A 224,464-nucleotide genomic window follows, 5' to 3' on the forward strand; every position below is an offset into this window, starting at 1 on the left:
GAACCATCTTCGCGAGGCTGGAATCCGACCCAGAAGACCAGTTATCGTCCCTGTTTTGCAACAGATCCATCGAAAGCGACGCTTGTGTTTGGTGCCATACCTTACAGCCTTGGAATTTGAGAAACTGGAGACAAGTGTGGTTTAGCGATGAATCACGATTTCTTCTTCACCAGCGAGATGGAAGACAACGTGTTTATCGTCGTCGAAATGAGCATTTTACCCCACATTGTGTTCGTGAATTCGATAAATTCGGTGGCGGCAGTGTCATGGTGTGGGGGACCATGTCCTACACCACGAGATCTGACTTGGTCGAGGTTCTGGGAAATGTGATGCGTTCATGAACGTTGGGTCACACAACATACCAATATATTCATTTGTGCATCAAACTAATCTAATATCTCTTGAATATGAGTAATTCTTCAAATATTAACCAACATGTATGGTATTCGCGTTTCTTTTGGTGGTGAGTATATATATATATATATATATATATATATATATATATATATATATATATATATATTGTTCAAATCTTTGGGCTTCTTACCTGACAGGTATTTTGAATCCGTGACATTATGTAAACAAATTAACCCTCGAATTGTCTATTTGTTTAGTGACTTTTCACTGATGAAACGCTAGAGTTGTTGAATGTCACGAAATCGTTCGATAATTTATGTTTTAATAGCTTAATGACTATAATATGTTCATGATCATCACCGAATGTGTGTTTTTTTCACGCCTTTCCGCTCCCTGTGTTTGTCACGTGTACGTCTGCGTGTCGAACTATACATATGTACCCGCCCTCCATGCAGTCAAGTTTATACATAAGCACAAACATACCTTTCTGCGTGCAGTGAAAGGTTAACAAAAAACAGAACCACGACAGGAATTGTTTTACAGTTCCCGCCCATTGCGTCTCTTGAGAGCGTGCTTCGTCAATGTTAATGTATACACAGTCAACGTTCGGCCTATATAGGCAAGAGATGCGCACGGCTTGTAGACACGTGGGGTGTTAGTCACCAGGAACACATGTCAATCTTTGATAACCGGGCACCTGGGGTCTTTGATGTCAAGTTCAATATAAACAACGTGACGGGGAAGTAACACACTGTATACTATACACACCGCTATTTGTTTGTTTGTTGTTTAACGTCGCACTCAGCAATATTCCAGCTATGTGACGGCGGTCTGTAAATAATCGAATCTGAACCACACAATCCAGTGATTGAATACGATGACATGCATTAACCATGTCAGCGAGCCTGACACCCGATCCCGTTAGTCGCCTCTTATGGCAAGCATAGTCGCTTTTTTACGGCAAGCATGGGTTGTTGAAGACCTATTCTACCCCAGAGCTTCACGATGTCACACTGCTATTTACAAAATATGATAAATGATAATAGTGATCACAATACTCGCCTCGCCGTTGAACGCACAGTGGAACATGGAGATGAAGAAGCCCTAAAACAGAATTGCATAAAGCTGACTCAGCAATATTGTATCTATGTTCCCCAGGCAGAAACAGACCATTTTGCAACTAATTAAATTAAAGGAGTAAAGTTGAAACAATAACAACAGTTTTAACAAGGGTATTGAGTGAGTGTGTAGAGTTAATGTCACTTTTAACAATAATCCACCAAGATGACGACACAAGACACGAAGAATGGGCTTCACTCATTGTAGCCTCATGAGGAAATAAACTAAGGCGACGAGCGAACACATTACTCGCAAGGCTACCCCTTTGATATGGGAAACAAGTGTCTGTCAATACATAAAGGTGTCGCGACACATATACAGGCAGGAACCAGTATATATCTGGGACGAGGAAGTGAAGCTCGTATCAGTGAATGAGCATCTTCCCGAGACAAGGGAGTTAACTGACTGAAGAAGTCCCGTTTCCACTCTTGCCGAACTAGGCTGGAATTTGGAGTAATATTCTGGCTGGACTAACAAGTCTATGCATAGTCCAATCAAAATTGCGGAACGAAATCGATTTAACATGTGAACGATTTCAACATCGTGAAAGTTGAAAAGGGTAATTATTTGGAGCTGAACAACTTTCTGGTTGTCAAAAGCCAAGGATTCCAGCATTTTACGAGCGCTTCCTGCATCAATACCACCGAAGATGCCAGGACAGCCCAGTACTATGTGCGTTCGACCGTTAAATAAGCGTGTTCGCACGCTCTCTCTCTCTCTCTCTCTCTCTCTCTCTCTCTCTCTCTCTCTCTCTCTCTCTCTCTCTCTTTGACCGATGGAGTCGACCTACTTGCAGGGAGTTGAAGATGGCGAAGAGGTATTGGAAGACAACGAGGCGTTGGTTGACGGCAGCCAGCCCGAACACCCACGTGAGTCCGAGGAGGGGGAGGAGAAACAGCGCCCCCTTGATGCCGGCCCTGGGGGAGGGACAGAAAGGGTGTCAGGTGAAAACACGTGAGAAGACGTAATTTACAAACAAACAAAAAAACGCCAAGGCCGCGGAAAGGAGCCACGTTGAACTGGGCCATCTTTATGATGAGACTCAAGTGGTGGGGATCCTGGACATGTACCACGTTGGTGAAACGCACGAGCACGGTGCTGACTTTGACACACCAAGGATCAAAATCAGGGCAATTCGCAGAATAGAACCTTCGGACTTGTATACCTTCCTTTTTATACGCCAGGCGCAACATCACTCAGCAATCATTTTGAATTTATTTCATTAGAAAATTTAAAGTTTTGTTATGAAATGTATGACACACACAATAACTTCGATTTTTGCCTTTTAACGACCTACCACTCTGGTGAAACCAAGGCCATGGAGATGGTGTGGATGAAGATAGGAGAGAATCTGGGGCTGAACCAGTTTCTGGGACGTGTGAGGGATGCAACAATACACAGCGAATTGCGGCCTCTATATAAGTATATCAAACCGGAGCTGTTCGAAAAATATCTACGTAACCAAAACATATCTATCCCTGTATTGAACTTTAAAACTTGTAATCGTAGATTCCCGGTAGAAACCGGAAGATGGAAAAAACTTACTGGAGGACGAACTACTCGTATGTACCTCTTTCGAAGTAGCTGATGGATATCCTTATCTATTTAAATGTGAACTCTTTGCTCTCTATATATCTCGACACATCCCCGAATATTATTCTGAGTTCGCCAGTACCCATAAATTGGTGAGACTATTTCCCATCAAAGGCACTAAACACTTGCGAAGTTTATGTAAATTTACCTCTATACTCATGAATGAGTTCTAAGACCCTTCGTCCTGAGGTTATTTTAAACATGCAATGTATGTTTACAATGTCTTAAATTGTTCTATGTATATTTATCTAATGTTAATTATATATTGTAATCTTGTACCACCGTATCTGAATCTTCTGTGCCCCCTTCGGACGGAAAGATGATAAACATGGATGTGGTCACCCTAGAAGCGCAGGTGTAAATATTCAACTTTGTTAATACATTATATAATGACCTCAGACCTTGTTAGCCAAAGTTGCGAGATGAGGTTAAAAGTGGACTTTCGAGATGGTATCAATTATTGACTTTTTGTTTTTTTATGCATCGTTTTTGAAAAATTCTGAAGGGTCCGGTTCCCTCGGTCTCTCGTGCGTATGTATTATTATTCTCAAAGTCGTGTTTTTGGACATTGCGAGCATGTCGACTGACAAGATGGCGACTGCGTTTAACAGAGAATTCAGTTTCGCTGACAAATCGCCCTTTCAGCAACTTTGTGACCTCTATTTTGAGAACATAGATTATCAATGTTCATTTCACCTGATCGATTAAACGCTAACTGATGAAATGGAATTAGACGCAAATCAATCATCCACAAAGAAACCACGGTCATCAAATTCGATTTCATTCGGTACTCTTAGGCGGAATCTTTTGTATCGCAATGTAATGAATTGGCACTGCCCGGGGGTGAAGCCCGTTGACATTATCAGCGGCTTGGGGTGATGGGTGGTGGAGGAGGAGGGGGTGGGACGGAAGATTCCACCGACACAGTCATTTCTGTCAGGTTTGAATAACAGAACGCTGAAGACCAGCTCATTCATTAGTCTTCATTCAAAGAAATCTCCATTCAAGAATACCCTCCTTCAAAACTAAACTTGTTTATATCTGCGACTTGGCCAGGGAATTTAAACGCTTGAATAAATCCCCCTAATGTTCACGATTCTGCAGGATGCAAACACAGCAAAACCCCAGTATTGCGGACACTGTCGTTATTTGCGAAAACATTTCGGGCTAACAGATCATAACTTGGATATTACGAACTCCTCGAAAATCAGTTCGTTATTTTCGTAGCTCGTTACTCGCGAAGCTGGAAAATATCTCCGCCACCTTGGATTGAAATGCGACTTGAAAACGTGAACCAAAATATCAAATAGAAATTCAGTGTTTATTAACTTTCAAAAAAAGTTCATTCAATAATGTTAACATTAACTTCGGCGAAATCGTGTGTGAATTTGTCCTTATTCGCCAGGGGTGGGTAACGTACCTGGTGCTGACACGCCCAAACTCTCCGGGTTTGTGTGACGTACCCTGGAGGAAATTGTGATATTCGTGTGGTACCTTGTGGGACATGGTAATATTCGTCGTATGTGTGTGTGTGTGTGGGGGTGGGGGGGGGGGGGGGGGGGTGGGGGGGGGGGGGGGAGGAGTACCTTGTGGTACATGGTAATATTCGTCGTATGTGTGTGACGTACCTTGTAGGGCATGGTCATACGCGGCAGGTTTGTGTGACGTACCCTCTTGGCACATTATATGGCTATAGCATCAGAGTTTGATTGACGTACGTTATAGTAACATGGTACTACTCGCTGGGTGTTTGTGACGTACTTGAGATTGCCTGTACTCAGTGTGCCTGTGTGACACTGCCCATGTTTGAGTGGTGTACCGCAATATGACGTACACAGGTTTGTTTTGCTTTGTCTTTTCTCATAATGCAATGATCATCGTGTTTGTATAACCTATCGTATATATTTACATTTGTATATATATATATGGTGTGACGTACCTTATGTGGTCATATTCGCCGTGTTTCTCCAGTTTAGACGAGGATATGACGATCCGTATGACGACAGCCAAGATGACCATGTTAACCTGCTCAGAGAAGATGGAGATGAGTGAGTGAGGAAGCGAGGCTTAAACGCCGCTTTGAACAAAATAAACAGTTAAATATATACATGTCAGCAGGAAATGAGGGCCAGTCACGTTTGTCACATGGGTGAAATCCACGAGCACTGTCTGACATGATGGTGACAAATCAAGGGTCACAATCAGGGTGAGTCTTGAACTCGAAACGGTAGGAAGATCCGACAGGAACGAAACTCCGTACAACGTCTGTGTCCCTGTTCCCCTGTCGCGAGATGAGCGGCACATCTTAAGCCGACATGTATTGAAGGGAGATATATTTAATATAAACCTATCCCATGAATAAATAAGAGAATGAGTATTGCTCTTAACCCTGTCCATTATTCCTACAATACCATAGCTTTCTATATTGTAACAAATATTGAAATCTACCCCGGATCTTCAGCGTGAGTAGCCAACACCACACCACCGCCTACCACGAACCAGCAACATCTTCTACAGTTCAGGGTGTATTTCATATGGCACCGTCGATACAAAGAGATTTGTTTGTTTGTTTTTAAATGCCGCAATGTTCCAGATATATGACGGCAGACTGGAAATAACAGAGACTGGGCCAGACATTCCGGTGACATCACAGGCATCGATCGAAGTAACTGAGATACGATGCCATGTGCCAACCAGGGAGCCCTTTCACGAAAGCCTCTTAGCGCTACGAAGTCCTAACACTTGAGGGGCGGTCGGGTAGCCTAGTGGTTAAAGCGTTCGCTCGTCACGCCGAAGACCCGGGTTCCATTCCCGACATGGGTACAATGTGTGAAGCCCATTTCTGGTGTCCCCCGCCGTGATATTGCTGGAATATTGCCAAAAGCGGCGTAAAACTATAGAACGTAGAACGTTGGGTCGGCCGAGAGAAGTCAGAGCTGACCCGATCAACCAGCTGTAGGATGGTATGCCGAGGAAAGCGATACCTGGCAATCAGTTCTGTGTCGGTCAAAGTATCCAACACTTGAGTCCTATCCCTGAATATTCGCTCTTCACTAATGTTTCCTCTGTTCAACATATCTTTAATTCTCAATAGTGTCGCCATATCAAACGGTGACTTAGGATGTCATAATTTAGTTACAAGTGCTCCTGCCTGTCGTAGGTTAAGAGAGTGTTACGTTGGGGCTTTAAAGTTAGGAGGTCTTTGTAAAACGGCACAAAATATTTAAGAGGTGACTTACGACGTGGTTTAGGAGGTCGTAGCGCTAAGAGGCTTTCGTGAAACGGCACCAATGTCAGTGAGACTGATCCCACGATCCCGCTAGTCGCCTCTTAGGACAAGCATGGGTTGCTGAAGACCAATGTGTGATAAGAAGAGCTGCCATAATTATGATTTAGCAATTATCTCAGCTCATGCTCAAAGTGAATCTTCACGAGCCCAACTTAAAAGACGTGTAATGTCCAATTTAAATGACGGCATTATGACTGACTCACTATTATGATAGCCAGGGCTGGTCCAACGAATGTCCAGATGGTTTTTCTACTTGTAGACAACCAGCAACTGAGAACATCGAGACATGTACAAGAAACACATTGTATGCATCAAATAGAGGAATATAACTTACTGTATATTACTGTATATTTTCATATAAGCTAGCCTTTTTTCAAATCGTATCCTGTTTGATTTTCTGACGAAAACATTAAATTAGTTGTTTCTTGTTTACGAAGTGAGTGAGTGAGTGACTTTAGTTTTACGCCGCTTTTAGCAATATTCCAGCATTATCACGGTGGGGGACACCAGAAATGGGCTTCACACATTGGCCCAATGTCGGGAATCGAACCCGGATCTTCGGCGTGAAGAGCGATCGCCTTAACCACTAGGCTACCCGACCGCCCCTGATTACAAAGTGACAAACACATACTGAAAACAGAAGCCGAATCGATTACTAAAGGTCATGTTTGGCAACCGTTTCCAGATTTATTTGATACTTTAAATTGCTTCCGATGCTTATTTTCGAATAATATAAATGAATCTGGATAAACGTATACAGAACGAGTACAGTAATTATAGTTTCCGTCAGGGGGTCAATGGCGTATTCAGATATTTCCAAAGGATACATGGAAGTAAGATAATATCAAACAAGGAAGTGATGCTTTGCTTAAAAACGTTTTTTTTTCAGGGTATAATATATAAGTGTCTCAGTAGCATGAATTTTAACGTACAATTCGTTTTAAATAATTTGGCAATTTACTCGATGTTTACATGGAATACACATAGACAACAAGTTGTATAGAGAGCATGTTGTACGGATAAGAAATTTGGTTTCAGCCACTGCTTAACACACACACACACACGCACGCACGAAAGCACGCACACAATCATATGCGCGCGCACAGACGCAGGCACGCACACACACATTCACACACTCACGAATATAAAACGGTCGGTCCCTAACAGGAGTCCTAGTCTTTGTAACAAACTACATACAACCTCGCGACATGAGCTCGATCTAATTATTGATACACTACCACTGCGACACTGGAATATTACCATGTGAAAAAACCGATTTCGGTTTCTTAAATAAATAATGTTTGTAGTTTAAAATGAAACAAAAACAAAAACAATATTTATCTCAAACAAAACGTTACCGCAATATACTGTATCAGCTCCATGCCACTGTTTCAGATATAGGTATACATTGTTTTCGATTTCTAATATCAAATATTCCCGCAAACCGCATGTAACCTGCCAGTAGAAGTACTTATTAATACAACAATGTGCCAAGACGACCCACCTGTGATCCGTCCCGTACCCATCCCAGTCTGCTGCGGCAGAGATCGTCACCAGAATCACGGGAACACCTGCACAGTGAGTTGTGGCGTTACAAACCAGATCATGGTCAACAATTCAGAGCTCCAGATAAACTGCGTATCTGCGTAAAATACGCATCATAAATGCAGAAATACGCAGTAAAATAAAATCCAAACGTATCAAATACGCAACGAACATTACAGATACGCTACAAAAATATAACTTCTGCGTATCATCAAAATATTGTGAAACAACCCTGCGTATTCGATTAGCAAATCAGCAACTTATTTTGAAATTATAAACGGGCATTCCGTCAACCTTGCCAAACTCTATGATGACAGTTACATCATGATCATTTGCGATCACACTTTCTTGTGGAAGTATCGTGGTATTTTTGAGTCCTATAAAGCTCTCGAACCCACACGAAACCAGTTTGCAGGGACTAGATGAATAGTGTTTTAAAACATTTAACTTAAATACCCACATGTGTAAAAACTAGTGGGTAACAGAAATTTGAATACCCAGATAGAATTACTGATGCCCAATGATTTTAAAATGCATGGGTAAAATACCCACAACACCAAAACCTTATCTGGAGCTCTGACAATACTAAAATATATAATTGCTTTTCAACTTGTATTAAATAGAACACGTCCCATATTAATTCTGGAAACTGATTTATCCAGTAATTCGCTGCACTGTAGTCGGTCTCTGTCAAATGTATTTACAAACTTCCACATGCTGTGGTCATGGGTACATACTTAAAGGAAGGAGAAACGAAAAGTAAAGCACTTTTAAAACTCAAATAATTATAAATTTTCATTGATTGTCAAACATACTGGGCTACCGTATATAAGTTCTTGTAGCAAATCAATTTATCAACCATCTTACACCTGCAAACGGAACACCTGAGCTTGTTTAGCGTCTCAAACCCTCAACCATCTTACATCTGTATGCATCACATGAAGGGGTATGTCAGAAAGAATAGATAGATATTGTTGTTCGACTTACAAAATGCAGTCGTTTCCGCTGTATGAAGTAAGCACGACAAGCGGGCATAAAATCCTTCGATGGCTTCACCCACGTGGTCAAAGGGAGATAACTAATATGTTTCTTTACCGATGAAAACATTGTTCATATACAGTAATACTCCCTAAATCGATACTGTTGTCACCACATTTGATAATTTGTCGAACAAGAATACGTATTTCTTGTGCAATAAAACGTCGAACGGTTTCAAAATGTGTCTAGATCAAATTCCGGTCATGGTGACCTCGCCACCACTCCTCGCTTCGCGCGGTACTTTTAGGCCTCGCTCGATATACTGGCTTTTAGGACAGGATTAAGGCAGCGTGGTAGGTTAACACATATATTTTATTATCTAAATCAATATTGTAGTTGGGGTAATTGCTCAATATTCAAACCGAAGCCTTTCAAATCAACACTTGTAATAACATTGTTAATTTGCACGCACATGATCAGTTGTCAGGATGGCCGAGTGGTCTAAGGCGCCAGACTCAAGGCATTGCCTTTCTCGCTACGAGGTGTGGGTGTTCTGGTCCACGAATGTGGGCGTGGGTTCAAATCCCACTTCTGACACAAATTTTTATGTTTTTATTTTTACGTCAATTGGACAGTGAAGGTAACTAACATTTGTATTTTTGTATATTTGTAAACAGTGTATATAATTTAGCTTTTTGATCTATGTTCATCGTGCCATTACTTTGTCTTAAAAAAATCATATTAATGTGTTCTGGGAACGACACTTAAGATTAACGTATTATTTGTAAATTAGGTATTCGTATTTAGATATTCGTGTATTTGATTTACTTTTACTACGTGCGTTCACTTATTAAAATATGAGCAGCGTGAGTTAACCGAGGTTACCACATTTCTATGGGTGCGTGTACGTTTGTGCGTGTGTGTGCTAGAGAGAAAATAAATTTTAATTTAAATCTAAAGTATATTTCTCAACAAACTTAAGTTAAGTTTCCATGACAAATGTCAGAATACATATATGCTACAGGTCAGTCGAAGTATGACGTAAATCAGTTCACATGTACTAAATTGACATTGGTCATCCAGGGTTTTGAAATCGAACGTAAGCACTAAATATCGGCGTCATATTGTCTCTCTGATATCCCTGGAAAACACCCCATTTGAGACTATAAAATATTTATTTTATGAAGCTAGAAAAAGACAATAATTATGAAATCACTGACAGATCCTTATCACATTGGTGCGTCTTTAATCGCAATGAACGGCGGGTACAGAGGGGTCCCAAATATTTAAATTGTTAGTATGGTCTCGATCTTTGTATGTACATGATGCAGAACAAGTTTTGTGATCGACTTATCAAAACCTGCACTGGTCAGGAGATTGGTCATGGTTGAGTGACTTGGGTATTATAGAGAGAACGAGTGGCGATTACGACTTCCGGAGAATGCCGAAGGTTTACGAGGTTTTGCACACAAAGGGGCATAACTCGTGTAATTATATTTAGAAAAAATACCAAATCTAATATATTTCTAAAACTTCAAGTGTAATTCAATCATTACTATAACCACAATATAAAATATCTTAACATATACACTTAAACTTAGAACAAGGAACGTCCAGTTAAACGACTGCCCAAACAATATGATAATATCATATCATGTAAATAGTTCTCACCGTTCATTTGCTAATTTACAGTTTAAGTTGACGCAGATACCACTTGGCCCATTCGTTTTCATTCTTGTTACAAGTTATTCTTTTTAATTTATCCTGTGGGTTCTCACCAGAACCCGTATTTCAATACCAATATCAGATTAGATCAATTGCATGCTTGTCATGGTACTGGCAAGTGCAGGGTTCCCCATGGTTGACCATGCACTCAAGGGGTAACCTTGTGTTGTCACTGGTGAAAGTGTTACGGGTTCAATTTCCCACACGGGTAGCATGTGTATACGAATTACTGTGACCCATGGAGAATAGGTCTTCAGCAACTCATGCTTGCTGTAAAAGGAGTCTATATGCTTCCCGTGAGAGGCGACTGACTGGACCGGGTGGTCAGACTCGCGGACTTGGTTGATGCTTGTCATATCATCTCAATTGCGTGGATCGATGTTCATGATATCGATCAATGGATTGTCTGGCCCAGACTCGATTATTTACAGACCGCCGTCTTATGGCTTGAATATTGCTGAGTGCGGCGTTAAAAGCAGATGTATTACTGTAGACCACTTCACGTGACTCCGACTGGAATCGGGTGGTCAGGCTCGACGACTTGGTTGATACATCTCATAGTGTCTCAATTGCGTAGATCGATGCTCATGATGTCATACACTGGGTTGTCTGGTCCAGACTCGATTATTTACAGACCGAAGTCATATGGCTCTAATACTGCTAAGTGCGACGTTAAACAACAAACAAACAATCACACTTAAACACCACCATCCTGCCATCACCTACCATCTCCATCACTATCCATCATCCTACTACCACCAGCGGGGGCACGGGTGGCCCAGTCGTCTAAGGCGCCGCGATTCGCTGTGCAGAGTTGCGTCGCTTGGACACGCCAGAAACCTATGATTGTGGGTTCGAATCCTGGTTCGCCCCGATTATGTTTCTAGGTTTGTCAGAACCATACCCGTGCTCGTGGGTTTCACCGAAGTGGTAAACGTCTTAGACTTTCGGGCTTTCCTCCCACATTAAGCTGACACGCCGCGATATAACTGGAATACTGTTAAAAGCGGCGTTAAACCAAACTCACTCACTCACTCACTACCACCAGCACCGACCCACCCATTTCATCACCAACTACCCGTGTAAACATCTCTATCCACCCGACTAATAAACACCAACTGTTTGTGGTCAACCAACAGACACCCACCTGCCATCACCAATTACCCTTTACTTGTCCACCACAACTCTGTCCGCCATTGTTATTTGAGGTTTCCTCAGTGACCACAATATAAAAGGCATTGTCACCTACATATACCACATGTTATGTAGTCTTATTGGAATATGTATCGCTAACTACACAAAGAATAGTTACAGATTATGTAAATGTTCTCCACCAATTAATCGTTATTTATTTGGTCAGCACTATTCCCGTGCTCGTCTGAATTAGCAAGATGTTTCACGTTTTAGACCTGCATCACTCTGAGCTCTCCTACCACATGGAACTGACACGTCGTGGTAAAAATAGAAAGGTTTTCAAAGCGGCGTAAAGCTCCCTCACCACCCGACACAGATAAGTTGAGAGTGTCCTACCCTACTCAACACAAGCAAGGTAGTTGAGAATGTCCTACCCTACTCAACACAAGCAAGATAGTTGAGAGTGTCCTACCCAACCCGACACAGGCAAGTTGAGAGTGTCCTACCCTACTCAACACAAGCAAGATACTTGAGAGTGTCCTACCCAACCCGACGCAGGCAAGCTGAGAGTGTCCTACCCAACCCGACGCAGGCAAGTTGAGAGTGTCCTACCCCACCCGAAACAGGCAAACTGAGTGTCCCCTACCCCACCCGACACAGGCAAACTGAGTGTCCCCTACCCCACCCGACACAGGCAAACTGAGAGTGTCCTACCCCACCCGACACAGACAAACTGAGAGTGTCCTACCCCACCCGACACAGACAAACTGAGAGTGTCCTACCCCACCCGACACAGGCAAGCTGAGAATGTCCTAACCCACCCGACACAGTCAAGCTGAGAGCGTTCTACCCCTCCCGACACAGGCAAACTGAGTGTCTCCTACCCCACCCGACACAGACAAACTGAGGGTCTCCTGCCCCTCCCGACACAGACAAGCTGAGAGTCTCCTACCCCATCCGACACAGTCAAGCTGAGGGTCTCCTACCCCACCCGACACAGGCAAGCTGAGAGTCACCTACCCTTCCGACACAGACAAGCCGAGAGTCTCCTACCCCACCCGACACCGACAAGCTGAGAGTGTCCTACCCCATCCGAAGGTCATGTAGTAGATCATGCGGGAGCGCTCCGTGCCGAACACCTGGACCACCTTGCTGTAGAGATGCAGCCCCTCCACCAGCATCCAGACGAACACGGCGGTGTAGCAGTAGTGTAGCACCAGCGCCACCGCCGCACACACCAGCTGTTGGCGACATCACAGTGTTAGACATGTAGTGAGTGAGTGAGTGTGTGAGTGAGTGAGTTTCAATGTAACGTCGCATCCGCATATGACGACGAGAACAACGTATAGAATAACAAAAAAAACACAACGTAACCCAAGTTATATTAACAGGCATTCTATCAACCATGATTTCGCACAGCATTAATATTTATAACTGTTAAATAGATAGTGACAATAAATCATGTTAAAAAAGCCGTTATGACAGAACTGCTTTCACTTCGCCCGAACGGAGATAAGTAATAAAATATATATTGAATTTGGAAACTATTACAGTATTACTGCCACTTGCTAATTTGTTAAGATGACCAGCCTCTTAAATCATTTGCAAATGATTAAATAGCAAGTGTTCCATCGCATTTGATCAGATAAAATGCGTCAAATGAAGCAGTGTTTCACGTTTAGTTATATGACCCTTACTGTAACAATGGATGCAAGCGCCAAATGAAGCAGTGTTGCACGTTTAGTTATATGACCCTTACTGTAACAATGGATGCAAGCGCCAAATGAAGCAGTGTTTCACGTTTAGTTATATGACCCTTACTGTAACAATGGATGCATGCGCCAAATGAAGCAGTGTTTCACGTTTAGTTATATGACCCTTACTGTAACAATGGATGCATGCGCCAAATGAAGCAGTGTTTCACGTATAATTATACCTACCCTTACTGTAACAATAGATGCATGCGCCAAATGAAGCAGTGTTTCACGTATAATTATACCTACCCTTACTGTAACAATGGATGCATGCGCCAAATGAAGCAGTGTTTCACGTATAATAATTGTACCTACCCTGTGTTGTACGGCGTCGATGCCCGCCAGGAAGGTGACCTGAGCGCACACAATGGCGATACACAAGTTCCGATGAACATACATGTACACTCGCTCAGAGTTCAGTGATCTGGAATAAAAAGTGAAAATATTTTTTATGTTCAACACATATTGCAATTTGTTTGTCGTAACCAGAAGAGCTTGTAAGGTCCATGCCCGTCTTGAAAAAAGACTTCGACGTCTTGTTGAACGAAATGTGATGGGAATGACGTGCAATATTCTTCATCATTCTGTATCACGAATTCGCTTAATTAAGAAAGAAACAACGACGGTAATGTCGGACAAGTCCATTTTACGAACAGGTTGGTTAAGTTTGTCATGTCTCTCCCACTTTGGGATGCGTACGTTCGACCACTGGTTGTATCTGTGTAACCCAGCTTGATCTATGGGGAACAACTTACTAGACACTTCCCTCTCAAATATATCATCGTCCAGTGTATAACGTCATCAGGTTGCCAGCGCATATTCGAATCTCCAACAAAGACACATCAATATGTGAAATTGGCAATAATGTCTGCTGCGTGACTGATTGCGTTAAATCATATTAACAAATGTCTTTACTGACAAGTGTGTCTGTGGCAGTAAACAAATAAACCAAAGAAGCATTATTTATGACAGAGTTTGTGCAGTAACTTGGAACAAGTGGAGTGTATTACCTGGAGTATATACGTGATGTTTACCTTGGTTCTTAGGCGTGCGTCCCTTTGGTACACCAGAAACCTATGATTGTGGGTTCGAATCCCGGTTCGCCCCGATTATGTTTCTAGGTTTGTCAGCGCCATACCCGTGCTCGTGGGTTTCACAAAAGTGGTAAATGTCTGAGACCTGCATCACTTCGGACTTTCCTCCCACATTAAGCTGACGCGCCGCGATATAACTGTAATACTGTTAAAAGCGGCGCTAAACCCAACTCACTCACTCTTAGGTGTTATTCGTGATATCTAATTCAGCCTTCAGCAGTTTTAGACACCAACTTCTCTTTTATTTTCACATGCTGCTTTGTTATTCCGAAACATCAACCTTAGACGTGTGAGAGCAGCATGGGCATGCACGACACTTACCCCACGAACGTGTAGACCGTGATGGCGAAAACCTGAGTGATGAGAGCCACACTGCAGCCGATGTACGTGATCACCTCCAGAGCTAGCTTGTCACTAGCGGCTAGCTGCAACGTACACAGGTTAACAGTTATGTCCCCTACATCACGACCAAAGTTATGTGCCAATCTCCCTACTGCACAGAGTCTTTATGGACTTTTATAGAGTGTCACTCCCAGATGTTCCCAAACATCATTATCACGTTATTGTAAAGTAGACTACACGCCCTTACCGGGGTTTATTTGAAATGTTTGGGACATACCTGAATGGATAGGCGGTGGGGTAGCCAAGTGGTTAAAGCGTTCGCTCGTCACGCCGAAGACCCGGGTTCGATTCCCGACATGGGTTCAATGTGTGAAGCTCATTTCTGGAGTCCCCCGCCGTGATATTGCTGGAATATTGCTAAAAGCGGCGTAAAACCATACTCACTCACTCACCTGAATGGAAAATAAATGCGGTCAATATCTACTCTAGATCTGTGATGCAGAGGTGAATAGATAGGCGGGTACTGGGGTAGGGTTTGATGGTTTGATACCCCGGGGGTTAAGATATGACCTTATATCAAACTACAGCAATTCTATTACATTACCATGGAAATTAGATTGCTTGAATAATACACCCAACGAAATAGGACATGTCCACATTGTATATAACATTGCTCCATTACATCAGCTTCAAATATTGTGACAAAGGGAGATAACTATCGCACCTCAAAGTCATTAATCTGCATCAGAATGGCAAAGTTGGTGGTGTGGTTGCAGTAGCACTGTGACGTCAAGTTGTTTGATGACGTCATAGTGCATCCATATGTCGACCATGCTCTTGTATTAGGAATATGAAAAATAGGATATAAATTTATCATATAATGGGTAGGTTTCTCGGCAGGATAAAGCCAACGGATAAAAACGATATCCGTTGGGGTCATATGCGGATAGAGATGCAAATATCAAAGGTCGGGTAGGACTACTTTCACTGTTTATAAACAAACATGGCGTCACCCTCGTCATTCGGCTATCGAGTCAGAATTAACCATCGGGAATCTGGATAAACTACAGGGATAATTGCTATCATTATCAAAAAAACAGTCTAACATACTGAAAATCAGTGTCTAACTGTGACGTAGCTAAGGCATTTTATAAGTTTTGGCAACTTTGGAGATATAAATTTCGAAACAATTTTGCGAGGGCACGAGGCCGAGCCAAGCGGGATCAGTAGCCATATCTGTGCTTGTAGACCTCTGCGGCTTGAAACCTTCTCCCCAAATTAAAATAGTTGTATTTGGCCGAAATATGTTTGAATTGTTACCTTGTTTCGTTTTGTCGCCGTGTGTACATCTGACTACAGTTCTTAACGTTATGACAGAACAGACCGACTGTCAACAACATCTGACTGTGGCCGTGACGTCTCATAGACTAGGTTTAGAGTAGTTTCCCTAGGTTTAGAGTAGTTTCCCTTTGACAAAGGGCAGTTACTCTAGCGGATAGACCGATGGATTGCCGCGAAAGGTAATTAAAAACAACTGTTGTTTTGCGTATATGTTGCTTCGCCACTGTATAAGAAACAGATTTTAGTTGGAACTATACTGGCTACTGTCACTGTCCGACTGACACATCACTTACCCTGTGACGTAATAAATATTAATGCGCGAAATTCCAGGAAAACTCGCAATGATTCGGTAATGTTTGTGAGAGAGGGAAAGCGATTTTGAAACACAGAATTAAATAATGACATTATATGATAAAGAGGTTATCACGCTTGTGTGTTTGGGGATGGTAAATATCCTGCATTAGGAATAAACACTATGTATTTAGCTCGCCAAGGCTCGCTAAATACAATGTTTATTCCTAATGCAGGATATTTACCATCCCCAAACACACTCGCGTGATAACCTCTATATATTATATATTCAATATAGAAATAGTTTATCTGTAGATTTAACCGAGGAAAATTTAATTTGGATACCGCGATATGGAAACAACAAAAAAAGCCTTTAAGCAATATTTTAACATACTAATACTTTTACTCGCATATCGTCCATACAATGAATAACTGATAATGGTAATGCTAATGGTAATGCAAAAAAATATATGACATCACAGTCTGCGATGAATTTCAAGCTCTCTGATGTCCCCAAAAGGCGATGAATTTCAAGCTCTATGTTGTCCCCAAAACTTGCATTACACCGCTCAGCCGTTTTCAAATGTGTCAATATGTACGTACAGACGATGCACAAGTTCACACCTGCCTGTCGCTATATGGCTGAAATAATGCCGATGTGACCTTAAATTTTAACTCACTCACCCCACACCTACCTGGAACTGTTATCCCAGAACACACACTGCATGGGGTGCCCACCCTCTTCCTTCTCTGGTACACGGAACTGTTGTCAAGGAAACATAGTCAACTGTTTTGTTATAGCTTGAACCAGTTGCTGTTTCCAAAATATTTTCACAAGAAAGTACAAAAATCTGATGTAAGTTTGATTCCTCGTCATTGGTTTGTTCCAAAGGCACAGAGTCCTTGTTTTAAATTAATTTTGTTGGGGCAGTTGTTTTTTATTGTTTCAGATGTTAGCCGTTTATTCTGATTGTAATTAATTATGTCATGAGTAAGTGAGTTGGGTTTAAGGCCGCTTTGAACAATATTCCAGTCATATCACGGCGTGTCAGCTAAATGTGGGAGGAAAGCCCGTCGTGATGCAGGTCTCAGACATTTACCACTTTTGTGAAACCCACGAGAACGGTAATGGTGCTAACAAATATCGAAACATGAAATCCTGTCATGACATATATTTATTTTAGAGTGTAGCACTCTCACACAAGAAATGAATAATGTACATGTGTCATTTCTCGTTATTTCAGTCATTTTCTCGAAATTTTGGTTGAATGATAGCCCTGGAAATGTGAAGATTCGACCGCAAAGAACCGGGGTCGGAGATCGACTGCGAATTATCATTTTTCATATTGCTGTTTGGCTTATCTTCGCCTCTTGTTCTTCGGCTTCTAATCTGAATGTTTTTGATATGGCCCTGCTTTCAAGAGTGAGTGAGTGAGTTGGGTTTACGCCGCTTTTAACAGTATTCCAGTTATATCGCGGTGTTGCTATCAAAATGTCAGCGTATTGTTGCTGATAGATTTAAGAAGTAGGCGCACACTATTTTGTGATGTCATTAGAAATATTCTGGCCGAGATTCGAAACTTACAAAATTTATTCACTCGGGACACAGAATCCGTTATGCTTCGCCCTTAATATTACGCAAGCTTAATGGTGCCATTAATTTTGTCCTTATTTCAACTTTTTCTCGAAATTTCGAGTTCTATTTCGTTACTTCGATTATTTTCTCGCTATTTCAGTCACTTTGTCGAAGTTTCGGAATAACGAGAAAATAATCGAAGATAGTAGAAAAAACTCGTAATGTCGTTTTTGAAATAAACTTGAAATAACGAGAAAATGATAGAAGTAACGAGAGAAAAATTGGAAGCAACGAGGGCGGTCGGGTAGCCAAGTGGTTAAAGCATTCGCTCGTCACGCCGAAAACCCGGGTTCGATTCCCGACATGGGTTCAATATGCGAAGCCCATTTCGGGTGTCCCTCGCCGTGATATTGCTGGAATATTGCTAAAAGCGGCATAAAACCATACTCACTCACTCAAATCACTCGAAGCTACGAAAAAATAGTTGAAATAACGAAAAATTTTGATTTAAAAAATAATTAGTACTACCAAAGTGGCGCCATTAGGCTTTCGTACAATATGACTGTAACTGAAACATACGATACGATTAATGCTTCTTACCTGATCTCCGCTTTTCGTGTGAAGGAGGTTGAACGTATGAGTAAGACTGACATGTCGCTCCCTGCTGTAGGCGGTCAGAGACAACACGGGGCTCAGCACCAACCCGCTGTCGTTGCTGTTACAACACAGACCCATGCAGCATGAAATGTTTTAGTACATTTATAATTGTTGTGCTTCATTATATAGTTTTGACCACTGACTCTCTTGAGACGTTCTTAATAGGTCTCTCGTCCACTACATGTTTTTCAAAGTGATGAAAAATCCAAATATTGATATGTCATTGCGTAATTAAACTGAGTGAGGATTTCCAAATGTATGTGTGCGTGTGCGTGTGCGTGTGCGTGTGCGTGCGTGTGGTGCGCTGACTGTATCAATGGTTAGCCAGTGACATATAACAAAGGCCATGTTACCTAATGCATTTATCCATGGTGTGTTCTGTCACACCTTGACCGCCTCCGTGGTCTTGTGGTAGAGCGTCCGCCCGGAGAGCGGAAGGTCCAGGGTTCGATCCCGGGCCGCGTCATACAAAAAGACGTTAAAAGATTGTACTTGTTGTTACCCTGTCTGGCGCTCGGCATTAAGGGGCTAAAACAAGGACTGGTCGGCTCGGAGTCAGTATACTGTGTCTGAGTGGGGTATTCATGTTAAACTGCGGCATGGTATCTCAGTGAGCTAGCACTATAAATCGGCATCAGTCCGGACTAGTACAAGCAGCCACACACACACATACACGTGCATGCACGTCGCTATATAAGTGCAATAATCTTGGACGCGACGTTAAACCCAATTTCACCTCACCTCTGTCACACCTTAAATTATTTAAGAAATAAACAACTCGTGGTCGTTGTTTATCGTACAATAAAACACTGCAGGGAGAAGAAGCCATGAGGGGCGCAGTGTTTTATTGTACGAAAAACAAAAATAAAACACTGAAAAAAAAACACAGCAGAGAGGATAAACAAAGCCCGCTTCACTTTTCATTTATTTTTGCGATTTATTGCTTAGCTATCTTATATACAAGAATAACAACTGATGTGTTTTGTTTGTTTGTTTAATGCCGCATTCAGCAATAGTCCAGCTATATGACGGCGGTCTGTAAATAATCGAGTCTGGATTGACAATCCAGTGATTGACATCATGAGCATCGATCCACGCAATTGGGATACGATGACATGCATCAACCAAGTCAGCGAGCCTGACCACCCTATACCGTTAGTCGTCTCTTACGACAAGCATAGTCACCGTTTACGGCAAACATGGATTGCTGAAGGCCTATTCTAACCCGGATCTTCACGGGTCACAACTGATTGTTAAATATCCTCTCGATAATTCTACAACTGATATTTAACAATTTAAGGAAAACCTACTTCTGGTGGCAGATGCGTGTGTTTGTGATGGTGGTGTTGGTTTAACGTGACAACGCCGCACCCTACCTGTCCACGAGCGCCACCTGCAGCACTGGCACCTTCATCAGCACGATAGCGACGACGACATCTACAACATGTGTAACAGCATTGGTTACATTATCAATGGCGGAAGATATGAAATAGTTTGTGTATATATATCTGCTGTATGGACGTGACGCCAGCATCAACGAACCCAGCAACAGTTGAGCAATATCAGGACGTCTTGTACAAACTCGAATCTTCACTAGACAATCCAGTGATTGATATTATGAGCACCCAACGCCGTCGGTGTACGATGACACAAGGGGTCAAAACTCAATTATTTCCATCATATAGCTGGAAGAGTGCCACATGTGGTGATTAACATCAACACAACTACACCCTTGATATCATTTATCGCAACTATTTAGGACCTGTGCTCGTGAGTTGTAAACGTCAACGACCTGCATCACTTTGGGCTTTTCTCCCACATTAAGCTGACACGCCGTGGTATAAGTGGAATACTGTTCAAAGCGGCGTTAAACCCAACTCACTCACTCAGCCGCTTTAATCAGAGGGGCGTTTATGGTGTGACTGGATACGTCTTCGCATATGTTCCAAAATCATGTAGATGGTTGATTTCGATAATGTGAGAAGAATACCTACCGTCGTTGAATGACGTATTAAGCGGTGCTGTCGGGCGGATGTGTGTTATGTTTCCGAGACCATTCTTGTCACGGTAGTAGAAGTACTTCATCATATTTCTTGGTATACGCTTAATTAGTATTTCTGAAATCAAACTTAAGTTCTGCGTGTTAATTCTCTTTATGCTTTTCTTGTTTTGCTAGTTAGTAAACGAGTTTTATTTCTTTTGGTAGGCAGTCAAAATCTAAATGTAAATCAGGCCCTTCAAAAGTGACAGGATATAAATGAAGAAGTTCAAATTCTGTATATTTCATTTAGGATTATCAGTGATTTACTTGACACACTAAGAAAGACACACTGCTTGGACTTCTGGTGACTATGTTTATGCAGCGTCTGTACATGAAACAGCAGGTAGCTCACCAATATGCGAATACGTCCTACTGATGACGTCACTCAGGGGCAGGTGGTGGATGTTGCTGTTTAGGAACACCTCCACAATGGATATGACGTCACACAGGCTCTGCAGTGTAAATGTCAAACTTCAGCACCAAACGAGAAGAAACTAAATATATGTATATGTACGTACCGTTCTATGTTGTATTTACCTATATGCGAGAAGGTAACGTGGATTATGTTGCATTAACGTACAGGCGAGATTGGTACGTGAGCAATGTCGCACCATGTGGAATCCACCGCAAAATACGTGTGTTACAGGTGCGCGGTTCACGCCCCTCCATGTTGTATCTACCACAATATACGTGTTACAGGTGCGCGGTTCACGCCCCTCCATGTTGTATCTACCACAATATACGTGTTACAGGTGCGCGGTTCACGCCCCTCCATGTTGTATGTACCACAATACACGTGTTACGGGTGCGCGGTTCACGCCCCTCCATGTTGTATGTACCACAATATACGTGTTACAGGTGCGCGGTTCACGCCCCTCCATGTTGTATCTACCACAATATACGTACTACAGGTGCGCGGTTCACGCCCCTTCATGTTGTATCTACCCCATTATACGTACTACAGGTGCGCGGTTCACGCCCCTCCATGTTGTATCTACCACAATATACGTACTACAGGTGCGCGGTTCACGCCTCTTCATGTTGTATCTACCACAATATACGTACTACAGGTGCGCGGTTCACGCCCCTTCATGTTGTATCTACCACAATATACGTACTACAGGTGCGCGGTTCACGCCCCTTCATGTTGTATCTACCCCATTATACGTACTACAGGTGCGCGGTTCACGCCCCTCCATGTTGTGTCGACCACAATATACGTGCTACAGGTGCACGGTTTAAGCCTCACCATGTTGTATTTATTCCAGTGCTGACTGTAGCTGCCCTCGATGAAAAAGTTTAGTATCCGGAAGAAGTTCTGAAGAAAGATAAAAATTAATCAGTAAAACAAAGGAACGCCTTATATCAGTTAAAGTAATTCAACCATACTGACAGGAAAATATTGGTGCTCTGTTTGTCTAGTTGAAAAACTGTAAACGGTCCAAAAAGAAAACCTTGCGAATTGTATTCCAGTATCAGGGATTGGAATCCAGAAGATCCTGCTCCAGCTAATGGACGTAACTCAGTAACTTGCCGCCTGAGACAACTGGGCTACCTCAGTCAACCGGGGTCGTATGCACAGCGCAGTGTAACCAGGTGATTACTAACCTCGAAGTTTGCCTTTGTTTGGTGCGAGTGAGATATTGTGATGGAAACACGCAGATCACGGAAAAGCCTGAGCAATACATGGTATGTCACTTTCGGTTTCAGATCGCCATCTTGAATATGTACCAAAAGACAATCCAAAGGCTGATCCGATTCGCTGCACTGAAAAACACAGACATGATTATTTTGGGACTGACCATGCAATACACACTAGGACCGACGGTGGCAAGCAGTATTTAGGCGCAGCATGATGGCGGATGCGTTGATGCATGTCCAGTCCAGACGAACACAGGGATCGGGAGGTGAAGTGAGTTAAAATGGGTATTGTTGAACGGATATTAATAATGTCGTTTATTGTGCCTTAAAGTGAAATTGACCAATCAGAGAGCGGAACTACTGACCCCATACGAGCCCGTATACCGTCAGTAAAAATCCAAGATGGTTGTTACTGACCTAATATGAGACCGTATACCGTTAGTAACAGCCATTTTGGATTTTCCAACATCCACCTCACATATTTCATATAAAAATTCTGGTGCAGAAATTCGTTATTCGACACTGTTTTGTGTTTTAATATAAGTAATTTTGATGTGCAAGGACGTTTATGTTTTTTTTTATATCACGTTCGTGACTTTAATAAAGATTATATAATAACAAGGTTTGGCCTCTGAGGCTTTGAAGAGTAGTCTCCCTTTGACCCCAAATATACCAAAATATCTGAGTGTAAACTTTTCGGCATGATAAATTCGTTTTGGTGTCTTTAGTTGCCGTACACGGTGTCATATTAGGTTAGCAAAATATATGATACCGTATACGGCAACTAAAGACACCATAACTAATGATATTATGGCACAGCAGCTAGTATTATTAATGTCAAACATTACAGCTACATTATTCCCAATATAATGTACTTAATTTATTTTTGAAAAGCATGACTGACTTCACGATATTTCAATGGCTTCATGATACCAAAAACCCACCAGTGCTAAACCTTCATTTTGATCAAAATGCATGTTCCCCTGGAAAGCCGGACTCAGGAGGGTCGAAGACACTCTTCTCTTGGGTGTCATCGTGGACTGCATCCTATTTACATGTGTAGCTAATGGTGTTCCAGTAGGCGAAGATGAATGTAGTGCAGTTGTTGCTGCTGAAAAAAGGTTAGTTGTGGTTAGTGTTTGAGCATGCGCAACAGTTGGGGTAGATGTAACCGGGTTATGAGACGCAGCGATGCACCTTGGGTACGGAGGCGGGCAGGCGAAGATGAGGCGCGAGGAGGTAACGCAGCTGAGTGATGCCCCGTTAAAACAGCATGCTTGAGCGTGCACATGTATGCTTTGAGGGTGACAGTGTCTTGTTCTACGGATGCGGACATGCGCAGGTAACAAGAGGTGAATGTGCGCAGGTAGCCGACGGCGTTTCCGCGAACGAGGGCGCATCTGCAGCTCTGAAATAATAAAGTTTGCAGTGATCTAACCATGAAGAATTGTTTGGTAAACATCAGCATAGTAGTATATCAACATACACAATCCAAGTCAGTCATTATTTACTCAAAGCGTTGCCCCGTGTGATTCCGGATTGGAGTTAGTCCCAAGCAACCTATGCTGGTGGTGAGACGTGATTTGATTGGTCGGGTGGTCAGGCTTGGTTGATGACGTTTTATTGTAACCAACTACATGGATCGTTGCTCGTAATTTCAATCCCTGGATTGACTGGTCCAGATTATGTTATTTACGGGCCGTACGTCACGGAGCTGGAAGATTGTCGCGGCATTTAAGAACATGCAGTCACGGTATATTCCCCTACACCCATGCTGTGTAATCCCTGCGTTGTTGGTATCTCTTGCCTCAAACTTAAATCGCAATAACAATATTTTCAAACAATGTTTATAATCATAAATGGTCTGCTTTAATCCATCGTTTGTCTGTACATTAAAATACTGTCTGTTTCTGAATTGTTAACTGTTTTATTTTAACAAACAAGCTCATGATACATTAGGATTCAGGCTCTAGTTGGTTCATCTTCAGTATTGGGGGCACTGGGTATTTTTCTTTGGCGCCGCTGTGTAGAGTTGCTTCCCTTAGGCGTGCTGTCTTACATCTGAAGACAAAACTCCTGGCATATGTAGCTTCTCAAACACGTATCCACTAATTATATACATAAGGCGGGGCTGTACAGCGTTACGTCCCTTTGAAGTGCCAGGAACCTATGAAAGTATTTTCGAATTTCAGAGTGACTCATTATGTTTCTAGCTTTGGCAGTTAATTAGATCCTCATTTGTGGATTTGATGCAGATATGCATTACTTTGGGATTCCCTCCCACATTCAGCTGACACGCCATGATCTAACAGAAATATTATTCTAAATGGCGTTAGTCCCAAATCACTCACTCATTCACCTTATGTGGAAACAGGGACCATATAAAGAATCTATAACTGTCAAGAACGAGGTTTATTTAACTTTGTACTCACGGGGCTGGTGTGGCTTGTGTGTCGTACCAGAAGTCACCGTGATGACACCAACAACGTCGGGAGCGGTGGTATGTTGTGGCACGTGATGTGTCTGTGGATGCGCAGTAGTCATGGTCATGTGAGTGGGCAACGTCAGCGCGTTGGGATACTTAGCTGACGTCGGGTTTCCGGTGACAGTGATGGCTGACGTCGGGTTTCCGGTGACAGTGATTGCTGACGTCGGGTTTCCGGTGACAGTGGTGGTTGAAGTAGTAGAGGAAGAAGAAGCTAGTTGAGCTGACGTGGTTACTGCTGTTGCAGCTGCTGCTTGTGGTGTATCAGTTGTTTTCGTCGCGGCAGTGCCTTGTGTGATAGTAGGTGTGTACGACGATGTATGCTGTGATGTAGCAGCTGTGTGTTTTGTTGTCTTGTTGTCTGTCGGATAAAGGCTCCACGTTAATTACATTTAAATGTGTTAGACTTGATGTATCTAATTCTTACTTCATATGGCATTTCTGGCTCGTATTTTCAAAGTACACGTTCATCACGTCTAACATGACAAAGTTGACATTTTCCAGAGTGGCACAACTCGACAAAACAACAAATGCTCTATTTGTATTGAGATTCCTCCTGATATTATTTTGAGTGAGTGAGTATGGTTTTACGGCGCTTTTAGCAATATTCCAGCAATATCACCAGAAATGGGCTTCACTCATTGTACCCATGTCGGGAATCGAACCCGGGTGACGAGCGAACGCTTTAACAACAAGGCTATCCGACCGCCCCTATATTATTTTGAACGCCATATTTTCCACTAGAGTGCCACAGGCTAGTTTCGGCGGAAAAAAGTGTCATATAATTTAAAAAATAAACTTTATATCTTAAATAAACAAACAAAAAGTAAGGGGCTAGGCATGAAAATCAACGGAATGTTTGCGGTGTATTGTAAGACGACAGGGGTGTGGAGTAATAAAATTAACGATTCATATGACTTGATCAATAATAGGTCGGCCCGTGAAGATCCGGGGTAGAACAGATCTTCACCGATCCACGCTTGCCGTAAAAGGCGACTATGCTTGTCGTAAGAGGCTACTAACGGGATCGGGTGGTCAGGCTCGTTGACATGGTTGATGCATGTCATCAATCCCAATTGCGTGGATCGATGCTCATGATATCAATCACTGGATTGTCTGGTCCAGACTCGATTATTAACAGACCGCCGTCATATAGCTGGAATATTTCTGAGTGCGGCGTTATACAAAAACAACAACAAACAAACAAACAAACAATAATGAGTCATGCTCTCCGAGTGGTCAAACATTCGTTGATACGGCGTGGTATAGTCCGAATCCATCTCCAAATGGCAATTTGAAGGAGCCTTGACACGGGCGAACACTATTGGGGAAAGGACTCATGGCTGGTGATTGCATTATGGTGATGTTTTGCTGATGGAGGTTGTCAGCTCCCATACGTGCACGGTGGTCACGAGCGTTATCGTCTTGACACGCGGACCAGCATGGCGCGCAATCGGAACACCTACTGGCGCCAGCATGTTGCCTCGGTGGTACTGTCCAGTGGCCCTTTCATGGACAGTATGCAGTGGCGTTCTGGCAGTCATAGTGATCTCGCACCATGTCATTACAGACCCACCCCAAATCCGCCATGTTGTTTTACGTTGACGTTCGCATGACGTACGTTAGGACGCGTTTAGACTTACTATATCCGGAAAGTCTAAAACATTACACAGGCGGTTGCCCCAGTTTCTTCGCTCTAAACACCATTGACGTCTTGCTAGAATGTGTCAACGGTGGTAAAACACGTGATAATATGAACTTCGGAAGCTCCAAGTGAACAGCAACAGCTGTTTGGGCTCGATGTCTTAAAGTCTGCTTTCTGATAATCGATTTTGGACTTTTGTTGTTGACCTCAGGCGCCCTGTGCAGGTCCTATCATTAACTGTGTCTGCAGAAACCTGTTCCAAAGTCTGCAAATCACAGACTGAGACACAATGAACATATTGGCTACCCCTCGCAGTTTGAAGCATGCCAGTAGCCCTTTATACGTCCATCACGGTGTATACGACGTATTCCCAATCTGGTTACAAATACTGCTTTAAAGCAAGAGGTGAGAGCCTATATGTGGATTCTGACCACAATACAAATGGTACGGAGCGATTGACGGCTTATACTGAATGACCCCTACCCACGTGCACGGGGGAACTGTATCTCCCACGTGCAATGTTTCAGATGTGTTGTAGAGGTTTTGGTTCTCTGACGACGATCATAACATTTTTATTTCATGACTCCCTACTTTTTTGTGAAAAGTATATGTAAAGTATTTTACCATCTCCTTATTCCACAGTGCCATTCAAGCTCTTTGTCTGCAGTAACGCTATGCTTCTAGATACAGTTACAACAGTCGTTACTACTTCAGGTGTTGTGCCCTGTTTACCTTCACGGACAGTTCGCGCACAGATGTAGGGCTTGGTGTAGGTACAGTCATCCAGACCCCACTCCAGGCTGCCGTGGTCTGCTAGCTGCACACACCCGCAGTACACACCCGCCTTTCTGGAACACAAGACAAGGTTTACCTCCCCAACAGCACGCCCGTAACCTCTCCCATAACACGTCCTATATCTCATCACAACACGTCCTATATCTCCCCACAACACGTACTATGTCTCCCTCGCAATATGTCCTATATCTCCTCACAACACGTCCTATATCTCCCCACAACACGTCCTATATCTCCTCACGACACGTCCTATATCTCCCCATGACACGTCCTATATCTCCTCACAACACGTTCTATATCTCCTCACAACACGTCCTATATCTCCTCAAAACACGTCCTATATCTCCTCACAACACGTACTATATCTCCTGACAACACGTCCTATATATCCCCACAACACGTCCTATACCTCCCCAACGACACGTCCTATATCCCACACAACACGTCCTATATCTCCTCCACAACGCGTCCTATATCTTCATCACCATATGTCCTATATCTCCTCACAACACGTCCTATATCTCCCCACAATACGTCCTATACCTCCCCAACGACACGTCCTATATCCCACACAACACGTCCCATATCTCCTCCACAACGCGTCCTATATCTTCATCACCATATGTCCTATATCTTCCCACAACACGTCATATGCTTCCTCACAACACGTCCTATATCTCCTCACAACATGTCCTATATCTTCCCATAACACGTCCTATATCTCCTCACAACACGTCCTATATCTCCTCACAACACGTTCTATATCACCCAACAACACGTCCTATATCTCCTCACAACACGTCCTATATCTCCTCACAACATGTCCTATATCTTCCCACAACACGTCCTATATCTCCTCACAACACGTCCTATATCTACTCATATCACGTCCTATATCTCCTCATAACACGTCCTATATCTCCTCACAACACGTCCTATATCTCCTCACAACACGTCCTATATCTCCCTCACAATATGTCCTATATCTCCACAAAACACGTCCTGTATCTCCACAAAACACGTCTTGTCTCTCCCTTTAACGCGCCCTATATCTCCTCTACAGCACGTCCTATATCTCCTCCCACACGTCCTATATCTCTCCCCATAACACGTCCTATAACTCCCCACAGAACATGTCCTATAGCCAAGGTTCAGATGAATACCAATAGCCAGGTAAATATAGTGGCAAGGAACCACATTTGTTGAGAAATATAGTGCCCGATATATATTTATATCAACGTCAACTCGCGTGCAGACGTGCAGTCATCTGAAACAATCAAGCATGATAGGATCATCATGGAGTCTGTTTATGCCGCCCATCTATCAACACTTGGAATCATATTGGAGTTGACGTACCCGGGCCTCGCTCCATACAGGATCGGGAACCGGGTGGAGTCGGTCTCTCTGATGCCATCAAGCCAGATTGGGGCAGATAAAGGCGGTCTAAACTGGATCCCTACCCAGTAGGAGACGAGAGGACTGAAATGATGGAATGGTAATCAGGAATAAGGACATGTGAACACTGTTAACCAGCGGGTATTATATAACATAGAGGTACAAAACTCAGAGTCCGTTCCCCATCTGTTCAAGATATAACGGCAGATGACCAAAATACCCCGAATGTGCAGATTCGGATTCTGTACATTACCTTACCTTATAATGTTTAACATTCTACCTGTATCTGTAGATACTAGTATCTGCCCCTACCTGTGTCTGATGATTATAGTATCAGCCCCTACCTGTGTGTAGATTATAGTATCAGCCCCTCCCTGTGTGTAGATTATAGTATCAGCCCCAACCTGTGTGGAGATTATAGTATCAGCCCCTACCTGTGTGGAGATTATAGTTTCAGCCCCTACCTGTGTGTAGATTATAGTATCAGCCCCTACCTGTGTGTAGATTATAGTATCAGCCCAAACCTGTGTGGAGATTATAGTATCAGCCCCTACCTGTGTGGAGATTATAGTTTCAGCCCCTACCTGTGTGTAGATTATAGTATCAGCCCCTACCTGTGTGTAGATTATAGTATCAGCCCCAACCTGTGTGGAGATTATAGTATCAGCCCCTACCTGTGTGTAGATTATAGTATCAGCCCCTCCCTGTGTGTAGATTATAGTATCAGCCCCAACCTGTGTGGAGATTATAGTATCAGCCCCTACCTGTGTGGAGATTATAGTTTCAGCCCCTACCTGTGTGGAGATTATAGTATCAGCCCCTCCCTGTGTGTAGATTATAGTATCAGCCCCTCCCTGTGTGTAGATTATAGTATCAGCCCCAACCTGTGTGTAGATTATAGTATCAGCCCCTCTCTGTGTGTAGATTATAGTATCAGCCCCAACCTGTGTGTAGATTATAGTATCAGCCCCTACCTGTGTGTAGATTATAGTATCAGCCCCTCCCTGTGTGTAGATTATAGTATCAGCCCCAACCTGTGTGGAGATTATAGTATCAGCCCCTACCTGTGTGTAGATTATAGTTTCAGCCCCTCCCTGTGTGTAGATTATAGTATCAGCCCCTCCCTGTGTGTAGATTATAGTATCAGCCCCTACTTGTGTGTAGATTATAGTATCAGCCCCTCCCTGTGTGTAGATTATAGTATCAGCCCCAACCTGTGTGTAGATTATAGTATCAGCCCAAACCTGTGTGGAGATTATAGTATCAGCCCCTACCTGTGTGGAGATTATAGTTTCAGCCCCTACCTGTGTGTAGATTATAGTATCAGCCCAAACCTGTGTGGAGATTATAGTATCAGCCCCAACCTGTGTGGAGATTATAGTATCAGCCCCTACCTGTGTGTAGATTATAGTATCAGCCCCAACCTGTGTGTAGATTATAGTATCAGCCCAAACCTGTGTGGAGATTATAGTATCAGCCCCTACCTGTGTGGAGATTATAGTTTCAGCCCCTACCTGTGTGTAGATTATAGTATCAGCCCCTCCCTGTGTGTAGATTATAGTATCAGCCCCTACCTGTGTGTAGATTATAGTATCAGCCCCAACCTGTGTGGAGATTATAGTATCAGCCCCTACCTGTGTGTAGATTATAGTATCAGCCCCTACCTGTGTGTAGATTATAGTATCAGCCCCAACCTGTGTGTAGATTATAGTATCATACCCTACCTGTGTGTAGATTATGGTATCAGCCCCTACCTGTGTGGAGATTATAGTATCAGCCCCTACCTGTGTGGAGATTATAATATCAGCCCCTACTTGTGTGTAGATTATAGTATCAGCCCCTACCTGTGTGGAGATTATAGTATCAGCCCCTCCCTGTATGGAGATTTTAGTATCAGCCTTACCGCAGCTTTGTCTTTAGTATAGAGGCCTCCGATGGGTTGGAGAATGAGGCGAGGTCGGTTTGAAACTTGTGACATGTCTCTCTCGTGTCGGGCCAGGAGCCGTCGGCATAGCTGAACCAGAGGCAGTGGTGCCAGTCGCTTAGGGAGCTGCAGTCTACATACGTGGTCGGAAGTCATAGTTAGGTACTGAGGTAAAGATGTACAGTTAGCTATCGGTAAATATTGACAGATACCTTGGTTACCCGACTTCAGACACTCTTGTCAAATATCTTGTGGATGGGGGTTGGCTTTTTAAACCGTGCAATATTCGGACTGATACTACTGGAATATTTAAAAAGCCACGTTAAACAACAGCCATGCTCATCCACACTACATCTCACAATCACAAAATACACATATATGTACCTTAATAATAACTCTTAACTTTGCTACACATGCACCTATCCTGCTTTAAAGCAATAGGAATGTGTCTACGGAGTGCCAAGGGAAAAGTCATAGACCTATCCCAAACATTTACTCCCCCGTAGTTTCTGCAGTAAAGTGGGGGCACGGGTGGCCCAGTCGTCTAAGGCGCCGCGATTCGCTTTGCAGAGTTGTGTCCCTTGGGCACGCCAGAAACCTATAGTTGTGGGTTCGAATCCCGGTTCGCCCCGATTATGTTTCTAGGTTTGTCAGCACAATACCGGTTCTCGTAGGTTTTACCGAAGTGGTAAACGTCTGAGACCTGCATCACTTCGGGCTCTCTTCCCACATTAAGCTGACACGCCGTGATATAACTGGAATACTGTTAAAAGCGGCGTTAAACCCAACTCACTCACTCACTGCAGTAAAGTTGTCATATACCTACCTACAGGGTGAGCCTCACATGCGAAATGTAGTCTGATGTCACACTTCCGCACCTCGAAACGTCCGTTGTTGGCAGACGAGAGCGTCCCACACTGTGGCGCAGTAGACGGGTTGGCCACTGAAAGCGAAATGATATTGTGTTTTGAATCAGCACTAGACATGCATCGGGGCAGTGATACAGGTAATTCAGTTGTCCAAGGTCATGTTCAGTTGTCTCCAAGGTCAAGCATAGATTTGTACCCGTCTGAGTACAGTGCATGTATATACCTATACTTCAGTCATGTTTTAATTTCTATCATTTATATTACATTTATAGACATACTGGACCAACCGTGTGTGTTGTGACAGAACTGAACCTACTTGACAATGCTGGAAAATAGGACACCGTCGGTGTGTTCCCGCTTAGCCATTTCCAGTCTCCACTCTCCTGAAACATCGACCTTCCGCTTTAGTTGGCACTTGCCACTGACATAAATAACTCGCATAGGCATGTCCCGTATGATGAGGTACATATATATGCGGGACGTACGTATACACGGATACACCACGACATGGCTGAGTGGGGAATGACGTGTTCCCTAGCCAACTGGATTACTACATATACTCTGTGACATAGGTGACGTATACCTTGTGACATAGGTGACGTATGCCTTGTGACATGGGTTACGTATGCCTTGTGACATGGGTGACGTATGCCTTGTGACATGGGTTACGTATGCCTTGTGACATAGGTGACGTATGCCTTGTGACATGCGTTACGTATGCCTTGTGACATAGGTGATACATGCTTTGTGACATGGGTTACGTATGCCTTGTGACATGGGTTACGTATGCCTTGTGACATGGGTGACGTATGCCTTGTGACATAGGTGAGATATGCCTTGTGACATGGGTTACGTATGCCTTGTGACATGGGTTACGTATGCCTTGTGACATAGGTGACACATGATTTGTGACATAGGTGACGTATGCCTTGTGACATAGGTGACGTATGCCTTGTGACATAGGTGACGCATTACTCGTGACATAGGCAACGTATACCTCATGATATAGGTTTATTTGTTTGTTTGTTTGTTTGTTTGTTGTTTAACGCCGCACTTAGCAATATCCCAGCTATATGACGGCGGTCTGTAAGTAATCGAGTCCAGACCAGACAATCCAGTGATTGAAATAATGAGCATCGATCCACGCATTTGCGATACGATGACATGTCAGAGAGCCTTTTACAGCAAGCATCGGTTGCTGCAGACCTTTTCCACCTCGGATCTCCACGGGTATCATGACATACGAGTAGGTGACGAATCACTCGTGACATAGGGGATGTACCCGTGACGTAAATAACCTATATCATTGAGTTGTTTATCGACACAGAAGTGTCACCAGTACACCACCATTATAATAACATTTACAGAACGGAGATAACAGATCGACATTTACATAACATTAGCTCTACTCACAACATAATTGCCATCAACATATCGATAAAAGAAGCTATTCTCGGTATAAATATAACATAATTTACATCCCGATAAGAATTACCCTTACCTCTTGATATATACCTATCCACATCTCTGCCGGGGCAGACACGAGAGTCAGCAAAAAGTCCTGTTCACTTCTCTCGCTTATTTCAACTAGACTCCCGCCATTTTCGTGACACGTGGTCTGAGATGTGTTCCACGTGGACTGGGTGGCGCCTTGGAACACCCTGTAGCACGACCCACCCCAGTACCTCCACCCCTTGTAGCACGCACTGGGGGATGCTGTGAGAGAACACAGTATGTGTTAGTCCAACTTGTAAACTGACTGAAATTTTCACTTAGGCAATTTACAAAACGCATATTTCAGTTATTTTACAATTATTTCACCGTCAGATTGACTAAAAGTTATTAAGAAGTTCAAAGGGCTTAACGACATCATAATACATTTAGAATAATTTGCTTGGATTAGTAGCCCCAAAAGAGGAAAAAACAATTACAGTGACTTTCATTTTCTTTTAATCCTATCATTGTTAGTCACTGTCTGATGAAATAGGGCACAAAAATGTTCTTTATCATAATAAACGAAAAAAAATAATATATACAAATTACTGAAATAGTTTGGCGTTTTGTAAATTGCCAAAGGGAAACTTTCAGTCGCTTTGCACATTGACCGTAACATAAAGTCATTGTAACTGGAAAAATGATAAAAAAAAAACACCATTATAGTATACTACGTTTATAACGAACACTTATAACGAACTGACGGATATAACGAAATGTGTTTTGATCCCGTCATTTTGTTGTATATATGCTGTATATATGCTTATAAAGAACTACGGTTATAACGAACTAAAGATAGTGGTACCCTCGAGTTCGTAACAACCGTAGTTTACTGTACGTCAACTCTCGCTTTGGGTTCTTAAGAAAATATATATCCATGAAATGAACGACAGTATGTATAACGTCATGCTCGCATTTACACCCTAGTTAAAGTACGTCGCGTCTGCGTTACTACCTTTCACCTTTGTCGTAAGCTATACACATGTCGTAAAAGAAAAGTTTTGCTTTATATATGTATGTACCACAGTATAACACGATTTGACTTTTAGTCTTCGATTATTAGCTGCACCGCTTCAAGCCGCCTATAGATTGACCTGTACTATGCCGTTACAGCACCGCCATGCACGACAGGTTGATAGGAGCAGAGACCACAAAACATTCCTGCAGACACCCCATAAAGGCAGTTCACACACGTCATAGGGAGTGGACACGGCTGGCCCAGTCGTCTAAGGCGCCGCGATTCGCTGTGCAGAGTTGCGTCCCTTGGGCACGCCAGAAACCGATTATGTTTCTAGGTTTGTCAGCACCATACCGTGCTCGTGGGTTTCATCGAAGTGGTAAACGTCTGAGACCTGCATCACTTCGGGCTTTCCTCCAACATTAAGCTGACACGCCGTGATATAACTGGAATACTGTTAAAAGCGGCGTTAAACCCAACTCACTCACACTCACTCACACGTCATAAAGGTGTGATGACCCAGTTATGAAATAAGCAACCATCCACGCAGACGGGGTACGATGACACTCAATCAACCAAGCCACCGAGCCATACAACCCAATCGATTTGCATTGCTCGCCTTTTGCGATCAGCACATCACATGTTAACTCCACGGGGATGTAACTATGAAACGTGTGGAACGGGCGAACGCTTTAACGAATATGCTTCTCCATCGGTAAGAGTTTCTTTCTTGTTTAACGCCGCACTCTTCAATATTCCAGCTCTATGACGGCGGTCTGTACATAATCGAGTCTGGACCAGACAATCCAGTGATTGACATCATGAGCATCCATATACGCAATTGTGTGGGTTGCTGGAGACGGATAACACCGGTAGGCATGTACACAGATGCATTGTGAAACAACATTTGCATCAACACGTTGGTCATATGATATGATACACTTACGTACTCTGTGCAATATCAAAATAAAAAAAACGAACCACGTTTCAAAATAATCTATGTTAATGCCAATTCCAGATGACAGAGTTTTGGCTGACTACCACATTCCATTTTTCAAGAAATCAGTCCGCGGTTGCGCAAAACGTTCTATCAGCCTTGTCAACGATGTTGTGGTTATAGTCCCGGTCGTACCTGTCGTTGCTGCAGTGACGAAAACAGGACTTATCAGCACCATCATCAACATGATCTGAAATTTAAAATAAATTCTTGTCGTTACGACAATGTATAATTGCTCGCCTAGACCACAAGTACCTGATTGATTGTCTATAAACACAAGCGTTGACAGTTTGTCGCACAGGGGCCTGTGACACACGGGCTGCTTGCCTATACTATACCATTAGAGTTGATAGCCTACATCACACGCTGCCATTACCACAAGACTTGATAGCCCGTTAACATGGACTGCTTGCCTATACTATACCATAAGAGTTGATAGCCTACATCACACGCGCTGGCGCCTTTACCATAAGACTTGATAGTCCGTAAACATGGACTGCTTGCCTATACTATAGCAGTTGACAACCTACACATGAGCTGTTCGTGAGGGGGGGGGGGGGGGGGAGGTATTTATCACTCGATAAGAGAAAGATGATATTTCACTCGACACATGAAATATCCTCTATCTAGTAACCGGACACATTAACCTGATATAATAAACTGACATAAGACCTGACATTATGACTTGACACAGCCGGACACAATAACCTGACACATAATCTGGCATAATAATTGGCACAATAACAAGACACAATAACAAGGCACAATAACAAGACACAATAACAAGAAACAATAACAAGGCACAATAACAAGACACAACAAAATATATATATATACATATATATATATATATATATATATATATATATATATATATATATATATATATATATATATATATATATATATCACTGTGTATGTAACCACTGAAACTGGAATAAAAATGATTGGAAAACAAAACAAACACAAGACACAACAACAAGACACAATTACAAGGCACAATAACAAGACACAATAACGAGACACAATAACAAGAAATAATAACCTGACATAAGAATTGACATTAATAACCCGAACACAACCTGACATTAATAACCTGAACACAACCTGACACAATAACCCGACACATAATCTGACACAATAACCTGACACAATTACCTGACACAAGAACCTGCCACAATATACAAGACACAATAACAAGACACAATAGCAAGACACAATAGCAAGACACAATAACAAGACACAATAACAAGAAATAACAACAAGGCACAATAACAAGGCACAATAACAAGACACAATAACAAGAAATAACAACAAGGCACAATAACAAGACACAACAATATATATATATATATATATATATATATATATATATATATCACTGTGTATGTAACCACTGAAACTGGAATAAAAATGATTGGAAAACAAAACAAACACAAGACACAACAACAAGACACAATTACAAGGCACAATAACAAGACACAATAACGAGACACAATAACAAGAAATAATAACCTGACATAAAAATTGACATTAATAACCCGAACACAACCTGACATTAATACCCTGAACACAACCTGACACAATAACCCGACACATAATCTGACACAATAACCTGACACAATTACCTGACACAAGAACCTGCCACAATATACAAGACACAATAACAAGACACAATAGCAAGACACAATAACCGTGGTATATCTGAAAATACTGTTCAAAGGAGACAGAGAGTGCGACAGAAATGAACAGCTCATGTAAAATGACATGTATATAGGGAAATATAAGAGATTACACCAGGAGTGTTTAGGAGTTAATATTGGTCAAATTCAGTGATGAATGCAAGGAAATCTAGCCGATTAAATGTCCGACAAACACAACGTCTGCAATGTATGCAGAAAGCATGAGTTTATCTTTCATTCATCGCCTCGTGAAGTGCTGTTTTGTAACAGTAGTCACAGCGACACAATAGGTGAGGTGAAATGTTTGGAATTCGTTGTCATTATAATACAAAATCAGGGTACACAATGGCTATCACTTAACACACACATCATGATGAAGTACAACGCTGAATTTAGCGCCATCCTCCTCGGGTGATTGAGTGATTTGTGAGTTCAGTGTATGAATTTAGGTTTATGAATTACCTCCCCTGGACCGCTGAAACCAGCAAGGTCGTTTATAGCCTTACTGCGTTATCTCCCTTGACATATTGTCACGCACACTCGCAGTCAGTAGCAGACGCAACATGGCGAAGCTCGCCACTGCATTCATGCCGCAACAAGGTGTTGTGTGAGTCTCTATACCAAGTATGGACGCCAAAGCTAAAAGGAAGGGGTCGGGTACTAAGCTGAAGGGGCTACTAGACTCAGACAAGGCTGGTAGTGATGAATTTCTGTTTGTGATTTTTTCAGTCCGTCACAGATATCGAATGGCGCCGTTTCTTCCGCACGTGGCAGTCGACCGAAGGTGGCTCAGTTTTAGAACGAAGTAGAGAGTGTGCGGGAAGAATATAAGGCATTAAGTAGACAGTACCAGAATGGTACTCGAGAGAGCGATTTCATGACTAAAATTCGGCAAGCTACAGCGTCCCAGTCGCCGACGTCTGAAGCGGCCCGTCTACACGTGGGAGAGTCTACTCCGGCACGACTGAACTACGACAGCTTCTGGAGACCGGAGGTGAGGATATGTGCGATGGCATTAATGGGACAAGACCCAAAGAGCTTCAGATTATTAACCATATCCGGGAAGAAATGGGGGCAAACGAGCTTGAAATAGACATTGGATCAGGTACAAGTATAAACTTTGGCAAGAAAAAACTAAAATGGCGGACATCACAATCAAAGGGCATGGAATAAAGCTGAGTGCTAACCACAAACGATCTCAATGGACTTCATTACTGCGAACGTTCGTACGAATAACGCTCACTGTCAAAGCTCGGGGATTAGAATTTTCGTCGTTTTATATATGTATAGCCGATGTATCGTTACAAAAAATCGACATAAGCTGGTGCGTCTGTACAGCTCGTATTAGCCTGTATCACTGTGGTATACAGTGATGCATCATATACTCCCCAAGTAACATCACATTTTAATAAATAAATTGCAAGTGATCCCACGGCATTATTGCCTAAGCAAGCATTTGTTAGTGGTATATTTCCATAAATATAAATAGGCCGGCTCTACCAGCGTACTACTTTCGTAGACTTTTGCATTACTGCCCTACATGATGGCACTGATTAAATATCGCTGTCTGCATCCGTAATTATAGAATATACAATTATATTGTGAAGCTTGGTACGTGTTAGGCAAGCTATCAATATTCAGACCAGAATCATTTCTCTGCAGGAGAGAGAGAGACCTGAAAAAAAGTCAGGCGCCCTAAAATAGTTAATCACTGTCATGCGACCGCGAATGAATTTGTTTAAGTCCTTTTGTGAGGACAGTTATCCACAGCTGAGGTGTTGATGTTTGCTTCCGCTTCTGGTGCGCAAAGAAACAAGCTACTCCAGACTTGTTAACAACGCACAACCAGCCGAAGCTGAATCCAAGCACAATTTGAAACTATTCTGAACTATTGTGTCAATTTTTGATCAACATCGCTCGTGGGCGATTATGTGAAAGCAAAAGGTGGCGAATAATAGGCAAGGCAGAATGTCCGAAAATTCACCATTAGGGCCACATGTTCGAGTCATGGAAATTAGGTCAAGCTTTCTTTCTGTGACGAAAGTGTCGGAGCCAGCATGTCGGATTGTGGTGATGAATTGTTCCAAGAACACACTTTGTAATCAGTCTGATTTGGTTGTTATCTCAAATTTTGAAACATGGGTAACTTCAAGAAGATTATTGTCAGAAGTTTGAATTAAGCAGGTTATTTATGATGAGAACACTGACACCGATCAGTGTAATACAAGTCAGGATGTATTTGGTGTAATTGTGACACCGATCTACACTTGGCAAGTCCGATGATAAAAGAATCAGGAGCTATTGGCCCACGTGTATCTGAAAGACAGTCAAATTCCGAAACACTAGAATCATCACATGACAATGAAAGTGTTGAGACAGTTGTACAGGTAACGCAGTCAGAAGCCAATCTAGATAATGTAGAGCTTTGGTTTAGTTGGCTGGTTGGTTGGTTTGTTGTTAAACGCCGCACTCAGCAATATTCCAGCTATATGAGGGCGGTCTGTAAGTAATCGAGTCTGGACCAGACAATCCAGTGATTGATATCATGAGCATCGATCCACGCAATTGAGATCGATGACATGCGTCAACCAAGTCAGCGAGCCTGACCACCCGATCCCGTTAGTCGCCGCTTACGACAAGCCTAGTCGCCTTTTACGGCAAGCATGGGTTGCTGAAGACCTATTCTACCCCGGATCTTCACGGGTCGCTTTGGTTTAGTACAGCTCTGAAACCGATATAGGACAGCTCTGAAACCGATATAGTACATGTGTGCGATTTAGCATATTTTTGTGAACACTCAACACTGAAGAGTTTTAGGGCTTTGAATATTTTCAAGAACTGGGTTGTTGAGAGGCAAGAACGAAGTAATAATGAAGTTCCAATGGCACTTCAAAACAGTGTTTGTTAGCTGAAAACGAAAATGATCTGAACTGAACATTGATGTTACGCCGGATCTTCACGGGTATATTATTGTAGCTGATATTTCTCGTCAGACATTCAATCTTTATTTCTTTATTTCGCGTACTGAAGAGGCCACAGGCCTATAGTACAATTTGAGGAATATACAATTTTATACAATTTATGTACATATCTCGCCAAATCACCTCAGGTCATTCCACATCGCATCTCAACACAGTCACATAATTTCACACATGCAGTACAATACCATACCCTGTAACTTCATAATTTCTATTTTACCATATCACAACTTGTTATATCATACAACATATTCTATAACATCATATCATATTGTATCATTATTATAAGATCATACTATATAGTATTATTTCATATACCATTATCATATCATAACATACCATACATACCATCGTACCATATATCACACCTATATTATATCACATTTCAACATGTCATATCACACAACAAATTAGCAATTTCATAGCTTGTCCCAACATATCGTATCATATCATACCATATAATGCCATGTCATTCCATGCCAATTTATATCATACCAATCAATCAATTTTTATTCAACACTGGAAGACCCCAAGCCATATAATATGTACACTAAAAAACAGTATTTACCCAATTTCTATAATACACATAACATATTGCATCATATCCCCTCATGTATCATATCACACCACAACACTTATCATATCATATCATATCACATCATGTCATGTCACATCATATCATTTCATATACATATAACTATACTAAACCATTTGTCATATCACGTCCCACAATATCATATGACAGCCTCATAGTTTAATACCATTTCTAACTCTTTTGTTTGTAGTTTATTCAAATGGCAAATATCTATAAACGTGTACTTAATGTATATAATGTTTCCTAATACCAAGCAACTAAGATTATTCTTTCATAAGGTTCTGTCGGTATGAAGAGGCATAATATATGTACATGGAAACATTTTGTAAGATACTTCTTTTTGTGTTTGACAGCAGTGTAACAAATTTAATAATATTAGGGTACCTGTAATGATAAGCTTGCAGGTATTGTCGTTAGACATGTTAACGCTGCTATTATATCTCATTTTTTTCTTGAACTGCTTTATATATTAAACTTCTGTTGACAATCTCTATGTGGTTTCTACTTATGGCCTTGATCACACCGTTTAGTTTTAATTTATCACGACAGTTTCAGTCTCAGAAGCATGTTTGTTTGTGTGCTTGATAAAGATGTAGGAGTAACCTACGATTTGTTTCTCTGAAAACCCCAAATAGCTATTACGTAGTATATTCTTCATCTTCTAAAATATAATTAATTCCATTCCAGTAACAGATATGTTTTTAGAGGTATTTGCGATTTTCATGACGCAAAATGTGATGAATATGAAAAAAGTAATAATTTACCTTGTCCATATCTCAGAACAGCTGAAATTCCTGCCACATAATCACAAAGAAACGACCAGGTAACTGGTAGAAACAAAGTCTGGCTAATCAAGAAACAGAAGCTGGCATGTCACTTGTAGCGGCATCAGCGTGTCGGTAACGACAGTTCTGCGGCAACGTCGCCTGGAGACAATCACCGTGGAAGCTGTTGAGATTGTCGACTGTTGTTGATTCTGGTGTTCGATGGCAGTAGAGGGCCGTTTGCCAGCATGCGGAGGAAATTGAAAACCCATTGTTCCCAAGAATGGTTTTCTTCATCCGGCTGAGCACTGGGCAAACAGTGGGAATTTAATCAAATTAGCTGGAGAGATCATTCATCATACAGCGGAAAGATTAACGTGACGGCATATCTTCCAGAAAGGCCAGTGTCTTGATCTGCTACGTGTGCTGCTGGGGTGAAGGGTGGCTTCATGTTGTTTGGTTCCATAGTTGATAAACCAGGTTTATGAACTTAGGTGTGTAAATGCGACTACGAGAATACAGAATTAAAAACAGGAAACAGATTACGATGACATGTAGAATATATAAATTAAAAATAACTACAATGTCATCTATTTGCTTCTCGTTCTTGCCTTTATCCTTACAGTGAATGAATAAAAGTAAATAAACACAATTATGAAAGATTAAACACTAAAGTTCCAAACAGATGTGAACCTTCACCTCGCTATCAGGCAATACGATACTCAGCTTGTATGAGGGTATAATGTATTAAATGGAAAATGGAAAAAATATTAGAAATGTCTTGAATGAAATAAAGGGAATATTGCAAACAAACCAATTTCAAAAGGCTCAACAAGCTAAGGGTCAAACTGATAACCCGCTTCGGACATAGGACCAGTATAGCTTGTTGTGCTTGTTAGTTAGAGATAGGCAAACAGATTTACGATGTAAACACCTTTATCCCGCGATATGCCAAGGAGAGGCACGGGCCACCGAGCCGTTGGTGCCCGTGCCTGTAATAAAACAGAAGATGAGATTGGGTTAAATGGCCGAGGGTGTGCAGGTACTAGTGGGCTACTTAGCTGCTAATTGTATATACCAAAAATGCTACCGTTGCCATGGCCACGCGCGTGGCCGACGGCGATTGCAGCTAGCGCTGCTGGCCTGAGACTGCTACCGCTGTCCGGCCTAAAAGGTAGCATATTTAAACGCTACCATTGCTTGGCAACTCCCACGTTGCCAAAAGCAGCTCCACGCTGCTGGCCTAAGTCAGACTGCCGCTGCCCGGCCCCAGGTAGCCGGCCAAAGCAGATCCCACTGCCCGGCCCCATTTGCAAAACCATTGTGCGGCTCCCGCCGCGGACCCAACTGTCAGCTACCGCTTGACAAGACGACTTCCGCCGCCGGGCCCATATACGTGGCAACTGTTTGCCCCAACGTATGTTATTCTACGATTCCCCGGCTGAAAAGTCGGGAAAGACAAGGTTCCCACTGAGAAGCAGGTAACCCCGGAAAGGTTCCCGCTGAAAAGCAGGTAGCCTTAAGCACGAGTATTAATTTGGAAGCAAGTTAATTTGTTACTAGCAGTGTAGCCCACAAGAACCCCGCCACAAAGCACGATAGTGCTACCCCACACCCACGGCCACGCGATACGCGGAGATAGCATTGTTGCCCGGCTTGCTTATGTACTGAAAGGAAACACTAACCTGTGGAGATAATATCCTTACTGGCGCAAAACGAGCGCCAGGGCATGCAATAAATTGTCCGTAAACACACACAGTCCTTTGTCACTGAGGTGGACGCCCTCCCAGGCGTACCATGTCTTGTCAGATGCCAGGATCTGGGGATGTGGCACTGTTGTACCGCCGAGCTCTTTGACTCGGTTGGTCAGTCGGCGGTTGATATTCTTCCGCATCCCCTCGATCTTTCGTGGATCCCTGGCATCGTGCCAGTAGCGCCTGGGCAGCATTGAGGATGCGATGATCTTGGTGTCAGGAAGCTGGAGTTGTATCCGAAGGATTGATGCCACCATGTCAAGGTAGAGTTGGCTGCCTTTGACCGAGCACAGGTCGTTGGAGCCCAGGTGAATGATGAGGGCTCTGGGGCTGCGCCGTGTCGCCTTGACCTGTGTATCCAGAATGGTGTCCAGCTCCTTCCACCTCATCCCCCCTCGTGCCAGCCATAGCATCCTCGGTTGGTTCGGGCTGGTGCCCTTCAGGAGCAAGTACTGCCGTGCCCTGGCCATGTAGCTGGATCCCACCATCCAAACTGTAAACAATAAGAAATGTAGTAAGTACCATGAAAGACTATTTGATTTAATTGTGCAACATTGAATTTGTTGGTAAGCGTATGTAAGCATTGTAGCAATCTGATTTCCACCTGCCGTATTGTTGTATGAGGTGTTCAGGCACCCCGTTCATGGCTGCTGATGTGGCTGCCCCAATGCGGAAGGAGTGCGAAGAATAGCAGGCCGTGTTTATGTTGCTGTGTGCTAAGGCCTTTTTTAGGAGTGCCTGGAATTGGTACCTTGTAACGGGGGAATGGTCAAAGTGGACGAATGCATGTTGTGGGCCGGAGGGGCGCGCCTCCAGGTAGTGCTTGATGGCGACTACCGGACATAGCGGATTACCTGGTATAGGTGACATTGTAACTGTTGTCCCCATCCTGTACTGATCAGACTTTGAGTGTGGTAAATGGATTGAAAGCTGCTGGGGGTTGCCCGAGAAGCTTAAATTCTGGATGGCGCAACCTGTTTTTGAGGGTCCAGTTTGGACGAGTTCGCTAACCCTAAAGAAACCGAAGAATGCTGTGCAGTAGACTGCCTTGAACAGCCTGGCTTCATATGCTGATGAGCATACGTGAGGCAGATTGTTGGTTACTACCTGCAGCAGATCTGCAGTGATCGGTTTTCTGGTGTCTGGTCGGCCCGCTGATTTGTGTAAGCCGGTTACAATCTTGCCTACCAGGAAATGGTTTGTACAGTCGGTGAGCCCGTGGAATTTGTGGTGTGAAGACAGCGCTGCAATGTAAGTCTTGACTGTGTTAGGGGAGTGGTGAGTGACTGACAGATAAGCAATAAAGTTTACGACCTGATCCAGCGGGACTGGCCACACCTCTTGTAGCTGGTGTGCGGACCGGAACTGGTGCAAGGCATTGATGCCTGTTTGGTAAGTGGCCCATGTATTAGTAGACAGAGATTGTTGTAGGAGTCTGCCGGCTTCCTGCCTCAGATCAGCCATATGTTGCACGGGATAGGTGTGGGGTTCTGGTCCGCGGCTGGTGCTGCCTCTCGGAAGCGTTTGAGCTGAAACCTCGAGAGAGCATCGGCAATAGTGTTAGCAGTGGAACATACATACTTTGCCTTAAACATAATATTATATCGGAGACACTGCAGGATTAGGCGACGGAGTAGGCTCATCACTCTGGGGGCCTTGGTTGACTGCTTGTTGATTATTGTTACGACGGCTTGGTTGTCGCAGTAAAAGAGGACCTTTTTGTTTGCGAGTTGCTTGCCCCAGATTTGGATGGCCAGTGTGATGGGGAACAGCTCCAGGAGCGTCAAGTCCCGTGTAGTTCCATCCGTCACCCACTGGGGTGGCCATGCGCCGTTAAACCATTTGCCCTGCATGTAGGCCCCAAAGCCGGCGCCACCCGCTGCGTCTGAAAACAGCTGGAGGAAATCGCTGTCCACCCATAGTTGGTCCTGAAACACTGAAATGCCGTTATAACTCGTAAGAAATGTTAACCACATTTGTAGGTCTTCCTTGACCCAGCTGGTAATCCTAATGTGGTGAAATGGCTGCTTACCTTTGCTAAGCAGATCGATTAGCCTGCGGCTGAATGCCCTTGCCATTGGTATAGCCCTGCACATAAAGTTAAGCTTGCCTATGAGGGACTGAAGGGCCCTTTTTGTGACCTTGATGTTACCTGTTGACAGGATGTCTTGGATTTCCCTTGTTGCCTCCTTGATCTTGGGCTCTGGGATTCTGATCTGCATTGCAATGGTGTCGATTTCCAGCCCTAGGAATGTCAGTTTGGTTGTGGGGCCCACCGTCTTGTCGTGCGCAATAGGAACCCCAAGCTGTTCAAGTGTATTCACGCATCCGTTGAGGTTGTCTGAGCAGTGGCTGGTGCCTGCTGTGCCCCCCGTTAGGAAGTCATCCAGGTAATGCATGACCGGACACGTTGGAAGATGCGATTGCATGCACCATTGCAAGAAGGTACTAAACGTTTCAAATATGGCGCAAGATATGGAGCAGCCAAATGGTAAGCATTTATCGAAATAGAACTCACCTTCGAATCTGATGCCTAGCAGCTCGAAATCGGATGGGTGGACTGGTAAAATTCTAAAGGCCGACTGAATGTCGAATTTTGCTAGTAATGCTCCCTTTCCCAGTTGTTGCACCATCTGGGTAGCTTCATCAAATCTGGCGTACACAACGGAGCAGGCCTCTGTGTCTATGAAGTCATTTATAGATTTACCCCTGGGATAGGATAGATGGTGAATTAGACGGAATTCCTCCGCATGCTTACCCAGGTGCTGACCATATCCTGGCTGCTTCTTGGGCACCAGGCCTATTGGGGATACTTGGAGGTTGTCTAGGGGGGTGTCCTTGAAGGGGCCCGCCATCCTGCCAAGGTCGACTTCCTTTTGTAGTTTTTGTTTCACGTAGCCTGCCGTATCTTGGTGTGTGGCTGATCGCAAGTTTCGTGCCAGGCGACCCGTGCGGCTTCCCTGGAACTCGAGCTTAAAGCCAAAGCTAAAACCTACCCATAAATAATTTGCATCTCTGTAATTGACCCTAGCATATTGGCGTAACCAGGGTGCCATTTCATTGAGATCCACGGGGGAAGGGGCCACTGAATGTACCTGCCTTGCCGGCTGGTTTTCTGTTAGGAAAGGGCTGATTGGGCTTGTATGGGGTCGGTTGGACCCCATTCCCTCGAAAGCAGGTCCTAGAGCTATGGGAATGTTTGCCACACTTACCGCATTTGTGAGTGTACTTACAGTTGACCCTGCTACAGCCAAATTTATTGAAATCCCAGCATACCTGACTGGCGATGTCCCCCTGTACGCGTGTCATTGCGCCCCGTCCGCCTGATTCTGGTTGTAGTACCGGCTGTGTTACCATGTACTTCAGCCACAACTCCCCGTCGATGTTGTCCCAGCGTCGTGAGGGGTCCCTTGACATTCTGTGTCGGAATTGTTGGTCGTAGGTTGACCAGGCATCCCCCCCGAATCGAAGTGCCGCCGTTCTTATGGTTTCCATGTAGGACAGCAACCCATGGGTTGTGCGGACCTCGGAGTGTCTACTAACGTAAGTACACATGAAAATGTGGAAAGCTGAAGTCCAGCTTGCCAGGGACAGGCGCTTTGGTTGCTGTTTTATTGGTTTAAAATTACCTTACCTGAGGAGTCATACGCCATGGTAATCGTACCGTCCTCGTGACTTCCCTCGGTGTTTGGTAGTATTGTGCCGAGGTCGACATACTCGCCACGCCAGATTTTTTCCCTCACCTGTTGTTTGACGTGCGCGTCTATTCCGTCAGCACGGAAGGAAAGGGAATCCCCGTATCCGGCGATGTGATTGGCTGGGGCCGCGTCACCGTCGGCCTCGTTGTGCGCATCGGGAATTCTCCCTATGTTGGGCGAAATGGCGGGAGAACTAAAACCAAGCCTTACCTGTTGGTTTGCGCTAACCGGGCCGGGCGCTGAATGTTCCAGCAACTGGAGTATTTTTCCCAGTTGCTCGTTTACCTGGGTAGCCGAGTTGGCAACCTGCGCGGCATTTACAAGCTGCGCCGATTGTACGTTAATTCTGTTGCCACCTTCGATATTTCCGTAATTGGCAGACTCACCATCAGCTGTTGTCTCCTGTACAATGTGTACTCCCGGGGTTTGTCTTCTGGTTGTCCTGGCCTGCTTGGCTCCCCTCACAAGCTTGTGGTTGACGGTTGCTCTTCTCTTGGGAGGCATCACGAAAAGTCGGGGTGGCGAGTTGGTATTCCACAAGCGTAAATTGTCCCGCGGGTGAAGTTCGGGAGTAGAGCGGAATAAATGCGATACGGCGAGTGCTGAAATAGATGGTATTCAAAGCGTAATCGGCGAAACGGTCGCGATTGTGTAAATGCGATACGGCGAGTGTTGGAATAGATGGTATTCAAAGCGTAATCGGCGAAACGTTCGCGACTGGGTACAAAGGAAACGTAAAATGGGAAAGCGATTAGATACAGTGACACACGTGTGTACTTGGGGAAGGGCTGCTCGCGAATGACGGACTAACAAAGGGCGGGATGATGCTTGCGCGGGATTATTCCCCGGGCACGGTGCCGAGTGGTGGCCCGGGGTGATTGAGTTACGAGGGGTGATTGGGTTACAGACGTAATTAGCCCATGGTTTGGATACGCGCGATAAAGTCATTTAGTAGTTAGTACTAAATGTAATTATCTGTATTCACGGCTATGTCAGTCATCCACACCTTCAGAATCACACGTACCACGTCCACATACGTAGCATACTAGCCACTGGTCAGCTGTTCCTCTTCATACTGAACTGCACCCGTAAACAACTTTATCATCAATACCTCTGTCAAATTGGACCGCCTCCGTGGTCTAGTGGTAGAGCGTCCGCCCTGAGAGCGGAAGGTCCGGGGTCCGGGGTTCGATCCGGGGTTCGATCCCCGGCCGCGTCATACCAAAAGACGTTAAAAGATGGTACTTGTTGCTACCCTCTCTGGCGCTCGGCATTAAGGGGCTAAAACAAGGAGGGTCGGCTCGGAGTCAGTATACTGTGTCTGAGTGGGATATTCATGTTAAACTGCGGCATGGTTTCTCAGTGAGCTAGCACTATAAATCGGCATCAGTCCGGACTAGTACAAGCAGCCACACAAACACCCACACGTACATGCACGTCGCTATATAAGTGCAATAATCTTGGACGCGACGTTAAACTCTATTTCACCTCACCTCACCTCTGTCAAATTAAATTATACAATTCTGTCGAGATACAATTGTAATTTGAACATGTAATATCTTTGTGTATATGTTAGATGTTCTGGTTGTGATACTGCTGTTACATAATGTCAATCCTTTGTTATGGTGTTTACATTGGAATGTGTATTGTGACCAATGTAGTTTGTTTGTGTATTAGAGTGTATCGGGTATATTTTATAACTACTATTAATCGTATGTAATCTTTTTTTATGTTGTAAAATTCTGATCCTGCTATGTATAATTCAATATGCATCAATCATTGTCATTTCTTCCATATCATGTTCATCGGCTGTTCTTCGAACATACATATATGTATGATTGATTGTGAACATTCTATAATTGATTGTAAGTATTCTAGTATTTGGGGCGGTGGGGTAGCCTAGTGGTTGCGTTCGCACGTCACGCCGAAGACCTGGGTTCGATTCCCCACATGGGTACAATATGTGAGGCCCATTTCTGGTGTCCCCTGCCATGATATTGCTGGAATATTGCTTAAAGCGGCGTAAAACCATACTCGCTCGCTCGCGCTCTCTTGCATTGGCTACTGATATAAATTGACGTATTTTTTCACTCAGTTCTTGTGTCATTTTGTTTGTTGGTCGTTTACCGTGGTACATTTACTCAGCGAGTTGATCCCAAATCTCGATATTTGATAAGTAACAGAGAAGCCCCGATCAGTATTATACTACTGTATGGGCAATTGTCTATGGCGGTTCGCCCAAATTATGTTTCTAGGTTTGTCGGCACCATACCCGTGCTCGTGGGTTTCACCTAAGTGGTAAACATCTGAGACCTGCATCACTTCGGGCTTTCCTCCCACATTAAGCTGACACGCCGTGATATAACTGGAATACTTTTAAAAGCGGCGTTAAACCCAACTCACTCACTATTGTCTATGGTAGCTGATCGACAATACCTGTCGTTTAGCAACACGTCGAGAAATCGCATCCCCGATTATTCAGTAAATCATATCCAATATCTATCATGATGAACACCCGGGGACACTTCACCACATCAAATATTATCTCTCGCTCATGGGAGTAATTTGATTGGACGGTTATTTGTAGCATCGCCCTCTGCGTACCGGACTGAAAACTAAGCATGGTGGCGAATGGGTCCAGGGTATTTTTGATCATAATAATAGAATGGATATATGATACGCTGTGTAATCGAGGATAAGACTATCGAAGAAGATGTACATTCAAGCAACGATAACGCCTTTACTCCAGGCATACGAAAATAGATTAAACCTCCTGATGGAAGGTGTTGGTATGAACATTCGACACAAGGGCTTATGTGTAATATGTATTTTTCAGCTTTTGTTTTATCTCTCATTGTTAAAACGAAGTCAATATTGTGATCTGAATGTCTTGAGTTATTGTATAAGTCATTTAAATTCACATCCCGTATATTTGGGGATTAGAGTTACAATCCCGATATAAGTTTTTAATAGAAGCGATTCGATTAATTATCTTTTTATAAATTAAAGCCTTCATGCCATATGTTATATGCAGAAGGCATTCATTATCGTTAAACTATTAATGTTAGGCACTAGAATGAATGAAATACTTCACTATAAATGACAACCTGTAAAAAGGACCCATATTTTATTATTTCGATGTGAGAGTTCACAATAAAACAATGCTGCATAAATAGCTTCGAGCGAGCGCTGATAACCATGGACCAATCATGATCAGGACTGACCCCAGTGTGGTGACCAATTGACAGATATGGGAAATTATATATCCCCGTGTTATGGATTTTCGAACGCTAAAGAAACATTTCGAATTTTCTCGTTAATCAAGAGAGCACCTGTAAAACATCTCGCTCACTTATAAAAGACGATTTTACCTTAATAACGGCCCATCATCTGAGTATTTACAATGTCTGTGTGACACCACACCCCTTGTTATAGAGGGAGTAATCGCGATAAACATGGCAGTTCGAAAACATTTGATGTCCGACGGCTATGATCCGACGATAATATTTATGTTATTAATACCGTCACCTCCTCTGTATCTGTATTGTAGAATGCTCTGGTTATATGACCATGAATTCATGCGCGGATCAACATATATTGTCTGGCACAGTATTCTGTAAACAGACTGGCAGGACTGAATGAATGGTATGTCAATATAAATTACAGGATTTAGCATGATTTTCCATTGCTTGCGACGATCATTTGTCCTGTGCGTGATTTGTTATCAATGACAGTCAATGATTCAGCCTGAATCAATGATATCTGAGGTCAGAGTCAATGTGTTTTATTGTATTCAAAGCTTCGGGCCAATACACAAGCATTATGTACAGTAAACTACGGTTATAACGAACTCAAAGGAAGCTCCAATTCTAGTTCGTTATAACCGTAGTTCGCAATAAGCATGTATGCAGTATATATACAGCAATTTTCCGAGACCACAAAAGACAGTTCGTTATATCCGTCAGTTCGTGATGAGCGTGTTCGTTATAAACGTAGTTTACTGTATTATATTGTGTCTGTATAATACAATACTAGTTAATCATGGATTACCGGATAAGCCGTATCCTACGTTTTGAAAGTTCTCTCAGTACAGATAAAGCATGTACTATATATCTATACGGTATATCTGGTATATTGACATATAAACCTGATAATACTGCTAACAGGAACCGGCTAGAATAGGTCTTCAGCAACCCATGATTACTGTAAAAGGCGACTGTGCTTGTCAGGAGAGGCGACTAATGGGATCGGGCGGTCAGGTTCGCTGACTTGGTTCATTCCTGTCATCGTATCCCAATTGCGTGGATCGATGCTCATGTTGTCAATCACTGGATTGTCTGGTCCAGACTCGATTATTTACAGACCGCCGTCATGTAGCTAGAATATTGCTGAATGCGGCCTTAAACAACAAACCAACAAGCGCTCACAAATGTTGTCTCTAGGGATCTTTTTCTTGAAGGGAATGAAGGACAACATTGACATCATCGCTTCGAAACATTTAATTCACAACATATAAACAATAAAACAACAAATAAAAAAAAGGGAGATACTTTTTTCGTAATCTTAGTTTCCAGACATATATGAGGTAAATGGAACATTTACATTGAACATTTATAAGTTATTATACAGTAAGGGTTGGGTAACTGGGAACGCAGCTATAAAACAGATTATGAGTTAACACGCAACTAAATTACAGTACTAGTATAATACGTAATTAAATCAAACAAAGGAAATATCTAAGAAAAGGTGTAAGTGTCATTGTGACTCTGCAGTTCAAAGTCATTGCTGTGGTGTCGGTGGAAACTGTGAACAATACTCGTCATATCCGCCTCTGTTCCAGGGATTGGTTTCTGGGAAGGCAGTACTGACAGCATTGTACCGCAAGAGGGCGTTCTTCAGCTTCTCAGAAGATGGGCCAGTAAACTGCACAAATGACACCTGCTCTCCAGAAGGACCTTTCAGATAGGAGTATCGGAGTCCCTGGAGTGCTCCTTCAGTGAAGGTGACACTGTAGTCCTCTAAGGGAACCTGCTGACCGAGAGTGTTCACATCAACGGCCCTGTTTCCTTTAATCTGTGGAAATCCACGGGAGGCTGACCTCTGTTCCACATCTCTTAAATAGGAATTCATATCAACTGACTCTGGCAATAGGAAAGTGAGCCGCATGTTGTTGATCAGAGCTGGTGTGCTGAGGTTGAATGTAGGATTAAACTTCGGATAGCTGTAATTTCTACCTGTGTCATACTGAAGCATCTCAATCACATAGTTGTCAAAGTAGCTGAATCTCAGAGCGAGGCTCATGTTCCCAGAGAGTGTGATGTTAGGAATGCCCAGACTCTGATAGTCAACGTGCCATTCCTCTGCCTGTAGCATCTCTTTTTGGAACAACATGTTTTGGTCGTCATCACCATAAAAACCAGCGTCTCCATTATCCCCCAGAGATCCTCCTAGTATTTCGGTATAAAAATCAGCGGAGCCAAATAGGCTCCTAGTCCTCGTCCCGTGCTGGAAGAGTCCATAGTTTTGTCCAGTGAGCCCAGCTCGTACCTTCCACTTATTGTCAGGATGTGGTTTGTCCAGAAACGCTGTGCTGACGGCCTTCCTCTTGCAATACTCTTTACCAGTATCTAACAAAACATCCCCTGCCATCCTGTTTAATTCCAGTTGTTCACCTGACGGGCCTTTAAAGTATGCCCACTGCATTGATTGATCTGTGGCATTTAGGGGCATGGTGTAGTTTTTGATTGCGACCCGTTCTCTTTCAGCCTCGCTGTGCACTGTGACTGGTCTGTTTGCCATCACTTGATTGAATTTAAGCTGGCGGGATCGGGTCTCCAAGGCATGCACGTACATGTTGAGGTCCACCGTGGGCTTCACCCAAATATCTATATGCCCATTAGGGACAACGGCAGGACTCGAGCGTCGGTCTCTCACAACAAAACTTTTTTCCGGACGCTCCTTGTCAACAAACTGGACCAGCTGTATGATTCCATTGTCAAAGAAAATAAAAGCCCCGACAACCTGAATTGGGAATAAAATACATATTGTATTTGTCTTGGTGTGAGTGAGTGAGTTTAGTTTTAAGACACTTTGAACAATATTTCAGTTATATCAGTGTGTAACCTTGACGTATGAGGAAAACCTGAAGTGACCACGGGTATGGTGCTGACAAACCTATAGACATGTCTAATCAGGGTGATTCTGGGATTTGAACCTGCTATCATTGTTTTTTGGCACCGAAGTCCGTATTGGTATATGTTTGTTAAAAAATGGGAAAACAGTTGAATTCATCAATGTCTTGTTTCATGTATACGGATCGTGTATTAGTAAACATTCACAAAGACGCGCGTTTGGGAACGAAGATGAATGATCTAGTTTACGGTGAAGCGTTTCTGTAACAGACATGTATCTTTCTAGATTGGGAACACGGTTGACTCACTCGTCTTAGACACATACATTCGTTATGCAGAGTTCCACCACTTACCCGTTGTACGGATCTACATGTATATACTTTCTAATCGTGGGACACTTTTGACTTCCCTCTCACATTAAGCCAACATGCCATGATACAGTTGAAATACTCTTCAAAGCCCCCTCAAACCCTACTCAGTTACTCCAGAGAACACGCCACATCCAAATAATGTCAACGTGTGGCTTCTCGCTAAACATTGACGTCGGTATTGAAATTCATTGCCAAAATCTTGTAAGGAGGTCGTTTGACCTAATTTGTATTACTCTTGAACGTTGTCAAGTGACTTGATGAATCGAGAAATTAACTCGATGTGGTAGTCTTACTTTCATGTTCACATAAAGGAGTGAGTGAGTGAGTGAGTTGTGTTTAACGCCGCTTTTAACAGTATTCCAGGCACATCACGGCCTGTCAGCTTTATGTGGGAGGAAAGCTCGAATGTGGGACGTTTACCACTTCGGGGAAATCCACGAGCACGGGTATGGTGCTGACAAACCTAGAAACATAATCGGGGCGAACCGGGATTCGAACCCACAATCATAGGTTTCTTGCGTGATCAAGGGACGCAACTCTGCACAACGAATTGCGGCGCCTTTGACGACTGGGCCACCCGTGCCCGCCATGGTCACATGAATGGAACGTGGTAAAATGTTCCGCTAAGGTATTCATAGATATGCACAATATCTTATTCAAACGTATGAAATTGGGGTTATATTACGGATAAAATGTTATTCTACAATTATTTTTCTGTAGCTATTTCGCAAAAGATGTAGTTCGGCATGCTTTCATCATTGGCAATGCATTCGAAGTAGTTCGACATCCATATGAACATTATTTACATGATTTTCAGAACGACAGCTAAGGTCGTATTGTGGAAAAAAAACCAAAAGCTATATATAACTAAAGAATCATAATTTATCCTCACCCAACAATCCAACCCACTCTCACACATTTTGAATTATGCTACAAATTCCCAAAATTATTCATGTGAGGTATATTTGTTTTATCTTGACTGACATTTTAAGTGAAAATATGTTTGTTCTATTTGCCATTTAGTTGTTTTTTACTGACCTCGTATGTCCCATTATCGCTGATGTCCGGGACCCCGAAGATCGCTGGTGCCACCTTGCTCTGTCGGGCTTGGAGGATCTCCTTCTGGAACATCATATTGTGATGTTGGTTTCCAGAGTAGCGGAACATGAACTCTGGGGCCAGCATCCCACCCAGAATCTCAGTGTAGAACCTAATGGAGTTCGTCAGGTTGTCAGTGGTAACAGACGTGAAGGCAATACTCAGAGAGACATTACTACCACACGTGGAATAGGCAATCGACAGAAGAATGGAAATATGTATTAAGCCCTCCATGTTTGTCTGAGGCAAACATGACGTGGTCGGACTCATGCCATGTACCACTATCTTGAATTGGGAGAACACGTGTCAAGTTTGTAGGTATAATTAGAAACCTGGGGTCAACAAGATAAGGCCATGCAATATCAGAGAGACATTACTACCACACGTGGAATAGGCAACCGACAGAAGAATGGAAAGATGTATTAAGCCCTCCATGTTTGTCTGGGGCAAACATGAAATGATCGGACTCATGTACCACTATCTTGAATTGGGAGAACACGTGTCAAGTTTGTAGGTATAATTAGAAACCTGGGGTCAACAAGATAAGGACATGCAATATATTTCTCTGTGAACGATGACTCTTTGGCTTGTCTATAACATTGTCCACTTCATGACGGGAATGGCACAAAGAACCATCGCTTCTTTGTTATATACGCATCACAAGTATTTGTGTTTTATACTTTTTAAGGACGAATATATATGCAATATGATATCATGTCCTCTTAAAGACGATGTGTGTTGCAATATCTTCTTGAATAGTTGGCCCAGGGGTGGCCCAGTCGTATGAGGTCCCACAATTCGCTGTGCACATTAACGTCACTTGGACACGCCAGATACCAATGCCCGTTCGTTCGAATCCCAATTCGACCATTTCTTGGTTTGTCAGCACCATACCCGTGCTCGTTGGTTTCACCAAAGTCACTTCAGGCCTTCCTCCCATATCAAGCATACAAGCCGTTATATGACTGGAATACTATTTAAAGCGGCGTTAAACCCAATTCACTCACATTGGAATAGTGAAAAATGGTGTATGTCTTAATACCAGTCATTAGCTATTTTCAAAGAACCATCCTTTATTGAACTATGTGTTGCAGGAAGCGTAGAACCTTTTGCACCTTTTGTTTCACCATCAATATGGCGACTTCAAGGCAAACCAAAGCGTTTCTTTTCAACGTGGCAACCTTTGACGAAATCTTTGATTCAGACGTGAAAGAATGCAAAATCGGAGATCTCGCCAATATCTAAATACCACGTGAATTATACCGCAAAATCAAATTCTTATGAACAGTGCCACTTGTCCAGTAGAAACGCATTTGACCCGGACATTTCTGATTACAGGCCAAATTTGTGTTTCAACTCACCAGAAGGTTGTTATTGGTCACCATAAAAAAACAAAGAAAATCAAGGTTGGGGAAATATGTTTTTTTTGCATGGTTCTTGGGGTGGGGTCTGTGTTTTTTCACACAAATTTCAGCAGGAAGGTATCTGTCATGGCTACATAGATCATGTAAATATAGAATGTCTCTAGAACAACGTACTGGGGAGTAAAGATGTTTCAACGTGAGAAAAATAGAAACAAATAAAACGATACAAAAATGAACACATTCCATTTTCCATTTTTGTGAATTAACGCGACAAGACCCTTTCCATATTCGTCAGAAATCTCTGCCAAACGTCCCTTGTACGATTCAAAAATGTAAGTCTTGAAATATTGTACAAAAACATAATATATTGGTTTAAAATGGAAGGCCTATATATTCAGCTGGTAAATCAGCTTTATTGTCAACTGCATTAATTGTCGTTATGTGATATGTTCCCCACACTACATAAACCGTATAAGATCGGTCCCCAGGCCAGCCCTGTGTATGTTCCGTATTGTAAACCGTCTTAGAATGTGAAGTTTGATATGAGTGGTGCCTCATTAAGAACTACACTGGCACGTTTTGTTGCACGGATAACATGGCATGTGATGCTCAGGTCTTTGGGAGATTTACCGGGGTGTCGAAACCCAACATTTCTGATTGGTTGGTCGGTTTGTTGTTTAACGCCGCACTCAGCAATATTCCAGCTATATGACGGCGGCCTGTAAATAATCTAGTCAGGACCAGACAATCCAATGATTGATTTCATGACCAACGATCCACGCAGTTGGGATCGATGACATGCATCAACCAAGTCAGCGAGCCTGACCACCCGATCCCGTAAGTCGCCCCTCGACAAGCGTAGTCGCCTTTTACAGCAAGTATGGGTTGCTGAAGACTTATGCTATCCCGGATCTTCACGGGCCCGACATTACTGAAGGACAATGCAATGTTCCTAACTTCTGTGAATTGGAAGTGTATGGAATGGAATCGAGTAAATGTAAGTAGATCGTTGCATTCCTATTATTTGTATTCGATCTGTTGGGAACTGATAGTATCCTGTCTACGATCTAAACGACTCATTTCCACCCCCTATCCCAACTGTGTCTACCCCAGCGACGACCTGAGGACTAAAACATTCTCTTCTTCAGACTGCCAGTAGGTATACTGTTGAGTCCATGTGTGCTAAACTAATCACATCACATCTCCATATATCTGGTGCTTGTTTATACCATTATCTAAAGAATTCCCAAATAATAATGACTCTTTTCTGAGATTACATGATCATTCTGTTGTGGGACGGACATTATGAAAAAAGTTGAAGAACATATTTGCATGGTGTCTTCAGTCACGGCCAGTATCAGTCGTATAATCTTGACTCCTGATCCCTCGGGGATAGTTACCTTTCCGCAGGACAGAAGAGTGAGTGAGTGAGTATGGTTTTACACCGCGTGTTGTGGTTCAACATGTTCCTTGACAAAGTTGCAAGGCCTCATAATGCACATATAAAACCTTTCACAACAAAGGCACCGAACATATTAATCACAGAAACCAGAACTCCTGTCTGATGTGTTCGCATGTGTTGAAGTCACCATGTTACCTCTGACAACGTTACCTTTGACGTTACCACTGACAACCTCTGATGGCATAGTTAGATGCCTGTTAATGACCTGCCCTCCTTTCATTCATGTTTGTGAACAGATTGGTTTGTCGTGCGATGTGCGTCCTTCGTAATACTGATTTGCTGTGCCAATGGAACATGATATGAATTAACATATGACATGCCTACAGATTGATTCTGCTGAAATGCAATTGTCAAAGACATAAAAGACATTTTCCTTTGGACTCGGGATGAAGAAGCTTTGCCCCAGATGAAAAAAACTTGTGCTCGGTACGAAGGAACCTCTACTCGGGATGAAGAAATCGCTGCTGTGGATGAAACCTCCGCTCGGGATGAAGAAACCTCTTCTTGGGGTGAAGAACCTTTGCTTGGGATGAAGAAACCTCTTCTTGGGGTGAAGAACCTTTGCTTGGGATGAAGAAACCTCTTCTTGGGGTGAAGAAACCTCTGCTCAGGGGCTTAGAAACCTCTGCTCGGGATGAAGAAACCCCTTTCGGGATGAAGAAACCTCTACTTGGGATGAAGAAACCTCTTCTTGGGGTAAGAGACCTCGGCTGGGGACGAAGAAACCTCTTCTTGGGGTGAAGAAACCTCCGCTCGGGATGAAGAAACTTCTGCTAGGGACGACGAAACTTCTGATTGGGATGAAGAAACCTCTGCTGGGGATGAAGAAACCTCTGATTGGGATGAGGAAACCTCTGCTAGGGATGGAGAAACCTCCGCTCGGAGTGAAGAAACCTCGTCTAGGGATGAAGAAACCTCTACTCGAGCTGAAGAAACCTCCGCTCGGGATGAAGAAACCTCTGTTCGGATTGTAGTAACCTCTACTAGGGATGAAGAAACCAAGCGTGTTCACCATGTGCAGACTACGGAATCATTTGGGTATCGCCATACTCGCCACGATCTCATCACCATTGGTACTGACCTCGCCATCGTTTAAGGGGGAAAGTTCAAAAATGACAAGTCACTCTCCCTGCACTGGTTTCATGGCTTTATGAAGAGATGGCCTGACCATCGGAAACAGCATCTCCCCCTTCTTCGTGTTTGAAGGTCATCATATGCAAGATGAGAGTATCTCTAGAACCGTAAGCTATTCATGATGGTCCAACAGTGGGAGTTTCAGGACCTATCTACCTGAACACTTTCTCAGATTCTGCACCCACCCAACAGCAGAGAAGCCAGTACTTATCCCATATGATGGACACCGGTCGCACGTTTCAGTTGCCCTTAGTGAATGGGCAAGGCAGAAACATATAATTTATTTAAAAACTGCCAGCTTAACCTATGGACGTTGGCTGCTTAAGGTCCTTTGAAAAGATCTACCGCAACATACGACACGGGAACGTGCGTGGATGTGCTGCGCGAGGAGTAGAAAGACCTTCTTATCTGCCGTTTAGGTTATAGTGCCATCTCAGCTGCTCTGACACCATTCAATCTTCAGCCAACATTCAGAAAGTGTGGGATTTGATGAAACCCAAAACCAACCAAGAAACGGACGCCATAACTTCAATTGTTAACGGCAGTGCCTTTAAAGGTGACAACAGCTTGGAGATAATGAAAGAACATCCCCCCCCCAAAAAAAAAAAAAAAAAAAAAAAAAAAATTCAATTAATCACCTGTGATTGTTTTTCGTGGTGTTGTAGTTTTAATGACATGAATAAAAGTTCTGATGAGGCGGCTGTATTTTAACCAGGTTTATAAATTTAAATTTAACATCTGCATTAACATTATTGTTTATGTATCTGTATGTCGTATATATGTTAAGGCGGTGGGGTAGCCTAGTGGTTAAATCGTTCGCTCGTCACGCCGAAGACACAGGTTCGATTCCCGAAATGGGTACAATGTGTGAAGCCCATTTCTGGTGTCCTCCGCCGTGATATTGCTGGAATATTGCTCAAAGCGTCGTAAAACCATACTCACTCACTCGTATATATGTTACTGACTGGATTAACACAACTATGATAACTAATTCCAACTACTGACAATGGCAATATTGGTTCTCTTTCTACTAAAATGTAGACTGTGCATTCCACTAGATATATGCTACACGGCTAATAGACAAAATAGAAACTACGAATCATCGCGGCTGACAATTACATCTTTTCTCTAGTAGAAATCAGCCTGTATTAGGCTGACAAGCCGGGAAACTGAGAAGGCAGTGTTAAATTCAACTCAATCACAGACTGTATACACTAACTGAATTATTTTGTTAAAAGGTCATGACGAAAATATTCTGGCAAGAGGCCAACGTGTGTCAATAAATGTATTGATATCAATATTGTAAAGGAACGTTAACGCCTTTATCTTTCTTATCATTTCGTTCTTATCAGATGACCCGTTCATTGGTCTCCATAGTAAGCATATGTCTACTATGACTACTCTCTGCGTCCTTGGATCTTCCATTACAGCTTCGACTGCCTCCGTGGTCTAGTGGTACAGCGTCCGCCCGGAGGGTGGAAGGTCCGGGGTATGATCCCCGGCCGCGTCGTACCAAAAGACGTTGAAAGATGGTACTTGTTGTTACCCTGTCTTGCGCTCGGCTTTAAGGGGTTCAAACAGAGACTGGTCGGTTCGGGGTCAGTATACTGTGTCTGAGTGAGGTATTCATGTTAAACTGCGACGAGAACTATAAATTTGCATCAGTCCGGACTAGTACAAGCAGCCACACACACACGTGCGTGCAGGTCGTTATATAAGTGCAATAATCTTGGACGCGTGTTTAAACCCCATTTCACTTTACCTGAAACAGTGGAGTCATTGCCATCTTTATTTTGTTCCAGCAAACGAGGTTGAGATCATGAAATCAACTTGATCCTTTTCATATTGAATATGATATTTCCTATGAATACACAATGCCGTTTAGAAAGTGGTCAAATGTAACAAATGTTATATCTGGGATAACACTTTCTTAGTAAAGTACAGATTCCCGTACTTTTTTAGGATGAGTCCCCTTCGACCCCACATTGCCAGAGTGAGGCACTTGATCGCCAGCACACAAAGTCAGCGAACTAACCCACTCAGCCACCGAGTCAGTCCAGACCAGTACAAGCAGGCACACACACACACACACACACACACACACACACACACACACACACACACACACACACACACACACACACACACACACACACACACACACACACGGGTGCATGCACGTCGGTATACAAGTGCAATAATCTTGGATGCGATGTTAAACCCCATTTCACCTCACCTCACAGCTTAAACCGAAACGTGTATGTGTTTGACATTGTGTGTTCTTTCACTTGGGGAATACACTATTTAAGTACACCTGACCATGCTTGAAAGTAATCTAGAAGTGACAATTTCTAGTTTTGGAAAATGATAAATGGTATGACAAACTGTCAATACAAACACAGTTTTGATCTGTGTTTAATTGCTCTAAAAACGAACATTCTAAGAGGAAAAACATATCTAAACTAAGTTCCTGAAAGCATACACACTGCATAGAGTCAGAGACCAGGAAAGAAGGGACCTTATTGGTGTTAGGATACAAATGTGCTGTGACGTCACAAAGAAAGGCGTTTGACGTCAACCTACTTTCGTAAAAATCTTATTTTTCTCTCGTTAGATCGTAGGAATTTGCAGAAAATGACGTTTGATGCCATACATGAATCGAAGCTTATAAAATGTATTTTCGTGGTCCTAACATAATGTTCTTTTAGAATATAGTAAGAAGTCATAATGTATTTTTTCACCCATAAAGTCCCTTATTTCATGGCTGTCACATATGTCCAGTGGTCCAACCGTAATATTAAGGCTTTAGGCTTTCCTATTATGCTGACACACCATGATATACGTCTGGATAACTGTTCATTGTGGTTAATTTACTCAATCACTGATCTACACTGATCTACACTGATCTACACTGTTACAGTTGTTCCTATTCATTTCGATAGTACCAATCACAGCAGTGCACAACTAGGCCGTAGACTGGTGTTTTCGTTACGTGTATAAGGTAATATTGAAAAAAGTTAAAAAATCCGAGCAACTAAAAGCAAACTCTTTTATCCTTTATGAAGATGTTAATGAAAGTTCACACCACGATATCATGTTGAAAAAGATCAGGTCCGTACCCTTTGTATTGTCTCCATGTTATACTTGATGAATTAAGGTAAGCCAGCCTAAATATCTGATAATTTAAATATATACATATTCATAAATGAATTCATATCCAGATCATAAACGATAACATACGGCGACATTTACCTTAAAAGTTCTGCCACATTCACGTTGAGAATTTGTCTATAGCTACTTAGGGATGTATGTTGTGGCAAGATTGAGATTCGCAGAGGACCTTACTGTGTGTAATATACAAAAGTGTGACAGTACCACCATTAAAAACCTAAATGTGTACCAAATGTACATGTATAAATAAACCGTCGCCTTTACTCTTCTAACGGTGGGAACTGTGAACAATACTCGTCATATCCGCCTCTGTTCCAGGGATTGGTTTCTGGGAAGGCAGTACTGACAGCATTGTACCGCAAGAGGGCGTTCTTCAGCTTCTCAGAAGATGGGCCAGTAAACTGCACAAATGACACCTGCTCTCCAGAGGGACCTTTCAGATAGGAGTATCGGAGTCCCTGGAGTGCTCCTTCATTGAAGATGACGCTGTAGTCCTCTAAGGGAACCTGCTGACCGAGAGTATCCACATCAACGGCCCTGTTTCCTTTAACCTGTGGAAATCCACGGGCAGCTGACCTCTGTTCCACATCTCTTAAATAGGAATTCATATCAACTGACTCTGGCAATAGGAAGGTTATGCGCATATTGTTGATCAAAGCTGGTGTGCTGAGGTTGAATGTAGGATTAAACTTCGGATAGCTGTAATTTCTACCTGTGTCATATTCAACCGTCTCCACCACATAGTTGTTAAAGTAACTCCATCTTATAGCAAAACTCATATTTCCTGACGATGTCACGTTTGCAATGCCCAGACTCTGGTAGTCAACGTGCAGTCCCTCTGCTTGCAGCATCTCCTTCTGGAACAACATATTCTGGTTTTCATCACCATTCCATCCCACGCCACCAATATTCCCTACAGATCCTCCCAATATTTCGGTGTAGAACTCAGTCGATCCTAACATGCTTCTAGCCCGCGTCCCATGCTGGAAGAGTCCATACGTTTGCCCAGTAAGCCCCGCGTGAACTTTCCACTCATTGTCAGGATGAGGTTTGTCCAGGAACAAAGTACTAACTGCCTTTCTTTTGCAGTATTCTTTACCAATTTCCAAAGCATAATCTCCTACAAGCTTGTTTAATTCTATTTGTTCACCGGACGGCCCTTTCAGGTAAGCCCATTGCCAGTGGGTATCTGCGGCACCGATTGGCAAAGTATAGTTCTGTACTGGAACATTCTGTCTCTCAGCCTCACTATGGACGGTGACAGGTCTATTGGCCTTCACGCTGTTGAATCCTAGCTGGCGTGCACGTGTTTCCAAAGCATGCACATATGTATTGAGGTTGAGACTGGGTTTCACCAAAATGCACATATGGTCATTGGGGACAACAGCAGGGCTAGAGCGTCGATCAGTTACATTGAAAATGGCCCCAGGATAGCGTTTGCTCTCAAACTGTAGCAGCTGTATAACAGCGTTGTCAAAGAATACGAAAGCACCAACAACCTGTTTAAAAAATAAACAAATTCTGTTGAAATTATTACAACTTTAATAATAGCACTATTCAGACGACAGTTGTTCTTTAGAGGTTGGTTGGTTGTTGTTTAACGCCGCACTCAGCAATATTCCAGCTACATGACGGCGGTGTGTAAATAATCGAGTCTGGACCAGACAATCCAGTGACTGACATCATGGGCATCGATCCACGCAATTGTGATACGATGACATGCATGAACCAAGTCAGCGAGTCTGACCACCCGATCCCGTTGGTCGCCTCTTACGACAAGCATAGTCGCCTTTTACGGCAAGCATGGGTTGTTGAAGACCTATTCTACCCCAGATCTTCACGGGTTGTTCTTTAGAGGATTAAAATGATTATGATATGTTTGTATCAATTGTCATTTTTCGTGTCCATATGATGAGTATTGACTGTTTCCAAATGAATAATGACAAACCATTTTAGTTAAAATGTAACATTTCACGACAACTGTCAATACCATTGTCATGATCATTAACTAAAATGAATACTACAACCTGTTAGGCAGGTCCCAAAATGCAAACCACGAGGACGAGCCCACATGTGCATCATCCACGTTACAAGCGAGCATCCCGGATGCCCCTGCCCTTTCAATCACCATCAGATGGAAGCTGAATATGCTCAGGAAGAATATGTTATCATGTCTGAATCTTAGATCATGCAGACCCCTCAAAACGCAGAACTGCTAACAGAATGCAGACCAGAAATGTATTTTCATTACATAATGCATGTTGGTCACACCTAATTAAGGGGTGGTTCAATCCAAAAATATTCTTTATTCTTATTTCCTTATCTAGATACCGTGTAAAGTTTGAATGTCTTGTATTATGATAGAGGACCTAATTGATATGTTTACTGAGTTCTCGTGAGTTTGTTTTGATAATGTATGCTGTGTTAAGATCAAAGGGCTATTATGTTTCTACAGCGAGAACTCGAGTAGATGAGGATCCAAGATGGCTGATCCCTAAACCTTTCTCTCAGGTTTATTTATTTTCTTTTATTACCATGGATTTTATTTCTCATTCTACCATGACAACATTAAACTCCGCTTATTTGATGTTGACGATGATAATGAGTGAAATACTATCATCATCATCAGTTATAGTGAGTGAGTGAGTTGGGTTTAACGTCGCTTTTAACAGTTTTCCAGTTTTATCACGGCGTGTCAGCTTTATGTGGGAGGAAAGCCCAAAGTGATGCAGGTCTCAGACGTTTACCACTTCGAAGAAACCTACGAGCACGGGTATGGTGCTGACAAACCTAGAAACATAATTTGGGCGAACCGGGATTCGAACCCACAATCATAGGTTTCTTGCATGCCCAAGGGACGCAACTCTGCACATCGAATCGCGGCGCCTTAGACGACTGGGCCTCCCGTGTCCCCTTCATCAATTATAGGATTATCGTCCACCTCTGGAGGTTCAGTTGCCATAGTTACTATTGTACATATGAGTATATCAGAATTGGCATATGAACTCTCACAGAGTGAGGGTCTAGCTGTATAAACGTCGGAACTTGCATACAGGACCCCAACCGTGATGGGGGAGATTTCCAAAGCATTTTGTTACTGAATAGAACTGAAGAAATTTCGGAATTGGTTGACTGCCACAGTCAGTCGAGAATGAATGAAGTCGAAAATTTTAGTGTGCATGATTTCGCCTTGTCCGACCGTAAGGGTCAAATAGAGGATATTCTAACACGAGCATGCATTCTGACATTCTGACATTCTGACATTCTGACTCGTCCCAGTGTAACTATTCATGTCAGGACATCCATTCGCTTCTGAATAGTATCAGCTCAACTGCAAAACGGTTGTCCGTTAACATTGTTGTTGAATCGTTGTTGTTCAATAACAAGATTCGAAGACGAAAACGAAGATAACTGATCACTGTATGTGAACTGCTTGTGTGGGATCCCGAATGTGTTGATTGGTGCTTACATTAGTCCAAGGGAAAATTATCCCAATCAGCACCGTGAGTGAAATGTGAAATATATGTTTGAAAAGTAGCATGGTTGATTGTATGGGGTTAATTGAATTGAAAGTGCTCTAATATATCCATGTAAAATTCACAAATGACTACCGACAACGAATGAGAAAGAATTACTTTCTTGTGTAGATAAGCCGAAGGTGATTTGACCGCCAGAGGGTATTATTGTGTCTTTACACCTCTGGTTGACTACACGCCGAAGACGCCGCTTTTAGCAATATTCCAGCAATATCATGGCGGAGGACACCAGAAATGGGCTTCACACATTGTACCCATGTCGGGAATCTAACCCGGGTCTTCGGCGTGACGAGCGAACGCTTTAACCACTAGGCTACCCGACCGCCCCCTATCGGTGATGTACATATGTGTAACAGCTATTATTAGACACAATTATTTTGCAAATAGACACTGATGGACATTGCAAATTCCTTTAACTTCTCTTAAAAATCTTATGTATGAAAAGGGTATCGTCGCCTGTACTTTTTTATCATGTTTTCTAAGTATATTTCCCACCCTTTTTAACATAAATGTTTTTATATAATGTCCCCAGTGTTCGCTCTTTTGTACAATAAAAAAATATTTTTTTTTGATGTCGGACTGACTCGTCATGCTGTTGTCTTATAAAGTCAAGAGTAAGATCATCCTGACGACCACTACACAAGGCAATGGCAATGTGGACGATATACTACGTGGTCTGGTCGTAGTGTATTATTAGGAATATGATCAGCAAGGTGTTAGAATGTAAACCAGTGAGAGATGGCCCGTATCTGATAGAGCTGTGAATGGAGAGTGGAGAGATGAACGTCTTGACGTCACGACCTGGCAGACGTTGTGCACCTTCGTCGGATTTGTGTTTTCGTTGTTGACCCGGTAGAGCACCAACATTTTCACGTAACGTGCCCGTTAACTTTCAAAACAATCATGTTAAGTTTTTGCGTTGAACATTATGCTTAATCCTTAGTCTATTCAACATTTTAAACGAAAATGTGTTTGTTCTATTTGCCATTTGGTTGTTGCTTTTACAGACCTCGTATGTCCCATTATCGCTGATGTCCGGGACCCCGAAGACCGCTGGTGCCACCTTGCTCTGTCGGGCTTGGAGGATCTCCTTCTGGAACATCATGTTGTGATGTTGGTTTCCAGAGTAGCGGAACATGAACTCTGGGGCCAGCATCCCACCCAGAATCTCAGTGTAGAACCTAATGGAGTTCGTCAGGTTGTCAGTGGTAACAGACGTGAAGGCAATACTCAGAGAGACATTACTACCACACGTGGAATAGGCAACCGACAGAAGAATGGAAATATGTATTAAGCCCTCCATGTTTGTCTGAGGCAAACATGAAATGATCGGACTCATGTACCACTATCTTGAATTGGGAGAACACGTGTCAAGTTTGTAGGTATAATTAGAAACCTGGGGTCAACACGATAAGGCCATGCAATATCAGAGAGACATTACTACCACACGTGGAAAAGGCAACCAACAAAATGATAACAATTTGGAAAAATGTCTGCATTTTGAGCTTTCAGTTTAGTGTCAAGCAATAAGTTGTGTATAACTTATTGCTTATATATTTATATAGTTGATCGATCGCCAGTCGGAATTAGAAAGTAGAGCGTCAAAGATTCCATCCCCATGGCACCTCTGAAGATAAAAAGAGAAAAGATAAGTCACGCCACCTTGGGATTGGTCACATGCTTCCCACCCTACAGCAGGCCTGTTTCTGACGAATAATAATATATTTTTGCCCCTATTGTTTATCAGCGCCAGTATCAACGGTCAAATAAGAAGAATAACAAGTATGTTCGTCAGTTACACAGCTTTGAAAAAAGAATTTGTTCCAGAAATACTGAAAAAAGAATTTGCCTCAAGGTTTAGCAAAATGAATAAATGTCCTGAAAAACTGTGTTGTACATGGGTGTATAGGATAACGGTTCCAGGCAGTGGTCGCATCACGTGGATCCCATGCGCTGTACTGAGAGCTTTTTTGGGACAATGAATTTGTTTTCATGTTTTTTTAACGTTTCAGTTGATGGATTGTCTGACTGATTATTGGTTGTTTGTTGGCATTGTGTGGCACATGGCAATGAACATGTTTGTTCACAACACGTGTCTTCTCGCAATACTGGCTGTTTCAACAGATGCACACACTTTGACGCATTACATGGGTTATTAGCATCCTCAGATCCCGAGTTGTATAAACCATCAGTTATATTGACAAAGATGTTTCAGAACGGGAAGGGGAAAAGACACATACAAACTTCAGTCGGATGTCGGGGTAAACAGGAAATACCAAGAGCACGAGTCACAAAACCTATGAGAGAAACAAGTGCTTGTTCGTCCATAGGTCTAACAACGACAATATTCCAACAGAGATTAAAAAGTCACCAACTGTCATCAGCGCAGAGTGTGATCGATAAATGTATCAGAAATCACTCGGGTGGCTTAATCCCTAAGAACAAAAAGTGCTCTCTCTTTGTTGGAGTGAGTGAGTGAGTGAGTTGGGTTTGACGCCGCTTATAACAGTATTCCAGTTATATCGCGGCTCTCTATTCTGAAAAAAAACCGGGATCAAACGTGACAAGGAAGATCATGATATCTCTCTTTGGACATCAAATACAATAAAACAGGCACAAATTCAATCATAACCAGTTCTAACCGCTATTCAATATTGGGCTCCTACCTGGGGATTCCAAATAAACACACAAAAAGCTTGACACTTAAAATAGCCCTGGGGACCAGACCTGGTACCTCCCTCAACATTCTTCTAATATTATCAGGCAAAACATCCATTCTCATACGATGACAACAAACAGCCTCAACTACTAGGCTGGGGCACAACAACACCCTATATGACCACAAAATAAATACCGATGTAAAACCGATGTATCAGATGCATCTGGTAATACAACCACCAAAACAACAGGGCTCGGTGTCCATATCACCACGCCAATACCAATTACTAATACTATTAGAATTATAAGAAACAGTGCGGTATTAAACGATGAACGCGTATATTAATGGAAACTATGTGGACGAACTCAGTATCCTGCAGTATACTACCAGAATCTCAAATACTATATAGAATGTGAAAATAAGAAAGAGATTCCATGACATTTGTGTGTGTCGAGGAAACGCTGTTTATGTTCTAATAGCATCAGTTATGCATTATTCCTATATCAGGTATGTTGAAAATATCACTGTTTCGTTTGTTTGTTGTTTAACGCCGTACTCAGCAATATTCCAGCTATATGACGGCAGTCAGTAAATAATCGAGTCAGGATCAGACAATCCAGTGATTTATATCATGAGCATCGATTCACACAATTAGGATACGATGACATGCATCAACCAAATCAGCGAGCCTGACCACCCGATTCCGTTAGTCGACCCTTACAAGCAAAGTCGCCATTTACGGCAAGCATGGGTTGCTAAAAATATCACTGAGTGAATGCGAATGCTAAGAGCAACTCGTCTGAAATATAAGTACGGAAGACACACAACCTGGGTTCATACATGTACAGTATAAGAAAAAAAAAGAAATCTACGATGCATCAACACTGCGGCATATTTTTTTCTTCAAATTTGATTTACAATATAATATAGTCTCAAAATGTTTAATCGGCACAGGCATGCTTAAAACAGTATGAACAATATTTGTTTCAATTCATTCCGTCTTGCATCTTACACTATGTTTTTGACTTCTATGCGATGAAATTACAAACTGAATTTGAAAAACAATGTCTTGCCACGGTTAATGGGTGCAGTCCTCCGTCCGCTTGTACTTTGACCGGTGCCCTTGCACTGTCTCCCTCTTATCATTGCGGTAAACCTTCTGACATATGTCATACATGTCATTGTTTAAATATAAGAACTAGTGAGTGGGTGAGTATAGTTTCACGCCGCCTTTAGCAATATTCCAGCAATATCACGACGGGGGACACCGGAAAATGGGCTTCACACATTGTACCCATGTCGGGAATCGAACCCGGGTCTTCGGCGTGACGAGCCAACGCTTTAACCACTAGGCTATCCGACCGCCCCTAAGATTAGTGGACACAAATGTTTAAAATGCATGTGCTTTCTATTCAATTACCCAAATGTCCCATATTCAATTTACATAATGGTAAGCCAGGATAAGCTGAGTTGTGACCTGACGATTATCCCCGTATGACTATGTATATGGTACATCCACTGGCGCGTAGAACGTGGGATATGTGCGTGTCCCGTCTCGGCTAACAATGAGTGGCGAGTTCAAGAGCACATACTGGTACGTGCTGATACGAGGTACCCGCTGACTGAAAAACGGTGACAGAATGCATGAGTTGGCCATGACGACCTAGCTTTGGCATGTTTTTTTGGTTTGTTTTTTTATAATAAACTTCTAGCAAACAACTTTTAGAGAAATCTGATATCGATTTGTCACACAGACCTCTTACTATTCTTATGAGCAACACGTGTCCACGGAAAAGTGGCCAATTTCATCGTCATGGCATGCACGTGCACAACATGCGTGCACTCCAACTGTAACACACCAAATACGTTTGCTCAAGTTCTGTGTACCACCTACTTGTCCCAAAAGCGTTTGAAACGGTGGTTCAACTTATCCTGGATTTCCAGTGAGTCCTACAGACTTTCGGAAAACCATTACAAACAGACCCAATAACGTATACTTTTTGTTGTATTTCATCAACAAGATCATCATCATTACACCAATATCCTCAATCATTAGCATCCATCCCGTATTATGGTTATGTTAATGGTGATTATGATTATTGTTTATGGTATTCATATCCGGACTGCAAGGAACAATACAGATTTTTGTCCATTTTTTACACGTTTTGACATTTTCATAATTAATTGTGGGACAGTGTTTATTGACATACCACAATTCCTACGCGAATTCTGAATGGCTAGCACTGTTTCGACTCGTGTTGCACAGATGACATTTGCGTGCACGACGTCCACGTGTCATCCCACAACTTACTGCACGTCATTTGAATCAGAGGCGTCAGTGTAGTATGAAACGTCAGCACTGGGATGATCGACGTTGGGCTAATGTCATGTTTTCTGACGAATCGAGGTTTACTCTCGACTTTCATGACCGAAGGAGTCCAGTTTGGAGACGTCCTAATGAGCGTTTTACAGTCGTTAACGTCGTACAGCATGATCGTTTTGGGGATGGGTCCTGGTTTAACTTCAGAAATATCTCATTTTGGGCTCTTTTATTTTACAGTGATTCATAAACACATGCTCTTATACAGTCAGTATTGAACAATGGATTTTGCGTTGAGCAGGGATTTCTTATGAGTATGAAAACCGTTTTGAGCCTATTTTTTAAAGAAATCTTCGCGAGGCTGGAATCCGATCCAGATGACCAGTTATCGTCCCTGTCTTGCAACAGATCCATCGACAGCGACGCTTGCGTTGGTACCATACCTTACAGCCTTGGATTTGGGGAAACTGGAGACGAGGGTGGTTTAGCGATGAATCACGATTTCTGTGGTTGTGGTTCAGGCAAATTTGACAGCAAATCGCTGCATGAATCAATTTTTTTAACATCACCTTCTTCCAATCAATGACCGCCAAAGGGAGCTGTTTCAACTGGACAACGCTCCACCGCACACAGCTCGTGCCACGTTAGACTACCCTCATAATGCCAACATCAACGGCTTGACCTGTCCGTCGAGATCTCCAGATCTCAACCCAATCGAACACCTCTGGGATGAACACGATCGACGTGTACGTCAATGTCAGAACACGCCGCAGACACTCCCACAACTGGCCAACGCGCTACAAGCACAAAGGCGCAGTTATGTCTTGGTTTTCTCTGACATGTATATTTGATATTTACCAGGCCACACATTTCAGTAGGAGGTCAGGTAATGTGGTTTTAAATTTTTTATTCAGGAAACAATAGTAAAAAATCAGTTACCTGAAGAGAAAACTATATATATTTCCCTTAAAAAAACACATGTTTTAATAGACACACAAATGTTAAACAAACAAAAGTTTGTTTTTCTGTTTACCATTATACTTGCCCGTTTAGCTGTCGTATACCTGTAAAATAGATAAATGTTGTATACAGTACTGTGTGGAAATGAATACAATAATGAAATAAGGAACGTGTTCTTAAGGTGAGACATTTCAAAACAATCTGCAGCATAAGGTGTTGAACATATTCTTTAGTTAATGACAATATATAGTTTTTACACGTGCACATACATACCTTTAGCTACATTTGAAATGATATATATTTCATGTTATTTTGTTATCGTTAAAACCCCATATCGAAAATCAGTCAACATATACTACAAGTCATCTGATCACTTTTTAACTGTTTGAATTTGTATTGTTTTATTTGAAACATGAATACCTTCGACAAACGACATATGTGACTGTAAGACTGTCTTGAAAATACGTGAAACGGGGATCAGACAGGCGGCTGAAACTACAGGCGGTATCAGATAATGAGGAAACACGACATAAGTGTGTTTTACATGTATGTGGTACGTATCGAGCATCCAGTGTTCAATTATAATATCCTCCGTGTTCTAGTGTTGTGAAATAATATTTTCACGAAAGGAAGACCCTTGATAAATATTACATATATATTATATATGGGTCTACACAGTTTTGTAGGCGCCTTTTTATTATTCTCATGACAAAACCCTGATATCATTATTATGATCAGAAAAAGCTAAGATGGAATGAAAGTGACTATTCGAGAGATCTGACACATTTTAATGTAATACATCCTTTCAGAATTGTAACGGGCGATTGATGAGACATGTAAATATAACAATAATAAATTTCAGAAATAAACGACGAGTGGGAGTTATCTGTCGTACAATAAAACACTGCAGGGAGAAAAAACATGATAAGCGCAGCCCTCATGGTCTATTCTCACCGCAGTGTCCGATCATAGAGTCCGACCTCGGCAATGGCGGACAAGTCCATTTTATGAGAAGACAGATATTTATTTATAAAAAAGACTTGGGCTTCTGCACCTCGTCTAGCAGATACAACAAAAATATATATTGGCAATGGACCTAGGACACGATTTCATATTTACTGTAAACAGGATTTCATATATTTAGAAATTATAACAGTTGTGTTTTACAACTTGTTTGTAGCAGGCTAACTAGTTTTAATTCAGATTGTCTTTCACAATAATATTTATGTATATATTTTACTCTGGTATCTTTATATTTGGGACATATTAAAAGAAAATGATACTCATCTTCAAGTATGTTAACACTTCAAGATTGACAATAATCACAGTATCTAAGAGCTTTGATAATGTTGCGATAGCGTCCAACTTCTATTTGTAACTTGTGACTCGATATTCTAATCATTGTTACATATTTCCTTAGACCACGTGGTACCATTTTGAGATATAACTCGTAACCAAAGGTATTTTTTTAATTTCGGTACAACATCAACTTTCTACTATTATTGAGATCTGAGTTTCATTTTTGTATATAATTGTCAATAAGTCTTTGTTTGAACAAAGAGACAAATATCATGGGATTTACAGACAAGGGATTCAACCACACATATGTAAAACCATTTGTACACAACATATCTTTTACATACTATGCCCAAATGTTATCACAATGCTGCAAACAAAAATTATATGCAACCTGTAATATACAATTACAAGCATTATTTAATTTTTACCAATCCATAAAAATTCTACAATTTTCTATTGGATATGGAAAGGGTTTTGTCGCTTTATTCACAATACTCATTTGGATGTGATCGTTCGGCCATTACGTTTATCTGCGTTGCCAAGCTAAATCTATGGGGAACAACTCAACAGACACTTCCCTCTCAAAAATCATTTCGTGCAAACCTACCTACATTGCACAAATATTATTTATGTCGACAATTTAACAATCAGCAGCAAACTTCCTCATAAATGTAGGGGATTGATTTGAGCCCTACGCGGAGTGATCTGATCCTGGAGTGAGTGTCATGGGCCTGGTAGAGGAGATTGATCTGATCCTGGAGTGTGTGTTTTGGGCCTAGTAGAGGAGAGTTACCTGAGCCTGGAGTGTGTGTTTTGGGCCTAGTAGAGGAGAGTTACCTGAGCCTGGAGTGTGTGTTTTGGGCCTAGTAGAGGAGAGTTACCTGAGCCTGGAGTGTGTGTTTTGGGCCTGGCAGAGGAGAGTGACCTGAGCCTGGAGTGAGTGTAATGGGCCTGGTAGATGGGAGAGATCTGAGCCTGAAGTGAGTGTAGTTTGGCTGGTAGAGGAGAGTGACCTGAGCCTGGAGTGAGTGTAATGGGCCTGGTAGATGGGAGAGATCTGAGCCTGAAGTGAGTGTCATGGGCCTGGTAGAGGAGAGTGACCTGAGCCTGGAGTGTGTGTTTTGGGCCGAGTCGAGGAGAGTGACCTGAGCCTGGAGTGAGTGTAATGGGCCTGGTAGAGGAGAGTGATCTGAGCCTGGAGTGAGTGTCATGGGCCTGGTAGAGGAGAGTGACCTGAGCCTGGAGTGAGTGTTTTGGGCCGAGTCGAGGAGAGTGACCTGAGCCTGGAGTGAGTGTTATGGGCCTGGTAGAGGGGACAGACCTGGGCCTGGAGTGAGTGTCATGGGCCTGGTAGAGGAGAGTGATCTGAGCCTGGAGTGAGTGTTATGGGCCTGGTAGAGGGGAGTGAACGGAGCCTGGAGTGAGTGTCATGGGCCTGGTAGAGGAGATCGACCTGAGCCTGGAGTGAGTGTCATGGGCCTGGTAGATGGGAGAGACCTGAGCCTGATCTAAGCTTGGAGTGAGTGTAATGGGCCTGGTAGGGGGGAGAGGCCTGGGCCTAGGCTGAAAGCAGTCTAGAGTGAATTGAACTTAGGCTGAAATCATTCCAGAGTAATTTTTAAGGTATTGTTTTGAGCCTGCACACCCGGCCGTGCTAATTAAGCCACGCCTCCTCGTTAACGCTTTTACGATTCGTATGGGTTGTGAAAACAAAGACCTCAAAATATCTGCTTTCAAATAAGCGCAACGGCGCTACGTTTACATTTCCACACTGTTGTTTCTCAGCCCTTTCGCGAACACCTGCTATCTCCCTTTGATAGTGATTCATAAACACATACTCACGGAATATTACTATCGACTCTGCTTCATGCAGAGATTTCGATTGGAGATATGCAACCTGTAATATACAATTACAAGCATTATTTAATTTTTACCAATCCATAAAAATTCTACAATTTTCTATTGGATATGGAAAGGGTTTTGTCGCTTTATTCACAATACTCATTTGGATGTGATCGTTCGGCCATTACGTTTATCTGCGTTGCCAAGCTAAATCTATGGGGAACAACTCAACAGACACTTCCCTCTCAAAAATCATTTCGTGCAAACCTACCTACATTGCACAAATATTATTTATGTCGACAATTTAACAATCAGCAGCAAACTTCCTCATAAATGTAGGGGATTGATTTGAGCCCTACGCGGAGTGATCTGATCCTGGAGTGAGTGTCATGGGCCTGGTAGAGGAGATTGATCTGATCCTGGAGTGTGTGTTTTGGGCCTAGTAGAGGAGAGTTACCTGAGCCTGGAGTGTGTGTTTTGGGCCTAGTAGAGGAGAGTTACCTGAGCCTGGAGTGTGTGTTTTGGGCCTAGTAGAGGAGAGTTACCTGAGCCTGGAGTGTGTGTTTTGGGCCTGGCAGAGGAGAGTGACCTGAGCCTGGAGTGAGTGTAATGGGCCTGGTAGAGGAGAGTCACCTGAGCCTTAAGTGAGTGTAATGGGCCTGGTAGAGGAGAGTGACCTGAGCCTGGAGTGAGTGTAATGGGCCTGGTAGATGGGAGAGATCTGAGCCTGAAGTGAGTGTCATGGGCCTGGTAGAGGAGAGTGACCTGAGCCTGGAGTGTGTGTTTTGGGCCGAGTCGAGGAGAGTGACCTGAGCCTGGAGTGAGTGTAATGGGCCTGGTAGATGGGAGAGATCTGAGCCTGAAGTGAGTGTCATGGGCCTGGTAGAGGAGAGTGACCTGAGCCTGGAGTGTGTGTTTTGGGCCGAGTCGAGGAGAGTGACCTGAGCCTGGAGTGAGTGTAATGGGCCTGGTAGAGGAGAGTGATCTGAGCCTGGAGTGAGTGTCATGGGCCTGGTAGAGGAGAGTGACCTGAGCCTGGAGTGAGTGTTTTGGGCCGAGTCGAGGAGAGTGACCTGAGCCTGGAGTGAGTGTTATGGGCCTGGTAGAGGGGACAGACCTGGGCCTGGAGTGAGTGTCATGGGCCTGGTAGAGGAGAGTGATCTGAGCCTGGAGTGAGTGTTATGGGCCTGGTAGAGGGGAGTGAACGGAGCCTGGAGTGAGTGTCATGGGCCTGGTAGAGGAGATCGACCTGAGCCTGGAGTGAGTGTCATGGGCCTGGTAGATGGGAGAGACCTGAGCCTGATCTAAGCTTGGAGTGAGTGTAATGGGCCTGGTAGGGGGGAGAGGCCTGGGCCTAGGCTGAAAGCAGTCTAGAGTGAATTGAACTTAGGCTGAAATCATTCCAGAGTAATTTTTAAGGTATTGTTTTGAGCCTGCACACCCGGCCGTGCTAATTAAGCCACGCCTCCTCGTTAACGCTTTTACGATTCGTATGGGTTGTGAAAACAAAGACCTCAAAATATCTGCTTTCAAATAAGCGCAACGGCGCTACGTTTACATTTCCACACTGTTGTTTCTCAGCCCTTTCGCGAACACCTGCTATCTCCCTTTGATAGTGATTCATAAACACATACTCACGGAATATTACTATCGACTCTGCTTCATGCAGAGATTTCGATTGGAGATGGAAAGAGTTTTGTCGCTTTAATAAAAAAGTGAAGACGTGGAAAGCACTTATTGTAAACAGGTTCCATATTTCGTGAAAATGGTGATGGTGGTCCCCAGATATTTATACTCTCTTACAACCTCTATCGTATCTCCGATTTTAGTTTCTTCCTTCAAAAGTCCTCTACGTGCTGTCCTAGGTCTATCGTGTGATGTGCCATGTTTTGTTCAGGCAACAAACACTAACTTTTTGGTAGAACTTTTGTGAGTGGCGGTTGCTTCCGACTTTTTTTGCGGACACCTGGTGTCATCACTTATTTTCAGTGATCCACTCACATAATTTTTATCATGATTTCACATGATCCTTTCACACCAAATGGAATTCTTTTCGTCGGATAAGCGAGACTGGTTATTCTCTGGCATTGACGTTTTATATATATTGTAAAAGAAAATGATGCTCTTGGACATATCTTGGATACCCTGGCTGCAGCTGACCTCATTTCTCCTGCAACCTAAATATTGCGTTCTTGCACTTATGTCATATTTAGCTCGTTTCCAAAGGCCAATACTTACTTGTGTTCTGTCCTAATGTATTGCCACGGAAACTGTGACTATTGTAGTAACCTCTCCTCTTGATTTTGTGACCTATAATTATCCACATAATTCTTCATAAATACCTACTGACAATGACTGCGAAAGAAGTACTTTCCTATAAACATTAGCTTCCATGGTGATGTGGCTGTCAAGTCGTCTGTTTCAGTCAATTGTGGGTCATGTAATTTGCCCAATAGAAATCGAGTATTTTCGAAATTCATGGAAGAATTTACTTTTGCCGATATGGAAGTCAAATTTGGTGTATGCGTGTATGTGGTATATTATATGGCAAAAAATATTGTTTTATGTTATACTGAGAGAGTTACATACATGTATGCATTGTTTTAGCTGATGATTCATTCAATTACTTAGGTGAACTCTTAGGTGTATTATCAAGATGGGGCCAGGTTGAGTTATTACTCAATTGAAATCATGTCGCAGTGCAGTATGCTATTTTCCTAATGTGAACAAACGTTTTTGCATTTAGTTCGTTAACAACCTCAATCTATTATTAATTTGTACAGACACAAAAAAGTATTAAAAAATGCAGCAAAGACAGTTTCGGTTATCCTGGCACAGTTAGTCTGGTTAGGCTTGCCCCGTCTACACGCAGCCCAGCCAGTTTAAAAAAAGCTGTAGAAAGCGAAGCGAAGGATTCTGCAGGGTTGCTGATCTTCTCAACACACTGCACATAAACTCGATGCAGTGGTCGTTAAGATAGCCTCTCATTTAAAAAAACGCCCAGCAGAGTTTGTCTGCAACTGTACTGCTGGACGGTACAGAAATGAGTGTCAACCAAGTGAAGTTCTATATCAAATTGGCCCAGACTCGGTTTTTCAAGGAGAGTTTAGGTGCAGTGTGTTGAGAAGATCATCAACCTTAGAAAGTCGGCTGAAGTCGGCTGGCCTGAAATGTGAAACAGAAGGCTTTATGTGTGCTGCACAGGACCAGTTATTTCCCACTCGAACCCTCAATGTGTGATTTTTCATCAAAATGTAAAATTTAATATGAAATGTAGATCATGCAATTAATTGAGTGAGACTGTCCAACTCATTGTCAGTGGTTGCCCAGCTTTGGCACAAACACAGTATCTAAAGCGACATGATGGAGTGGCTCGATCATTTTATTACCGCCTTCGCCATGCTTGTGGTTATGACACAGAGGTCCATCCATGGTACAACCCAGAATATGTAGAGGGCGTCATGGAAAATGATCAATACAAAATTCTTTGGAATAGGTCCATATACAGCATCAGACCTGCTGACTTGGTTGATGCATGTCATCGATCCAAATTGCGTGGATCGATGCTCATGATGTCAATCACTGGATTGTCTGGTCCAGACTCGATTATTTACAGACCGCCGTCATATAGCTGTAATATTGCTGAGTGCGGCGTTAAACAACAAACAAACAAACGAACAAAGCATCAGACCTATCAAGGTCAACAAACCTGATCTTGTCCTTTTTGATAAATCCATTGAAATCATTAATATGATTGAATTTTGTCCCTTTTGACACTAACGTGATTAACAAAATTCAGGAGAAACATGGCAATATATGCAGACCTTACTTTCGAAGTGTCACGCTTGTATCCCAAGTACCAAGTTGTCCGACTCCCCATTGTTCTCGGTGCCTTAGGTTTGGTACCTCCTAATCCGCTGACTGACATTGGGAGAGTACCCGGGTTTGCTGCCAGGAATACAGCCCTTCTGACAATCTGGGTAATGCAGAAAGCTGCCGTATTGGAGAGTCTTCACATTTTCCGAAAAGTTTTGGGTGGGTTCGACTAGGTAGTGCTTCCTGGGAGAAATCCCATTTGCTGTCTGGGCTGCATGTAGAGGGTCAAGGGCCCTGAGCTTATGATGAGCCTAACAAGCCTGACTGTGACAATCTGGGTAATGCAGAAAGCTACAGTATTGGAGAGTTATCACATTCTCCGAAAAGTTCTGGGTGGGTTCGACTAAGCAGTGCTTCCTGGGAGAAATCCCATTTGTTGTCTGGACTGCATATAGAGGGGGCAAGGGCCCAGAGCTTAGTGTAAGGAATCAATAAGGAGAGCGTAGCATCAGACAAAAACGTGCAGCTGTACATCCAGTTTTCCTGCCACATTATCGAACTCCATCTGGTGTGATCAAGACATCATCTGTTTAAAGCACGGGACGTTAGTTCTCTTCACAGGCGACTCCTGCTTTCATCTTGACAGCAGTGATGGCTGTCAGCGTGTTTATAGAGGGCGGATGGAATGTTACGGACGCGTGTGTTCTTGTGCAGCGTCAGGCTATGAATTCTTATCTTTATAAAACACATTGTGTGAATGGCAGGTGCTACCGATGGGGCATGACATGCTTACACTTTCCACGAACACCTGCTGTCTTCACTGAGTTTCAGTGGCCCATTCATATAGCTATTTTTCCCTGTTTAGCAGATAATCTAGACTGGATATTCTCTTGCATTGACAATTTGTATTGTTCAATGTACTGTATACGGTGGTGGAAGCGTAGTGGTGTGGGGAGACATCACTGCACACTTCAGTACCCCTCTAGTGTTCATCGATGGCAAATTGACAGGTATAAAGGACCATGTCGAAGTCATGCATCAGACATGCATCAGACATGCATCAGACATGCATCTGACTTGCATCAGACATGCATCAGGCATGCATCTGACTTGCATCAGACATGCATCAGACATGCATCTGACTTGCATCAGACATGCATCAGACATGCATCTGACTTGCATCAGACATACATCAGACATGCATTTGACTTGCATCAGACATGCATCAGACATGCATCAGACTTGCATCAGACATGCATCTGACTTGAAAAAAGGCCCTAGGCCCATCATGCAAACAAGATGAAAAATAAAAATTATACGTATCTGCTGAATAAACGGATGTAGGAGAGTACACTTCATGTTACAGGTACAGGTACAGGTGATTTGCTTCTAATCATTAGTAACTAATGTTATATTTGGAATAACACTTTCTTAGTAATCATTAGTACTTGACAAAGGAATTTAATCAAAGATTTAATAGTGTCGGTTGACATAAGTCTTACTAAGGTTTCACTTATTGGTGGATTTATGAGATGATTAGTGAAACATTCTCTTCACGTTTGGGAATAGCTGTCACATTTGAGCCGAACATGTAATTCATCCTCAACATAATCAACGCCTCTAGCATGGCAGATTAAACAGAAGCGTTCGGTATATGGAGTCTTTGTATTGCAGCCGCATTCAACAGCAAGTCTGAAGTTATTACACAGCAACATGGTGAGAATAATAATTACTTTTAGATGAAGCATCGAGGGAGTGATGCCAAGTTGAAAGAAGCAGTCATAGAATCTCTGTTCGAAGCTCACCATAATGATGAGATGCAACCAGAGTCTTAAGACGGCCATTTAAATCCAAAACTATATCTAAATAAAATATTTCTGACATAAGATGCCAAAGTACTTTGACTTATATTATCAAGAGTTTTAATCGTTGTATATGCTTGTGCTTGGTGGGGAAGTCTATGGTGCTGTAACGGGATTAGTCTGCACCAGTACTTAACTGCTCAGGATGTATAAGATATTGCATGGATACTCTGACACATTCTCATTTGCATCTAGATACCATTATGCTGACTGAACCTATATCCTGTAGTGCTATTGTACCTGCAACAGATAATGTTACTGTAAATGGCTGACATGTCTTCGAAATACATATTTTTGAAGCAGTATGTCTAAACATTATGTGAAACCAACTGTTGTTTTATCTGTTTCGGGAGAAAATCTAGGATGGTTATTCCCTTACATTGAAATATATAGGATTAATATGTTTTCTTTGTTACATCGCGAAAAGATCATTTCAATCTTATCAAGGCATGTTTATTACATCTTAATGGCTCAATCATCAAAATTACAGCTATATAATTTGTTTATGTGAAGTTTACACAATAAACCGCTTTTCCACTGGACGAAAGGCCGGTCACATGACCGCGCAACTGACGTTCATAAGCGTACGAACGACACACTTTGACGTTCATATTGGCGTCTCGTTTTCGCGAGACTTTAGTCTTCAAATGAAGTAAACCCTGGCGCACTGCTTCTACTTTACTTAAGAAACCCCTGTGAATTCCCTAGTACGAATACTAACTATAGAAGCATTATTTCAGATTATTTAGACCCTTTAATCTTGAACTCAGCTTTTAAGCAGACATTGGGAAAAATCAGAAAGTTTGGCAAATCACAAATATCCCTGCTACGACCAATCCTAGTGTACAAAACGAAGAAAGGCACATCTATCGTAGTATCGACTCGATCCGTGTCTCGACAGACATATACAGTCGACAGCAATCGATGAATTTTACCAGACTATTTGACACGTCTTTACAAACACCTTTCAATCATCGGCCAACTGATTAATGACGACTAACACTTGTCATCGCCACTGGTTCATCAACAACTTTGTAAATCTCCTATCACATTTTTCGTGTCGGCCATTTTGACTTCTTGTAAATGATGTAAATGTATTACGATGCGCTGCCATTGTGACTGAAAAACTGAGGTAGTTCTTAACATACCTTCCGCATCTAATGGTGATATTATCTGAATATATATGCTGTGAACACTATACTAAATACATGTATGTCACCGTAGAACAATGTAAGCATACACCTCTCATGTCACCTCTCCTTTTGAGGAACTACTTTATTCTGCGATACTTCATTGACTGACAGTGTAAACATAAAATAACACGTACTGAATAAATTTTTGTAAGGATTTAGATCTACATCTTTCGAGGTAAAAATAATGAATTATAAGAACTGCCTTTCACTTTCACTATGATTCAATCAACCACTGGTTCACAAGACGTAGACTCTGTTATTTACATATTTCCTTGATTTAAGAATTGCCTTTCACTCTGAGTGAGTTGATTTGAGTATGAACCGTCATAGAGTGAAAGCCAGTTGTTGTCGCAAGCCCCGACCTTCATACAGTTTGGCCCTCCCTCTGTGAAGGTTCATACTCCAGTCAACTCACAAAGGCATTTCTTAATCAAGGAAATATGTAAATAACAGAGTCAACGCCTTGTGACCCAGTGGTTGATTGAATGATAGAATGAGCAGCGATCCACGACTTCAGGATACAATGAATTACGATCAGCAGGTTACATTGCTCCAGGTTATCCCAATTCCAATCTCCCCATTAAAGAGGCTTGTGTATTTGGAAATTTGAAGATACAAGATACAAGATACAAGAAACTTTATTAAGCGGCGGCAAAGCAATACAAAAGGCACTGTAATTCTTAAAATCTATTGTACCGACAAACAGTTTAAGAGATTAAGAAGAAAACAAGAGTTGATAATACATTACAAAAAAAGAAATCTTATTTCGCTTAAAATGCTTAATACGTAAGAGATATTACAGGCCTGATCAATATCATATTTACATATAGAACATTTGCATATGGGCCTGACGGGTCCCGAAAAACATGCCGAATTTCAAAATAAAAGTATACCCATTCCTTATACGTAAGAGTAGCTTAACTGTATAGACTTTTCTCTCACAAGGGATACCTATTATCATTCAACTTCGTTAAAGGATCTTTTTACAAATATAAATGCTCGTTTAATTCTCAATTTTTTAAAAGAAATAAAATTATTTGATAAATCAAAAATTTTGAATTGTTTTAATTAAGAGTGAAATTATTAACAACTGAGATTATTGAAGGCTGTACCACTCAGGGGGTTAAAGTAGTGTAAAATTATTGTCCCCCTGACAGTGGCACGTAAATCCATCTTTGTTGAAGTGTTTAATATCAACTAGTGTTTTAATGAAATGATTGTGCGTATATTTTTTAAAATTGGTTAGCAATTCATACAACCACTGGTGACCAAAGTGATGGCATAACTCCTGCTGGGAATCATGCAGGAAGCAAAAGCACTGCCAGTCCCCATGATTCCCAGTGAGGTGGTCTAGCTTTGGTTGCCAGTGGTCTATAGCCTGGTTTTAATTTATAGGAAATAATCTGCTAAAAAAATTCTTTGTTTTATTATTGCTTGAGTTTGTTTTATATCTAAACTGTGATATTTACCTTACTGTTTTACTGTCCTTTGTCGACAGGTCTTTAAAGGTAGAAACTACCTTGTTCTCATCGCGATATGGCTGCAATACTGCCGATGCGATGTAAAATTTTAACTCACTCACTCACTCAATTACACATAAGAGATTGCTTCTAAACGTCCACTGTATGATTCCGGCTATATTATAAGCACGTGTCTATCACTATCAAATAGTTATGATGCCAGTTGTTCTTGAAAAAACCCTGCCCCTGCAAAACGACGTGCAGTTTGTAAATCTTGTAGTCATGTTGCACATGTACGTTTTGCTTCAAGTGTACAAACTTCCTTCTGGCTTAAAATGAAACATGGTACACACATGAAACAGATTATATGACAAAACCTGTTGGAGGCATTAGAACCATTTGCAGTAAGAGATGAACGCAGTAATGGAAAGTCACTAAAGTGGTCCAAAGCAAGGAAAACTGTTGATTTTTAGCGCTTGTGTATATGGCCTGTAGTCTCTAGTACCGAATGACTAAGTCTCGATAGAGGGTGACTGGATGGTTACAATGGGTGATCTGTGTGAGTGTTAATTTATAGTGGATTCTTGTTCATCACCCACTGTTCAACCAGGGCCAAATCATCTATCGGGCATCGTCAGTACTTCATGCGTTTGTGTGGCTACGTTCCCCATCATGCTCGAATTCAACCAACGAATCAAGCCACGGTCCGGATCGACCATATTTCTCGTGCAACAAATGCTATAGCCCTGCAGCATCTACCCTAAACATTGCTTGAATATGATCCACGCCATCGGAACACGATGACACGCAAATAAACATTGCTTGAATATGATCCACGCCATCGGAGCACGATGACACGCAAATAAACATTGCTTGAATATGATCCACGCCATCGGAGCACGATGACATGCAAATAAACATTGCTTGAATATGATCCACGCCATCGGAGCACGATGACACGCAAATAAACATTGCTTGAATGTGATCCGCGCCATCGGAGTACGATGACACGCAAATAAACATTGCTTGAATATGATCCACGCCATCGGAGCACGATGACACGCAAATAAACATTGCTTGAATATGATCCACGCCATCGGAGCACGATGACACGCAAATATACATTGCTTGAATATGATCCACGCCATCGGAGCACGATGACACGCAAATAAACATTGCTTGAATATGATCCACGCCATCGGAGCACGATGACACGCAAATAAACATTGCTTGAATATGATCCACGCCATCGGAGCACGATGACACGCAAATAAACATTGCTTGAATATGATCCACGCCATCGGAGCACGATGACACGCAAAAAGAGCCAAAGTACAAAACTTGCCCACCCGATCCAACATACGACAAGCAATTTTGTGCTTTGGACATATTCTTATCCATACGGACGTGTGGGGTATATATATATATTCAAGACCAATGCAATTCGCAGTAAGAGTAAAAGATAGACTCTTACTCGGCTTACATATGTTACTTAAAGGTGTTTGCTTCACAATTTACATGTAAGGTTTTCACATCTTTTACCAATACCACTAACAAAATAACAGCTCCTACGATGCAGGGAAGGAATGGTTTTTGTTTCATAATATGGAATATAAAACATCAACAACAGAGAATAACCAGAATAACAGATTCCATTGGGCCCAAAGTGTAAACTAGTGGAGAAAAATAAATGAATGGATCATACGTTTCATCTCTTCTAAAAGCAGAGTTCATTGTACGATTTCAACTATATCAGGGCCATGTCTTTATGATTCACTATCACATAATGATGATACCAGGTGTTCGCAGAAAGGTGAGCGTATCCTGCCCCACTGGAAAAGAGTGAGAGAGTGAGTTGGGTTTAACGCCGCTTTTATCAGTATTCCAGTTATATCACGGCGTGTCAGCTTAATGTGGGAGGAAAGCCCAAAGTGATGCACGTCTCAGACGTTCACCACTTCGGTGAAACCCACGAGCACGGGTATGGTGCTGACAAACCTAGAATCATAATCGGGGCGAACCGGGATTCGAACCCACAATCATAGGTTTCTGGCGTGTCCAAGGGACGAAACTCTGCACAGCGAATCGCGGCGCTTTAGACGACTGGGCCACCCGTGCCCCCAACTGGAAGAGGGCACTGATGTAAGGACAATCTACTGATAAGTGATACCCTAACTTAGATACGTTTGGCCATCACTGATAGGTGACAAGATATTCTGGATAAACTTGAGTATCACTGATGTGTAATATTCTGTATAGTCTTGGCTATCACCGATAGGTGATAAGATATTCTGGATAAGCTTGGGTGTCATTGAAAATGACGAACATGTCAGGAGCGTCGACGTTGTTCACCACAGAGTCATATAATATTTGATTCTTTGAATCTCTTGTCGGTGGAACTTTCATTTGTTCAGCCCCTTCACAGTACATCCCCGTGAGGACCCGGGCCAGGAACATTTGTCTGTCACCCCACCTGTCTGGTGCAGCATACAGGTCAGAGTAAGAAGCACGGACAGCAAAGTACACGCCCTTTCCGTAAACGGTCGCTGAAAATGTGTGAAAAAACATAAATGATAATTTATTAAATGTAATGACAGCGACAAAATTCTGCTAAATATTTAGCTTACTTGAAATTTAAGACGTACGTTCAAACGAAAAGTAATAATCATAATCATAATCATAATAATAATAATAATGATAATGATAATGATAATAATAATAATAATAATAATAATAATAATGAGTCCATTTGTATGGCGCCAAACTCCATAATGGCTCGTGTGCTCATGACGCTTACATTATTACCCCAGTCAATGGATCAGTGAGCACTCGATTTTTATTCTCAGCTCATAATTCTTATATTTCAAAATGAAATGAAGTTCTATCTCTGATGGAAAACACAGTCTATCTGGTCCGATGATACTTCATAATTCATGATCTCCAGCTATCCATATCATGACCCACGCCTTTGGAGTACAATGAAACTCCATCACCCAGGTCACCAACGACCCGATCCATTATGTCACCTCCTACGATAAGCACAGGGTTCGAACCAGGAGTCCGCACAAGCCGAGGAACAAGGCCGTACATATATCAGTAATAACACGAACTTACCATTTTTTCCACAGTAGCTCCGATTAAAACCATTCTTTGCTATATATGGTACGCCGTCCATGCTTGTACCGTGCCAAAGGACCTTTTCATTGTTGTGTCCTGTATTCTGTGTTTCTAGCCGCTGCTTCATTGCTGCATATTGTCGCCATAGCGATTGAGTCTGAACCCGCTCTATCTGAAAAGAAGTGATAATTGAACTTTGACAAAGAGCACAAATACAAAACGCCCCAAATGTAAGCTTTTTATTACGAGGCGCAGCTGAAAAAGTCTTATCCTAACTATGGTGAAGCGTTGGTTGACAATAATTGTTCAACATAATCCCCTTCAAGGTCAACACCCTTGCGCCAACGATGCTGGATCCCACTGGTGTAGAAGGCTTCTTTGTGGTTGTGTAAAACACAGCAGGAACGACGTCATCACTATTTGCATGTGTCACCGTTTGGAAGGAGATAAAAAATCTGACGGTGCCAAATCTGGAGAATATGAAGGGTGTTTAACGGGTTCATATGTCTCCCCTTTTCTAGTGTCCAGCCCGAACAAACCGTTGACGTCCTTTTTACGTTAGTTCCACATTGACTGTCAAAATATTGACAGATGATCATTTATGGAGTTAATATCGTTTCTTGTCGTTTGTTATTCTCTTAAAAATGTTTCCTTATAAACAGTAAATTTATCATTAACTCGTCAATCGAGAATGTTGATTTCGTAAAGCACCATTTTTGTTAGTTGACCAGCTTGGATTCGTCTCGTAGTTTTCAAGATTATGTTTTTGTTAAAGTTGATTTTGTATAAAATCATATCTAAATGTATGATAAAGAATTTTCGTGACCCTACATATTTTTTGATAGTTTTGTTTTATAACACGAAACTACCTTTTAAGTCAAGGGGTGGTGGACCGTCTGTGTGTGTCAGGCAGGCAGAATTTACGTTTCCAGGTTAACATTTGTAATGAAATATTTGATTTCCCGGACGACAACTACACAAAAAGTATACAATAAATAGTATATTCTCGTGACGGGAGAAAAGGAGATATTTTCACTCGTTGCTACGCCATTCGTAAAATATCTCCTTTCCCCCCGTCACTTGATGAGAGAGACATGATATTTCACAAGACACGTGGAATATACTCCATCTGTTACCAACGGCAACAATGATGTGAACTTTGTGTTACATGTATGCATCAGTGGCTTTATCTTAACTCGTTAATGGCGAAAAACATGGGTGATAAAATGGGTTTTCCTCGGCCTGTGTACTGGTATTTATACTGAATTTAAAATTATCAATGCAAGAGAATAACCAGACCATTTCGTGCAAAGGCAAAAGGGCTGTGAAAACTATATGAAAGGACCACTGAAAATCAGTGTCGACACCAGGTGTTCGCAAAAAGTATACAAATGTCCTGTCCCACCAGTAGCACCAGCTATTCACACAATTTTCATTAAAAAAATAAGTATTTATTGCCTGACGCCACACAGCAGAACAAATGAATTAACCAATGAAAGGATTTTTTTTATTAAGAGTGTAAAGCACCCTCTAAGTTGAGGAACAGTTGCATGATTTAATTAAAATCAGTACCTTAAGGATGGTTTTTTGTCTTCCGACACTGCCAGTAAATGTCTTCTCTACTTTGGTATATTCGTTGGTTTCTTTCTTGACTTCAAACTGTTCACTTTCTGTGTGCATTGGACACCAGTGCGAAGGTGCATCAAATGCTGAACCTGTGAATTCAATTAGTGTGCGTGATGGACATATATATACTAATAACCACTATTTGTTTTTTTATTGTCAGATGAACTGCAGTCAGCCGTCCTGTTTGTCTCTTATCAACATGCTGTCTGGTTCAGATGTGAAAAACAAATAGTTTCAAGTCAAAGACAATTTCAATGGCATTGCACATCATTATGATTACTTTACACTCCCAAGCTGAAGTATGTATATATTACTGATACCTCTTACCTTTGCTTAAATCTTTTCTGATGACACGAACTCTATCTGCATCATTATACAGATCAAATTCCTCCATTTTCTTAAAATCAAGAACATACACCTTGCCATCGATGACGGGTAGGTAGAGAGTCGGCTTCTCGTTCCCATGAGCATCTTCAATCTTTTGGTTGATGGTTACATCATAATCTTGAATCGCACCTGCGCCTGATAGGTCAGCGTATCCCCACCTCGCGTATGACGAGATTAGTTTTGCCTTCTCATCCTGTTGTTGTTGCAGAAGGATTGCCTTCACAATGGCGTGAACTGCGTCCGTGGCTGCCATCACGTCAGATGTTAGACCCTGTAGTTGAACTGTACCAAGCATGTGGTTGTAGTCAACGGAAATACAGTGCTTTGAACTTAGTTCCCGAATTTTATCCTGCTGCAACATACAGACAAATACAAAATAACAAAACAAAGACAACCAAACTGCATACAGAAAGGATTTCTCTTGTTCTGAGGCCATCGTCCTATGCACACTGTATAGTATTACATATGGTTAAGAAATGCCAGTTAAGCGAAACATGAAATTGATTTTTCATTGCGTGGTACAAGCATGCGTTAAATATCCCCTAAGTTATGCATATAGACTAAACATTTAAATGTTAATGGGACCACACAGAGGTGAGAATGGTTTTTCGCCGCTTTCAGAATATATTTCAGCGGTATCACGGCCGGAAAAAAAACAGAAATAGGTTTCCCACATTTGACCCATTGAACCCGGTTCAACGCTTTAACAACTAGGCTACCCGACCGCCCCCATTGTAGTGTGAGATATGTAGGAGTATTAGTATTATTTGGTTCATATAGTTTACCTGTCGTAGATTCGCATTTTTCAGCTGGTCATCTGAAATTGTTTTTGTTGTAATTGCTTCATTAACAAACGTTTTTAACTGGCTGACAGCTGTTTCCACGTGCCTGATGTCATCTGAGAACATATGCAGAAAAACCTTGGTTGCAGGTTGTGTTCTGTATTCCTCAGTTGCCTCAACTGTAGCTCCTTCCATAGCATCAATATCTGAAGTAGGATAGGATAGGGTGAAATCATTTAGTTATATTTTCTGAACGCCTCCGTGGTCTAGTGGTAGAGCGTCCGCCCGGAGAGGGGAAGGTCCGGGGATCGATCCCAAACCGCACCATACCAAAAGACGTTAAAAGATGGTACTTGTTGTTACCCTGTCTGGCGCTCGGCATTAAGGGGCTAAAACAAGGACTGGTCGGCTCGGAGACAGTATACTGTGTCTGAGTGGGGTACTCGTGTTAAACTGCGGCATGGTATCTCAGTGAGCTAGCACTATAAATCGGCATCAGTCCGGACTAGTACAAGCAGCCACACAAACACACGCACGTACATGCACGTCGCTATATAAGTGCAATAATCTTGGACGCGACGTTAAACACCATTTCTCCTCACCTAGTTATATTTTCTGGAAATATTTATATTAACTATAATAAAGAAAAAAAACAATGATGGGAAGTTGTTTATAGTACAATAAAATACAACAGGGAGCATAAACCAGGAGTGGAGCTTTATGTATGAGCAAAGGTGGTTCATTCTTGTATTTACCAAAGATCCTGTTTTTACGGGTTTTTACGGCTGTAATCTTCATCGTTTCTTCGTCGGTCTTCTTTTTCTGTCGTTGGAAGATCTGTAGTAGCTATAGATTAAGGAAGGCAGATAAATTTAAATCCCTCACAATTATGTTATTATATTGTGGCTATTCACGGAAGCTTTGAGTGATTTGTGGTGTATAACAAAGAATGAATGAATGAAGAAACCGATTTGTTTTACAAAGTTGAAGTTTGTTCTGGTAGTTGTTCAACGCAGTGCAAATATGACCATACGAATATAAACAGAACTTTATCCATATCCTCCGTCGGTTTACTAACATTGTTTTAGTTAGTTGTAGGCAGGTAGATGGTAAATAACAGATATTTACAAACGTACCTTAAATATTGAAGTGTCGTTAAATACGACGATCTTCACTTCCTCCAGAGATGAATCTGGATTGCCTTGGCTAAACCGTTCAACAGTCTCCATCATGGTTTCGGCAACCATAGCATTTGGGTATCCAAGGTTACCAGTACCGAGAGCTGGAAAAGCAATGGTCTTGTGTCCTTCCTGTGAAGCTTCTTGGAGGCAATCTGAGATCACTTCCTGGAGAACCTAATCATAATTGTCCAAAATACAAATGGTCACAAATCCATTTAGGTGGGAACAATAAGATATTTAAGAGAAACTTTGTCTTATCATATGAAATATACGTCTGTACCCCAAAGTACCACAAATGCCCCCAAAGTAAGTAGCATATATGTATGTTGGTGTATACCATGCTTTTCATCTGTATGTTTTTAAATAATCAATGCCCGATGTTAAGATTATATGTCAAACACGAAGCAAATACATGTAGTTAAGGTGACCCCTATTAGTGAGTGAGTGAGTGAGTTGGGTTTAACGCCGCTTTTAACAGTATTCCAGTTATATCACGGCGTATCAGCTTAATATGGGAGGAAAGCCCGAAGTGATGCAGGTCTAAGACGTTTACCACTTCGGTGAAACCCACGAGCACGGGTATGGTGCTGACAAACCTAGAAACATAATTGGGGCGAACCGGGATTCGAACCCACAATCATAGGTTTCCGGCGTGACCAAGGGACGCAACTCTGCGAAGCGAATCGCGGCGCCTTAGACGACTGGGCCACCCGTGCCCCTGACCCCTATTAAGCTTAACAAAGACAATACAACTTCATGTGTACCATCTTTCCTTGGCAAGCGTGTCCACTAGCCTATACGTATACCAAAGCCTAGTTTGTACCCTTGCCGCATCAAGGCCACTTTTCTTGGCTCGCCCCTGGCGCCACCTCGCGTAGATCACGAGTTGTGCCTCTTAGTAATGAAAACCCGATATCCAATCAGATAGCTGTTCTTATCTAGTGTTGCTTCACAAAGATGACGTCTACCATAGGCGACGACCTAGGCGATCACGAAAACATTCGCGATTTCATCCCTGACACAAAAACACAGGCAATCGTTGGGGGGTTTAAAAGATGAAAAAGACATTTTCCGGCAGAGGTAAATCACTTTCATACGAAGGTGTACCAGAACATGTTGAATTTGTGAAACGTTCTCTGATTGGACTATCGACATGTGCAATAGTCCAATCATATGTTGCACAGGATAGTGGGCTTGATGTAGCAGGGGTGGAAACAAGACTTTGATAAAAAGGCTAGTCACCGCTCTTGCCTCGGGAAGATGCATGTGTACATATTATCGAAGCGTAACTTTCGGCAGGTAGGATGGTACGCTGTATTGTACGGTAGTTAGTTTATAATGAATCGCAATGGTGTACGCTTACTAACCTACTGAACATGTCATATGTAAAATGTTTCTTGTTCTGTGTTCAACTTTTGTGACACATCAATTAGGATTGATCGATGCTGATTCGATACTGGTAAACAAAGTACCAGCCATTTGCGACTCACGGGCGGGCAACTCCATTTAACGGTAAACTACGGTTATAACGAACCCATAGGGACTACTAATTTTATTTCGTTATAACCGTAGTTCGTTATAAGCATATATACAGCATAACCACAGCAAATAGTCGGGACTAAAAAAGTAAGTTCGTTATATCCGTCAGTTCGTTATAAGCGTGTTCGTTATAACCGTAGTTTACTGTATGTATATATATATATACATACAAACATACACACACACACACACACACACACATATATATATATATATATATATATATATATATATATATATATATATATATATATATATATATATATAGCTATGTTGTGGTGTGATACGTGTGGATTAAATGGTTCACATCACTTCCTGGTTTGGATTATGCATAATCAGTATGCATACGACCTAGGTTTGGTCAAGGGACCTCGTCTAAGTAAATGGGTTCTTTTCTATCCAATTTCGAATGGAGGTCGGAGTAATTCCACGTCAAAAACATTCCAGGAACTATCATAAAAATGGTAACGTGTACACTTACGAGTGGCCGAGGCGGACCGCAACGAGTCCTGTATTCGACCAAGCGATGAAGTATTGTGCTTAGATTTGCATAAGTAAACAGTTGACAGGGGGTGTGGTTTACGAGATTTACCGACACCGCGATAATATAGAATCATACCATTCGTTCACTAACCAAGATATTTACTACTCAGCTGTGAAACATGTGTGCCTCTATATACATCAAGGAAAAGTTAAATCAATGTTAAATCGTATTTGTAATTCGTACTTCAATGTGTTATATCGCCACTAGGGATGTCATAAATATGCGTACAATAGCGTAATCCGTATACATGTACATACATACAGCGCAAAAATATCAGGCACCAAAACATTATTATTTTCAGGAATTAAAATGTGTCGTATACCCTGCAACACTGCGTCTCGTCCTTCCATGCTGGGAGACAGGTGTGGTAAACGTGTTGACACCTGAGTTTTCCCCCTCCAGTGATGGCAAAGTGTCCAGCTGGAATCCCTGTAGGGTACCTGTCCTCACATTCGTGCTGCATTTTCACTCCAGCAGCCTCAAGGATGGACTTGGATAGAGAGCCGTTCCTAAGTTGAAGATCGGGTGATGCGCTGTTCACTATGACGTCAGTCTATTGTCAAAATTAAAATGTATATATCGATATCACAAGTCCTCTTCGACATTTTGAATCAATACCCTACAAACATACATGGCTCTAGTACCAATGTATCTGCAACGTACCTGGTGTACTCATATTCTAAAATTGAGCATATCGGTATGATATGTGGAAATACTTTATATCACTGACGCATGCGTATACACGCGTGGAAACAGTAGCCATGCCTGTTAAACATACCTGTTGCGTCGTAATATCTTCCTCTATGATGACTATTTCAATGGGTGCACTCGACTCAACACCAACCTCGGGCGGTGAATAGTCACGTGGAGAACGCCCTGAAGTATACACATTACACATTCAGAGTGTGAATACTACTAAAAAGATTGAGTGAGTATGGTTTTACGCCGCTTTTAGCAATATTCCAACAATATCACGGCGGGGGACACCAGAAATGGACTTCCCACATTGTACCCATGTTGGGAATGGAACCCGGGTCTTCGTCGTGACGAGCGAACGCTTCAACCACTAGGCTACCACACCGCAAACTACTAAAAAGATCAAGTAAAGCTAACACAATGTGAACAGGTTTGAAGTAAAAATTTAATATAACTAAAATTCAGAAAAATTGCAAAAGCAATTCAGGACATAACTCACGGCGTGATTTAAGAATTGCCTTTTATTTTGTGAGTTCATTGGAGTATGAACGTCGGGGCTTCTTATATTTTGTTTTGTTACTATTTATTTCCTCGAAGGGTGTAGTTCTAAACACAATTTTATTTAGAACTTGTGACTTCATATTCACGCTGACAGTCACACAACAACCCGCTGTATCGCGGAATGAAGTAATTACTCAAAAGGAGATGTGACATGAGCGTATGCGTGCTGACATTGTTCTACAGAGACAGTTTTTGTATTTTGTTTACAACAAATAAAATCAAATGATAGCCTCATAAGATGAGATAGGTCTGTTAAGAACTACCTCATTACGTCAATCACAATGGGGGGGGGGGGGGGGGGGGGGGGGGGTGTGCTGGTCGGGTAGCCTAGTGGTGAAAGCGTTCGCTCGTCACGCCGAAGACCCGGGTTCGAATCCCGACATGGGTTTCAATGTTTGAAGCCCATTTCTGGTGTCCCCCGCCGTGATATTGCTGGAATATTGCTAAAAGTGGCGTAAAACCAAACTCACTCACTCAATCACAATGCCAGGTACGATAAACGTGACGCGACAGAATTACATTTCTTCGTTTCGCTGACGAGGATTGGTCGCAGCGAGGATATTATTGAACGATCATGAAGTCAAACTCTCTGACCTTTCTCAATGCATGCTAAAACGCTGTGTTCAAGTTTTAAATGTCTAGATGATATGAAAAAACGCCTCTGTATGGATTCGTACTAGGGAAAGCCATTCTTTATTACAATTATGAACGCCGTCTCGTTGTAGGTTCTAACACCGTTATCAAGCAAGTTGTGTCAGAACCTACATCGAAACGGCACTCCTAATTGTAATAATGGAGTTGTTCATCCATATATCTTATCCTTACTTAGTACTTCAACTTCTCAATGCCTCTCAAAGAACTTACAGCCTGATGGTTCGTGCATTAGTGTTTCAGCCTGAAGATATGAGTGAGTGAGTGAGTATGGTTTTACCCGGCTTTTAGCAATATTCCAGCAATATCACGGTGGGGGACACCGGAAATAGGCTTCATACATTGTACCCATGTGGGGAATCGAACCCGGGTCTTCGTCGTGACGAGCGAACGCTTTAACCACTAGGCTACCCCACCGCCCTTGAAGATATGAGTTCTATTTCACACATGATTGTGTTTTATCTTCCCTTCTGCAATATTGCAAGAGAAAGATTGTGTAACGTGCCATTTATTTACTAACTCATATTTGATAGTAGTCTTGGTCATTTAAATTTATACATGCGAGAAAGGTATAGAATGAGACAAACTTTGATAATGATTGATTTTAGTTCTGTTCAGAGAGCCAGATTAGTTCTTTAATGATCACGATTTTAACTCGTACCCGACTTCTTTATAAACCTACCTTCGTCCAATGCATCTGCAGTGAATCCTCTGCAGTGGCTTAAGTTTTGATCTCCAGTTTCAGAAGAAGACATTGTCAGTGGTATACCATCATCACAAACTTCTGATTGGTCATGCCTCATGTTCCCTGGCTGATCTGGGAGAGTTTCTGAAATGTCCATAGGATACTCTGATACTGGTTCTATCACACACCTCTCATTTGCCTCAATTTGTCGGATCTGTTCACGTCCTTTCTCCGACAAAATTAATTTGATAATTCCTGGACTATTGAACGTGGTTGTATCGGACACTATCGCCGTGGAAAAAGTTATTAGTTTTTCCTGCACAATGTTCAATCCTTCTTTAGTTCCTTTCAATGAAAAGTGTTCAGAATCTTTATGAACTTCTACAGAATTCCCTTGAAGGGATCTAGCAACTTTGTCTATTTCACTACCCATATACTCTGTGAGGAAACGATGGATTCCTCTGGGGAAATTGACAGTGTCTTCATACACAGTTTTGTTTTTCATGATCCTTTCCACCTCTTTTGTCACGTCTTCAATAACATCGTCCGTGGCAGCTATTACAATACGAGACTTGTCTTCCGCTACGACGATCTCCAAAACGTCCCCCACTGTCCTAGTCAAATCACCACATATCTTTTTCCATTCCGGAGATTCTACCAATTGGGTAGCTTCAGGGTCAAGACGTATGACCTGCTCCACGAGACTCTGTGTAAATACATCAGATATATATCTCGATGCAGTCTGTGACGTACTGTATACTCTGACCTCGCTGTTTCTTGTCTCAAATATTCCGTTGATATATTCCAGTTTCTTCTCAATGTACTGTTCAACGCATCTCTTTTGAACAAGCATCAGCTGTACCTTAGACAGGTTAGGCAAAGGATCAATTCTGAAAACGTGCATCGTATTCCGCAGATCTTTACATGCAGATTCCACGTCACACAAAACCCCGGAAAATGTTATCTTCTTGCTTAAATCAAAGTATACAATTTCCAGATTTTGATATTTCCTGGTCATTTCGCTGGCAAAATTCACTTTTTTCAGTAAACGCAACTGCCACAACTTTACTGTTTTCGTCTGAGTGGTTTGCTCTGTTCTATACCTATGAGCGTTCTGTGCTTCTTGTATGATATCTTTCAACTCTTCCATGAACTTTTCTGTGATGACCTTGTGGCCAACCACAACTATAAGACCTGTCTCAGGATAAGAGTGTACAACTGCTTCATCCGAGTTGGGAATTTGTAGGTCGCCAATAGTTGTAATTACGTTGCTCCGAATTTCAAGGGGTACAAATATTTGCTCATTGACAAGTGAACTAAAAAATTGTTGACACTTCCTTCTAACATCAACTTCCCATGAATCAGCTCTATGCTTTGCATCAGGAACATCTTTGGTAAGGCAGCATTTCAGGATAACAGAATTTTCAGCTCCAAATTCGACCGTCGTATAAATATCCTGCAACTGCCTCTCAAGATCCAACAGATTCCGTACGGAATCTTTCATGAAACGTATCTTCTGTGGATCTAGGTCTTGGAGGGAGAATGGAGGTGGTACCTTCAGCCATTCGGTGCAGAGGGACGTGTAAAATGTCACCCCTCCAATCTTGTGGGATGTTTGCAACAGTTCAGGCTTCACTGAAAAACAGTAGTGGGTGAGTGAGTGGGGTTTAATGCCGCCTTTAACAGGATTCCAGTTAAGTCACGGCGTGTCAGCTTAAAGCCCGAAGTGATGCAGGTCTCAGACGTTTACCACTTCGGTGAAACCCACGAGCGCGGGTATGGTGCTGACAAACCTAGAAACATAATCGGGGCGAACCGGGATTCGAACCCACAATCATGGGTTTCTGGCGTGCCCAAGGGACGCAACTCTGCACAGCGAATTGCGACGCCTTAGACGACTGTGCCACCCCTGAAAAACAGTAATGTTAAATTATAATGATAGACTAAGTATATATTAAACCGAGTTATTTTTTTAAATATGTCAACATTCAAAAGGGATTTATGTCAGAAATGTATTTTATTTCAAATTTGGTAACCAAGGATACATATGCTCTTTCACGATATTATAATTAAAATACAGCACCACTACAGGTATATTATCAGATCTGAACCAGGTAGGTGATCAACGATCCAAAACCTCTTCATCCAATGGCAAACCAGGAAAATGTGACAGTTCGTTCTACCAATGTCCCACACGGATCTGTCAATCGTATGGTGAGGACTTTGTGCGTCGATACCGTACTGGGCACTGTTGGTTTATACCAATAGTTGCGTAAATATGACCATGATTAATCCCCTAAATAAATCCTTGCGATACATATATTGTTTGACTATGTGAACTGTCATAAAGCTTCATATATAGGATCTCCCCACCCATGAAAACGTGTTTTTTTTAATGTAAAATATCTCCATAATAACTGTTGCTTAATTGCCAAGATTCAGGTACATCGATAAACTGATATCGTTCAATGATGGTCAAATAGCCATTTCCCCTAAATTGATTTACCCAACTGCACTAGAAAGGAACTAAAAACGGCGTCATCTGTTTCATATTTAGATCATACATAAAGATTCAGTTATGTCGAACAATATTCCTCCACAGTCAATTTTGTTTTGCTAGGTTTGCTGTCTAATTTGGTATCACTCATGACTAACACTGCGTTCATATTGCAACTCGGACCGGAAGGTATTCAACAAAATTGAAGTGCAGCAATAATAGTAACATTTACTGAACATAAGTAGAAGAGAAAAAATCTGTATATATATTTGATTTGTTTGTCTGTTTGTTGGTTGTTTAACGCGCACTCAGTCATATGACGGCGGTCTGTATATAGTCGATTGGACCAGACAATCCAGTGATTGACATCACGTGCAAGTTGATGAAGACCGATTTTAACCCTGAATCTTCACAGGACACACACACACAAACACACACACAAACACAAACACAAACACACACACACACACACACACACACACACACACTCAATGAATGTAAATATTCCCACTACCTTTATTACTGCGGAATGTCGGGTAATCCCAATATTACAGTCGAGGGAATTCCCTTTCTGCTCAAGTTTATCGTCGTGCACTGGACATTTAGCGACATTCATGCATATTCATTGTCCAAACTACCCTTGGAGACCGAAGGCCGAGAAGGAATGAAACAGCAAACGTGCAGGCTCGCTCGCCTGTTTTTTTCCGCTCGCCTCAGTTCCACAACTTTCATGTCTTCGGGTGTCATTTCTAACTAGCATTTTTCCAACTGTGTTTGCACGTTTTCAGGGAACTAATGTTTGATTCTGCCGATAACTGACCATGTCATTTGAAACAGTTGCCTTCTCTCGGAAATATTTATTTCGGTTCGTTATAGTCTGACTGTTGCAGTTCTTCTCGCCTCTTGCCTTGATTGACAGGTCCAATGAACATTGTTTTGATTCTGCTCTTGTGACTGTGTCGGGCGTGTCAAGTTATGTGCATAAATTGAACGATCACCTGATTCATGTCACGCCACAGTATGTATTCCTGCGCCTGGAATGTTTATCAATTTCGTCATTTTTGTCTGTTGTGATATATACAACTGTTTTTAGTTAAACCAGTTTAGATAAAACATGTTTTACGATGTCGAATTCAATTACAAGCATTGTCTTTGAATTCCTTTCGGTTCATTGACGTATGAATCGAAAAACCGATGTGCAAACTTCTGCTAAATCTGCTAAAAGTTTGCACATTGGTTTTTCAATTCATACCTCAATGAACCGAACAAAAATCACAGTCAATCCTTAAACACATCCATCCATCCATCCATCCATCCACCACACACACACACAAACACACACACACACACACACACACACATACATACATACATACATACATACATACATACATACATACATACATACATACATACATGCATACATATCACTGAAACACGACCATTCATGTACCGTTGCATGATACAATGTCAACCACCTGTAGATGGGTATTGCAGCACCTATATCACTGAAACACGACCATTCATGTACCGATCATGTCATGACTATCGGTGGATCATTGCATGATACAATGTCGACCACCTGTAGATGGGTATTGCAGCACCTATATCACTGAAACACGACCACTCATGTACCGATCATGTCACGACCGTTGTGGATCATTGCATGATACAATGTCGACCACCTGTAGATGGGTATTGCAGCACCTATATCACTGAAACACGACCATTCATGTACCGATCATGTCACGACCGTTGTGGATCATTGCATGATACAATGTCGACCACCTGTAGATGGGTATTGCAGCACCTATATCACTGAAACACGACCATTCATGTACCGATCATGTCACGACCGTTGTGGATCATTGCATGATACAATGTCGACCACCTGTAGATGGGTATTGCAGCACCTATATCACTGAAACACGATCATTCATGTACCGATCATGTCATGACTGTCGGTGGATCATTGCATGATACAATGTCGACCACCTGTAGATGGGTATTGCAGCACCTATATCACTGAAACACGACCATTCATGTACCGACCATGTCATGACTATCGGTGGATCATTGCATGATACAATGTCGACCACCTGTAGATGGGTTTTGCAGCACCTATATCACTGAAACACGACCATTCATGTACCGACCATGTCATGACTATCGGTGGATCATTACATGATACCATGTCGACCTGTCCAGAACTTACACTTTGGTCCTTTGAAATGTACCAAGGCTGTTTTCTCATCCCTGTTCATGTCGACTCTGGTAACTTCCAATCCCTCACTTTTACGCCATTTCTTAAAATACAGCATCAGAGCTTTTCCTGTGATTGAGGTGTGGATACGTGTTGTCTTGATCACGGAAGACTCTTCCATTGTTCCCTTTAACACAGGATAAAGAAAAGTAAGGTTTGTAATCGAAAAAATGTGCTGAGTTGTCCCCCTTAGTCCCATAGTGCCATTTTGACACCCGCTCAAATAGATTTTAATACAGTCTCGTGTAGATTATAGAAGTAGCTTCAAAGGTAAATAATACTGGATTGACTGTGTATTTGTTTCGGTTCATTGAGGTATGAATCGAAAATCCGGTGTGTGAACTGTATGGATCCGCGTAGCGGATTCTTACAGAAGTTTGCACATCGGTGTCCGAACGATCGCAATCCAAAAGTGGGAGAGATATGACAATCGGTATGAGGAGAAAGGTACAGATATTCGACGTAAGAATTTTGACAAATGCTGAAAATACTAAACTTAACCCACCCTTAAAATATTTTTAAAGCTTGTACATTGTATGAACATCCTTAAAGAGTCTGTACATAATGTTGATAGCTCATATAAGAAGAAATAAACGACTCGTGGTCGTTGTTTATCGTACAATTATAACACTGCATGGAAAAAATCACTCGGGGCAGCGCCCCTCGTGGTGGGTGTGGTTCAAGTTTCAAATAAATCGCACTACGGTAAGTTCAGTCTGTTTCTAGAACAATATATTTTGTTTGGCATGTCATAGTTCAAAAGTACGTAATATTTTTTTATAAATATTTTTTACTTTATAAAATAAGACTTAACAACATAGTTTGTGTATATTAAAAAAATAATTTGTGTACTAAAAGTCTACTTACTTACTTACTTACTTTGGAGATTTAACGTGCGCTTTCCGACTGATGCGTATTTCGCACATGGGCCCGGCCAGGCCATTTAATGTGTTTCCGAAAGGGGCGAAAGTGGTGTGTGCAACCCAAGAGGGGGCTTTAGGGGTTGCTTATATAGAATTTGGGAATTTTGAGATCTGGAATAGATGCCGATGGGGTTGGGGAGGAGAACTAAGGGATCTGAGTATGGTGGATGTTTGTTTATGTGATTTTGATTTGGTAGGTTATTGTGTTTTTAGATGCGTTTTATTAGTTCCGTTTTGATTAAGAATATGCCAAAGGCCTTGCAGTTTTCTAGTTTATTTTGTGGGTTTAGTATTGCTTCTAGAGTGAGAGCCTTGTTTATATTGAGGGTGGTTTGTAATGCGGTTCGATGTGCTAGGTAGTGTGTGCAGTGGATGAGTGCGTGTTCTGGGGTTTCTGGTTGTTTGCAGTGTGGGCAGTTACCTGTAGTGTTTTTTTAAAAAAATTTAGGTGGTTATTTTGGTTGGTGTGTCCTGTTTGGAGTTTAGTGATTACTCTGTCGATTTTTTTTGATGAATGGAGAATTTTTGGTTTGGTTAGTGGTTTGCTGAGCACTTTTTTGATTTGGCTATTTGAGTTTAGATATAGGTTATGCCATTTTTTGTGATTTTTTGCTTGTTTACACTTTTAATTTCTGATTTTGAGATGGGTAAGTTTAAGCTTATTTCTGGAATTTTTAGGGATAGTTTAGCTGCTTTATCGGCGTTTTCATTACCGTATATTCCTACGTGGGCGGGTATCCACAAGAAGGTTATTTGTTTGCCTGCCTTAGTTAGGTCGCTGGAGCTTTTAAGTATTTGATTTATTAATTTAGGTCGGTTTTTGGTATTTTTGTTTTGGAGGGCTTGCAGTCCACTTAGGGAGTCGGTAAGTATTAAGATTTTTGTTGTGGTCTTTGGATTCTTGATTATGGAGGGCTGAGGCCATGCTCATTAGTTCTGCCGTGAATATTGATTGGTTGTTTGGGAGTCGGAAGGATTGTGTGGTTTTAGTTGGTTGTGTGGTATGGACTCCGAAACCTGTGTGTTTGGAGGTCGGATCTGAGGATCCGTCCGTGTAAATGTGACACCAATTTGGCCAATGTTCGTGTATGTATGCTAGTGTGGTAGTTTTAGCTATGTTTGGGTCGGTTTGTTTATTTATTTGGCTAGCTAGTGTTGTGTCTATTTTGGGTATTTTAAGTTTAGGGGTGAAGATATTTGATTGTTTGCAGTTTTGTTTAAGATTTTTAATTTGGTGAGGTACCCCGAATATAGGCTGTTATTTGTACCATCGATGCTCTTAGGTCATGATATGGTCGCATTTTCAATCTAAATTTCTGAATTTAGAGATTACCTAGCAGTTTTGAAGGACATGAGTATGCAGAAATGACTAAAATTACAAGTTTTCTCGGAGAGCGCGTTATCATAGAGTAATGTTCTCTCGCCGGACATGTAGTCTTAACGATTAGCGCATAACGCTTATAGACTAAATCTTGGGAATGAATGCAGGCGTATGTCAACACGGACTGATATTTCTTTTGCATTCTATATTCTTAGTTCCTTTGAATATAATCAACATTTTAAATTTGGCATTATTGATTAAGGTAACCAATGAAGTTATTATAATAGTTAGGTTAGATCATGTAGCACTAGAAATAATGTAAACAATATGGTGCATATACAAACAGTATAAAATATAATATGATAACGTTTACACATTAGTTTAGCAAATTAAAGTTACATATAATCGGGCTCGTGGAAGCAAAGTCATTCATGTGCACATATCTTATATTATATTGAATGTTTGTATGTAAATGAATGTACCTTTAAAGAATTACCGTGTGTGTGTGTTCAATTCAACTGATTCAAACTACCCTTGATGTAATCAATGTTTAAACAATGTACTTATTAAGCGAGGTAACTATACTGTACACGCAAATCCCGTGAGCGCATTCACACTTGTTGTTTTATTCAGTTGCTCATGTATTGCTATATTTTCAGTATTGTTAAGGACTATTTATGTCTACATTGTACACATACAATGACATGCCGTCGGGCATATGACTTTTGGTTATTAACAGTAGTTCAGATATAAAGCATGTGGCCATATTATTTAATTAGCAGGCTGAAATTTTATATTAACATTTGTGTAATAGTCACTATTCTTTGTATTCGGTTTAAGTTGTATTCTGCTTGGTGTATTAAAGGTACGCTTATCACTACGTTCTCCATAAATAGCAAAGATCATGTAAGATTATTTTAGTTATTGGTAACACATGTAGCACGTGTCTTACCGAAGAGTTATCTTATTTATTTACAATATCTTATCCTTAATTGCGCTATATCACGTATTTTATTTTCAATCAAATGTAAAGTGTATTCGTTTCATTTTTAAATGCAATTTTTTATTGTATGATACATTGTCAGTAAGATCTATACTGTAACTGTTAATTCATAATTTTCGGAATACTTTAATTGCCTTAGATTGTACTTTGCTTATTTTTTATTGTGATATGTAAATGACTGATGAGACACACGGAATACAGACTGGCCACTAACAGATGCTTCTCTTGGTTGTTTTAAGATGTGCGGTTCCACCCTAATTCCCCGACAACAAATTCTGTGAATTATAATCAGCCTAGACCAAACATAAACCTTTAAAGGTTATTATAGGTCATAAGGTTTATTATACGCGGACAACACAGCGGGGTTCAAGGCGGGTACAACCCCACTTTTATGACATTTTAAAAGTAAACTACGGGGATAAATCGTACTACGGTATAAGTTCATTCATGAACGCATGTGAATGTTCACAGGAAAATGATTATTGACAGATACTTACTCATTCAAATAATAATTTGAGACGCTGAATCCACCTAGGCATAATTCAATTTTTTTATGTTTCTTTTTCATCTTTTGCTTAAACGATTATTTTGATTCTACGTTCTAATAAACGTGAACACAGCTGATGAACTAAAAAACTGGATACAATGATCAACTGAACAACTAAGATATTTCTTTTCTGATATTGTATTGAACAAAACAATTGTCATACATTCCCGCATTCGTCCCATACCTATGCAAAGATGTCTTCTCTGCTCTCCAAGTTGACTCTGTTTTATTTGTACAAGCCACAGTTTATGAATTTACAAGTTGTGAGCGTAGTTGCTTTCGTAGTAAAGAGTCCATATAAGGAAAGTCACATGGTCAGACATGGCAAGGGACGCAATTCATGCGCTAGTCGCAGTCTGTTACTATAAATAGCCAAACTATACAACCGTGTACACGGCTTCACTTTCTATTGTAAAAATCTCTGCCCTCATACATGTCACATCCAATTCATTTTGGGTCCTTTTTTAGCAAAAAGCCTCCTAACGTATTTCGGTACGCTAGCGTGCGCGCTTATGAACAAAGCTGCCTTCGGCAGCGGTTTCCTTACGGAAACCCCCGAAGTGGTGACCCAAACCACTAACCTGCAGTTGACCCTAACTGATACTATATCTTTCGTCTGGAAACAAACTTTTTTCTCTAATCACAATCTAAAATTCAAACCATGTGAAAACAATTTCTAAAAATACACTCTGTAAACGCAATCATGACAAACACAGTTGACTCACCAATATTCGAATGCAACAGGGCTATAATCCCACCGTAACTTGTACACACATATACTTCCTTGATATTTCTGTCACAGCGTTGTGCGTGTATATCTCGTACTGTTCCATATACTGTTAATAAATACGTTTTTCAGTAGTCCTTCCGATGTAAATCTTCACTGATCATGAGTATTGTGTAATAACCCGTCCCAAACAACGTGGCATAGAATCAATATGAAACCGAAAGCAGGATAAGAAATTACTCGCTTACGGCAATCCTTTTCCTGGAACATAGGGGGGTCGGGGGTGAAGGGGGGGGGGGGGGGGGGGTGAGGGGGGGGGGGGGTGAGGGGGGGGGGGGGGGTGGAGAATGGGCAACAAGTACAAAGGGCAAGAGGAGTGCTAGGTCGTTGAAGTTTTTAAAATGATATTAATGCAGAGTAAACGATAACATACATACATACATACATACATACATACATACATACATACATACGTACATACATACATACATACATACATACATACATACATACATACATACATACATACATACATACATACATACATACATACATACATATAATCCTTTGATTCGTGAGAAGTCAATTAACCAAGTGACACTGAGTTACGTTTGAGACGAGCTTGTTTATTGTACATGTAATCCCCTTCGATAAATATGGCGTCTGTGGAGGTCAGAGGTCAAAGTCGTGTAAGGATTGCCTGTCAACCAGCGAAACGTAAGCGACACGCAGTTACAGCACGCGAAAAAAGGGAAATTTGTCTGTTTAAAGAAAAACACCCGTCAGCAAGTTTAGAAACCATCAGTAAGCATTATGGCACTGAATTTGGACATACCATAGGAAAATCGACAATTGGTGACAGTTCAAACTTCCATGACAGACTTTTTGAAACGTGTATGAATAAAGATTGAGTGGATGTATCTGTTTGCTCTGTCATCTGTCATAAGTTGCATAATTGAAGGGAAGTAACTCTTCCAGTAAGAAGCTGGTTTCAGTTATACGGAAATTCGTTTATACGGACGAATTGTGAAATGACGCAAGTGTCCGTATAAACGAGGCACGACTGTATATATATATATATATATATATATATATATATATATATATATATATATATATATATATATACTGCAACCTTAGATGTCAAATCGATTATATTTCTACAACTTCCTATAATACACTATCATTCTGTAAATCACCATGTCACAAAATGATGTACAATTACATTAGATAATATCGTCAAAACAGCTAAGAATTCAAAGAAACCGAAAGTAGGATTGGGATGTACTTGTTGTTTCATAGGCTCTCTTTTTCTTTGAAAACACGGATCAATAAGCATGCAATATTTCATCTCCTGGTTCAACCCGGGTTCGATTCCCGACGTGGGTACAATGTGTGAAGGCCATTTCTGGTGTCCCCCGCCGTGATATTGCAGGAATATTGCTAAAGCGGCGTAAAACCCCACTCACTAGCTCAAAATGAGAGGCCCTTTTTCAACACATGGTTCTATAATGATATGAAGATGGAAACAGTAAACCCATATACGTATTTAGGACTTATTGTTACTCAAAAATTCATCGGAACATCTAAAAACTGTCTGAAAAGGCATTAAGGCGCTCATAAGGCAATACAGCGGAAGGATTACCACCAGCGGAAGTGTATTGTCGGGGTAAGTGAGACAATTTTGTGTGCTTTTCAGTGTTTTGTGTATGAAAATGACCATCCGGTTCCGGAAACTGAATTTCCGTATGTACGGGTAATTTTTTAAAGTAGTTATTTCGTTTTGAATGAAAATCGTCCGGGAACTGAGGTTTCCGGACATCTGAAATCCGTATAAGCGGGACATGACTGTATATGATATTTCGATAAGATTCATTTTATAGTTCTAATTAAAAAGATTGTATCAATATTATTGTAAACATTTGGGCTCTTCAGAATAGGGAAGATATTGAAATCCTGCATCGTAAATACTCCAAATCTCTGTTACATGTTGGTTATAGGGCTGGTAATGGTTAGCTTATGGTGGATGCGGGGTGAAATCGGGTTTAACGTAGCGTCCATGATTATTGCATTTGTATAACGAAGTGCCTGCACACGTGTTTGTGTGTGTGTGTGCGTGCGTGCGTGTGTGCGTGCGTGCGTGCGTGCGTGCGTGCGCGCGCGCGTGTGAGGCTGTTTGTACTAGTCCGGACTGATGCCAATTTATAGTGCTAGCACACTCAGATACCATGCCGCAGTTTAACATGAATTCCCCACTCAGACACAGTATACTGACTCCGGGCCGACCAGTCCTTGTTTTAGCCCCTTAATGCCGAGCGCCAGACAGGGCAACAACAAGTACCATCTTTTAACGTCTTTTGGTATGACGCGGGCGGGGATCGAACCTAGGACCTACCTCCGGGCGGACGCTCTACCACTAGACCACGAAGGCAGTCTTATGGTGAATGTGTTTAGTGAGGATATGCACAGTGATATACGTTCTACTTCTATTTCATGTCAGCTTCTTTTAATTTCAATTCTAAACAGATTACGCAAAATTTAGTTGATCCAAATATATTTTTATGCAAATTATTGAGAGAGTAAGTCTTCTTTGGGGAACTGGCATGCCTCTTTACATTCTCCTTCATTGTCATTTTATTGGCTATTGGTGAAAGAGGCAATATCGTTTACAATCGTAAAGTATCTGAGGAGCTGCGTCAACGTTGTACACTGTACAGAACATGGGCTGTATTATTCCATCGAAAGGCTGTATACATCTCCAGATGTCAGTGTAATTGCACGTTGTGCAAAATTCCTCAAACATGTACTTTCTACATAAATAAAAGCGACAAAACCCTTTACGTATTCATAAAAAAATCTCCGCCAAAAGCAGAGTCGATTGTGGGATTCCGGCTATATCATGAGCATGTGTTTATAAATCGCTATCAAATAGTGATGATACCAGGTTTTCGTGAAAAGGCGAGCGTATCCTGCCCCATCGGTGGCATCTGTAACAAACACATGCAAAGGCAAATCAATTGTTCATCTGAAAAAACACGGGAACAGTTTTGATACTGATGCGTTAATTTTGGAAATACTTTTGAAATACTAGTTCTATCCCCCTAAAAAGCCCTTGGGAAACAAATGTGTACTTTGTGTCAGGTGTTTTTTATACAAAGAGACGGCTGACTGTTTGAAAGTTGAAGTCATCCCTCTTGTCCTACAGTCAGATAGTTTGTGTCACTCTGAATATCTATGCATATACAGTATATATAACTACGGTTATAACGAACTCAAAGGGACTACTGATTTTAGTTCGTTATAACCGTAGTTCGTTATATGCATACATACAACATAACTACAGCAAATAGTCGGGACCAAAAATGTATGTTCGTTATATCGGTCAGTTCGTTATAAGCGTGTTCGTTATAACCGTAGTTTACTTTATCTAAAAGGAAACAGATGAGACGGTTTCACTGATCTCTTTCATTTCCAGTTCAGGTGGGTTAGTCACTGGAAGGTTATGTGGAAATCAATGTCACACTAATTATCAGTGGAAGTTATGTCACAGTAAGCATGTGGAACCCATGTCGGAACCAAATATGTGAAAATAGTTGTCACGAGGTGTGTAGAAATCTATGTGAAACGAATGAAGTGGAAATCTATGTGACGTGATGTATGCAGAATTATATGTGACACGGTCGCGAGGTAAGTGGAAATCTATGCCACACGCAGTAAGTGGAAATCTATCACACAAAGTAAGTGGAAATCTATGTCAAGCAAGATATGTCAAAATCAATGTGACAAGAGGTATGTGGAAATCTATAATAATGCCACACGCAGTAAGTGGAAATCAGTCACACGAAGTAAGTGGAAATCTATGTGACACGAGGTATGTGCAAATCTATGTGACACGAGGTTAGTGAAAATCTGTGTGACACGCAGTAAGTGGAAATCTGTCACACGAGGTAAATGAAAATCTGTCACACGAAGAAAGTGGAAATCTATGTGACACGAGGTAAGTGGAAATGTATGTCACAGGAAGAAAGTGGAAATCTATGTCACACGAAATATGTTACAATCTGTGTCACTCGAGGTATGTAGAAATCTGTAACACGAAGTAAGTGGAAATCTATGTGACACGAGGTATGTGAAAATGTACGTGACACGAAATAAGTGGAAATCTGTCACAAACAGTAAGTGGAAATCTATGTGACACGAGGTTAGTGAAAATCTGTGTGACACGCAGTAAGTGGAAGTCTGTCACACGAGGTAAGTGAAAATCTGTCACACGAAGAAAGTGGAAATCTATGTCACACGAGGAAAGTGGAAATCTATGTCACACGAAATATGTTACAATCTGTTTCACTCGAGGTATGTAGAAATCTGTCACACGAGGTAAGTGGAAATCTATGTGACACGAGGTAAGTGGAAATGTATGTCACATGGGGATTGTGGAAGGCACCATACGTGTGTATAATGCATCATTCACCTAGCGCCTCTGTAAAGTTTCATTGATATTGTTATAGTTTTTATGTTCACTATTTTAGGGATACCCTTAACTCGCATGCCGCAGTTTAATACGAATACCCCACTCAGACACAATATCCGACTCCGAGCCGACCAGTACTTGCTTTATCCCTTAATGCCGAGCACCAGGCAGGGAAACAACAAGTACCATCGTTTAACATCTGTAAGTATTCGCCGGCCAACTGGACCACGGAGGCCGTCGAATATGACTATGCATACCGCGAAGGTTGGTGATCTTTCAACTTACTTTATTATCCTTTTTTGAAAAGTTAGCAAGATAAACTGCATTTTACAAATCCAGCATATGTTCTAGTTTCAGTGTATTCATATATGTTCATTTAAACCTTCAATGTCATGTCATAACCAAGAGTTATTGGCATAGGAATGTGTCCTCATGTTCCGGGCCATCACGCCCAATCTCACAACATAACATGTATTCATATTTCCACATATATCGTGCCACACTCAGGAGACCTGATTGATTTCGACACAATGTTTACAATGTATTATTTATACACATATGTATTCATGTGCAGTAGGACATTATTTGTTGATGGTTTCCTTTTGTTTTCGCGAACACCTGGTGTCATCACTGATTTCCAGTGGTCCATTCATATAATTTTCACAGCTATATTGCCCACAGCTAAAGTTAAATCTGTTTCGTAGGATAATCTAGACTGGTAATTCTCTTGCAGTGAAAATTTAATGTAACATATGTTGCACCTAATCCAGTATCTTCTATAAATTCTTCTGCGAATTCTGATATGACCGATGAAAGTCGACGTTTTCTTCAACGTTAAATGTTTCTTTGAATAACATACATGAAAGAGCGAAAGCGGAGTTAAACCTAACTCACTCACTCACTTATATCATCGACTGAAGAATACTGGCATATGATATCCAAGCAACAAAGTTTTTTACATCTTATGTCGATGTCATCACACATATCTACGATATCACAATTCTGTGACCCGTAGGGGGCACGGGTGGCCTAGTCGTCTAAGGCGACGCGATTCGCTGTGCAGATTTGCGTCCCTTTGGCACGCCAGAAACCTATGATTGTGGGTTCGAATCCCGGTTCGCCCCGATTATGTTTCTAGGTTTGTCAGCACCATACCCGCGCTCGTGGGTTTCACCGAAGTGGTAAACGTCTGAGACCTGCATCACCTTGGGCTTTCCTCCCACATTAAGCTGACACGACGTGATATAACTGGAATACTGTTAAAAGCGGCGTTAAACCCAACTCACTCACTCACTCACTCTGGGACCCGTAACGACCAGGGTTAGAATAGGTCTTCAGCAATCCATGCTTGTCGTAAGCGGCGACTAACGGGATCGGGTGGTCAGACTCGCTGACTTGGTTGATGCCTGTCATCGTTTCCCAATTGGGTGGATCGATGCTCAAGATATCCATCACTGCAATGTCTGGTCCAGATTCAATTATTTACAGCCTGCCGTCATACAGCTGGAATATTGCTGAGTGCAGCGTTAATCAAAAGACAAACAAAAAAACAAACAATTCTGGGCCGGTTGCACCATCTGTGCAAAAAACACAATCGGCATTGTGGATAGTTACAATTAGGCACAAACATGGAGGCGTAGCAAACTAAAAAAAAAAAAAATCTAAGTTATGTGGTTTTGTAGACCTACCGCAAAGATCGAAATAATTATTCAGGTGGGGTGACCATACATTTGAACTGTCATCAGTGATATCTGTGTCTAGCTGTTGAATTAGGCAAAAGATCCACGATCAACTGCAGAATGTAACCGTGTAGAATAGTCCATTAAAGCGATGGACAATGTATCCAATCACTCCTTCATTAACAAAAAAACAATAAAACCCTTTCCATGATCAAAAGAAAGAGTCCATAGGACTTTTCCGAGTGTCATATTTTAAGCGTGATATGTTTGCGAATCACTATAAAATACGTGAATCAGATATCGCAAATTATGATTTTATCTCGGATACCACAAGTAAAGCGTTCCACATATTCTACTCAGGAACAACTGCGTGGATCGATGCTCATGAAGTCAATCACTGGAGTGTCTGGTCCAGACTCGAAAAGTTACAGACCGCCATCATATAGCTGGAATATTGCTGATTGCGGCGTTAAACAACAAATAAACAAACAAACAAACTTAGGAACGAAATGAAAAAATACATAAAATGTTGTCATTAAGCAGTTTTTATTAAGAAAAACAATCATAATGCCACAATAGTTGTAAAGAATATTGTTATATAGTACATATCAAATTACTAGTCAACTAAAAATACAAAAATTGAATATTGAAAAGGCATGGGACACAAATATTACACAATACACAGTTCTATCATTACTTGCATCGGTTGTTATGTCGGTAGGTGTTTTCTACTGTAAGATAAGTATAACTACGAAGCTTTAGAAACTCTCTTGATTTTACTTCGAGAAAGAAATAGCCGATTCTTAACACGACAAACATTTATCAATGTGAACTCACTTGCCTTAAAAAATGAATAAAATTGTCGGTTTAAAAGTAAAAGATTAATATTTGATAAAGGCGGCCATCAAAATCTAATTGGTTTTAATCCTATCTATACGTATCCTACCTTAAAGGTACACCGTATAGATGAAACCATAGTGTTTTCGGCGATTTTAAAAAAAAGTTATTTATTAAAAAAACATCGGAACCTTGAACTTGATGCAGTGGTTTTCTTTGAAAGATATTCATATGGTGTCACTGACAGCCGAATGAAACACTCGTACAATATTAATACTTCTTCTTACGTCAGAATATAACGCAGTTTTATTCAGTCGAAATGTTTGTTAGTTTAAGTGTATTGATGGATCGAATGCATTTTGTTATGTTCGTTTCTTCAGATATCCATTTCTATAATCATGATTCTGTTCTAAATTCCTTTATTTTATTTGAAGAAAGAAGATTTTGGTTGTTTGTTTGTTGTTTAACGCCGGACAAAGCAATATTCCAGCTATATGACAGCGGTCTGTAAATAATCGAGTCTGGACCAGACAATCCAGTGATTGACATCATGAGCATCGATCCACGCAATTGGGATACGATGGCATGCATCAACCAAGTCAGCGAGCCTGACCACCCGATCCCGTTAGTCGCCTCTTACGATGAAGAAAGAAGAACCGTGATCTAACAGAATAGTCTTGCAATGACGTCCTACAGCTTACAATAAGATACGTAAAAATAATAAGGTTAACAGAGAATACTGACAAAGTGTAGTCGCACAGTACTCGCTATAGCGTGCAGAGCTCAACGCAACTTACAGAGAGCATGACTAAAAGGATATCCTCAATGTTGGAAACACTGTACCACAACATCAACACGTCGAGAAAAAGGGCGTCATGGCTGACAATCGCTGTTTGTTAAACACCCCAGAAAAGGCGAGATTCAATCCCCGATAGTCTCTTCAATTTAGTTCATTTCTGTTGCAATTGAATAGTGTTTGTAGTCAATTTGGTTAATTGTCAGTAATAACAGCCGTTGAAATGTTGATTTGTAAAGGTTGTTATTTCATTAATAATAAAAATAATTCTACACTAGCATCTTCGTTAATAGTTCATGTAGGCCCCAGGATATGCGCTTTGGGGTTTTCTTCCAATCTAATTTGTTTGAAAATACAGTAAAGTACGGTTATAACGAACTCAAATGGGCCACTAATTTTATGCTATTGTTTATTGAGGATGATAATTAAGGTCAAGGTGTCGGTAAGGAGATACTTTAGAATATCAACTTCTTCATTATGACGAACTCAACGTTTCGGAGTATATGCTTACTCCTTCATCAGGTGAATGAATGCTATGAGGCAGAGAACATATATATATATATATATATATATATATATATATATATATATATATATGTGAGGTACATGTAAGAACAACAAAAGAAAAAAGAAACAAAAGGTGGAAACTTAACAAGGGTAGCCAAGAGATAATTAGCGCTGATTGGTGATTAGTAATAAACAATGGAAGGCAACATATCCATTAATTTTATATAATAAAATATGTGGCCGGAAGTGAAGAAATAGTGCGTTATATCCTTCAGAGTCGATATAAGCGTATTCTTTAAGGATGCTTTTTACTGTATATCAACAATTGTGACGAATGTATCCCTGAGGGCTTAACGTTTTGATTGTATAATCTCGTGCGAATGTAACAACATCTTGAAGAAAACCCTGTCTTACTGTTAATATACGAGCTCTTACAACACACTTATCAATAAGGATATACTGTAACACCATTCTAATGTGTTTCATCCTCGTCAGTCTTGGTGGGGAGTTACACAGAAGTAAAAGATAAAAAAATACAGCAAAATGAATAGTCGCAGCTATTGTTTTGAGCTCATATGGATTTCAATAGTTTACTTAAGTAAAATAGCCCCTCAAACTAAGAGCAAATGTTAGTATTATGGTGTTCTTTCAGTGTAATGCTCTCTAATCTTCATTTTCAATTGTGATCGCTTCATTCTCTAGTATTTGCATTTTCAGTCTTTTTTGGCTTTCATTCTCTCGTCTCTTCTCTCTGCAACTAAAATGAAAGAAGTCTATTGTGTACAGTGCTTCTAACCTGTATTCTTAAGCCAAAATATTATAATTCCCACCCTGCTATCAGTTCTCTGGACACACAACTAGATCCGGAGGGTTAAGTTGTCTATGGCGCCGAAGACTCCCTACGCAACCATTGATTTGTCTGTCACTCTTTAGCTATCAGTTATGTGATTAAAATGGTGTTTAAAACGGCGCTAAGCCCTACATCATTAAGTATAACGGTATGAGTCGTGGTGTAGTCAACAAATAGGGAGAGGGTGTTGCCTGTGGTCACCCTAGGTGTACAAATGTAACTCCTGTAAAATACTTTCTCTTCGCGAGGTCACTATTCGAATACAAGAGTAATCATTCTTTTGCTATGCTGAAATTCGTTTTGTCTTTCTGTGTACTTATTATCAATCATTTAAACGTGATCTACCGTGTATTGTCACTCACAGACGCCATGTTGTTTTCTAGCATACGAAGTCCATATTGATCACGTTACATGTCAATAGTCAGTGTCGGTCACGTGCTTTGACCAAACCTTTACGGGTTAGTTTTATATAGTTAGGTCAGCATTGAAATATATTGTTTCGTCACGTGATATACATTAACCAAACAAATTAAAAATACTAATAGATGTATAACAACATTATATACAAAATTGAGACATATCTCTTCGTAAGTTTGTCAGTAGCCGAAATTTGAGCTGGCTGACAAAGTGAAACGTTTTGAGGAACTTGAAGGAAACTCCAGCTCCCCTTTTAATGTCTTACATTTGGGGAGGTGGGTTGGGAAACGGTCTGAGATAAAAGTGGTGGATCCCTTGTAATATTTGCTTAGTTTCCGATTGGTCGTCAAAAGACAAAAACGAGTCTCACCTTTTGAAGGCTTCCAGGCAGAATACTCCAGCAGTGAGTAACAGGCTGAACAACCAGACTGCCACAACAAAGCCACGCGAGACTTTGTAAAGATCTGCTGAATAACACGTGGCTGTCTTTACCCAGTGACTTCCTGTAATTGATTCCATGTAATAAAAAAATAAAATAAAATAAAAATATTAAAAATATAATAATAATAATAATAATAATAATAATAATAATAATAATAATAATAATAATAATAATGCTCAAGAATGCCCATATCAAGGAAAAACTTCGGGCAGAGTGCAAATGTACACTTAAGAAAATCTGAGCTGAACGCGGGCCAAAAAAGTTAAAGCCACAAATACTTATGCTGTACCCGTTCTTTCATATTCTTTTGGTGTTGTTGATTGGACGAAACAAGAAATTCAGGGTATTGACACCCTCGCACGAAGAATGATGTCCGACAATAGATCCCACAACCCTCGCTCTCCCCTCAATCGCTTATGTCTACCCATCATTATGGGAGGGCTTGGTTTGATTAACGTTGGGACTCTTCATGATAGAATTATATTGTGCACTTTTGCACACATTTATTTGTCTGATGATCCCCTTGTGAAGCATGTCAAGACTCATGATGAAAACAAGGCATTCCACAGTTTTCTTAAACGAGCCAAGGACGTGGGACATAATCTCAATGTCATAATAAGGCTATTTGTATAGCGCACAATCCACGTCACCGAGGGTCATGCTCAGCGCAATTATCCTGCAGCATCCGGTGCCACCTTCAATATGTAGACTTATGGATCGCGAAATTATACTTTAATGTTAGGAACTTACTCCACACTAATTAAGGAACATAATCCGTGCAAGGATAGGAAAATGTGTGAGTGACGGATTCTGAGTTAAAGTCGCTGTCAATAGCATTCCAGTCATTTCAGCTTGATGTGGGAGGAAAGGCCGAAGTCATTCACGGCTTAGACGTTTACCAATTAGGGGAAACCCTAAACCGGGTGTGGTGCTGACTAACCTAGAACCGTGATCAGGACAAACCGGGACTCGAACCCGCTATCACTGCTTTCTAACACGTGCTACTTTGCACGTCGAATTGAGGAGCCTTAGACGACTGGGCCACCCGGGACCCTATATAGAGACAAGATCATACAATAGGATACTCACCTGCAATCATACATCCAACGTGCACAATCAATAGAAGGATTGTGAGTGTCATGTAGTGTGTCCTCTTGAAGGATTTGCAGCATCGATTGATACCGTATATGACCACTGCTCCCATGATGACTACCCCGTGCAGGATAAGGTATATGCCAAGCATACTAATAGGTTCCTGTTGGCAGTCTTTCAAAAGGATTGCTCCTGCAATGAATCATACATGTTACAGGTAAAAACGAACCTCTACATGGATGGATTGATGGATGGATGGATGTGTTATTGTTGAAGATTATTTTTGTTGAGATATCAGTAGAAGTTCATGGCATTGTGTTTTTGACAAGTTGAAAGGAATGTAGTGCTATCAAATGTAAGCAGTGGTGTGGAAGTTACTATAATCAGAAGTTTTGGGAGGCAAGTGCAGTCGGGAATCTTCTACAACAGCATAGACTAACCAAGCATGCTGTGGAGTGTTTAGACAATATAAGGGTCACGAACGTACCTCTCTCATCTGAAGATCATCAGCCTAGACCCTATTTTGGAACTTTGACAGCTGATGCTGATAATGTGTCAAAGTTTGACGTATTTGAAGTACTGTTTTCTTAAAACTCATTGGATTATGCTGTGGATTGCGTAGATTTCTGCCTATATTCACAAACGACATTGGAATTCTAAAAAAGAATAGTTCTGGTATCTGACTCGCTTTTCCTCGTCAGATACCAGAACTATTCACTCGTTTCATATATATATATATATATATATTTATATATATATATTCATATTATACTAACACAACTGCTATTTTATTATATATTGTCATTGATATTGTGCTGCCATTGCATTTTGTACTGCCACTATATTGTGTTATGCCATTGTAATTACTTTGCATTCATTTGCATTCATTTGTAAACCTACTTTATTTTCTACCACAATTGTTACGTGTATGTCATTTCGATGTTGTTTGTTGATTTCATGCAGAATGCTTGGAAGTCAACACGTAACAGTGTGTATATATGTATGTCGTGTGCGTATACGTTGTCGTGTGCGTATACTTGTGCGTGTGTTTGTGCAACACGTATCAGCGCTTACGGACATCATGGGGACCTATGAAGCATGCTGGACACAAGAAGTAACAGTGAGTGAGTGAGATGGTTTTACGCCGCTTTTAGCAATATTCCAGCAATATCACGGCGGTGACACCAGAAATGGGAATCGAACCCGGGTCTTCAGCGTGACGAGCGAACGCTTTAACCACTAGGCTACCCTGCCGCCCCACAATAATTAACAAAGTGATATTACTGCAATGTATTTTTACATACCAGCAATGATCATACTGGCGGACGTCAATCCGAATAGACTGGAGAACACATTGCCGAAAACTGAAATAATAATAGTATTGTATACAAACACAGTCCCTTCACGCTATGAACGGTTCTTTTCGTGATGTGCAGTATTGTAAAGTGCACCAAAGACCTCAGTAAAATATCGTTATGAGGGAGCGCAATTGCATTGTTTTAAGTACAAATCAAAATATTACATATAATATGACCAGTATTACGTACATAATACAGGTCATCGCATACCAAACATATCCTCAAGAGGCAGGACCACATCATCATGTAGGAAGCCCTGTCTACCAACAACAACTGGCGACAAAGAAAACTACAAGAAATCAATGACGCCAGGAGACACCAGCCAGCCATGCACCGTGACCAGGGAACATATCTGCCCAGTGGCTGGCTTCCATTTGTCCATTGCCATTCTATTACCTATCAGTGCTCATTACCCTCCCCCCCCCCCCCCCCCCCCCCCCCCACACACACACACACACTTATCAGCGACAATTGTCTGTTGGCTTCCCTTGTTAAGTTTAACCTTTGTTATCTTATTGTTGTTGTTCTTACAGGTACATAAATATGTTCTCCGCCTCTTCCAAATTTAAAAAATTCAAAAAATCAATATAAGCAACCCCTAAAAGCCCCCTCTTGGGTTGCACACACCACTTTCACCCTTCTCGGAATACACTAAATGGTCCGGCCAGGCCCGTGTGCGAAATACGTTGCAGTCGGAAAGCGCACGTTAAATCTTCTATATCAGTCAGTCAGTCTCTTAACATTTATTCACCTGATGAAGGAGTAAGTATATATTCCGAAACGTTGAGTTCCTCATAATAAAGAAGTTGACATCCATAAATTGTCTTCCTTGTGTCTATCACTTCTAAATGCCCTTTAAAGACTTGATCAAATACCAGTTAATTCTTAATGTGTGAAATCCTAAACATGGAATCTTACCTTCTGTGATTTCATCTGAAATGATAAGACAAAATGAAATTATTTGATATATAGCTAAGGTGCATTCGTATAATACTGTGACAATAACGTCAACGGTAACATAATTCAAAATTAATTCAAGAACGTTACTGTAGAGACACATGTACAAGAATGGATCTATCATTTATGTCCTCCTATGTATGCATAGAGCAACGTAATGCTCTAGTTATGCGCTGTCACACTACATGTATATAGCAAAGCTACTAAACGTCGAAACTGCAATCGTATTCATACTTCTATGTTTGAGTCCACAGTCAATGAATGCAACATCTAACTCCGTAATCAAACTCCCAATGACAACACCAGGTGTCCTACGGGTGTCTGACCTTGTGACAAAAGGTCAAGGTCACTATAAATAGCGTACGAGAGTGAGTGAGTATGGTTTTGAGCCGTTTTAAGCAATATTCCAGCAATTACACGGCGGTGAACACCAGGAATGGGCTTCACACATTGTACCCATGAGGGGCATCGAACCCGGGTCTTCTGAATCAACAAGTTAACCACTAGGCTGCCCAACGTATGAGAATGAATAGAACATAACGTCACTTTGAACTTTATTTGAGTTAAATCACGGCAAGTGATGAGGGGAAACCCCAAACTGACACTGGTCATAGACATTTTGGAGAAGCTCGTGACGATGGATAGGAGGATGACAAAATCAAAGATCACGATCAGGACAACTATCGGATTCGAACTCATAGTTTGCCCAAGAGGAGGAGCTAGTCACCGGTCAATGGCAGACACTAAACTATACATCATGCACTTCAGCATGTCATAATTGACTGAGTCCGATACGTGTAAGCTCACTTAAGCTTCCAAACACATTTACGGTAGACATGTGGAGGACATTTCGAAATTTGATGCATCAGTAACATATATGATCTATCTTGCAATTTCTTATTTTGACCTGGTGTCCCCGTGTTTTTTCGGGTGAACAATTGAATTGCCACCGGTGGGACAGGATACGCTCACCTTTTCACGAACGCCTGATATTATCAGTATATTTGATAGTGATCCGTTGGTTGGTTGGTTTGTTGTTTAACGCCGCACTCAGCAAAATGACGGCGGTTTGTAAATAATCGAGTCTGGACCAGACAATCCGGTGATCGATACCATGAGCATCGATCCACGTAATTGGGATCGATGAGATGCATCAACTAAGTCAGACAGCCTGACCACCCGATCCCGTTAGTCGCCCCTTACGACAAGCAGATAGTGATCCCATATAGTCGGAATCGTACAATCGACTGTGTTGAATGTGGAAAAAGGTTTTCTCGTTTATTGTTTAATATAAAGGGGAATTTATTCTTATAGCGATATCTGACTTCCATTGGCATGAACTGAGGTTTGTAATATAGCTCTTACCGTTGGATGTCTCCTTACAAAGTTCAAGGCAAAATGTACATCTGCAGCAATTGGATTCCGGTGACTCGGCCGTGTTTAGTCCACTGTCCAACCAATGCTCTGAATCAGCGGATATATATGGACATCGTACCTTAACAGCGTCAATACTTTGAGAACAAACATGATAATTAAACAAACTGTGAACTGCAAACGTGCATAGTATTCATTTGACAATCGACATCGACCAACTCAATCGAACAAGAGTGCGAGAGTGAGTGGTTGGCGAATCGCATTATCGGTGGTTCGAGAAGGGAGCTAACTCCGTTTGCCTATTCGAAACTAAACGCACTTGTTGTTGAGAATATGTACCACGTAAACAAACCCGCATTACGAACTGCTATTTAAACTCTATTTAAAATAAGTATTATGACTTATGTACTTACAAATGCTATGACGATACAGCTCTACTTCTACGAACATCGCCAAACTTGGGGATCATTAATATTCATGAGTTATTCCTTTTATGGAACAAGTTCTCGGACAAGTTTGAGGCTTGTATCATGTCCGAGATGAAGTCAAGTGTAGACATATTTTCAGGCTTATATTGCCACCAAAACTTATACAGGAAAAAGTAGAATGAGTGGTATTGCCTCTGTAAATTTAATTTGAAGTAGATCTAAGTTTCTTGCTTTGTAACTATTTTTACAAAACTAGTGTGGTCAGCTATGATGACGTTATTCAAACTTCAAAGACTTTGTGTGCCTTTCGTAGAATTAACGTCACACTAAATAATTTATAAAGATATTTCCCATCAATATTACAAAATGAGAATAATATATAATGTCACATACCCATGCAAAGTAATGACAAATGTGAGCCCACTAGCCTAAATGACTTAGTCAACCTAATGAAGCCCAGCGATTAACAAATGTGGGCCCACCTGTTTCGATCACTATAAGACGGGGAAAATGTGGGCCCACATTTTAGAAAATGGTTATAAGTAAGCCAAGCTAATGAAGCTTAGCGATTTATAAATGTGGTCCCTCCTGTTGCAATCACTATGACGGAAGAACGTATACCCACTAGACGATATACAAATGTGGGCCCACTTGTTTCGATCACCATATATGACGGGAAAAATGTGGACCCACATTTTAGAAAATGGTTATCAGCACTAAACCAATCTAGGAATATGTACGGATGGAAACATAGATATATATAATGCATTCAAACATTAAGATATCCTTTTACCTTAGGGATAAGCTGGGCATTTAATAAGATGGACCAACAACGTACAGCATGACTGACGCCATTTCTCACAAATACGAAAACAACGGAGTTAGCTCCCGTTTGAAATTAGAGTGACCTCCCTTTCCTAATATGAACCACTGATTATGCGGTTTCGACGCGTGGTTTAGCAATATTCCAGCAACATCACGCCGGAGGAAACCAGAAATGGGCTTCAAACATCTGGAACAAGAGATGATACATGTGCGTAGCAATTAAGGTGGTAAGGATAGTTCGAAGGATTTGGTTCGACTTATTGACAGAAAGGAAGGTTTGAAAAGTCTCACCGGCCATTACAGTGTCGGCAGGTGTATTTCACACAACATCATGAACAAGCCAGTGTGCTTTCTTTAGTGTCTCACCTTTTTATATTCAACACGACTTAGCCATGCTAAATGTAAATCCCAAATCTATGTATAGTTTCATAAATGTATTTATCATACTACTGCAAACAATGATGTAATGTCAAATTATGGGCAATGACCAACTACCTATGGACGTGGTTCAAAGCTATTGATGTGATTAGGAGGTTCCAGATAATATAACGTCATCGCCAGAGAATAATCAGTCTTGATTATCTTTCATAACAGGTGCGAAAGGCAAAGAAGTGGTGAAAATTATATGAGTTGATCACTGAAAGACAAATACACCTAAACAATTGGAAACTGTAAATGTAAAAATCACTACGTTATGCTTCACTAAACCTCTTGTGCTGACTCATCGTCTAAAGTGCTTCATATTGCGTATAGGGCTCAGACCGACAAGTGTTTGGAGTCTGGAGATATGTTATTGACAACTTATGTTTACTTATCAATGTGATAATTAGTATATTAACGGGTATAATAGAATAAATAAATTTACCGTTTCTCCTGTCTTGCCACATTGTTGTAAGCAGTATTCACTGGCCTCGTGACCTGAAAATATTAATCATACACGTACCGTATTAATCCTAAGGGGGTAGAACCCTACAGAGAAGAAATTGCATGATGAGTCACTTACTTAGACGCAACATCGCTCATCTTCCTATTCAGTGAGTATTTTGCTTAAGTTGTCATCCCTGACACTATCGCCGTAAAAGAAAACAGCCATTTATGTTCACGAATCCGTCCACATGCAGGAGACGTCCTGTTACACCGGCTTCACATGAGCAACATAGGTTTGCAAACACATGATAGTAAACTCCAAAATGTTTGCCATCTTGTGTTTTTCTTCGACAAATATGTGTTGTTGCTTCGTTCCCTTCACTTCTCCCATTTTGTAGAAGATGTAAGTAAAACTAATGTGTTTACATCTACGCAGTATCTGATTAAGGAAGAGAATTTATGGATGTCAACTTCTTTATTACGAGGAACACAACGTTTCGGAGTATATGACTACTCCTTCGTCAGGGGATTGAATGCCATGAAGCTTCATATTGGATGCTAATCACCTATTATCGCCAATTATCTGTTGGCTTCCACCTTTTGTTGCATATTACTGTTGCTGTTCTTACATGTACATATACATGTTCCCTACATCATAGCATCCATTCACCTGATGAAGGAGTGAGCATATACTCCGAAACGTTGTGTTCCCCATAATAAAGAAGTTGACATCCATAAATTATCTGTCTTATGTGTATCACTTCTAAATGCCTTTCAAAGACTTAGGATCTGATTAGTTGTAAGCAACCAACATTAGACAACTATTCTCACGACAACATCGAGCTTAAAAACACTATAATGCTGGCCACCTTATTGGTGAAAATGTAGACCGATTCTATTTTTCGCCATTAGTTTCACGATTGGCAAAAATCCTTGCAAGCTGTCTTTGTTGACACAAAAACGTATGTTTGTAAACATAAATCGACATGTTTGTCGTTTGCAACAACATTGTAGGAATGAGCTGAAATATATTCCAAACAATATCTAACTTGCATTATTTTCAGAGAATGTATGAACTCATTTCGTACACGTTCTAATAATGAATACCAAATATGGTTGACAATTGTATTACATATAATGTATTACATATAGTTCATTATATTAGGCTTAAATTGACTGGGAACCGTTGAAACATCAGTCAATAGAGTGTAAAAGGCCAACTCGTGATGATCATTATATGAATGGATCACTGATAAAATGAGAGATGACACCAGTTGTTCGCGAACATGGCCTACTCCACCGGCAGAACCCACAATCTCACACAATTTGCATAAAAAATAAGTGCCTATTTGTTGCCTAAAACCAACCCTACACTACTGCTTCCGAACGACGGCGGCCTGAATACACCATTGCCCTACTTTTCTGTTAACAATACTGCATGTATGATCTTTTATACTAAACTATACAAATTTACACAACACACATTGACTTTTGCCGACACTTTAGATATCGATCACTGAAGATTGGCATGATGTGGAAGCTGTCCCCTTTATTTAGGACAATCAGCGGACAAGGGACTGTCGCACGATGAGCTTTGCTCTCCCACTAACTCTAAACTAAACGACGAGTATAAAGGTTGACAACACATGCACACGGAACGAGTTTCGGTTTGACATTTCCTTATCGTGTCACTAATAACTAGGTCGCAAAGCCCAACTTTACTGCAGAGAAAACTGGTTCGTTTTCCAGCCTTGAAGCTTCCTGATACGATGTGTCATCACCTCTCTACGCCTGAGTTTCACATTCATACAATCGACTCCATTGAACCTCATCACAAAGTGACATATACCGCAGCATTGATATGCGAATTATAATGTAAAATAGGAAAGCATTGGCAAAAAATGCATATTACATCTTTAGATTTGACTGGTTGTCCAATATGTACCATATGCCTAAACAATGCATAGTTCATGATCAGGGCGAGTATGAAGACATGCTTTTTTCCAGATAATTTAAAATATAAAATAAAAAACAGTTAAAGTTGTCATATCCACTTAACATTACTCAAAACGTGTATTATATTGACATATGTTATCGATATACACATGATGCATGACACTGTATTATATTGACATATGTTATCGATATACACATGATATATGACACTGTATTGTATTGACATATATTATCGATATACACATGATACATGACACTGTATTATACTGACATATGTTATCGATATACACATGATATATGACACTGTATTACATTGACATATGTTATCGATATACACATGATACATGACACTGTATTATATTGACATATGTTATCGATATACACACGATACATGACACTGTATTACATTGACATATGTTATCGATATACACATGATACATGACACTGTATTATATTGACATATGTTATCGATATACACACGATACATGACACTGTATTACATTGACATATGTTATCGATATACACATGATACATGACACTGTATTATATTGACATATGTTATCGATATACACATGATACAGACACTGTATAACATTGACATATGTTATCGATATACACATGATACATGACACTGTATTATATTGACATATGTTATCGATATACACATGATACATGACACTGTATTATATTGACATATGTTATCGATATACACATGATACATGACACTGTATTACATTGACATATGTTATCGATATACACATGATACATGACAATGTATATTGTATTGACATATGTTATCGATATACACATGATACATGACACTGTATTACATTGACATATGTTATCGATATACACATGATACATGACACTGTATTATATCGACATATCATATCGATATACACATGATACATGACACTGTATTATATCGACATATGTTATCGATATACACATGATGCATGACACTGTATTATACTGACATATGTTATCGATATACACATGATACATGACACTGTATTGTATTGACATATGTTATCGATATACACACGATACATGACACTGTATTATATTGACATATGTTATCGATATACACATGATACATGACACTGTATTACATTGACATATGTTATCGATATACACATGATACATGACACTGTATTATATTGACATATGTTATCGATATACACATGATACATGACACTGTATTATATTGACATATGTTATCGATATACACATGATACATGACACTGTATTGTATTGACATATGTTATCGATATACACATGATACGCGGCACCGTATTATATTTACATATGTTATCGATATACACATGATATATGACATTGTATTACATTGATATATGTTATCGATATACACATGATACATGACACTGTATTATATTGACATATGTTATCGATATACATATGATACATGACACTGTATTGTATTGACATATGTTATCGATATACACACGATACATGACACTGTATTATATTGACATATGTTATCGATATACACATGATACATGACACTGTATTGTATTGACATATCTTATCGATATACACATGATACATGACACTGTATTGTATTGACATATGTTATCGATATACACATGATACATGACACTGTATTATATTGACATATGTTATCGATATACACATGATACATGACACTGTATTGTATTGACATATGTTATCGATATACACATGTTACATGACACTGTATTGTATTGACATATGTTATCGATATACACATGATACATGACACTGTATTATATTGACATATGTTATCGATATACACATGATACATGACACTGTATTATATCGACATATGTTATCGATATACACATGATGCATGACACTGTATTATATCGACATATGTTATCGATATACACATGATGCATGACACTGTATTATATCGACATATCTTATCGATATACACATGATACATGACACTGTATTATATCGACATATGTTATCGATATACACATGATGCATGACACTGTATTATATCGACATATGTTATCGATATACACATGATACATGACACTGTATTATATCGACATATGTTATCGATATACACATGATACATGACACTGTATTATATCGACATATGTTATCGATATACACATGATACATGACACTGTATATTGTATTGACATATGTTATCGATATACACATGATGCATGACACTGTATTATATCGACATATGTTATCGATATACACATGATACATGACACTGTATTATATTGACATATGTTATCGATATACTCATGATACATGACACTGTATTATATTGACATATGTTATCGATATACACATGATACATGACACTGTATTATATTGACATATGTTATCGATATACACATGATACATGACACTGTATTATATTGACATATGTTATCGATATACACATGATACATGACACTGTATTATATTGACATATGTTATCGATATACACATGATACATGACACTGTATTATATTGACATATGTTATCGATATACACATGATACATGACACTGTATTATATCGACATATGTTATCGATATACACATGATGCATGACACTGTATATTGTATTGACATATGTTATCGATATACGCATGATACATGACACTGTATTATATTGACATATGTTATCGATATACACATGATACATGACACTGTATTATATTGACATATGTTATCGATATACACATGATGCATGACACTGTATTATATCGACATATCATATCGATATACACATGATACATGACACTGTTGCGTGTGTCTGAGCGTCATTACACTGTAACAGGCATGTTTAGTTTCTAGATAAACACAATAACACGTTCATGTATATATCTTAAATATGTTTAGAATTGTGTAATGGTCAGGATATCAAGATTCACATGTGACGTGTGTTTATTATTATTGAATTATACCTGGTTATGTTGCTCTGTGATGATGACGAAGGCAATGGTATTTCAATAGGGCAGCACGCACTGCAAAATAAGTCGCCTCTGTTGAAATAAGATCTTACTTTCAATCCATAACGTTTGCATGCTGCTGTATTTATCAATGCAAAACAAAACCGAAACTAAAAGAAAATCGCGAATATTCATTGACATTTGAATTGAAAAATATTATTAATATATTATCTATGGTCCCATAAATACCGGAAAATGAGCATTTAATCGTTCCTGACTTATGTATGACTTCAATGTCCCATTGAGAATTTCTCCCAAACTCTTTAACTGAAATATATACAATGTAACACCAACAACACTCACTTACCAACTTGAGGCTGTTCGTTAACTCGACATACCATAGACATAGTTTCGTACGACCCGTGAAGATTCCGGGGTAGAATAGGTCTTCAGCAACCCATGCTAGCCGTAAAAGGCGACTATGCTTGTCGTAAAAGGCCACTAACGGGATCGGGTGGTCAGACTCACTTTGATGCATGTCATCGTTTCCCAATTCCGTGGATTGATGCTCATGATAGTAATCACTGGATTGTCTGGATTATTTACAGACCGCTGTACTATTGCTGAGTGCGGCGTTAAACAACAAACCAAACCAAACCATAGTTTCGTTCATGTTTATGCCCCCCCCCCCCCCCCTGAATATATTTCTCACGATTTCGTGAATGTGTTTCACTTGTAAACCAATACATACAGGAGAAGATATGTTGTAATTATGTAATGAGGTATTGTCATATCTGATTTGAAACGTGTTGGGATAAAACAGCCCAAACTCTTTGTTCCGTTAATGCCCAAAACACATTCAATCATAAACAGAAAACAGCTGTCTTGCATTTGTTTAATCCCTACACACATTTTTCACAATGTACAAGTACATTTCCATATTGATAAGAATCTCACTGTTTACACGATCACAGCACAGGGCCGAGTGTACATGCAATACAGATCACGTACATCCGGCGACCACTCAAGTCCGGATTCAGCATTGTGCTTTCACTTCAGCCAGTATGTTTACTTTACAGTTAACTCTCCATTTTACACATACTTACTGTATTCCATCAACCGAATACGATGTCAACAAGAAATTCACATTCCAAAATTACAACTAATCCAGATTTGCAAAATACGCAATGAACATTGGTGTCTCTATTGACTGATTATGTGACGTTTGGTTCAGGCGACCGTCAACACTAGTCCCTCTATGTCACGGCGACCTACAAATAATCCCCTCTGGATCAGGCCGACCATTGGCTGACAGCATGTTCAATGATCTAAGTCGTCCTTGTCAACTATCTATACCGAAATGGAATTCTCCCATGCAATTTCAATTCAGAGACCAACAATCAAGAATAAGATGTTTTTACATCTCCTAATCGAACGATGCTTATTATTGCTTTGAACATGGGTTATGTTAACATCTAATTATATTTATTTATTTGAAATCTTTTTAAAATCGTTTAGTAAACATGTATAATATGGATAAAACTCCATACTTACCACTACATCACACTCATTGTCATGACTGGTCAACTGGAAAACGTATTTTGACTTTCGCTTTTGTATTTCTTGCATTTCAGGTTCCATATTTGGAAGTGCTTACACACTCACAGCAGTTTCATTGGTTAGCTATATCTGTATACAGATAAAGGTCATGTGCAACTACAGCGAGACCAGAAGTGATCATTCGCCAGTGATGTTGTACATATAAATATAGTGCAGTAAGTGTTTCATGTGCCTATTTCCGCAGTTCATTTATATATGCGTTACCGACAAACGAAAAGTACAAACATGTTCTTCGCTTATATATGTTTTACCGACAAACGAGAAGTACAAACATGTTCTGGCGACTCAGAAAACTTAGAACTTCAAATGTTGTTGTTAGCGTGTTTCATATGAACTCTAGCATATACATACGCGGAAGATAGCCTGTGTAATGTTTCGTTGACAGATTTTATATACGATTCATATGGATCTCAATTCAAAATTAAGCACTAATAACACGTAAAATGTCTGCTGGTGGGGAGCATGAGTCAATATTTACTGATAGACACTGTACAGAATGTTTATCGTACCTTAGGCCTGAAGTTTAAAGAATAGGGGATCCCTTTAGTTTGAGGTATGTTCGTGTTCCCCTTTGACCAAATATGATAGAGGGTTCTCGAACTGACTCTAGATTTCCTATATGTTCAATAAGCAATGTGGACTTCATTATATCAACTATAATTATGCCGCTTGTCAGATACAGGAACTATTAATTCGTTTTATAAAATTAGTATTACACAGGAGCTCGTTAAGTATTCTGTACATATCCTACTGTGAACAGGAACACGGTTAGGTAACGTGAGGTGACGGGTGTGGCTATGTTTGAGATGGATCGAGAGAAAACTGATAAATTGTAGGGAGGAGACATTCCTATATTGAATGGTTACAGTTAAGCTTTCAAAACGTTTTATGGTAGACATGTGGAGGACATTTCCAAATTTGACGCGTCAATGACAAAATGATGTCCGATGTAATTCTTTATTTTGACTTGTACCATTTGTTCCCGTGGTTTTTATCACGTGAACAACTGATTTTCCTTTGCATGTGTTTGTTACGGGTGCCCCAAGTTGGGCAGGATACGCTCATCTTTTCGCGAAAATCTGGTATCATTACTATTTGATAGTGATTCATGAACACGTGCTCATGATATAGTCGGAATCGTACAATCGACTCTGTTGTATGCATGTATTTCTGAAAAGGGTTTTGTCGCTTTATTTACGTGAGCTCCTTTGGTAATGAATCTATCTTCAAACCTATTCTGGATAAGGTGAGATCTATGGATTCAGAGACAGGCCCAATGTACTAGCTGCTAAGATCAAGTTTGGATGAACAACTGTGATAGATAGCATGTCTCATGTCGATCTCTCTGAGCCTGAAGACTTGGAGCAACATGGAGGGGCCCCAAATGATTAGGAAACAGATACCAATGAAGATTGATAATAAGATTATATGAAAATAACATTGTGTGAGATACTGCTTACATGTCCCGTCAGTCCTTGCACGCTTAATCAGGTTAGTGGAAGAGAAGTAAATTTAGTTGTTTTTAACATTTTTGAACAGGTATCTGCTTCAAGATATCTGGAATAGCCTCCTTGTTATAGCAGACAAATCACTCGTGTAAAGCGTATAACACTTCAAAGACAGAGCATAACCAGTCTCGCTAATCAACCGAAACATATTCCATTGTACATTAAAGGCAAACTAGCGCTGGAAATTATATGGATGGATCACAAACATGCTGTTGTTAATTTCAAGTTTATTAAGATCACCCAAGTTACACAGTACTACAAAAAAGATGAGAAGAAATAATACGCAATAATACTCAAGCTGGAAGTGAAGCAAAAATTGAGTGCTGAGTATACATAAAATATGATACTATATAAGAGATGGAGCGTGATACAATGGTCTACTCAAGCTGTAACTAAAATGAGTCCAACATTCATTGACATAGGGCACAACTACGGAAGCGTAGTGGGGCCACGGTGATTTTTTGTGTGTCTAAGTATCTCCTACGTAGGACTTAGTATGGCCTAGAATAACTATCTCCAACGTAGGAGACAGTAAGTCCTACGTAGGAGAGAGCAAGTCCAACGTAGAAGATACTTAGACCAAACAAATTCACCGTGACCCTACTACGCTTCCGTACACAACCAAATGAATTAAGAAACAAAAAATAAACGGCCCTCTTCTCTTTAAGCACGACCGCCTCCGTTGTCTAGGGGTAGAGCGTCCGCCCGAAGAGCGGAAGGTCCGGGGTTCGATCCCCGGCCGGGTCATACCAAAAGATGGTACTTGTTGTTACCCTGTCTGGCGCTCGGCATTAATAGGCTAAAACAAGGACTGGTCGGCCTGGAGTCAGTTTGCTGTGTTTGAGTGGGGTATTCATGTTAAACTGCGGGATGGTATCTCAGTGGGCTAGCACCATAAATCGGCATCAGTCCGGACTAGTACAAGCAGCCACACAAACACACACACGTACATGCACGTCGCTATATAAGTGCAATAACCTTGGACGCGACATTAAACACCATTTCACTTCACTTCACTCTTTAATCGCGACAAGAAAAAAATACTCTATTATCTTGACTATTAAGAAAGAATCATCTCTGTTATAGTATAATGCCATACTTCTTCACACAATCCTTATCCCTGGACCAACATAAAATGACTAAAGTAAAGTTCTATGATTGATGCTCGATTAGTCTTCTCGGATCTTCTCATAGGCTCTTGCCACCTGTAATATCTTGAGGTCATCAAAATGTCTGCCAACAATCATCATACCGACCGGAAGTCCCTCGACACGACCGGCGTTGACAGTGAGGGCGGGATGACCAGTGCAGTTGAAGGGGGCTGTATTCCCGAACATCGACAAGCCACGGTTAAGGATATCTGAATCCCAAAGAACTATAATGGTCAGAACTGTGTGGAACCATTTTATCCCAAAGACGTGAAATTAGGACGATTTAATATTGGTCTGATGAGGCCAAACCAGTAACAACACACCGCCATTATGTCCCAAATTAATTTGCGTGACAGTGTATAAAACGTATTCATGCACAGTCGGAATGACATATACATTAAAACCTACCCCTAGGAATTACGACATACCTACAACGATGACAGTGTCAAAGGGTTGATGTTTTCTGGTGTAACAGAAGCAACTGGCGTTTCGTTGCAAATCGTTTTCACAAACTGAGTTATGCCGAAATACTGTTGCTATTTGGAAATACGATTCGGTAGTTGCTTACTAAAAGGAGGTGAATGGAGATATTTTGGATATACATAACCTTCCATATTACCAACAAACGACAACATTTCACACTAATATCGACTAGCAGTCACTTGTACCCTATGTCATGGTTACCGTGGAAGGGCTAGATACACTGTGTGATCTGGCTGATAGTGAGGATTTGTACAAGGATGAAGCGGGGTTTTGCCGGTTCGTGCAAATATGTTTCTTGGAACGTCACCGCCACACCAGTGCTCGTGGGTTTCACCGAAGTGGTAAACGTCTGAGACCTGCATCATTTAGGGCTTTCCTCCCACATTAAGCTGACACGCCGCGATATAACTGGAACACTGTTCAAAGCAGCGCTAAACTCACTAACTCACTCATCCCCCCCCCCCCCCCCCCCCAACACACACACACACACACACACTCAGTCACTCACTAACTCACTCACTTGTCTTAATATTCAGACATTCCAGTAAAATATGATTCTATGAATTCGTCATAATTTTCGCTAGTTTTATTATTTATACCAGAATTAAAACCCGACAACACCCAACGTTTACGAATTAATCTCGTTAATAATATCACATCCACTACATTTCGGATCTACATATGTACCTTTTAAACTTGCATCTCTCCCAGGCAACCTTGGTGGCAGATGTGTGGCTGTGGGCATTATAATGACGTCATATGTCTTTAATGCATCGTCGTATCGTTTCCTCAACATCAGGGCCAGATTCTGTGCTTTGGAGTAGAACTTGCTTCCATACTTCCGATACATGTACTCACCGAAAAGTGAGTAGGTCTTGACAAGGGGGGACAACTCGTGTGGTCGGGCTGCATAACCTTTACTTATTGCTTCCTGGAGACTTGTGGGATAGAATCCCTTCCACGAGAAGCCAAAACCTGGAATTGTGTTCAGATTGAATGACGTTGTCTTAATTATATTGATAACCAAATGGTTAAAGCGTTCGATAGTTGCAACAAAGGTCTTACAACAAGGGTACAGTGAGGTAGGTCGATTCCAATTATCAACCTCTGTGATCTTGCTGGAGAATTGTCTAAAACATAAAAGCGTATTCCCTAACTGGTATGTAAAATATATGAAGTTATAAACCTGTTCATTGGGATCGCTATTAAGTAAGAGACTTCTTTCTATAGGCATTAAAACCTATTGTGAGGGTTTACTTTCCAGTCGGGTTAAATCTCATAAACAGGGACGTTGTAATGTCCCTGGGATTATATAATATCCCAGGGATTTTATAGAATATTCAAGTCATATTTGCTATATAATGTGTTATAATATCCCAGAGATTTTATATGATGTCCTGGGTATTTTATTAATATAACTTCCGTTCAGATTGTAACATGTAATGAAATGTAGAATCAAATGATAAATGTTTTCGTTATATTCCCGATGATCGAACTCGCAACCTTCATATCTGTAGCCCAGTGAGTGTACTACGAGGCTACAGAGGTGTTGATAAGCCACACTGGTTTTTAGAATTTCCTTTTCAAGATCCGTACGCCAGCAACAGATATTTTACGCGCGTTTCCTAAGGTTAATGGAAAGTATGTTCGAAACATAAAAATGTTGATAAATGTTGTTTTAAGTTTGTTTTTTCGGTTTATAAGCATGGAAAAACACTTTCCCTTGGTTTTGGTAGACAGAGCATGCCCTGTGGGTCGGCAAAAACTGCGAGGGCTTCGCCCCCTTGGTTTTTCCCTCTCTTCAGGGCACGCTCTGTCTACCAAAACCTCGTAAGCCTGTTTTCTCCAATACGTAAGGCATTTTGAAAGGCCATGGACAGTTGTAAAACTCGAACATATTTATTGTGAAAATATTTTGATTCGTAACTCACCGTTCCCTTTAATCATGCAGTTGTAGGTCCCTTCGGTGGCTATCACGGAAGCTATCGCAAGCCCTGTCAGATAACAATATTATATTGTCAGGTACATATTCACATATGTATTCCATCTATCCTGAAATATCTGCATTTCATGTGTGAGATGGATGTAATGTTGTGAAACACTGCCAAACGCCATGTTTTTTTACAAGAGAAACTTTCAACAAGTCTCCACTTGATCCAAGGGTGGCAATTCTAGTTTGCACCAAGAAGTTCAAGGTTAAATAATGTTTCTTGATTAACGCCGCACTCAGTAATATTCCCGCTGTATGGCGGCAGTCTGTACATAATCAAGTCTGGATGAGACAATCCAGTATGTAACCTAGTGAGAATCGTTCTAAGTATTGAACGTCGTTGGGATACGAGTGAGTGAGTGAGTATGGTTTTACGCCGCTTTTAGCAATATTCCAGCAATATCACGGCGGGGGACACCAGCAATGGGCTTCACACATTGCACCCATGTCGGGGATCGAACCCCGGTTTTCGGCGTGACGAGCGAACGCTTTAACCACTAGGCTACCCGACCGCCCCCGTTGGGATACGATAACATCCATCAACGAAGCCTGACCACCCGATTCCGTCAGTCACCTCTGTCACTAGCAAGGGTTTCCGGAGACCAATTGTAACCCGGAATCTTTACGAGTGAGTGAGTATAGTTTTACGCCGCTTTTATCAATATTCAAGAAATATCTAGGCGGGGGACACCAGAAATGGGATTCACACATTGTACCCATGTCGGGAATCGAATCCGGGTATTCAGCGTGACCACTAGGCTACCCGACCACCCGAATCTTTACGCGCTCGTAAGGCAACAATGCATGGTGTCACGATGTTGTGACACCATGTTCCGTGTATTATTATTCTATAGACCTATACAATGTCACGATGATGGTACTACTGTATTCGGGATTGATTGTTGGCATTGTCGATGACTACCCCAGATCTAAGGCAAATGCACAAATTCAGTGACAAAATCAAGGACTCTATGTTAATAACTGGGGAATTTTAAGGAGCGTATAGTGTCGAGGCATCTATTTCATGCAAATTAGATGGGTAAATCGGGAGGAGCTAATCCGTCTGGGAGCAATGTGGGCGTGGTAATCGGCACAGCGCTTTCAACGTCCCGGTTCAAATTTAAAAAACATACATGTAGCTCCTAAAGTACTTTTCTAGGTAACGTGCAATACTGTGGAATGTTTTGGAAAAGTGACCTTTTCCGAGAGGTGAATAATAAAACTTATGGTGACATGTTTCTGTATTTATATTACCATCAGCATGTTCTGGAATAGACACATCCTCCACGTCCGCGCCAGCATCAGTCAACCTCCGGGCGGCCATACTGACGACATCACACACAGACTGACAGGTACACATCTCAAAACCTTCTTTCAGCACACCGATCTTACAGCCATTGATGCCTTTATCAAGCTGGGGAAATATATTGAGATATGAATTTTAAGTGATATCTTTGACTTAACAAAAATGAGGTGAGGTGAGGTGAAATGGGGTTTAACCTCGCGTCCAAGATTATTGCACTTATATCGCGACGTGTGTGTGTGTGGCTGCTTGTACTAGTCCGGACTGATGCCGATTTATAGTGCTAGCACACTGAGATACCATGCCGTAGTTTAACATGAATTCCCCACTCAGACACAGTATACTGACTACGAGCCAACCAGTCCTTGTTTTAGCCCCTTAATGCCGAGCGCCAGACAGGGTAACAACAAGTACCATCTTGTAACGTCTTTTGGTATGACGCGGCTGGGGATCGAACCCAGGACGTTCCGCTCTCCGGGCGGACGCTCTACCACTAGACAACGGAGGTGGTCGACTTAACAAAAATGTATTATTTGCCCTTGGCAAATGTGGCAATAAGCAAACTATATATGTATATAATCCCAGAGACCATATACCAGTCTCTGATAGTCCTGAACATGGTCAAAGCGGGGCCTATCACTAGGCCAGGACATGTTCCGCCATTGCGGGGACACCTGGTGCATTGTGTGCATGGAGAAATGTGTGCATTGGGGTTCCATCTGGTTTGTTCTTTGTCACGAAGCAGAAGCTGTATAGGTCGTCCATGAGCCAGACCAGATATTGGTACCACCTTCGGTGGCAAAATCTCACTATGATTTTTGGAAAGTCATGTATCCATAGATGAAAAAAACCTTTGAAAGCATTCCGTGACTCACAGCTTAGTGGTAGTAATCACCACATAAAGGCGGACACCTGAGTCGAATCCAAGAGACCATATTTCCATAGGGGAAACTAAAAAGTGGAATAACTTTACAAACAGAAGTCACATAGTGAAGTATGACCCCTCAAAATGTTGGTAGCTAGATGCTCTATAAACTGGTATGTAATATATGTTAAACACAGTAAATATATAGGTCACCAGAGGTCAAAAGGTCACAAAATTTGACCCCTGACTAAAATCTTACCTCTTGCCAGAAAATAAACTAAAAATACCACACCAATTGTACTTTCACAAACAAAGTGGCTTATAATTGAAGCCAAGAAGTACACAAGACTATTAAAAGTCTGAAAAGATGGATTTTTTTGTCTTTGGTGGTGTGGTGCAGAACGATTTTTGATGTATTTTTAAATAAATGTCATTTTCGCAGAAAAAATGCAAAACTTTATGAAGTTATAAAAATTGGGGGTCTGGCACATGGACTAAGTGATATATGCAGTATTCCCATGTTTGCCGATTCTTTTCCCTGCTATTTTTTGTAATATACAGATTAAACTAACTTTCACAGAGAAACGAATCTAGATTTTGAAAAAGGTAGTTCGTGACAAGAGGTTTGTAGGCTGATATCGCTATACATGTATGATAATAAGCACAAACCTTTTGTATGTAGTTTTGAGGAGGAATCTTTCCTGATTGCCTTGGGTCTTTATTGTCATCATCTCCCTCTATGACCTATGTGGGATAAAAGAAAATACGTATTCAGGGCCTTTTACGACCATCTTACAAATTATGTCCATATATTGTTTGTTTGTTTGTTTCTGTTTAACGCCGTACTCATCAATATTCTAGCTATTTGGCGGCGGTCTGTAAATAATCGGGTCTGGACCAGACAATCCAGTGATTGACATCATGAGCATCGTTCATGCATCAACCTGGTCAGCGAGCCTGACCACCCGATCCCGTTAGTCTCCTCTTACGACAATCACAGTCGCCTTTTACGGCAAGCATTGGTTGCTGAAGACTTATTCTACCCCGGATGTTCACGGGTCCGTTATTTTAAACGCACATACATATATCATAAGTGTCAGTCTATACGTAGTTCGGGTTAGAAACGGTCTTCAGTAACCCATGCCTGTAGGAGGATGCGCGACTATGCGACAACTAATGGGATCAGTTGGTCAGGCTCGCTAACTTTGAATGTCATCGTATCCTAATTGCGTAGGTCGATGCTCATGACGCAAATCGCTGAATTGAATCGTCTCGATCACACTCGATCTATTACAGACCGCCGTCATATAGCTGGAATATGTTTGAAAAGCAACAAATAAAGACACAAACAAACTATACGTATACGTTGAAGTTGCATTAATCCACGTAAAAGATAATAATCCTAACGTTATGTTGTTTTCGATATCAAAGGATCAATAAACATATTTAACTGATTGATTTTATGTCAATCTTCAATAAAGCATTGTCATCGATGTCATCAGTGTCCACTGCTGGACACAGATGAACCTGGCACTGATGCATCACACACATGTAGATTGAACATAAATGCTGTACCCCTAGCGTTGTATGACAGACGAGCGGAAACCGCCAAGCCACCACCACCACCACCCCCTCCAACCCCCAACCCCCTCCAACCCCCAACCCCCTCAAAACAGCCCCCCCCCCCTCCCCCCCACACCCCCCAACACACACACACCACACACACATATTACTTGTTTTTGGCCGCACATAATCTGCATTGTCTATGATCTGCATGTATGTTTTGATATTGTATACAAAACAAGAAGTATCATTATTGTTAACTAATTCTTTATTTTAAATATACATGTTGTTTTGCAAATTTTTACTCATTGTTTATGTTTACATCCAACTTCAAAACGCCTATAAAGACTTTCTTATTCCCCATCAAAGGTATTCGTATCGTAGAGTAAATAACGCATCAACTACATACATATTGTACCATGGGCCTGAGGTCTTTCAGTATGGGGGACACGGATGGCATAGTCATCTAAGGCGCCGCGTTTCGCTGTGCAGAGTTGCGTCCCTTTGGCACGCCAGAAACCTACGATTGTGGGTTCGAATCCCGGTTCACCCCGATTATGCTTCTAGGTTTGTCAGCACCATACCCGTGGTCGTGGATTTCACCGAAGCGGTAAACGTCTGAGACCTACATCAGCTTTCCTCCCACATAAAGCTGACACGCCGCGATATAACTGGAATACTGTTTAACCCAACTCACTCACTCGTATGGAATAAACATATCCTTATTCTTCACACATGTGGGGGCACGGGTGGCCCAGTCGTCTAAGGCGCCGCGATTCGCTGTGCAGAGTTGCGTCCCCTGGACACGCCAGAAACCTATGATTGTGGGTTCGAATCCCGGTTCGCCCCGATTATGTTTATAGGTTTGTCAGCACCATACCCGTGCTCGTGGGTTTCACCGAAGTGGTAAACGTCTGAGACCTGCATCACTTCGGGCTTTCCTCCCACATTAAGCTGACACGCCGTGATATAACTGGAATAATGTTAAAAGCGGCGTTAAACCCAACTCACTCACTCACTCACTCACTCACTCACTCACTCTTCACACATGTACATGTTTGCTGTTGGTATAATATGGTAGAGGGTACTTTTAGTGCTGCTTCCCATACCTGCAACAGCAGAGCGCAGTCTGTGACTGTTCTAGCCATGGGCCCGATGACGTCTCTGCATGTTTCTATAGACGCTGCCCCAGTGAAGGGCACGAGACCGAATGTGGGCATCAGCCCAACCACGCCCGTCCAGGAGGCAGGGATGCGGATGGAGCCGAGCTGATCAGCACCAAGAGCTAGGTCTATCTCGCCGAGGCTGAGCTGACGAAGAAATGGTTAAAAAGTAAACTAAACGCGTCGACATTGAAGGAGGAGAATGTATTTAGATCCCGCACTTAAATTGTCTTTGTTCCTTCAGCACCCTACCCGTGCTTCTGGGTTTTATTAAAGTTATAAACATATACTACACGTACGAAATTGACGCACAAACTTGCAATTACTACTGGTCAGAAATTGTTGGCAGAAAGACTCAGGTGAGGTGAGGTGAAATGGGGTTTAACGTCGCGTCCAAGATTATTGCACTTATATAGCGACGTGCATGTACGTGTGTGTGTTTGTGTGGCTGCTTGTGCTTGTTTTAGCCCCTTAATGCCGAGCGCCAGACAGGGTAACAACAAGTACCATCTTTTAACGTCTATTGGTATGGCGCGGTTTGGGATCGAACCCCGGACCTTCCGCTCTCCGGGCGAACGCTCTACCACTAGATCACGGAGGCGGTCCCAGAAAGACTCAGTGTATATTAGAAAAGAAAAAGTGGGAACGAAAACTGCTTATGCTCTTTTGTCCAATTGACTATGAGGTAACATTAATGGATAATTCAACGCGACGCAATGCTGACAGAGACAAACGCTCCATTATGCAAGGATTGTAATCATAATGCAGTTTTTTTTACAAATTTACAAACTATCATCGGCAACAAAAACAGAAAATATATCGCAAAACATTTTAAAACATGACAAATTTGAGAGACGATTTCATTGATCAACTCAACTTTGTATATGCCATCTCACCAGTGCAGCGCTTCCCGAGGATGATCCACCACAGTCACGTGATTGATCATGTGGGTGTCTGACTGGCCCTCTGGCATTCAGGAAGCTCGAGCCACTGATACACATGTCCTCACACGACGTCTTGCCGGTGATGTTCCCACCTACATCCACACACACACATACATAACAGTGTTATGCTGATTTACGGGAGCTGTAAATAAACTGGGCGGCAAAAGAAAGTATAGGTCGAGTTCCATGATCGGTAAAAAAAATAACAAGAAGAGGTTTTGTTGTGAATTATAATACAATCTATGGAGGGGTAACAAATGATTGATTAACCACAGTTTGAATGAAATTGTTCAATCACAGGTAATGTAAGCTCAAGGTAAATAACGGTGGGGTAAGAAATTTCATTTTCAAAAGTTGTCTGAAATGTCACCCAAAAATTGTCAGACACACTACAAGTTCATTGTCGACAGTTGCCTTCAATAGCGTGTATGACCTTCAGCTGCATCAATGCATGCTGTGATATGCCGCCTCATCGATGACGTCAGTCTTCTGATGACGTGGACTGGAATCCGTTGCCACTCATCTCAAAGGGCCTGCTGCAATTCTTGTCTGTTGACGGGAGGCTGATGGCGTGCTCTAATCTGTCTGTCAAGATGGTCCCACAGATGTTCAATAGGATTCATATCGGGTGAGTGGGCAGGCCAGGGCAAAACGTCAACGTTCTGCTGGTTTAGAAAGTTCCGAGTCAGTCTTGCAGTATGGGGCCTGGCATTGTCGTGTTGAAGCAATGTTCCCTGCTGTTGGTTTTGTAAGAACGGAAGCACAACTGGCTGTAACACTCGGTCTCTGTACTGCACAGCGTTCAGGTTTCCCTGTATAATGACCAAATCAGTCTTCTGATCTCCACAAAAAACGCCCCACACCATGACACCTACCCCGCCGAATGGATGGACCTATCGAATACACGCCGGAGCCAAACGTTCCCCTCGGCGTCGATAAACTCGTTCTCTGCCGGCATTTCGAAACAAGTTGAACCGACTTTCATCAGTAAACAGCACTCGACGCCAATTTCTCACTTGCCAGAGTCGAACCTGCCTCGCCAATCGCAGTCTCAGGCGTCGATGTTGAGCAGTCATTATAATTCTTCGGAAAGGACGATACGCTCGGATTCCAGCAGCACGAAGTCGTCGTAGGACTGTACGTTGGCTAATGGGATATCCCAATGCTGTTGCTGCCGTCGCCGTCGCCGTCGCCGTCGCCGTCGCCGTTATGAATCTGTTTCGCAGGTGAATGAGCCGTATCTGACCGTCTTCCTTTGGTGTTGTATCTGAGGCGTTCGGTTCTAGGCCTGTCCTGTGTCCTCCCTGTCTGCCTATACCGTTGAATCAGCCTGGCTACTGTCAATGGTGTACAACCAAACCTTCTGGCAATTCGGACCTGTGTGGCCCCTATTTCGGCCATACCGATGGCTCCCTCTATCTGCTCCTGTGACAGTCGTGGCATTTCTTTTGTGTGCTTTCATCCCGTGTGGTTATACCCTGCAGACGAACACATTTATACAGCTAACATGCACGTGCAGTTTATGCCATAGGCGGGAAACCTGTTTCACCATTTTTTTGTCACCGCACGAGCGCCGTCAAAGGTGGCGCGTTCGGGTGTGGTGTTTTTTTGGTACCTGTTCCTGGGCAGTCATATTCCTAATACCCACTTTCCACTAGTTATCGCTGTTATTAGGAAAATTACAATTTGCCAACCTATACTTTCTTTTGCCGTTTAAGTAGGCGTTGTACAGAATTTGGGCAAACATATTTGGTTTGTTACAGGTACAGAGGCTGTACGCATGTTGTGCACGTGCAGGTCATGACGATGACAATGACAAATCATCAGCGGACACAAGACTATTAAAAGGTCGGTGTGACAAGTTGATACCCGAATTTTCCAAAAGTTGTTTGATGACAGATAATTACAATTGTCAAAGCAAGGTAAGCATGGCCAAATCAGACAGTCTCAAGCTCGAGTCTTGGCCTACAATGTAATAAATTAAATGTGGGGTAAAACAAAGTATTCCGTGTTTACAGCAGTTTTAATTTTTTTACAGCTTATGAATTCGTTTCATTGTCACGCTCCTTCGCAATTGGTGTTATCTTTGCAAATTTACTGTCACCGTTTTCACAGCCCTGGGGTGCCTCATATTAGCAAGTATGTGGCGCTAGATGTGGCGTATGTAGATCGTGGCGCTACGATCGAGATTGGATATTCCAGATTTGGAAAATATCTGTCTATGCCCAGTTGGCGGTACACATCCTTTGCAAATCCTGCAGTCGACCGACATCTTCACGTTGAGATCCATGTTGTTTACGAACCAGATGTCGATTTCGTTAAGCGAGTTTGTTTGGACTCGTCAGTCCAGCCAAAATATAGCTCTATAATCCCAGCCTAGTTCGACAAGGGTGGAAACTGGATTTTTACAGTCAGTTAACTCCCTTGCCTCGGGAAGATGATTACTCTATGCTGTATCAATACACTAATGCTGCGGCTTACCTGCATCTAAAATTCGTGTGACGACTGTGGCGTCGAACTCGGGAACATATCCCTCCAGGACGCGACTTCCGTTCATCATGGGAACCCCGGCTACAGCAATGTTGTCCTTGACCCCGACTGTTCTGCCGAGCAGTAGTCCCGAATCAGATCCCTTAATGTCACACCGCCAGTACCTGTATTTAACATCACACACTACTGTGAATGGTTGACGTCACATCGCCAGTACCTGCATTCAACATCACACACTACTGTGAATGGTTGATGTCACACAGCCAGTACCTGCTTTTAACATCACACACTACTGTGAATGGTTGGCGTCACATCGCCAGTACCTGCATTCAACATCACACACTACTGTGAATGGTTGATGTCACACAGCCAGTACCTGCTTTTAACATCACACACTACTGTGAATGGTTGGCGTCACATCGCCAGTACCTGCATTCAACATCACACACTACTGTGAATGGTTGATGTCAAACAGCCAGTACCTGCTTTTAACATCACACACTACTGTGAATGGTTGACGTCACATCGCCAGTACCTGCATTCCACATCACACACTACTGTGAATGGTTGATGTCACACAGCCAGTACCTGCTTTTAACATCACACACTACTGTGAATGGTTGACGTCACACCGCCAGTACCTGCATTCAACATCACACACTACTGTGAATAGCTGATGTCACACCACCAGTACCTGCAGTCAACATCACACACTACTGTGAATGGCTGATGTCACACCGCCAGTAACTGCATTCAACATCACACACTACTTTGAATGGTTGACGTTACACCACCAGTACCTGCAGTCAACATCACACACTACCGTGAATAGCTGATGTCATACAGCCAGTACCTGCATTCAACATCACACACTACCGTGAATGGCTGATGTCATACCACCAGTACCTGCATTTAACATCACACACTACCGTGAATAGCTGATGTCACACCGCCATAACTGCAGTCAACATCACACACTACCGTGAATGGTTGATGTCACACCACCAGTACCTGCATTCAACATCACACACTACCGTGAATAGCTGATGTCACACCACCAGTACCTGCATTCAACATCACACACTACCGTGAATGGCTGATGTCATACCGCCAGTACCTGCATTTAACATCACACACTACCGTGAATGGCTGATGTCACACCGCCAGTACCTGCATTTAACATCACACACTACCGTAAATAGCTGATGTCACACCACCAGTACCTGCATTTAACATCACACACTACCGTGAATGGCTGATGTCACACCACCAGTACCTGCATTTAACATCACACACTACCGTGAATAGCTGATGTCAAGCCGCCAGTACCTGCATTTAACATCACACACTACTATGAATAGCTGATGTCACACCACCAGTACCTGCATTCAACATCACACACTACCGTGAATAGCTGATGTCACACCGCCAGTACCTGCATTCAACATGACCCATACCATGAATAGCTGATGTCATACCACCAGTACCTGCAGTCAACATCACACATTACCGTGAATAGCTGATGTCATACCGCTAGTACGAAATCAGGAAAATCACCAAAACCAAAGATCGTAAAAAGTTTATGTACCGGGAAGATAACGTCTGGGCACTAGGTTTCCGTCCAAATCTTATAGAAAACCGATTTGGTATACCCAACGACCTAACGAAATACCAGCGAGATAAGCTACAGTATCTAAAGGACAGAACAACTGATCATTGTTGACAGACGCCCATCTCAGCCCGTCAGTAGCCAAGGCAACACCAAAACAACAATCGCGTCACAACCCCGGACACAGATGGACCCCACCTTCGCTCGAGGGATAAACCAGGAAAGAAGAAATAGGGGTGTGGTCAGGGCTCGGGCATCAGCTGTGTGACGCATCTTTACTTTTTATTCTGGAATATCAATGGTTTAATGGCAAAAATATGTGACAATGACTTTATTGATTTTGTTCTTATCATTTCTTTATGCAAGATTGGTATTTTGGGCAAATTCGTACGACAAAATTAGCGAGTCGCAAGCGGGATTTCGAAAAGGATATAGCACAAAAGATAATATTTTCATTTTACAAACTATTATACAAAACTACCTTTCAAAAAAGCGTGGCAAGTTTTATGCGCTTTTTGTGGACTTCAAAAAAGCTTTCGACTTTTTTAACAGATCTAAATTATGGTTTATATTAAAATACAGGGGAGTTTCACCCAAGGTGTTAAATGCACTTGAATCTATTTATAGTTGTGTGAAGGGATGTGTTAAATCAAATAACATATTATCTGAAAGTTTTGATTGCCCTTCGGGCCTCAGGCAAGGCTGCGTGTTGAGCCCCTTCTTATTTTCTATTTTTATAAATGAGCTTGCTGAACAAATAGAATCGTCATGTGCGCCAGGGGTGCAACTGCATCCTGATATCATACAGATATTTTTGCTGTTATTTGATGATATCGTCCTTTTTGCAGATACTGTCTATGGATTACAAAAACGAATTAATATTCTAAGTTGTTTTTGTGATAAATACCACCTGTCTGTTAACTTAGCAAAAACTAAAATCGTTGTTTTTAAAAATGGTGGAAATTTATCAAGAGTCGAAAAGTGGTATTTTAACGCACACCAGATTTAATGTGTTTCATGTTACAAATACTTGGGATCATTATTCTCTAGATCACTACTGTGGTCTGCTCATGTTAATAATGCATCTACTCAGGCACAAAGGTGGTCAGGCTGGCTTATTTGGTTGACGCATGTCATCGTATCCCAATTGTGTGGGATGTTCATGATGTTAATCACTGGATTGTCTTGTAGAGACTCGATTATTTACAGACCGCCGTCATATAGCTGGTATATTGCTGAGTGCGGCGTTAAACAACAAAAAAATAATACGCTATCTAGCATATAATGGTGATAGTTGCGCTTTTACAAACTACAGCCTTATATCATACGACGGGTTTGATTACAAAAGAGATAGCATGTACAGTACCAGGCGTTGCAGGGGTTGTCGGCCTGTGTCGGTCGGTGCCCCGGGGTCCGGAGGTATTTGACGGGGAGGGAGAGGTCGGGCAGGTCGTACACACGCTGCAGACATGCAGAGTACTGTCTGAAGTTGTCTGGAATATGGAGGAAGCATTGTTCAGTGAGCGACTGTGTTTACTGTCTGGCGTTCGGGAGACTTATACTTTTTAAACAGCCCTTCAAAAGACGGAAATGTCTGGACACGGGGCGGTCGGGTAGCCTAGTGGTGAAAGCGTTTGCTCGCCACGCCGAAGACCCGGGTTCGATTCCCGACATGGGTACAATGTGTGAAGCTCATTTCTGGTGTCCCCCGCCGTGATATTGCTGGAATATTGCTAAAAGCGGCGTTAAACCATACTCACTCACTAACTCTGGACAAACACTGGGAATGTTTATTTTCTTGAAGTAAGCAACATTTTTCAGAATGCTGCAAGGAAGCCTTATTTGGGCCATGTTACTATGCACAGGCAAACTATATAAAACAATATATAAATCTCGATGCGCTTACACTGAAAAAAATGTACATGCATGATATAATCGGGATTAAATCATACAATAGAATTTCAATAAACCAGAGAGAATTAAAATGATGGAGGATAGTGACAGAGAGCGTGATGAACGCCCTTTGGAATCATAATTTAGTTTTTGATGAATTTTTAGCTAAATGTACAAGGACATCCGAAACAAAGACAAATGTTTATCACTTTCGTAAAACTCACAAATACGAGTATTGACTTGATACCGTATAGCCGCACACGAGTTTACGATGTAGTCGGAATCGTTCTAAAGACTCTGCTTTTTGCAGAGATTTCTTTTTATTATGGAAAAGATTTTGTCGCCTTGATAAAGACTGGGGAATATCATCTGAAGAATAGATACCAAACTTTCTCAACCAATATGACATGAGAAAAGTTGGTGTGGCTTGGTGTGGTTTGTGGTGAGAGCTATTGTATAGAATGATATCAGAAGTCTTTGTTTGGAGCCTGACGTACCACGGACCCCTGCAATGTCCTCATCACTGCAGCCAAGGCGGAGTTCTTCACACAACTTCCGGAGATCCTCAGTTGTTGCCGGGACAACGGCTGATGACTGGTAAACCCCTTTTGATAAAACGAAATAAAACTATTTAACCTTTTGTATTGAGTTTGAGTATCAACTTATGATGTAATAATTATCTATAGTAATGTGTCAACGTGATAACCGTGAGGAAAGTGGTCTTAGCTACCTTGGTAACAACTCTTTGTTCGAGCAGGGAGACCATGGGTCATTGATAGTGGTATTTACGCCATGCAGTAAGAATTATATAGCGCTATAACTCGTCATTCCAGGAATCATAAAGCTGAACAGAAAGCTGAACGATATTGCAGGAAGACCATGGGTCATTGATAGTGGTATTTACGCCATGCAGTAAGAATTATATAGCGCTATAACTCGTCATTCCAGGAATCATAAAGCTGAACAGAAAGCTGAACGATATTGCAGGAAGACCATGGGTCATTGATAGTGGTATTTACGCCATGCAATAAGAATTATATAGCGCTATAACTCGTCATTCCAGGAATCATAAAGCTGAACAGAAAGCTGAACGATATTGCAGGAAGACCATGGGTCATTGATAGTGGTATTTACGCCATGCAGTAAGAATTATATAGCGCTATAACTCGTCATTCCAGGAATCATAAAGCTGAACAGAAAGCTGAACGATATTGCAGGAAGACCATGGGTCATTGATAGTGGTATTTACGCCATGCAATAAGAATTATATAGCGCTATAACTCGTCATTCCAGGAATCATAAAGCTGAACAGAAAGCTGAACGATATTGCAGGAAGACCATGGGTCATTGATAGTGGTATTTACGCAATGCAGTAAGAATTATATAGCGCTATAACTCGTCATTCCAGGAATCATAAAGCTGAACAGAAAGCTGAACGATATTGCAGGAAGACCATGGGTCATTGATAGTGGTATTTACGCCATGCAGTAAGAATTATATAGCGCTATAACTCGTCATTCCAGGAATCATAAAGCTGAACAGAAAGCTGAACGATATTGCAGGAAGACCATGGGTCATTGATAGTGGTATTTACGCAATGCAGTAAGAATTATATAGCGCTATAACTCGTCATTCCAGGAATCATAAAGCTGAACAGAAAGCTGAACGATATTGCAGGAAGACCATGGGTCATTGATAGTGGTATTTACGCCATGCAGTAAGAATTATATAGCGCTATAACTCGTCATTCCAGGAATCATAAAGCTGAACAGAAAGCTGAACGATATTGCAGGAAGACCATGGGTCATTGATAGTGGTATTTACGCCATGCAGTAAGAATTATATAGCGCTATAACTCGTCATTCCAGGAATCATAAAGCTGAACAGAAAGCTGAACGATATTGCAGGAAGACCATGGGTCATTGATAGTGGTATTTACGCCATGCAGTAAGAATTATATAGCGCTATAACTCGTCATTCCAGGAATCATTAAGCTGAACAGAAAGCTGAACGATATTGCAGGAAGACCATGGGTCATTGATAGTGGTATTTACGCCATGCAGTAAGAATTATATAGCGCTATAACTCGTCATTCAAGGAATCATAAAGCTGAACAGAAAGCTGAACGATATTGCAGGAAGACCATGGGTCATTGATAGTGGTATTTACGCCATGCAGTAAGAATTATATAGCGCTATAACTCGTCATTCCAGGAATCATAAAGCTGAACAGAAAGCTGAACGATATTGCAGGAAGACCATGGGTCATTGATAGTGGTATTTACGCCATGCAGTAAGAATTATATAGCGCTATAACTCGTCATTCCAGGAATCATAAAGCTGAACAGAAAGCTGAACGATATTGCAGGAAGACCATGGGTCATTGATAGTGGTATTTACGCCATGCAGTAAGAATTATATAGCGCTATAACTCGTCATTCCAGGAATCAGAAAGCTGAACAGAAAGCTGAACGATATTGCAGGAAGACCATGGATCATTGATAGTGGTATTTACGCCATGCAGTAAGAATTATATAGCGCTATAACTCGTCATTCCAGGAATCATAAAGCTGAACATAAAGCTGAACGATATTGCAGGAAGACCATGGGTCATTGATAGTGGTATTTACGCCATGCAGTAAGAATTATATAGCGCTATAACTCGTCATTCCAGGAATCATAAAGCTGAACAGAAAGCTGAACGATATTGCAGGAAGACCATGGGTCATTGATAGTGGTATTTACGCCATGCAGTAAGAATTATATAGCGCTATAACTCGTCATTCCAGGAATCATAAAGCTGAACAGAAAGCTGAACGATATTGCAGGAAGACCATGGGTCATTGATAGTGGTATTTACGCCATGCAGTAAGAATTATATAGCGCTATAACTCGTCATTCCAGGAATCATAAAGCTGAACAGAAAGCTGAACGATATTGCAGGAAGACCATGGGTCATTGATAGTGGTATTTACGCCATGCAGTAAGAATTATATAGCGCTATAACTCGTCATTCCAGGAATCATAAAGCTGAACAGAAAGCTGAACGATATTGCAGGAAGACCATGGGTCATTGATAGTGGTATTTACGCCATGCAGTAAGAATTATATAGCGTTATAACTCGTCATTCCAGGAATCATAAAGCTGAAAAGAAAGATGAACGATATTGCAGGAAGACCATGGGTCATTGATAGTGGTATTTACGCCATGCAGTAAGAATTATATAGCGCTATAACTCGTCATTCCAGGAATCATAAAGCTGAACAGAAAGCTGAACGATATTGCAGGAAGACCATGGGTCATTGATAGTGGTATTTACGCCATGCAGTAAGAATTATATAGCGCTATAACTCGTCATTCCAGGAATCATAAAGCTGAACAGAAAGCTGAACGATATTGCAGGAAGACCATGGGTCATTGATAGTGGTATTTATGCCATGCAGTAAGAATTATATAGCGCTATAACTCGTCATTCCAGGAATCATAAAGCTGAACAGAAAGCTGAACGATATTGCAGGAAGACCATGGGTCATTGATAGTGGTATTTACGCCATGCAGTAAGAATTATATAGCGCTATAACTCGTCATTCCAGGAATCATAAAGCTGAACAGAAAGCTGAACGATATTGCAGGAAGACCATGGGTCATTGATAGTGGTATTTACGCCATGCAATAAGAATTATATAGCGCTATAACTCGTCATTCCAGGAATCATAAAGCTGAACAGAAAGCTGAACGATATTGCAGGAAGACCATGGGTCATTGATAGTGGTATTTACGCCATGCAGTAAGAATTATATAGCGCTATAACTCGTCATTCCAGGAATCATAAAGCTGAACAGAAAGCTGAACGATATTGCAGGAAGACCATGGGTCATTGATAGTGGTATTTACGCCATGCAGTAAGAATTATATAGCGCTATAACTCGTCATTCCAGGAATCATAAAGCTGAACAGAAAGCTGAACGATATTGCAGGAAGACCATGGGTCATTGATAGTGGTATTTACGCCATGCAATAAGAATTATATAGCGCTATAACTCGTCATTCCAGGAATCATAAAGCTGAACAGAAAGCTGAACGATATTGCAGGAAGACCATGGGTCATTGATAGTGGTATTTACGCCATGCAGTAAGAATTATATAGCGCTATAACTCGTCATTCCAGGAATCATAAAGCTGAACAGAAAGCTGAACGATATTGCAGGAAGACCATGGGTCATTGATAGTGGTATTTACGCCATGCAGTAAGAATTATATAGCGCTATAACTCGTCATTCCAGGAATCATAAAGCTGAACAGAAAGCTGAACGATATTGCAGGAAGACCATGGGTCATTGATAGTGGTATTTACGCCATGCAGTAAGAATTATATAGCGCTATAACTCGTCATTCCAGGAATCATAAAGCTGAACAGAAAGCTGAACGATATTGCAGGAAGACCATGGGTCATTGATAGTGGTATTTACGCCATGCAGTAAGAATTATATAGCGCTATAACTCGTCATTCCAGGAATCATAAAGCTGAACAGAAAGCTGAACGATATTGCAGGAAGACCATGGGTCATTGATAGTGGTATTTACGCCATGCAGTAAGAATTATATAGCGCTATAACTCGTCATTCCAGGAATCATAAAGCTGAACAGAAAGCTGAACGATATTGCAGGAAGACCATGGGTCATTGATAGTGGTATTTACGCCATGCAGTAAGAATTATATAGCGCTATAACTCGTCATTCCAGGAATCATAAAGCTGAACAGAAAGCTGAACGATATTGCAGGAAGACCATGGGTCATTGATAGTGGTATTTACGCCATGCAGTAAGAATTATATAGCGCTATAACTCGTCATTCCAGGAATCATAAAGCTGAACAGAAAGCTGAACGATATTGCAGGAAGACCATGGGTCATTGATAGTGGTATTTACGCCATGCAGTAAGAATTATATAGCGTTATAACTCGTCATTCCAGGAATCATAAAGCTGAAAAGAAAGATGAACGATATTGCAGGAAGACCATGGGTCATTGATAGTGGTATTTACGCCATGCAGTAAGAATTATATAGCGCTATAACTCGTCATTCCAGGAATCATAAAGCTGAACAGAAAGCTGAACGATATTGCAGGAAGACCATGGGTCATTGATAGTGGTATTTACGCCATGCAGTAAGAATTATATAGCGCTATAACTCGTCATTCCAGGAATCATAAAGCTGAACAGAAAGCTGAACGATATTGCAGGAAGACCATGGGTCATTGATAGTGGTATTTATGCCATGCAGTAAGAATTATATAGCGCTATAACTCGTCATTCCAGGAATCATAAAGCTGAACAGAAAGCTGAACGATATTGCAGGAAGACCATGGGTCATTGATAGTGGTATTTACGCCATGCAGTAAGAATTATATAGCGCTATAACTCGTCATTCCAGGAATCATAAAGCTGAACAGAAAGCTGAACGATATTGCAGGAAGACCATGGGTCATTGATAGTGGTATTTACGCCATGCAATAAGAATTATATAGCGCTATAACTCGTCATTCCAGGAATCATAAAGCTGAACAGAAAGCTGAACGATATTGCAGGAAGACCATGGGTCATTGATAGTGGTATTTATGCCATGCAGTAAGAATTATATAGCGCTATAACTCGTCATTCCAGGAATCATAAAGCTGAACAGAAAGCTGAACGATATTGCAGGAAGACCATGGGTCATTGATAGTGGTATTTACGCCATGCAGTAAGAATTATATAGCGCTATAACTCGTCATTCCAGGAATCATAAAGCTGAACAGAAAGCTGAACGATATTGCAGGAAGACCATGGGTCATTGATAGTGGTATTTACGCCATGCAATAAGAATTATATAGCGCTATAACTCGTCATTCCAGGAATCATAAAGCTGAACAGAAAGCTGAACGATATTGCAGGAAGACCATGGGTCATTGATAGTGGTATTTACGCAATGCAGTAAGAATTATATAGCGCTATAACTCGTCATTCCAGGAATCATAAAGCTGAACAGAAAGCTGAACGATATTGCAGGTGCCATCGACAAAAGTGCGTATAAACTGAGTTTCGGATGCCATGTCAAAATAATATTCAACAAAGAAGAAACCCACCTGTTTGTTTGTCATCCATTGGTAGTCGGGTTTCCTCAAGTCTAAACTGAACAAAAAAACGTTGGTTACATTACTTCTTTGCACGTGTTTGTGACAGGTGCCACCAGTGGGGCAGGGTAGGCTAATCTCTTCGCAATAACGGGCTGGCGTCATCACTATTTGACAGTGATTCGTGGTAATAGTCGGAATCGTACAATAGTGAGAAATGGACTTTAGTGCACTCAGATGAAATTACGCCTATGCAATCAAATCCAACCTCTCTCAGTCAGAGGGGCGGCCGGGTAGCCTAGTGGTTATAGCGTTCGCTCGTCACGCCGAAGACCCTCGTTCGATTCCGACATGGGTACAATGTGTGAAGCCCATTTCTGGTATCTCCCGCTGTGATATTGCTGGAATATTGCTAAAAGAAATAGAAGCAAGATGACGTGACTTGAATATTGATTTTTCTTCACCCCACTGACCACAGGAGCAGCAGGCTGGGTCAGTTGTTAGCTAGGGATCGTGACTGTTTTGCCTTTAATCTCTCGGGAATTGGGTTAAATGATTCAGTGCAACATGATGTTGCCACAGGAGATGATCCACCCGGAAGGCAACTAGTCCTGCTATGCGTTCAGAAATAAAGCACCAAGTTCAGGAATTATGTGAACCAGATCATGATAGGAGAGCTGATCAAAATGTTATACCAACAAATAAATCCAACAATTGTGAAAGTGTTTTTAAATTTCAGTTTTCAACATGACCTCCCTGCTTTTCAATACACTTGTCATATCGATAGTCAATCTTTATTTCGTACTCAAGAGGCCACAGTCCTTTAGTACATAATACAATTCAACATAATTAATCATTACAATAGAACAACAAATTGAAATAAATTATCTCCCACATATATACACCATGACAACCATAAATGTGCTCATTTTATTCCGGCATAGATAGTATTTAACTAACAGTTAACAATTTCATTTCTATGGGAAAAGCATGGTAAATAAACATCGATACATTCTTTACAACCTCTGTTCTCTCACATTTTGATAAACTTATAAATTTACATACGTTTGGTTCACTGTAATAGTATTTTGGTAAGTATTTTATTCTTAGTTCTAAATATAATGGACATCTGATAAGGAAGTGATACTCGTCTTCTATTTCATTTAAGTTACACATTTTACATTTTCTTTGTTCTCGTGGGGTATTTATATATCTGCCTGTTTTAATATGTAGATTATGCGACATGCAACAACACCGTGCCAATGCTTTTCTATATTTTGGTAATATAAACGAGATTGCATTCTCTATAAATGTAAGATTTAAAAAGTTTATAATAAAAGTGTTTATTTGATAATACTAATGAAACATTCCATGACTGTAAATAAATATCTTTTAGTCATGGTTTCAGTGACTGGGTAAACGCAGCAGTATTATTGACCCGTTGATCATACCCAACACAGTAAAGCTTTTCAATTCCAGTCTGGAAACAGTTTTCTGAAGCCACCCTGAAAAGCCCATTTACGGTAGCTTTGAGGTTATCGTTGTCGTCATAGCGCTTTCCACGTTCTTTCAGTTTAGGAAAAAGGTGCCAGGTCTGGCGAGTATGGACAGTAAGGAGGCTCTTCGAACCCACATTGTCGCACAGCAGCCTTTGCAAGTCGAGAGGTGTGAAAAGAGCCATTGTCATGAAGAAAGTAGAATACCAGCAGTCAGCAGTCAGCATTCATCGCCGCTTTTCTTTGATAGAATCTCTCATTAAGCGATGAAGCAAATCATCAGAGTAGGCACTGGTAATGATTTGACTTTCTAAGTAATCAACAAAGATCACGCCCTTTGTATCCCGGAATAAAGTGGCCATACCTTTCTTAGCTGATCTTGAAGACTTGACATTCTTTGGTGCCGGAGAAGTGGAATGGTGCCATTCCATGGATAGTCGTTTTTACTCGGGATCAATGTGGTGGACCCATGTTTCATCACCCTTTACTAATCTCGTTTTGAATTTCACTATGAACGTTCAACTGGCTGTCACTAATATAAATACGGCCTCAACAGACAAAATGCAGATGCAATGAACTACAATGTACATCATTAACGAGTTCAGTTTCTAAAGGCTCATCACAGCAAAAAAAGTGTAGGTTTCCGTCTTCCGGAAACCATCCGGATACCTTCCCATTTTGGATCCGGACCGGATACCTTCCGGTAACCTTCCGGTAACCTTCCGGAAACCTTCCGGAAACCTTCCGGAAACCTTAAAAAAAATGTCAAAATTTGGGGAGTGCATTTTGTTTAAGTGTGAAACATAAAAAAAATGAAAAACAATGAAATGAAAAAAACAAGCAATTTGAAGGTTGCTGAAGGCATCTGGAAGGTTTCCGGAAGGTTTCCGGAAAGTATCCGGATGCAAATTTTCTTCATGACTTGCTTCTGGTAAATAATGTTAGCATGTGCATTACAGATAGCTCTTGTAATATTCTGGGTTACTTTAATGGTAAACATCCTCCTAAAACATTTTTGGAGAAGACAATTGTTCAATTTTATATAATGTCCTTTTCAGATGTTAATGGTATTTAATGAACAAACATCAGTTCTCGTATAATGATATCCTTAAATTTCATGTCCAGGCTTCCAGTTTGTACTGAGAAAAAGAAAAAGTCATTGACAATGTGCTCACTTGGGCCTTTGGTCCTAGTGAGATGATAATAAGACTATTTGTAACGGTACATGTACTTGACTGTTATATCCAAAATACTAACTTCATTGAAATTTGCCTCACCCTAGTTTTATGGTACTACAGTGAGCTCTTCCTCAGTTACTATGAATTCTTTTATTAAAAGGGATTGGCAGGAGGGCAGTTGAAAAGACCGAGGGTTTCTGCAAATGATAATGCCCTGAAAAATAGCATTACCGTTATTATAGCTAAAATGGATGGAATTTGTTATCCAAAAGAAACAACAATATCGGTTTTGAAACATTTACTGCAATCAACACGAATGTCACTGACCCTCTTTTACAAATATGGAAACGTCATAGAACAAACCAGATGATGTCACTATTGAACGTGGCGTCACCTATCCCTATCCTATGACGTCACACAACAACGGGCGTGATAATGGCCCGTCGTCAAGCAATATAAGGACATTATCAAGTCACAGTGGCCCGCTCATTTTTGATAACATGCGGGCGGTTTAATGATAATTCTATCCATTTTAGCTATAATCTTCAATACTCATAACAGAGTGTGATAACAGTTCGCTTGACAGTACCTACGGAAAATGTTCACCAGTTCAGAGAAATTACTTTCCCTCAATCCTCCTTTTCTTTCTATATTGTCATGGATGAACAGGAACCAGGATGAAGGGACTCTATCTCTGCTGCATTGTGTTAGTAGAATTGTGAACTTTCCATTTGGCGTTTGGGTCCACATTTAAAGACAATAAACTTATCCAACTTATCCTATACCCGACTCAATTTATTGTGATAACATGCTTTGAAGTAAAATATATGGAATCAACGCACATCGTCTCATACAAACACAAAAAGTTGTTAAACGTTGAAACAAGTGTACCTTCGAAATTAGTCCTCACTCCAATTTACTCACCGACTCTGATTGGCAGACACAGCTCACTTATTGTGAATGTATTTTTCACTTTAAAGTTTAAAGTACTCAATGTCAAGCTGAAACTGTATTTAAGAATGCTGACATGGTGCTGTCAGATCACAATTTTTCACAATGGCCTTTCGATGTGTCATTTGAACATGTTGAAAGGTTTTACCAGAGATATTTGTCAGTAATAACTGATGCTATTTCTGCTCTTGCATTACAACAAATAAATCAGCCATTATGGAACTATTTTATTGATATGTGGCAACAAACATACTTCAGGCTGTACAGTTTACAAATCGGTTAATATCTATGTCATCTTGTTCCACCTTATGTCTGGGCAGTTGCTCGCTTACAATTTACAGTTACAGACAGAAAATACCAGAACCGTTAACTACTACAAATCAAATACTGTATGGGTTACACTGAAAGAGCGCCATAACTGAAAATCTTCAAATACCTGTATTTGGCTATAACTTTGACTATTTTTTTCTGTTCCTGCCTATTATCTATTCCTGCCTCAGGTAAGGATGCAGTGATTTATTTATATATATCACAGATAAACTCCTGAAGTCTATGGAAGTTATTTACAAGTTATACACATAAGGACTTAAAGGTGGAGAATGTATTGATGTCAACTTCTTTATTATGATGATCACAACATTTCGGAGTATGTACTTACTCCTTCATTCGGTGAATATTCACAATTCTGATCCAAATGCTTAGATCAATGCTCATATTGTCAACCATATTTGCCATTTTTATATCATATTCATGTGTATAATACATTTTATTTCTAATAATGGCGTAATTTGGACACACAAATATAAAGTAACCCAATACTTGCCGCAACGGGCGACAATGCTTGTCTAAAGAGTTGACTAACGCGATCAGGTGGCGGTCAGGCTCAGTGACTTGGTTCATGCATGTCATTGATCCCAATTGTGTGGGTCGATGCTCATGATGTCAATCACTGGACTGTCTGGTCCAGAATCGATTATTTACATATAGCCGGAATATTGCTTGAGTACGGCATAAAACAACAAACCAAATCATAAGTGCGGGATGAATGATTTCAAATTAGCAAGTTTTATGTGACCTTCAATCACTACAACCTGATCTGAGTCTTGAAAAGATATGACTTTGATTCAGTGAAAATTTGCATCATGATAGTTTCAACTGTAGATACAGTTAATCTGTTTTTTGTACAGTTTCTGTTTATTAAATGTATATGTTGTTCAAATAAGCTTTGCCTCTTCACCAACCCTCTTCCTCTTTTGGAATAAATAGTGTCTAATAATTCAAACACCATCACTACTAATCATCCTAGTGAACACAACAAAGAAATGCACATCAAAAACGTCATTATTATTTCTGATCTCTGATAAATTAGAAAAAAACTGTTATCCAGCAAGATACATTTCTAACTTGTCTTTATCCTTTCAATGTTTCAGTGTGAATTTGTTAAAGATTGATAAGCTGTCATTATTCATTGTAATCCATATCTCACTTTCAGGTGGTTCAGGTGGCAACACATGATTGGAATTGAATGCCACATTTTGTTTGACATGCACTTTGCCAGTGAGGCACGGTAACGGTATAACGAGACAGCGGTGGCACTATAGCGCGGTAATTGAGCGGATGGTAGAGCTCGGGCTGCGCCCGGTAAACTGCATTGTTGTTGTGTTGTTGCATTAGGTGTTTAAGAGGTCGCCTTCTGCCTAGGCAATTTCAGCTGACCTGTCCCTCTTTGGGACTCCTGTGTGTGAGAAGGGTTCACATATCTATTGTGATTTATGTGTTCACATAATTTCTGTTTTTGCATTGATATGATTTCTATTTTCTTATATTGATATGATTTCATTTTTATCCTTGGCTGCTCTGTTTATATACGTTCGAGCAGCTGTCCATCTCTCAGAAATAGAGTTAGTTTGGCCTTCGCTATTGCATCTCTTGGCTTTAGGAGATCTATGACAGATAGCGGATCTAACTGCAATTCTTGTTTTAACCTAGCCCGGGCTGGGGCATGGTCTTGACATTCTAGTAACAGGTGGTCAATGGTTTCAGCCTGATTGCAAGATGAACAAACCTTGTCATAGTGCTTTTTGTGACCAAGTCTGAGGCGTGAGATAGCAGTTTCAATTTTCCTTTCATTTGAGTATGAGTTTGGCTTTTGTTGGACCTTGGGTTGAATTTTGTATAGCCATCTGCCGATCTTACTTGCGTCCCATTGGGCTTGCCATCTTTTTGCTATGGAGGCTTTGATTTTGCTTTTTATCTCTAGTTTACTAAAGGGAATAGGCTGTATATCCGCTTTGTCTAGAGCTAGCTTCGCCAGTGAGTCTGCTTTTCCATTTCCATGAATATCTATGTGAGAGGGGATCCAACACAGCTCCACCTGTTGCCCTTTGTCCGATAGTTTTGTATATTCGTATAGAATATTGTTGACTGTGTTTGGCCTGGAGTTTGAGTTTCTCCCACTGATGGCCTGAAGTGCACTTAGCGAGTCTGATAGGACGACTGCCTTTGCTTCCGGGAGTTCCGGTATGAGTTTGAGTGCATGATGAATTGCCTCCAATTCAGCCGTGAATACTGACTGACCATCAGGCAAGCGAACTGAATGTGCTTGGGGTTTGGAGCTGTGGATATGGATCCCGTAACCAGCACTGTTGTTGATAGGATTCTTGGATCCATCAGTGTATATATGGGCCCAGCTGTCCCAGGTAGTTTGGATTTTAGTGATAGCTACCGATCGTAGTAGGGTTGGGTTTTCTCTTTTAGTGACTTCTGATGTTAAAGCAGTGTCAACTTTGGGAGTTTGTAAAGTCCAGGGAGGGTGTAACCCTTTGTAGTGACTTTCTGGAGGCTGAATGTCATCGCAATTGTGCCTTCGAATGAGTTCACGTACTAATATCCCAGATGGCTTTAGTGAGGGATTTTTTCGAGCTAGGGCTTCATCTCGAGCGTTTTTGTCTTGCCATATCTTTTTAACCAAAGGGTTTGATGTTCGTCCCCAGAACGATAATATTGCCTGCTCTCTTCTTAGTTTCAATGGGAGTTCTCCCGTTTCTACTTGTAGTGCTTCTAGTGAGGTGCCTGTCGCTGCGCCTGTGGCCAGCATTAGGGCTTTGTATTGTATTCTGTCTAGGCGCCTCAAGACAGTATTTGATGCTGAGTGAAAAGCCTCACAACCATAGTCAATTTTTGATCTGATAAGATCTTTGTAGAGGTCCAGCTGAGTGTCCCTCGATGTGCCCCAAGATGTGCCTGAAATTGCCCGTAATACGTTCAGGTCTTTTTGACATCTGTTTTCCACATATTCTATATGCTTGCGCCAAGTGAGGTGTTGATCAAGGATAACTCCAAGAAATATTGCAGATTTTTCGAATTTGATAGGTTTGCCTTTTATGGAGACACGGGGTATCATAGCATCTTTCCCCCGGCGTTTGAATAGAACTCCAACCGTTTTTTCACTTGAAAGGGTGAATCCCCATTTATTGCACCATTGATCTACTCCGTCCAGGGCTGACTGGAGTTTTTTCTGATTTGTGAGATATCTCTGTGCTTTACCCATATTGCTCCGTCATCAGCGAACTTAGAAGTTTGGGTAGGAGAGTTGACATGGTCAAAAAGATCATTGATCATGATATTAAACAGGGTTGGGCTTATGATGCTGCCTTGTGGCGTGCCATTGTCCAGTGCCATAGGATCCGATCGATTGTTCCCTATTTTAACTGATAGCGACCTGTCTTGCAGGAAGCTGTCTATGAAGTTTGCCATGTTCCCTTCAACTCCATTTTGTGATAGTTTTGAGAGAAGTCCAAAAATACTGCGGCCAGGTATTGTCTTTTTAATTGGGCTTTTTTTATTTCATTTTCCAGTCTTAGAATATGATCTAGACACGAGTGTCCCTTCCTGAAGCCACTTTGGTCAGGTTTTATGTGATTGCCAGTTTCAAGATGATGCATGAGCCTTTTTGTAACCATGGCTTCCATGGCTTTGCACATGTTTGAGGTGAGTGAGATCGGTCGATAAGAGTTTGGTAGGGCTTCTTCTTTCCCTTGCTTTAGCAGTGGGATAACCGCAGCATGTTTCCATGCTTTTGGGACTTCTCCTTTGGACCATATCGTGTTATACAACTCAGTGAGTAAGCCTTTGGTTTGATCAGGTAGGTTTTTTCAATATCTCGTAGCTGGTTGTGTCAAGACCAGGTGCTGTGCCTTTTCTATGTTGTATGGCATCATCAAACTCTGTCACCGTAAATGGTATATTGTATACCAGATGCTTGCTTTGCGGCCGTTTTGAGATCTTAGGCATAAGCATTTTTTCCTGTTTGAATTCTTCGCTGCAATTTGTGTTGCTGCTGACAGATGAGAAGTGCTCAGCTAGAATGTTGGCCTTTTCTTTGACTGTATGGGCGTTGGCTAACTTGGAAATTTTTGTGGGTTTCCGCTTACCCCTGATTGCGTGTATTTTGCTCCAGACTGTTTTAGCATTTGTTTTCTCATTAAGGGATTTGCAGAAGGTCTGCCATGACTCTTTTTTAGAATCGTCTATGAGTTGTCTTATTTTCGTCCTGGCTGCTCGGACTTGGGCAAAGGTTGATTTATCCCTTTTTGACCTATTTAGGGCTTTCTTTCTCACTCTCCTAGCTTTTGCTATTTCCCTGTTCCACCATGGTACCGGCGTTTTGCCAGTTTTGTGGTCTTTTTTTGGAATTGATTTTTCAGCTGCGGCAATAATTGCTGAGGTGAGATTTTGGCAAAAAAGATCAGGATCATCCAAGGCAATTTCTGAGGACTTGAATGATATACATTCCTTCCGGAATTTAGGCCAGTCAGCCTTTGCATAGTCCCATGTGGGCTGAGGATCGGGCTGTTTCTCTAATTGTGGTGGGCCACCTATGTAGGTGAGTATAGGAAGGTGATCGCTTCCCCAAGTGTCGTCATGGACTTGCCATTGGCAATGTGAGGCGAGGTGTTTGGTGGCAATTGTAAGATCAATTGAACTCCACACTGAATTGTTGCCAGTCCTGCACCTCTTATACAAGCCCAAAAAGAAATACCATGTCACGACAAACACTTGATCATAATAATAACAAAACGTTTCCGAAAACAACAAAACTAAAAGGCCCTTGACGTTTACAGTAGTAACTATCCATTCCATAAGATCTCTGTATAGAAATCATGGAACATTATGTCTCGAAGCCCTGCAACGTACCTGGCATCCGCAAGCTGCTCTTCCTTGTTCGTCGCTATTTTACATACTTTTCGAGACCGCGGAAGCGTACCGCTTTTATCGAGTGCTATAGCTCTTCGTATCGCGCGTACAACTCAGTTTGACTGTTATTCCATGTGCGTTCGGCTGATACATGTGCGCCGTTATCGCTCTGTCGCCTGGCAAACAAGAAATGTTATTATACATCGATGCGGTGAATTCGTACACGAGTTGGTCACGAATGACGAGCGGTCATTTCTGAAGCAGTTACGGAAAGAGACGAGGTTGGCCGATTACAGTTCATACAGGCCATATTGGGAGCCGCAGGGATTTCGACAGTGTGTATTAGGAAGTATATCTACGTCGTGTATGGAATATGCGTTTGTCGCAGTTTGTACTCCAAGCTAGCAACACCTCACCAGCCTACCAAGCCACCCAAGCCAACCAGCCACCAAGCCAACCTCACCCAGCAAAGCCTCCCAAGCCAGCACAGTTTCACTGATAGCCAGCAAAGGAGGTAATTATAAAAACACACACCAACATTCTCTCTTAAATCTACTCACACCAAAGCCCGCAAATCCACAAAAAAACTAAAAATCCTCATAGGTAAACAATAGGATAATCCACAACCCCTAAATAACAATCTCAAAAACCTAAACACATCTCAACAAACCTGCTCAACCAGTACCCACCACCTACTCCCTAAAAACACACCTCTCACTACCAACTCACTCCACACAAACCCACTCACCACATCCACTCACCTCACCCCACTAGCCGCAAAACATGTCCGACTCCCGCAACACTACCCAGGCAGACATCCACCAAACAGAATCACCCACACCTTCGGAAGCCAACAACACTTCCGGGAGGACATCCATCCCACTCATAGGCCCTAGGCCCTAGTCATACCAATCCCTAAACCTAATAAACCAGCTAATCAAGCTAACTCATATAGACCAATATCCCTAACTTCAAACTTATGTAAAGTAATGGAATCAATGGCTAAAAATAGATTACAACATTACTTAACCCAAAATAACATCATAAACCCAGATCAAAGCGGTATCACTCCTGGCCGCTCAACCCTAGATAACCTCGCCCGACTAGAACAAGATATTAAGACAGGACAACTAAATAAACAATATACCACAGGCATCTTCTTAGACTTCTCTAAAGCTTTCGACATGGTATGGCACGATGGGCTTATACAAAAACTTAAAAAAATAGGACTCAAAGGTCAGATAATAAACTACATCCAGGACTTCCTAAACAATCGTAAAATAACCGTGGGTATAGACCAAACTCTATCGGACCAATGTCCTCTAGAAAATGGTACTCCACAGGGCAGTATCCTCAGCCCCACCCTCTTCAATATAATGATAAACGATCTCTTCGAGGGCCTATCCCCTAAAGTAAACACATCAAAATTCGCGGATGATGGAGCCATCTGGATCCGCACTAAAAGCATGAACATGGTCCAAAATTTACTCCAAAAATCTCTTAATAAAATACAACAATGGGCTGACAAATGGGGCTTCTCCCTTAACTCAGAAAAAACAACAGGAATAGTATTCAAACATAAAAACATGAAACCCGCCTCCCCAATCCTCCAGCTAAACAATCAAACAATCAAATTTCAAAAACAAACCAAATTCTTAGGACTTATTTTCGATGAACATCTCACCTGGGATGCTCACATCCAAAACCTAACAACTAAATGCAGTAAAGACCTAAACACCCTAAGATGCCTAACTGGCTCTAACTGGGGAGCATCCAAAGATGCCCTCCTCTCTCTCTACATATCACTAATTAGATCAAAACTAGACTACGGCTGCGCCATATACAACACCCTAAACAACTCTCTATCTAAAAAAAACTTGACTCAATACAATATCAGGCTCTCAAACTAATTACACGCACCCAACATGGCACCTCCTACACCTCACTTCAGGCCTTAACAGGAGAAATGCCACTAAGTCTACGCAGGGAACAGCTAAGCTTAAATTTCTGGGCCGCGTCCCAATCAAACCCTCTAATCCAAAACTTAATAAACCAAAACATCAGCCCAAAAAAACAAGCGCTATCTCGTAAACACCCCTTACTTACCCCAATATCCCAAAGAATAACAAACTACCTAAATGAACACCAAATTAAAAATCTTAAACAAAACTGCAAACAATCAAATATCTTCACCCCTAAACTTAAAATACCCAAAATAGACACAACACTAGCTAGCCAAATAAATAAACAAACCGACCCAAACATAGCTAAAACCACCACACTAGCATACATACACGAAAATTGGCCAAATTGCAGTCACATTTACACGGACGGATCCTCAAATCCGACCTCCAAACACACAGGTTTCGGAGTCCATACCACACAACCAACTAAAACCACACAATCCTTCCGACTCCGAAACAACCAATCAATATTCACGGCAGAACTAATGGGCATGGCCTCAGCCCTCCATAATCAAGAATAAAAAAAACACAAAAAAATCCTAATACTTACCGACTCCCTAAGTGGACTGCAAGCCATCCAAAACAAAAATACCAAAAACCGACCTAAATTAATAAATCAAATACTTAAAAGCTCCAACGACCTAACTAAGGCAGGCAAACAAATAACCTTCTTGTGGATACCCGCCCACGTAGGAATATACGGTAATGAAAACGCCGATAAAGCAGCTAAACTATCCCTCAAAATCCCAGAAATAAGCTTAAACTTACCCATCTCAAAATCAGAAATTAAAAGTGTAAACAAGCAAAAAATCACAAAAAAATGGCATAACCTATATCTAAACTCAAATAGCCAAATCAAAAAAGTGCTCAGCAAACCACTAACCAAACCAAAAATTCTCCATCCATCAAAAAAAATCGACAGAGTAATCACTAAACTCCAAACAGGACACACCAACCTAAATAACCACCTAAAAAAATTTAAAAAACACACTACTGGTAACTGCCCACACTGCAAACAACCAGAAACCCCAGAACACGCACTCATCCACTGCACACACTACCTAACACATCGAACCGCATTACAAACCACCCTCAATCTAAACAAGGCTTTAACTCTAGAAGAAATACTAAACCCACAAAATAAACTAGAAAACTTCAAGGCCTTAGGCGTATTCTTAATAAAAACGGAACTAATAAAACGCATCTAAAAACACAATAACCTACCAAATCAAAATCACATAAACAAACAAACATCCACCATACCCAGCTCCCTTAGTTCACCTCCCCAATCCCATCGGCATCTATTCCAAATCTCAAAATTCCCAAATTCTATATAAGCAACCCCTAAAACCCCCCTCCTGGGTTGCACAGACAACCTTCGCCCCTTTCGGAAACACATTAAATGGCCTGGCCGGGCCCGTGTGCGAAATACGCATCAGTCGGAAAGCGCACGTTAAATCTCCAAAGTAAGTAAGTAAGTAAGACCCACTCATACCTGACGGTTTCGGCTCCAAATCACCAGTAGCTTCACCCACCAAAACAGCCGTATCGCCGATCCCCACAACAAACACAAAAAAAAGGAAGCTGGACAGTTCCAACACACAACCACCACCAAACATGTCGCCCGCATCCATCATCACCACATTCGCCCTTTACTTTTGCGCTACAGGCCCCATAAACGTCCTTTCTAAATGTCTCACAGCCAATGAAGTAGGAATCTGGTTCAAACAGCACAAAATTCACTTCGACAAAATTAAAGAGGCTAACAAAGGTTTCCAAATAATTTTCCAGACCAGGGCTCCTTAAACGCAGACAAAAAAATCACCCAAATCTTCCAATACACAGTAACTCATCAAACCCCAAACTGGCAGCTATTCACTAGGGGCGTAATCAGAGTAAATCCTAAAGAAAACAACGAAGACTTAGACATGTACGCACAAGACGCTAACGATAACCAAGATATGTAGCCCCAACCTAAAATAACTAGCACCCGAAAAATAACTTCAAATAGAAACGGTAAAATCTCAAACACACCAATAGTCATAATCAATTTCCAAAAATCAGCTAAATATCCAGAAGCACCTAAATTTATCTCCTTCGGAGCAACTACTAAATTAGAAGTCAAACCATACATAAAACAAGTTAAACAATGCTCTAACTGTCTCCAATACAACCACACAGCCAATCAATGTAAATTCCAAAAAACTAAATGCAGGAAATGCGCCCAAACTGACTGCCCAGGGACATGCACACCCTGGTGCATACACTGTAAAAGCATACAACATTCCTCACTATCCAACCACTGCCCTCATAGACACACCCTCACACAACAGGCCAACAAACACATCAATATCGACACGGCCAAACTCCAAACAAAAAGACAACCACAGCATACAAAACAACCTCTGCTACCCACACCACAGCCAAACAACACCCCACACTTAAACTCGGCATGGGATGGCATCCTGCAAAGAGTACACCCTGCACCCAAAACACACATCCACCACACGTCCATCCCACAATCCTCCACCTCCACAAGCACATTCACAACATCCACACCTGCACGCAAAACAAGCAACAATACGCCCGCCACAACCCAACCCGGCACCATACAAACCACAGCCGCTATGGCAACAACAACCGATCCCAAGCAATCACAACCCGAAAACCCAGACAGTAAGGAAACCACATCCAGACCACTACCACAAACACAAGCACGCACGCAAACCACCCCCATGGAATGTGAGGAAATTATACTTAACAACACAGAAGAATACGAATGCACAACCGAGGAAGACATAAACGAAATAACTCTCTCAATCCCCCCCCCAAACCCCCCCCCCCAAAAAAACCCAAAAAAAAACAACAACAAAATCTTTAAACGCAGGCCTCAGCAAATGTCAAACAACAAACTAAACAACTTAACCATCCTTCTCGCATACATGCTAAAGGAAATAAATCCAAACGCTAGCACTAAAGCTTTCTATACCGTAGCAAATAAGCTTAAACTGAAAACCCTTACCTACGAATTCTTCAGCATAGGCCTCGAATTAGTTAGCCCTACCTCAACCAAGTAAAAACCCCTAGCCTAAATCAAACCTAACCTCCAAACACTAAAAGCCCAAATAATGGAAGGCCTAAACATATTTCAGTGGAATGCCAACGGACTTAATTCCCACGGCCACGAACTAAAAGCAAAATTTAAACAAGATAAGGGTCCGCACATTGCCTGCATCCAAGAAACCAAATTCTCAAAAATATCTAGATTTACTCTACCAAACTACAACTCAGTTAGAACAGACCGAGCCAAACCTAAAACTGCTAGAGCCGCAGGAGGATTAATAATACTAATCAGAGAAGACATTAACTATGAAGAAATCAAAATAAACACACCAAACCTAGAAGCAAACGGCATCCAAATAACTCTCAAAAACCAAAAGAAAACATCATTAACATATACCACTGGGCAGAACAAAAAATTCAAGCTGAGGACCTAAACAAATTACTCCAAATAAGCAATAAATCAACTATATTCCTAGGAGACTTTAACGCTCACCACCCCACCTGGAGCATGGATAAAAAAATAGATAATCATGGCAAACTAATCTCTGAATGGATAGAAACAAATAACCTTGTACTCCTAAACAATAACCAACCAACTAGATACGATAAGAAAAAACATAAAATGTCGGCTATCGACCTAACCATATGCACCCCAGATCTGGCCCAAAGTACTCAATGGGAAGTTCACGACGCCCCACTAGGTAGTGACCACTTCCCTATAAACATTACCATAGGCAATACAAACGTTCCTACCCAAACAGAAAACCTAGAACCAAAATTCAACTATAACCAAGCTAACTGGGACACATTTCAGGATATCTGCAACCAAGCCAACCTAACTAAAATAGAATATAAGGACCCAGAAATCTACTGCAAAAACCTAACAGACTACATAATCAACGCAGCCAAAGCATCAATACCTTATAAAACAAATAACGTAGGCAAACCCTCGGTACCATGGTGGAACGAGGAAATAGAACAAACTAGACGCAAACGTAAAACAGCCAAACGCGACAATAACCATATAACGGTAGCTCACGAACTAAACCACAAGGTCCAAAAACTAGTCAAAATAGTTAAAACCAAAGATTGGAAATTATTTTGTGAAGGAGTAAATAATCGCACAGATGCCAGAACAGTCTGGCGAAAAATCCACGCCATTAGAGGCTTAAAACGTCACAAAAAAACACCCAACATAAACAATTCAAGCAACCCTACCGAAAAGGCAAATAACCTAGCAAACCACTTCTCGGCCATAAGCAGCAACAATAACTTCAGCGAAAAATTCCAACAAAAACTTAAAGCAGATACCAAACCTACTAAAGAACCAAATAATGATAACCTCGAAATAAACCAACCTTACTCATGGAAGAACTCCTGTACGTACTCCAAAATAGGAAAAAGGGAACTGCCCCAGGACTAGACCTAACATCCTACCAAATAATACCCCCCCCCCCCCCCAACCCACCCAACCTACTCCAGGCACTACTTAAAATGTATAACCTAATCTATCAAAACGGACAGGTACCAACTCCCTGAAAACAGGCACTAGTCATCCCTTTCCCTAAACCCGATAAACCAACTAACCAGGCAAATTCTTATAGACCAATATCCCTAACCTCAAACCTATGTAAAGTAATGGAATCTATGGGCAAAAATAGACTACAACACTACTTAACTCAAAATAACATCATAAACACAGATCAAAGCGGTTTCACTCCTGGCCGCTCAACCTTAGATAATCTCGCCCGACTAGAACAGGACATCAAGACAGGACAACTCAACAAACAATACACAACAGGCATCTTTCTGGATTTCTCCAAAGCATTCGACATGGTTTGGCACAACGGGCTAATACAAAAACTTAAAAAAATAGGACAAAAAGGACAAATAAGAAACTACATTCAGGACTTTCTAAACGAACGTAAAATAACAGTGGGGATAGACCATACTCTATCGGACCAGTGTCCCCTAGAAAATGGCACTCCCCAGGGCAGTATCCTAAGCCCCACACTCTTTAATATAATGATAAACGATCTCTTCGAGGGCCTATCCCCTAAAATAAACACATCCAACTTCGCGGATGATGAAGCCCTCTGGATCCGCACTAAAAGCATTAAAATGGCCCAAAATTTACTCCAATAATCTCTTAATAAAATACAACTATGGGCTGACAAATGGGGCTTCTCCCTTAACTCAGAAAAAACAACAGGAATAGTATTCAAACATAAAAAAAACATGAAACCCGCCTCCCCAATCCTCCAGCTAAACAACCAAACAATCAAATTTCAAAAACAAACCAAATTCTTAGGACTTATTTTCGATGAACATCTCACCTGGGATGCTCACATCCAAAACCTAACAACTAAATGCAGTAAAGACCTAAACACCCTAAGATGCTTAACTGGCCCAAACTGGGGAGCCTCCAAAGATACCATCCTCTCACTCTACATATCACTAATTAGATTAAAACTAGACTACGGCTGCGCCATATACAACACCCTAAACAACTCTCTATCTAAAAAACTTGACTCAATACAATATCAGGCTCTCAAACTAATTACACGCACCCAACATGGCACCTCCTACGCTTCACTTCAGGCCTTAACAGGAGAAATGCCACTAAGTCAACGCAGGGAACAGCTAAGCTTAAATTTCTGGGCCACATCCCAATCAAACCCTCTAATCCAAAACTTAATAAACCAAAACATCAGCCCCAAAAACCAAGCGCTATCTCGTAAACACCCCTTACTTACCCCAATATCCCAAAGAATAACAAACTACCTAAATGAACACCAAATTAAAAATCTTAAACAAAACTGCAAACAATCAAATATCTTCACCCCTAAACTTAAAATACCCAAAATAGACACAACACTAGCTAGCCAAATAAATAAACAAACCGACCCAAACATAGCTAAAACCACCACACTAGCATACATACACGAAAATTGGCCAAATTGGTGTCACATTTACACGGACGGATCTTCAGATCCGACCTCCAAACACACAGGTTTCGGAGTCCATACCATACAACCAACTAAAACCACACAATCCTTCCGACTCCAAAACAACCAATCAATATTCACGGCAGAACTAATGGGCATGGCCTCAGCCCTCCATAGTCAAGAATCCAAAAAACAAAATAAAATCCTAATATACTAGCCACATAAAGAAACTGTGCACGGAGAAAATATAGATATAAGGGCACACCGTCCATATATGAAATATAGGTTTGAACACAGCAATTATTGGAGACATTCAAACGCTCATGCACGTGCCATGCGATATGTGTTACTGCACGTGCATCCTGTGCAGCTGTATACAGCATGTGCAACTCAAAATTCACTGTCACTTTGGAAAGCATGATCTGTGGTCATTCAAAAATTAAAAACTTCTCAGGCGCAGACACAAGCATATCACAAGCAAAACATGCCAAGATTGACAGCCGCACAGCGTCATGAAGCCATTGGAATGATCCGAGCGGGAATGAGGCAACAACAGGTGGCAACACATTTCTAATGCCATCGTAACACGATATCGGCATTGGTGAGGCGTTATCAGAACACAAATGACGTTGCCGACCACCCACGTTCAGGACGTCCCCGAGTAACGACGCCAAGGCAGGACAGATGGATTCGAGTTACACATCTCCGACACAGGCTCCAAACGGCAGTAACGACGTCCCAGACGATTCCTGGACTGCGCCGTATCCATCCCAACACTGTCAGGAATCGTTTACGTCAGTACGGGATTCGACCACGACGCCCTGCCAGACGTCCCATCCTGACACACCGTCATCGAGTCAACCCTCTAAGATGGTGTCGGAATCATGTTCGCCAACCTCGAAAATGGTTGAGAAATGTTGTCTTTACAGATGAATCGAGATTCAACATTTCCCAACTGTATTGTTGAGAGGAATCGTTTTGGAGGTGGCTCTGTGATGATTTGGGGTGGGATAACAGCACGGCACCGAACCCCTTTGGTGGTTGTTCAGGGCAATCTCACCGGTGTTGGCTACAGAGATCAGATTCTGAGGCCTGTGGTCATTCCTTTCCTGCAACGCCATGGCCCGGGATTGACATTTCAACAGGACAACGCTCGTCCTCACACGGCTAGGGTCGCAATGGATTTCCTTCACCATAACAATGTCATGTTACTGCCATGGCCTGCAAATTCTCCAGATCTCTCCCCAATAGAGCAAGTGTGGGATGAAAAGGAGCGCCGTCTGCGTCGTCTTCCACATTCTCCAGATAACGTGCGTGACTTGGCACAGGATTTGAGGAGGATATGGCAGGCCATTCCCCAGGCCTTCCATTTGGTGGACTCCATGCGTCGCCGATGCACTGCTGTGATTCACGCACAGGGTGGTCATACCCGTTATTGACTTTGTGACTTTGTCGTTTGACCCCCTACCCCATTTTGATCTTCTGACGTCATCGTAACAGATGTTGTTCAGGTCCCGTTGACATTTTCTTATGGTCCGATCATTCAGCTGCTACAGCGTCTGCATCATTTTGTTCTTGCTGTGCTGTATTTCAATCCAGAATATATTTTCTCCGTGCACAGTTTCTTTATGTGGCTAGTATACTTACCGACTCCCTAAGTGGACTGCAAGCCCTCCAAAACAAAAATACCAAAAACCGACCTAAATTAATAAATCTAATACTTAAAAGCTCCAACGACCTAACTAAGGCAGGCAAACAAATAACCTTCTTGTGGATACCCGCCCACGTAGGAATATACGGTAATGAAAACGCCGATAAGGCAGCTAAACTATCCCTCAAAATCCCAGAAATAAGCTTAAACTTACCCATCTCAAAATCAGAAATTAAAAGCGTAAATAAGCAAAAAATCACCAAAAAATGGCATAACCTATATCTAAACTCAAAGAGCCAAATCAAAAAAGTGCTCAGCAAACCACTAACCAAACCAAAAATTCTCCATCCATCAAAAAAAATCGACAGAGTAATCACTAAACTCCAAACAGGACACACCAACCTAAATAACCACCTAAAATTTTTAAAAAAAAACATACTACAGGTAACTGCCCACACTGCAAACAACTAGAAACCCCCGAACACGCACTCATCTACTGCACACACTACCTAACACATCGAACCGCATTACAAACCATCCTCAATCTAAACAAGGCTCTCACTCTAGAAGCAATACTAAACCCGCAAAATAAACCAGAAAACTTCAAGGCCTTAGGCGTATTCTTAAATCAAAACGGAACTAATAAAACGCATCTAAAAACACTATATTCTACCAAATCAAAATTACATAAACAAACAAACATCCACCATACCCAGCTCCCATAGTTCTCCTCCCCAACCCCATCGGCATCTATTCCAAATCTCAAAATTCCCAAATTCTATATAAGCAACCCCTAAAGCCCCCTCTTGGGTTGCACACACCACTTTCGCCCCTTTCGGAAACACATTAAATGGCCTGGCCGGGCCCGTGTGCGAAATACGCATCAGTCGGAAAGCGCACGTTAAATCTCCAAAGTAAGTAAGTAAGTAAGTCCCTTCATGCTACCCAGGCAGCCCTTGAGATTATCAGACAGTTGGCTAGACACAAACTGATGTCTCCCGTGTAGCACACTATGTGTCAGACAAGGACTTTGACCACTCTGTGCAGATGCATATCAATGCATAAAGAACATTGGGTAGATGATTCAATAATGCCACACATGTCAAAGTTGGGTTTCACTGTATTTAGAAACAGACGATAGATCCAAAACTTTATAATAGTAATTATGATTAATTTAAAATTTGCGAGGCCAATATTTTGGCAGATTTGCATGTTATTGTTAATCTCCATTAAGTTAATTTTCAAAAAAGATAGGATAAATGATAAAATATGATAATGAGTCATGAATATTTGAATTCAGATCAGAACAAACAGGGAGGGTCACCCCAAAATGTCAGAGTCTCTAGGGGAGGCTTTTGACAAAATGGACAATAAAATATAAAGTGCTTTGCATTTTCTTTTAGGGAGGGTTGTGTCAAAAATGAATGAGAACATACCGGTAATACATGACCGGCCCCTTTAATGTAATATACATAGTTTTTAGTTGATGGTTCAGGTTGTACTTTTCAGTTGAATTTCTTATCACTGTCTATGATGGACTACCACTTAACGGTAGATATTAAATATCCATAATAACTTAGATAAATGTTTCTACAGTCTCATCCTAATTTGTCATTAATGAATTAATGAATTTGGTGAGCATATCTATTGTCTGAATTCCTAATATACTTTCTTTTGTATTTGGTGTGCAAGGGTAGCCTAGTGGGTGAAACAGTCTCTGAAACCCGGGTTCAATTCACCACATGGGTACAATGTGTGAAGCCCATAGCTGGAATATTGCTAACAAGCTGCGTGAAACTATACCAACTCACTCGCTCATTATGTTGTATTTTGAGATCACTTACATGACATGTGTTTTGATAATTATGAATAGTTGTATTTATGTATTTATGTATAAGAACATATGTAACTTAGTTTTGCATTGTCTTGTTTGCCCTTCCTTACATTTTGATGTAATGCAAACATTCAAGCAAAATTCAGGTGAACCTTGTGGCGCTTAAGGTATTGTTTTAGAAGACCGGATACATTTTTGTATTTTCTGAACACTTTTCTGTTTGCAATGGCTTATTTACATGTTCAAAGATTGGTTAAATATCAGTTGCAAGATAAATTGTCAATACCTCACTGTTCGAGAAAATAACTTTAAACATTTGTAAATATGTGTGTGTTTCATAATTTTTGACTAACAAGTTTCTAAAGATGTTATGAAATGTTCCAGGTACCTGGATTTCACAATCTGACACCAGCTACAGTTAAGAAGATCTTGCTCACACAATTCAGACAAAGGACTCGCCGGATGATGAACAGTCCTCCTGATAACAACCAACAGATTCACCTCAGAAAGTGATGATTCTGAATGAATAATGAGACATCAGTGTGACTGTAGGTGGTTTTATTATGACACTAATGAAGTCTGAATGAATTTATGCAAAAGCACTGTGACTATGTCCAGGTTGTGTACACCGATGCTGACTATACAAATCTGAATGACTTTTGTGGTTTACTGCAGAAACATAATGGACTTTAGATATTCTTCTTCAATGAAATTCTTCTGAGATTTGACTAATTTCTTTATTTAGAAAATGGCATTGAAGCGTCTATTCTGTAAGGCCTTGCAAACACCACTGGTTACTTTAAGCTAGTTTCTCTTCTTGCTTGATCAAATTTCAATTTGTGATATGTACCAATGAAATGCCATATAATCAATTAATAAGATTTTTTTTCCAAAAACATGATTTGTTTTGCTTCATTAGCATAAAGAAATATAATACTGATCAGCCATAACATAGGTGCTGAACAAATATATAATGTACTAATGCCCTGAATGTTTTCCTACTATAAATACAGCTCACTTAACAAAAGTTGTAGTTCCACCTTAGTAGACAAATGACATTGATATTTGTTCTGTACTTTATTTAGGTGTTTTCTATGGATGCCATTAGTCTTATGCACCAATTTGGGACAATTGTATTCTGTTTCATATTCCCATGAAACTACACTGTCCCGATATAACAAGTACTGATACCGTTCCAAACTAATCTTTTAATCTCACCAGGGCCAAATGCCAAAGCACATAGCCAATGACTTTCCATTTTCTTCTGAGTGAGAATGCTGTTTTGCCACTTTTAGCAATATTGAGGAGGATATTTACAACTAAAATAACACAGAATATTACAACAGGTACCTGTAATGCACAGGCTAACATTATTTACCAGAGGCAAGTCATGAAGAAAATTTGCATCCGGATACCTTCCGTAAAACTTCCGGAAACCTTCCATATGCCTTCAGCAACCTTCAAATTGCTTGGTATTTTCAAGTTAATATTTTTATGTGTTTCACACTTAAGTGAACAAAATGCACCCACCAAATTTTGACATTTTTTTGGGAAGGTTTCCGGAAGGTATCCGGGCCGGATTCAAAATGGGAAGGTATCCGTGAGGTTTCCGGAAGACGGAAACCTACACTTTTTTTGCTGTGCATAGTTGAAAGTTAGTCAGACTTAGAACATTTTGACCAGCCCTCATAGGAGAGTAGTGCACGCTTTTGCAGTCGATCGAGACAAACCACGATTGTTCTACGTGCCGAGTCTGGCCGGTCTGATCCTGTCATGTATTGATATATGGACTGAAGAGTAAGTAAAACTATATGAGTATAAAGCCTTGCGTTGCATTTCTTTTTTATGTGAGTATGATGGCACATGAATGCTGTTCGAATGAGTTCGAAGTCAGAGTCGAAAGACCAATCACTATTTCTTGACCCGAGGCTGACCAGGTGAGCTGCAAAGTCATGGTTTTACTGACCAAGACGACACGGAACGACACTACGTTTAGGTAACTGTAGTAGGGCCCCCTACACGCCCTAACGACAGCTTTAGTGACTCCACCTAGACAAATGATATAATTGAAAATGACCAAGACATTGGTGATAATAAAGTTGTTTCGAGTGAAGTTTAGGATGAAGAAGATAAGCTGACAAATTAAGTTCATGGCACTGTTACGTGGTGGCACGTGGTCCTATGCACCTAAGTCACAAATCCACAAGAAGTTAAGCAACGTCGGTTGCGGGTAGTCCTTGGATGTGTGACCACGTTCGGCAGCTTTGCTCCTCGGCGTTTCTAGGACTTCGGTCCTGTCCCACAATAGAGCACCTGAAGCACATGTGGTGTCTCGTTGGGTACCCGGTATGATGAGATGGCAATGTGTTTGTCAACCGTCTAGTGCCTAACTGGCAACTTGGGTTGTATAAACCCCAGGGAGCTGAGAATGATTGTTGATCCATTCACCGGGGTAATATATGTCTAAGAGCTGACAGCATGCTTCAAGGGCTTCGGTATGAAGTACAACATCATATAATTGGAGCTCTATTATTAGTAGTATTATGTACAGATTGAAATACAAAAATGCGGCAAAGAAGGTTAGGGTGATCCTGGCACAGTCAGGCAGGTTAGGCTCATCATCAGCTCAGGGCCATTGCCCCCTCTACACGCAGCCCAGACAGCGAATGGGACTTCTCCCAGGAAGCGCTGCCTAGTCAACACATCCAGAACTTTTCGGAGAATGTGAAGACCTCCCCAACGGCCTTCTGCACTACCCGGATTGTCACAAGGGCTGTATTACTGGTAGCAAACCCGGGTACTCTCCCAATGTCAGTCAACAGATTGGGAGGTACCAGACCTACTATTATTATTGAAAGCAAAATTCAACATTTACATGGAGCAATATTTCAGCATTTGTGTCTACACGTCACAACCTTTGAGGTACGATCGAGCATGCTCTTTCTACAAAGATTTCAAAGAAACTGTGACACAAATGATGTCCAAAGGAGATCTTCATTTTCACTTGTACCATATGTTTGTTTTCAGGTGAACAGTTGACTTGCCTCCCGTGTGGCAGCATACGCTCTCATTTTCGCACATTCCGCAGCTGGTACCTATTCAATAGTGACCCATAAACACATGCTTATGATGTAGCCGTAATCGTACTCTGCTGTTAGTGGAGAATTATTACGATCATGGAAGTGTTTTTGTTACTGTTAATCACCCTGATTATTGAACGTGTTTAGTCACATCTAAATAATGTAATAGGTATGATTTTAACGTCCCAGACTAATGTCTCTTCGTGTAGACGCACAAAACATTCCACATAATCCTTTTTTGGCATATGTTTATTTTTATTCACAATTAACTAATCAAATCTCCAACAGTAATGTCATTGTAACTTTTTACAGACAGACAGACATACAGTTTATTCAGTATGCAAGACCATTGTACAGTTCAGATTTAACAGATACATAAAAATCATCGTGATCTTGACCTTAGTATAATATATTCACCTGAGTCTAAATACATGTTTCAAATACATTGCTAAAGATTTAATAACTTCTCCATTGGTCGAATTCAACAAATTGATCATCATTGATTGTCTTTGTGTGTAATATCTAAATTAGGTAGAAACTTTTTATATTTTTTTCACATATAAAAAGAACATGAAACTCGTCTTCAATTTACCCCGTTATGTATCAAGATGCAGAAATCAGAAGCAAAAATGGCTTATACTTACTGTGATCATCCACACTGACAGTGGTGTTTGTCGGGTTGACTATTTAACCAATGAACATATGTAGATTAATGCACCTGAGCGTTGGAGCGAATTGTTTGCAGTATATGCCCATCGGTGCATCATGTGCACCACCAGACTGGCATACATAATTAGATACTTCAGTCTTTGTGGGCTTCTCCACGCATTTTACCTCACCATGGTCAACTGAGGTGCATTTGTAAACTGGTGCCATTAGGGAATAAATAAGGAAATGGATATTGGTAAGTTTTTCACCACTCTTGATCTTTAGAACAGTAACGCACGAATAGTTCAAAATCATTTAATACATAATTTATTAAATCTCTCCTCAAATATTGCTTGTATATCTATGGACTGCAGATATCCCAAACGAACGTTGTATTTTGTATCGCATGTCACCATCACCATCACAATAGCAAATATTCATAAACCTATTCTCTCCTCAAATAACAATTTATACTTCAAAAATATCTAATATCTGTTACAATATAAAAACTTTGAGTCTCGCTTGCGCAATTCAGAGATGGTTATTATGATTTAATTATCTATAAAGGTATATTTCCAAAGTGTAACAATATCTGTACATCTTGTAACCCTAATGTTGTAGAAGATAAGTATGATTTTATGTTTGTGTGTAAACTCTGTCTTCAATTAAGAAACAAGTGTATTCCAAAAAAGTTTACATCTTTATCCAAATATCAATTTGTTTTGCATACTCATGTCAACCTCAAATATTACATTATTACAAGCTATAGAGTGAGTGAGTGAGGAAGCGAGCGGGCGTGCGTGTGTTCGTGCATGGCCTAGGCAACAATCGTTTGGTAGTAATACTGTATTTACATTTGGTATAAATTAGGTTATATTTTGCTGTTGTCATCAATAATTATTGCAATCGACATTTATAACCACACATGACAAGAATGATTCCAAATATGCCGAACTGTAAGTGACAATCTACTGTACAGTGTATGCCGAACAGTCAGTGACAACAATCTACTGTACAGTGTATGCCGAACTGTCAGTGACAATCTACTGTACAGTGTATGCCCAACTGTCAGTGACAATCTACTGTACTGTGTATGCCGAACTGTCAGTGACAATCTACTGTACAGTGTATGCCCAACTGTCAGTGACAATCTACTGTACTGTGTATGCCGAACTGTCAGTGACAACAATCTACTGTACAGTGTATGCCGAACTGTCAGTGACAACAATCTACTGTACTGTGTATGCCGAACTGTCAGTGACAACAATCTACTGTACAGTGTATGCCGAACTGTCAGTGACAACAATCTACTGTACTGTGTATGCCGAACTGTCAGTGACAATGTACTGTACAGTGTATGCCCAACTGTCAGTGACAACAATCTACTGTACTGTGTATGCCGAACTGTCAGTGACAACCTACTGTACAGTGTATGCCCAACTGTCAGTGACAATCTACTGTACTGTGAATGCCGAACTGTCAGTGACAACAATCTACTGTACTGTGTATGCCGAACTGTCAGTGACAACCTACTGTACAGTGTATGCCCAACTGTCAGTGACAATCTACTGTACTGTGAATGCCGAACTGTCAGTGACAACAATCTACTGTACTGTGTATGCCGAACTGTCAGTGACAACAATCTACTGTACAGTGTATGCCCAACTGTCAGTGACAACCTACTGTACAGTGTATGCCCAACTGTCAGTGACAATCTACTGTACTGTGAATGCCGAACTGTCAGTGACAACAATCTACTGTACTGTGAATGCACAACTGTCAGTGACAACAATCTACTGTACAGTGTATGCCCAACTGTCAGTGACAACCTACTGTACAGTGTATGCCGAACTGTCAGTGACAATCTACTGTACTGTGTATGCCGAACTGTCAGTGACAATCTACTGTACTGTGTATGCCGAACTGTCAGTGACAACAATCTACTGTACTGTGAATGCACAACTGTCAGTGACAACAATCTACTGTACAGTGTATGCCGAACTGTCAGTGACAACCTACTGTACTGTGTATGCCGAACTGTCAGTGACAATCTACTGTACTGTGTATGCCGAACTGTCAGTGACAACAATCTTCTGTACTGTGAATGCCGAACTGTCAGTGACAACAATCTACTGTACCGTGAATGCCGAACTGTCAGTGACAACAATCTACTGTACTGTGTATGCCCAACTGTCAGTGACAATCTACTGTACTGTGTATGCCGAACTGTCAGGGAAAACAATCTACTGTACTGTGTATGCCGAACTGTCAGTGACAACAATCTACTGTACTGTGAATGCCGAACTGTCAGTGACAACAATCTACTGTACTGTGAATGCCGAACTGTCAGTGACAACAATCTACTGTACTGTGTATGCCCAACTGTCAGTGACAATCTACTGTACTGTGTATGCCGAACTGTCAGGGAAAACAATCTACTGTACTGTGTATGCCGAACTGTCAGTGACAACAATCTACTGTACTGTGTATGCCGAACTGTCAGTGACAACAATCTACTGTACCGTGAATGCCGAACTGTCAGTGACAACAATCTACTGTACTAAGAATGCCGAACTGTCAGTGACAACAATCTTCTGTACTGTGAATGCCGAACTGTCAGTGACAACAATCTACTGTACTGTGAATGCCGAACTGTCAGTGACAACAATCTTCTGTACTGTGTATGTCGAACTGTCATTGACAACCTACTGTACCGTCTATGCCGAACTGTCAGTGACAATCTACTGTACCGTGAATGCCGAACTGTCAGTGACAACAATCTACTGTACTGTGAATGCCGAACTGTCAGTGACAACAATCTTCTGTACTGTGAATGCCGGACTGTCAGTGACAACAATCTACTGTACCGTGTATGCCGGACTGTCAGTGACAACAATCTACTGTACTGTGAATGCCGGACTGTCAGGGAAAACAATCTACTGTACTGTGAATGCCGGACTGTCAGTGACAACAATCTACTGTACAGTGTATGTCGAACTGTCAGGGAAAACAATCTACTGTACCGTGTATGTCGAACTGTCAGTGACAACAATCTACTGTACTGTGTATGCCGGACTGTCAGTGACAACAATCTACTGTACCGTGTATGCCGAACTGTCAGTGACAACAATCTACTGTACTGTGAATGCCGAACTGTCAGTGACAACAATCTACTGTACTGTGTATGCCCAACTGTCAGTGACAACAATCTACTGTACTGTGTATGCCGAACTGTCAGTGACAACAATCTACTGTGCCGTGTATGTCGAACTGTCATTGACAATCTACTGTACCGTGTATGCCGAACTGTCAATGACAACAATCTTCTGTACCGTGTATGCCGAACTGTCAGTGACAACAATCTACTGTACTGTGTATGCCCAACTGTCAGTGACAATCTACTGTACTGTGTATGCCGAACTGTCAGGGAAAACAATCTACTGTACTGTGTATGCCGAACTGTCAGTGACAACAATCTACTGTACTGTGTATGCCGAACTGTCAGTGACAACAATCTACTGTACCGTGAATGCCGAGCTGTCAGTGACAACAATCTACTGTACTGTGAATGCCGAACTGTCAGTGACAACAATCTTCTGTACTGTGAATGCCGAACTGTCAGTGACAACAATCTACTGTACTGTGAATGCCGAACTGTCAGTGACAACAATCTTCTGTACTGTGTATGTCAAACTGTCATTGACAACCTACTGTACCGTCTATGCCGAACTGTCAGTGACAATCTACTGTACCGTGAATGCCGAACTGTCAGTGACAACAATCTACTGTACTGTGAATGCCGAACTGTCAGTGACAACAATCTTCTGTACTGTGAATGCCGAACTGTCAGTGACAACAATCTACTGTACCGTGTATGCCGGACTGTCAGTGACAACAATCTACTGTACTGTGAATGCCGGACTGTCAGGGAAAACAATCTACTGTACTGTGAATGCCGGACTGTCAGTGACAACAATCTACTGTACAGTGTATGCCGAACTGTCAGGGAAAACAATCTACTGTACTGTGTATGCCGAACTGTCAGTGACAACAATCTACTGTACTGTGTATGCCGGACTGTCAGTGACAACAATCTACTGTACTGTGAATGCCGAACTGTCAGTGACAACAATCTACTGTACTGTGTATGCCGAACTGTCAGTGACAACAATCTACTGTACTGTGTATGCCGAACTGTCAGTGACAACAATCTACTGTGCCGTGTATGTCGAACTGTCATTGACAATCTACTGTACCGTGTATGCCGAACTGTCAATGACAACAATCTTCTGTACCGTGTATGCCGAACTGTCAGTGACAACAATCTACTGTACCGTGTATGCCGAACTGTCATTGACAACCTACTGTACAGTATATGCCGAACTGTCAGTGACAATCTACTGTACCGTGAATGCCGAACTGTCAGTGACAACAATCCTCTGTACTGTGAATGCCGGACTGTCAGTGACAACAATCTACTGTACCGTGTATGCCGGACTGTCAGTGACAACAATCTACTGTACTGTGAATGCCGGACTGTCAGTGACAATCTACTGTACAGTGTATGCCGGACTGTCAGTGACAACAATCTACTGTACAGTGTATGCCGGACTGTCAGTGACAACAATCTACTGTACCGTGTATGCCGAACTGTCAGTGACAACAATCTACTGTACTGTGTATGCCGAACTGTCAGTGACAACAATCTACTGTGCCGTGTATGTCGAACTGTCAGTGACAACAATCTACTGTACTGTGTATGCCGAACTGTCAGTGACAACAATCTACTGTACCGTGTATGCCGAACTGTCAGTGACAACAATCTACTGCGCTGTGTATGCCGAACTGTCAGGGAAAACAATCTACTGCGCTGTGTATGCCGAACTGTCAGTGTCAACAATCTACTGTACTGTGTATGCCCAACTGTCAGTGACAACAATCTACTGTACAGTGTATGCCCAACTGTCAGTGACAACCTACTGTACAGTGTATGCCCAACTGTCAGTGACAATCTACTGTACTGTGAATGCCGAACTGTCAGTGACAACAATCTACTGTACTGTGAATGCACAACTGTCAGTGACAACAATCTACTGTACAGTGTATGCCCAACTGTCAGTGACAACCTACTGTACAGTGTATGCCGAACTGTCAGTGACAATCTACTGTACTGTGTATGCCGAACTGTCAGTGACAATCTACTGTACTGTGTATGCCGAACTGTCAGTGACAACAATCTACTGTACTGTGAATGCACAACTGTCAGTGACAACAATCTACTGTACAGTGTATGCCAAACTGTCAGTGACAACCTACTGTACTGTGTATGCCGAACTGTCAGTGACAATCTACTGTACTGTGTATGCCGAACTGTCAGTGACAACAATCTTCTGTACTGTGAATGCCGAACTGTCAGTGACAACAATCTACTGTACCGTGAATGCCGAACTGTCAGTGACAACAATCTACTGTACTGTGTATGCCCAACTGTCAGTGACAATCTACTGTACTGTGTATGCCGAACTGTCAGGGAAAACAATCTACTGTACTGTGTATGCCGAACTGTCAGTGACAACAATCTACTGTACTGTGAATGCCGAACTGTCAGTGACAACAATCTACTGTACTGTGAATGCCGAACTGTCAGTGACAACAATCTACTGTACTGTGTATGCCCAACTGTCAGTGACAATCTACTGTACTGTGTATGCCGAACTGTCAGGGAAAACAATCTACTGTACTGTGTATGCCGAACTGTCAGTGACAACAATCTACTGTACTGTGTATGCCGAACTGTCAGTGACAACAATCTACTGTACCGTGAATGCCGAACTGTCAGTGACAACAATCTACTGTACTGTGAATGCCGAACTGTCAGTGACAACAATCTTCTGTACTGTGAATGCCGAACTGTCAGTGACAACAATCTACTGTACTGTGAATGCCGAACTGTCAGTGACAACAATCTTCTGTACTGTGTATGTCGAACTGTCATTGACAACCTACTGTACCGTCTATGCCGAACTGTCAGTGACAATCTACTGTACCGTGAATGCCGAACTGTCAGTGACAACAATCTACTGTACTGTGAATGCCGAACTGTCAGTGACAACAATCTTCTGTACTGTGAATGCCGGACTGTCAGTGACAACAATCTACTGTACCGTGTATGCCGGACTGTCAGTGACAACAATCTACTGTACTGTGAATGCCGGACTGTCAGGGAAAACAATCTACTGTACTGTGAATGCCGGACTGTCAGTGACAACAATCTACTGTACAGTGTATGTCGAACTGTCAGGGAAAACAATCTACTGTACCGTGTATGTCGAACTGTCAGTGACAACAATCTACTGTACTGTGTATGCCGGACTGTCAGTGACAACAATCTACTGTACCGTGTATGCCGAACTGTCAGTGACAACAATCTACTGTACTGTGTATGCCCAACTGTCAGTGACAACAATCTACTGTACTGTGTATGCCGAACTGTCAGTGACAACAATCTACTGTGCCGTGTATGTCGAACTGTCATTGACAATCTACTGTACCGTGTATGCCGAACTGTCAATGACAACAATCTTCTGTACCGTGTATGCCGAACTGTCAGTGACAACAATCTACTGTACTGTGTATGCCCAACTGTCAGTGACAATCTACTGTACTGTGTATGCCGAACTGTCAGGGAAAACAATCTACTGTACTGTGTATGCCGAACTGTCAGTGACAACAATCTACTGTACTGTGTATGCCGAACTGTCAGTGACAACAATCTACTGTACCGTGAATGCCGAACTGTCAGTGACAACAATCTACTGTACTGTGAATGCCGAACTGTCAGTGACAACAATCTTCTGTACTGTTAATGCCGAACTGTCAGTGACAACAATCTACTGTACTGTGAATGCCGAACTGTCAGTGACAACAATCTTCTGTACTGTGTATGTCGAACTGTCATTGACAACCTACTGTACCGTCTATGCCGAACTGTCAGTGACAATCTACTGTACCGTGAATGCCGAACTGTCAGTGACAACAATCTACTGTACTGTGAATGCCGAACTGTCAGTGACAACAATCTTCTGTACTGTGAATGCCGAACTGTCAGTGACAACAATCTACTGTACCGTGTATGCCGTACTGTCAGTGACAACAATCTACTGTACTGTGAATGCCGGACTGTCAGGGAAAACAATCTACTGTACTGTGAATGCCGGACTGTCAGTGACAACAATCTACTGTACAGTGTATGCCGAACTGTCAGGGAAAACAATCTACTGTACTGTGTATGCCGAACTGTCAGTGACAACAATCTACTGTACTGTGTATGCCGGACTGTCAGTGACAACAATCTACTGTACTGTGAATGCCGAACTGTCAGTGACAACAATCTACTCTACTGTGTATGCCGAACTGTCAGTGACAACAATCTACTGTACTGTGTATGCCGAACTGTCAGTGACAACAATCTACTGTGCCGTGTATGTCGAACTGTCATTGACAATCTACTGTACCGTGTATGCCGAACTGTCAATGACAACAATCTTCTGTACCGTGTATGCCGAACTGTCAGTGACAACAATCTACTGTACCGTGTATGCCGAACTGTCATTGACAACCTACTGTACAGTATATGCCGAATTGTCAGTGACAATCTACTGTACCGTGAATGCCGAACTGTCAGTGACAACAATCCTCTGTACTGTGAATGCCGGACTGTCAGTGACAACAATCTACTGTACCGTGTATGCCGGACTGTCAGTGACAACAATCTACTGTACTGTGAATGCCGGACTGTCAGTGACAATCTACTGTACAGTGTATGCCGGACTGTCAGTGACAACAATCTACTGTACAGTGTATGCCGGACTGTCAGTGACAACAATCTACTGTACCGTGTATGCCGAACTGTCAGTGACAACAATCTACTGTACTGTGTATGCCGAACTGTCAGTGACAACAATCTACTGTGCCGTGTATGTCGAACTGTCGGTGACAACAATCTACTGTACTGTGTATGCCGAACTGTCAGTGACAACAATCTACTGTACCGTGTATGCCGAACTGTCAGTGACAACAATCTACTGCGCTGTGTATGCCGAACTGTCAGGGAAAACAATCTACTGCGCTGTGTATGCCGAACTGTCAGTGTCAACAATCTACTGTACAGTGGCCACCTGTACATACGGTACAGATGCCACTAAGATGGACAGCATGCCCCAGAGTCTGCCCTCTTGCTCAGCCTGGATCTAGATCTTTGCTTTGTATCGTGTGTCCTGTGGGATTCCGAGACCTTGTTTTTGTGTAATTGGGTTCTTTAGGAATTTGATCATCATAAAATGTTGGTCAGCAGACACAGAAATTGTCTTTGAATGTTTTCAATCATACTTGTTAAGACTTCCAAATTGTTCAGGCATAGTCTCATTTAATACAATTGCATATTTTTTATGTATTGTTGCATTAGCTTTGAGGCTACGAAATGTAAATATATTCTGCCTGATAAAAAAACCAATATGTATTTGAAACTATGGCTTTTTAATAAAAATTGTTCCATCGTTTTGATTTGCAACCCAAAGCGTTTTTTCAGTAGAGAGATTTTATTGGGGGTGTTCAGTATGCATAAGAAAGTAAGTGGCACATCTGTTTGAAAGCGTTTACAGCCACTGGAACACTAACATCTTTCTCATACGTTGTGTCCCTTTATTAAGAAAACGTTCAACTTATATAAGCCATATATAAGCATACTTGATATAAGTAAGTAGCATACAGACAATTGGTTGAGGCCAAATGTACAGTAAGAATAACAAACAGCACACAGGTTATGAAGCACATTGGTAATGAAACCAGATGTACAGTAAGAGTAAGGATTGGTATATTGGAAAGACCTCTCATCAAATCAGTAAATTACTGAAGCCCAAGCCGGCATCGATACCATCTTCACTGGCTCCCCATCCCTTAGAACTGTCATAGCGACTGATTTACGACTACCATTGTCTGAAGTACATTTGACTCCAAAGGCAAATTACCCTGTAGCCATGTCTCCATAACTTAATTGTCATTAAGTTTTAGGCGCTTTAGGCGTTTAATGCCTTAATTGTTTATCCCCTAAGCTGTGTCACCCCCAGAAGTCCCATGTCCAGAGCAATATCATTGTCTTTCCATTGTTGTTCATTACTATATATGTGCTACCATTACACTGTTACTTGGGTGTTAGTCAGGCTTGGTATTCCGAGTGCTGGCGTAGGGACGACCTCGAGCAGGATGTGCCGCTCGTAGGAAACGCCCTGAGGTGAGCTGGAGCTCCGCTCACCTCTTGTATGCCTGAGCTGGAAGGTCCACTCATCGCTGTGTTTGTGTTGTCAGAGCAGGTATTCCGCTCATTGTGCAATTGTTGTTTATTGTTTACATGTTGTGCATATAGCGTTCCTGGACAGTGATGTCGATATTGTTCTTTACTCCCCCAAGAGCTAATTCCCCGTCAGCATGCGCGTTGACAGAACCATCCTCCAAGCTAATGGCCACAACCCACCCTCCAAACAAGCTACGCCCGAAAGGTGTGATCTATAAGATTAATTACAAGACTCGCGATTTCTGAAACCTCCCTCTCAGTAGATACCCGCATCAAAGAACATAAGACTGCAACAACCAAAGAAGAGAGCACATCATCCCTCTCAGACCACCATCAAAAATTCCCTCGGTATCAAATTGAGTTTGACAAAGACCAAATCCTCTCAACCAAACATCAGGACTTCACCAAAAGAAAACTCTCAGAAGCTATAGAAATCCGCCGAGACCAACAGAGATCAAGTGTATTACATCTTGTTTGCCTATGAAGATATAATCAAGCAATAGACATTTTTATTAGTATCCAATCAGCTTGTCACAACTGTTAAATCCGTTTGATACTTATTCTTACTGTACATCTGGTTTCATTACCTGTGTGATATTTATTATTCTTACTGTACATCTGGTTTCATTACCTGTGTGATATTTATTATTCTTACTGTACATTTGGTTTCATTACCTGTGTGATATTTATTATTCTTACTGTACATCTGGTTTCATTACCTGTGTGATATTTATTATTCTTACTGTACATCTGGTTTCATTACCTGTGTGATATTTATTATTCTTACTGTACATCTGGTTTCATTACCTGTGTGATATTTATTATTCTTACTGTACATCTGGTTTCATTACCTGTGTGATATTTATTATTCTTACTGTACATCTGGTTTCATTACCTGTGTGATATTTATTATTCTTACTGTACATCTGGTTTCATTACCTGTGTGATATTTATTATTCTTACTGTACATCTGGTTTCATTACCTGTGTGATATTTATTATTCTTACTGTACATCTGGTTTCATTACCTGTGTGATATTTATTATTCTTACTGTACATCTGGTTTCATTACCTGTGTGATATTTATTATTCTTACTGTACATCTGGTTTCATTACCTGTGTGATATTTATTATTCTTACTGTACATCTGGTTTCATTACCTGTGTGATATTTATTATTCTTACTGTACATCTGGTTTCATTACCTGTGTGATATTTATTATTCTTACTGTACATCTGGTTTCATTACCTGTATGATATTTATTATTCTTACTGTACATTTGGCTTCATCCAATTGTGGGATACCCCCGGAATTTTATAAACTTCCATCGGATCCCTTTACACATTATTGTTTAATATGATTTTAGATATAGGTGTGTTTCCAGAATCATGGAATATCAGTGTGATTATTTCATTGTATGAATCTGGGTCAACTTGTGAAAAAAGGTAATTAATGTTGTGGGGAAAATATTCACGTCAATCATAGAAAAACGATTTAGAATATGGATCGAAGTAAATGATTTACTGTCCTAGTCTCAAGCAGGGTTTCGGCCGAATTTCTCTACTTTTGATGCTTTGCTTGATTACAAGTTCTTTGTTCTAAATATTTGTGCAAAAGCAGAGGTCGCTTTTATTGTGTATTTATTGACTTTTAAAAAGCTTTTGACTTTGTTAATGGGAAAAGAATATGTATTTACTTATTAAAGAGGAATGTCATGGTAAATTGTATGTTCATTTTTAGAACATGTATGCGTCAGTTAGTGCATGTAGTAAGGTAATAAATGAATGAAGGGACTCCTTTACAGCATCAACGGCGTGCGACAAGGCTGTATTTTAAGTCCGATGTTGTTTATATTTTTCATAAATGAACTGGCTCTAGAACTGCAAAATAGTTGCCAACATTGGATATATGTAACACAAGAAATATTGGCTTGTAAAGAAGTTAAATTTGTTACAGTGTTATAAATGGAGTCTTCAAGATAATCGTAATATATAACCAATGCTATAGATTTTAGAAAAGGTGGTATGGTTGCGAAACATGAAAGTGGTCTCTTGGTTCGTCCGCTTTGATTGTACTCATTAATATCAATATTTAGGTCTTACAGTTTCCTTTAGATTCCCATGGTCTACGGCATGTAAACAATAAGCTGTCCAGACAAGGAAAGCCATCATGCCTCTTTATAACTTATTCAGAAAGGAATAGTGCAAATCTATGCCAGTACTCTTGTATTGCATGCTGAGTATTATGCTGAAATTGAAGAAACGTTCACACTTTATATTATAAATGTTTTATATATGGTGGTAAGTTTGCCAAATGTTAAAGGTACTTGATGATAATGGTAAAAATATATTGGTTTCAGATTGGAGAAATGTATTATTTGTTAGTGACGTTTAATATGTATGGATTTCTTAGGATGTGGAAGATTCACATTTATTTTTAAGTTCATTTGAGCGGAGACTGAAGGATATATTTTGGCAGCAGTGGCATCAGAGTATTTCGGTATCACTTTATCTCACCAATTACAGCAAAGTGAAATCATTGGTTCCAAATGAAAGATATTTAACTTGTTTTAACGATAAATGGTAAGTCAGAGCTATGTTAATGTACAGATTCAAAGACAGCAGCGATATTAAGAACTCAATTTGTACAGATTGTTTATCCGTAGAACTAGAGGATGAATACAATGTCTTTGTTATGTGTGAAAAGTATTCTCATTTAAGGTATAATTTCTCCCCTTGGTTAAAGGTATTCTTAACGCCCGCAGTTAATGATACATCTGCCAAACTCCGAAAATCCCGATATGATCCATGCTGCTGCCGTAATCTCAAAACATGTCTTTAAAATGAGAAAAGTGTATCTTGATTTAAATCAAAGATGTATACCGCGTGAGCAATGTTAATCTGCAATCTGCATTGTACCAGGGGCCTTGATGCCTAAACTACTGAATAAACTGTTGCCTGTCTGTCAAATGACAAGTTGAATTTGAATGGTTTGATAATCTGCATAATAGTCATTTATTTCCTCTGGACATATCCTGTAATGTATAATAACCATAAATGACAATTAATTCCAAACATTCATTGTTTGCACTCTTTCGAATGCAAAGGATATAAGCCGTAGGATATGCATGCATTTCTGTCAAGCAGTGCAAACAGGGATTGACACACGTGCATAATTCGCATCGGAGACATATGGTAATACAAAGAGCGAATTGTGTATGATGAAATGTTCCAGGTAACGCGTTTCATACTTTAACTGTTACCATTGATATTAATAGCATTCTAGCATTAATGATGTACTTACAAACAAATGTACTTAACTTATGGTATTATTTCAATGCCGTAAATGTTTAACAAAATGAAAGACGCAGCAAACAGTATTTGCATGAGATTACCCGCGGGTATTTACTACTCTGTACTCTTATTCGTGCTATGTAATGTAACGTCTTTATATAGCACCGCACATAGGTAATTGACAAGTGAGTGAGTGAGTATTGTTTTACGCCGCTTTTGTCAATATCACGGCGGGGGACACCAGAAATGGGCTTCACACATTGTACCCATGTCGGGAATCGAACCCGGGTCTTCGGTGTGACGAGCTAACGCTTTAACCACTTGGCGAACTGAAAGAAACAATCGTTCAGATAGGATATTTGAAGCGCTATTTACCTAGTTCACTGCTAAATATAACCCTTCGCAGTTACCTGACTGCCGATTCTTACCCGGATTCTAACCACGTGGTCAAAACTCAATCATCATATTTTTGTCATTACTGTGAGTAATGTTCCTTATCAGCGGGATGGCTTTTCACTGTTTAAGTATCAGCACACTTGCAGCTATCTTAGTTAATTAATCATCGCGATATTTCGTGATTCTGTTCAAAGTGGCAAGGACTATAAAGCCAGGAGAGACACTGTTAACGGTGCAAATGCTATGATCCAGAATACGAGAAATAATAAGGTGCAGAATAACACCTCCATAAAATGCCGAATATGTTATAATATTGTTACCTGTCGATTCCAAAATTGAAACAAATATGTTAACCCAGTTATAAGTACGTAAAAGAACTTAGTGTGAAACCAACAAACAACCAACAAGTGGTATACAATCAAGAAATTTATTTCAGTTAACTTGGTTTACAAGTCAGCATAAATTACTGCACAGCAATTACAATGGCAGTACACAATAGAGTGGTGGTACAATGTGGTGGTACAATGTGGTGGTACAATGTTCAATGGCAATAAATAATATGATGGCAGTGGTCAGTATCAAATACAAAAATACAGTAGTGATAGCAAAAGTCAGTGACAATAATATATACTACTCAAAAGAAGTGATATGTTTGCACTTAAAATAAAAAAGGAACAGAAGACGAAGACGTGTAGTAAATTCAATAATGACCGAGTATACAGTAAGAAAGAATCATGAATATTCCACTACATTTCATAAAAAGTGTTGATGGCAATAATGTCACTGAGGTCAAAATTGGAAATCCAGGCCATGAGAGAAAAGTCAGTAACGAGTATGTCCGCCCCTAGCAGCCACACATGCAACACAACGACGCCTCATGGACGTCACTAATGTCTGTAGTGTGTTCTGTGGGATAGCATGCCACTCCAAACTCAGCCATTAAGCAAGCTGGCGCAGATCTTGAGGTGGAGGGTGGTTCTCCCTAACACGTCTCCTCAATGCTTCAACAACGACGTACCGGTCTTCTCTTCCTGTTGTCACACGAGGGCGTCCTGACCTTGGTCTATCACGTACTGTCTGTGTTGTTGGAATTGCTGACGTAATCTGCAAATGACGGATGGATTAACATTTAACCTTCGAGCAACTTCCTGCTGTGAAACATCTCATTTAGCCACCCAATAGTTCTTGCTCGTTCTTCAATCGTGAGGTGTCGACGTTGTGGTATGTTGTAACACAGTGATGCAGTTTCATAGCGACCTGCCTTTATCAACCCAAATTTCGCACAAAAATTCCTTGTGGCTCGTGCTTCAAGAGAATAAGTGAGCAAATGCCATTTTTACGGCAGCTGTGAGGAGGAGATTACAACAAAAATTTCCATGAAAATGAGTGCTGGTCAAAATGAACTTTGACGAGTCCACTATGATTGAAATTCTTTGTTCTGGTCATGAAGTCACTTGAGTAAGGGTAATCTACAATATCAGTACGTTAGCCGCCGATCAGGAGGCCATTTACCAAATTTAAAAGGAATCGAATGAACATTGCTACAAAATATCAGTGTTCCCTAGATTATTTTGACGAGCATATATATTCACCCAGCGGCGACAGTGGTCAAGTGAGTGAGTTAATATTTAACGTCACATCGGCAGTATTTCAGCCATATCGCGACAGTGGTCAAGCGTCCGAGATGGGCTAGGCAGGGAATCAGGGATGATGAGCGATCCTCGCATGAAAGCTTACAGTTTGCAATAAATAGGAAAATTTGACATATGTCACAGTACCGTGGAATTTGTTTACTGATAAAAGAAAATGCACAAAAACACCAAGTTGCTCGACTTTCAATATAGACTTTATTCACCGAATAGTATACACCAAAAAGAACTACAACAGATGAAAATAATAGACATAATTCTCTCGGACTTTGAAATATTGCTGTGAACAAGCACCAGCTATGTTTTCATGAAAAATAGCATTCAGTGTTGCAAAGTTAGAAAGAAAATGTTCAGTAAAATATATACGAATCTAACAAAATATTCGATATGAATTACCTCGTACCATGACATTCTGTACCACATGCTCTTCAAGTGTGAACTTATTGACTTTTGTATGCTGTATACACTAAAAAGGTATATTATTTACTTCATATTGTAAAAATACTTCCTTAATTTGATTTCAAACTCCCATTTATTTACCAGTAACTTCATATTACTGGTTCAGTAGTTTGTTGGCTTACATTTTATTGTTAACACGCTATCGTGTCACTGAAATATCTGGTCAAAAGGTATTGTTTACATGCCGCTGTCGAATGGCAGGAGTAGTGCTGGGTATTAGGCAACACACACTGTGTGAATGGCGGATGCTCCAGGCAAAACCTGGTGTCATCATTGATTTTCAGTGATCAGTTGATATTATTATCACCGCTATTTTGCCTTTACACCAAATTGAATCTCTTTCGACAGATAATTGACACTAGTTATTCTCTGGCGTTATATTATATATGTATTCAAAAGAGAGAGCTGTTATATAGATATTTATTTGATCTGTTCACCAATCCCTTTTATGAAACTATGTTTTCCTGGGTATAATATTGTTAAAAATATAGAATACTAAACGAGCTCCCGTGTAATACTAATTTTATGAAACGAGTGAATAGTTCTGGTATCTGACGAGCGAAAGCGAGTCAGATACCACAACTATTCACGAGTTTCATAAAATTGGTTTTACACGGGAGCGAGTTTAGTATTTTATTTATTACTTGCCATTTACAACGTTTTTAGAATTATACTGTTGAGTATGAATAGGCTAGCTGACACCTACACGATCCACGGCAAAGTCCAATTGAGTTTAACAGAATAATACTTCAAACACGTCAAAAGTTGAAAGGTATGAATTTAATACCATACAACGGTCCATCTTTAGAATTCACAAAATTATCGTAGGGCTAAGACATTCGCAACTCACATACTTTAACTTAGACTAATGACTGTCGTTGCGCTACAATACGATCGCCTTGTGGAACGGGCCTTGTACCTCCAACCTTACAATAACGTCACAATACCCGATGACGTAATTTGTGGAATTTTGTTGCAAGACAAACAATGCCATGTGACGTCACCCTAGCAACAAGGTTGCTGGAGTCATCGAGTGTGCTTAAGCTCCTCTCAGTGATCTATCAACTCCACACGCAATGTCTTTGAATAAGCCAAGGGATGTCGAGAGCTTTCAATATTTGTTCGTGAAACGTGTTCCGAGAGTACACAAGCACGCGTTTTGGTATTACACAATGTGTAATACAGCTGTATGTTTATTAAACGGGTGATCTCTTCACGGGCAAGTAATAATCCGTTTTATTACCCACGTGGTGAAGATACAGGTGGTAAGATACTAAATCCGTACGTCACACGTGTGTTGTACAAGGTTGACCTTGTTTTATTCGTTTTGATTGGATAACCGTGACCTCTGTCACACCGGGACTACTTTTTTCATTCATAAAAAATCGCGAGACGTCATTCATTTTGCGATTACAAGGCAGAACTGAAGAAATTCATGAGAACGAGAGATATTTACAAACACTTTATTAAACCAAACAAGATAGTCACACGCATCAAATTCGGTTTGCATTCTATATAAGTTATGCATAGAACTCCTACAGACATATAATCGAGCTAGATCTATAAATCGATTTACAATGTACGACTGCCGATCGAGCGCGTCCCTTGAGCGTGACGCACCCGACCATTTTCGCAACTTTCAATTTGATTTAACGTACAAGGATAAGCGTTGTGAAATGAAGTCTGTTTAAACTATCTGGACAGATATCTAGACTTACTTGGGATGATCCGGTTGTGCCATCGGTGTCCCCTTTGAAGCGTATGTTGTGGCGCTGTTTCGGGAAGTGTTGTTCATGAATGAACGAACACGACAGCACGACCAGATCACTTAAAGTTCACAGTTCCGATACAAATCATTCGAAAACTCCGTGGAAGTGTGCCTGACTTCTGATTTTGTGGCCCCAAACATCCCAAATGTGAACAGTAACATTCCCTATCTCTAGCGTAAAACGCTGAGTGGATCGCGGTTGTCTTTTCTTATTCCGGTGGCGACCTTGCCCTTCGATCGTTCGAAGCTGTCACTGACATGCAAGCAGATTTGAGTTTGTTGATTTTCACGTCTTCAGTAAAGGGTGGTACAGTTAACATGAATGTCTTTGGCGAACAGTCTGATTTCCCTCTTCCAATATGGTACGGACATGATATAAATTCAGCTGATAGATCAAGGAAACCGAACCATTTTGATTGCACAGACGGGACCCCGGCAGTGTGATGCGTGTGACTGTTGGTCCGATATTCAAAGCGCGGCGCTAATGTGACATTTCAAATTTTCGTATCGGTGTCCTGCGTACTAACAACATGGCGCTTGAATTACCATAAGTTGAAGACTTTCTTCCAAAAGGATCTTGAGCGTTGGTGCTGGTTTGTTTGCAAACAGATCAGCAGGCGCATGTTGTTAATGCGTATGCATAAACATGTCAACAATGCCCATATTCGGTCATATATCAATATTCATGCGCAACCAGATTTTGCAACCGGTTTCAGTTTGGTCTGTCAACGAACGCAAGTTGTTATGTATTTACACATAAATATATATTTAACGTGGGAAATAAATAAAATACTACACTCATTCTCGTTAGATACCATTTTTACGAAACTCGTGAACTTTCTATGGTATCTGACCTCGCTTTCGCTCGGTCAGATACCATAGAAAGTCCACTCGTTTCGTAAAAATGGTATCTAACGAGAATGAGTGTAGTATTCTCTATATATTATATATGACAGTTTTATATCAATAACATTATTCCTTTAAACTGAATCATAAATCTTGAATATAGAGGAACAAATACTAAGCACCATTGAACAAAATAGAATGACAACAAAGCAACAGAAGGTGTTATAAACGACACATGTGTAAATTCTGATTACTGCGGTCTTTTCTACATGTGATTCCGGGGTAGAATAGGTCTTCAGCAACCCATGCTTGCCGTAAAAGGTGTCTATGCTTGTCGTAAAAGGCGACTAAAGGGATCGGGTGGTCAGGCTCGCTGACTTGGTTGATGCATGTCATCGATCCCAATTGCGTGGATCGATTCTCATGATATTAATCACTGGATTGTCTGGTCCAGACTCGATTATTTACAGACCGCCGTCATATAGCTGGAATATTGCTGAGTGCGGCGTTAAACAACCAACCAACCAACCAACCAACTTTTCTACATGTAAATATTTTATCTAATCCGGCTTCTGACATTATGTTCAAGTAATATGTAGCTACATGTTAACTACAGCCACATCAGAATACGTCCACATCCTTATAAAGCCTTGTCAGTTCTTAATAACTGGAGTATGGCAGCAAAGAGTATAATGGGAGTGAATGATGCTCCAGGCCTTAGCAGTAGTCCAGCTATTTCACTCTGGCCTGCAAATAGTTAGTGGGTACCGGACTAACCAGCATCTTGCGACATCCATCCACACCTTCTTGCACGATGATACACCTGCAGCAAAGTCACACACTGTCCCCAATGGATCGACCTTACCCCAGTGAAGTACACTTGGCATAACACAAGGCCTACACTAGTAGGGATGCAGACTACTATGATGTTAACGTTGTGGTCAGATGCAAGTCATGTCAACCTAGTGATCAGTGCAGTCGATGTCTCCTCCCACGTCGGCAACAGAATCCTCCAGTGTAGGTCGGGGACACGGGGAGCCAGCTGCACGTGAGTCTCGCAGGGAGGTACTGCGTGATGAACGTCAGATCGTACGTGGAGGTGTCACCAGATGAAACAGATGTATCCTCCTTGCAAATGACTCCTTCCTCCCTCCACTTCAGCATCCCCCTCTCTTCTATAGTTCCTGGAAGTAAGACAATGCTTAGTTACAAGAAAACTCCACTTGAGCACCCACTCTCACCAGTACATCCAGGAAGTCATAGAAAGCGTTGTTATAGGAACATTCTACTTTACACCTGTTCTGTAATTACTGGAAGTAAGACAAAGCTTAGTTACAAGTAAACTCCACTTGAGCACCCACTCTCTTCATTAATTCCTGGAAGTAAGAGAAAGCGTAGTTATAGGAACACTCTACTATACTTTTGTTCTATAGTTCCTGCAAATAAGACAATGCTTAGTTACAGGAACACTCTACTTCAATATGTCCCACTTGTCTGCAGTTCTTGGAAGCTAGACAATGCTTAGATACAGGAATAGACCCGTGAAGATTCGGGGTAGAATAGGTCTTCAGCAACCCATGCGGTAAAAGGCGACTAACGGGATCTGGTCAGGCTCGCTGACTTGGCATGTCATCGAACCCCAATTGCGTGGATCGATGCTCATGATGTCAATCACTGAATTGTCTGGTCCAGACTCGATTATTTACAGACTGCCGTCATATAGCTGGAATATTATAGTGCGGCGTTAAACAACAAACAAAGTTACAGGAATACTTCAGAATATCCAATTTTTCTGCAGTACCTTGAAGTATACTGTATGCCCAGGGTGAACCGTCCTACAGACTTGCTATTCCATCTTATCGCATAGGTTACGGTACGAAATGCAAAAGTCAAACAAACGGGAGGGAAATCTCAACCTGCTTTGTAATCAATAAAGATATATTTTCTTTGTGGGGTCACGGGTGGCCCAGTCGTCTAAGGCGCCACGATTCGCTGCGCAGAGTTGCGTCCCTTGGGCACGCCAGAAACCTATGATTGTAGGTTCGAATCCCGGTTCGCCCCGATTATGTTTCTAGGTTTGTCAGCACCATACCCGTGCTCGTGGGTTTCACCGAGGTGGTAAATGTCTAAGACGTGCATCACTTCGGGCTTTTCTCCCACATTAAGCTGACACGCAGTGATATAACTGGAATACTGTTAAAAGCGGCGTTAAACCCAACTCACTCACTCACTCACTATTTTCTTTGTTGGGGTAATCATACGTCGGTACATATTATCTTGACTACAACAATGCATGTTGCTGAACAATATTTAAAATGGCGAAAACAATTCTCGTGTATGCAGTATACTAGTTAATATCAAAACATTCACTGATCATTGTGATTTGTATAAAAGGGAAAGTTGCATTCTCTACTCTTGAGCGGGCACGGGTGGCCCAGCCGTCTAAGGCGCCATGATTCGCCGTGCCGAAGTGCGTCCCTTTGACACGCCTGAAACCTATGGTTGTGGGTAAGAATCCCGGTTTGCCCCGATTATGTTTCTAGGTTTGTCAGCACCATACCCGTGATCATGGGTTTCACCTAAGCGGTAAATTTCTGAGACCTCCAACACTTAGGGCTTTCCTCTCACATCAGCTGACACGCCGTGATATAACTGGAATACTGTTCAAAGCGGCGTTAAACCCAACTCACTCACTCTTGATGGTGTTTACCTGGAGCTATGTTGTCGAGGATGCACCCAACCACGCCGCCGACAAACATAGGAGATCCAAGAAGGACGTTCAAGATGTGAGTCGATTCAGCATGACCTAGAAAATAGATAATTAATACAATCGACAAAACCCTTTCGAAAGTCATAAGAAATCTCTGCATAAAGCAGAATCGATTTACGATTCCGACTATATCTTGAGCATGTGTTTATGAATCACTGTCAAATAATGATGATACTAGATGTTCACAAAAAGGTGAGCGTATCCTGCCGCACCGGTGGCACCCGTCACAAACACATGCAAGTCAAGTCAAGTGTTCACCTAAAAACACGGGAACATGTGGTCAAAATTGGGAATTGCATCGGACATCATTTTTGTTATCGATGCGTCAAATTTGGAAATGTTCTCCACGTTTCTACCGTAAAACGTTTTGAAAGCTTCACTGAGGCTTCGTGACCTTGATAAAAAAACTTTTGAGTCGTATGAAGCTCTCTTCGTAGAAAGAGCGTGCTCGATTGTACCTCAAAAGTTCTGAAGTGTAGACATCGTTTGGTTGGAGCTATTGCTCTACACTAAGGGAAAGTTGACGATTGGAAAGTTGAAGTGATCCCACTTGTCTAGACTAACATTTAGTCTCTGAAATCTTATATTACACAATATCCTTCTTGACTCGAAAAATTAAAGAAATTCCCTATGCTGTGGAATAGAGCTAGCTTGAGCTGGCTAGACTTGCTTTTGTATGCATTTCTAGATTAAAATTTTTTCATAAAATAAATATATTCCACGGTCATGGTCCAGGACTACCTCTTGTCATACAGTCTTGTGGAGAGCTTTTTGTAACCCTGAAACTTTATGCATAAATGTACCTCTGAAACAGACGATGCGACCGACTTGTCTCCTTTAAATCAGTGGATAAATCAGTGGATAAATCAGTGGAAGGGACTTTGCCAATCCGAGCAGAAATTCCGATTCAAGTGCATTTTGGAACAGATCAGCAAGAAGGGGAACACAATTGGTTACCATTGGGATGCCTACTTCTTGATTAAATACCTTATCACCACACTTTACATAGGTGTTTTTAATGAGGAAGTCAAGCATTTCACATATTGTTTTCTCTGTAAACTTCAGATGACATTTGCTTTCATATTTGACAAATTGTCATGAACATCTGAAGATAGAATGTTTGAGTGAGTGAGAATGGTTTTTCGGCACCTTTAGCAATATTTCAGCAATATCACGGTGCGGGACACCAGAAATGGGCTTCACACTTTGTACCTATGTCGGAATTCGTACCCGGGTCTTCGGTGTGACGAGCAAACGCTTTAACCAGTGAGCTACCCGACCACCCCTCTGAAGTTAGAAATGTGACTATATCTATGCATATGGTCACCACGCTTTGTAACAAATGCCCCAAGGCAAAAGGAATGAAGTTTTTACTTAACACCGTAAGGGATAGTGGTGTACAAAGTTGAAAAATCGAATATTTTTTATAGAATTGAACTTGATTCCTTTCTGAGATTGCAAAAGGTTTGGCGAATCCTGTGGGTTTTTTAGAATTCTTATGGTATTAATACCACTAGTGTCAAATACGTTCTGTGAATATACAGAAAGTCCTTCCTTATTTGTATTAAGGATTATGGTTAATCTTTGGGATTTGGTGGTACATTTGCTGGACATAGCAAGATGTATCTTTTGTATATTTCTTAATGGAGCTATGAATCCAGTACGAAAGAGGAATGGTCTTCAGGTTTTTAAAGTCAAGTAAAAGTTGATAGTACTGATGCATGGTTTCATCAGATTGCTTCCTCAGTTGACATATTGGCCTTATACGTGGCCTTATACTCGTGCAAAAGGCATCATACAACACATGAATTAATAAGCCCTGTACCAACTCGATGACAAATCAAGGGTTTTCTTGATGTTCACTATTACCTTGACTTACCTTATTTCAAGGATATCTCAAGTTATTATTGGTTACACAATACATATGAAATATGAATCAAATCAATAAATCTACATGGAGTAGTTCGGTTTCCTAACATATCATTCAGCTGTATACTGCGAGGAATGGACACTTTTGGACCCTCCTGGTCTAGATCTGTTGTGTAGCGAAGTGGTTGAAACGATAACCTTACACCCAGTGACCCTGGTTCTACACAGGGTAGTGTTAATCATTCCATGCGTCCCCATTCCTGATATTGATGGAATACGAACAGAAAGAGGGCGAAAGGTATCCACCCACCTGTGTAAATAGCTCTGGGGTTGTTTGTTACCCACTGAGGCAGCATCATGCCCAACATCAACGCCAGACCCAGCACCATGAGGTTCCTTGATGAGGACAGATCCACAAACTGCAGAGTAGACAGGCCGACAGCTGCCACCATTCCGAATGTCACAACAGCCACCCCACCAATTACTGGAGTAGGAATGAGGCTGACCACAGCTCCGAATTTACCCACCATGCCACACAGAGTCAGAATTACGCCTGCTGTAAGGAAGACAGACCTACTTGCAACCTGGAAGAAACAGAAAACTCCACGTAAAACGATCTTCAATTGCATAACACGTGAACTAATACACCTAAGAAGAAAATAAATTTCTATAGGCCACGGAATTAAACTTGCTTCAATGTTGAAAATACTTTTCCTTGGTCGTATTAAATATTATGTGTGAAGGTGTGAATCAATGCAGATAGTATCACATAAACTAGTTTCAAACAGTGTTCGAAATTATTTAGAACAATGCCATTACCCCTCAAAATGATCGGGCAATATTATTTTTCAGTTTAGTTCGATGCTCAGTGTTAAGTTTTGTTCGAGCAGTAAACTACGGTTATAACGAACTCAAAGGGACTACTTATTTTACTGCCGATGTGACGTTAAATCTTAACTCACTCACTCACTCACTCACTTATTTTAGTTCGTTTTTACCGTAATTGGTTATAAACATATATACAGTATAACTACAGCAAATAGTCGGGACTAAAAAGTTACTTCGTTATATCCGTTAGTTCGTTATAAGCGTGTTCATTATAACCGTAGTTTACTGTACCAATAAAATCAGGCAGTGGGGCAGCCTCGTGGTTAAAACATTCGCTCGTCACGCCGAAGACCCGGATTCGTTTCCCCAGTGTCCAGTAGGAATAAATAAGTGGAATGGAAGTTTACTTGTTACGTTTCCATGGATACAGATGTTTCCCACAGGAGTCAATGTCGAATGTGTTTCGCCCATCATTGCATTCATCATAAAATCTAATATATCCAAAATATTTTTGGGGATGGGTGGGGTGGTTTTTTTATTTAGATCCACAAACCTTGGTTATGACTAAAGCTCCAACGTTTTCACTGTAGGATGTTATACCATGCACAGCACCTACACTACCGGCTATGAGACTTCCAAGGCCTTCCATCACAATCCCCCGATTTACAGCATGCGATGGGGGAGGAGGTGCGGCGCTGGCACGGGCAGCAGCAAAGTAGTCCCCGACAGACTCTATGATGGAGGCGACGGTAGCTGCCAACATCCCAACATACCCGGCAGCACTGATAGTGGGCCGACCCAAGTGCCCTGCAACACGAAGTGAGGGAATGGATGTAGTTAAAACGTTGACTCATCACTCCGAAACCCCATGTTCGATTCCCCAATGGGTACAATATGTAAAATTGCTAACAGCGCCGTAAAACCCAACTCACCTACTATATTCTGATGGCTGACATTTTGATAACCTAGATTCAATTTGCAAACCATTCAATCTGCTACTTCTTCAAAGATATGGGATATACCTGGATATGGGAAGTAAAACCAAGGGGCGTCCTTCACAACGTGGAGTCTCGAATCGGTCCTGGCCTGGAAACCAGGGTCTGTGCTGATGGTTGGGAACACGTCCGATTGTGTCAGCACGAAGCAGAGGATGCACATGATGACAATTGACAGGAGGACCTTCAAAAGAGATTTCATGTCCATCATATTGACAAATGGTTTGTCCTTTTCATTGCTTGGGATATTTCTGTTATATGTTCCTCTTCATATTTCAAATAAAATCCGGAGATATTACTATCATCTGATAGAAGAGAATATTTGAAAGAAACACTGCACGTTGTGTTACATCCTGAAAAATCAACTATTCACTTACAGGTATGAGCTGAAAGAAGGGATAACGGTTGATGTGGCACCGTTTCTGTCTTGTATATACTGGAACTGGAAGTTGGTATTTCCCAAGGAACAGCGCGAAGCACACCACAAGGAGCACTGTGCTGCCAGTTGAAAAGATAAATTGTGATATAATGTACTGATACAAAAGTTATATGGTGAACAAAAACTACATAGGTTAATTTCTTGTAAGATACACTGACATTCTTGAAGTTGTCATTTAATATTCTGACGCGGCCAAAAGTGAGGTAAAATATTACATTTAAATGGCAGTGACATTAAAGTGACGTTAAGAGTCTGTTCAATATAATACTTGGGAAAGCCATTATACATAGTCTGACTTCGTAAATTGCACAAGAATGGATTATCTCGAGAATAACAACATGCGTCACTGTGGAGATATGTTCATTGAAGGTTAAAATGATGGTGATCAGACATGAGGCAAATGCAGTTGTCTTCTAGGATTGTCCTACCCAGTGCTGATGCCCCATTGGTCCTTGCATAACGCTCCCGCAAGCGGGGCGAGAGACAGACCAACTAGTGCAATAGTTGGAGCGATGGTGAGCGGCCCTATGAATCTCAGCAGTAAACCCACAACACCCGTCCCCCCTAACACAATCTGTGTCAGAGATGCCAGCATTATGTTACCCTGAATCTACAAGAAAATATGATGACATTATTACTGATCAGACGACATTAAACATTGCAGTTATTATATATAACAATAGTATGAATGTGAACATGGTATTGACAAAATTAATAGAATATACTGCTGCATAGTTTTTTTAGGACATATTTGACATTTTGATTATTTTCGGAAGACATCTTACCTCCCGCACTCGCACTACCCACGGCAGATCAGACGTCCCATTGACTGTGAGAGATGTAGGAACTGCAGGAAGCGAATAGGATCACGTATATGGCATGAATACAAACAGGTGGTACCATCACGAGGCAGAAACGATGAGACAGATTCAATCACGTGGCTGAGAAACCGGCACAAGGAAGGGAGACTGTCACAAGGCAGAGATACAATCACATGACAGAGATACCATCACAAGGCAGAGATACAACCACGTGACAGAGATACCATCACAGGGCAGAGATACAATCACGTGACAGAGATACCATCACAAGGCAGAGATACCATCACGTGACAGAGATACCATCACGAGGCAGCTATACAATCACATGACAGAGATACCATCACGAGGCAGAGATACAACCATGTAGCAGAGATACAATCACGTGACAGAGATACCATCACAGGGCAGAGATACAACCACGTGACAGAGATACCATCACAAGGCAGAGATACCATCACGTGACAGAGATACCATCACGAGGCAGCTATACAATCACATGACAGAGATACCATCACAAGGCAGAGATACAACCACGTGACAGAGATACCATCACAAGGCAGAGATACCATCACGTGACAGAGATACCATCACAAGGCAGCGATACAATCACATGACAGAGATACCATCACGAGGCAGAGATACAACCATGTAGCAGAGATACAATCACGTGACAGAGATACCATCACAGGGCAGAGATACAACCACGTGACAGAGATACCATCACAAGGCAGAGATACCATCACGTGACAGAGATACCATCACAAGGCAGCGATACAATCACATGACAGAGATACCATCACGAGGCAGAGATACAACCATGTAGCAGAGATACAATCACGTGACAGAGATACCATCACGAGGCAGAGATACAACCACGTGACAGAGATACCATCACAAGGCAGAAATACCATCACGTGACAGAGATACCATCACAAGGCAGCGATACAATCACATGACAGAGATACCATCACGATGCAGAGATACAACCATGTAGCAGAGATACAATCACGTGACAGAGATACCATCACAGGGCAGAGATACAATCACGTGACAGAGATACCATCACAGGGCAGAGATACCATCACGAGGCAGCGATACAATCACGTGACAGAGATACCATCACGAGGCAGAGATACAACCATGGAGCAGAGATACAATCACGTGACAGAGATACCATCACAGGGCAGAGATACAACCACGTGACAGAGATACCATCACAAGGCAGAGATACCATCACGTGACAGAGATACCATCACGAGGCAGCTATACAATCACATGACAGAGATACCATCACAAGGCAGAGATACAACCACGTGACAGAGATACCATCACAAGGCAGAGATACCATCACGTGACAGAGATACCATCACAAGGCAGCGATACAATCACATGACAGAGATACCATCACGAGGCAGAGATACAACCATGTAGCAGAGATACAATCACGTGACAGAGATACCATCACAGGGCAGAGATACAACCACGTGACAGAGATACCATCACAAGGCAGAGATACCATCACGTGACAGAGATACCATCACAAGGCAGCGATACAATCACATGACAGAGATACCATCACGAGGCAGAGATACAACCATGTAGCAGAGATACAATCACGTGACAGAGATACCATCACAGGGCAGAGATACAACCACGTGACAGAGATACCATCACAAGGCAGAAATACCATCACGTGACAGAGATACCATCACAAGGCAGCGATACAATCACATGACAGAGATACCATCACGATGCAGAGATACAACCATGTAGCAGAGATACAATCACGTGACAGAGATACCATCACAGGGCAGAGATACCATCACGAGGCAGCGATACAATCACGTGACAGAGATACCATCACGAGGCAGAGATACAACCATGGAGCAGAGATACAATCACGTGACAGAGATACCATCACAAGGCAGAGATACAATTTCGAGGCAGCGATACAATCACGTGACAGAGATACCATCACGAGGCAGCGATACAACCATGTAGCAGAGATACAATCACGTGACAGAGATACAATCACATGACGGAGATACCATCACGAGGCAGAGATACCATCACGAGGCAGCGATACAATCATGTAGCAGAGATACAATCACGTGACAGAGATACAATCACATGACAAAGATACAATTACAAGGCAGAGATACAATCACATGACAGAGATACAATCACGAGGCAGAGATACAATCACGTGACAGAGATACAATTACGAGGCAGGGATCCAATCACGAGGCAGAGATACAATTACAAAGCTGAGATACAACCACGTGCACGAAGCAGTGATACAATTACAAGGAAGAGAAAGAAGTACGAAACCGAGATACAATCACGAGATATATGTGATGAGACAGAGATACAAAAATCACGAGACAAAGACACAATAATGAGACAGAGATACGATCATGAGGTAGAGATGCAATAATGAGGGAGACATGATGAGACAGAGATAAAATCTCGAGGCAGTGACATAATTATGAGACAGAAACACAATCACGTGGCAAAGACACAATCACATGGCGGAGATACCTTTAGGAGGCATTGATACAATCACGAATCTGAGATACAATCACATGGCAGAGTTACAGTGACAAGGAAATAATACAATCGCGAACTAGAGAAACCCTCAAGAGGCAGAGAAACCCTCACGAGGCAGAGATACCATAACGAGGCAGAGACACAATCACGAGGCAGAGATACCGTCACGGGGCAGAAATACAATCACGTAGCAAAAATGCAATTACGAGGTAGAGCTAAAATCCCGAGGCAGAGATACAATCATAAGGTCGAGATACAATCGCGAGGGAGACATGATGAGACAGAGATACACTACATGATGAGATAGAAGCAGAGATATATACTGAACAACAAAAGTTCCTGCGACATTGAAAAAGATTCAATGCAAAGTTTTTTAACCAATTCTGAAACAATTTCGGTTTGCAATAGATAAAAGACTCCTGTAAGTGTTCAAATGGTTTAATTTGCCATACTGACTTTAGAAAATGCGTGATTTCATTAAAAAAACATGAACATGCCAAAATGTCAATTTACAAATCAATAGCGTGTGTGTCCACCTCTGGTTGTGATGCAAGCAGCACATCTTCGTCTCATGGAATGGACCAGGCGTCGCACAAAGTCCTGTGGGATATCTGGCCATATCTGCTGGAGCATGTTTCGAAGTTCCTGGAGTGTCTGTGGAACACGTGGTTGACGTCGAAGGCGTCGATCCATCTCATCCCACATGTGCTCTATCGGTGAGAGAACAGAGGAGTGAGCCGGCCAGGGAATGACATTAACGTTGTTTTGTTGAAGAGATTCCTGAACAAGTCGAGCAATATGAGGACGGGCGTTGTCAGGTTGAAAGGTAATGCATGGGCCATGACGACGCAAAAACGGTGGAACAACAGGGCCGATGATCTCGTCGCGGTAGCGCTGTCCATTAAGATCTCCCTCTACCAGTATCAAACGGGTCCTCTGTCTTGCTGTAATCCCACCCCATACCATAACGCTTCCGCCCCCGAACCGATCTTCTTCCATGACACAATGATTGACGTAACGTTCACCTCGGCGTCGGTACACTCGAATCCGTCCATCGCTGTGGCTGAGATGAAAACGAGACTCGTCAGTGAACAGAACTTGTCCCCACTGCATAGCCGTCCAGCGAAGACGCTGTCTGCACCACTGTAGACGTGCTTGACGGTGGTTTCCTGTCAAAATGGGACGTCTGGTGGGTCTTCTTGCGACAATGCCTGTACATCTGAGGCGACGACGTACAGTTTGTAAAGATATTCGTCGAAGGCCAAGGATGCTTCTTGCAGTCACTGTTGCTGCAGTCTCTGACTGCATTCGTCTGTTGCCAACGTTGCCATAAACACGAAATGGTGTTTCTGAGTGGTTGTTGTCAGCACGATGCTAAACAATGCACATGGAATCCCGTTAACGCACATGTTTTTATACCCATTCTTGCGTAGTGAAATGCATGGGGCTTACATAAAAGTCAACTTTTGCATGGAATGCACGCTTTTCTGTAGCAGTTGCGTGTTTGTGACTTGATTCCATACATGTACTACAATATTGAAAACCAAACTTTACTTGTATCAAAAATACACTAAAATATTGGTGTCACGGGAACTTTTGTTGTTGAGTATAATTATGAGACTATATGCGCGGCATATATACCGTTACAAGGCAATGCCACAAACACGTGACAGAGGTATAATCACGAGCCAGACATCACGAGGCAGAGATACATGATGGGTAAAGGATACAATCACGTGGCAGAGATACGAACACGCTTATAACGAACTGACGGATATAACGAACTTACTATTTGCTGTAGTTATGTTGTATATATGCTTATAACGAACTACGGTTATTACGAACTAAAATTAGTAGTCCCTTTGAGTTCGTTATAACCGTAGTTTACTGTATAATGAACCAGCAGTCTTTGAAATACTTACAACACACCAGCGCCAGAGAATAACCAGTTTTGATTATCAGCCGAAACAGAAAAGGCAAATTTGAATTTTATTTGAAAATCAATGACGGCACCAGGTGTTCGCGAAAGGGGTAAGCATGTAGAAGCAAATCTACTTTCAATATTTAGACATACTGATTACCTTCAGTTGGGCACTTCCACTTGTCTGCCGCCATCATTGGGATAATTGCTGCCAGGAAATTTGGAGATGCCCCTTGGATTATTGGTAATCTGGAATGTTGAAGATTTCCTACATCGAAGAAGATTTCTCTTCACCCACAACTAACACGCGTTCTGTTTTATATCCAAATTCATTATTTAGCACTTTCAGTTAGGCTTCAAAAGTCTGATTATATAAATATGGCTTTCCATTTGAATTTGACCATATAAGATTCAATGAAAACCAAATATCTTTTCATTTGTCTCGTTACTGAATTGTTACAAAGTTACAATTAATGAACAGAACTGGATGCCATCACAATTGTTTACTTCCCAAAGCTATGTTTATGTCAACATTACGAGAACTGGTTCTTGTCTTAAGCCTTTAATTTGTGATGTGCACACATTTTGCTGGTCTGTGTGTCATGGGCAGTACCTGACGCCGAAGATGTTCTGGAGAATGGTTCCTATCCCGCACACAAAGAACGAGATGCTTAGAATTCGAGACTTTACTTCCGGAAGTTCATTCGTGCAAATGACAGCGGTAATTAGCAAGGGTATTGATATCACTCCACCAATACTCGTCACCATTTGCTGAATAAAATATAAGATGATTGTAACACATTTATTGCCAAACATGGGTCTGTTTTTCAAATCGGGGCTTCTTTGGCGGTGTGTATTTTGGAGATTCTTGTAGCATTATTTGACCAAACACACGCGAGGTATTTTTTCTTAACTGGTATTTCGTATTTGTTTGTATGTTTGTTGTCCTGCTCAGCTGAACCTGTGCGTGTGGATAGAATGAGTTTGATGTAACGCCATTTTGAACAGCATTAATCAGGACTTGATGTGGTAAATATAAATGTCAACGCCAGGTACTATTCGGTCTTGAGTATGTGCCAAAACCGATTCCACTGAGTATAAAAGACAAGATAGTGGTGAAAATCAGTGATGACACCAGGTCTTTGAAGTTTAGCACTTTGATGGAATGGGCATTATGCTGACAAAGAACCATAATGTAATCAAAGGTACCCTTAGATTCGAGCCAACAATGACACGTATCTGGCACGCCTAGGGGACAGAACTCTAGCTCTGCACAGCAACTTACGGCGCCCGAGACAACGAGATCACCGTTTCGACTACGTATTGAGCGAGTAGCCAGCCATGCTATATTCGAGAGAAAATAGAAATGTGTGTCAAAATACCTTGTACGAACAATGTGGACACACGGCAGCACTCATCCCTCGAATGTTATTAATTAAACTCGAACGAAACAGGTACGTTAATTATTCATGTTTGTCAATCATTATAAACACTGCTTGACAGAAATGCACATTGTACAAAGAATGAACGTTTGGAATTATATTGTCAGTTATGCTCGTTATTCATTGTAGGAAATGTCCTGAAGACATAAATGACTATCATGCATATGAACCGTTCGACTTCCAACTGCAACATGGCTGTTTATTTGATTATTATTTTGTAATGTGAGGATAACACGATATACCGCTTCTCTATGAACGATTTGTCGGTAACATGACGGCGAAACTCACGTTCAAATTTTTGTGAAGGACACAATTTGACGTTCATAGTTTTCCACGAAACTGCATTCTTGAAATGACGTAAACACTGACGGACTACTTCCAACCTTCTTCGGGAAAAATCCTTGGGATTGCCTAGCACGGATACATGCAGAATCGTTGTTTCTGATCATTTAGACCCTTCAGTCTTGAACACTGCGTTTAAGCATACTTTGAGAAATTGAGGAGAGTTTGATTGCAAGATCGTGCACGAATTCCCTCGCTGTGACCCATCCTGGTGAACAAAACGAAGAAATGCACATCCAAACAATTGTATCGACTCGATCCACCCGATCCGTGACAAGACTGAGAGTGACAGTCTTCCGCAATCTATGCATTTACCTTAGTATCTATTTGACACATCTTTTCAATAACCCTTCGATGCTCGACCAACTCAACAATAATGACTGACGCGTGTAGTCGCGACAGGCACATTTACAACTTCCCCATTCCATTTATCGTGTCAGCCATTTTGGCGTCTTGTACTTGATGTAAATGTATCACTACGCGCTGTCGTTGTGACTGGGGTACTTCTTAACAGACTTTGCTCTACTTATGATGAAATTATTAGAATATATTTGTTGTAAACAAACGACAAAGATGTCACTGTATAAGACTGTGAGCATACATACGCTCATAACACTTTTCTTTTTGAGGAACTACTTCATTCAGCGATACAGCTGGCTGTTGTGTGGCAGTCAGTGTAAACATGAAGATACACGTACTAATATACATAAATAAAACTGTGCATACATCTAGTTCTACATCCTCCGAGGTAAAAATAGTGATTAAAAAATTATAAGAATTGACTTTCACTTTGTGTGAGTTCATTGGAGTATGAACCTTCAAAGAGTGAGGGCCAAACATTGTTGTATGAACGTCAGAGCAAGCTCACTCATCCCTCGCTCTATGAAGGTTCATACTCCAATGAACTCACACAAAGTGAAATTCAGTTCATAAAAACCCACCGACACATGGCTACCCCTCCGCCTCTGAAATAAATATGTGACATACGTGCTAGTCACATATTTAATTCAGGGGCGGAGAGGTAGCCCAGTGGTTAAAGTGTTCGCTCGACACGCCGAAGGCCCGGGTTCTATTCCCCACATGGGCACAATGTGTGAAGCCCATTTCTGGTGTCCCCCGTCGTAGTGGTGCTGGAGTATTGCTAAAAGCGACGTAAAACCATTCTCATTCACTATTTTTTATCAAACGTAACTGTATTACCTGTTCCTATTCGTATCTCTGTGGCAAGGAATGTAATATGGTTGACAGAAAGGAGCCAACCTACCTGAAGGGCAAACAACGGCAACAAGCATGGCCCCGGTGTATCGTTAACGCCGTACAGGACTTTTCTAGTTCGAGGCGAATGGCGGATTTCGTTAGTATCTTCTTCATCCACAGGCGTGAGGGTATCTGTGCCTTTCTCTACTGCCATGGGGTTGGGGTCCTGGGGCTATGGTTTTAATAAAAGTAAATAAACGAATAATAGACAAAGTGGTACAAGTTTACAGTTGTATTTTTATCAGCTAGACGTATTTAAAGAGGTAATATACAGCGAAAAGATTCGGATTGTGACAAGCAGTGATCACTGATAAATCAATGATGAATATATACACAAGCTTGTTAACTAACGATTACAAAATTACAAAATTATCGATTACAAAAGGATAACTCAAAATTACACTCTGAAAAGAAAATCGACAAGACACAGACTGCCAAGTTAGTCGGCTGTGACTAATCAACATTTGGGAGCTAATTAACTCAATACTCTGTCATAACTGAATAACCTCGACTTACCCAGATAGGAGAAATGGACACTGAAGGTCTATCCCTAAAATATGTCTTGGACACTAAGGTTAGTCGGATACGAATAAATATAAATTTAGCCCTGTAGACTAAAGTCGCTTGGAAATACTAAACTTCCGGAATAGACAGCTGCTTGACCTGCAGGAGTTCCTGATATAAAACAATAAATATGTACTTCACTTAACCTAGACATCCCAACGAAAATAAGTTATTCAGGTTTTACTGGAAAAAGGGGCGGGGGTTATACAAAGCTCGCGGTAGCCAATAACAAACACAAATTCAAAGAACTGAAGGCGTGCGACAGACGGCTGGACAGTGATAAGCAGCTGAGGCCCTAAGGTCACTGGACCGTGGCGAACTGGTTTTCACGGTGACATTTACCTTTGGCAGCTTGTTCACCCACGGACTGTGTTCTGATGTCATTGTTCGCTGCGAAGAGAATAGTGATTAGTTATGACATGGTTTTGGGTCATCGAACGAAATACTAATGTCATTTTTTTTAAAACAATAAAGAACTTGTTAGCATGACCATGTCGTTCTGACCAGAGTACCTTCCCTAACTGAATATTGTCATTCGGAGTCTGAACAAATCAACTAAATCAATAAAGAAAGTATTGTGTCGGTTACAAATGTCGGGTCCACTCTATGCAATAAGTTCCTCACTGAATAGTTTCAGCGTGTCTCACAGCATGTAAAGATGCACTCATTTCATTGAGTCATAGCAGAATATCTGAATTAGGTACTTGACAAATGTTTTTGAAATCAATAGAGAACTTGTTCGTAGGGTACCTCCTTAATGCCGTTTCCACACGACTGTGCCATCCTGAATGGTTTTAGGTTGACACACAACATGTACCGATGCACTCGAAAAATTACATGCACATCTTCAAATCACGGAAATATATTGTTGGAACAATTGTAGCATTGTATAGATGCGCGTTAACAGGATTTGCTCTCAAAACTGTAGCATTGTATAGATGCGCGTTAACAGGATTTGTTCTCAAAACGAGGCTTCTGGCTATCACCACCCACCCCACCCCTCTAGACATATTTTCTCCCCCATAACCCCGCCCCACCACGCCTAGATGTTAACTGAGTGTCAATCAGTTAGTTTTGAGCAGTCAACTGACATTGGCATGGATGTTATTTCCTATCAAAATGAATGCAGACATTGGCTTTGTTTGTGTTCAACCATATTGTCCCGTATTGTCAGAAAAAAATGTCACTCGTGTAGGTTGATCTACTCTCTTTGGTGTCTGGTCAGGGCCAACGCAATATCGCCCAGAGGTATCCACGTGATATCACGACAAAGCTATAGTTCGACACGAAATGCGATCACGTCGTCAACGCTTGGCGGGCCATGATAGAGTGGTTCACACTTTGCTAGTCGCTATTGTTCACATATAGAAATTACTCGGTGGTAATGTAATGGTCTGTTTCGGTCATAGCCTATAGTCTATAGCCAGACAAACATAAAAATGTAATGGTTAATATCAAAGGGATTATTGTCATGCACATCGCATAATTCTGGGGTCGATTTATATTTCTTTATAAATGCGTGCACTTATTTTATGTTATATTATACAATGACATTCATGTCATTCAGTATTCATATTTTATTCACAAATACAGTAGCCAGCTATTCAATGTACATCACAAAATTCAATTATTATTTATATTAGCACGTGTACCCTTTTTATGTCAGTAATCTCTACATTTGATAAAGATAGCCCTTAACTTTCATCCCTAATATTTCAGTGGGGAACCAAATTAAAATTTATCATCGAACATTTGCCTTGTCAGTTCTTTATTTGCATGTGGTGGAGTGACATATAGTCTGAAATTATTCAATTATCAGTGTCAATAGACACCGAATGCTTTTTGCAGTGAACACATAACAGGTTTTATGTTGTTATTTTATTAATATGATTAGAATATTTAAAATAAACATAGGTTTCCTCTATGTTCCTATCTTTAAATAATAAGGAACAAGCAAAGCATGCCCGTCAAAAAGGTTCCAGTCTTTGGTGTTAATTAGGTGGAAGAGATATCCATCCCTATGTAGAAAGCACATCAATCAGTTCCCGTATTTCATCGAGAAAAGTGTTTTTAGTCAACCGAAGAAAAAGTTATTCAAACTGGAAAAAGGTAACACAAAGCAACGCCATATGAAAGTTCCATGTTTTTGGTGTCCTTACATGCATAATAGAAGAGTTAAATGGATGCACTGGTTAGGGATGTTGTCGGCTACTGTACAGGGAGCAGTCACTTGTATTTTTATTTCATGGTGAATGCAAATATGTCTTTGGTGTTACTGTCCTTGGTGTTACCTGAATCATGACAAAATGTCTTTGGTGTTTCTTAATATGTCATTGGTGTTACTTAATATGTCCTTGATGTTTCTTAATATGTCATTGGTGTTACTTAATATGTCCTTGATGATTCTTAATATGTCCTTGGTGTTACTTAATGTGTCCATGGTGTTACCACAAGTCAGTAACTGTTAACTTTGAATGGACAATGGCTAAACATGTCTCATGCCATGGAAATTACAATTCTTTAAACATATTAACACTTGAATGTATATTGTTAATATAAAAATCGAACTTAGGGTAAGATGAAGCTAAATGTCTTTGGTGTTACTTAATATGTCCTTGGTGTTACCACGAGTCAGTAATTACTACCTTATAACTTTGAAGTTAGTGTAAATGGGTAAAACATGTCTTATTCCATTGTAATTGCAACTCTTAACTTATGTTACCACCTACTGTAATGAAAACACCCTAACTTGGGTCCATTTATAATCAGTAAATGTCTTTGGTGTTACTTAATATGTCCTCAGTGTTACCACCATTAAGGAGTATCAACTTCACAGAAAACCTAGTGAAACAAAAATGACTCATACCATTGCAAATATGCAACATCAACTACAGTACATCATTTCCTTCTGACAGATTATTGCGACGTGGAAGAAAAGTTGTTATGAGTATTGGTAATATCCTTGGTGTTACCGCCTCGTCTTTGGTGTAACCGTTTGTCTTGAGCGTTACAAGAGGAAATTCTGAAAATGATCCAGGTGATCACACATTGCATAGCATGATTTTCAACATGTACAAAGAACATGTTCTACAAATACAGAATATTGAAATTATATCGATCATTTCGGTAGTGTGTGGGACACATAGAAGCGAAAAGTATCAATTATCATGTTATTACTCAAAACGAGTGATGAATTAGGCTTTAAAAGTGAGGTTCTTTTCCTTTTCTAGGCAGAGGTAAACTATCAATTTTACAATAATGAATAATTACTGAAAGATATACTGTATTTATTTTTTCCCTGCAAAAGATCGGTTTCTCCAGTATATTTAAAATATGACAAAATTATGTTTCTTTGTGTTGGCATATTTGTTAAGTTTAGATGTTTCTTGTTAAATCACTTGAATTTTAAAGTTTTATTCTTGTTTATTCAACAGGACCAAATGGGGTACCGATTATGATAAGGACCCGTTACATACAGACATATGTACACTGGTACACAAACAAGATGGGAAACAGCATCTCCGTATTCATTGGCAGAATATGTTGCCTGCAGCAAACTTCACCCCTGTAATTTAAACATTTAATATAGTTTCACTGTGGTTGCCCACTTCCTGAACAGAACCGCTCTCACTAGCCTTTCAAGAACCCTTCACAGATTGCAGGTGGTTGTCATCAAACCATTCTACAGATGTTAGATTGTGGAACTGTTCCTAATCCACCTTCCACTTTTCAAGAACTGCATTGTCACTTATTATTTTCACACTTCCTTCATCAATCAACTCCATACGGATCTGCATATTTCTATCACATGCAATTCCAATATTTCCAAATGATTTCAAAAGTCTCTTTTATTATATGCATGGGACATTAAGCTTGTCAGCACGTTTACACTTTCTGTTCATTCGATTAACGGTTTTTCTATGGGAGTAATATTGCTCCCGCATACTTACTCTGTGACTTGTCCCAATTGCGCGTCGTCAATGCTGTTCAAGGCTGCATACCTTATCCCCATTGCCACTGAAGTTCAGGTGACCAGCAGGGCTTGCGACGATATTTACCTTTGGTTTCATCAGACATTTGTTGAATCTTTATTGGACAGGCTTTATCCAAGTGTTGTAAATTTGCTATACGCAGTATTTACATCACATCTACTGTCAAGTGTGTGCTCTATCTTTGCACTATGTTGTAAAATGATAACAGAGCAGTCATCCTCTCATGGCATATATTGTCGCCAGTGACAATATTTGACAATGTTCACGGCACATGTTGTCGCCAATCGTCACATATTGTCGCCAGTGACAATATTTGACAATGTTCACGGCACATGTTGTCGCCAATCGTCACATATTATTGCCAGTGACAATATTTGACAATGTTCACGGCACATGTTGTCGCCAATCGTCACATGTTATTGCCAGCGACGATATATGCCCAGGTTGCAGTAATTTGAAAGGCCATTAATATGATAGAATTTTAGATGACATCATAATGAAGATGCTAACATAATCTTTCATTTGCAGTCAGTTTACGGTTATTAGATGTAACTGTTACTTCTATAAGAATGGATATGATTAAAAAACTGTTGTTTACGAAAATACAAATTTAACTGAAACTTGTAATCTACGACCAGAAACCAGAATTTTTTTTATCTTATGGGTAGTGTTGAAATATACCTTTTATACACTAGTTATTAACTAGTCATATACAAGAGATACACTAGTTAGACATCTATAGATTGCTGTAAAATTATTTATTTGGAAAAATTTGGAATATCTGTGTACACGTATATATTTATCTATATGACACTTGTTTGAACACCGCTTCTACTTTGCTAAGTATGTTTATTAAACTATTTTGCACAATGTGTGATGTAATTAATATAGTGGAGAGACATTTATGTAGGGGAAATCTTGTATTAATCACCATCCACTATACATATGATTGTAGAAATATACAGTTTAAATTACAGTTGTGTCCGTCTGAGTGAGTAGGAGACAGACAGACAATATATGCCTGGCGACAATATATGACGTAACACACCCTGAAGAAAGTCATTTTGAGTATCACTGACCTTGTATTATCTGATACCTCTGAGCATCTTCTGTATCCCCCTTTACTGTACTGGCACCGTGTCACAAACACCCATCTTCACGGACACTCTAACAGTGAATGATTCGGAACTCTCTCTGGGACGCATACATCACGATCATTGATTAAATCAGTCAAAGACCGCACTGGAAAATCATCAAGTGAGGGTAGTTTTTAATGTGGCACAAGTACCGCCTCCGTGGTCTTGTGGTAGAGCGTCCGCCCGGAGAGCGGAAGGTCCGGGGTTCGATCCCCAGCCGACTCATACCAAAAGACGTTAAAAGATGGTATTTGTTGTTACCCTGTATGGCGCACGGCATTAAGGGGCTAAAACAAGGACTGGTCGGCTCGGAGTCAGTATACTGTGTCTGAGTGGGGTATTCATGTTAAACTGCGGCATGGTATCTCAGTGTGCTAGCACTATGACTCGGCACCAGTCCGGACTAGTACAAGCAGCCACACACATACACGTGCATGCACGTCGCTATATAAGTGCAATAATCTTGGACGAGACGTTAAACCCCATTTCACCTCACCTCACCTCATGTGGCACATACACATCATCTACACCAGATTTATCTATGGTTGAAACGTATGTAAAATCTATGTCCCACACGCCCGTTTAACACACAAAGGTTGCAGTCCATCAGAAAAAAAATATCAGCAGTGTGATCCAATGTACAGCGTGCCTGTATCTATCTACACCCTTGATGTAAACAGTGTCGCTTCTTCTTGAGTTGAAATCACCAAATAGACATATTGTTCCATCATTGTGATAGGTACAAATCTGTCGTTGTAACACAGAGAAAAACTATGAGGCATCTACACCCCTGCTGGATGAATCTTTTGGAGGTAGGTAGCATATGCAGTTGATAAAACTTTTATTTGTTCCATCTGTCAGCTGTCTCTACAATATTCCTTCCGTCTTCCTGTCCAAGACAGTACATTTCATCCTTTTCAATAAATCATTTTTTTTAAATAAAAAAAACAACTCCACCTGAATTATGTTTGGCTTTCCTATTTATTTCTAATCGATTATGCCCTATACATTTGTAACTCCTGACATTGATTCTCTCATCTTCCTGGAGAAATGTTTCACAAAGATCAATATCATGGTCATCTGACAAAATTATATCTTGCCTGAATAGCGAGTTCTAATTTCTCTTCACAGTCAACCTGCCGTAATTCCAACTAGTCAGCCTAAGTCGCCATGGACCCTAGTTCCTTGATGATTTGATAAGCCGTGTGCCTCTATCAGACTATTGGCGGGCTTTCCCTTACTCCTGCACCAACATCCGCAGATTAGCCTGTGTATTTTTCACATCAGCTGATATTTACTATTCAATGTATACATTGGCGGTGGGGTAGCCTAGTTGTTAAAACGTTCGTCCGTCAAACCGAAGACCCGGGTTCGATTCCCGACATGGGTACTATGTGTGAAGCCCATTTCCGGTGTCCCCCGCCGTGATATTGCTGGAATATTGCTAATTGCGGCGTAAAAGCGTACTCACTCACTCATGCATACATCCGAATAGTTCCTACTGCGCTTTAACAGATTCTTGTTTTTAGCACTGATATGTTCTCTTCACATGTCTCAACATCAGCGACAATGATGCAGGTTTGGGGCCTTTCTGTCTGCCCCCACTATCTTGACCGTCCCCCATTAAACTCTGGACCTTGTTAATAGTTACAATTTTATCTGTACTTTCGCTATCGTCTTCCATTACAGTCATCACAATTTAATAGCCAATGACATTGAACAGGTTGGCTAGATGCAGCTGTTGCAGACTACTCTCGACGTGTGTTATTACATCTTCATATGTGTCGATCTGCCCTCACAAGCTTCATTTCATTTTTAAAAAGTGTTCATAAAATACTTCCTCATTCGTTCTCCCATTTCACTCATTCTGTTGTCAAATGAATGCTTCAATGACGAGATGGCATGTAAAGTATGTCTTGTATTCTCATCAACATTTGGTCCTGTGTTAGTGTGAGTGAGTGAGTGAGTTTGGTTTAACGCCGCTTTTAACAGTATTCCAGTTATATCACGGCGTGTCAGCTTAATGTGGGAGGAAAGCCCGAAGTGATGCAGGTCACAGACGTTTACCACTTCGGTAAAACCCACGAGCACGAGTATGGTGCTGACAAACCTAGAAACATAATCGGGGCGAACCGGGATTCGAACCCACAATCATAGATTTCTGGCGTGCCCAAGGGACGCAACTCTGCACAGCGAATCGCGGCGCCTTAGACGACTGGGCCACCCGTGCCCCCAGTCCTGTGTTAGTATTCCCTGTATTGTCTGATACTGGCTAATGAGAGCTTGTTTGCTGGTCATCTTTGTAGGACTAATACCTATGAGCTGGCCAGGGATGTACAGTGACGTAGAGATTTGTCATATTTGTCAAGTATCAGAAAAAAACAACCTGATTATTTGGCCGGCCTTTTTGAAAATAGTGCAAAATGTGGCAGAGGATTTCTCCAAAGTCATCATTGATGTGGTAGCTCCGTTACCAAAGACTACCCAGGGCAATCGGTATTTGTTAACGGTAATGTGCGTTAATACAAGGTTCCCGGAGGCTATCCCATTAAGTTAAGTCACTACGGATGTAGAGGCATAGACTCTCATTAAGTACTTCACTTTGACAGGACTAGATAATGAAATTCTGAAATGAAAGCCTGATCGGGAGTCGGTTTACAAGTCTCGATGTTTTCAACTGTTCAAGTTGTTCTTGGAGGTTCATCAGGTCAGGTCAAGTAGGTATCACTCTGACTCTCAAGGGCTTTAGAAAGTTTTCATCAGAGTTTGAAAAGTATGTTGAGGTGTTCTTGTTTGGAGCTTGAGAGGGACCGGGAGGTTGGAATCCTGAAAATGTGTGGTTCGCTGCTGGGGATGCTAGCCAGGAATCTCTAGGTTTTCCCCATTGAAGTTGGTAATGGACAAGTTGTAAGACAATAATCCGTCCGAGATTTTGCAAGGTTATGTGACTAAGATAAATGATAGGCTCTGGCAAGCTACCACTTTAGCTTAGCAAACTTGTTTACTAAGTTGAACCTTTTCAAGGGATTTTACCAAATTACACACTCTGAACATGCGAGGAAGATACTCACAATAGACACACGTGATGGACTACACCGATACCGTATGATACCCTTTGGGATGAAGACGTTGGCAGCGGCGTTCCAGCGTCTCATGAACCTCTTTCTAGTGGACATCCCAGAAGTGAGCATGTACTTGGACAACATCGTCATCGCTTCCCTCTCCTGGAAAGAGCCAGTAGCCACTCTTCACCAGGTGCTGGATCGACTCCAGCTAGCTAACAACATGCTGAATTTAGATAACTGTGCGTTTGGACATGCCAAGGTGACTTTCTTAGGTCACACGGTCGGAGTGGGGATTGTCGCTTACGTGGAATCCATCATGAACTTTCCCAAGCCACAGACATAGAAGGAAGTGTACCGAGCATCTCTTGGGTATGGCAGAATATTACCGTCGTTTCTATCCAAACTTTGCCATGGAGGTTGCGCCTCTTACTGCGTTCTTGAAAAGCCGTGCGACATTGCTGTCATAGAAGCCAGTTCTAGCAGGACCCAGATTCGATCAACCAGTCAAGCTCGCTGTAGACGCCATCAATAGAGGATGCAGCGCTGTTCTATTTCAAGAGGACTCTAACGGTTTTGACAATATGGTCAGTTACTTCTCTGGAAAGTTTAACCGAGACCAGGTCAACTATGTCTTAAGCTTAGTGGTGGCCCTGAATAACTTCGAGATCTATGTGAAAAACACCAATTCTCCAGTAACTGTGGTCACGGACCATAGTCCTCTGACGATCATACACCGTAAGAAATGAACCAATCAGCGTACTCAAAGGGCACAATCTCAAGATCGATCATCTGAAAATAACAGACAATGTGTTGGCTGACTCTCTCACTAAGATTTAAATCCCTAGGTAGGAACCATACCTTATCCAGCCACCTACTGAACTGTGTTGTTCATGAACAATCTAATGATCATGTGGATATATTTAACAGTGTACGACCGGCAGTTATCGTTATCCAGTGTTTTTGCATTCCCTGTTAGAGACTTAGATGCCCGTATATATTATTCTCTAGCGATTTAACGGCACACTTTTGTCATGAATTGACTTGATATTTGTTCTCTCAAATACATGTATGTTTTCTACCTTATTCACATGTTGAACAGTTTTTGTTACTTTAAGTTTCATGCTGGACCTGGATTATCTAGTACTTGTATATATTACTCATGTATAAATGACCATTTTGTCATCTCAATAATTGTACATATCTGATGGAAAATCTCTAGTGGTACCGCTGGATAGGTTTGGGTCAGCACTTTATGTTGGTACATACATCTTCAGTATTGGATTAGTAGGTAGGAAAAACCCGAATAGCAAACTATGTGAAGAGACATAGTATTATTTGGTTAAACTCCACCCGGCTATTGCGATCTCACGGATGATCAGGAGAGGTTGTCCTTCCGACGTCCCTACCCACGAAGACATCCAGGTTTCGTTAGACCGTTTACTGGTCTATTTCCTACTGGGTGGTCATTCGAAACTCAGGTTTCATTCGAAAGTGAGTACGGGGCAGTGTTAATCTAATACTGACTTACTCTGGTTGTATTTCTAGCAATTCGGGGATAACCAACCTTCCCGTGATTGTCAAACACCTTATATGTTTGGGAAGTTAAGAATTTACTTGCCCAGTTAAAGTGACTGAGTTTTTAGACTATTAAGCTGGTTTAATATTCAGGCGATTTCGCTCTATGTTATTGTCTATGTGACTTATTTTAGATATAGGCTGCTAGTAATATACCTGTGAAACTATTACCGCGTTTTCATTACTACTTTATTCTTGTTTAATGACACCCTTGGGACTGGAGCAGAGCTCCGTTACAGCATGTGATATGTTAATGTATCAGTGTATAAAGTAGCAATTCATGAATGTTCCAATGTATGCAATGTGGCATATATAGGTTCCAGAGGGTATATGTATAGGTGTATGAATGTATCAATCAGGAAAATGTAATGAATTTATCAGTTAACGAATATATCAGTCACTGATGTATCAGATGTATCTGGTGTACATGGTGCATCAGTGTGTGTACGTATATGTACGTGGTGTGTGTATCATTGTTGTTATATGGCAGTGTTTGTTATTGTTTAATAATGCTTGTCACTGTATTGCATTGTTTCTGTTGAGTTTCGGTAGAAGCTCATTGCATTGTATTTGGACAATGAGTAGTTGTCTGGAATGTAGTACTGTTTAATTGAAGCAGTGGTAAGGAAGTTACTATTATTAGATGCTAGTAAAATGTGTAAAATTCCGGAATACTGCACTGAGATAGAGCGTTATAGAAACATGTAGAATATTCTGTAATGTGATGGCACTGTGTGGAAATTTCCAGAAGCTGGTTAGACTGTATATAAGGGAACAAGAGCGTGCCTCTCGTATTTCTGCCACACATTTGTTAATTGTATATCACCCTTTGTTTCACACCTACAGATTTATAGGTTAACATATTGTTTCAATTTGGGAATCGACACGTAACATTGTTTGGTGGGCCTGTTTGTGATGATTGTTAGTGTTGGCTGTGTAGTGAATAACGACGCTCTCGAAAGATTGTATATCTGACTTTAAGGTGAATCAAATTATCTCTTCTATCTATATGTTTGCCAAAACATATAACAGTGTATATGCACAACTTCTGCATATTATACATGCAGGATAATCAATTACTCTCATTCCTAATTCGAAGGGGCACATATTGGCATCAAATCTAGATCTACAAGATGACGGACAAAATTCTTCTTTGTACTATGCAAACAATACAATAATACGTCTTTTCCTGTAGTAAAGAAAAGCCAGACACAATCAAATCTTGTGTTACCCAATTGTGACGTCATTGCTACAGTACGTTTGATAGAAAGGTTGACAAGGACCAGGAGATATTATTCCTGTCACTTCAACCTTTATTGTAAAATAAATTACAGTAACGGTTGAAAACATTTTTACATTAAGGGTTATATTGCTACCCTTAGTAATAGTATATTTACATTTATTGTCAATACAAAACTCTCAATGTGAAACTGTTTACATTAAGAGTAATGTGTACATTCAGGGTTGACAATAAAGCAGGAGAAAATAGGTCGGCTGCAGCTAGGGTATTCCGGGTATGTCCATGAGCACAATCTCGTGTCTTTTATGAAGATACCAAATATATATTTAACATCAACGCCAGAGAATAACATTTGGTTTGAAATTTCATGTCAAATCATGGTCAAATATATATGAATGGACCACTGAAAATCGGTGATGACACCAGGTGTTCGAAAATAGGGGAAGCATGTCCTGCCATCTCGATAGCACCTAGGGGGCATGGGTGGCCCAGTAGTCTAAGGCGCCGCAATTCGCTGTCCAGAGTTACGTCCCTTGGGCATGCCTGAAACCTATGATTGTGGGTTCGAATCCCATTTCGCCCCGATTATGTTTCTAGGTTTGTCAGCACCATACCTTTACTCGTGGGTTTCACCGAAGTGGTAAACGTCTCAGATCTGCATCACTTAGGGCGTTCCTCCCACATTAAGCTGACAGGACGTGATATTACTGGAATAATGTTAAAAGCGGTTTCAAATCCAAATCACTCATTCACTCGATGGCACCAGACACTCACATAATTTGCACAAAAATGGTAAGTGTATGTCACCTGAGCAAAACAATATGGTACATCACATGACAGACCGAGGACAACTAGTCATATACTTTCGAATGAAGAAATTAAAAAAAACCAACACCAATGCCTATTAACGGAGATACAATGGAGGTTGTAAGAGAGTACAAATATCTGGGGACTATCATCGACAACAAACTGACATTTTCACGAAATATGGAAGCTGTTTACAATAAGTGCCAATCACTATTTCTAAGTTTTTTTATTTAAACTGAAAACTCACTGTTCACTGCTCTGTTAAGTCATTGTATCATAAAAGTTTATTAAGTTTTATTCTTCTGTATTCAGTGCTGGTATAGATCACTCTCGACACAGAACAAAACCAAACTCAAGAAAAATCATTAATGGAGGAGGCAAAATCTCAGGATGGCAGTTCGAATCTATAGATGAGCTAACCAAGATTCTAGCTTAGCTGGTAAAATTTTAGATGATCTTTCTTGATGTTTATAAGCTTGTTATACGCTTTTACCACCCGGACCTACCCCTTTAAAACTGTAGAGACCGACGGCAAACCGTGAAAAAAGTCAGGAGCATCCTTACCCATCACTTTACACAAGCGATCATGGATTTCTTTTGCTTTGCATCCCTCCTTGGTAAGGAACTTTATTACAGCGCGTTGTTCAATCATGTTTGAGAGAATCCATGATTGTGACCACCCTTAGGTGTAATGAAGCCATCACATCTAACTTATTATTGTGTCTGGAACTTGTTATGACACGTGTCAACCTGATGTTATGACTAGTGTCACACCTGCCACAAGTTGACAATTGCTTTTGTAAACACAAATGCCCAAGTTGCAAAACTTATTGAACGCACCTCGTTTGTGTATCACTCTGATAATGCCTTATGTGTAATAGGGCAAAGCATTATGATATTTTTATCTTACATAAACCGTGCGCGCTACAACGAAGTCGAGAGTTATTCCAAACTTACGTAACTTTACATTTTAAATTTAAGGTTCTGCTACTATAGTATAGTATAGTATAGTATAGTATAGTATAGTATAGTATAGTATAGTATAGTATAGTATAGTATAGTATAGTATAGTATAGTATAGTATAGTATAGTATAGTATAGTATAGTATAGTATTTAGCTTTTCTGAACCTGGACATTTTTTAATTTACATATCTTTTGAAGTGCAAATATCATGGGCAAAAGAAATAGATTTATTTTACACCATGATGTAGCCAGCACATGTATGATGTACAGAACGGTGGCCGAGAAAAATACAGTGTGCAAATGTAAACGTAGAGCTGTTCCGCATATTTGAAAGTACTTATTTTGAGGAATGTGTTCGTCACAACCCAAACGAATCTTAAAGAGTTAACAAGGAGGCGTGGCTTAATTAGCATGGCCGTTGTTGCAGGCTCAAAACAATCCCTTAAAAATTCACCCCGGAGTAATTTCAACCTAAGTTCAATGCACACTGGAATGCTTTCAGCCTGGGCGCAGATCATTCCCCTCTACTTAGCCCATAATACACACACCTTGTTCAGACATCACTCCCCTTATAAGTGTTTGGTTAAAAATCTCTTTGATTCCACTTTACTTGTTTCTAATCAAAATAATCATATCAGAGTTATGTCAAACTTCGACGTATGAGAATAATTACATGCGTCTATACAATTGTACAAACAAAGACATTAAATCTATCTATCCATCCATCCATCTATCCATCCATCCATCCATCTATCTATGTATAATATTTCTCCTGGATCTCCATTTCGAGAATATATTACTTGATTTGGATATCACAATACTAGAATTCAGAGGATATTATAATTGAACAGTTGATACACATGAAAAAGCAACACGCATATGTCGTGTTTTCCAGTGCCTGGTACGCCTGTAGTTTTAATCTTCTGCTGACCCCCGTTTCACTTATTCTCAAGTCTTTCAGTGACATATGTCGCCAGTCGAAGTATTCATTTTTCAAATATAACGATCCAAATACAAACAGTTCCTCATAAAGTGATAAGTATGTATTGTAGTGTCTGTTCGATATGTGTATATAAAGATAACAAAATATTGTGAAATATATGCAATTTATGATGTAGCAAAAACTATATTTTGTAGTCAACTGAAGAAGATCTTCAACACCTTATATTGCATACTGTTCTGAAATGCCTCGTGCACGTGTAAAAACTATATTTTGTAGTCAACTAAAGAAGATCTTCAACACCTTATATTGCATACTGTTCTGAAATGTTTCGTGCACGTGTAAAACATCTATTTTGTAGTCAACTAAAGATCTTCAACACCTTATATTGCATACTGTTCTGAAATGTCTCGTGCACGTGTAAAACATATATTTTGTAGTCAACTAAAGAAGATCTTCAACACCTTATATTGCATACTGTTCTGAAATGTCTCGTGCACGTGTAAAAAATATATTTTGTAGTCAACTAAAGAAGATCTTCAACACCTTATATTGCATACTGTCCTGAAATGTCTCGTGCACGTGTAAAAAATATATTTTGTAGTCAACTAAAGAAGATCTTCAACACCTTATATTGCATACTGTTCTGAAATGTCTCGCCTGACGAACAGGCTTATTATTTCAATGTCGTATTCAGTTTCACACAGTACTGTATACAAAATGTATAGTTACATGTATATGACGGCTACGTGGACTATTTAGAAACAATTCCCGTCTAACTCTCAAGACAAATATAACGGTAAACACAAACTTTTGTTTGTTAAACAAATTAGTTTGTTAAAACACGTGTTATTTTAAAGAGAACTATGTGTATTTACTTGTCTTTTCACGTAACCAAATTTCAACTAATGTTTCCTGGATAAATATTAATAATATTTAAAACACATTAGCTTACCTCTTGCTGAAATGGGTGGTCCGGACAATATCAAAAATCCTTGTCAAAGAAAACCCAGAGATTACACCGTTTTAATTTTCCAACAATAAAAAATCCATTTTGTATAATAGGTAAATAATAACAGTGAAAATTATCACTGAAAGTCAATAATGACGCCAGGTGTTTGCAATCTGGGACCTTGTTCATATTCCATGTGAAAAATGTATGTACATGTATATGGTGAAGGAACCAACAGAGAGAAGTTGACATCTGGAACGGTTTCTGCTCGCCAAGTAGACACTTGAAATTCCATTTATGCACACACGAATTGCAAAAAGACCAGCTTTCAAGCTCATATATATTCTTTGTATAGCTGAGATATCCAAAACCTAAATAATTTTGTATAACTGAGATATCCAAAGCCTAAACAATTTTGTATAGCTGAGATATCCAAAGCCTAAATAATTTTGTATAGCTGAGATATCCAAAGCCTAAACAATTTTGTATAGCTGAGATATCCAAAGCCTAAACAATTTTGTATAGCTGAGATATCCAAAGCCTGAACAATTTTGTATAGCTGAGATATCCAAAGCCTAAATAATTTTGTATAGCTGAGATATCCAAAGCCTAAACAATTTTGTATAGCTGAGATATCCAAAGCCTGAACAATTTTGTATAGCTGAGATATCCAAAGCCTAAATAATTTTGTATAACTGAGATATCCAAAGCCTAAACAATTTTGTATAGCTGAGATATCCAAAACCTAAACATTTTGGTATAGCTGAGATATCGAAAGCCTAAACAATAATGTATAGCTGAGATATCCAAAGCCTAAACAATTTTGTAAACACGAGATATACAAAGCAAAAACAATTTGGTGAAGATGATGTTTACAAAATTGTTTTTCTTTGTATATATTGGTAAAGGGAGATCATTGCTATGTATTGTTATTTAATTGTTCTGTATGTGTAAAATGCAGTGTCTAAGTCGAACAATAGTATTAGCAAGTTTCAAATAAAACTGCAATATAAGAAAAGAAGAAAGACGAACAATATTTTATTATATGTCACGTGTAAATACATGAGGGTAACGGTGAAATCACAATATATAAATTACAGGCACGCGGCCAATAGTCCAATGAGGCATCAAACGTCGTTAAGTTAAAACCATATGTTGGTACAGATGTTACAGATTCAGGTAAAAAGTATGCATGCATGTGTTACAACATCTAACCATTAGTCATACCAGTGCGGCTAAGGGTTTAACAAACCTCTCATTCCGCATGAGAAAGATAATCTGGTCATGTTTATGAATGAGGGCTCGAGAGAAATAGCTTCCTTCCACAGATTGTATCTAAGAACAGAATAACAAATTACAGCTCATTAAAAAGCGAGTTGCATCCTCGACAGAATTCGGGTTACAAAGCTTACATATTCTGTCCTGTAACGACGTCTTTGGACGACTAAACCTACCAGGCTCGACTTCTAAGGGGAGAGCACCACAGTGAAATGTACTTAAAATACTGCCTTGTGACCTATTCATGATTGCACTAACATACGGTTCTACGGTCTGTAAGTACGGAGCTTGTCGTCGTGGACTTGACCCCTGTCATTCCATACACCAATTAACCAATGAGTGTAGTCAAGGTAGACCAACCAGTATTTCGCACAATTAAACTCTAGACCAGACATATCATACATATCAGGGACAGGTAATTGTAGAGTATTCAGCAATGTAACAACAGAGTTATTCCAAGACTTGCGGAAGTGTACAGAAAAATAGAGTCCTGTTTTCATCGGCAGTGGAGCCTTCGCCAAAACCGTAAACTGTCGATTTTTGTTTAGTTAAAGAAGACAACCAGTCCATCTCACCTCTGACTGCTAAATCGGGAGGCTTTTTACCAACACAGAGAAAAACTCTTACAGGTCTATATTGTACAGTGTTAATTAAACTGTCTCGTCCCTCAAATATCAGATCCATAACATAAGATTGGCTGGACTAGGTTTTCATAAAGTGTTCCCCAATCTAACCATAAACGGTTCATTATCTTTTCTGATTCACTTTCCTGTCTTCAGGCAATTAATAATATATCTTGTCAACATCCACTTTTACGTGAAATAATTGAACTACATAATGATCTTGCTACTGTCCAGTACGACATCGTCTTTTGTTGGTTACCAAGCCATGTTGGTATCATTGGTAATACAATGGCCGATGCTGCTGCTAAAGCAGCACTCAACAAATCTGTGACACCACTTCTTATACCATTCACTGATTATAAACCCGTGATTAGATCTGACATCCATGATCTAATGCAAAAGAAGTGGGACACTCAAGTAGGTATAAATGAATTACATGAACTTAAACTTGGCTACACCTACTTGGGTTGTCAGTCCAGATTTGAAGAGGTCATAATACGACGATGTCGTATTGGCCATTCACGTTATACTTAAGAATATATTTTAAAAGGTGAGGATCCTCCATTCTGCATCCCTTGCGATGAAAGAATCACGGTCAAGATTGTTCTGCTTGACTGTGTTGATTTTTCCATCACAA

The 224,464-nt window shown here is 41.0% G+C and overlaps 8 protein-coding genes, 1 non-coding gene and 2 pseudogenes across 12 annotated transcripts; 2 read left to right on the forward strand and 9 right to left on the reverse strand.

The window, feature by feature from the left end:
* Positions 1-9,363: 9,363 nt before the first annotated feature.
* Trnal-caa (transfer RNA leucine (anticodon CAA)) lies at positions 9,364-9,478 on the forward strand. The gene is made up of 2 exons: positions 9,364-9,401; positions 9,433-9,478. It is a non-coding gene; the product is annotated as a tRNA-Leu (tRNA).
* A 29,300-nt stretch (positions 9,479-38,778) lies between these two features.
* On the forward strand, positions 38,779-39,697 carry LOC139451975 (uncharacterized; annotated as a pseudogene).
* A 3,018-nt stretch (positions 39,698-42,715) lies between these two features.
* On the reverse strand, positions 42,716-46,052 carry LOC139452898 (uncharacterized). Its single transcript, XM_071234532.1, has 2 exons — positions 44,722-46,052; positions 42,716-43,305 (listed from the first exon to the last, which is right to left on the reverse strand). The coding sequence occupies exons 1-2, from the start codon at positions 45,974-45,976 to the stop codon at positions 42,761-42,763; spliced, it is 1,800 nt and encodes a 599-aa protein (XP_071090633.1). The 5' UTR covers positions 45,977-46,052; the 3' UTR covers positions 42,716-42,760.
* LOC139452897 (uncharacterized) lies at positions 45,977-47,022 on the reverse strand (annotated as a pseudogene).
* Positions 47,023-51,049: 4,027 nt separating this feature from the next.
* LOC139453082 (uncharacterized) lies at positions 51,050-54,380 on the reverse strand. Its single transcript, XM_071234705.1, has 2 exons — positions 54,051-54,380; positions 51,050-52,531 (listed from the first exon to the last, which is right to left on the reverse strand). The coding sequence occupies exons 1-2, from the start codon at positions 54,378-54,380 to the stop codon at positions 51,290-51,292; spliced, it is 1,572 nt and encodes a 523-aa protein (XP_071090806.1). The 3' UTR covers positions 51,050-51,289.
* Positions 54,381-57,543: 3,163 nt separating this feature from the next.
* On the reverse strand, positions 57,544-57,951 carry LOC139451976 (postacrosomal sheath WW domain-binding protein-like). The gene has a single exon (XM_071233257.1). It carries the CDS (start codon positions 57,949-57,951, stop codon positions 57,544-57,546), a length of 408 nt encoding a protein of 135 aa, XP_071089358.1.
* Positions 57,952-61,160: 3,209 nt separating this feature from the next.
* LOC139453120 (uncharacterized) lies at positions 61,161-66,116 on the reverse strand. Its single transcript, XM_071234748.1, has 2 exons — positions 65,787-66,116; positions 61,161-62,740 (listed from the first exon to the last, which is right to left on the reverse strand). Exons 1-2 carry the CDS (start codon positions 66,114-66,116, stop codon positions 61,502-61,504), a joined length of 1,569 nt encoding a protein of 522 aa, XP_071090849.1. The 3' UTR covers positions 61,161-61,501.
* A 15,234-nt stretch (positions 66,117-81,350) lies between these two features.
* Positions 81,351-103,452, reverse strand: LOC139452995 (uncharacterized). 3 transcript variants are annotated; one of them, XM_071234624.1, is made up of 12 exons: positions 103,237-103,452; positions 98,670-98,844; positions 93,955-95,592; positions 92,143-92,240; positions 91,687-91,917; positions 89,237-89,455; positions 88,856-88,946; positions 88,104-88,306; positions 87,259-87,667; positions 86,878-87,020; positions 85,303-85,477; positions 81,351-84,734 (listed from the first exon to the last, which is right to left on the reverse strand). In XM_071234624.1, the coding sequence occupies exons 2-12, from the start codon at positions 98,836-98,838 to the stop codon at positions 84,457-84,459; spliced, it is 3,654 nt and encodes a 1,217-aa protein (XP_071090725.1). In that variant the 5' UTR covers positions 98,839-98,844; positions 103,237-103,452; the 3' UTR covers positions 81,351-84,456. The 3 variants fall into 3 exon arrangements, with proteins under 3 accessions (XP_071090725.1, XP_071090724.1, XP_071090726.1); XM_071234623.1 differs by having other exon boundaries at positions 87,259-87,670; XM_071234625.1 differs by lacking the exons at positions 81,351-84,734; positions 86,878-87,020 and having other exon boundaries at positions 85,309-85,477; positions 87,259-87,670.
* Positions 103,453-111,605: 8,153 nt separating this feature from the next.
* On the reverse strand, positions 111,606-126,601 carry LOC139452996 (uncharacterized). Of its 2 annotated transcripts, XM_071234626.1 has the most exons (9): positions 126,550-126,601; positions 125,011-125,070; positions 120,137-120,189; positions 118,010-118,108; positions 116,606-116,620; positions 115,634-115,693; positions 114,327-114,521; positions 113,166-113,298; positions 111,606-112,285 (listed from the first exon to the last, which is right to left on the reverse strand). In XM_071234626.1, the coding sequence occupies exons 3-9, from the start codon at positions 120,156-120,158 to the stop codon at positions 112,192-112,194; spliced, it is 618 nt and encodes a 205-aa protein (XP_071090727.1). In that variant the 5' UTR covers positions 120,159-120,189; positions 125,011-125,070; positions 126,550-126,601; the 3' UTR covers positions 111,606-112,191. The 2 variants fall into 2 exon arrangements, with proteins under 2 accessions (XP_071090727.1, XP_071090728.1); XM_071234627.1 differs by lacking the exon at positions 125,011-125,070 and having other exon boundaries at positions 126,550-126,593.
* Positions 126,602-129,292: 2,691 nt separating this feature from the next.
* On the reverse strand, positions 129,293-192,240 carry LOC139451977 (amidase-like). Its single transcript, XM_071233258.1, has 11 exons — positions 192,235-192,240; positions 144,075-144,204; positions 143,051-143,177; positions 140,067-140,239; positions 137,538-137,677; positions 136,588-136,788; positions 134,585-134,659; positions 133,002-133,161; positions 131,689-131,751; positions 130,445-130,732; positions 129,293-129,483 (listed from the first exon to the last, which is right to left on the reverse strand). The coding sequence occupies exons 1-11, from the start codon at positions 192,238-192,240 to the stop codon at positions 129,293-129,295; spliced, it is 1,554 nt and encodes a 517-aa protein (XP_071089359.1).
* A 186-nt stretch (positions 192,241-192,426) lies between these two features.
* Positions 192,427-203,844, reverse strand: LOC139451978 (solute carrier family 23 member 2-like). The gene is made up of 9 exons (XM_071233259.1): positions 203,811-203,844; positions 199,144-199,205; positions 198,787-198,968; positions 198,297-198,417; positions 197,947-198,103; positions 197,478-197,731; positions 196,407-196,680; positions 194,168-194,263; positions 192,427-192,641 (listed from the first exon to the last, which is right to left on the reverse strand). The coding sequence occupies exons 1-9, from the start codon at positions 203,842-203,844 to the stop codon at positions 192,427-192,429; spliced, it is 1,395 nt and encodes a 464-aa protein (XP_071089360.1).
* Positions 203,845-224,464: the final 20,620 nt, after the last annotated feature.

Source organism: Haliotis cracherodii, unplaced genomic scaffold, assembly GCF_022045235.1.
Source record: "Haliotis cracherodii isolate W230 unplaced genomic scaffold, xgHalCrac1.p SCAF_9, whole genome shotgun sequence".
NCBI lineage: Eukaryota > Metazoa > Mollusca > Gastropoda > Lepetellida > Haliotidae > Haliotis > Haliotis cracherodii.

Coding starts and splice junctions, on each gene's coding strand:
- LOC139452898 (XM_071234532.1), bottom strand. CDS start 45,976: ATGGGGTCCAACCGACCCCATACAAGCCCAATCAGCCCTTTCCTAACA. Junction 43,306..44,721: donor GGACCAACTATGGGTGGACA/GCGATTTCCTCC, acceptor TATTGTTTACAG/TTTGGATGGTGGGATCCAGC.
- LOC139453082 (XM_071234705.1), bottom strand. CDS start 54,380: ATGAGTCCGACCACGTCATGTTTGCCTCAGACAAACATGGAGGGCTTA. Junction 52,532..54,050: donor GCGATAATGGGACATACGAG/GTCAGTAAAAAA, acceptor TTCCCAATTCAG/GTTGTCGGGGCTTTTATTTT.
- LOC139451976 (XM_071233257.1), bottom strand. CDS start 57,951: ATGGTGAACACGCTTGGTTTCTTCATCCCTAGTAGAGGTTACTACAAT.
- LOC139453120 (XM_071234748.1), bottom strand. CDS start 66,116: ATGAGTCCGATCATTTCATGTTTGCCTCAGACAAACATGGAGGGCTTA. Junction 62,741..65,786: donor GCGATAATGGGACATACGAG/GTCTGTAAAAGC, acceptor TTTTTTAAACAG/GTTGTTGGTGCTTTCGTATT.
- LOC139452995 (XM_071234623.1), bottom strand. CDS start 98,838: ATGGAAGAGTCTTCCGTGATCAAGACAACACGTATCCACACCTCAATC. Junction 87,671..88,103: donor AAAATGCGAATCTACGACAG/GTAAACTATATG, acceptor TGTATGTTGCAG/CAGGATAAAATTCGGGAACT. Junction 84,735..85,302: donor GAGCTACTGTGGAAAAAATG/GTAAGTTCGTGT, acceptor ACACATTTTCAG/CGACCGTTTACGGAAAGGGC.
- LOC139452996 (XM_071234626.1), bottom strand. CDS start 120,158: ATGTGGCAAGACAGGAGAAACG. Junction 114,522..115,633: donor CGCCAGTATGATCATTGCTG/GTATGTAAAAAT, acceptor GATTCATTGCAG/GAGCAATCCTTTTGAAAGAC. Junction 113,299..114,326: donor CGTTGGATGTATGATTGCAG/GTGAGTATCCTA, acceptor AATCAATTACAG/GAAGTCACTGGGTAAAGACA.
- LOC139451977 (XM_071233258.1), bottom strand. Junction 136,789..137,537: donor CCTCGGGAAGCGCTGCACTG/GTGAGATGGCAT, acceptor TTTCTTCGTCAG/CTCAGCCTCGGCGAGATAGA. Junction 130,733..131,688: donor CTGCATGATTAAAGGGAACG/GTGAGTTACGAA, acceptor ACACAATTCCAG/GTTTTGGCTTCTCGTGGAAG.
- LOC139451978 (XM_071233259.1), bottom strand. CDS start 203,844: ATGGCGGCAGACAAGTGGAAGTGCCCAACTGAAG. Junction 198,418..198,786: donor CAATGGGGCATCAGCACTGG/GTAGGACAATCC, acceptor TTCAACTGGCAG/CACAGTGCTCCTTGTGGTGT. Junction 192,642..194,167: donor CCTCGACAACATAGCTCCAG/GTAAACACCATC, acceptor TCTTACTTCCAG/GAACTATAGAAGAGAGGGGG.